This window comes from Chroicocephalus ridibundus, chromosome 5 (assembly GCF_963924245.1).
Source record: "Chroicocephalus ridibundus chromosome 5, bChrRid1.1, whole genome shotgun sequence".
NCBI lineage: Eukaryota > Metazoa > Chordata > Aves > Charadriiformes > Laridae > Chroicocephalus > Chroicocephalus ridibundus.
In genome coordinates this window covers 76,358,115-76,583,208 of record NC_086288.1, presented here as the reverse complement: position 1 = coordinate 76,583,208, position 225,094 = coordinate 76,358,115, and the positions used below count along the sequence as shown (strand labels likewise).

Genomic DNA, 225,094 nt, shown 5'->3' with positions numbered 1-225,094 from the left:
AAGCTGTGGTACAGTTATGATATAATCATATAAAGGGAAAGTCCTGCACTTTGATCCTATGTAAGCAGACATTCGTCAGCAAATTTGTCTGGGTTTCTCGTACCCAGAAAATTAGTCAATCCCATAGAAGCCAAACTTCTAGAGCAAAGCACTGGTGAAGTCTCTTTTGGCCGATGAGTCCATAACACCTCGGGGTTCTGCCCTAGAAGAATTTGCTACAGATGCAGAATCGTAGTCAAGCCTTAGCAGCTCCAGTCGAAGTAGCAACAAGGATCTGCAAGTAAATATCTCCTTCTCTAGTGGTCTTCACCTTCCTCAAAAATTTCAGTTTTGTTGGGGTTTTTGATTATACTTTTCTCCCACTAGCACTATTTTTGAATATTTGTTCAACTTCTGGTACCATGTGTTGAAAGTGAGTGAATCTGACAGAGATTTTCCTCACTAATTGATCAGTATCACCAACACAATTACTCACAAGCACTGGAACCCGTTCAAAGCAATGTTCAAAGATAAATAAAAAACCCCTTTTATTAGCATTTTCTAGCAAATTCAGCTGAACACAATAAGAAGGTAATGGAAGTGGAAAATGGCTTGCCCTTTCATCTTTGAGCGTAACTCGAGGTTGCAACCAGCGTGTGTGAGTGGTAGAGTTATTACTATTTTTAATTGGTTTCTAGAGAGATTTTATTCTATATATCTAGTGACCTAGCAATTTACTTACGGACTGAATCCACTTAAAATAATCGTTGGTGAACAAATATCTGACTAATAAAGAAGTCAGACATAGTATTACTTAAAATGTTTTCATTGAGACAATTGAATTTGCAGCTATTTCATTATAACTAAAGAACTCTTGTGATTTTATGGGAGAAGAAGTCATCTGAAAGCAAACCCCAAACTTTTTCACTTTTCAAATGATGTGGAATAATTTGAGCATATTACCTTTTTGGGGGGGTAAAATTTACTTAGTATTATTGGCTCCTTTTGGTCAATTAGATTACCTTTTTTGATGACATATCTTGAAGAAATTACCCAAAATACAGAAGGTAAAAAGCTGGTTGCTGAATAAAGCAAAACTAAATAAAATAAATATTACAAAACTCGCCAGTACAAGGTTTGGGGGTTTGTGTTCTTTTATTTTGGTGGTTTGTTTTTGTGGGTTTTTTTTTTCTGACAGCAGTTTGAGAAAGGTTATTTTGTTTGAATCACAATTTTAAAGTCTTTCATGATATTTCCATGCGTATTTGTAAATAATCTATACGAACTTCCTTCGGTGCTATTAACCGGCCCTTCTATTTTTGTCTGGCAGGTTTCAGTTGCTGCGGGTTTTTTTCTTGTGTGAAAAAAGAGTTTGACAGGTTGACCTACCAGCCAGAAATATATCCATCATTGTGCCTGACATACAGATCTGTTACTTATGGAGAACCTGCTCTGCTAGCATACAAGATGAGTTATTTGTTTCTATCTCTTGCTTTTGATTCTTTTCAGACTTGTTCATTCAGGCCCTGGTCTCAGTGGTATTACTTAGGATCAGCAGGCGCTTAATGAGGAGTTTTGTTTGGCTGTCACAAAGAATACCAGAGAAGAAAATGAACAAATAAAGTAATCTCTTATAATTATCGGTAACTGTCAGTATAGAGAAAAGTGACTGTCAGTATAGAGAGAAGATCCATAGTGAAAAGATGCTCTTCTTTCTCTTTTTTTCTCTTATTGATTGACCTGCTGAGATAAGTTATTACCAATTGAAGGTACCGTTTTTTCCGTGTATATTCTTGCTGTGATACAATAACATTCACAAACTTAGGGGCTGAGGTTTTTCTATTATTTATTAACGTACCTTAATTTGGTATGGCTCTGTGGCATCCAAATAAAACAAGTGTCAGGCTTAGTTCACTGTGCATTTCTCTTATGCGCCGTTAGTCATCTTTTTGTCAGGGCTACTAACGCCTCGGGAATCACTAAGAAAGTTCACTAGGTAGCACTGAGCTACCTTAGTGTAGGGACTGCCAGATCTTGTGATATTTAGAGATTTTTAAGGAGGAAGCCAAAGAGACAGTGGAAATAGAGTTGGAATTTGAATGAGTGACTCATAAAACCCTCGGCACAGTTATGGATACCCTTATTTAGTTGATGCATGCCTTTTGTGTGATTGCAGGTATAATGGGAGTAGCAGAAAATTAAGTACAGTTGATGTCACAGTGTTTATTCTTATTTCAGTGGTTTTCGTCATCTATAATGTTATTAGTTCAAATGAAAATTCCTTTCCAAATTTTGCTGTCACCTTTTCAGTGACTACTAGAATCATTTTCAGATGTGTCTCTCCCATTGTCATGCTTTTAGCTGCCTTCCCCCAGCTGCCAGAAGGATCCCAGCCATGGCGGGAGCTTAGGGAGGGCAGGCAGGGCTTCCTGCCCATGAATTCCTGGGAATGACACTGCATCTAGGTCCTGGACCCTGGGTCTCCCCAAAAACTGCCCAGTCTGCCGGCAGTCAGCATGGGGAGCAGACCCCAAAGGGATACAAAGATGATTAGGGGACTAGGACATCTCTCTTATGAAGAAGGGCTGAGGGTCTTTTTCGTCTGGAAAAAAGACGACTGAGGGGGGATTTTATCAATGCTTAGAAATACTTAAAGGGCGGGTGTCAGGAGGATGGGGCCAGGCTTTTTTCAGTAGTGCCCAGTCACAGGACAAGAGGTAATGGGCACAAAATGGAACATAGGAAGATCCATCTAAACTTCTTTACTTTAAGGGTGGCAGAGCACTGGAAGAGGCTGCCCAGAGAGGTGGTGGAGTCTCCTTCTCTGGAGATATTCAAAACCTGCCTGGACAAACCCGCCTTGGACGCGTTCCTGTGCCACCTGCTCTGGGGGACCCTGCTCTGGCAGGGAGGTTGGACAAGATGATCTCCAGAGGTCCCTTCCAAACCCTACCATTCTGTGATTCTGTGATTTTACTTACAGGCAGATAAAACTGTGGGCAATAGTGGAAGAAAGGAGAACGTTTTTCTTATTTAATTATTCTTGAATCTGGAAGCCTGGGGTAAGTATAGTCTCTATTTTCAATCCTGTGAAATCTGCACACAAAATACCAATAAACCTAATGGAACTGATCACTACATCACAGAACTGGGGCTAAAACATGTGCGGCTCTTAAGGGAGAGAGCAGAGATTTTTTCCTCCCCCACTTTCTTCCCCATATGGTTTTTGCAGCAGTGGCATTCACTAAATGTAAGGTGCAGTCCTACTGTGCAGCGCAGAAAGAGCAAATGGAAAACTGTCGAAAGAACAGTCAGGGAAAAATTGCTCATAGATATACCCAGTATGTCTTCCTCATAGGCATACCCATTACTGACCAGTCCAGAGAATATCTGTGCTTTATTTTCCTCTGTGCACAGGAGACACTACCTAGATTTAGAGGACTGCCCAGGGATGATTTAGAGGACTGCCCGAGAACGTCATAAGCATATTTTTCCAGTATTGTTAGGCACGTTCCAATGCTTGTTGATGAAATTCCACACGGAAAAAAAAAAAAGTCCGTTTTTCTCATTGAGTCACCAGCTGTTTAATGTCTTTTCTCTGTGTGACTTTGTTCAGATTAACCTGTATCTGCATGACCACGTCGGGTGTATTTGTGTCATTGCCTTTAATGAGAGTGCATTGTGTGCTTTGGTTGCACAATTGGCTTATTTCAGAGACAAGTTGGAGGAAGCAGCCCAGAAAATGTGCTGTCACTGAAGCGCAAGGTGAACTTCAGTGTAGCGGAATCAAAACTTATAATGAAGGTGATAATACATATTTCCAGTCTGTTGAAAAAAATAAGGAATACATAACATGCTGTCTGCAGTGGATAATACAGAAGGCAGAGGGAGGAAGGGATTTGTATTGTTTTGTCTATGTTTGTTTTCTCCAAATTCTCCAAATTTAAGCAAAAAGAATATGGTGCGCAACCAGGTTTCGGACGTATACGTAGATCAGCAAACAGCAGAGAACCCCAGGGTTATGCAGAGCAGGGTGTGGAGCCTGGCGTTTGGTGGAGACCTGGGTAAGAGGAGTTACTGTGGGAAAGGAGGTGAGAAAAGAAGTGATTATGCAGGCTGAGCTCCATGCACTAAAGAAGGATTAAACAATGTGGGGACTAGTTTTTCAAAGCAAAGGGTGTCACCTACTGCTATTTTTCCTGTGCTGTCTTTCTTAGAGTACGTTTCACCCCACCGTGCATATGCTACCTTGTTTTCTACCCCTGACTTCTGAACCTATTCTTCTGGTCTTCTTCCTGATACATGTACTCTGTTTGATTGCTGGGGTTCTTCCTACTTTTTTTTTTTTTTTTCCTCCTGTCATCATCTGCTTCTTGTCGTTGATTTTCTCATGGTAATTCTCTGGAGATATTCAAAACCCACCTGGATATGTTCCTGTCCAACCTGCTCTAGGTGACCCTGCTTTGGCAGAGGGGTTGGACTAAATGATCTCTGAAAGTCCCCTCCAACCCCTACCATTCTGTGATTCTGTGATTTTGTGATTTAATTTTGATTGAAAAGACTGATATATTTTCTTTTCCTTTTTTTCTTAAATATATGCCCCTATTTCAGGATTTACCCATTTTTCTTCTACAACAGGTGAATTTACGTGCTCTTTTATTTACTACTATATTGCTCTTTGCTTCCAAAACTAGAAACTCGTCACCCTTCCTCTCCTTCTCTTCACAGCTTCTTGAAAATATTATTAAGGAGAAACTTGTCAAGGGTGACTCATGTTTTTTTCTATATAATCCTCAAAGGGCAGCCATGGCTTCAGAAGTGTCCTTTTGGAGACCCAGCAACACAAATGCACAGTATCTTCTTTGAGTGTGACATTGGAGGTGAGAAGTGTGTCGAGTAGACTGTGTGTAATATAGTTTATAGAGAATAGTAAATGAGATTTGAAAACACATTTTGGGTATTAGACTCTAAATCTTACGGGGGGAAAAAAGGGAACATTGCATATATGTGGAGACAAGAGTTTATTGCTCTCTGGATCGAAATCTTAACAGTCTAGTCAAAATACAACAAGGATATTATTAATCCAGTAATAGTAATGTTACCAGAATGATGGTGAATTCAGACTACGTTAAGTCAGAGAGGTCTCAGTAATAGTAACTGTTATGCTAGAAAAGTTACTAATATCAGCCCCTTTTCTCTGGTGGTGTGTTCATCCTTTCGATGACCCTCTGTGTCCTACGGTTGATGGCACCAGTAACTCTGAAGTGGAGAGGTTGGGATTGTCAAAGCAAACCGTCTTTGTCTCAAGTTCATCAGGAAAAGTTTGACATGGGATGAGGGGAATTACTTCCTTCTGGGTCTTGGAGTCTGCTGGGGCTGTCGGGCCTTTACCACATAGGGTGTTCCTGGTTCTCAAGCCAAAACCGCGTCAGGCAACAACCACTGACCGCTGTACAACTGCTAAACCAAGACACAACCAGCTCGGGTGAAGGCACGGACAATCCTGAGACCCTGCACTGCCAGGCCAGTGTAAAGCCTGGTGCCTTCCCCTGGAAACGGGGAGAATTGTGTTTATGGGGCTGCACAGGGGAGCTGGGGGATTGCTCGGGGGCTCTGTGAGACCCTGAATTCCACAACCATATTCTCGCTGTGATGGGTGCCTCAGAGCCCACACTGAAGCAAAATTTAGTGTCCCCATTTTAGGTAGGGACATCCGAGTTCAGCGTCAAGATTCCGTAAGCATGTTTTACTCTTAAGAGACAGGTGAAATCTCGGGTGAAAGCAGAGAGCCTGTGTTTCCAGATGCTTTGATTGTTGTGCTTCTGTGGAAAACCTGGCTGCCACAGCAGCTTTGCTCGAGTCTTCTCATTTCGCTGTACGGAGTTGATGGACAGGAGGAGGAGCCCAAGCGAGGGAAGTTCTCTTTTTAAGATCTTTTCTGTGTGTCTGGAGTCTGCCTGGAGCAGCGGGTTGAAAAACCTGGAAGAGCTTTCTTCTCACATGTGCCCTGTCTCTTTATCATGTGTCTTCTGTTTCCATTTGAAATCACTTTGACATACAGTAATTTTCTTTTGAGCGACAAATACTGTTTTCAAAAGAGTATGGAAAAGACGGTGCTCAATAACTTAACGAAAACTTCTTTGTCACTGGCTGGACAAGATCCAGCTCTTTCTTCCTTTTCTCTTTTACCCATTTATGATTACTGCAGCTTATTCAGACTTGCCAACTGTGGTGTATGTTCCTGCTGTGTTTGAATGAGCTCTACGTACCTGCGTAAAGCTATGCTCAGTAAAAGCAGGTACAAAACCCCCCAAAAGTAGGATGATTTAGGTGACTGGACTTTAAGGTGACTTTTCTGTGGACGCTACTGCTGTGAGGACCTGGTCTAGAGGGAAGAGAGGCAGATCCGCTTGCAGAAATGTGCAATTCCTGTCATGCTGCAAGGGGTAGAAGAGGTCTCGGAGACCCTGGCACAGCTCCATCGGGAGGTCAGTTGTGCTGATGGCCATGCTGCAAGGGAAGTAGTGGAGTGAGGTAGAAGAGGAGGGATAAGCCTTGGGTAGGTGTCATGTCCTCTTTGATCTTTCTGCCTTGTCTATGGTATTATTCCTAACACCTATGCTGTTGTTTTTGCTAATAGCAAATGAAGTAACGACACAGTTAATAGTTAATCTTCTGTGTGGAGGTTCATGGCTTTAACAGCAATAAAACGTTCTTGTTGCTAGTGTGAGAGCCTTGCTATGGCTCTTCCTCAGTGGGCTCGTTATGTCCTGGTTTTGACTAGAATGAAGGATTTTTCAAATGGCATTTAGACGTATGCCACACGGACACAGTGAACACGCGTCTTGCAATCCCCTCCTCTAAAGCTCCTCTTGCACCCTGGGAACTGAAAAACAAAGAGGTAGATAACTGAGTTGGAAAAGAAAATCCTATGCTGTGTGAGAGACAGTTTAAATACCGGAGACATTTATGCATTTATCTCTGGACAGCTATTGTTTTTACACATTTCTTAAGTCCTGGGTTAAAAAAAAAAACAACAAAAAAAACCCCAAAAAACCACCAACAAAAAAACATGTGGATGAATCGAGGACACAGACTTAGCTGCTTAAACTCAAGTAAACAGCAAAATCAGGAAGATGAACCTAGTATAAATATATATTTAATCGATAAGACAGGCATTTTCCATCTGTTATTACCCTGTATGTTATTAGCCGTTTAGTTTCCTCCAGGGAAAATTTTAAAGGAAATTTTAAAGTACACCAGATGAATCTTAAAGCTTAGATCAATATCCATGAGAGAATGCTTAAGAAAAATCTTTAAACTAAGGCTTAACCTTATTGTGACATGTGCTAGAAGAAACACTGTTTCTGTTGGAAAGGTTGTTTGGATCCTTCTCTTAAATTCCGTTCTGCGTAATATGAGGAATGCCATTACAGGCTACCTGTTAACATGGGTACTTTGAAGTCATAGGAACATTATTAAATGGACTACACCAGTACCCACACTTCCATTTTCAGTCTGCTTGCAGAACAAATGCAGTCTTAACATCCGTGAATGGTAGCTCATAGTTATAAGAGTCCATAAAGACAAATAACTTGTATCACCTTATTTTTTCAGTCCTGTTATCAAGGAAGTAAGGTTTTGTCCTCTGGTGAATACACTTGCCACATAATAATTAGCTCTCAGGAAAAAATCATCATAAATATTTATAAAACATTGTACCATTTAATTTATCTCGTAAAACACAGAGTTCCTTCTGATATCTTCCAGAATTTGTTGCTCTCTGCAAAGCAGACATAAGCCAATGTGAATTCGCAATGAGAGGTGTCAACGTCCAGGTAGTGGAAGGGCAGTGAGACAGGGGGAAGGGTGTCCACAGCAGGTGCTCCCCTGGGAGAAGCGTCAAATGCGGGAAGTGCACACCTGCATCCCGTGGGGTCGATGCCGTTATTGTAACTGCTGCCCAGGTGGAGGACCTGTCTGTCTAAAAAGACAGACTAAGCAGGCAGCAGTAGCTGTGGAAGCAGCCTGGGGAGGAAGGAAAAGGTGTGGATGGACATGCCTGTGCGTTGGAAGGAATGAAGCCAGTGGGAGGCATCCGGATATTTGTCTAGAGTGCCCTAACGTCTTACTCCAGTTAAGTTTCTGCATTAACGGAGCTTTTTGTCACAGGACTGGCAGCTATTAGCTTGCAGAGCGTGCAGGTAAAGTCAGGTTTTACTATGGTGAAGCAACTGGTGATTTGCAGATGTTCAAGGAGGAAAAGGATATCTTCTTCCACAGTAGAAGAATGTGACAAAGACCTCTCATTAGTTACAAGTTAGAAGGAGGAAGGAGTGCTTGAAATAAAGTAGATGTAGGGTGTTCTTTATTGCACCTTTTGGCCACATTCAGAGCTGTATTTGTCTTTTGTGTGGGGTTTTTTTTTTGTTTGGTTGGGTTTGGTTTTTTTTTGTTTTGGGGTTTTGGGTTGGTTTTGGTTTGTTGTTTTTTTGGTGTTTTGTTTTTTTTTTTTGTCAGTGACATGATTTCTTAGTGGCTTTGAGGTGTCCCTGAAAAACGTAGCGTCCATGTATCTTGCAAGACTGGCTGAAGATGCTCTCCTAGCATAGCTCTGTATCCTTTCTTATACCCAAAGAACAATTTAACTGTAAAGAAGTTACATAATAGCCAAAAGTTTAAGAAAAGGATGTTTTTCCCTACTTGATGTGGCTGTCCCTTGCAGCTACTTGTTATGAAGAGCTGGTAATCTAGAAACGTGGCCCCATTTTTCTGTCTTTCTCTATTGATTTAACTTTCTTCTAAGTGAACTGTCTCTTATTACTGTAGCCTTTCCCCCACCTCCATCTTTGTGTTTGCTTTTCAAGGTAATTTTCTCTCTTTCTAAATACATATTCTCTGTGCACCCTTAAGGGTGCTATTACCCTACAGTAAACGGATATCCTTTGTGATGGTACAGACTATTAGCAATTACAGCAAAGAGCCAACAAAACCCTGAGATGCCTTTCAACTCTCACTGAGCAATGCAGCGTGCTTAAAAACCGAAATGCACCAAAAAAGCTATTACAGACCGAAGAAATGGCATCATACAGAAAGAATATATACTTACGGGGAGGAAAAAAAAAAACCCGCAGAAATATTTCACATAGTATTTTATGTCTTCTAAATGATGTAACCCCTTCACAGCATATACTATACAAATACTATGTTGTTTACAACTATTAGATTGCTATTTCAGGAAACCTGTTCTGCATTTGGTGTCACGTGGAACTGTACGACATATCTGGTGTGAAAGAAAATGTGTTGTTAAAACCAATGAACTGTATGTTTTAGAAGCTGAATCGGTCACAGGAGAGTTGATGTTAAGATTTCTGAGGTTTATTTGCTGGCTGACAGAACTGGAAAATGGTGAACTTTCAACCTGATTCTAAAAGTCAGTATATATGGTGATGAGTAAGCAGGGACAAAGGTGAACAATTTAAGAAAGGGAACTCTAAAAAAAACAAATGCGTACACTGAAAAATGTCGTTATTGTTGACCTAAATTCATATGAAGTAAGTATAGGAAGAGAATTTCTTTAACAAGCTGGATGAGCCTAACAAGGGGGTTTACCAGGGGGCAAAGGATGAATCTTCAAAGATAATGTGCTGCTGCTCATGGCTCTGTGAAGATGGCAGATACGCAGTGGCAAGAAGGATGTGTTCAGCCTGGGGATCAGCCAGGGTGGGAATTCCAACGGTGGGAATTCCAACGGTGGGAATTCCAACGGTGGGATCATGGTTGAGGGAAGCACATAGAGGCTTTAGGCAAACTGCAGCATGTCTGTTTGGAAGGGAATTAATCTGTCCCATTCTGACATCAGCTGTGTCTGTTTAGATGACTGATAAAGCAGAGGACTACACTTTCAGCTTACAGTTGCTTCTGAGCTGCTTGTGCACGTTCCTAATGGCAAAAGGCCTGTTACTTCTTCCCTTTTAAACCTTTGCAATTGAAGCCACAAAAGCCTGAAATCCTGTTTGCCTTCTCCCCGCGGCCCCCCATCTACATTGTCGTATGGACTTTTGTTCGGATCCGTGCTGAAAACTTACTTTTGTTTTACTTATTGCATTAAAGGCTGTGTGTCGGTGTGAAGGGGTTAATAAGCGTGGGTGTCCTCGGTGCCCTGGGCTGCACCTGGGGGCTGGGTAGGGTTAAGGCAATGAGACACAGCTGCGGGGAAGGGTGGCAGCACTCATTTGGAAACAGGCAGAGGGCTTGCAGGAGTAACTCCTCCAGCAGAAGTGAGATGCAAAAGGGCTGCTCGTCCTCCTGGAGTTGTGTGGGAAGGAGCTGAGCTGCTTTGGGAGCCGACTTGAAGAAGGGAGGTGAACCAGCAGCTACGCGGCAGCGTGAGAGGCCAGGCTGACCAAGGGGTAAAACCTCTTTGTTTTTCTAATTCAGTTTTCTGAAAAGGAGATGTGTGTAAGCGTGATGAAGGAATGGAAATCAGTCCAGGTCTCACTGTGACTTCCTTTTGTTCATCTTATTACTGTCCTGGAGAAGATAAATCAATGTTTTTCGATATTGTTCAACGAAGCAAAATCTGGCCTGGCTGCTGTTCCTTCTAATGCCTACCTCCGAGCAGTTTGTGCAGCAGTCAGGACCGTGTGTGGCAATTTTATGACAAGCTTTTATTAATTTGCTTTCCTGTTTAAATCCTTGTTCTCTCAGAGGAAAAGGGTAGTCACTGTTTCATCCTTACCCTCTAAAATGGGAGGAGGGACGCCTCTCCGCAGCTGCACCAGCGTTTTATTGGCACGCCAGCAGCAGCGTGCGCTGAAGTTCAAACGGAGCAACGTTCTGTAATTCTGGCTCTCGTGAGTTGGGTGTTGGGTATTTCTCCTACCCAAACAACACTGGTCATAACCAGACGTGTAGATGAAAGGGCCGGCTGCAGCTCCTTCAGCCTGAGAGACTGACAACTCGTCTGGGCCAGTTCCTAAATTGATGGTAAAAACAGAAGAGTAGCGACATCTTTGAACCAATACTTTAAGCGCAAGGAACCAGTCTGGTGTTGCGATCGCAAGTTGAAGGAGGGAATTGCAGTCATTCTGAAATCCATTAGTATTTTAATTCCAGCTAGGAACAAATATGTTCTTTAGATGCTTCAGAGAATATGAATTGGGTTCGGGCTGCAGTTCCCTCACTGTCGCGCTGCTTTGGCAATATAAATAATCACAAAGGTAGCATTGCTCCAGGTGTGTCGGCCCAGATATGTGCAGTGCTGGGCGATGAGCTCTCAGCTGTGCAGTCTGATGTCATCCGAAGAGCTGAAATACAGCGGTCCCTTGGGTGTCTTTCATCTGTCGGGTGTCATTCAGTGTCAGAGCTTGCGTTTTGGCTACGACTGCAGCTCTCACACGCGTTCCTTTTGTTTTAAATCTTGATGTGTTTGTCTTCCCCAGGGAAGAGTTTTCCTTGGTAATTTGTACACCAGGCAGCCGTGACAATCTTCCTGTAGAATATCCACTTTCACTAATTCAGGCTGGCATGCCATCTGCACTATCTAAAGGTCAGTTCAAGCCTTACTTGTAGTTGTGGCTTCTTAATAAACCGCGTAGTAGTCGTAAGCTGATTCTTGTTCCCTGAGAACAGTAGCAGCAGTCAAAATCCTGTACCCAAAAAAAAAAAAAGCATATCTCATATCTCACCTGGAAGAAACCTGTATGTCTTAGAGCAGGGGAGCTGCTGCTGCGTTTCTGAACGCCCAATTTCACTGCTCTGATCACATGGATTTTGCTTGATGTTGATGCGTGTGCTGCTTTCCAAACCCTCTCGTCTTGATTGTCGCAGTTAACAGCGGCCCCTTGTGATCGCAAGAAGAGTTTTTGGCATTCAGGGTTTCCATTCGAGCAGCGCTGGTTAAACAGGCCCCCGGGTGGAAGGGGGTATGAATCACAGAATCTTCAGAGTTGGAAGGGACCTCTAGAGATGATCTAGTCCAACTCCCCTGCTAGAGCAGGATTGCCTAAAGCACATCCCTCAGGGCTGCATCCAGGCGGGTCTTGAAAATCTCCAGAGAAGGGGACTCCACACCCTCCCTGGGCAGCCTGTTCCAGTGAACAGTCCCATGAACTCTGGGAGGTGGCCCCACTTCCTACCTGCAAGGTCTACAGCTGCGTTAGGGGCAGCAGCATTAGTCAGAGTGACCAGCAGAAGGAAAGGAGGAAATAATGACAGAGGGAATCTTGGGAATCTGCCCGGCTGCAATGCCAGACCACCGGCTTCTCCCCTGTGTGCTGAGCTCCTGCTGGGATGTGCTCTGGAAAAGAGCCTAGAGGTAGAGTTAGGGAATTGAAGCGCCTAAATGAGAGACAGAGCTGGACTTTCAGAGGGCAGAAATGCGCGCAGAGCTGTTATCTGGTCTCCTAAAGAGAAATGGCTGGGAAGGAAGTGACTGGCCAGCAGTGAGTGGCTGCTTCGGGGCACTGGCCCCTCCAGGAGCGTGTGTGGGACGTGATGCCACTAGAACTGAACCTGTGAAAAATCTCCAAGATACCTGTTGGGTTTGGTGGTGGTGGTTTTGCCGGTCCAGTAGTGTACTTTGAAGGAGGGGCACTTTGTACTGGTGAGGTCTAACTTATCTAAGGAAGGTGATGTTGGAGAAATGTTCCAGCTTGTCAAGCGTAATAAATATTTCTCCACCCACCGTGAACGTGCCTGTGAGTCTTGAGCTACGTGAGATGTTTCTGAAATTCTCAGGAGGAAGCACCAGCAGTGGATCATGAAGGAACTGGAGTTTGACGAGGCAGGAAGGTCTTTGGGCTCGAGTGCCAGTGTGACGGTTGCCCGCGTTTTCCAACCCTGTGGTGTTGCGTTGCCCTGTGTTGCTGTTGGGTGCTGGTCTGGGTTTGTCACATCTTTCCTTTGAATGAATGTGGAGCTGAAATATTAAAATATTGGTGGATAAAACCTTGTCAAGTCGTATCTAACATAATAATTAGGTATTATTAGTTGACTAGAACGTATTTTTGGCTTTGTAAAATCTAGTGAAAAAACCCAAACTCAGTGAAGTGTTAATTTCTACTGTGTAATAATCCCAGTGCTTAGAAGAAATATCAGGAGGAAGAAAACTCTTCCTTTAGCCTGTGATGTTCCCTGCAAGGGAAAGCAACCACAATTCAGTTTTATTTTATGTGTTCTTATAGTCTGTATACTTTGAGGTGCTGCATTGCTAACTCCAGGCTGTGGAGTTTGTTATCATCTTTACCTGTTTTATTGGCCTTTGTAATGACTTATATTTAAAGTTAGTTGAAGGAGGGATAGAAGAAGGGATGGTGAGAGCTAATACCCGAAGTACTATCAGAGGTTTTAAATTGCAGCTAACACTTTGCCGCCCACGACTTTATCTTTTAAGATTTGAAACTGCAAATTAACATATTGATGAAAGTATGCGAGAATGTTCCTGTAGCGGTGATCTCTGCAAAGCTTTGTTTCTAGTGGAGGAAATAATGTTTCTTCAGTGTTGTGGCGCTTTAGAAAAGCGTAGAAGGAACTTCATTGTAGGACGTAGCTGACAGCGTTGCCCTATAGTAAGGGAGATGAAAAGCAGTTTCAGAAACAGGGCAGTAAAAATAACTTCAATAACTTCTCCCTGGTTCAGACACCAAACTGAACATTCATACACCTGCGTGAAAGCTCCTGTATCTTGCTGAAATAAACACCAAAAAAAAAGCAACCCCAAAATGCCCTTCAGTTCATCTTGAAACCAAAGCATCTTGCTGCTTTTATTTAACACAACGGTGACGGAACAGAACTGAAATAATTCACGATCGTTCACAACTCCTCTACGCCTTTATTCAGTGCTCCAAACTGCTAAAACAGTTGTCCTTTTTGTGGGAAACCTTGGTTAAAAACTCTGCTTTATATAAAGGACTCTGGTTTTGTTGTTTGGTTTGTTTTTTTTTTTCCTCATTTTTCACTTTCAAAGTCAGAGCTGGCTGCTGTGTAAGTCTGTCTTTCAGGACATATTCATCTGCTTATCTTTGGGTAGTAATTCTAACCTAATATTTTCACCTGACCCTGAATTTCTGTCCCTGGCCCATAACTATCTGAATGAAAGCAGAAACGTGCAGCTTTTGTCCCCTGGTGTTGACTACGCTCCTAACATCACAGTGCCCGTGGGAGATCTGCTTTTACATTAGATAAGACCAAGCTGTTTGGATGAACATTTTCGATAACGGTCGTGCTGGCAGGTGCTCTTTTGTCTCTCCTGTGTAGGAAAAAAGAAAGCATGAAAGGATTGTAGAGAGAATCCGCAAATGCCCAGACTGGCGCCGTGTGATTCCATTCAGTTCTCGTTTTACAAGCGGCGGACCCGACTGTCCGGTTTGACGATCTCAGTGTACCTGTTTGCTGCTGCTCCTGTTATTAGTATTTGCATTCTTTCTTAAATGCTGCATCCATGGGAAGCTGGTACTTGGCTCATCTTGCTCCGTATCCTGTCTTTAAAGCCGCCGCTGGCCACTGACAGCTGGCTGTGCCCAGGTAACGTGGGCCTCTGACCCTTAAGTGCTTTAGAAGCGTTGAGTCAGTGCCCTGTTGTCTTCAATGCTGTTTATTCTCATTCATCAGTATCCTTTTATTGTGTGATTTTTTTTTCATGTTAAGACATTCAAAAGCAGTGAAACACCTCAACGTTTCCCACGGCGGACAGTGATGCAGTGGGGAAAACATCTGCTAGTCTTGAATTCTCCAAGCGTCCCGTTACGCCTTGATCTTCCAGTAGTTTTATATTTATAGGTTCTCCGGCAAAACTTTCCACTTTTAATGTCTTTTAAAATAAACTTTAATTTTTGATGCCTGCAAATAGTTCCTCAAACGTTCCTGGATAATCTTAGCCTGGGCTGCACTTGCCAGGGTTTGTTCCTTCTGATTTTCCTCGCTTTTGTACAACCTCCTGGAGTTCAGAGCCCTCCTGTTGTACCACCCCGGTCTCCTTCTTGTTTTTCAGCTCTTGTTGAGATAAATGGCACAAGCTTGCCAGTATGACATCTTTGTACAGTCTGTGCTAGGAATTGCCTTTTAGCTGCCTTTCTTAGCTCTCTTTATAAAGCTTGCTCGCTTTTGTGTTGTTTGGCTGGGTTTTGATCATGGCAGTAAGAAGTTTTGGCTTTTGATGCTCCCACAAAGTTTTAGAAGTAAACTCTTTCGTTCAATATTATGTCTTCAACAGTATTATTATTACTCGTTGGGTACCGAGTACTACAAAGGACAAGTTCAAGAGCTGCTTTTGCTCTTTGTGGCTCACGGTGTGTTTTAGGCAGTGAAGGAATCACTGACGGGGCGGAAAACTGACGTACATCGTGGGGGTGTCCATGAAATACCAACACAAATGGGAACTGGGGAGAAGACGGGCACCTGCCTGTCCTGAGGCAAGGTGTTACCGAGTTAACCTTGTGGTAAATGAACACCACATTGGAAACGTGGACCAATTAAGATATTAACTGTGAATTGCTCTGAAATGCTCTGCTCACAAGAGCATTCCTTAAATTTTCTCATCTTCTTTGAGACTCCATAGGTGTTTGGCTATGAATTGATGCGTCTAGCTATTCTTCTTTTCACTTCGAGGGTTGTGAGCCCCCGGCCCAGGTTGCCCAGAGAAGCTGTGGCTGCCCCATCCCTGGAGGGGTTCAAGGCCAGGCTGGATGGAGCTTGGAGCAACCTGGTGTGGTGGGAGGTGTCCCTGCCCAGGGCAGGGGGGTTGGAACTGGATGGTCTTTAAGGTCCCTTCCAACACAAACCATTCTATGACTCTTAATGGCAAAGCCTACTTAAGCACAGTCTAGAAACGGGAGATTTTCAGCCGTGTACACTGGTCCCTGGACGTGGACGGAACAGTTCAATATACCCTCTGAACTTAGAGCATCCTTTTTGATCTGCCTCCCTATGGAGTTTGTAGAATTCGTTTGTTCCAAGCTTTCCTTAAGACTCTAAGCCTCTTGTGAGAGATCAGCCAAGTTGGACGCTCGTGAGTTTAACTGAAGACCATTTTTTTTCTGCATAGGGCCCTAAAATGGCTTGACTTTAAAAAAGTTTCTAGTAGAGTGGTTAAATCAAATATGAATGTGGGGGAAGATATATCTGCCTTTTCCCAAGGAAATCGACTAGTTATTATCAAAAGGGGAAAAAAAACCAAAACAACGAAACAAAACAAAACCCACCCTGAAGATCAGGAGTGCTTAAAATAACACGTTTCACTCCAGATATAAGGCAATAATCTCTGGCATTTAAAGTACCCCATAACTGTACGTTTTCCTTGTGTGAGGGGTGACTCGGCGATGTCTGAATCCAGGTACAGTCTGAGCTGAATGTCAGCCCCTCCGTGCAAGACCTTTTCCCCGTTTGTTCTAACGCTCGGTGTGAAAACCAACCATTGCCTCCTGGGGATAGAAACTCAGCCCCCGCCTCCTGCGGGGTTCAGAGGGGAGGGACTTTGGCTGAGCCGCAAAGCGGCTGTAGGCTGTCTGCAGGGGGCTGGCAACGGCATTTATTAACCTCAACGAGAGCTATGGAAGTGGAGGTGGAATGAAGTGCTGTCCCCACAAGTCTGGGGAGGCTTCATCTTGAGTCTGCCTCGCTTCTTCATAATGTGAAAATGCTGATTATGGCATTTTTAAGGTGGGGAATAGGGAAGTCGTGGCAGCAATACGGTGACATGGCAGCAGTGGCCCCAAGTTGCGCCAGGGGAGGTTTGGATTGGATATTAAGAAAAATTTCTTTGCCAAAAAATGTCTTCATCGAACATCGGAACAGGCTGCCCAGGGAAGTGGCGGAGTCACCGTCCCTGGAGGTGTTTAAAAGACGGGTAGACGTGGAGCTGAAGGGCATGGTTTAGTGGTGGACTTGGCAACGCTAACCGTGTTGGTTAACAGTTGGACTTGATGATCTTAAAGGTCTCTTCCAACCAAACCAATTCTATAATTCTATGATACAAATGTATTCTAGTAGCCTTGGTAAAAGGGAATTCTTTTCTCTCTTAGGAAGGCTGTCAAGGGCAGCCCAGAAAGGTTTGCTGTCTCCAAAAATGGGACTTTAATTTGAGGAGCGCAGCTCCGCATCTAGCTCTTGGAAAAGCTGGCACACTCAGCAAGAATTAGCCCACACTAAATCAGAGGAAGCCTCTAAGCTACAAATTTCAGTGTCTAAAATACTTAAGACTTGGCCTACGAAAAGACTTTGAAACTGTTATTAGGACTTTCTTGGACTTAAAGCAGAACCTCTCTCTGCTGCAGCTGCTCTCAGTAGCTGTCTTCCTTGGATTTTCGAAATCCCTCACATTTTGCTTCTGTCCATGCCTGGCTCTGAGCCGATAAGGCTTCTTGCTTGTTGTTGTGGGTTGTGTGTTTGGGTGGGGGAGTGGGGGGACTTGGTTTTGTGTGTTTGTGGTGGTTTTTTTGTTTGTTTTCCTGTCACCGTTGTTTTGTCGCTCTTGTTTTCTTGGGACACAAGGCGCGTCTTTTGTCTTTATCTTTGAGGAAGCTCTCTGGCTTCCTCGGCAGGAGCTCTCGAGGTGGGTAATCAGTGAAATTTGTGGGTTTAAAGAGTTAAAGTGCCGAACTCGGGCAAAGTGGGCTTTGTTCTCCCCCTTCCTAGGTGTTTCTGAACAGCTACGCTGAGTTTTTGGAGGTGAGTTCTGTGAAATTTCAGTGGGACGGAGCAGTGTTTGGCTGTAAAACAAAAAAGCTCAATACATAGCGTTGAGCTCCAGTTATCAGGCTAATTATATTTTTAGCCTTTTTCTCTGTGAGTTGAGGCCTTCCGTCACCCCAGCGAAACTCAAAGCAGAAGTTCCCATTATCTGTATGGCCGTCGTAAAGTTTGAATTGTTTAAACAGGGGGCATTTGAACTTTTATGCTATAAATTACTGGCAGTGCTTCAAGTCCTCTAGAAAAAGAGATGGAATTAGAAAACAGAAACTTCTTGATGCAGCAGCACAGTCTTTCCCCGTGTGTTTCTTCAAAGTTAAACGCAAGCTCTGAAAGCAATTCATCCTGCTTGGCGCGTTTGCCGATGGGTACCCAGGGGATTACGTGAATGAGTCACGCTGTCGCTAATTGGGCTTCTCGGGGCTTTTCCTCACACTGAAGGTTTCTGCTCTGAACACATAAGAAAAGAAGAAAGTAAGAAATGATCAGCTGCAGTAAAAAGTTTAGAAAGGCTCAGCTTTGAGAACTCTAACTGAAACTGTTTGCTCTTGTTCCAGTGGTCGTGATGCCGTGTTCTTACTGATCACCTGAAGTGCTGTGTGACTGCTGCAAATGCCTAATTTTGTGTGTGTGTGTGTGAAGGTTTAAATCTGTGATGTGATCGGAATGCTTCCGTGCATCAGATTTAGCAATGGACATTGGGCATTGGTAATCAATAAGCTTTTGATTATCGGCAAGTTCAAAAACTTATTTACCTTACGTGAGGGGAAAATAATTCCAATAAGGTTTCTCTTAAACTTTTGTCTCTAAGATCAAAATGAAGAGCTCATTTTCCTGCTTTGCAGCTGTACTGGGTATTGCGCTGCGCTTCTCTGACTTTTCTCCCTCACCTCAAGCTGTGGAAGAATGAGTAATGCCGCCAAAACTTACGCCTGCTTCAGCGTGCTTGGTTTAATGGGGGTTTCATCTTTTTGATATTTTTACAAAGGCTTGTGTGGGCTTGAAAGCCATTTAATGCTGAAAATTGGCAAGAGCGAGGAAAAGAAAGTGAGGCAGCCACCCCCCGCTGTCTGCATCCCCCGCAGCGTGGGCAGCCGGGCAAGGGGGGGATTCTGCCCCTCTGCTCCGCTCTGGGGAGACCCCCCTGCAGTGCTGCCTCCAGCTCTGGGGCACCAACAGCAGAAGGACACGGAGCTGTTGGAGCGGGGCCAGAGGAGGCCCCGGAGATGCTGGGAGGGCTGGAGCCCCTCTGCTGTGAGGACAGGCTGAGAGAGCTGGGGGGGTTCAGCCTGGAGAAGAGAAGGCTCCGGGGAGACCTTAGAGCCCCTTCCAGTCCCTAAAGGGGCTCCAGGAGAGATGGGGAGGGACTCTGGATCAGGGAGGGGAGCCATAGGATGGGGAGTAACAGTTTTAATCTGAAAGAGGGGAGATTTAGATGAGATATGAGGAAGAAATTCTTTCCTGTGAGGGTGGTGAGCCCCTGGCCCAGGTTGCCCAGAGAAGCTGTGGCTGCCCCATCCCTGGAGGGGTTCAAGGCCAGGCTGGACGGGGCTTGGAGCAACCTGGGCTGGTGGGAGGTGTCGCTGCCCAGGGCACAGGGGTTGGACTAGGTGATCTTTAAGGTCCTTTCTAACTCTAACCATTCTGGTACCTCTATGATTTCTGTGTGTGTGCAGAGCTTTGCTGTGAAGTGCTCAGGCTCCTTGTGTGGAGGCTCTGGGTACCGTGGTGGCGGTTGGCAGCTGCTGCTCGGTGCCCAGGGCTGTGATCCAGAGAGAGCTTGTGAACACAGAGCCAGGAGTCATCCCAGGCACTTGGTTATGCCTCTGTCCTGGCATCCTCAGACCAGGTGCGAGTGTTCTATAGTGACTGAAAGAAGTTCTGTAGGATTGTTATCTGCTGGTGTTTCTGCCTCAAATACTATTAATCAGGTAGAACTGCAGCTTGTGCTCTGCTCCAAGGCAAAATGACGCTTCATACACTCCAAGTAGAATGGAGGTGGGACAGAACAGCAATGAGTTTGACTCAAATCTGCTCAGTAAAACTTTAAATTCTACTAGCTCATAAGTATTGTAAAACAGAAAAAAAATCACTTCCACATTCTCTCGTACAGGAAAGACAGGGAGTTAACTCGAGTCCAGCAAAGGGCCAGGAAGGTGATGAAGGGACTGGAGTCTCTTTCATACGAGAGGCGGAGAGAACTGAGACTGTTCAGTCTGGAAAGGAGAAGGCTCAGCGGGGAACCTAGGGATGTTCATAAACACCTGATGTGAAGACGTGAAGAGGAGACGGGCTCCTCTCAGTGGTGGCCTGTGGCAGGACAAGCAGCAACGGGCACAAACTGAAACAGATGAAAATAAATCTGAACACAGAACTCTTACTGTGAGGGCGTTTGAACACTGGCAATGGTCACCCAGAGAGGTTTCAGTCTCCACCCTTGGGGGTAAGTCAAGAGGCACCTTCCAGCCTCAACTGTTCCGTGACTCAGGGTATTGCTTTAGGACCTTTTAATATGGATGTGCCCATTAAAAGCTGAGAGATGAGGTTTGTGCTTATCTTTAGCCACTTAAAAATCTGTATAAGGAGTTAGGGAAAAACATAATAACAGTAACTCTGAGGATTTGAGTGTATTGACTTCACTGGAATTTCCTATTTTAAAATGTTTGGCTCGTAACACAAATCATCCGGGCAGTGCTTTTGAATGTCTCGGACTACTGTTGAGGCAAACAGCAGTGATCTGCCGTATCAGTGTTTTAATCGGGTTAAAAATGTCACCGGCTTGGTCTTGTGTGATGTTTGTAGCAAAAGCTGCTCTGGAGTTGAAAGTGCCCGTTATTTCGCCACGCGCCTGCCGCCCTGCCCTCTCCTCTGCTGCTGGGAAGCACAACCTGCGTGTTGTGTGTCGCCCAACAGCAGCGCTCTTGTGAAGAGAAAGGGGTTGGGGGTGGTGGGGGGGGAGTATTCTGATACTTTCAACAGAAGTGCTTTTTTTAAGCTGGCTCGGAGTCTCTGCAGAGTGACGAGACGTCGTTCCTCTTCAGCATGAGGTTCTGCGTTAGCCTTCAGTTCACAGCACCCTGAATCAAAGCGTACTTCAGCGCTGATATTCCTGTCCTCCGCACTTCTCAATTTTAAAAACCTGTTTTCAGCCCTTTCTGCTGTAAATAAGTAACTTAAGAAAATGTGTTTGGAGGGCAGGCGTTCATCTTTGCTGGGAGTCTTTATCAACTGAGGGGTGACGCAGTCTCTCTCCCTCTTGTGTTTCCCTCTGGCTGGCGCCTGAGGTTGATTCCTGCTGGGCAGCAGGGAGTGATAAATCGAGAGAACTGCGCCTGAGCTTAACCTTCACCGCTCAAGGGGGACCTTAAGCTGGGATCCGAACTGCTACGGCGTGCATCGGACCTGTTGCTCACCGTTCTGTAGGATTCTTTTAAAGCTATTTAATAAGAAAAGGGTAACGCTGGCCCCAATGTACGAACAGCTCCGGGTGAATATTGCAGCTCGAGCCCAGAGCATGGTGTAAAACCTGTTGATTTTAGCCTCTTTCCGTATGTCACGAGATTCTCACCTGCATCTGGGCCAGTTAACACTGTGGAATGCCTGGGCCTGGCTCTTGGCTCTGTCCCATAACCCCTCCGTTTCCATTACACAGCTGCCAGGCTGGGACTTGTTCCATTTAGTGCATAAACAGCATCCCAAATACAAATCCAGTACCCTTCCCCCCCCCGAGGGTGGGCTCGTACCTTTCCAGGCTACAGAATTTTATGGAACAGTAAGAAAAAAGAGGGAGGTGGAGCTGAAAGGATTGCGGGCTATATTAAAAATTCACTAATGCGCTGGGAAATGTGAACTTAAAAAAAACCATCCCTCAGGCAAGAGGCAGAAGAGAGTTGTCTCATCCCTTTAGCTTTCCAGCAGGGCAAATCTCCGCTGGAGAGCTTTGTTAGAGGCTTTGTTCTTTTCTAGGCAGGAGAGCAGCGGGATAATACACAGGCAAACTCTCCTCTCTCAACTTCTTCCAGCCGAACTTCTAGGGTAAACTTAAATGCAGGAAGCTGCCCTTGAAATATAATTGCATAAAAAGCCCAATGTATTTATCACAAACTCAGAAAGTGGCGGAGAAGCTTCAGCAGGCACGTGCACAATCAAGGGACGGCTCTTCATGAAAATATTCGGGTGATTAAGAAGGGAAGAAACTGCTTTAAAGAGCTTGGGTGTTTTTCTGTATATATATTTTTGGGACTTCAGGAGAAAAAAAAAAAAACCCACCTCAGGAATTGACATAGCTGATATTATACATTTAAAGAAAAATGCAAACTAGCGAGAAGGCTACTGCGGTTTTGATAGCCATCAATCTTTATTCATACTGGCCCAATGGCTTTTGGAAAACACCACGAAGCAGACACACACTGCCATCTACTGAGCACCTCTCCCAGAGCTGCGCTGCCAGCTCCGAGGAGAGGGAAAGGTGTCGCTTGCAGCAAGGAACGTAACACAGTACAAAACATACACAAAATGCTGCACCGAATGCTTTGTCAATTGGATATCGTATAATAGAGATACACAGAGCAAAGCTAAAGTATTTTATTAATAATTTATTGTCAGTAAGAAAGACGGGCTAATGGTAATTTTCAGTAAAAACCTTTACAAGACCATTGGATCACAAATATACAGACACTATAAAAACTGTGTCGTGGTGGTTTTGGTTCTAAACTGGTATGGAGAGGGTCCCCAACACGCTTGCCAAGAAGGGAAGAAAAAAAAATAACGTTTACAGTTTTAAAATACAGCAACCCATTTAAGACATTTTCATGTAGCTGACCCAGAAAAATAGCAGACCTAACCTATGTACAGTGGGATTTGTGTGAAGATGGTGATTTTTATTTTATTTTTTTTTTTTCATAACGAAACGTCAAACCTTAGGTTTTTGGGGGAATACACAGAGTGACGCCCTGATTACAGTAAGTCAGGGTGGCAGTTTTTAATGGCACACTAACACCACTAGTTTCAGTGGAAAACAAATTCACAAAATATCTACAAAATCTAGTTAAAACTATTAAAATCAAAACTGTACAGAAAATTTACAAAAAGTAGGAGAAAATTAATTGCATTAGAACTATATAAATATATGCATCATGCTAACATGGAGAAGTGGTATGCGATTTATTTATTTATTTATTTATTTATTTTTAAACATAGACAATGTAAGTACAAAAAGGATGTTGAGAAATGGCACAGCCAATGGAGATCTCAGAACCGTCTTTGATTACAGTAGGTCAGGAAATGGAAACCAGCTGATTTAGTGAAATGAAGTGCATGATCCGAGGCCACCAGGCCCGTTCAGCTCACTGAAACAAAAGCATTCCCTGTGGCTGGGAGAAAGAAAACAAAACAAAACAAAAAAAATAAAAAAATAAAAAAAAAAGCTCTTGAGAGAGTTGTTCTAGAATTGATAAAGTTTGTTAAGAGTCCAGGCACTTTTGTTGAGCGTGTCAGACTTCTGTGTGTTGCTGGGAATCAAGCGGAGGGATTTTCACGTCTTCGAAGTGACCGTCGTCTCCACTCTCGTAGTCGCTCATCATGACTTCCGACTCCATTTCACAGCACGCCGACACATCGGAGCAGGAAGCTGTGGAAGCGTACACGGACATGGACATGTTGTCTACAGCGGGTGCTTCGAAGTCTCTGTTGTACCCTAATGTGTAAGGAGCGTAAGGTTCTCTGTAACCGCCGTTGACACCACTGGTTGTGGTCTGAGGTTCTGACATGTCTGCAGGGTAGTGGTGGGGAAGGTACTGGTTCAGGTTAAATCTCTGCCTGCTTCTCGTAGAAGAACCCAAGCTACCTACGGCTGGCATGTCTCTGGGTGGCTGTATTGACTCAAACTGGTCGCTGTATTCTGGTGGTAACGGTGGAAGCTCATCAGGTGCAGGGAAGTCATCAGGTGGAGGTGGAAAATCACTTTCTATGTCATAACCGCCAGGGTAATAGTCTGTATCGATGGCGTTTGGGTCCGTGTAGAGGGGAGCTGACTCCTCGACCACTTCGTAATTTGGATACTCTTGGATACCCGGCAACTGAACGCTTGGCATCCAGTCTGACGTATCCCAGTGGTAACCTGCAAAGTTAATTTATTTTAAAAAAAGTAGTATTAGTACCTTATCTTCAAGTCAGTCTGAAGTAAGACGTCAACACGTGTATTAAGACAATGCAATCACTGTGATTAGCACACTACTTGTTAATGAGAGAGCAGTTTGCCCCGGTTCCACAAAAGACGTTCAACACAACGCAACTTTACGCTATGCCATGCATTAGATGTTGCGCCATTCACACTCCAACTCTGACGTGTTCGCCGACATCTCACCTAACGTGGGAAGAGCTGGGGGGCACCTACGGAACGTGCTGTCTCCGTACATAATGGTATAGAATTGTTCACTGGAGGGCAAAGAACCAGCCTCCCTGTGCAGCTGCGTTTTTAATCCACTGTGGTTGGGTCATTACAGCTGGGGTGATAACAACTGCCGTGCTTTTAGAAGCAACGTCTAATTGGTAAAGTATCCAGACCATTTAAAGAGACTTTACCCCTTAACTGCGTGGTAAAGTTAATTTCACAAAATGCTGTTAGCTCTACAGGAACCTCCACACCTCTGATAAAAATCTTTGACTATTAGTAAAGACATTCCACATTCAAATACAAGAACAAAACAGGAAAATCAAGCTTAATCATGCATAAATGACCGAACTTGATCCTCTCTTGCAAACTTCCCTTGAATAAGTTTGTATTCATCCGCTGGAAACTAGATGTAAGCCTAATCTTATTAAAAAATGATTGTTTTTCTCATCTGAACACCAAAAAGGAAAACAATACAGAACTGTAATAAGGTGCACATCTAGTAAAGAGTAATCACTGCAGACAAACGCACAGCAAGCAACTGAGAGTGAGTCTGTGTTAAAACCAAAGTATTAACAGCGATATTTTGGTGAACATCAATGAACTGCATGCAGGAGTCACCTCTTGAATTGCTGAGGTCAGGAACAGCAAAAGATTCTTTAGGTGGCAGAATGAGAAGAAAAAGGAGAAAACATCTGTAGTTAGGAATCAAAATAGTGGAACCAACGTGAAGACAAACAATGACTGTCACTACGGTGGCCGTGCTGCTTTTGTCCAGTTTACACAGCAGTACTAAAGGTGGCTTTTTTTTTTTTTTTTTCTCCTGGGCTCCTTTGTTAGGCTTGAAGTGTAGAATGGCTACGGAGTTCGTGTACGGCCGGCCTGGGACACGGCGGCCTAAGGGCAAAATCTGCAGCCTGTAGTTTGCGGAAATCCCCTTATCAATAGATTTAGGACTTCTGCTAAAAAGGGGTAACGAGACTTGGTCTCATTTTTTTTTCTATTTTTTTTTTTCCATTTCCTTGTATCCCCTTGTTTTACAATCCAGGGCTGCACCTGCTAAGACTTACACTTCCACGTATCTCAGTGCAAAGACGGGAACTCTCCCTTTAGCTGCTCCCACGGGGTGGGAGACCCAGCTCCCTCGGTACAGCACTCGCGGCAGCTCGCGCTCAGCAGAGAACGGGCCTGTGTTATCTGACGAGTTTTAAACCTTTCTCTGTTCAGGAACCTGTATTCCCTCTTCAGGTCTGTAAGGATCTTACCCTATGAATTAATACTCTGTTCCTGGAAGACTGGAGGGACAGAGGTTGACTCTTGGAGGAGGTTTCCTCCTTTTTTTTTTTTATTTTTGATTTTTTTAAGCTTGCCTAGCCTGGACAAGAAAAATGCTGTCCACACTAAAGGAGATATCAGTCCGAGACTCTTAAAAAACCTCTGGCCTCATCTCCAGGAGAAGGTGCTGACCAGTAGTCTACTTAGAAGACGACTTTCTTCATTTTTCTAGGGAAACTGGGTGCAAAACTAAAGCCAACGGGCAGACCAGGGCCTCATGGTTTAGCGCGCATTTACCAAGGAAGGGGGAGGTCTTGGTCCTGTCCTTCTGAGGCAAAGACCCTTTAACAGAAAGCACAGACATGCAAACTAGAACCCGCTGTGCCCGTCTCTCTAGGTGACGAGCTGCCAGGCTGGAGCTCTGTTTGCACAGAGCTACAACCGTCCCCAAGGAGCAGTGCCGAGAATGTGGGGCTACAGCTGCCCTAGGACGAGGGTAGCTCCAGTTCAGGCTTCCAGGGGAGCCGTTGGACAGAACGACTTGGGAGACTACAGGAAAGGACCATCTGCCCCAGAACTTCACCCTGCTGAAGGCCTGAGCAAGGATCTCTGCTGCTCGCGCTGGCACCCTCCTGAGGGTGCTCCAAAGCACAACTCTTTACCTAAGACCCTTGGAAAGACGGAAGGCTTATTAAGAGTAGAAGCTTCCCAGCGTTAAGACGTAGCTGAGCAGAACATCTTTAACCTCTCTATCAATATTCTGCAATGCATAAAATATTTGTATTTATCTTGCAGTGATGTTAAACCACCAAGCAATGCTTTCAACTTTGACTTGAGAACTACATCCGTCATTTTTAGTTTCTACCAATTAAAATCTCAGAGAAAATCTGAATAAGTTATTACATATTTCCCCTGCTAGATTTTGACGCTTCTAGTCTTATAATTCTCCCTTTCCTGCGTACTGTGCATTACAGTTTTTTAGCAGCGAGGACTATGGCCTGTAGGTAGACATTAATGAAATTCTCTCATGTGATCACAAGTCTTTGCATTTATCTACTTTTTGCGTGTCTGCATGCATTAGACAGGACGCACTTCAAATAACGAACCGAAGAGAATCTTTAGCTCCTATAATTAATTTTATGTTCTTAAAATGGCTTCATTTTAAGTAGGACTTAAAAAAAGTAAGGTTTCCTAGTCTGTATTAAGAAATAGGAAACACACTGCGGGGGTTATTTCAGAAGGAGCCTCTGCAGACGCGTGGTCATGGAGTGAGTTCCTTGTGTATTACTGGAACTTTTAAGGATTTTGAAGTCAGTTAAAACAACAGTTAGCGTTTGTATAGACTCACCAGCACCTTTATTACCACCATTATTTTGTAAAGAGTTTGCATACTCCAGAGCGGCCAGTTCTTAAATGGTGGCAGAAAAGATAAAAATTCCATTGAAAATGTTTACTTTACTTGTTTCTAACTTCTAAATCCATACTATGCACACAAAGATGTGTGTGTGTACATATACGCACCCAAACACACCTTTCAGGTACTGATGCAAGGCTGGGTAGTAACTACTTAAACTGACAGGGATGTGTATGCCCATAGACAGCAACTGCATCCTAGAAATCCGATTTTTCTGCTAGAGAGACCCCTGAAGGGCAGGGCAGTGAGTACTGGGACCAGACTGGGACCAGTCTGCTCAGCGGGACGAGGTGCCCACAGATGTGGGTGGGAGAAGAGAAGGAAGCGGGGGCTGCTGCTTTTTCATCTACTGTAGGGTATGTAATTGCCTTTGATGCCGTCTCAGTTCTGCCGGGAGCTTTAGCGGGAATCCTTTCAGAAGAGAGGAAGCACCAAGACCTTTTTATGCCAATACATCCCCTCCCGCCCCCCACCACCCCCCAAAAATCACACTTTGAAATCTGTCCACAGGGTAGCTAACAGCATACACATGAAAATATCAACAGATCGATGATATAAATATATTCTTTGCTAACACTTATCAGAAAATCCAAGCAAAGAATATTTTATAACTCCCATCTGTTAGGACTACATTACTAGAAGACAAACGTGCATTATTCTGCCAAAGCAGTAAGTAAATATTAAAATATGTATATACCTTCTTTTTCCACCGAGTCAACAACAGCATTGACAAGGTGTATTACAGTCACTACGGAAGCTTGTAAAAGGTATAAAAGGAGCAAATTAAAACAAACCTATAGTTAGTATCACTTTAAACAGCATATAGGTGTACAAGAAAACACTATAAAATTGCAGTTCATGACTATTTTATAAAGCAAGATTATTGGTGTACACATACATTCACTCTCTAGCTAGAAAGCAGTTGCATACAATACATAAAATACATCTCTAAACCTGAATTTTATTCTTGATAAACACGGAAAAGTACTTGTAACTACTCCCGAAGCAAACTCTGCACGAGCACAAAGCTGCTTTAGTTGGGTTAGAATTCCTGAAGTGTTGCCTAAACACACCGTTTGTGGAATGCTGCATCTAGACAGCAATAAATCAAGCTTTTCTAAAGGCGTGTGTCGGGTGAATCAAGGACTATTGCTTTAGGCTTCCCCTTTTAGATGGCAAACTACATTCCCCCCCCGTCAGGGGAAGACCAGGGGAAGAAATTTTCACCAAAATGAACTAAAATGCTAGAATATGAAAAATAGCTACTGAAAGCGCCTGTTGCTGACCTACTTAAGTCGTGTGCAAACACTGCTATCACAGCAAGAATACCAAATTCAGGTTGTGACATTCTTATTTAAAAACAACCAAAATGAATGTATTTTTTTATGTTTTCCCTTTCCCAAGATACTTTTGGAAGGGAGGAGGATTTACTCTTACAGGGTAGGACGAGGTAAGCGCATGCAATTTGTTTGCATGGCTCAGGGATTAAATTTCAAACTAACAAATTCAGAATATACCAAAAAGGAACGAAGGAACAATATCTACGATGCTACAGCTATTTAAAACGATGTATTAATGAGTAATCAATACATGACAAGAAATACGAGGAGGAATGTATGAAACACATGGGATGGGGAGGAGGGGAGAACGACATGTACTGCACAACACTTAATACCACAGGAAAAAAGTTGATATCGGGTCTACTGATACGATGATGAGTATTTTAAGCACAACATTTTACTTTCACCAATCATTAACACAGATGTTTCGTTTCATGCTGTTAAGGACAGGTCACTCTACTTCGTTGAGAAGCAGAATGGTCTTTATTCCTAAGCTAAAGGAATTTCAAATTCTTTTTACCATTCAGAGACAAAAGCAGGAATTGGAATGAAGAGTCAAACCAGCTTAACTCAGGGAATGAGGTTAGGAGAGAACTGTGGCTTTGTCCAATCGGTCTGAAATGTTTCTGAAAACGCGGATGCATTCGTAGCAACTGTAAGAGCATCTCTCGTCACAATGGAAAAGTAAAAGGCTTCCAATTAATAAACCCCACAAATACGTATGCTGATTATATTTTGATGGACTGGAGTTATGATCAAAATATTTTTATATTGGCTTTTTTCGAGGCATGAAATTTTGTTCTGAAATCATTTTAATCATGGTGAAAGCCAAATATACTGTTCTACTGTAACAAAGTTCCTTTTTTTTTTTTGTGCAGCTTCCTTCATTACTAAAGTAATCAAACTTACAAGCAGTCCCTTAAACTCTGCTCTCACTCAGAACTGATCTGATCCATATGGGAGCTGAGGTCGCAGCAAGAAAAAGAGAAGGAAACAAATGAAACTGTAACACCAGAAAGCTTTCCTGAAAGCTGAACGTCAAAGCGAAAGTTATATTTGTGCAGAGGCCATTTTTTAAATTCACCGTATTCTTGTATAAAGTGATAACTAATGATTACCTAGAAGAGTTTCTGAAATTTAACACCTTTTAAACACAAGGCTCTGAACACCTCGTGCTGCATTTTCACTGTTAATATTCTAACAACAGAACGAATATATATAATTTTAAGGTAAAGTAATTAACATGAGGTGCAAGATACGCAAAATACTTTAAAAAAATTAACAGGTCTGGCTATTAACATAAGTAAATACAGATATATATTAAATAAGCTATTATTTAATATATATTTGATCTCTCTAAGTCCTATTGCTACTAAGAGATATAGATGCAAAGACAGACCAAATGACTGTAAGCGGCAGTAGAGAACGAGTGGATTTTACGTACCATTGTCATCGCAGGATTCAGACTGGAAGGAGCTGAGAGACTGGACCTCAGACATGCTTTCCCTGGCACTGTAAGGGTGGGAGTTCTTTTCATCCAGAGGCTTTTTTGAAAGGCAGGGGTCAAGATCTACTACTTTAGCTGAAAGAAAAAGTTTCAAGTGAGACAATTAATAGACTCTAGATCACGGAGTCAATAAAATTTACGGCTGAGATCTACACGTTTTTACACAACTTAATAGAGCGCGAAAGCTGGATCAGACTCAAACCCCAGAAGTCATAATGCCTTCTCTACCCGAACAGGCACAGAAAGAGACTTTGCGCTCATTAAAATCGTACCGGTGCACACCTTTAATGGAAAAATAATAAAAGAAGAACGTTTCTTACTGTCATAGTCAAAATCCCAGCTGGGTTTCTGTATCGAATCGCTGTCTGAAGGAGAGTTGGAGGGAGGCGGAGGTGGCAAATTCGGTGCTACACTGCAAACAGCGACAGCTTTCCGGTGACCATGGACAGAATCTGGGTTGAAAGTACTGAACTCTGGGTGCTCGGGGATAGCAGAGCCCTCAAAAGAATTCCGGTCAAGATTGTTCCGGGAGTCGCTTGGAATGCTGGGAGTGTACGAAATGGGACGAACAGGAACCTGTGGTGGGATGTCAGAATAGATGTTCTTATTCAATTTTGCATCAAAATAAGGTCTTTGCAAGAAAGCTGTTGTAGCTCCCAGTTGCTTGTCTTCAGGTTCTGGCTGGTGCTTCTTCTTTCTACTAATCATTTTGCGGCAAACGACAAAAATCACAACTAAGAAGAATATTCCTGCGATGAAAACAATAATCCCAATCACTTCAGCTAAACTAATGTTCCAAGAGGTTGAAACATATTTGTTAAGAACAATGTCTGTGCAGTGTTTTCCTCCATATCCACGGCTGCAATTGCAGTGATATGAACCGTAAGTATTCTCACAAAGGGCACCATTAAGACAGGGGTTTTCTACGCATTCATCAACGTCGGTCAGGCACCTACCAGAAACAGAGCAGAGAAAGGACGGTTAGTTTACATCACCAGTCTCTGTTGTAGTCTCCTTGTTCTCAACAGTTCTAGATATATTTGATATAGGGTACTGTACACGAACAGGCAATTCACTATTTTACCAACATTTCAGATTTCATAGAATCATAGAATGGTTTGGGTTGGAAGGGACCTTAAAGATCATCCAGTTCCACCCTGTTGCCCTGGGCAGGGATGCCTCCCACCAGCCCAGGTTGCTCCAAGCCCCGTCCGGCCTGGCCTTGAACCCCTCCAGGGATGGGGCAGCCACAGCTTCTCTGGGCAGCCTGGGCCAGTGTTCCACCACCCTCACAGCAAAGAATTTCTTCCTAATATCTCATCTAAATCTCCCCTCTTTCAGTTTAAAACCATTACCCCTCGTCCTATGGCTCCACTCCCCGATCCAGAGTCCCTCCCCATCTCTCCTGTAGGCCCCCTTCAGGTACTGGAAGGGGCTCTAAGGTCTCCCTGGAGCCTTCTCTTCTCCAGACTGAACCCCCCCAACTCTCTCAGCCTGTCCTCACAGCAGAGGGGCTCCCAGCCCTTGGACCATCTTCATGGCCTCCTCTGGACCTGTTCCAACAGGTCCATGTCCTTCTTGTGTTGGCAACTCCAAAGCTGGACACAACTTCAACCAGTTTGAACCGATAACTGTGAATTAATACTGTTAAAAATTCAATGTATGTGGAACACTACCTACCTTTCTCCACGAAAGCCTGCTTCACACTCACAAACAGGTCCATCCAAACTGTCAATGCACTTGCCACTGTTTTTACAAGGATTGTCTTTGCAATATGGACCCAGCTGGCACCTGTAAAGGCAAAAAAATAAAGGAAAAAACAATTAGCAGCATGAATGAACCATTACGTTACTGCAAGTAAGTATATAATGTAGGGTTCAGGCCTGTAGGGGTTGACATTAACTTTAGCTAACTCCAGTGGTTTCAAAGCCTCAGCTTTAAATAGGAAACACACAAAAAGACAACAGAAAAAGTGTTACGTTTATAGCCTGTTGTCTAAGGGGTTCATTGGTACAATAAACCATACCAACATACCTTTGGCCTGTGTACTGTCCTCGGCACTGGCAGATAAAATCATCGCTGACCGGGATGCAAGTCCCACCATAAAGGCAGGGGTTGGATGCGCACGGGTTGACGCTTACGTCGCAGTGAGTTCCCATAAACAAAGGCGCGCACTTGCAGTAGTAACCTGAAATCAAACACAAGCTTTTGGAAAGGCGCACGTGGCTTTACTGGATTTAAGATAAAACCCTCCCTGCCCACCTTCCGTCCAAGAGAGAGAGGATGGGAAGAAATGGAAATATTTTTATTGAAAGGTGAAGGAAAGTCTAACAGTAAGGTTTTTCTTGAGTATGATTGAAGGGTAACTTCCATTTCTCTCACAAAACTTGAGCTTGTCACGACGATTTCGGGATTTTTAAAGGATGACTCTCAAGCGGGCAGTTAAGAGGACGGACCTCAGGTGTTGACACTGAAGATTAAATCTGTGTTTTATACCCCAAGAAATTGAGTCTAGAACACAGGCAGACACAAGCTTCCTACCAGACAACCAGCCTTCTACAACTCTCTGGGAAAGCCAGAATTCCTTACACAGTTGATTTGTCCATCAAGGCAGGGAAGTGGAAAGGCAGTTTTGAAAACTCACTAAGAACACAGCACCGCTTACCTCCGTTTGACAGCGCATTGCAGATGCCTCCATTCTGACATGGGCTGCTGGAACAACCTTCCGTGGTCGTCAGTAAGCATCCAGGAGTCACATCTACAGATTCTTCCATGTGTGCATAATTTCGCGGTTTACTGTTCAAGGGGAGCTCTTGTCCATTAAGTACAACAGAATCCATACAGCCTCTGAAACCGTTGCTGACCTGAGGACTTCTACCGTGTCTCGTACCTTGCTGCCGAATATGGCCACCAAAAAACACATGATTATCCAGGTTGAGTGTCCTGAGGGTACCAGGAGCAGTACCAGATGCAGTGTGCACCCTATCCAGAACAAGTCGGGCGTAATTTCCGTCCACTTCAAGGGACACCGAATGCCACTGGCCATCGTTAATCTGAATGCTCTGAACGGAGACAATCCCAGGTCCACTGCCACAATCGAATTTATATTGCAGCCTTCCATGGTGAATCTGCAGAGGAAAGCCACAACGTCACCAAATGGTCTGCGCACTTCAGGAGTAGAAAATATTGATGCGTATAAAAGTTTATGTTTGCTGGAGAGACAGGATGATGGTGGTGTTCATAAAAGGCAGTTTAATAATACTGCATTCCAAACTGTCGCAGTGATTGTGATTCATTCTCTACAGTTCTTTTAATTAAAATGTATACTTAGTACGTTTTTTCCTCTAGTGGAGAAGTCACAGATCATCATCAAAAGATTACAATACTCAAGACCTTTCATCTTGTGCTTCTGTATAGATTTAATGGGCATTATGAGCAAATAAATTTAAAGTTGTTATTTAAAATAGATAATTCGGGTTTTTGTTTTAAACTAATTCCTTTTACACATTAAAAAAATTCTGTACAAGTTTGTCACCTGGATGTATAACGCACTCTACCTTGAAGGCAATTCTCAATTATAACAATTCTCCAGAGATGTTATGATTCAATCTTTTAATTTGGCACAAAAAATAGTGAGAAGATGGTAAGAAGAAAAGAGGAGATATGCACCAGGAGATTTTAATATACCTCTAGGATACTGTAGTCTGTTCCCCGAGCATACATAACAACTGCGTGAGCAGAGTAAGTTCTAAGTCTCATGGTCAGCTTCATTTCCTCTTTGTTCTCGTTTTCCATGAGACGGTATTTCACATAGCTGCTCCCAGTAAATGTCACGGCAGAGCCAGCTGATGCTTAGGAATACAGAAAAGCATAAAATGTGTTAAAACAAATTTATATGTGGAGTAACACGGTTTTACGTAGAGATTTTTAGAGTTAATTTCTTACCAGGACACTGTCCTGCTTTGCTGTCTGGGCAAACACAGGTGTATTTTCCTTCCTTTGGATCTCCTAAACATTCGGTACCTTCAGGGCACGGGTTTCCTTCACACACACTGTTCACCAGGGGGCATTTCCCTTCTGTAAAACAAAACACGTTATTTCTCTTCTGTTGGTGGTAGTGGTATTTTGTGAAAAGGGACACTTAAGTACAGCAGCTGAAAGCAACCCACATCATCTTCCTAACTGTCAGACAAGGAAGTGAAGTAACAGTTATGGGACAGGACTGGCACAAACACCGACTTGGGCAAATGGCAATGTATAGTGGCTGAAGTTCATAGTTATCTTGATTCCTCAGACGATTCAATTGGTAAAATTTGGAAACTGGTGTATATATTAATCATGGACAGAGTGGGTTGGGGAGAGCAGGAGAAGAGTGTGTCTGTATTTGAGACAGAAAAGGAACAGGCTTTAAACATTTATTTAAGATGTACAAGTTCACCCAGCAATGTTAAGTCATGATTTTAAAAAGCAATGCTGTTTCCTTCAGAGCTAAAGACAAATTAATCTTCTCTTATACGTATCTTAATGAATATTCGTTTCCCAGCTCACCCTGTCATTCCCAGCCAAGTCCCAGCTGTGTGGGCTATTCCGCTAAGCGGAAACCAGGAAATACTCAAGTACTTTGCAAGAACTTACCTTTGTGCATACAAGACTGAAAATGGCTGGCAATGTAGAACAGGCCAAAAAAAAAAGGAACTTTCATAAAATGAAGGTTTAAAAAAAAAAAATAAAAAATCCCCTCCCATGAGCTTATATTATGTAAACTCTTAAAATGAGGTAATGAGACAAGAAAGAATTACTCCTTATTCTGAATAAAATTAGGCAAATGTTGCAGTGAGGGTTACAGGACATTCTTAATCATGTCCTGTAATATAAATTTTCCCCTGTGGATTATGGCTCTTGAAAACCAGAACAATCTTTTCAAGGATACTGTTTTCCTTACGACTTTTCTTACCTTTACAAAGACAAACTGCTGTTCTGTGGTGACGGGGAGTGACAAAACTCAACCTGGCTGTGCTGTGGGTTGACATGATGTTCTCATCCACTGTTACTTTTTCTTCACAAAATTTCAAAGGACAATCCAGGCCTGCGCAAAGCTTATGGAAAACACCGATTATCCGGACACCTAAAATCTCCTCTAGGTCTGGCACAGAAGAGTTTATCTTGTGGAGCAAAATTCTCATTGGGTGCTGAGAGCTACCAGACTTTTCAATGTTCAGGAGGACGTCTAGGTTTGAAGGAGGATCGGAAGGCTGCAAACTAACAATCTGGATGTCATTTCTCCTCACGCCCAAGATGTTTCTTAAAGCTCTCTGGAAATTGCGCCAGTAATCACCGATGAATTCTTCAGGGGCGAGGTTTGCAAAGCGTATTGCAATGCTGTGATTTAGTAAATCTTGTGTGATTTGTCTGATGTGTACAGTAATATCAGCTGCAGTTGTAAATTTCCCATCTGTAACAGTGACATTTAGGAGGTACTGTCCTACGTCCAACCTTTTATGTGCTATTAGTTTGCCACCAGTACTCGAAACGGAGAACAAGGATTCCATTTTGGGGTCCAGACTGTATGTCAAAGTATCATAAACATCTTGATCAGTTGCATGAATTTTTCCAATGACACCACCTGAATATTCTTCCCCGAAGGCTGTGATAAAGATTTCCAGAGGTAGAATTGCTGGAGAATAAATGCTTTCCTCAATAACTCTAATATCAATGTAAGTCAAAGATGACAACGGTGGTTTTCCATTATCTGCCACCTAAAGGAAGATGAGGATAGAGTTACATTTTTGCTTTATCTCAAATTCTGCTGTAGGTATTTGTACTATATAGAACAGACTTGTATTTTTCTCCAAAAAATACTCCTACAGGGAAATGCTTTATGAAAATTTCATAACACGGCTCTTGACATGAAAGTTAATGCTGAAAATTTAAAAAGCTTATATAAGCAGGCACACACAACCGTGTGTTCACTTCTTCCAAGATTAAAAGGCTGCGGTGCTCTTAGTAGCTTCCTGGCATTTCCAAGTGTTAACGCTTCCAGCAAACAGAGAAGAAATGCACAGTAGCTGATTTCAGACAGCAGATGGTGCTGGAAGCTTTTTTATTTCCAAGATGGAAACACATTACAAACCTGAAGTGAGTCATGTGCTCGAAATTTACAACATGCTTCACCACAGTTATTAGGAGGTGGTCTTGAAGACAATCTAAATGCAGTATAAAAAACAGTACTTCAAAAGGAAAACAATACATGTTACAATTAATTATGTTGGCTTTCATGATTTGAGATCACGGAGAGGGAAGAAAACCAACCCACCTGTAGTGCTATTTGCCTCAGACAATTAATTATCTTTAAGAGAATCAGCCTAATTCAATTTTAAAGCCTTTTTAAACATCACGTCCCCTGTCCTCCACCCCTCTCCGACAAAAGCATACACTGTTGTTGTACGAAGAGGGGACAAAAAAAGAGTAGAAAAGAGCATTCCCTTGGGTTCACTTTCTTTCTTTTTATTTCTCAGTTCTTGTTTCCCATCTATCTTTTTCCCAGAGCTTTTTCCCAGTTACTGAAAGTGAGACTAAAGAAATGGGCAAAGCAGAAGTGGAGAGATGTGAAAGGACAGAGGGGATACAGAGGGCTCAGAAGGTAGAAAATATCCTGCATTATTCAAAAGATTTTACAATAATTTTACAATGAGGACAAGTGGTCGGTACGCTGTGATGATCTACGCAGAGAAGCTGCTTTTGGGTTTTCATACAAGTTTAAGCAAAAGAGGAAAAACTCCAGGCACAAGATTATCTGTGGATGTGCACATAATCGAAGCATTTTTTAAAGGTAATGCGCGTCTCCTAGAACTACATATCCTCATCCCTTAACTCCAACAGACAGGCATGGCTAGAAACTTGCCCTCTAGTTACCCAAACATAAATAACGACAGACAGAGAGCTCAAGTTGGCAAAGTTTTGTTTTGCCGAGATTTCTGCCTGGAAACAAGACAAGGCAGGCAGTCTAGCTACAGGAGAAATGCCCAAGGGAAACAAGAAAGGGTTTAAAACAAACAGGCAAGCAAAATTATAACAAATGGACAGCAAGTAGGAAAGAAGAGCCCCAGGAGAAATTATTTTTCACTAGTGCAGAGATATTAAAAATCTGCTCTGGTTTTAAACTAAAGACTTCAGAGCGTGGCACAAAGGGCTGGATGACTCATAGCTGAAGATTCCACGCACTAATGCTGTGAGACATTTGTTAATGGATAATCTATTTCCTTTGGAGAGAGGGAAAGCAAATGTGAGTGGCATGCATATGTAGGTGGATGTTGGGGAAAAAAAAAAAATCTTTATTTCTATTAAAACTCCAAAAGTAAAGTAATAGAAACGGTCATCTCAAGTAAAGTTTTTTTTGGTAGTAGTGGGGGTGTGGGGTGTGTATGGGAGGGGTTGTTTGTGAGTTTGGGGGATTTTTTTGGGTGGGGTTTTTTCCATTTTTTTTTTTTTTTTTTTTTTCAATTGAAGTATGCCTGTAACATAAGAAGACCTCTTCCTCAGCAATCCATTCAGAAGCAACTAAGGTGAAAGCTGTCAATACTGAAAAGCACATAAGTGAAGGTCGGTTAAAAACCAAAACCGAGTATCGAGACATCATACGCAGCCATTTACTTGTGAGCTGCAAGATGATAGCACAGAAATTAAAGCCAGTGTAAACTTGAGAAGATGTCTTCCTGCAGCCTTTGAAAAGTCTTTCTTTTAAATGAACGGGGGAAAAGTATCTTTTTTTACAAAAAGTGATGTATCTATTTTGGTGTGTATCATTGGGACTGAAGTCTTGTGATACGGCAATGCTAGTTTTAGTCTTAGATGCCTTCACACTCACGTACAGTGACTCACTACAGAGAAGATAATAGCAAATTATAGCACTGTCTTTATTTTTTTAAAAAAGCTATCATAGCATAAGATGATAAATGGCAATTAAAAGACAGTGACATATTTCCAGAATCCAGGCAGGGAACTTGTAAACCAAGGGATTAGACAGGTCCAAAATACTGAGGTTGGGTAGTAGAGCACACAAAGAATGTATATTAGTGTACTCTTCTTTAATGATTTACTATCTCTGAGACGCCTTTGTTCTAGATGAGTACATTTCTTTTAAGACACTCGTTTAGCTACTGCATGCCATTAAAATAGCCTTTATTCATTCCCTAGGAAAAAAAAGGCACTTTTCAAGTGCTGTGCTAAAGAGAAGAGAGCTGAAGTACCGACGGGCTGTTTACAAGCATCCTACAGCCCAGGAAGTGGCTCGGAAATGAAAGAATTCTGTGATTCCACCCAGAGGAAGGTGTTAGACGGGCGCCTGTGTACAAAAATTACATATGTACATACTCATACATATAGAAAAGGCAGGCACATTAGGAAGGGCCAAAGGTGCAGCTAAATCATGAAATGTGACAAAGTTGGTGTAATTGTCTACATGAAACAGACATAATTACCTATGCATGCATTCACAGGAATACATTTTAGGAGCAAAATAAATAGAAAATAGTTACTGCTTGGAGAAAATATAAACTAAAACATATGAATCTTGTATGACACTGATTGCACATACAGGAAAAACATTGCTGGTTGTTCCTTCCTAAATAAAAAGGTGACTTTGGGGAATCTGTACGGAACTTGGAAAGCCTGTTAGGCAAGTGTGACAAAGCCCAGCTCTGCTGCCATGTGGGACTCGTGCAGCCTAGGAAGGCCAACAGAGCCATCGTTTAGGTACCCTGAAGGCTAATCTAACCCACCACTAATTAGCAGGTCACTACTGAGGAAAAAAAATGGCTACCAGAGGAATGATATAACTCCCTGCCCCATTTTTAATCTCAATTCTTAAACCCTAAACTAAACTACATTTAAATGGAACCTTTACCTATGCTAGTTCTTATATCGATGGCACCTGCTAACATGTTTTAGTGACTCAACCAGCAAACAACAGTACCTGTGGGAATTCTTTTTCCTTCCCCAAAGAAGAGAGAGAGACTTCGTGTCAATATGCCACAATTATTATCCCAAATGTGGACAAAACTCAGTATACAGAGACAGCACTGCTTAAACTCTGCAAGTGTGTGCGTACTTAGAAGTTGTCTGCAAGATTACGTATGAGAATAACTTGGAGGTTGAAAGAAATTCCTCGTGTTAAAATAAAGGTAAGAACTTTTCTTAAAACACGAATCTGGGAATGAAGTTTAAGAATTAAGGCCAGCTATTTTTAGCCAACCAATTTTAAGTCCCCTGTTCACAGCTGCTTAATTTATAACTGAATTAAAAAGGACTGGATAAGATTAAAAAAATTGGTTTGAACTTTTCTTACATTGGGTTACCAAAAGGTATTTTAGAAAAATTAGCTATGTTAATGTAACCTGGATTTTTGGACACGGTCTGATCTTTTTGCACAACAATGGCAAATGCAGGCATAGATCTTATAGCATTTCAGGGTCGCTTTTGAATTTTCTGCCGTGTTTTCCACTGCAAGATTCTGCAATCTCGGAGTACTGTGCTGCAAGTTTCAATGCTACAACAAAGGTCCACTGACCTGGTTTTCCAAACATTGACCCAGTTAACATTTCACTCACACCTCACCCTCACCATGAGTTTAATTCAGCTTACTCTCACACCTGGGTAGGTTTCCGTTTAAATCAACAGACATCGTCTCCGAAGATGTTACCAGAAGGGACATGCCTCAAACGCCTACTTGGCATGTCAGGATCTTGGAACAGAAAGACAAAGGGTAGGCAGGAAAAAGTGGTGGATTGGGCACGGGTGGGCAAAGTCAACTGAGTACTTATAATGCAAAACAGCGCGTCCTACCTGAACGTGAAGTAAATAGTGATCCCTCACTTTGCGGTTCAGAGCAGCAGCAGTCGTCAGTACTCCCTGCTGGTTAACCTGAAAAGTGTTCTCTTCGTTTCCACTCAGGATGGTGAAGAGAAAAGGCGGGCCATTGTGAGAAGAATCCTTGTCTGTCACCACTAGCTGGAGCACGCTAAATCCAATAGGCTTATTTTCCTATAAATGCATAATACAATCACATTGGGTTTCCTATAGTTGAGCATATAGCCTAACATCAATGTCTTTTTCACAACAGAAAAAAACCCTAAATATCACATTACTATCAAACCAGTTAATCAGTACAAGAGAAATCAGAATGACAATATTGTTCAAGGAAAAATACCACCCTTTGAAAATCATGATGAAAACAGTTAAAGGAGAAAGGCAGCACAGTTTAAACTTTGTTTTTTTAAACTTCGTCTTACATTTTTAAAAGTAGGCTCAGCTTTGAAATTTTACGTCTTCCACTTTTGGTCTGAATTAAGATTACTGTAGATTAATTACCAAGTGATCAAAGATTTCAAATTTAGCTAAAACACCTGCAAAGAATTATCCAATGCCTTTGTTGGGAGGACTAGGAAAACACACTCCTCCATCTGACCCCTCGTGTCCCTAATTAGTGTTCTGACTATGGTTGTGGCTGCTACAGTCTGGTTAAAATATGAAATCCAGGTTTTAAAATTTGCATCATAAAATCCCTTCCAAGTTTGTATCACGTGGATGTGGTTTCACAGACACTTCACACACTTTGGTTTATCGTGTATCCGATCCACATGCACAACATTCTCTAACTCTTGTAACACCCCTCCTAGAATATTTGTGCTATACTGTATCAACCAGATTTTTTTTATATATATACACACACATATATATTTTAAATGCTAAAAAAAGGTACAAGTGTTATTGTGAAGTACAACAATAACAAAATGCTATCCTTCGCAGCTGCAAAAGCTCTTAAAAACAAGCATATTCTTTGTTCTTGACAGAGTAAGTGGGTGAAATTCTGCCAAGTTAATTATCAGATATTGCAGCTGAAGCTTTTTTCCCCCCCTTCAGCAAAAGAGACAAGGGCCATCATTTAAGAATACAAATATTTACATCTGGACATCTCAAGCAATTTGATTTTCATAATAGCTAAGCGCATTCCCAACTGTGTCCAAATACGCCCATCTCCAGTCTATCAGGAAATGCACACCAGCATTCTTGGACAACTCCTCCAGCTTCTTCTCTGTCACCCTCATACTAGGACAGGCTGACATGAACGAACTATAAAACATGAGGGCTTCCTTTTTAATTGAGCAAGGGAAACATTACAGACACCGGCTTTATAGTCTACAGTTTTAGGGGATACATTAATTAACACTTCAAGACAGACTATTATTGGGGAAAGCAAAATACCTTTGACAGCACAAAAACCATACAAATCTATTGCTTTTTTTAAAAACAGTAAGATCCAGGACATCTTACTTGCATATTCTGTATATGTTGGGTAGAGATGAATCACTTTGTCCTCTTTTGGAAAGCTACCTTTACAAATCACGTACACGGTCTCCAAGAGAAGTGGTAGGTTAGGATCCCCACTCATCTATTGTACCAGGCCAGACACCAGCAACAGCAAAAGGACCCGAGGGATTGAGCTCACTTACGTTACCAGTATAAAAGTCTTAATGCAATTCCTTTGTTCCTTTCCATTTATTCTCTACAGGATTCAGGAAGACGAGAAGTGCAGCTGCTGCCTCTGCTAACTTTGCTTTAGAGTTTTCTGAATCAGGCAAGTACCTGCCAGCATTTGAGAACCTGGCCCACTACTACCGTTCTAAGGTGCAAAATTAGTCAAAGGGTTGGTATGTAGCAATATGAAACACTACTCCCGTTTTACCTGCTTCTCATCCCAGAGGAGGCCAATAGGAATTAAATCTCGAACTATGTGCCACAGTGCACAACACTTGCTTTACAGTGACAGGTACCTAAAGTATCTTTTTCTAAGCAGTGACTCTAAATTATTATTTATTTTAACCTATCTGTATGATGCTAAGAATATTATGAACATATATGCAATGTATAATATATATACACATGTACACACACAAAGTATATTAAAAAAGACACGCTGTACTTGCAACGTAAAGTTCTAAATAGACTGCACAATGTGAATTTTGTAACCCTAAACAATTATGCAGGTAAGCAGTCTCACTGATAACCTTAAATAATTAAAAATACAGGAAAATAAAATTGAAGCATTGGGTTTATCGTATCTTGCAGAATTTTTCAAATCACAAAGTCACATGCAAATAACACTACTGATATTATTACTAAAACTTCATCATCTGTATTTATATTACCTGGATGATAACGCTATAGTTTCCTTTTGAGAATACTGGAGGATTGTCATTTACATCAGAAACATCAATATTAACTGTGGTGGTGTTAAGTCGAGGTGGGTTTCCATTATCTGAAGCTTGAACTGTCAAGGTATATCCTGAAATCTATGAAATAATAAAAAAATTTTCAAACATTCACTAAGCAGCAAAAAGTAACAAACTTAGCTTTTGTTTTAAGCAAGAAATATTTTGTGCAAACCCCCAGTAAAGCTTGCCTTCATATATTTAATCCTTTCTCTTCCTCTCTGTCCCCCAGAAGCACTGACATAAATAGATGCTTTCACTTTATTACTGCTATATTAATTTTGGAACACATGAAATGGTAATTTACAAATATAATCCAAGAAATGGTGGTCATCAATTTTGTATAGCTGAATTAATCCCGAATGCCCAAAAAGCATCAAAACCTTACCTTTTCTCTGTCTAGAAGCTTAGTCACTTTTATTTCACCCCTGCTAGGGTCAATTGTAAAAGGATTTCCCTGGTTGCCATCTATAATTGCGTAGTGAATGCGGTTGTTTGAAGGTCCATCAGCATCATCTGCCATAACCTAAGGGACGTTACAGACTCATTTAAAAACAGGTCAAACTACACTCTATCATCTTTCAGATAAACTCATCCTGAAGATGAGCACGGCTGTTTTGGTCTAACACATTTCATAGTTCTCAGGAGAAACGGCATCCAAATAGAACATACCAACATCACTTAATTTCCTGAATTTCTTCTGAAAAATAAGTCCTGTTCTCATGAGGAGAACACCAATATGTCACAAAATATCATCTACTTTCCCACAGCAGCTCAAGTCCCTGCTTCTGAAACTTTTTCAAAATAAATTTTCAATTCACTCGGTGGCAAACGTTATCTATTCATTTATGTCCATCTTCAAATCAATATATGTTCCTTAAAGACTGAAAGCAAGATTGGCATGACAGAGTATTTCAAAGGAAAAAAATCAACATGACGTACTGTAATGACTGATTGTTCAAGCATAGCATCTTCGCTGATTACTGCAGTGTAAGTGTCTTGGCTAAACACCGGCGTGTTGTCGTTGATGTCTGTTACGTTAATATTCACTGTTACAACATCACTTAATGAAGGTGTGCCTCCATCCGTGGCTTCCACTGTCAAGTAGTACTCATGAGAACTTTCATAATCCAAGCTCTCAATGATAAAAATGGCTCCTAGAAGAAACAAAACAAGAAACCCATCTCACACAAACTCTGCTATTACTGTATTATTATATATTGCAAATTTTGATTTTGGTCTGACAAATACTCAGCTTCTTCAGGGCTTGATTTGTCACTGTAAAGCTGGAGCTACACAGTAAAAAATGATCAGGCTTTACACATAAAAGTAAAAAGGTGAGAAGGTCCTGCCATTACCCCCAAAAGACTCGTGCTTTAAAACCACCTGGCTCACACTCTGTGATGAAAAAAAAAGATGAAAAAAATAGAAAATGTGTTTAGAAAATGTCTTTTTCTTCATTTTCAATTAAATTTAACCAAAAATATGAAATGACCTTTAATTTGACTTTCCTTTCAACCAGCATTAAGGTCAGGCATGGAGTATGCAGAGGTAGTAACAGAAGTGTCCAACCACAAATTTAATTGATAGAAATATCTGAGTTGAAGTGTGAGTTTTTAACCGACTAGTTAAGATAGTGCAGTCCCTAACGAACACGCTGATTTGCTGCTGGAAATGTGTTTTCCTGGAACCTCCTTCCTCCTTTCAAATATGTAAAGAAGCTAAACCAGCAAAATACTTCTATATCATAGTACCAGCGCGCACACTGGAAAAAGCAGCTGGAAGAATTATAATTTCAATTACACTGGTATAACTAACTACTAATAACTTTTGGGTAGAAATCTTATTAAAAAAAACCCCAAACTTTACCAGAAATTAACTCTAGAAAAATAACTATATAAGAAAACAAAACTAGAGTTGAAGTGTGTATTGATTTTTAACAAAGAATTGTTATTAATAGGGAAAAATTCTCAACAGAACCTAAATGCTTCCTGAGAATCAATCTGACTAACACAAGCCTAAAATCTCCACTGTCATGTTGGATATATCACGCTGGATTGAACAGAATATTCCAACCTCTCTTCAATGCCATATCAAACTCTTCTAGAATTACTGTCTTTGTGGACCAATGACAAGTTTTCCCAATCAATTTAATTTCCGATCTTTCTTTTACCACGTCTGGCCGCTCATTCTGATTATACAGCTTTTGTAAAAAGAGTATTATGATTCTGTCACGGCAGAACTATGCCTTTCCACCCCCTCTGCCCCCAGGGTGGGGAATATTCCAGCTAGGAAACCCTTAACTCTTGCCAGCTAACTGAATCTAACCCGAGTAACAATAAATAGCAGCGACAAATAAAGTTCCTACTCTCCATTCTACTGCACTCCTCTAGTAAGCATGCTGGAAAAATGTGTGAACAGCCAGAAGCACTGGCTTTACAGCCAGGATGATGCACATAGATTATACATAACCTATTTGGTTGAATTACTGAAGGACGCAGTAGTAGAACGCGAGCAACCAGCTGAGCTTGGTTAGCCTAAAGCATATTCCCAGTTGTAAGCTGTTACCTGTTGTTGAATCGATACTGAATTTTCCATGTTCGTTCCCACTGACTATTGAGTATGTGATTTCAGCATTGGCTTCAATGTCCCTGCTTGCAGCGTAGATCTGGAGAACTTCAGTTCCAACCAAAACGTCCTCCGAGACACTTGCACTATACTCCCTATGCTCAAATACAGGTGGATTATCATTTATATCCAAAACAGAAACTATAAGACTACTTGTTGAAGACAGTCTTCTAGGTAAACCTTCATCTGTAGCTTTCAAAGTTAGAGTGTACACAGCTTGTAATTCCCGATCCAAAGGCTTCTCCAACCGAATGATTCCAGAGAATTCATCAATAGAGAACTGGCCCTCTGCAGAGTTCACCAGTGAATAATGGATTTTACGGTTCATCCCTGCATTTCAAAAACAATTGCAGAGTATGAAGCAGCTGTTAAAATACACCAACAAAATAACAGATCTGATAGCTATAGCAATAAAACATGCATGCTAAATATTATCATTTATGTAAAAGTAAATTTCAGCAAGAGTTAAAGGCTCTTGCGAAGGGCAGAATGATTTCCAAAAGGATGTAATCTGATTTAAAAATTAAGCTAACACTTCATTGCACCGATTTTCTGCCACACAAAAACCAGGAAGCATGGTTCTGCTTCAGTCACAGTACTAGCTAATATGAAACGATTAGTAATATAAATCTAATTATAACTTTAGAACAGCAGCATCTGCTAAGCAGGCTTATAAATAACACAGGAGGATATGGGAGAGTTAGGCTGCATCAAATAACCAGACTCAAGTCCATTAAGTTTATTTAAGAACCATGTCCCAAAATTAACAGGAACATAATTTCTGGCAACATTTCTGTATATATAAAAAAAAGAACCAAACAAAAAGCCCATAGGTTTTGGGGCCAAGCATTTTGCTCCTCCTGAACCTCAAAGACTAATGAAGTGTGAAAACATCTGTCACCTTGCAATTCAGCAACCTGGCTTTACCACAGCACAAAGCAGGTTGGGTGTTTCATGAGACTGAGGCAACTATTAATTAATATTATTGGATTAACAAACTGATAATATGTGGAAATCATACACCTCTAAAAAGACCTTACGCTGGTGTATTTCTTACAACAACGCCTAAGAACAAACTCTTTCCCAATGCCATTTTCAATTCAGGTTCTCTTAAGTACTTGTAACTAAACAGCGAAGAAGATAAAGAGGGAGCAAAAATCTTAACGGAAAGCTACAATCAACCAGGGTTCTCTTTATGGCATGATTATCGATGGCAATGCCACGTTTACACGCACATTTACACGAACAGACATGGCTTGACATTCCTTTTACCTACACCAGGAATAAAAGGATGGCCCTAACCCATCATAACATTAATTAATAGCTTATCACGCTAAAAATAGCCTGTATTTTGTCTCTTTCCCCTCTCTTCTTTTTCAGAGACACAAAAGGGATGTTTCCAAGCTACTTCCACATCAAAGTCAGGAGTTACATGATTTAGTTGCCCTAAATATATCTTTCAGGAGTCTAATCCGGAGAGGTATTTAACATCTGTCAGTTCCACTGAAAGACTTAACACCTCTCAGGATAAGACTAAATAAACCTTACTGTAACTTTGAGACCCTGTCAGAAGTATTGGTCAAAGAATTCATACCTGCATCTGCATCCGTTGCCTGCACTCTTGTCAAAAGGGTTTTAGGCTCCGTGTTTTCAAATACTGTAATGGAGTAAGGATCAGCTGTAAACTCCGGGGCATTATCATTCACATCTTCCAGAGTCAGAATAATATTGGCTTGGCAGAATCTTCCTCCTCCATCTGTGGCTTTCACTAGAAGATAATAAACTGCTTGCTGCTCACGATCAAGTGGCATTAACGTTTTCAGTTCACCTATAAAGAGAATAACATACAGAAGTTGATGTGAGTTGCAAGACTTAAGTATCCTGAACGTGTTATCCTCTAAAATCTTGGTACTCAGAAAAACTAAACAATTTTCTTTTTGATGCTAATTTCATCAGTGGCTAGGTCACCAGCTGTACTGCACTAATGAGCTCCACTTTGCGCAAGGCATGTCCGTGGCCTGTATTTTCAGCTTTAAAAGATTAAATACTAAAATCCTCTGCCTTTTTTTTTCAAATGCTTCCGCAACAGAAATTAGCTAAAGACTACCTGATGGTGCAGAAAGAGAACATGTATACGTGCACTAATCCAGGTGGTTTTGTATAAACAAAATTAAAATATTAGAACTCTGCCTTTAACAAAAGGCACTGTAAAATTCATATATGGTTTTCCTGAACTATTTAGTTGCATTCCCTTCCACTGCTATTGAGCTGACTCTCCTCCTCGAACGTTCAATGAATAAACAGAGCTACTATCAAAGACAACTTGCTGCTACAGACAAACCTCTAGAAGTCTAATGCATACTTTCTTTCCAACATGACCGAAAACACTGACAGACACAATGTATAGTCATTGTCTCCTTTTAACCAATTCAAAAAAGTATTCTGAAACATTGTTTTCGAGGATTCTAGCCCCGCCAATTCTGAATTCATGTAACATCATGCTAGCACAGCACACAAGTGACATTCAAAGTCAAAAAACAATCATGAAGTAAGATCCTTCTCATTTCTTTTGCCACTGAAGTACTCTAATCTCCTACATATTTCCACTATATCTTTGTATTTATCTTATTTAATGTTTTCTATGTTGTTTACTACTCCCTTCTTGCTGTTTGTCTACTACAGCCTGCAGAGCACAGGATTTCGGCATTATCTTTGACCTATATTATAATCCAGAAGACCCGAATGCCATGAAAACCAAAGTCAGGCAAGTTACAAGTTCATCTCATTTCTATAATGCTTCCAATAAAACTGGTGGTACTTTTGGTGTTTAGTATGGAAAGGAGATTTGTTACTCCATCTAACCTCATCCCATTTAATATGCCAACCCAAATGATGGCAAAGAGAACCTGAATGAAGATATTTTCAGTTTATAAACCGTTATTCCTACTACTACAATGAATATAAAAAGTACAAAATTTATAGCATACATTTACTCCGGTCACTTCTGCATGAAAGTTTCTGGCTTCGGGGCAATCACCCTATTTATTCTTTAGTTCCTCGTATATTAAAATACTCGCCTGTCCCCTGACTTCTCTTCAATATATTTTTAGTATTTGTGCAGTAGAAACTCACATTTTAAACTAATATAATAAACCCACCTTAATGGAAAGCTTAAAGTACTGACGTTTATCTATGTCTTAATGTAATAGCAAAACATTTTAGAAAATGAGGTGATAACTGGAATTTTGTACAGTGTATAAAGCATTATTACCTGTGTCTGGAGTGAGTCTGAATTTTTCTGCTCCTGTGCCGTGCAGTGTGTAAGTGATTTCTGCATTGGATCGAATATCCGCGTCTGTAGCAGACACCTGCATTATCAGTTTGCCAGGAAGAGCATCCTCAGGAACAGAATCGGTGTATAAAGCCTGCAAGATTTTAAAGTTCCGTTAAAAGACGAAACATTTGAGGTAAGTAGAGCTTGGAAAGGAGGTAATATCCTGTTTGAATGTTTGGTAACATATGAAGCGAACCAGAGGATGAAATACCTGCAAATGAAAAGAACTCAAGATTTTCTAATTAATTACCTCACATTTATTAGATTATTCAGAAAGGTAATTAATACTGCAACCATAGGGACTCTTGGGTATCACTGCATAGCTAAGAACTCCAAACACTTGTAACTGATTGACTGATAATTAAATGCATTCCCGAAATAGGAGTTATACATTTTTGGTAATTTCATTTTTTCCTCTTTTGGTAAATCACCTTTTCTAGGTTTGACTCAGTCTAGAAGAAATTCATACCTGCTTTTTTTGTAATGACATGAAATAAAAGCTTCCAGTTTAAATAAAACTTAAGCAAAACACATTCAGAATTTAAAGGCACTAAGCACTCTTACAGCTCATCCGTGTCAAGCATGTGCATTAAATGAGCCTTACAACACCAATGTAAACAAAGGAAAAAAAGCTAAAACCATTGACTTACCAGTCTGTATATAACTGCAATCATTTATATACAAGTAACCAACATAAACATCGACTAAGAAAAAGAATCAATTGCTCCCTGTATACTCAATCCTTCCCAGAACAAGAAGAGATTTTGCCTTTTCTCCTGGTAACATCAGATCTGCGTTGAACAAGATGGCTGTGAAAAATGTCAAAATGTGCTAAAGTAAAAAAGAAAAAGCTGACTATGAAAACCCAGGGCTTCCTCGTAAGGCAATTATTGCAGGCTCTGCCTTTCTGGTTTTTTTTTTTTTTCCATTCTTTATTTTTCATGTCCATTTTTGCAGACTATCGAATCTGGTAAGGTAGAAGGCTTTGTAACAAGAAAACATTTATAGATTACAGATTTGTGGTGCTGCTGAGTGCAACTGTGGGATAACATTCCAGTCTTCAACTCTTTCATCACAGGAAATGCACAAATACATCAACTAAGCGATGGTATGCAGCCTTCTTTGAGTCTTTGCTTCCTTCGGAAAATACAGCATATAAACTATCACGGCTGCAGCTCAAACCAATTCCTTTTGGAGAAGTATGCATTAGCAGAGGAGAAATGTACTACAATTCTCCTCATACTCTTCAAATACCCATTCGATTGTTAAAATTACATCAATGAATTGGTTTGGGATTTTTATTTGAGAAACCTGTCCATGAAATAATTTTTCTTTGACAGAATTCTATCTTAATAGTCCAAATTTCTGTTACCAGCATAAAAGGAACACCTATTCACCAGTCTCCTGAGAAGCTATTTCAAAGAAAGTCTACATTTTACAGGTGGAAGCAGCTGGACAAAGGAATATACAAGATCGTGCCTACCTTTTCGCAAACAGGGCTGTTATCATTAGCATCAAGGACTTTAACCTCCACCACAGCTTTAGTTGCAAAGGTCCCATCAGTAGCTGTAATATTTAGAAGGTAATTATCTTTTTCTTCCCTGTCCAGAGGCTTTTTGACATAGACCTTCCATTCATTCTGTATATTTTCAATAGCAAACTGTCCCAAGGGATCACCTCCTGAAATACAAAAAGAAACATTTAATTAAAGACAAGAGAGAGACCGCTACTATTGCTTTATCAATATTAAGTTATATAGCTAAAGACGGAAAAAAATGTAAATGCAAATAAGCAACCACTCTCTGTGGCTTTATAGGGAAATAGCTTCATTTTCCAGGCAAAAATAGTCAGTAGATGCTCATACAACAAATTTAACTGCAGCCAATAGAATCTATAAAAATCAATGCAGAAATTCATGTAGGATTATAGATAACATCCTATGCGAGATATATGCTAAATAAGAAACCCAGTAAAATATCCCACTGGAAATTAATACTCTAGTATTTTGCGAAATTTCTTTCGTTCATTCTTTAAGTGCATCACTATTTTCAGTGTAAGTATATTTTTTTAAATAAAATTTGATATATAAGTAAACAACAAATGTAGGAAAGCATTTTAAGCAAGGCAAACGTGAAACAGAAAGCCAAAGACTGGTTTTCTGAAACTCAGTTTTTCCCCCCTGAAGTTTTTAATATTCCTATTAAGACATACACATTCTTTCTTTGCAGCGCTACGGTTTCTGATACTTCTCAATAATTTGGAAGATTAAGTTATATCTCACATCACTCCAGGACAATTTAAATGATTATTCTGATCTCACTCAAAAAGATTTACCTGTAATGTAGTAAGAGACTTGTCTATTGGCTTCTTCTGTATCAGCATCAGTTGTACTCAGGATGGCAATTACCCCACCAATAGGGTCATCCTCACTGACTGTTCCTTTGTAGATCTCTGCAGTAAAGCGTGGAGGATTGTCATTCACGTCCGTAACAGTAACTTCAACCACAGCCACAGAAGACAGTTGCATTTTTTCACCCCGATCAGACGCAACCACCGTGATTTTGTATTTGTCTCGTTTCTCGTGATCGAGTTCTTTGAGAGTGGTAATCCAGCCAGTTTCCATGTTTATGGCGAAAGACTCTATAACACCCAGTTCTTGAGAAGGATCCAAGCTGTAAGTAACCTGCCCGTTGAGTCCGGAATCCAAGTCAGTTCCTTTAACCTGGATGACTCTTGTTCCAGCTGGCATGTTTTCTACAATGAATGCTTCGTATGGATTGGACTCCAAAACTGGTTTGTTATCATTTGCATCTTTTACCTGAATGCTTACCTCCACTGAGGAAACAACGTTATAATCTTCATTTGCATACTGTGCTTGAACTGAGAACTGGTACCATTTTGTTGTTTCATGATCAAGGTTCTTCTCAAGTTTCAACTCTCCAGTCTGTCGGTCAATCACAAAAAAGTCATCTCTATTGCTTTCAGGAGTGTTCCCTTTAATCAGACTATATACTAAGGTCTGATTATGCTCTGCTTTGATAACATCTATCTCAGTCCCAATTAGAATGTCCTCAGAAACCGCGTAAGAATAAAACGGCTCCGAAAATTTTGGAAGAAGCACTTCTGGAGGGAGTATTCTAGCATAAACAGGAACAACTGACTCTTTTTTGGGGGATCCACCATCGACCGCTCTAACAAAGAAGGTCAGGAACTCATTTTCTAAACCAATTAAGCTTTCTTTTGTAGTAATTATACCAGACAATGAATCAATTTCTAAATTCTCTTTAACATTTTCAGACTCTGCTTCAATAGCATATGTGATATCTGCATTTGTACCCTCGTCAGCGTCAGATGCCCAGACTTTAATGACAGAAGTACCCCGTGGAACATCAGATCCAATATTTACTTCATACTCTGTTGCTCGGAATTGAGGAGCATTATCATTGTCATCTGTAAGTATTACATTAACGGTACAGAAAGCAACCTTTCCTCCCGAATCTTTGGCCATTAAACTAATGGCGATTACTTTTTCTGCTTGTGTTTCACGGTCAAGCTTTTCAGATGTAAATATCTGCCCTCTCTCATTTGTGTAAAATCTGTCTTTGGCAAAGTCATTCACGATGTGGTAAGTGATGTGACCATAAGTACCAGAATCTTCATCTGTTGCTTTAACTTCAGTCACCAAAGTATGCAATGGAGCGTTTTCAGCTAGTTCAACCTCATATTCATTCTGGCTGAAAACAGGACTGTGCATATTGGCACTGGTTACAGTTATGTGGACTTGGGCTGAGCTTCTGAAGACCCCATCAGAAACAGACACATTAAGATTATAATGGGACTTTAGTGTCTGTCTGCGTAGGTTTGAGATGGTGATAATGCCAGTTTTACTATTAATTGCGAAATTCTTTTGGTCATTGCCTGTCAGAATGGAGTACTCCAGCTTGTCAACATCCGAACTATCCGCATCTGAGGCTTGCAGACACGTCACAAAATGCCCTCGGGGAGCCAGTTCACTAATTTTAGCTTCATAAAGCAATTGGTTGAAAAGAGGAGGGTTATCATTGAGATCGGTTACATCAACAGTTACAATGGTATCACTGCTCAGGGGAAGCATGCCACCATCTACGGCCCTTATTAGTAACTTGTGTTGTTTAATCTGTTCATAGTCCAAAGTTCTTGCTGTAAGAATGAGTCCAGTGCTGCTGTCTATGTGGAAATAGTCATGACTTTCACTATTATCCTCAACCAAGTGATAGGAAATCCCCCTGTTTGTTCCAGAATCGGCATCTGTAGCGCTCACTTGTACAACAGATGTTCCAATGACGGATGCCTCAGAAAGGGTTGCCGTGTAAGACTGCTCTGTAAACACAGGAGCATTATCATTGATGTCTTCCACTATTATGTCCACAAACACATCCGCGTGTGCCCCAGTTAAGGAGTCTGTTGCTCGAACACTCAGTTTGTAGGCTGGATGAGACTCAAAGTCAAGAGGGGCAACAACGTTTATAACTCCAGTGTTGAAGTTGATAGTGAACTGATTGAAAGGATCTCCATCGGTGATGCTGTAAAACACCTTAAGTCCTTCTGGGCTGTTTGCTTGTACGTGTACCACAGGACTATGGAGCTGAATGTTTTCTGGTATCTCTGCGCTGTAGAAAGGCTTTTCGAAAATTGGCATAGCTTTACTCATAACTGTAATTGGGACTATAACTTCAGCAGAAAAAGCAGGGTCTCCTCCATCTCTTGCCACTACCGTGACCAGATACTCCTTATTTAGTGTGTCTGGTTCAAACTTCTTCTTCAGTGAGATTTCACCGTTGGGATCAATTTGGAAGTGTTCATGATGTTCTTTGAGATAGTAATGCACCTCTCCATTTCTGCCTGTATCTTTATCTACTGCAGTGACACGTCGAATAACATGGCCTACTTCAGAGTCTACCTTAACGACAGCATAATATGGAAGATTGACAAAAAATGGAGCATTATCATTTACATCTTCCACCGTGACTTTAACTACAATGTGTGCAACCACCGATGGTTTATATTCCTCTGTCACTTCTATGACCACATCAAAAGATTCTTGCTGTTCACGATCAAATGGTATTCCTGTTGTTGAAAGAACTCCTGAAGTTGGGCTTATTTTAAATCTGCTGTCTGGATTTAGAATATGGTAAAACAAAGGCTCATTTATTTGATTCCCTATAGCAGTAACAACAGCTATTGTTTTTGCCTCTGTGGAATTCTCCTGCACTGTTGCAGAGTAAGAACTCTGCGTGAACTTTAGCTGGCTTGCTTTGCTTTCTTTCACATTAATTTTTACAGATGTAGTGCTTGCAAATCTGCCATCAGATGCTCTCACTGTTAATTCGTACCTGCTTCTTAACTGAGTTGTATTTTGTACTGTTATATCGCCAGTCTTAGGGTTTATTGAAAATTTTTCTCCAATGTTACCTTCAATAATGGAATAAATTAATTGTGAAAAAATGCCTGAATCAGCATCAGTGGCATTGACGCTGATGACTTTCACGCCTTTATAGGTTGGAACCAAAATGGATGTCTCATACAAGTCTCTTGAAAACACAGGAGGGCAATCATTGATGTCAATTACATAAATAGTAACATTCGCTGCATATTCTGCATATAAACGCGGTATCCCCATATCATGTACTTGCACTGAAAAGTGGAAAATATTTGTCTCCTCGTAGTCCAGACTCATTACTGTCCGAATGGCACCAGTGCTAGAATCAATGGCAAAATACTTGCGGACAGATGGTTCAACAATTTGATAAACAAGCAAAGCATTAGATTCTTTATCAGCATCTGTAGCTCGAATTACTAATGGGATATTCTTGTCAGTCAGAACCACGCTGTTAATTGAAGCTGATTCACTGATGAGTCCTGTATATTCAGCCTGCATAAAAACCGGTGTATTGTCATTCTCGTCCCGAAGATGTACCAGAACTGTCGCATTAGTGGACAAGCCAGCCATGTTTGTTCCTTGCACAGTTAGAGTGTAAATAGGCAAAGTTTCAAAATCAAGTATCTTCTGAGAAACGATGACACCCGAGTTTGGGTTGATAGCAAAGGCATCGCCGACGTTACCATCTTTTATTTCATAAACCACAGAAGACTGACTGTAAGCTGTAACCATTCCAACAAAACTGCCAATGCTGGCACTTTCACTGATTTCTGTAGAATATTCTTTGGCTGTGAATTTCGGTGAGGCATTGTCAGAAACCGTAACAAATATATGCACAGAGGTCACTTCACTCAGCGGAGGATCTCCTTTGTCTGTAGCTTTGACCATCAGGTTGTATTCTTCCTGGTTACTACGATCCAATTCCTTTGCAATTTTGATCATACCCAAAACGGGATCTATAAAGAAGGCATTTCCAATATTCCCTGTGAAGAAAATGAAAAGTAATTAAGAAAGAGGTATACGGAACTTTAAAGGATGATTGCTTCTTTAGCTATATTCTAACAGAGATCACGTAGTGAGAACACAGAGAATATTAAAGTTTGTCAGTTTTATTTAACAAACATTTGTTAGCATCTCTGGAAAGTGTTCTGTAATCAAGAATTAACACTAATTCTTAAGTTTACTTGTGGAAACACTGCATAAAACATAGTTAGCAAAGCCATCCAAGCCTTGAAAACAAATGCAAAAAAGAGTTTCAGTTTCTATTAAAAAAACCTTAAAAAGATAACAAGTATTTTGCAAGTTTCAACATTATGAATTATGCATTTTTTCAAATTATCTTTGTCATTGAGTTCATGTTTAAGCCAACTTAAATATCTACTGAAGCTGAAAGAAAATTATATTCAGAAGTTAACATTAGTGGAGTACACCTTACATTACATGATCTAAAATAGCTAGACTGCTTTGGAAAAAAAAAGTGTTTTAATGAATTCACACTTGTGAATCTTAATTGCTTATGCAACTATTGTTTAAATCACTGCTTCAAAATTAATCTTCCTGAATTGGACCTATAGTTATCCTCCTAACTTCTTGTTAATACATAGACAAATTACTCCCTGTGATAGTACTAGAAAAAAACCACTCCCTGCTGAGGATTACCGGCTGCCCTTTGATAAGCACTTGCTTTCTTTATATTTTTCAAATATATAGCTGAACAACACTGCACACAATATTCAGCTCAGGTACTAAATATGGTAAGTTTTAATATTTCACGTCTTCAAAAATTACATTACTAAAGCCATGTTCTCAGCATGGAAAAAATTCATTAAGAACTTCTGAGTTATGCACACAAGTAGGCAAGAGGGGTTTTTTGTTTGGGGTTTTTTGGGTTTTTTTTGTTTTTTTTTTTTAGTGGCGGCTCTAAACACAGTGGCATTCTTAAAATATCCCATTACAAATCTAAGCAGCCATTACAAACATTTCAGGAATGTTCCTTCCACATGCTTGGAACACCAGTTATAATGCTTTAACCTCCCAGTAGATCAGAGTCCTGTAACCCAAACCTAAGAAAGTCTTACATTTCCTCCTTACAAAAAGCTAGAAGAAAGGAAGAGAACAAGGTGTAACTTCATTCTAGACAGCACGCACACAGTTTTTTTCTTGCTATGCTTTGGCATTCGTAAAACAAGCACTACTGAAATGGGAAAGGCAAGAGAAAAGTTTTATGGATATTAGTGTCCTGCTTAGTAAAAAGGTCATATTTCTACAAATAACAGAAAACAAACAGATATTTTAAGCAACCTATGAGACACTTAAACATATTCTTCCTCTTTGGTGTATCATAATCACAGCTTTGTTTTAACACAGTTTTGAAGTATGTTTTCATACCAAAACAACACTTTGGGGGAAGAAAAGGAAAATATTTACAGTAAATGATTCCTATGCTTTACAAAGCAACTTGTGTCAAATAAAAAAAAGCATTTCCACATATCACCTTGCGTGCAACAATAACTGAATAACTTTTTACCTACTGTTCCCTTTAATATATGGTCTCTTATGCTTGTTACTGGGATTTTTATTTTAAATTACTTTCTACCTTGAAAGTAGTGCCGCACATTGGTAATGAAATTAAAAAAAATTTTTTTTTTCCAGTCATAGTGCCTAAAGAGTTCAGGACCTTGGTAATGGCTGGCTTGTATCTAGATTTAATGGACTGAGCCAAAACTCACTTCTGTCTGGTAAGTGAACTCAGTCAATGTCATCCTGTTTTCATATTATTCAAAATTGCCATCATTTGAATTGAATTGTTATAGGCAAGTTCAGAAAGATACTTTGACATTACAAATAAATAGCAGCAGCTCTTCTCTGGCCTGCAATCTGCAAGGAGCCACGCCAAATCGACCAGACTTTCTTATATATATTATTGAGCTAGGATAGCGGTCCCCCTATTTAAAATCAGCCAGAGGGAACCATGCAAAGCAACTCCTTCTTTGCTACGTCTATCAGAAAGTTTAACTTAAAAACTGGGACTATTCAGTGGTTAAGTATATGGATATTTGTAAGTTATTTCTGAGCTCCTTTCTTTCACATTGTGCTAAACACGAGAGCACGTGTCTTATCACAGGCTCTTACTCTTTTCATCAAATCCTTGCTTTGCCTATGCCAAGAAATATCACTTACGTTATCCAAAAAGAATGCTTTTTTTTTTAGATCTGAATTTAATGCTTCTGTAATTTCTAAAGAACGCACCCCTCATAAATGTTTCACGGTAGCTTTTTCTTCTAATACTACTAAAATGTTGCAGATGTATCTAAAGGATAATATAAACAGCTAAGGGAGGGAGATGAATCTTTGTCATTTTAGTTTTCTTTTGAATGCTCTGAGGCTGTATCTTATATACGTCTCACAGAATATGACACATACACCTGTACTGCCAGCTTTTTTTACAGCTATTTTTATACACGCCTACAGTTGAAACAAAGGACCAGCGAGCACTGTTTCAAAATAAACTGAGGAGGTAAGAAAGTCAATATACCTGATTCAATAGAGTACACAATTTCTGCATTTTTTCCTTTGTCCTTATCTAACGCTGTAACCTGCAGTACAGCGGATCCAACAGCTGCTGACTCGTACACCCGTCCTTCATAGGAAGAGCTGGTGAACCATGGAGCGTGATCGTTTGTGTCGCTAACATTAATGATGATTCTAGCGTAGTTGCGCTTCACGGGAACATCTTGATCTCGAACCTGAAACAGTTAGCACATTACTAGTAATTAAGCACCGTTATTTCAGTAGTTCAGCAAATATTAGCAGTAATTCAAGGTTCAATCTGTACCAGTCAGAGGCAAAGACTGCACACAAATTAAACATAAAACTAAAAGTTTGAATTGAGGGGAAAAATTAAAAAAGACATTAAAAAAATGTTATTGACTACAGAAGAAATATTACGTTTATTTACCATTATTGTGAGAATATGCTGGTTCATGGTCTCATGATCCAGTTTTTCTGAAGTATAAAGAGCGCCAGTTCCAGGGTCCAGACGAAATTTTTTAAGACTGATGGGATCAGTGCTGCCCTGCATAGTATAAATCAGTTTATTCTTCTCATCTCTGTCCGTGGCACTGACTTGCAGAATTTCTGTCTCTGGCATGGTGTCTTCAGGTATAACAACTTCATACTTTGAAGCAGAAAACTGAGGCCTGTGATTATTTGTGTCTATAACTTTGATGTAAACCTGAAATGATACAATGGGAAGGGGAAAGCATCGATGATATTTGGGAATCAGAGATGAAAAGAGGCTATTTCATTAAAAATCAGACCATAATACTGAAATAATTCCACTGCAAGACAAATATTTTTTTTGGGGAAGGGGAGAGATCTAAGAGGTGTAGGAAAGAAGAATGTCACTAAACCCAAATCTGCCTCACCTTTCCCTAAGTCAAACGAGAAATCTATACAATCAAAAATGCCTTAGGTAAGATACCCTAAAGGGAATGATTTTTGTCTAAAGCAAGATGAAAAAGAATTCCTTATTAATTTTGAAATTAAAAAAAAATAACATAAAAAATTCAATATGGATCTGAGGGTGGGTAAAGTCCTTTTTATTTGTGCAAATTTGGAATCGTAACCAATGTTTTCCAAGGCAGCGGATGCACTGTTCTCCTCCTTGCCCTCATATAGAACCAATCCTCTTTCAGCTCTTTATGTTTCCAATCCCAGTCAAGAATGGAAAAGCGATGGAATTCCCAAAAAGCATATTATTTCAAAGAGCCACAAGCATTATTTGCTCTTCTTCAGCCCTGTAAGCACAATCTCAGCATAGGTAACTGGTCACCAACACAATTTCTCTGAAGTTACAGTAATAGTAACTTTGATGCTTCAAATTGCATTTCCCCACCAAAGTTCAGATGGGTTCACCTACGTGCTACACAGGCAATGCTCTCTCTGTCTGAATAATAATATTCCCTGGAACCACACAAGATCCTTGCACACCCACTTGCCTCGCACAGCATTGAGCTCTTGTATAAAAAGAGTAAGAAATTCAGCCACCATCTTGTTCTTTCACCAGTGATAACATCATATGAGTAACAGTAATGTGGAGGACTTGGCAGCTGGGCAGCAAAGCTCCAAGAACGCTTGGCTAATTTCAAGTTCTTGGACATGCCAACATAAGAAGGACACGGACCTGCTGGAACAGGTCCAGAAGAGGGCCATGAAGATGATTAGAGGGCTGGAGCACCTGTCCTATGAAGACAGGCTGAGAGAGTTGGCGTTGTTCAGCCTGGAGAAGAGAAGGCTCCAGGAAAACTTTAGAGCCCCTTCCGGTACCTAAAGGGGGCCTAGAGGAGAGATGGGGAGGGACTCTGGATCAGGAAGGGGAGCCATAGGATGAGGGGTAACAGAAAGACGGGAGATTTAAATTAGAGATTAGGAAGAAATTCTTTGCTGTGAGGGTGGTGGGACACTGTCCCAAGTTGCCCAGAGAAGCTGTGGCTGCCCCATCCCTGGAGGTGTTCAAGGCCAGGCTGGATGGGGCTTGGAGCAACCTGGTCTGGTGGGAGGCGTCCCTGCCCAGGGCAGGGGGTTGGAAGTGGATGATCTTTAAGGTCCCTTCCAACTCGAACCATTCTACGATTCTTTATGTGCTGCACATACAGCCATGCTTTTAGCCACCCAAAGGTTAGCTGCTTTGTTTAGATCAGTTAAGTGCCATCAACAGGTGTTTAAAATAAGTACTTATGATAACATAAGTGGGTTAAATTGCCCTTTGAAGATACTTATTCACTTTGCATTGATACCTGGTGGAGTCTAGAGATATAAGATACTAAATTGTATGCAGTAGAACTAGATGAGATGAATCCTGATGGTGATAAATAATAAGGAAATGCCATATATTTCACTACAGGAAGAGAAAACTTCCTCAACTTCAACTTTGCAAAACTAGCATCTTACTTTAAAATTCGTACCAAGGAAAAACAGGTGTTAAGTGTATCAACAGGAGTCATACCAATTCCTAAAATATTTATTTCAGATGCAGGTGTATTATCCAGGTTGCAACTCCTACCTAAGCTCCAATACAATGAGTCCTTCCTAATGGCAAAGTTTAATACAGGCTGAAAACATTTAAATACCTTTCAGAAATACATAGGCAGTCCTTGGATATACTCTACAAATGCTGCCAAGAGTTTAGGAGACACTTAGAAGGATTTTATTTTAAGTATAAACAGAAAGACTTTTGCATCTACATAACGAAGTCCTGCACCAACCCTGGAAGCACCACGGGGCAGATTGCTTAATGGAAGCGAGAATCTGGGGACACAAAGACCTGGGTGCGGAACGCTTGTGATAACTCTTGTATTACAACATAGGAAAGCCATCCCAAAAACTCTGATATTGCTCGCTCTGGTAGCTGAAATAACTGTCACCAGAAGATTATTTTCACTGAGAATTTCACTTGGTTAATAAAAAAGAACAGAGAAGGATATAAAAGGGAATACAGGAACACAGTGGAAGATGGCAAATGTGGAATCTCAAGAGTCAGAAGGCAGATACAGAATAAAAAGCCACGCAAAGAATAAAAACTGTTTTAAGTTTATTTGAAACCTGTGGGTAAGCAAGATCACTGGGTGCTGCAATAAGCTGCTAAATGAAGACAAATCACCAAGACAAGATGGGAGCCACCCCCAGGTCCTGCTGAACTGCAGAGAGGAAAAAATAAGAAATACAAAAAAATGGTAATCCTCCTAACGTAACACACGCTGTTAATAATGCAAAGCTCCACCTGCAGACAGGCAGGGTGGGGAGGGGGGCACGCGTGGGTATGTGTGTGCACACGAGTGTCCGCAGCCACACACACGCACCTCTAACTTTTTTAGTAGATGTAGTTCCAGGGGTTGCGGGTCAGTCGGCCATAATCTGAGATATAGTACATTTAGGGAAATACTCATAAACATAGGTGGTTATTCAGCGTTTGAAACAGTCTGTCAGAAAAATTACAAACCATCACTGCTTTTTATAGGAAAACGCTGCCTCCCATAATTTATTAGATTTCCCAGAAAACAGAAGAAATAGCAAATAAACTCATCATTTGGCACATTGATAAAATCCCTTGCAAGATGTTGTTATGGAAACTAAGGAGTTTGGTTTTGCCATGGATTAAAAACTGATTAAAGATAGGAAACAAAGAGCTGGAATAAATACTGATTTTCAGTGAGGAGAAAAATGAATGGTAGGTGACCCAGGATACATATTAGGTCAAGTTTTTAAACATATTCACTAACAAATTCAACTGGAAAATGAACAGCAAGAATGAAAATAATATGACCCTAAATATGAGATTTTTTTTTAGACTGTCATAATTAGAGAGGATGTAATAAAGCAACACAAGCACAGTCGTTGGTGGGGTTTTTTTTGAATTCTGTATAAATAAAATACATTTTAATGCATCTCGGAAGAAGAAATACTGAAGGGTCCAATACAGTCACTTACATAGCATTTTAGTAAAAACACTTGCTCACTGAACATGGGTCCTCAGAAAAATGAAAACAAATGAAGATGGCCAAAAAATTTAAAAAATGCAGAAAAACTCTCACCCTCAATACAAACCAAACTAAACAAATACATTTTGTATAACTAAAAGGTTAAATGGCCATATACAATTACAACACTTAATTCATGGATACTATGCTTCCAAAATGAACGTATCAACAATGTTTTTTATTCAATTCCCACCCCCCAACAGATTAAGTTTACACCCAGAAAAACCGCAAGTGAAAAGATAAAGTGTCAAATTTGATCGATTTAAATCAAAACTGTTACTTAAGTTCGTATCTATTTCCCTTCAAATGAGGAAATACAGGAACATCAGTCAAACCCTGAGGTGGGAGGAATGCAACTCCAGAGCAACTGCGCTAGATGACTCTCTGGAGCAGAAGACATGGCTACTTGTGCTGCTGGTACTACACAAAACGAATACAGGAAAACAGCATTTCTAGCATGGAGCACCACAAAAAAGCCATGCAAAGTACTTAGTTAAATGCCAGGAATGAAACCAGCATTGGTACCTGCAAGACTAACCACAGAGCCAATGAACCAGCTTAACTGAGAAGTGATCTGTTGATCATACCACCAGAAGGACTTGGCATCAACTTCCTCTGGTATTAGCTAGTGAAGCAGTTAAAATGACCTTACCGCTAAACACATGAGGAGACATCCTCTGAAAAGGTAGCAGATAAGGAGCTAGCTCATCAAAATGTACAGCACCATTAAATATGAAGTATTAACAAAAATATTGCTAAGGAAGAAACATAATGACTCAGTTGCTACGAGTGGCTTGCTCAGGCGTTCCATTACTTGTCAAATTACTTGCCCAGGCATGCAGTTTTTCTCCACACTGGTGAACACAACTACAAATACCCAATTTGATCTCTTAGTGCAATCATTTTAAATGTACCTAAAATCCAAAGTTATTAGACTCAAGTGAAAGGTGTTTTATCTACATCCTTTAGGATTCATTTCTCACTCACTGATGTTGTTACTTCATGCCCCTCCGCAGACTGTGGTGGACAAGCATAATGTGAATGGACACGCACGCTTTTGGTAACGGCTAACTCCATGCTGGGCTGCTTTAATCAGGGGAGCAGCAGGGAGGGGGAAAGGAGTTATTCCCCTTTATTTGGCATTCACTGGTGGGACCGGGGATCCACTACAGTTCTGCGCCCTGCAGTGCAAGACAGATCTTGACAAACTGAAGCGAACCCAGTGAAGGGACATTAAAATCAATGGGGATCTAAAAGCTCTCCATCCACTGTGTAAAGGGAGGGCTGCAGGAAAGACAGTCAGACTCTTCTCAGAGGTGCACGGTGAAGGGACAAGAGGCAAAACTCACAAGCTCCAATAAGGGAAACTATAATTAGACATAAAAAGAAATAAATATATATTTTCAAGGAGGGTTGTTAAACGCCAACATCAAAGCATGTCCAAGGAAGAGGCGGCACCCCCATCATCCCAGGCACTTAGAACCTGACAACTCCCTGAACAACTCGATCCAACTTTACAGTTTGCTCTGCTTTGAGCAGGAGTTTTAACTACATGAACTCCAGGGGCTCCTTCCAATCTAAACTGTTAAATAAACGTACTAAGGAAACCCTACTTTCAAGACAGCGTTTCTTAACCGATGCTAAGTGACAGGTGCTAGATGTACAATTTCCTTTTAAATGTAAGAGGACCAAATATCCATGTAAACTGTCAAGGCCTTCAAATTAAATGAAAGGCACCTGCAGTAATAATTTTGAGTGCAATTTTAAAGACCCACACAGAAAAATATGAGTTTGTGGGCCTGTGAACAAAATATATGAACAGCTTGTGTTATTCTGAAGTAACATGTGTAATACAATAAAACCATCTACATAAATTCTCAATGAAATTGTAAGATTAAATTCAAATGAAATACAGTAATATTATCTCTTAAGAAGGAAGTTGCATATTAAAGAGGCACACTGTAGAACAGTTTGACATTAACAGACCATAATGGGATCTCTGAAACAAAATGGTCTGGAACTAAAGAAACTTGACTCATTTTGCAAGGCTGTGTTGCACAACTGCCCTCTCCTCTGATCTCACTGAGAGTCATGCAACCTGGTTATACAGAGAACAAAGCAGCTCAGGATTATTTAGGGGAAGGACCTGAAATCTATTAACTATTTGACTGGTGAAACCTAAATTTGCATCGGAACACATTGATTATTAGTAAGTTATAGAGGAGATATGTGCCACTGACAGAACATACTCAGTGTGTAATATTTAAACACGATGTTCCTTTGGATTCTTTTAACCTAATTTTTCATTTGCTGATTCTATGTGGAGTTTAAAATCTCCTCCTCTCTGCATTCATAATGACATTATAGTTACCTTGATGTGTTTATTTTCATAAACAAAAATTTATATTATCCAGAGATAATATAACTGCATTCCCATTCTAAAATGTCTCTGTGGAGCAGTGTGGTGATCGCAAGCAAAAATGCACATTTAATCACTGAAGAACATTCTATCCTTCATTCCCAAATCAACGCCAAAGCATAACATCCATATAAATTTTGCATAAAGCAAAATTAAATATTCTGCACTAGCACAGCAATAGGTAAGATGCTGCAATTAGCTTTAAACCATCTTAAGCATTACTTGCAGTGAAAAAAATTGATAGACATAGCAATGACTGGAAGCAGCTATAACTAGAAACAGGATTTTTTTTTCTTTCTTGTTTTTTCCCCCCCCAAAAAGCAACTCAATAGTTAATATATTGCTACTTACATCCTATGAATAACCTTTTCTATTTAAGGCCAAAACATTTTAATCCAAAAAAATCAGTACATTGATTTGTTTTTTTAATCATATTCCTTCCTAGTGTGACAGGAGTCATCTGTAACATCATCTAACACTGCTACTGTAGGCCGGGAATTTGTTTGTCCTCGTTTTGCATCATGCATTTGGCATTTAGATGCATGCAAAATTCTAATAGCCTCCACGCCTACTGCTGCTGTAGTTTTCAAAAAAGCTATTTAACTGAAGTCCTGAAAGAGTCAAATGCTCTACAGATGTTAATGGCCTCAGGCCAGCAAATGCCTTCTACTTTAAAGTCAGATTCAATACACTGCTTTTACACAATAAGATTTTGGTTTCTTGTCCCCCTCCTCAGCATCTTGAAAATGTCATTTCCTTTTTCAAATTAAACGTAAAATTATTTAATCTGCTGTTAAACAAGGTCTGTTAAATTGTTTACTGTATTTCCAATGTTTACAGCAATTACTTTGTAAGCTGAAAGCTGTGTATGGCATATTGTTGTTCCTAATGTATGCACTCAATAAACAGATATTTTTTTTTTTTGCCTGTCACTCCATTTTAACCGTTTATCAGCTCTTAGAAGAATCCAACACAACCTCGACACTCAAACTTTCATCATCGTTATATCAGCAGTGGGCAACGGAATTTACACAGTGGCAGCCATAAATCACACCTTCAACTTTGATTTCGTATCAACATTTTTAATTCCCCTGCTTCAGCTGAAATGCATCTTCTTAAGGATAGGACTTATCTTAACAGATCAGACCATTTGGGTGGGCCAGGAGTTACGGGGGAGATAAGAGAATCAGTTAAAAATCAGGAGTTCTGTTCATGCACCAACAGTTGCAGAGTTTGAAGTAATCCATGCTCCTCCATCTATATACCCCAGGAACATGAGACTTGAACAGTAACTCGTGCTTATCCCACAAGGAGAAAAAGGAAGACAATGCAAAGGAAGCCTTTGTGCTCCCTTGTAACAGAAACCACAACCTCTGCTCCTGCCAACTCCAGCTGCCAGAGGAAAGGAAAGACACAAAAGAAATACATACCAAAAGCAATCACAGAAATAAGAGACGATAAATTTGAGACTACAACTCCAATTCTTCTGCAGAAGGCTGCTGTGGTAAATGTTTATAATGTTCACTCAGCTTTACAAAATGCTAAAATAACAAATTCATTTAAAGAAATTGGACAAAAGCTACACTGTGCACTTCCGAGAAGAACTAAATGAATCACATAAACCCGAGGAAGAGAAGGGGTGAGGGTTAAAGTATTTTTGTGACCTTCCAATTCTTGGTTGTTCCAGAAGACAAAGCAGATTATGGTTCAACTGTGACAGCTCAGGACGCCTGCATAAATTCAGCTATAGAAGCAGCAGCACTGGATAGAATATCTGCAGTCATCGAGACCACAAATTCAGCCCTTACTAGTCCCCAGGCTACCCCCAACACACTCTGCATGGTGGCATTTTTGACGGCATTCTTGGGAGGGTGGGGAAGCGTGTGGAAAGCCTCTTGCTGTCTTTCTGACTTTCCTGGCAAAAGAAATTCTCTCTTAGTTGGATTGGGGTTTCTTCTGAGTTTTTTTTCAAACTAATTCATGCCTTCTATCCAGCATTCTGAAATCAGTAGAAATGAATCTGCTCTATATTTTTATGACAACTGGGCCATATATTTACAGCAGGATTCTCCAAACCTTTTATGGTGGTTATCAGCAGCAATGGCCCCATGGCTATAACAGCAGCAAGTTCTGATGGGGGCACGTGTCATGTTTGGAGATTCGTGGTCTAGAACATCACTCACAATTGTCACCATTAAAGGAAAAGGCAGCTCTCAAAGGAAACTGCTAGCCTTGCAATCTTCTACTATTGAATTTAGGCTGTTTGACCTATCAAGCCTCCAGACACACAGTCAGGTCAATAAAGATTCTGTTTTACATCTTAAACATTGACAAGAAACATCTCTCCCTCTGGCCAAAAGGACGAAGGCAACATATAAGAGATTAGAAAAGACAACAGAAAAACATACATAGTGCAGAACAAGAAATTGCGTTCATAACAGATTTCCATATACAGAAAAACACAGCAGCAACCTACTTATTGCTCTTTGAGTTCCTGAGCAGTAGTTCAGTGACAGGGGTAGGCCACACAGACACATCACTGTCCTAATCCAACAGTCTTAAATCAATAAAATCCTTTCATTTCTATTTGGAAGAAAAGCGGAGCTCCTCTATGCTCATGGCTCCATCCACACCAACCTCAGCTAAACCTTACTTCCAAATATATTCAGGTTCTGGAATAGGCAAATAAACTAGATGGGAAAAACAGAAGGATATACATCATAACCTACTTTACTAGGAGTTATTTCCGGTAGTGTCACAAAAGGCTTCTGCCTTAAAGCAAACTTATTAGTCCAACTGCAAAGAAATGCCACCACCATGGAGCCTTAGTAGAGAGGTAATTTGAAAAAAAATTGGTTTGTCTATTATTGCTACTTTTTGTACTTTTGAGTGTTTGGCAATCTCTACCTACACTGAAGCCAAAACAAAGTCCTTGGGAAGATACACAGAGATGTTATCATCTAAACCTTGTTTCTGCACACCATGCAGAAAGAGCAGCTCAATTTTATGAAACGATAATTGGACATTGCACAATTTGTCATCCACAGATCTTGGGGGAGGGAAAATCCAAACAACCTTACAATGGTGATCTTTTAAATTTCAAGCTAAGTAATCATATTATTTGGTGATTTTGGGGGAGCTGAATAAAGAGGGGTAATTCACATAAGAAGTATTAATCCTTTTCTTGTAAGTAAATCACGCATGGAAGGGCTTAGTTTCTGTTTTCATTTACTCAGCTAATGTAGGAACATGATATAACTTAACAGCGGCTGATTCAGGCTACAGCATAGTAACACACAACCTCCCACCTGGACCACCAAATAACATGACTCTATGTCAGAATCCACTTCTATTTTAGATGGAGTCCCTAATTTATATAAACAATATTCATTGTCCAGGATAAAAAAAAAAAAGGGTAACGAGAAAATGCAACACCCTCTCCACCCTCCACTACAAATTCCGTCTTCTGTAAGTGCTTCATTAGAAAGTCCATTACCTGAGTGCTGATAGATCTGGTTCCATCTGTTGCCTCTACTGTCAAGTTGTAATTTGATTTCTGTTCTGCATCAAGAGGTCTAGCGACAATGATAGTTCCAGTGCCCTTGTCCACATCAAATCGACTGTCATAGTTGCCACCTTGTTCAGGAAATTGGGAGAGGGAGAAGTTCATAAAACACAGCACTGTTGCATGATTTTCATGTATGATCATGTTCTGTCTTCAGATGCTTAATGAAGGTGGAACTGTATACACACATATATACACTTATTTTAAACCCCCGGGTTTTTTTCTGGTAATATGATATGCTGCTACTTACAGATATTTAAAACTGATTACTGTTGGACAAAGCTGATTTGTCTGGCTCATGGAAAGTTAGCAAGTTAGAGAGATTGTTTCCTTTTTTTTTTATTTTTTAACCAGAATTTAAAGATTCCAAATAGCAGGAAACAGAATTACTAGGTGAAATGCGACAGTTCATTCTTTGCAGACAGTCAGGCTAATTAGTGAAAAAATAAACTTTTTATCAAAATACACGAAAATCCCAAATCAGAAATACTGTCAAATTTGTGTGATTTGGATCAGAGTATAAATTACTATACTCGTATATGACTATAGATAAGGTTGAAAAAGCTACAGTACCTCCAAAGGATTCTCACCTCAACGCTGAGTATATCTAAAGGACTCGCTATCTAATTCCTACTGAGATAAGCGGGACTCAGATAGGTGCTACAGGTTTAAATGCCCAATGTTTACATATGGGCAAGCTCCTTTTCTGAAGCAAATTATCTTAACTTGCCTTGTGAAACTTTCAAATTACCCTTCGAAACATAGTTAAATAACCATGTAGATCAATAGCTACACTTAGTCGTTTAAACATTTAATTGATCATCATGATGCCACCCCGAGCAGACTGTCATGAGAATACAATGTCCATTAAGTCCAAATATTGTTAGCAATGATAAATACTGCCATTTAACTACAATTGCTTTAGACCTCTCAATAAACTGCCTAAAACGGAGGAATCAATTTTTATTTTGGTCAAGCCAGCGCTAGATATGGCAAAACAATTTCTTCTAATTATGTGCATGTGTTTCTCTAATTATATTTTACACGGATAGCATTCAGATATCGTGAGTGGGTTTGGGTTTTTTTTAATGAGTTTTTACATGCTATGATTTGTAAATCACTGAATGCCTTTTAGGAAAAAACAAGGCTACAAGTGAGAGGGTGAAGTTCCAAAGGTTGCAAATTTATACTTAATCCAAGAAAGAACAGTAAATACCGAAATGGGCCCCCATTCACATGTAGAAAGGCTTTCATCGTCAGAAGGTTCCATTGCATGACAGACATATCAGTTTAGGAAAGATGGGCTGGATTCTGCTTCACTGGATTTAAGATATTTGATAATGACAAAGATAACGTAATTTTTCTAGTTTCACTGAAAGCCAGCTCCTCTTACTGGCCCAGCAGCAGTATCTGAATCACATGAACGGGTATAAAGTGGACAGCATGAAAGGCAGCAGCCTTTTTAATTTTTTTTAACAAGCGTACATGACATTTTTTTAATGGGCTTTGTGCAAGATGTCAGCTTCAGAAAGTGAGTCTCTAACCGTTTTCTCAGATGGCTAGGAGAGGAGAATTTAATGTCTCAATGAAGACATCTCCATTTTAAGGGAAGATCAGGGTGAATCTGTTCATTCAGTTTCCCTGATACAAGAATAAATTCTCTAACCAACTTTTTGTTCTTCCTTATCAAGGAAATCACAAAGGCCTTGTCTAATTTTTGTAGCACTGGTGATACCTGGTAATCCGCTGAAGCAGAACTCAACCCAAACTTCTGCATCTGGTACACTGAAAGTGTAACAGCAACAGTTTTGGCCAAAGTCAAAACTGGATGCTCTGAATTGATGCTGTATCAATGTAATGATGACAAAACAAAACAAAAACGAACCTTTCACAAATGCAACTGTGAGCACTTTGATTTCCGAAGGGTTAATAAAATAAATATTTTATAAATGTACGCTTTCATTTCAGATCTCATAATCTGGTAATAAATTATGTGATCTCAGCAGATACCTTCTGCTGTACAGTTCAGGTCACAAGCCATCTGAAAGATGTAAAATACTTCACTAGCAAGCTTGTCTCCTGGCTCAGCCAAAAAGAAAGAAAGCATGGAAAGCAAGCACAGAACACAAAGGAAAGCTGTCAATCAAATTAATTCATGCTATTAGAAACAGTAAAAGAGGGCAGTATAATGACCACCTGTAAGAGTAGCAGATAATTCACAACATGATCACGTATCAAACTTTCCAAATCACTTTTAATTAGAAAACAGTCAAAATAAAATGGTTTATTTTACGTTGTATGGACAAGTTCGCTCCTTCCCCTTTCCTGTATATGCCTTTCTAAAAACAGCAGGAAAAGATCATCTATTTTCTGCTTTAAGCATACAATAAAAATTATGTAAATGTCCAAACTGTGCTGCATACTTAAAAGAAGCAAATCAAAATACCGCTATCATCAGAATTCTACTCAGATGTACACACTGTTCAGAGTGCACAGCAGTTGAAGCAAACTAAAAAGGACAACAGGAAAGTACATCCCCAATCTAATTAACAAATTTTGCTAATTAAAGACCCCAGGAAATGCCATTGCTGTACTCTGTGGAAACTCTCAAGACCTCTGAGGCCTCTTCTATCTGCTCTCTTTCATCTCCATGAACCACTCACCTTTTCCTGACAATATCCCTTTCTTAACCTTTCCTCTAATGGACTCTTTTTGGTCTACAGCTGTTTCTGTTTGTTGTTGACTGGATGACCCTGTTTGAATTCGAGCACGTGGAACCTTCTTCTCTCTCCTGCTCACTTCAGTTATTTTTATATTTTCTGCTTTTCTAGTCCCACATCTATGTGTGTGTGTTTGGGAGAGCAGTAAAAGAGCAGCCTCAGTCGCAAAATACCCCTAATGCAGACACCTCTTCCCCTGGGAGAATGCGAAGAGGCATCTTGAACTCTTTATTCCCTCTGCACAGTTGTACAGATCTCTAACCCCTTGGTTTGTCTAAACACAAACACTTTTTATTCAGCTACGATCTAGTTGGGCAGGAACTCTTTTTTTTTTTTTTTCTTTCTCCCAGAATACATTATAAAGAACCATTAAAAATAAAATCTATAAATATTTAATACATTAGAAATTATTATCAATATCGTCACAGGTTGTTCACGCATTAAGCAAGCATTTAGGGGAGGAGCTGTGTTTGTTCTCCTGTGCTTGAAGGTTTTCTGAGAACGCCCTCAAATATTTGGCATTTATATATTCTTGATACACATATCAGTTTTACAAACTTTGTTTTTAACTGTTGCTGTTCTCAGAATCCCTTAGGAAACGCATACCATCAAAACAGACCTTAAAAATAATTTATTTTTTAAGTAATAATTCAAAAAACGCTCTCCCCAACAACTTAACACCATAATTTTGTCTGAAATGTTTAGCAGTGACCAAGGTGAAAAGGATCCTTCTCTCTCTTGTGATTGTGGTGGAAAAATCCCAGTCTGGTGGGGCTATTTTAGGACCAGAAACAGTTCACCCCATACAGATACCTCTCCTGAGACAAGGCTGTGCTATTCTCCTTGATTCTGAAGCACGTAACACAGGGCAGAACATGTTTTAGTATCAGCTATACAGTGAACAGGCCTAGTGAGTAAGCCTAAAATTGAAAAGTGCTATTCATTTTGTCACCACAGCATCAACGTACAGTCATATTACTGATTAGAATTCCCCGTTGGATGGTAGAGGCTAAGGTATGACATAGTAGCGAGAATATGTACAGGAAGAAGTTTGCTGGGGTTAGGAACATGGCAAGCTTTCCTTTTAGTATTGAATCAAGGGACAGCAAACTGAGAAGCAGCACAGAGGACAAGAAATCAATGTGAACAGTATAATCTCTCTTCGGGTGGACTATCCCAGTTTGCAGAAAACTGGCATTTTATTTCTTTCCCTATCCTACAGTCTATGAGATTGATTTGATTCGTTTTAATTTCACTGACACAATATTCATAAGTCATTTCCGAAACTGCAGCACAGCAGATATTCTGCAATGCAATTTTAATCTTTGATATATAGTGGCATTGACAAAAATTGAAAAGTCATTTTGATTTATAATGAAATAAGGGGAAAAATACATATCCACAGATAAAGAATGCCAAAACATTGCATTATTTAGAAGAACGATTAAGAAACCAAGCTGCAATGAGCCCTCTAGTATCTCAGACTCCGTGCATTTGTTTCTAATAATAAAAGCCCTTAAGGCATCCTTACCCGTTATGTCAAACCAAAGTGGTGTTCCAAGAGGTTCAACAGCTATTACGCCAATCATGTGAGCAACCGGGTCACTTTCCATCACCGTAAAAGAAAAAAAGGCTTCCTCAAAATAAATGGGCTCTGTGGGTGGGACGGGCTTTGGAATCCATTCTATGTGAAGCCGTGTAGTTGATGATTTTTGTGGACGACCATTATCTACAGCTTTAATCTGTGAAACAGACACATCTTTTAGGCTACAGGATCACATAAATCATTATGTCACATAAATGGAAAAGTAGTAATAAGCTCCAAGCGTGTTTGCTTGTGTGAGATATACGCAAAAAGGTTAAGTGTCTCTCAAAGTGCCACTTGCCCTTCATTATCTGCAAATGGAGAAAAAGTATGCAGCACCTGATAGTAGCACAAACTGTTACCATAAATTCACTTTTATTTTGCTTTCTTCCTGAAAGAGACAGAAACTGATTGTTTATGTTCCCTCATGGTGTTCGTTATCTGTCAAGTTCCGGAAAAGAACAGCAGTTGCTTGATTCTCTTTCTCAATACAAACATCTGAAATCATCCTTTAAAAGCAAAAAAACGCAAAACAAACAAACTCAAAACAATACTTCTGGATTTGTTGAAGCTTTCTTCCTTTAGATACTGCAGTCACTCATCTGCCAGCTACTGAGTAAGAAGTGATGAGAATACAGATAAAAGAAGACTTTGTGTATTCATGATATACAAGATTTTGACTCACTGAAAGGATATCATAGTCCCTCGCTGCAGAAAATTTCTTTGATGAAACCACTCCAGTTTTCGGTTCAATAAAGAATTTGCCGTGTTCATCACCATCTTCAATGCTGTAAGAGATCTCTGCATTGGGGCCTTCATCTTTATCCGCAGCGATAACTCGATAGATCGGCTCTCTCCTAGCACTTCTCTCTCGTTCTGGCTTACCGCGCTCTGGAAGCTGGATTTTGTAGAACTTTTGCAGGAACTGAGGCTTATTGTCATTCTCATCTAAGACCTTCACAATCACCCGTGCAATCGTTGACTTTGCAGGAATACCGTTGTCCGTTACCGTTACCTGGTTTTATTAAAAAGGATATGGTTAGCGCTCAATTCAAACAGGGTCTTTCCAAAAATGCTCTTTTTAAATCAGATTTTCCTACAACTGCCTAAGACAACTGTAAAGTAATTCCCTAACTTCAGTTACTTAAAGACCATTGTGCACAGTTATTTGGTGAATATTTACAAAAGGCGCTACAAAAGTTTATTCTGCTACTATCTTAACATTTTGATGTTTCAATGTATGGCACGTAGGAGTCAATATATATATATTAAATCTATTTCACTATTTTGCAGCATTGTAACTGAAATATTGAGTACAGGAACAGCACATAAGGATAGTATCTCTGACAACAACTTCACTGTAAAAATATCATAATGTACTTCCAGCCTAATGTTTTCATGCAACTTTTCAATTTAGTAATTTGATTTTACACCTCAAAGGATTTCATAAGAAAATAAGTTTCAGAATTTGACAGGCTTATGTACTAAAAATCCCTGTATTTTAAGACATAAAAATCACTACCTTGTTTGAAAGAAGCCTAAAAATTGCTTTTTACGGAAGACACACAACAATCTATTTCCATGGACTAAACGAAATGGGAAATTAAAGCAAGTCTGCTCTTCCAGCAATAGTCAACATTTCTACAAAAAAGCCAGGAAATGAGTATGAAATCTTCTAAAACATTAATTCTAGGACTGATCCCGTATTATTGGTATGGGCAGTGAACAGAAATATAATAGAAGAGTTATGTTAATTTGAAGTCAGAAAACAGAAAAAAAAATCCTTACCTACTGGAAAAGGATCAAACTGATGGAAAATTTAAGTTCATTTACAGGAATAACTCCTACCTATTTAATCCCTTATTAGTTAATAAGGGGTTAAATATAAGCAGATGTAAATTACTTTACCATCTACTTCAAAGAAGAAAAGGGTAGGGGGGTTATATCCCTGCTTCCTGCAAGAGCTGGGTTAGTAGGAGAGTTACAGAATCAGGCCCATCATTTTCTGGCTGTACCCTGCCATCCACACAAAAACGAACAGGCTCAGACAGACACCAGGCATTTTCAAGGGAGAGTTTAGCTGCTACTACATAAAGCATTTAAATACAAATTCTTCACTGATAACTGTATTACCTGACCTTTAGCAGGTTTGACTAAATCTCAGTTTCTGAAGGGGATATTTTCCAAAAAATTGGCACTAAAGACACATGGAATAATGATGGGTAAAGACATTTTTTTGTCAATCTTTTGTGTTCTTTTCCTCGCTTTCTCTTTGATGTTGCGTTGGTTTTGGTTTTAGCTGTAGAATTTTTATCCTTGTGTCTCATTTTAAGAACAATTTTATGACCTAGTGCAGCACTCTTCCTCAGCCTTTCTATGGTCTTCCCTTCATTTTCTTTTTCTCACTCCTTTTTTTTTTTTTCTCCCCCCCCCCCCCCCCTTTAAAGTCATCTTCCTTGACTTAATTCGCCTTCGTTTTATTACATAGAAACGGATGTCTGAAGGTCACCTATGCCAGCTCTGCTGCAATTAGAGGAAACTGATGAACTGAGAGATGCTCACCTTAATTCTAGTGGCTGCTTGTCAAAGCTGCAGGGGAATGCAAAAAAAACCCAAAACAAAACAAAAAACCAAACCCCCCCAAAAAACCACCAACCACCCAGTTTTTCTAACATATTCTATAGGAAATGTGTTACATGCTGCAGTTTCCTTTTGGTTTTGAGTTTGCGAGGAAGATTTAAGTCTTTACTGGGAGGAAGCTCCATATAGAAGTCAGTCACTAGAGTAGCACTGGGAAAACATTATAGGGAAGATACATGGTTGGACTCAATGATCTTAAAGGTCTTTTCCAACTGAAATGATTCTATGATTCTAAGCTCAGTGCTGTGGAGGGCGTTAAACCAAACCAACCCCCTCTATCTCAAATAAAAAACCCTACACACCACTGATACAGGACACTGCATTTCCAACAAGCCCACCCTGATGTGGGGAGAACAAGTATTTTTCTTCAAGAATGTGGATGGTGAATTCTTTCACTGGTTCTTAGGATGCTCTGGGAAATTTGACTATGGAAAAGCATAAGGATTCAAGGAAAACATGGCTACAAAATAGTGAAATGAATACTAATGGAAGACTACAGTTGAATCCCTGATGGAAAAAATGAATTTACATTGACATGAATGAGGACATGATCAGATATTCTTGTTTTTTTGCCCTTTCTCGTCTATTTTAGGAAAAAAAATGGAAATACAGATGAAACATGGTATAACTTGCAAGCATGAAGAAAATGAAAAAGCATAAGTAAAGTGATTAACCACAACAAAAACACATGAAATACAACATGAAATGCAAAAGTTCATGCTCATCTCTAACAGATGGTAGGATTTCCACATATATGAATATGTGTTCCCTTTACTACTTGTAATGGAACACAACCATGTATCTTTCAGTTTGCAAAAAACCCAAAACACATCCCAAAAGAGGAAATTCCAAGGGGTGTGGAATAACTTTTTGTTAACATAAAGTTAGCATTACCCTGATCCAAGCAGAAAGAAAATGGCAAATCTGAGGAAAATCTAGTTGGATTTGAATGCCACATCAGTTTTGAAGGCATTACTGACATAACAAACAGACTACTAAGATACAAGAGAATAACACGAAGCTAATCTAAGATAATTGCATTTAAAAAAGTGACAGTTGGCACTCAGAAAATAGTTACAAGTTGGGAATAAAAGAATGGGGCATATTAATTACTATTATGTAAGCAGGAGTGCAATCAAGGATCAAATTTAATAGCAAACAAGGAATAAACCCACCAACCCATCTGGTCAACATTTCAATGCTCAATTAATTAGCCAGATGCTCGGCACTTGGCTCATAATATTGCCCATCATTCTGTGCATTTCTGGGTTTCTTTCCAACCTATTTTCAAAGGTGTCAACATAAAGCTAACAAATGGGAAAACTGCTACTTTGGGCCATGCTGTCTGTCATTCTCGCTCTCTAGTTACGAGTTCTTTTGCTGGATACTTCGCAGACTTTTATTTAAAACTTTAACAACCAGCTGGGATTCAAAATGAAGGAAGAATGAAGAATTATAAACGATACTAGCAGGCAACCACCAATATTCCAAACTAAAGAGCAATCAGCTTAATCTAGTCTCTTTATAGAGAAAGCTGAAGCCAGGAGGATTTACGTACCATTGTATGATACTGTAACCTTAAAAAACAAACAAACAAACAAACAACTTTGAGTCCTGTACATGTTATCTTGTAATAATTTAGGTTAAATTAGCAGGCAGGACTGCTAGCAGAAAACTGTCTGTAATATTACACTGCTAGTGTGATCTGTGGCATAAATTTTGGCCCAGAACAAGAAGCACCTCCCACATACTGCCTCGCTGCAGCCTGAGAATTCACACAATCCTTGCACCGTTCTCAACAGGCAACGTGGACATGGCAACCCGCTGCCAGGGATAAGGTATGTGTGTTCAAAGCCATACTCTGCCAGGTGGCTTCAGGGTCAGAGAATGATCCACAGCTCATTTTATTTTCTGTACAGATCTAATACAAAAGCCAGCACAATATGCATAGGAGCAAAAGTCATGAGATACCAATTTTACAATTAATATACATAGCAGTGGCCAAGAAATGAGATATAACTGACATGAAGTGCTTTGGGAAACCGACACAAACAGATTTAAGGAGGTAATTTAAAAGAGAATAATATAGTGACTTTACAGGAATAACGTGCCTAGTACTAAACCAGATTTGCCAATTAACTTTGCTATGAGTACTACTAGAAACACACCGCAGAGGAAATTCCACCCTACTGCTACTTTTGTGCAGAGTTATTTCCGAAGCTGATACAGAAATGAAAATAATGATAAAAATTTGGCCCAACAGCTGCATTAATCCAGCTTGCAATGCACCAAGCAGACAGAAGACTGTATGTACACTGGAGTTCTGAAAAAGGATAGTTTGTGCTATCAAGGAATAGCATTCATCTCCAAGTCTATGCAGTCCTATTAGAAAACCTTTCTACAGATTTCATAGGTTTTGAGTAAGTGCAAACTTGCTTCTCCAGCTTTAATGTTAGTTTTGCCGACTCACACTGCAGTCCTTTATCTATCATCCAGGAGAAAAGGTACAATAAAGGTTCCAGATAAATCTTAGCATGTAAGTATCACTGTGAAAATTAAGTGCCACCACACTGCACGGCAACATTGGGAAACTGGAAGACTCACATTAGTCTATGTGTTTTTCCTTCATGTTGTTTGACAGAGAATGAGAATAGGTATTACATGAATTCCAGGTGATCAATTAAATGTAGCTAAATAAAATTATGTCATGAATTTCATGCTCTTGGACTCCGAATCTATAAGGCATATTTTGCAACTCATCTACTTATGTGATTGATAAATATGTTATGCAGAAAAATGTCTACTCACTTACTATCTGTTTGTATTCACAATGTTAAAAAAAGATTCTACACTTCTTTTTCAGAGGTCTATATTCATCAAAAGGCAGGCTGAAATAGCTATTCCAATAATTACAGAGGAAAAAAAAAAAAGGAAGCACACTCCTCCTTTTCCTCCTTTTAACAATCATGCCTTTGTACTCTTTGAAAAAACAATCTTGGTTAACCGATATAAAACCAAAAAATTGCCCTTGATCTGCATATTAACTCTTTTCTTATGAAAAAGTCACAACACACTGTTTTTATAAGATAGGTAGTTTTGTGTATTGCAATATAATGATCATAGAAGCAAATTATTTCTGAAATCCAGTTCTCTAAATTCTTCATATAGTAATCAAGTATGGTAAATTTAACTCTCTGTAAAAGAGCAACGAACTTACTGTTTTTCAGAGAAATAAAGAAATTATTTACCTCCAGTATATGCTCTCCCTGCTGCTCTCGATCTAGTTTTCTAGATGTGGTTGTAATTAGACCTGTAAACATAAAAGAATAATTAATCAGAGCCTTAAAGAAAATAATCTGAATCAAGGTTAGGTTAAACCAGTGGTTACTGATATACCCAATCTCAGTTTCTTCTTAGGTGGTCTCTTCTATTATTGCAGAACTTGCGCTTTCATTAAGGGAAGGGGTGAGGGGTTTCCAGTCCTTAAGGGCCTTGAAAATATTCGTTGCAATCTGGAAGCTACATGGCTGTAGCCCTCCAGACACATACACTTCAATTTTCCAACACATCTGTGCATGTCATGCTTCTGACAGGAGTAATGTATGCAATTCACTCACATGAAGTCTTGTTTTCAGAAGGTGTTCATACACCTTATTCAAAGGGTGCTTACAGACATGATTTGAACAATTACCAATCTCTTCAGAAGAAACATCTGCATATATTTTTAGTGATAACAACAGAAAAAAAATGACCTGAAGAGATGTTGGATGGTGGAAAGCAGAGCAATTTGTGTGCATTGGCTTCATTTGGCAATGACAAGGAGCCAAAGGGTTGCTATTGGCAATAGCGGAGAATGACGACAAGTTTTTGATGCATGATGTTGTATTTTGTTGCAAGAGTTTGATACACCTTTGATGCAAGATTACGAAAGCATGATGAGTTTTACTCATCATGAAGAAAGTCAAAGAGCAAGAGGTGACAAAAAGACAGTGAAATCTAAATACAAAAGGATCTTATTTGAATTAATTCTCCCTACCAGTAGGTTCAAAATTTAAATCACTGAGTTTCTTGAAAAGTAAACTCAGTCAACTCTCAGTTGTAATTGCATGGTTTGGTACGGTGGGGGTTAACCGTGCCATGGATGCAGACACAAGAGATAACTGTTTCTTTGCTACACAAAGCCATCAACCTGTTTGCAGGTACAAGTTGGCCCCCCAAACACCATCACTGTGTTCACATGGCACTGAGCCCGCGCTAGTAAACCCTGCTAGACCCAACTTGGCTTTTCAGGGAGCAAACACCAAGATTTGGATTCGCCTGACTCAAGCCCTGTTCTCTGTAGGAAGAATCCCGCATATGTTAGAAGATGCTGCAATGTCATGAGACCTTTTATGCAACTGTCCCAGCTTTTTACAGTGACAGAAAAGCACTGACATCTCGATCCTTAATTGTCAAACTGAAAAACAGGAAAGCAATTACCCAATTAAGGACAAAACAGAGAACAAAACACAGGCTGCATACTTCATGTTCCTTTTTCTAACTGTAGTGTAAGCTTATTATTAATAAAACCTCTTATAAGCAAAATTAAAATCCATTTATAAAGTTTTCAGGGTTGATCTGCTACAATAAGCAAGCCTTCAATTTTGTCTCATAGCAGATAAAAAAATAGTGCGTAAGTAAGAAAAGCAATAAAGATTTCAGTTTCACTTAAAAGAGAAAGGCCAATAGAAACAATTGCATACCACCAGTGCCCAGCTACTCAATGCTCCTGTCAAAATAGAGTTGTAGTCTACACATACCAACAAAATAGACAGTCTGCGCTAAATAATATTAACAAAACCTATATAAGGCAATATTACAGCTGTCAAATATTCAAACAACTGTTCTTCAAATAATGCCTGCAAAACAGCAAATAATGGCTGTTCCAATTATGGTCAAACCTGCCCTTGTTTTTCCAGCCATTTGGCTTGCCGTTGTGCCAAATCCGTTATATTCACCTAGTATTCTAGACAAAGATCTATAATCTTCTCCTACTTTATCTTTTTATGCTTTTGCAACACATAGAATATACGTGTGTAATTGTTAGGATACATCTTAGTGGTATTATGAAGTAATTTCCCTTCATTACAAAGAAAGCGGGAATAAAAATTAAAAAAAAAAAAAAAACGAGGAAAAAATGTTGCATTGATAGTCTAAATTTTAAGGCAGGGGGGACAGGGAAGGGAGAAAAAAAAAAAACAAAAAAAGGATGTGACAACTATGTATTAACCTCCTTGAGTTAATATCTTCCCATCGAGATTTCAGAGCTGTGAACAATGACAAGTGAAAATATTTATTGTCACATATTCTAAACAAAGCTTCCTCCCAATCTGCTGGCTAAGACTGGCCAAGGCACACCTTTTCTTTTCACAGGCTCTACGGGGAACAGCGCAGAACTGTTAACTGGAAATGAACAAATGGCAGAGCAGATGCCTCATCTGCTTCCCTCGAGCAAAGGGACTTGTAGGTGACTTCAAGAAACACAATCTCTCCTAAACACCTCTTTCTACTGAGTACCTCTGGAGAAAGCCGGCAGAAGCCCTCCCATGAAGCATTAATCCCCCTGAGACTCACCACAGTTGCAAGGGAAAAGGGTAAATTTCAGCACAGCCGCTAAAGGAGTTGGCTGTTCAATTGCTGGGTTGAGGATAGGGAGGATCCCCAAAAGCACAGGAAGAATGAAGTAATTCCAGCAGAAATGTCTCGTTATGCTTGCATTTCTCTGAATATCCAATATTCAGTCTACACCCTCTGACAATATTAGATTCCATCTCTCACAGCAGCAAGAAGAGAATTGCTAACACATGAGAGCAGAAAGATGGCACCCTTCAACAGCTTCCTACCCACTCTTCCCCCAGCAAGAGCCATTAAGACTGGATGCACCGCTAATAAATGCCAACTAATACTTTGGGAAAAAAATAAAAATACGCTTATGCAGCAGGCACTCCAGACAGAATTCTATCATGCACCACTACTCCACATACTATAGTTTGTTAAAGAAAGTCTAGTTCCAGATATAATTTCTGCTAATGAATGTACAACTCTATACAACTCGAATGGGTAAGCAGAAAAATATCCAGTAAGAACAAAATACATGCTTTCATCTGTTAAAACTTCCAGTCTTTTCAACCAAGCATGCCACACTTCTGTTAAAACACTTCGGACCAATAACAGAAGGGTTTAGTCTTCACCATATATATCCTGTATATTCAGCAGAAACTAATGCCAACAAAGGAAATGTAACACTTCTGGATTTAGAATCACATACACATGCATGACATTCTTTTTATTTAACTCTTTGCTGCTAGCCGCTTTCCTAAGCGGAAATTTAGCTTCAGTCAAGTGTTTCACTACAGCTTAAGATTGTAAAAGGTTTGGTTATGGCAATCACTAAGTTTTTCCATTTTTTCCAAGTTTTTGTATATTATAAAATGTTTAATGCTGCATCGACAGATTTCATCACCTGTTGGAGAGCTTTTCTGAATTAAGGCTGTGATAAGGTCGAGTGTTCCCATGCAGTGTGGCTTTTGTGACTGCACATCAAGATGGTTGGGGAGAATCTTTGCACCTAATATAAGTCAGGTTGCTGCAACAGAAGCCACCACCCTCTTCTTTCTACTGAAAACAAAAGTTCTCAAACTTTTTAGATTGAGCTCCCTTCTCTTTTTCTGTAACAGTTTGGAGATCTCCTTGCCGCGTCCCTCCCTCTACACAAACAAATGAATAACCACACCTTTGCATACACCACATCTGCACAGAGGTGACAAGTAAAGGATCACTTCAACCTCTGAAGAAGTCTGTAACATAAGCAGTTTTGAAATCCTTATTATAAGGGGGGGTAGAATCTGTTCACTGCTGAATGAGAGAAATGAGAGCATGTGTTGAGAAACAGATCACTGGACAAAGCATTCATTTTTGAGGCAAAACTGACTCCCAGAGCATCGTTTTGCAGTCATATTTTCCCATTTTCCTTCTGCCTCCTCTTACCACCCCCCCACTCCCCCCAAAAGGAACAATGAGTTCCAGTAATTCACATTGCTATTATTCCACCTGGGAATCAATGCACGCTATGGCAAGATGGGTCAAGTTTCCTTGGGAAAACACAAGTTTATAACAAACATGTCTAAGCTAATGATGAGCAAATGGTATCTCTAGCGAATTGGTGCAATTTTTCTATTCAGTAATGTTTCAAAATTCACCTCAGCAGAAACATTTTCATAATAGTGGCTTAATAATTTAGGGAGTCTGTGGATAAACCACAGTTGTTCTGCCTCACTATCTGGAGAGGTACTATAATGAACTGAGTAAACATCCGTAACGAAAACAAAATAAAAAACCCAGACCAGGTAACACATACAACTGTACTTTTCTCTCTTCATTCCTCCTTTGAGTTTACATTCTGGGGATATCCCCTGTCTATTTGAGGTCTACTGAAAAATCAAAATAGTTACAGCTGTATTCAAATAAAATTTACTTCAGATTTCTATTTTAAACAGCATTAAAACAAACAGACAAAAACGTAACAACAGCATTCAATTACATAAATATAAATAAAAGCACTACATTTGGAACAGAAAATAGCACAAGGGAGCTGACATTAGCAGGGATTTATTTTATCCCATATAAGCTTTCAACTCCGTGCACAGTTACATCACGTTTACCTCTGTATCTGAAAAACAGCACATCAACAACAGCTTCCATTCCATGCTGAAACGGCAATCTCTTTAAAAAACCATAGAACACTAGGTGGGTACTGCGTTAAGAATGTTAATATTAATGCCATGATGTTAGCTACCTTTATAGCATGGACGATCTCAGCAATAAATGTAGCATCATCAGAAAAAGCCGTCGTTGCAAGGAGAAATACAGTTTCTCTGATCTTTGAATGCATTGGCACTGGAGGTTTAAGGAAGCGTGGAAAGCAGCTACAACATTTTTTATCACCAACTTCAACAGACACAAGACATTGGAATTCAATATGGTAAGGGAGGGCACGTTTTGTTGATGAGATTTTTGTCTTCTATGTTGAACGCAAACCATAACCAGTCAGCAGAAACGGTTTCTCTGGACTGCATTAGCGCAACTCAATCGGTTTAAAGCTTTAGATAAATTTACTGATAACGTATTGTTATTTAAGTTCTCGTTCCCCCACTTCAACCTCAAAAATGACAAATTACTAATGAATGCTAAAAACAATTATCTTGGGATTTTCTTTACAAGCTCTTAATATATAAATCAGTGTAAGAGTTGAAGTAAGCATGAATTTTAAATTCACATGTGGCTGCAATGATAATCTAGTTTGACGACTGCATAACACAATCCTAAAGCACTAGGCAAATTACAGCATACATTCTGCAAGTCAAAGACCAATTATGTCTCTTCAAGTGATAAAAGATGCTGTTGCACCTCAATGCTGGATCACCTACTAATCATCCTCATTAAGAAATAGTGTATTATATCTAATTCAAGACAGCTTTCCCTTCTAGACAGGGGAATAGATCCTTCTTTTGTCTAAGAAGTCCACTGGAATCGGCAGTTTCCTCCCCATGGAAGTCCTTTGTGTGATCAAGTCACATCTTAAGACTTCTCTGATAACACAGCGAGCATCAAGTCTCACTGTCAGGAAGATCTCTTATGACATTGTTTTAAACTGCCTCCAATATCTCAACACTTTCTGAAATACGGACAAAATGATGAGCACAATAATCCACGATTGTTTCACCACTGCCACAGATAGACAACTATTTTTTTCAGTCTCCTTCCTTTCAACTCATTTCATACCTAACTTACTTTACAAACAATGACCATCAGAAAAGGCCAATATTTCTTTTATAAAGATGTTCAGATACACTTTTTGGCAAGACTGCAGTCAAATCTTGTCCTCTACGTAAGCCAAGACAAGGCTTCACAACCAAAGTAAATAAACAGGTTAATAAAAATAGGTCAATTAAAAGTAATAGCAGAGGGATTTAAGAACAGATTTCAGCTTTGCAGCTGACAAAATATAAACTCCATGTCTTACCAGTCATGTATAGGTGGTGATTATAAGCTAGACAGTGTGCCATTGTAACATACCACCATGAAGGCAGGCTGCGGAGTTAAGAAACAAACAAAATCATAGACCTAACCAACTATCACAGTGGAGAAAGCATATCATAAAGGAACTGAACAGCTTTGGTTTACATAGTCCTAAAGACAGTTCGTTAGAAATTTGACTTGCTTTTCATTCCTAAACTTTTCCTTCTCTTAAGCACCTTAATAGCTCTCAATAAAACCAGCAACAGAATTGTCACCAGTAATTTTCAAGTGCTGAAAATATGACTGTAAACTTACTAGTCCCAAAAGAAACTACCAGTATCATTTACAATCACATTAAGTGGTTGCAAGTGCCTCTTCTGCTCAAGTAAAAGATTTAAAAGCAATCATTGCTGTTATTTTAATAAAGACTGTAAAAACGATACCACTTTTCAAGAGAAATCAGGACCCCAGGTTCCTCTTTCCACCCTCTTAGCTGAACACTCTATCCATTAGCTACAGAGTCATGATGTTGCTTGCTTATTCTCTCTGGCCTCTTGAACCTTACCTTTTTTTTGCTATACAGTTGTTTCAGTAGAACTTGCACAACTTACAGCCTGGCGGCCTAGGGGACTTTCCTAGACAGTTTAAATCCACTTTTGGGAGTAAAGTTTTTCATTTCATGTACGAACTTTCTCATCAGGGTATTTTAAAAAGAAAAAAAGAGTACACCACCCTATAAACAGACAGTTTCAGAAAAAATCCAAGGGATGTCTACTGAGTACACTGTGCTGAAACTGGTTTTCCCTTTTTGTTGAGTATAGCATAACTGCACTCAACCAGTGCAGTCTTTCATGGCTTTGGTGCCTTTCCCCCTTCATTTTCCATCTGCAGCAGTTCAGGCAAAAGGCAGCAGGATATTCCCACAGTATACAGGCACCAAGGTCAACTCCAGACTGAAGGAGCTAAAATGCATTATAGAACTACACACTGTATTTGCTTTTCATATCACCTTTTTCTCTGGTTTGGGGTTTGGTTTTTTTCTTCTTCTTCTTTTTTTTTTTTTTTTTAATGCACTTCCTTATTCCTGGTTCAGATGCGCATGCTCTGGATTTCATTCACAAAAATAATTTTTGGCACATTTATCACAGCTGAATAAAATGTTTTGCCCTTTGAATCGTAGTCCATGAAAAAGCAAAGTAATAATCGAGATCTCAGTCCTACCCAAGTCAGGACTGCATCAAAAAAGGGATAAGTAGCCTAGTCCACAGCGGCATCCTTGTGTCAGCACACTGAAACATTTATTGAAGTACAGTGATATCAGTGTTTATGAGTTTGTTACTTGTTGCCAAGACAAGTACGTAGGGTCAAAAAGTAAGTACTTAATCCTATGGCTGATATTTCATACCACCAGTTACCATGTTAATCAGTAACCAGGCAATTTAACTACTCAATCGTACTACTACGAAGTATAAGTGCAAGGTGCATATCTGAAGTTGAGTCACATCCCTGAACTATTTTAACAGCATCCAGATATAAAGACCTGGAATTTGCTGATCAGAGCACTCATTAATCATTTTAGTGACTGGAGGCAGGGAGCAAAGACAAGCAACGCACCAAAGATTATTAACGTATGGTATAAGGAGGAAAAAAACACTTTATACAAACAACTAAACCATCCAATCCAATAAACATTGCAGAGCTTCAATTTCAACTAGATTTCAAATGAAGTGTAGAATCTGTGTTTAGTGATCATACAATTACAGAAAACTGCTCAAATGTGTCTTACAAGGTAAACCATATAGTTTTAAATACTCTATTTTCAGTCTGGATTTACTAAAACAGTGGTATAACTGCTTCTGCAGTAATTCTTTTAGTATTTGGTAACACCATTTGGGGAATAATGAAAAGCAATATATAAATAATCACAGACACCCCAAAAAGCTATAGTAGAAAAAGAAACCTATCTAAGATCCTGCCTTCTGAGTACTCGAGAGCATTTAGGATGCATCCAGTTTCATTGTTAATCGTGTTCTTTTGGTAGCTTGTTCCTCCCATACATAAAAAAGATAAAAAAACAGACCTGTAAGTCATAAGCAGTGTAAGAGGATTTTTTTTTTTTTAAAAAAAAAGGTACTTAAGAAATAATAAAAAAATAGCTAAAATAATTTTGAATGGAAAATAAAACAAATCCCAAGTATCATTATTGAAAGGAAACTGGTAAGTGATGATAAATTTCCCATAGAATAAACTTTGATCTTACAATCAACAGAACACTATAATTTTTTGTTATCTCTTTGCTTACCTCGCAAAGATACTCTTGCCTTCAGCACCATCTGATATACTAAAGCCACACCAATTCAAAGCTCAAATGCCTTCGGTAATTAACTCTAAGTAACCTGATCTTCATTACTTCATTATCTCATTTTGAGACATATCATCTTCAATGAGTAAGTACAGAATTATTGCCATAAGATGTCACATCATCTTGAAAGATCTTTTCAAATGTGACATAATCTTACTGCATTTAGTGCTTGAACAAAGAAAGAAACCCCCGTGCTCCTTTCCAAACTTGGCTTCTTGGTTTTTTTCCCTGGACAAAGGAAACGCACTTTTCAGCTTCCTGTAGCCAGCATTGAGTTGTTAATATGTTTTAAAAAAAAATGGTAATCAGATGAGAGAAGGATTTAAGACCAATTATTAAAGGATTGAGGTTAGTTTTGAGGTCACTTCCTCTGTCACAGAAGTTTTACAATTTCACAATTAATCTCCCATAAAACTGTTGCAACACACATGTGGATTAAGGAAGATTGACAAATTCACGAAGAAAGAACATACACAGTCTTTGGAATTTACTCTGCTGGTAAAGCTATTTACAGTTGGTAAGTATTGTCTCTGAAATGCAAAATTTAATTTTGAACTTTTTGTTTTAACTGAAGTATTCATCAACATGCAAATTTGTAGTTAAATAACAACAACCATAAAGTCTAAGTCTGCATGCATTGCTACTACATCTCGCTACGGAAACAACCTAAACGTTAATACAGAGATTTAAAAAGTTATTAGAATACATGACTTCAAAGAGGAACATCAGAGTAGGTTTCCATGTTGGCTGTTGCCTTGATGTCACAATTCCTCTTATGCAACTCAACTGTTTTTTACCAAGACTGTTTTTTAGTCACAAAATAGTGTTTTGGAGGCAATTAGACAGGATATAACTAGTAACAGCATTGGTTGAGAATGACTATAGTAACAGGAGAAATTATTGAATACTTTTGGGCAGTTAATAAAATTCTGTGAACAGGAAAATGTGTTATGGGGGAAGAGTAGAAAGTTTGATACTACAAGGAATTCTTTTTTTTTTTTTTCCCCAAAGTATGAGAACAGCTGTTTAAAATGTTTTGACAAATTACGGTGATAATTACAGCAAAATAAAAAAATCGAAAAATCTAATTCAAGTTTCTTAGTATTTAGCATATTATAATAAGGAAGAGTCTTTTGGGAAAACAGTTTCCAAATAACCCTACAGGATGCCAGAAAATTGAAGAGAAGTACTAGTTTTAAATGTGGTCTCCCTTATTATAACCACCTTGGAAACAAAAGTGTAAAAGGAGGGTTTTGATCTCAGTTATCTTAGCAAATCTAAGACTCCATCTACATAAAGACAAATGAGACCACCCGCTGGACCTAAACGTGCACAGGTAATAAAATACCACCAGCACACAACAGTAATCTTTCATACTTAGGTGTAGCTCGTAATTCCATTACAATACCATACTAGTAACTGATGCCACCAAATAACCCCAAAGAAAACAGGGGAGTAAGAAGCCACACAAAATACATTTTAATTTTAAAAACATTCATTTTAATCTAGATAAAATTATTAATTCATGAAAGACAAACTCATCAGAGAAAGTCACAATGTTTTACTTAACTAACATTACATTTTAAAATATAAAAATGTGAAAAATAATATTTAATTAACTAATTTGTAGAGAATGGATATGAAACTAGCTAACAGACTGTTATGGACAAAATCTAGTCCCTTCAATTTTGAAGATTATCAAAGGGGGAAATTTATCTTCCAAACGTTTATCACTGGATTTTTTTTTTGTGTGTGTGTGTGTGTGTGTCTCTCTCTCTCATTTACTTATTTCACTATTTGTTTTTTATTAATCCAAACCATAAGGATTTCCTTAAGAAAGCTCATCAGTTGCAAGAGATGGTTGGTCTTACTTTGTCTACTTCAGAACGGGCCATTCGATTTGAAAATACAGTCTTCTAAATTTGAAAACGTAGACAGATTCAAGAATGCATCTCCTTAAAAAGCCAACACACAACTATATTTCTATTGTTGAAATACAGAAGGTTTTTGAAGGACTCGAAAAAGATGAATGACAAGTGTGATTTGGCAGAGGCTTTTTCAACATTTATCACAGACACTGACACTGGGCGTAAAAGTTTTTATCTTGAAGGAACTGAGGCAGGAACTAAGAGTAGCATGCCAGAAAAAACATCATATGATCTAACACCATGAATAAAAACAATTCCTTTTTTTTTTACTTTTATTTTTTTTTAAAGAGCTGCCTCATTCCAGTGTTCTCTGTATATGGATAAACGAAGCATAGATTAGCACTTTGAGATATTTCAGGGTTCTGGGCAGCCTTAAGCCTACAAATAACCTTCTTGGAATTTTCTTCATCTACTCATTTAAATCTTTCATATGAAAGAAAAGTTGAGGCAACTGTGTAACAACTTTGTTAGATACAACTGTCCTTATTATCTTCTCTCCTTTGATGTTAAGGATGGTTTATGGATGACATATGTATTTACTAAAGTACAAAGTTGTTCAAATGACACTAAGTATACTGGGATATTTCCAACACCATTACATGCTTTGTTTTGAGGCCACCTAACTCCCTATACATCTAAACCCTAAAACATTAATTTCTAAGTGAGAATTGAGGATTATATGATGCTGCTGCCTCTCCCCCCCATCCCCCACCCCCCCCTTTTTCATTTGTTTTAATTGCACATTATTTCCTACATTTACAGGACAGGATACTACTAGAACAAGCGTGGAATGCACTGCAGTTTCTTATCTACTGATTTAGAGGGAACTGCTTTTCTAACAACCATCTGTAAATACCTCCATGCAACACTCATGACAGATGATCACCTAAACTGCTGCCAAAGGTCTTGTCTCAGCTCTCAGAAAAGCTGAAGAAGAATTTTATAGCTGACTCCTGGTTAGCCTTTGACTGCGACTCCACTGTAAATTTTGCAGATAGAAAAACTATATTATATCACGTATGTTTTTGCTGGGATTGATCTTTTATTTTCATCACTCAAAAATCAAGCCAAGCTACACGTGAATCAGGGCGTTAATTCTCAGTAATCTTCTCTTAATAGGAAATTCATCAATACCAATGTTATAGTGTTGTTATATACACATGCTCCATTAAGTTACACTACTCGGAGAGCCTATGAACACAAGACTGGAATCTTTGAAAGCCATTATACTGTGTGAAGATGGTACCATGCAAATGGCTCACAACACTATCTGATCACTGTCTCTTCCCTGGATAGAATTATAGTTTCGCACGTTATATATTCCAGCTCAAAGAACATAGGATATAGAGGGAGTCTGCCTCCATCGCCATTACTGCATCAGAATATGGAAAAATTGAAAGCAAACCTCACTTTCTTTTAAAGTCCTGCTTTACAACATAGATCATGCAGAGTATGTCCTGAAGTTTTATGTAGATCGAGGGACAGAAAAAGGAAAAGGGAAGGACTTACTACATTCCTGTTTGTTTCCCCAGCTCCTACCATTTCTCTTTTTCCAGAGAGATGTATGAGAACAAATAAAATAAATAAATAAAAATCCCCAGAACCACTACCTAAAATTTAAAAGAAGTTATCACTACATAAATGCTTGCAAATAATTTTTAAAATAGCTGCCTATAGTACAGCAAATATTCTATCTTTTCAAGTGCTACACCCCTAAATATTGTAGAGTGAGCGGACGTGAAGATGTTATTAGAAATTTCACAGATATTAACTTGTCTTCCAAGTTTCAAAGAAGATCAAGTTGAAAATCACCAGCCTAATAGCACTTCAAGCGCTCTAAACAATATTTAAAAATGAAAATAAAAGTGGGTTTTTTTCAGAATTAAACTCTTTTTCTAAATGTATCTCTATATGAACTTTTGTTTACTCACGTAACCCTCTCTGGTTGCAGGAGTTTGACAAACATTTGGGTTAAATCTGGTCACGTTTTCAGTAAAGGTAAAGAAAAAAAATATAATCTGTTTTAAAGACAGTGTAATCAAATACTTTATTTTCTTTGCATGTGACAGGTAAACAGGTGGGCACGCTTTGAGCTGCGTGACTTGAATGAACAATAATTGAGCCTGGCATTGTTTGCCAGCTACAAAAGTAACAAGAACAATTTCAGTGTTTGGGTTTTTATTTAACTTTAAATCACATTACTGTGCAATGCAGTAATACTGGTTTTATTCAGGTTCTAAAATATTAGGTCAAATGGGATTAAAACCCACAAGCCGTTAAACGACAAAGATTTCCTTTGTCAAAATGAAGCCAATACTACTGTGCGGTCACTGGCCCTTCATTTCCTCACCAAGTAATTCCCAGTGTTATCGGAAACCCATGGAAGTTGTTTGCAGCTGTACCCATTTCCTATTTCACTTCACTCAGTTTCCAAATCTCACACACAGACACATGCAGAGATACTGCTTTAAAGGTTACAAACAGTGTAAAAAGATAAAATCATGTGAGGTAGATGATCTGCCCATGAGCTATTAGCATTTTATAACTTCACAAAGCTCTAACAATTACTACAGATGAACAGACAGCGAGAGCCACAGACTAAGTGTTACCAAAATTCTAATCCTGCTGTTCGAAAGAACAAACTTTTTATATTAAAATGGTGTTCTATTTTGGGGTTGCATATATAAAAATGCTTTAAATCAGCACTTAATTTGAAGGTTGATGTTAACTTTGTAATGCATGTTTTGAGGTGTGTTACAATTTATGAAACAAAACCTGACACAATCCTAAATTTCCACAGGACCAACTTAGTGTAAGTACTTTCAAAAACTTGAGGTAGTAAAAAAGTGCATAGAAAAACATGAAAATAAGAGCAAAAGGTTCTGAAATGGGTAATTACTCAATGCTTCTGCTGGAATTCCCTATAAGAAAGGCCTTATCTTAATGGCCTAACTCCTACACCACAGGATTACTGATTTCCTTAAAGGAATGTCCGTGGCATTCTCATGATAATACCCAAGTGCTTCATAAATATGAATGAATATATCTTCACAACACTCCCGAGCAATTAGGTTGCATAATTATTCCTATCTTATACCTGCAAAACTTAAATATGGGGAAATTAACACTTGTAATTAATTTTGTCATTCTCCTGTCCAGGTTATGAAGCCAAGTCTAGCTTTTGGAGGTATGCATTATTTTCATATCCAGCTGCATTAAAGGCATAGAAAGCTATACTATTGCACTCAGCATTTTGCAAATCTGACTCAAAACCGTTATATGAAGTACTGTCAAGTAACTCCCTGCCTCATTTGCTATTATTGTTTGAAATTTCTGAAGTGAGACATGGCTTCTGGACAAAGTGTTATTTGCCACCCAACCCTGAGTCTTTCCCCAGGCTGAATCTAGTTGGTACAATAAATGTAACGGAAGTTCCAGGGGAGTGGAAATAAGCATACCAATTTGGCAAAAAGATCAGAAATTATTTCTGTCTGGAATACATGGGCAACGTAAACCAAAAGAAGTACAAGAGTCTTCCCTCATGCTACATGGATACCTGGTTAGGGTTCCCGTTTCTTACTCAGTAATACCAAGGGGAACTGGAACTCCTTTCACTATGCAAATGCAGGTTTAGCCATTCTGATGAATATACTGCCACTTACAATGAAGTACTACAAGCTTCTTCCAAGGCACCTTAACTCAGCAATCTTTGAGATATTAATTGTACAAAGGCTGTATCACTGAGTAGCAGCCATATTTTAAAATCGTGGCATAGCAAAACTATTCCATCCATACGGAAACAGATACAGAGCCTAGGGGAATTCAGTGAGCTCCTTTTGTTTAGAGAGTTCAGTCTAATGGCTCTAGTTCTGCAGCAATTGAGGATGTTCTGCTTGTCTCTTAAAGGTCCATGTTTTACATATGACTTGTTGAGCTGAGTACCTTTCTTCTAATTTCACATGAAGTTTTGCAATCCCACAATTTAAAGAATAAAATAGAAGACAACTAGAAAACACAGGAAGCAATGATAGAAAAAGAATTTTGCTCTAGTCCACTACAATGGCACTCTGGGGAACTGTTAAGTATACGTTTTAAATTGGGGAGCCAGTTTGCATACTACCCTTACAATTCTTACCAGATGCAACAAAAAGTTTGTATTTAATGCACGTCCCACTCTCCTGTCTCAGACAGAAAGAAATTACATGTTTTGACTGAAAGCTCTTTGTAAAATGAATACAATAACTCTCTCTTGAATTGGCACTAACAGATCCATTTCTAAATGGTTAATCCAATACAGACTACAAATTATGTAATCATAATTCATAAACAGCTCATGAATGTACATTTATATACAATAGTATTATCAACTATTATTAGTGGATGCCATACTAAGTACCTCTTCCACTTTCTCTAAGAATTACTGTAATCCTGCTATCAACTCTCATGCTTCCAACATTCCTCTTCAAAAGAAATAAAGCAAATTAAGATCTTATAATATGAAAGAATCAAAGACGGAAAAAAAGTAGAAATCTGTCCACTCAATATGATTGTGTAAAAATAAAAATATTCAGTAATTTAATTCAAACAATACAATATTCAATTGTATTTTGTAAATACAACCATGGAGCTTACATCAGTGAGATGTAAAACTTTTCAGTCCTGCAACTCGACTGGAGTTGAATTGCTAACTTTTAAGCGAAACAGGTCATTACTCGTTCCTCAAAGCATCCATTTCTGTCCATTTGTTGCTTTGTCAAACAAAACATATCCAAATGCATCCAATGAAATACGATAACTGCAACTAAGAATACTTTGATAATTAAGTTTCAAAGTCTTTGGCCTTGTTACAAGGTAATTACAAAATGTAAAAGAAGAAAAACCCGAACAAGCAAATAAACCACACCCACAATAAACAGTGAAAAATTACCAAACTAGTTTCTATTATACATACCAGAAAAAATATTGTACATTGTGAGCTACAAAGCACAAAACCCCAGAAGTTGTTTACTCTTATGTAAATCCTTTGCTTCACGTGAGTGTTGCTTGAAGTGCAAATCTTTTCTGATCCTCAGTGCAATAACTCTAGGGTTAAGTGCTGAGATTAACCAGAGAGTCCCAGGACCTGTGTTCTGAATAGCTATCAAGTTCTGCCAACTCCAGCTCCTTCCATCTAAACATATTAAAGTGCCTTGGAACTCCACCGTCTTTGTCAATTACTTCTCTATTTAACTACAAGCTATTCTGCAAGAAGTTAAGCAGATCTAAATTAGTTACCATAACGTACATATTTGTCTAAAGCTATGTTCAGGTTGAGCATTAAAGTTGTGGAATTAGTTTTTGCTCCAATTTTTTTCCTGCAAATAATATTATGATAACTATTTTTATTACACCTGGTCGACTCATGTGTACAGCAGCCTTTTTTCATTACATGGAAACTCCAAAACTAAAGAAAATGCTATTTCATTTGCTTTAATGAAAGGCCAGGCATATCTGAAAAGACTACAAAATGTCTTGTGACAGACTGTGTTACATACCCTGCTCCAAAAAGTGAAACAGCATTTCTGCATGCAAAGCAAAACTCAGCAACGTTTCTTTAACTAAGCTATTTTATAACTACTTAAAATAAGAAAGGTGTTCTTAAGTGCCAGTGAAGATTTACTGAAGAGGATACTCAGAAACTGATCACTAAGAAGCACACACTACTTCAGCTAGCAGCATTGTTGATAAACAGATGAGTCAATCAATAGCTCTTGTCGTGAAAAGAAATCTCTTCTTTCTGTGAAAGATGAACCATATCCTGCGTAGGTCCATGTCAGTCAGTTTCATCATCTAACAATTCAGGATTATTGCACAAAGACGCAGACATCTTAGTATCAAGCCTATAAAATTCCAGAGATTAATCAGCTACTTACAGAGAACAGAAAGCAGTATTTTACTTGATATAGGTTACATATAGGTTATTGCTATTTATAATCTGTACTGCTATTATCTGTAGGAGCTGTAGCCATGGACCACAATACACTAGTGTTAAATTCTATAAAGAGACAGAAAACGATGGATCCTTGACCTGGAGAGGAGACAATAACATACTATCAGCCGGAACATATTTTTAGCACTCGCCACATATTTTAAGATTCCCAACTCTAGCCTTTCCTTGACTTGGACTGAATGCCATTGCAGTCCTCAATTTGCCTTTAGGGCTGCACAGTGGCCCGAAATAACATCACACGCTTAACTCTCTTACTCTGTCACTTTCAGTGTTGTAATGGGATACAGTTAAAGACTCGATTCGTGTTCCAGCCCTATCTCCCCTTTGGCTGGAAGTGAAACCTGGGGCCCTGTGAAGGTTTCTCTCCTTTGACAAACACCTTACAGTGCAATAGCCTCACAAGGTCCAACAAGGGTAACTAACATACCTGCATAAGCAAACAAGACAGGATTTGATCTCACTAATTCTAGTCAAACGCACTCTTCAGCTGAGGCCTGTTTTAATTAATTGAGGGAGATAAAATACACTGTTGTAACTACAATAACCAGTGTCTTTTAAAGTGATTTTTCAACTCCTTATCATCCCAATCTTAGCGAAAGAGCTTTCACCCAAAATAAGATCTATTCAGGTTAAAAGTATTTGATTTCTAATAGACAGAAGAGAGACGGGGGAAGTTATGATCCTGATAACTTCAGTCAAAACTCATCAGTACATTAATGCCTACTGCAGGTTGACAGTTTCAAACCAAACACGTACAAGAAAAACAAGACAGCCTGTTAGATCGCATGAAATCCAGTGCTCTATGTAACAGGAAGACAATATACACGAGTTAGCTAATTAATACTCATTCAAATTATATGAGCGCATGCTGGGAACACAACAGAAACCAGCCAAAGAGGTTTCCCTTCTCCTCTGCCCACCTCTTCTCTTCCCCTCCCTGTCTGTGTTTATTATGCCTATCTAGCATTACCATTTTAACAGTAATAGACATCACTGAATTTACCTATACCTGTGATTTTAACTATATTTCTGAAAAAAAATAAATAATTCTCCTTCTGAATGTAAATCAGAGGGAGATTGTTTTCTTCTCAGTGCTTGTATTCTGAAACATAATTGAATAATTATTCCCATTTGGTTTTGTTGGTTTTTTTTCCCCCCTTTAACACAGAGCTGAGTAGGACTCCAGACTGCACTGCTTACTTCTACAGTATGCATGCCACAATAAAGGCAAGTAAGAAACTCTCTTGACAGAAAATCTTTATTAGCTTTCTATTAAGTGTTCCTTATCACTTCACCATCTAGTGTGTTGAGCTCCCTCAAGCTCCCTTTCTAACATAAAGGAGATCGGCAGTAAGCAACTGATGTGGAAAACAACAAACTCCGCCTGAAGACAAGTCACAATCCCCCACTGCCCTACTTCTTCTATCCATTAAATAGGAATAAAGATGTTTCTTCATCTCAAAACTTAGGTAAGGGAGGCATGAAAGTGTCTTTTTTAAAAACAAAGTTTGGAAAATGCTGCATAATGATACAGAAGGCAGAGAGGAGTAGGAAAGGACTGGAAGAAAGAGGAAAAGAAAACGAACTACAGAAAAAATATGGAAACAGCAACCAAAAATAACTAGCCAGTTATATAGTAAAGAGTTAATGAATGTAGGTAGAGTTTATGTTCACTTGCAATTTGAGTACTGCAGTCACTCAGTTCTTTCCACCCAACTCACAGGCAATTTTACTCCCAGCTTTATCAGTATCACTGATTGAGACAACAAGAAATAGCAAAGTAGCAAGCAAACAGTGCTTTTCAAAAACAGCAAGGGCAAGAAGTAGACAGATAAGCAGAACATTTTTTTCTTTTGCATCATGTGTAAGCAGAGAAATATAAAGAAATAATGCACACATGCACACAGTTTCTGCATTCACTTCAGAAAACTTTGGGGTTGAATTTTTCTTGTTTTACTTCTTAGGCTGCCTTTGTTCTAAACCCAATGCTTCCGTAAATATAGTATTTAGATATAGGCTTTAACTATGCTAAAGATCTTCTGTTCCTACAGCTATTTCATATGTCCCTCTTCGCAATGTCTTCACAAGCAGATGCAGCACATGCTGACAAAGAAGTTATTGTCAGAAATAACCCAAATAACATACCTGTGTTTGCACTCAGAGCTTTGCTGACACAGCAATTACAGCTGATACAGCACCCAAGTCCTTCATACCCTAAAACGCAACAACTATGAAACACAATGAAGGCCATAGTGTCAACCCAGCCTTCAAAACATATTTTTCACCCAGTTTTTGCTCCTTTAAATCCCCTGATATTCTCTCCACGAATGAGCAAGAGCTAAGTGAGTAAGGTTTCTATTGCTCTCTTCTACTTACTAGCTTTGTTACAGATTGAAGTCAGTCTACATCTCTATAGCACTACTAGTCTAAAAATCTCTGGATTCAGAGAAGAAATTTCCGAATGAATGAATCGGAGGCATCTCCTATAATTTATACTGTGAAACAGTACCTAAATGCAACATATGAAAAGCTAAGCTGCATCCAACCCAGCAAAATATTATTTAAAACCAAACCCTTCTTTACCATTATGAAAGATCTGTGGAAAAAACATCCAGTGTATGTACTCTTTTCTCTGCTTTCATTCAGAAGGAGGGATGGTAGGCAGCCTTTACATTGTTTTCAAAATTGCTGTGTAGCTTCAGTTAAAATGGTTTATTTTGTTTCCTGTCTCTCTGCCTTACACACATTTGTAACTCACAGTTACCAAAAGGTCACTTGCTTCTAATATTTGTACTTTCCTGTTAAAACCTCCATATATTCCCCCCCCCCCCGAAGGTTTCAAAACAACCACTGAACTCAGACTCTTTCTTTTCTTTATGTAACAACCACACCTGCAAATTATCTTCCAGATTTTGTATCTCTTGCAACAGCAAAAATTACAAAGATAGTCCCTTTGGACTGTGGGACAAGTGAGTTTGCAGTTAATCAATGGCTTGCCTTGCTTAGACTAACACTACCCTGAGGAAAAAAAAAACAACCCAAAAGCCTGACAAAAACCCTAGGCCTGAAAATTGAAAGACTGAGACTGCTGAAACAGTTTGGATGAAACTAAGCTAAAATATGTATTCCAAGAGGATATTTACTGCACTACAAAATCAAAAAAGCAAATGGGCTTTGACCAGTCTAGAGTGGAGCTACTCTGAAGTAAACCTTCCCAAAATGCACACGATGTGGTTCTCAAGTACTCTGAACCAACTACTTCACTCTCAAATTCTCTTCTACTTGTTTGTGGAACTTACTATTATTGACACAGCCCAAGATACCAGGTTAACTCTTAACTATTGTGAAAGCATGGTTACAGCGTTAAGCCAAAGGCCTTGGTTTTGCCTGGTTTATGCATTTACGCAAATACGTTGATTCATCCACACGTAAAATTAAATACTGTATTGTACTTACCAGTTTTGGGGTTTATGGAAAAGAATCCCTGTGGATTTCCACTTGTAATCTTGTAGGTTAATTTTTCACTTGAGCTAGAATCTGGATCAAATGCCTCAATTTGAATGACGGACACATCCTTAGGTGAGTTTTCCATGACCTCTGGGTAATAAACTGGTTCTGTGGTCTGAGGAGCATTGTCATTGACATCCCCGACTTCTATGTAGATTTCAATGAAAGATGACAAAGGGACAACGCCTTGGTCTGTTGCATAAACAGTTAACCAGTAATGTGAAGTAGTCTCACGATCCAGGCGATCTGCAGTCTCAATAATACCTGTTTAATAGGAAGAAAGATAATTAGAAAATGCTCAGTAAGTATGCAGAAGTGTATAAAAATACAGTAAGCAACAAGGTTAAATAAAAATTAATACGAGTTCAAAATAACTGACACCGATTCTACAATCTGTGTTAATATACGCAAACATATTGAGGCTAACCTGAAGCCACAAAAAAAATAAGAGTACTACAACGGTTTTCAGCAATTATGCATTACAGATATTAAAACAATATATTACTTAATTTCCTTTTCAACATCCTTTGAGATTTATCAGATCAATTAGCTCTATTCATAAAAGCTATTTTGCCTAAAAGATTAAATATAATGAGTAATTCACAGTCTTTCGGGACTTGAATGACCCTCTTTACTCATCACTGATTACAGTGAATTTTATACCATATTAAACTATCTGATTTAGACGCCAAACTCTTGAACTGTTTACCATTACTCATATTAATGAGAAGATACTTAAATGTGAAACGTTCTTATCTGTGTGCCCAAATGAATTATTTAACTGAATTTTCTTTATGTGCTTATTTGGGTTCACACAAACTTCACAGAAAAGAAAACAAAAGTTATGTCTGAAGCAAAGCTTTGCAGCATCAGGACCAACCAATGGCTGCCATTACTCTGGCAAAGGAAAGCAGCGCTTAGCTCAATTTTACACACAGAAAATGAATTACCATTTAAGGAACAGCTACACAATTCACAAACTTAATAAAAATCTGTCTGCTGAGCCTACAGAAGCTTGCCTGAGCCAGAACTAAATAAAGAAGGAGGGACTCTAGCTTTTATCCACTGGGAAGAAAATACAGATCTACTTTTATAAGCAGCTTCCTCTACAGGGACAGTCATAATATGCATGTGTCAAAAGGGTATGTGACGTGGTGTAACCTATATGATGAGGGAGGAATATTAAATGGATTCATGCAATCATGGCATAATAAAACTTTGCATTTTCCTTTTCCTGAACCGGTCACTCTTACAGGTTGGCCTATTTGAGAGGTTGTCTAAATACAACTTAAAATGAACCTGATACTCGTCAGGCTGAGGGACACAGCAAGCCCTTGCAACCATTTCTGTGGAAATCTCGAAGGGCTTTGTCATGGCTTTTATTGTTTGTTACACGAGACACACCAGGCCTGATCGGGACTGGAGCCGGGATGAGTCAAACTATCACCATGACAGCCGGTTTTGGACTCTGGACAAAGCCACATAATGGGACTATGTGTAATGTGGCCCTTCTGAGCTCGTCTACTTCACACAACATCTACAGATACACCACCAGTAAAACAGGACCTCGATAAAACTATGCCACTGCACTTCTACAGGAGTTCTAAAGGAAAGGAATTAACTCAACCAGCATTTCCTTCACACACTCCAGGCACGTTTTTTAATGCTTCATACCAGCTGAGCAAAATAAGATAAATATTGAGGAATTACTCATTTATTCATTACTTTCTTTGCCTTGTGGGAAGCTGCATAAAGGTCTGGTGATGACCATCTGAAATTATAAGATATCGGTGAGATGACTCCAGAAGGGCTGGAGGGGGTAGCACCTAATGCTTAGCCCTGCAAAATACCCATATATAGCATTTCAAGCAACACAGCGTTTCAGAACTACCACCAGATGTCAGTGTGCAAACTGGTTTTATATAGTGTCAAAGGCTTCAGAACTGGGATAAAAAGAAGGGGCACTGCAGTTTGAAAATATACATGCATTACATGCAGTCCATAAAAGTTTTCTTGAAAGCAAACTGGTGGCTTTATAATTATTTTTTTTTTTTCCAGAGGAAAATCACCAAAAACTAAGCCAAGGTGTCAATTTTAAGGTTATTAGCACTTTACATTTCCAGTCTCTTCATCTCAGTATTTATATTTTGTCTGATGGTAGGTTTATTATTTTAAAAAAATAATAATCCTGTGTAGTCACTGGATTTGTGCTGTGGTTACCTGCGTAGTTTCTGACTGTTAATGTACATAAATTTGGTCTTAAAAATGGACATGAAGCCTTGAGCACCCTGTTACCTGGATTCTATTTTTGTAACTCACGTTACACCTTTTGCACGTCTCTACTTCAGCCCAGAGACTTGCTTAGGAGTAAATAAATTTGTTAATTACTGTGGCCTCACTTCTAAACCTAAATGCTGGATGTGGCAGGCAAGCACTTCATCTTAAGCCTGGGCAGACTCCATGTATGCCTTGGGAAATTCTGTAAAACCTTCATGTCCTACCCAAACACAAGACTAGACCGTAGTAATTCCCTTTTAGCGAGACTTCCAACAATGCTGCTCTCTTGCTTGTGACCTGTGCAGAGCACAGTGGGCAGGCTCATGCGCTGAACTGAGCAACCGTTACCATTTTACACCCGTCCTGCTTTCTTAACAGTGGCTACATCAGAAGCGGCAGATTAATTTTAAGATAGCCTTGCCTGATTTTCAAGAAACATAAAAAGAAACTGTCGTGGTAATGGAGCTCTCCTCCTGCAATCTGCTCAGCTGGCATTTACAAATTCTGCCACCTTAGTTATCAAAGCCTACCGCAAGGAAAAAGACGACTAAACCTATTTTGCTTTTGTGGACTATCAGTTCTCAAGCGTCCTTCTCTGAAGTCATGTACTTCACAAGGGACAAAAAGCCAGGGTGAGGGGGGGGGGGGGGGGAAGAGTACCACGCCAAAACCCCAGTAACAACAGTATCTCAAAAAGAAATATGTAAAAAGTTTATAGGGATAGTGACCAACAGTACGATACAGCACACACGGGCAACTTTAATTTTTGGTTAGTTTTTAATTTCAAATTAGATCTGCATATATGATGTTATTTCTGTATATTTTACACTGACTTTTGCAGAAAAGTTCAATGAAAGGCTTGTAATCTGTCTGCTCATCTGACCATCTCATGTAACACAGATGTTTACCCAACAGGGTAGCTCTGGTTTTCAGAATGTCTCTTGTTTTCTACAGGGTCACCCGCACTCTGAGCGTGCATTAGTCAAAGTAACATGAAATCTCATTCACTAGAATTATTTTTTCCTTTTTCTCATGTTTCTCACAGGACAGATCTCGAATTGTTGGGTGAACACTTCTTTTGTATGTGCTGTTTATAATTCCAAACTGAAGTAGGAAGCATCTAGGAAAACAATTTTATGATCAGTCAGATATGCCAAAATGTCTATGTAACTGTTTAACACTAATCAACAGATCAGCTCCTGAATGAACATTTCCTAGGGGCATAGAGGGTACTTGAAACTTGAAAAACCCTTCATGTACCCCCCTTACAGTTTAAAATAGATGGAACAGACAGGTATGTATGCAAGGTGGAAAACTTACTACGGGCATTGCACATAGGTGGATTACTTTGACAATATTAAAAATGAAAGCTCAAAATAACATTCCTCCAACATAAAAGCCATGCAAAAGGGGACAGGAAGACAGGGAGCAAAAGTTTCCCTTCACCCCTCACACATTGAGGGGGGTGGAGGAGAGGCCACCACACCTAGGTGTCCTTCATCACTCAAAGCTGCAGGCGCCAGGAGGGAAGGGACGACTGGTCTATTAATATGACTCAGCTCTCTTCCAGTTAGTTGATTCCACCCAGCAATAAAATGGAACAGATACCGATCCCGTACACATGCCTGGGGGTGAGGGGAAGCTCTGATTCCCAAAACCTGAACTTCTTTTGGTTCTGCATCAGCACTTCATGACACAAAACACAATCAACACTAAATGGACACAACTACAGGGAGTACTTGAGTTTTTTTCCCTTTTAACATTACTGTGCAATCTGACCTTATATCAGTAATTGCAAAACACCATACTTTTCTCATTATTCTAGTTGAAATTGCTCCTGCAAGTTCAACACTAAATCTTTCCTGATTTTGCCTATGAGAACGCTAATAGCTTCATCTTTAATTTCTATGCAACAATAATGAATACAAATGCATGTAAACTTCAGTAGCTTACCTTCTAAAAAACACAAGCCCAAAGAATTTAACGAAGACAACTTTTTTTTTTTTTTAAACAAAGACAACAATAGTTCTCCCTCCAAATCACAGATCTAGAACCAGTCCTTAAAATATCAATGGTTGGTGTGCCAACTCTCTGCTTTTGCAAACATTGATTCTAGTGGCTTATTTTACATATTAGGGCAGCATAATACTGTATGCTGTCTGAAAGCCAGCACTCCCCGAGTTCATAAATTCACTGGCTTCTAGTTCTAGTGGTTCTCAAGACAGCAGAGAGAAAAATGATGAGAACTCATGTATCAAAGAGAAGTAATAAAGCAATCTAGGTGAGAGTTAATTTGTTTTAATCTCGCAATCGGCTAGATCCATTAAGCATCAGAAAGATGTTGATCAGTATCATCAGTTTCAACAGCGTACTTAGGCTCCTGGCAAGTATTTTCACTTTTTTCTTCAAGTGGTGCAAAGCACATTTAGGGAGTACAGCTTAAGTGCTTCTATTATATCTTCAATGCTGTAAAAGCTCCATCTCTGCCCTAACTCTTCTCCCATTCACAGAAAAATCTTTCATCAGCAAATTTCCCATCCCTTCTCTACACTGGGGCAATTTGACAATTTTAACTTTTACAAACCATTTGCTTTTTACACAGCAAGACAAATAGAGAAACCTTCCACAGAGCACCACTAAAGAATCTTCAGCATGTATGGTAATCCTAAAGGCTTGTAAATATTATTGTTCAAAAAATACAGTGAAGCAAGGATTCCAAAAACATTTTTCACTTGGCTGGATATGCAATCTTGAAGCCTTTCAGGTGGCCAGGATAAAAAGAAATTCATATTCAGTCACTAACCACCAGAGGGAAGTACAAAAGAGCTCTGATGAAATGTTTCTCAGCCATCTGCAAGAGGACATCAGAGCTGATTTTACAATATTCATATGTTTGAAATTTTAGACTAGATATTGTTCCCACTTGATACAATAGGACTTTCTATCAATTTCATTAAAAGAAGGAAAAAGTCCTAAGTGAATACTATAGAATAGAATTCAGTACACAGGAACAGGCTGGTTTATGAACACAGCAACTGAGGAAAAATCAGAACGTCAACTCCACTCTCAACAAGAACCAACATTACTTGCAATTTAAATCCCCAAACCCAAGTCACTACAAAGAAAGTCACTCTTAAAACAAAAATAAACATATAAATCCACCTCAAATCTGACAGTCTTACATATGCCAGTTCTATCTAATTAACAAATGCTCAAACTATAATACCCCAAATTCCCAGGGATGATCCTCCTTAAGTGCGCTTATCCATGAGAACTCTCATTAACAATATTAATGATTCTGTAATGGAAATCAAAACCTGCAATCATTTCTCAGCAAAGCATGAAAATGCAGTTTAGCAGAATTTACCCTGGGAGTGACGTTTGAAACAAACTAAGAGAAATCCCTGGCCTGGAACACGATGCTTGAAATCTGATTACAAACTTAATTAATCTAAATTCTAATAAGCTGGGCAAATAAAAAAGCTTCTTCAGCTGCTTTAAAAGCCATCTCTTGGGGGGGGGGAGGGAAGGCAGTATTTTAAGAACTGCATGAACAAAGGTTTTGATCAAATGTGACCTTCAATGAACAACCAATCCAAATCAGAGATTTAAAAGTGAGTGGATTAAGCCTGTTACAAACACAGGGGCATGCTGTCCCTCAATGGCACTACGCCTGCCAACGCACCAACACAGACTGCAACTTGGTCTTGAATTCTAAACAAACGGTAAGTCACTGCCCTGTGAACTGTCACTAAGGTCTACAAGATCTTTTGAATTAAAAATAAAATTTGGGGAAACACTCAGCACAGACTGAGGTGTACTACTCGAATCTCTGCTACCTCTAGATAGGTTGCATATATTTTCCAGAAAGTTACTAATATTTATTAAATTAGCTTTTTATGCGGACAAGGGTCCAAAGAATCTCAACTGCCAGTAGCTTAGTTTTTCTGGACAAATTTCTGCTTTACACTTTGTGGAACTTTGCTTAGTTGTTATTAAAACAAAGAAAGAATCGCAGACGCCTCAATGATTAGTGGTTTGGTTGTTTTGGTTTTTAAATAAAATCTTACTTAAACATAATACTATCATACTTTGGTTTTCAATGCTAAGCAATTCAGAACAGACAGTTTTCTCAGGTTGTCACTAAAATCTCCACGCTCTCACAACGAGAATAGGCCAGAAAAACAAAAACATTTTACTTTAATTATTTTCTACTTTAATTAACTTTGCATTTCTGCCCAGGTCACCTTATTTAAAATAGCACGTGTTCTAACCCATACTTTGCCTTCTGGTGCAATGTAGTGACAGTGTAGTCCTTCAACACTATCCAGATCGAACACAGATGAATGCAGACAACTTCCTTGGCAGACTTCTTGTTCCTATTCATCTCTTTTATATGTTCTCTTTTTGCCTTTCCTGCAATACACCTCTCTTTCTTAGATTATTACCTGCCATGACACGATGAGCATTTTCCTGCGCTGTATAAATACAGAGGCTACAGCAGAGCTGACAGGATAAAAAAAAAAAACAAAAAACAAAAAACCAAACACACCAAACAACAAAACAGGAAAGAGCATCTGGCATCGGAGAAGATGCAGCGCTTGTCTGCTTCTCAGCAGTCCCCAGAGGCCTCACAGAGGAACACATCCATACTCTTTCGTCCTCCTTTTCCCCTTGAGTAACTTCCAGAGGCACAGTCAAACCAGGACAGTTGGCAAGTGCAATCCTGTGTGTTATGCATGAGTTTTTTGTCATTTTTTTTTCTCCACTTTATGCTCCCTGTCAGACACGGTAAGAGAAAGCAAGGTGACTTGTGAAAAAAAAAGCAAGTTTATTAATAGTTATAGCACCCACCTGCACAAGATAAAACAGGCAGACTGGAGTGTACTGTTTACAAGTACTACACCTAACTGTAGCACTCAGTTTAAATTGTGCCTCTATTACTAATTGTGACCAGTGTCATAGCTCAGATTCTTTCCACTTCTAGAGCAATTAAAAAAAATATAATATCCTCCAGCCAATTTATCTCTATTTCTGTTAACTTCTTCTTAACTTCTTTCTGATAACTTCTGGCCACCACTGCAGTCTGACATTGGGAAATGCCTTGAACGAGCAACCAAGTACAGCACAACCCTGCATGCCATCAAGAGTTCGATAAAGTGAAGGTTTTGAAACATGTAACCTACTGAACTCCCAAGAAAAAATTCTTTCTTTCCCTGAGGCTGTTGTGCTACTGTAACTCAGAGCTATACCAAGCACTGCTGTAAGGGACAACTAAGCCTTAAGCCTACAGTTCTTCTAAAATAGCATCCAATGCTAATGTCAACAAAATTTAATATTATTTGATCAGTCAAGTAATAATCACTTGGTAAAACCAAAACAAACAAAGGCAGCACAGTCTCACACTGATCTTTATTCTACACAAACCAACTGTCCTTAAGCACTGGAGATTTCAAGTATGTCCCGCCACAGAGACAAGGAACTACTCAGCACTTAAAACGTCAGTTGAAAAGACCAAAATCTCCATCCTGTGAACTCCTTGAAACAATCTCCTTCTAAAGAAGGAATGGAATGAGATTTCTTTTACAGAAGTGAAACGTCAGCTCGTCCGCTCTATAAACAGGGCAGAATGCCAAGAGAGGCACTGCTCTCTAGCTCTTGAAACACTAAAGACCTGCAGCAGGACTTTTTAAAAAGTATATACAATCCCTCTTTTAAGAGAAGTAATATTTTTGATACATAAACTGAGCTGGAAAAGTGCCAACCTCCCTTACTTGTATCACATATGCCCTTTGAACAGGAAGCATTATGTGTTTTACGCCTCTATGGAACAAAGTGCAACAGCCACTCAGAGAAATATGATTTGCTCTTCAACTCCATCGCAATTTAAAGCTTATCACTGACAACGCAAGCTACTCGCATATCAGACTTCTTGCATCTGAAGATTCACACAGACTGAACCGTACCGTTTCAGAATATAAATAATCCTTGGTTGCAGCCCTGAAGGAGAGCAGAAAGTATTAGCAACTGTTGCTTGCCTTTGAATCACACATGAACAAGGTGTTCACTGCTCTCCTGTCTCCAGGAGAGCATTAATTAGGCACAGCTAGGAAGACTGTAACCTAGCAACAAACCATCGATATTGCATTTTGCATAACTCATGAAGAATTCAGATTACTTGTTTGCAAACATGTCTGAGGAACATGAATGTGCATAACTCATAATTCAATCTAGTTGGAAAGAGTTTCATTGTTACTTTTCAACCAATCAATGATTCTTCTATTTTGCCGAAGTAAAGCTGAATCTTAAATTAACACATTCTGATTCAGTTTTTAGATATAATCATAGAACCGTTTAGGTCAGAAAAGACCTTTAAGATTGTCAAGTCCAACCATCAACCTAACACTGCCAAAACCACCACTAAACCACGTCCCTCAGCACCACATCTCCATGTCTTTTAAATACCTCCAGGGATGGGGACTCCACCACTTCCCTGGGCAGCCTGTTCCAATGTTTGATAACCCTTTCAGTGAAGAAATTTTTCCTAATATTCAATCTAAACCTCCCCTGGCACAACTTGAGGCCATTTCCTTTTGTCCTATTGCCTGTTACTTGGAGAGGAGACTGACCCCCACCTGGCTACAACCAGTTGTAGAGAGCGAGAAGGTCTCCCCTCAGCCCCCTTTTCTCCAGGCTGAACATCCCCAGCTCCCTCAGCCGCTCCTCACAAGGCTTGTGCTCCAGACCCCTCACCAGCTCTGTTGCCCTTCTCTGGACACGCTCCAGCACCTCAGTGTCTTTCTGGTAGCGAGGGGCCCAAAACTGGACACAGCACTCGAGGTGGGGCCTCACCAGTGCTGAGTACAGAGGTGACAATCACTTCCCTAGTTTTCTTTATAAGTACTGAAGAAAGGCAATGAAAAAAACTTAAAACTTCACAATTTCTTCTTCAGAGAATCCTCAGAAAAATTTCAGAAGCTAGGAAAAAAAAATACCAAAAATAAGCTAAAAGTATATGTTGGAATTATAAGTCCTTTGTCAGCATTTATAAAGGCAGATTCCCAGAAAACTGAATGAAATTCTATTTATAGCTCTTTGAAATAGGAAGCCGTATACATTTCAAGTTGTGTCTTGTGCACTACCAGCTGAGAAATCATGCTCAGACAGGACTGTTAAATGGAAAGCAACCCTTGTTACTGTTTCAAGGACAAATTGCCCATTTTCTAACAAATGAGGGCTTAGAAAGTTTGATTAACTTATCACTACCAGTATCAGCAAGTTGATGGAACTGTAGTAAATAGGCACAAGTCCTTTAACTGGTAAATGCCATTTCACTGTGCAGCTGCAAGACCTTCAAACATGTCAAGTCCACTACTGCTTGTTCTCTTTCCAGGGACTAGTTATTGCAAGTTCAGGGAGGTGGAAGGGGAAGGGTATCACTGCAGAGCATACATGGTCTTTAGAGCCCACAGAACCCTTAACAGAGTATAGGAACCATCATCATCAGAACAGATTTGAGATTTAAACTGAACAAAACCAAACTGAACAAAGTAAAACCTCAATCATAATAAAATGATGACCTGTTTTATCTCTCAGATTTAACTTCAATGAACTGTCCAGATGTAATGAAATATATAGCCAAATCCAGTTTTGTACCTTATGTAAATTTGATATGCGTACAAGTTTTCAAAAGCTCCCAAATTCCATTAAATAACCTACTGTATTCGAAATTAAACAATTTCTGCATGTGACACTAATGGAACAACAGAAAGTAGTTAGTGAAACAGTCAGACGCTAACAGCGTACAGTCAAACCTGGCAGACTCACTTATGTAAATGCATAGAAATTACCAATGCATTTGTAGTAAAACACTTCTTTGGAGCAAAAAGTTGGCAACCAGAGAGGCCCAGCACGTGGTCAAATCCAGACCTTGACATAAAAGTTAGAACACAGAACAGCTTACGCATCACTTCTGAGCTATGAACAGACGGCACTAATTTGAATTGTGTTCAAGCTGAGGAAGAGAAAGCATCACTATTGATCTCTGCTACATGCAGCTTATAAACAAGGTAGCTACAGAGAGACGTGAAGAAATACAGAATGTTCAACAGTTAAGAGCAGCTATCACTTAAGTAAACATCTAGACATAGTAGGAAAACCTAGAAGCAAAGATGTGCATAAAACTGCACCAAACACAGACTATATTTTTAAAACATTGAGAAAACAGGCTTTGTACTTCTTAGTTAAATGCGTAGAGTAGAACAAAACATGGGGCAAAAGAAAGAGTTGTAAATACTTTGACCCAGTAACATTTTGGCTTCCAGTTCCTGCCACAGTGCTTTCTGCACATTTGTACAAAAACAAGTCAAATGAACGGAAAACACAGTGTTTAGACCATTTGTAAAAGAAAAGAGTTCTGAAAACACGTTCTTAAAATTGTCTACATAAAAGATTATGCCCAGAAATTATGATTCAGTACTAGGTAGCCTGGGCTAAAACTAATAAATCTGCTAAGGTCCACAAAGATTGTGAACTTGCTTTTAGGAAGCCGGGGGCTGGCGAGCGGGAATTTTCGCAATTAGAAGATCCCTGATGGGGTTGCCTTAGAATTCAACCAATTACTTCCAGTTCAGAAAATCTTTTGGGACAATGGCAGACAGCTCCTATTGTCAGCCTCATTTACGGTTATTTTAATAGCTCCAGCTTATTTCTGTCAGCTAGGCTGCTTGTATGTCAGGCTTTCGGACAGGCAATATAATTGCTATACAGAGGAAGAGTACCATGTTGCTAAAGCTCGATATGGAGAGACATAAAAACCCCCTGATGAGTACACATTAGGGAAATGAAATGTTAACTCTTACGCCAATAGGAAAAATTATTGTAATACAGCCACATACGATCTATGTTCCTTTGAAGAGAGAGCAAGTAAAGCAAGCTTTGCTGTTAACACGAGCAGTCATTCATGATTTGAGAGAAAGCATGCTGAAAAAACATGACCGCACTACTACATCAGCATTACAGCAGGTTTATAAAATATTAGTGAAAATGGAACACCCTGCCAGCAGATTCCGGGCCAAGGATGTGGGCTCTCAGTACCCACAAAAGCAGGTCCTCTTACTCTGTTACATGAGCAAGGTTTGCAGGATCCGTAAATCATTGCTGCAGTCATCCACCCCCTTATTCAGGGGAGATTTTTGTCTTCAGGTAAAGACACAACTGGTTTCTGTGGCCCAAGAAATACAATTACACAATATCATAAAATTAGAACAAGTAACTATGTTTAAGAAAAAAATACTTTGGGATAATATTGTTACACTTTTCAGTTACCTTTAAATCTTGCTTTCTTACTACAGTTTCATGACCAGCAGAGAATTTCTACTGAAACGTAGGTAAATCAGAAACGAGTGAAGGGCTCTACAGGTCTACTGTTTGTTTACTTATGAACACCAAAGAAGGAATCGCATTTTTAGAATGTACGTGTACTTTCATGTGCATAGAAATTCATCCTTTGTGGGGTTTTATGTTCTTCGTTAAAGTTCATAAGAATTTCATATATACACACACAACTGAACACATAGATGCTCTTTAGAACTCTAGCTTCACCCTGCAAAATCCTTCTAACTTCATTGCCAGTATTCCTAGTACTAAGGAAGTGTTGACAATGTGAGTGGTTATACTACCACTCTAATAACTTAACTGGGAAATGGGGAGCCTCTGAAGGGGAAATTCCTCTGCGAATGGCCCCAGGAATTTCAAATCTAACTGGAGTTGACAGATTAACCCAGGTCCCCCCTAGGCAGAAGAAGAGGCTACAAGGAAAATAATGAGACGCATGGGAAGCCAATTATGCATAAGAGCAACACATTTAATTGTACAGAAACTGGTCTGTTGATCCAGAAGGATCTATCTGTTTAGACCTCTGCAAACTATTAAAATACCCGGACAGTTCTGCAACAAGTATATTCACTTTCAATCAGTAAATCTCAAAGTTTAATGACCGTCTTAAATAAGGAAAATTGTTCTAGTATCCCAAGAATCTTTTTCCTGGATACACAGCATTTTTCTCCAATTGCCTTTTTAGTTGCAACTTGAACAATTGCAGCCTACCTCACAATACTTCCACAAAAGTAACTTTGAAGGCTCAGCAAGTTCAACAGAGCAGTCCTCCTCTTTAGTAAGCAGCACTTACAGCTGTGCTCCACAGCAACACTGGATCATGACTAACCCACATGAAAAAAAAATATGCCATTTAGCTTGTGCATGTTATTTATACTGATTTGTGTTTTGGACTGCTGCAATTTTGCTTCAAGCTTTTGGTCTCCAGACTATTTTGAGTTGCAGAAACTGCTGGTTAACAATGACAGTTCTCAGACCAGCTCTGAGCAAGAAAAGATACTGATACCTATATCAAAAGGCAAGTAGCATGTTGAGGAATACTGGAAATCAGGCTATTACTGCTGTTCATGTTACTGCACCAGGTAGCTACATACACAATGGCACTTAATTACTGTCAACAGAAATGCTGCTCCCAAGCAGATTTATGTGTACTAAGAAGAGCTGGTGTACCTGTTGGCATGCAACTGCTAGGAGAAGAAAGCAAATCAACAAAGACATGAGATTAAAGCATCTGGGATCCAGTAGCATCAAAAGACATTTTCATCCTTGTCAAAGTCAGATTAACCTACAAAGCATCTGTTTATTTTTTCAGACTTTATTTCTACTCATGTATTCAGAGGAGATTCCACATTGATCAGTACTTGTTATGCTATTTTTTTATTACTTGCCTTTGCATATGAATAAAAATAAACAAAAGGCCATGCAAAGAAATGTTTCTGAACTCGTCTGTTTACAAGTAGAAGGACAGAAGAGTCATGAAGACAAAGAACTTTGGGATTAAAAAAACATATTCATTCTCTTTGCTTATGATTACTGAATCAAGTAAATGAAAAATCCTCTGCTTATAAGCAAATTCTTACATGCACACTGAAGAATCAATACTTAACAGCTAAAAAGGAGACTTGCAACTAGAAAACTAGAAATAACTCATTAGATGGCAAGCATATTTATTTGTAAGTGCCCTGGATGCTTGTTGGGAGATGAGTGCGGTCTTCATCATGTAAATAATGGATAACTGCTTGCATGGTTTTAATCAACATTTTCCAGAAACAAAAAAAAAAAAAAGACTAAAGGTAGCAGAAATTAATGCAAGTTAACAGCTTAAAAGAAAATCTATAAGTTTAATTCACTCAATATTTAATGCTTAATAGTAGAACCTACAAACATTTGGATAAACAGACCACTGAGTTTTTCTGTTAGAATTTCCATTGGAAACCTCTTAATTATTCCCCACCGACACATTTTTGTTGGCGATAACTGCACCTTTAGTAAAAATAGCAGAGAGTGATGTGAATAACTCCCCACCAGACAAGAAGTTTAATTGTCATAGAGCCATGATAAAAGTAGATCAACTCTTTCTACACTAGTACACTTGGCGTAATTGAAAGAACATTATGATATTGTAGGTAACTAGTAGACCATTTAGGCACAAAATGCATTTTGCTCCTGAACCACTGAAGATTTTTCCCTAGTTTAAGAAATTCAGAGAATCTGTAGTGACTAGAGATGGAATTGCACTCGGTGACCTCCTGAAACCTCTGTATCTGTGTATAACTGTTCTCAACAATATATTCTCCAATGCTGGTCCTTCTTTTGTTTGATTAGACTGAACAACTCAATTTCCAAAGGATTTTTTGATCACCCCTGGAACTACAGACACAGCATGGCATATGTTTCTTACTCCATTTCCTCCTATCATCACATGCTGTATCAATATTCACTTTCAATTTAATCCACATAATCTGCAGTAATCTTGTTCTCACTGTAATCATCACTCCCTTAATTTCTTATTAAACAATGCACATCAAAACTGACATGTCATTTGAGTCAATGAAGACTTGACAATGCATCTTTCACTAACAGTTTTTGAACCTTCTCACACTCTTCTCCCCTACCTTATCTGTATCTGGAGAGATTCAAATCAGTCCACAATTTCACTGCAAAATTTCACCATTCAGCATGAACATTTTTAAGCAAGCAAAAAGCTAATTGAAAAGTGCAAGTTCTAAGACTTTTTTTTTTTTTTTTAATATTTGCAAGCACAGTTCTTTATCTCTGGGCTTCTGTATTTACTTAACACACAAGTCCCCATTCAGAAAGCTGATTGTGAATGGCGTGAAATAGTGGGGACTATGAATTGCTTGGATTTTTATCACTTTTTCTTTTTTTAGCCATGTTTTCTCTATGTCCATACAGAAAATAATCCACTTCTTAACAAGTTGTCACCTCTTCTTACACACTTTTTACTTTAAAATGGCCTGAACAAACTCGGGCAACCCAAAATATTGCTATACTAGCTAGTAGCACAGGTATGGAAGCATATATGTATAACCAGATATCAACGAGAGAGGCAGAGATTGTTTTTCCATTTCTGATTAATCTACTAAAATTGGAACTGTAATGTTCAAACTACCTTCAAAGTCAACTGTGATACCAGACTTCTTATGCAAAGGCGTAGTCATCTTTCCCTCCCTCCCTCCCTCCCCAAAGTAATTAACATTCCTTGCACAGGCAGCTGGACATTTGTTAATCATTAACTGTCTGTGCAATAAAGACAGGGAGAGAAACTGTTAGCCATTCCTCACAATGGTACACCAAAAATATCTTTAAGACATAAGATTTAGTGAATAGTGTGAAATTATTTACAGTAACAAAACCACTGTCATATTATCGTAGTTCAGTCAATGTTTTACTGACAATATCTAGTTTTGTGAGCAAGATTTTCCATGTTCAAACCTAAGTAATTAACTCAGGAACTTAATAAAAAACGCAGCACTTTCTAAAACAGAAAGAAATACTTTTAAAAAGTTGAACTATGCCGTTAATCTCTTGGATAATAAAATAATACCTACGACCAGAATTGCAACACCAAATATAATAGAGGCATAACCAATGCACACATTCCAATCTTATCTAGAATCACTTTGATTCACTCTACCTTGCTTTCATTACAGGAAGGGCACAGCAAGGGCATTCCTCTCAGATCAAACAGAAAATTCCACAGACAGAAGTTTCCACATGTCTGATTCGTTGCAGATTAAACCCTTATCATTAGACAGCAATCTCTAATTTTCATAGAGACAGGATATACCCTGTCATGGTAAATCTACGGGTCGAGGGGGGAGGGGGGGATGCGGAATAAAAAAAAAAAGAAATAAAGATCTGTAGAATGGAGATGTATTCCCCATGAAAGAGCATGTCACCCTCACAACTTTGGAGAAACAGAGGGGACAAGGTACCAGCATTAAAGCTTCATCATAAGGCTTCTTTGTACTGCAAGTTTTTCAAGCTGAACTACCAAACTCCCTCTGTGCATAAATACAACCAGGACTACAGGCAACACATATGAGAAGAAATCTGTATTCATTTTTAGCACATTATTAATGTATTCTCTATTCGGTTTTAGCGTGTTATGTTACCAAAATCTTCATTTCCTTACCCACATGACTGGCGCAGTTCTAATGCTCATGTACCTTTACCAGTAACACTAAAATCAGAAAGCTATTCTATAACTATACTACTTACATTTTGAAATTTTTAATATAATAATCTTTTAATCCATAAATCCTGTACAAAATATGAATAAGCACATGCAGTTTCAGGCTTTTTGCATCAGCAAAATAAAAGTGGCCTTTTTTTATAAGCACCCAAAATGATTGATTTAAGAAACACACAGATTTTGGAAGCAATTCCTGTCAGTGAGGATTATTCTAAGTAGTGGATTGGGCAATAAAACAATACAACTACTTAATTTTCTGTGTGTAACCTTCTCTTTGATATAGGCAGATACTCAGTTCTGGTATCAGTGATGCCACACTGACAAGTCTGCACAGACGCAGAACTCTGAGCCAAAAGAAATATTAATAATCGCTTCTGCTGTTAGGTCAAGACAATTTATATCCACTAGCTCAGCAGTTTGCTCTTTAACCCTAATGCCTATCAAAATTAAACAATTCTTTACAAGAAGCATGAACTTATTGATTCATCCTTGTTTACAAATAATTTTAAATGAAATAGAAGCAGCTGTTAGAAGCATGGATAGAACACAAGGAGTTTGGGGAAGCATCATTTCTGAATAAGGAAATTATCTGTTGCAGTCCTGTTGCTAGATTATTTGGACATTTCAGTTTTCCCGAAAAAACCTCTTTGATGGCACTGGATCACTAGACATTTTCTTTTGTTGAGCCACATGGAGACTGCTGAATTGAAAATTCATTTTTGGTCATGTTCAGATGACCAGTGTAACCAAGTCACAGATGGAATAAGAGTGATACACAGATTACAAACTGGACCTGCAAACTGTAGTTTCAGCAAGGCTCAAAGTATTTTTAAATCCAAGTTCTAAAGCTGCAACTACTGCATGTTATAAGTTGTGGAAGTTTGCCAAATACTCATGTAGGTTAGTACTTTGTTAAATATGTCCAAATGCTGTATGATTAAAGTTTAAAATCTTCAAAGAAAAGAATAAACATTACGCAATCATTTCAAGCTCCCCTCCTTTGACCTTAATATGTACTTCAAAAGCTAAGCAGATGCTTAGTAGGAAATAAATCCCCAACTCAACAGATGTACCAACAGTGATATGGCAAGATGCACCTTCCATAGCTTTTGGCAACCATTCCCTTTTATTATTCCTCTGCTCACAAGTACTTTTCAAGTCAAAGAGAGGCCTAAGCAAGTTAATAGGCCCTTAATATGTACTCTGCTGCCTGAATTGATTGCTGTTTATAAGGTAATCTTTGGGACCGCATGTGGCTCAGCCTCAGTTCATCTCCTACAGAGACACAGCCCGCAGGCAGCTCTGTATTCATCAGACCAAGTTGTAGCCCAATCAACACCTTTCACAACAAAACAATCCTTTACTTTCAGCATCCGTACAGAAAAGGAGGGGAGCCCCAGGTTCCTTTACTTTCAGCATCCGTACAGAAAAGGAGGGGAGCCCCAGGTTCTGCATGGGATCTCTATTTGGCAGCTAAGGTGATGTTTTACTCAGCAGGATACCTAAGAAAACTTTGGAAGATCCCCCTGCCAACAGCAAAGCACAAGATGAAAATGTTTGTCTAAAACTAATTCAACTTCTTCCAAAGACACATTCTAAAAGCTAGATTATCAACCTAATAGCACTTTGTGAGTTACCACCATCACAAATGCAAATTACATAGTTTCCTTCTAGCCTAAGAAAGAAAGGTAATCAGCTAGCTCCAGGCTGCTCAGGACCTTGCTCCAAACCCAGGCCTCCTTAACTTTTGCCAAACTGGAACTCAACATTAGCTCTAAATGCCAGGCTTAGCTCTAGCACCTTTGATGCACCTGAAAAGAAGTGTGAGTACAACAGCATCATCACACAGGTTAACCCAGGGGCACCATCAATTCCAGACCTCAGCCAAAACGTAATCACACCCCAAGTACAGCAGTGCAAAGCTGCAAACTGTGGTCAAGAACAGTTGGTCCCTGACAGGTTAACCAGGTAACCTCTTCTGAACTTGAGCAATTACATGCACATGACTAAATTCAGTCAGGCAACCAGGCTATTGGCACTGGCAATAAAACAAAATAATGCACCCCCAAAAATTATTTATCTCCTAGGAAAAAGCTTTCTGGATTGGTGTTTTGGACAACAGCAAATTGAGAACTTGTCCTCAGTTGGACTGATAGCAGGTCTCTGGCTCTTACCTTTATCTCTTTAAACAGAAATAAGTTGTGCTAAACTGGGTCTATACTACTTCAACAAAAGTTTTTAAATTTCTCCTAATACGAGAGGGGATCTAAAGATTCTTAGTAAGCTCCTGTTACAGTTACTTGTACTGCCTCACGAAAGAGAATCTATGTGCCAAATGCCTCATTTTTAAAACCATGACAAATTGGTGGAAAATACATTTTAGTTGCATGAAATTTTAAGCAAATGTTTTCTAAACTCAAATTATTACTCAATTTAGGCACAGTTGTTTTTTTAACATAACTAATTTTTTCTTGCACAATGGTCCGAGTTTGGCTTAATGCTGAAGAAAAATGCCTTAAGAACAGAATGAAACCACACAGATCTTCCTCTGTGTCAACTCTGTTCTTATTTTCAATATCATACCAAACATACTCAAACTCACAGGCTATCATTAACTACAAAGCAGAAAATAAGACAATACCCCATTTTAAAAATAGTCCACATAACAAGGTTTTAAAATATCTGTAATCAACAACCATAAATATGCCTGCTCAATTTGTGTCCCACACAGATACAATTCTGTCCCTTGTCTTGCAGACCAAGCTAGGATTTCAGCTCTGCTCCATGTATTGCATGCTTGACTATCACTGAAAATTCTGGTAGGGAAGAAAAGTCATCAATAGGTGGGATAAATGCTTTAAAAAACAGGTTATTGCCTTTGGGTGGGCGTGGTACTGTAAGTGGCTTCATTATTTATTGTCACAAAACCTTTCTTCTGGTGGGCTCTGGAGAAGTGTGATAAGGTCTCTTCTGCAAAGGATTCACAAGACTGCTGGTGGGAGAGTTGAACTGGGTAGATCTTGTCTCCCAGTCACATCCATTCAGGTTGTTCTCATGCTGCTCGTCTTCCTCAACTCATTACAGAAGAAGGGAATGCCCAGGCACAGCACAGAATAAATAGGTCACCAGAAAAAACACTGAATATATATCAGCATTAAAATACCTTTCCAGAGCAGCTAACCACCAAATTTATCTTCACTTAGCCCAGCCCCCCCGCTTTTTTTTTTTTTTTAAATAATATTGTGTTATTTTTACTAAACTCTCTTCACAGAGAAAGCTAAGGGAATGACTATTTCTGCATCTCTGGCCTAAACTACTTCCTGTTTCCAGAATAAGAACAGATGTATTTTTTATTATTTAGCAGAGACAAACTAATATTTCTTGAACAGACATGTTCCCAACATTTCCAAAAAATTACCACAAAAACCAACCAACATACACTTTTACCCTGATACGCACAAAAAAAAGCCTCATACTCAGAAAGTGTTACTTGAATTCCTTTAAGAGCTTTAATTATATACTATTCAAATTATATACTATTCAAACAAATAGATGTTTGCCCTTGTATTATTTTCCAAAGAAATAATGAGTTTAACAGTTTGTGCTTGAGTTCCAGGTTCTGACCTGGAATTCTGTTCCAGATGTCAGTGTGGCAAGTGACCGAGCAATTCCAGAATCCAGGAATAAACTGCCGAAGTCCTTTGATTAAGAAAAAACTCCTCTCTGCTGACTAGAATTTCATTGAAATCTCCAGCACACATATTAGAATCAGGTTTTAGCCCTCTCAACTGCTAACTGAAGTGCTGATGCAGCCCCTTATTTAAAAGATTAACCTTCCAAATTAACATTCACAGGCTTAAGAACTTAACTCTAACTTGGAGTTTATAGAACTTAGTAAACATTCTACAAGGGGATTTTTGTTTTGGTTGGCTTTGATTTGGGGCTTGGGTTTGCTGGGTTTTGTTTTGCTTTGTTTTTTTAATTTTATTTTACAAATCATATCAGAATAACCTTAGAAATTGTTACCCTAGCACATTTATACCTCAGCCTCTGAAGAAAATTAGCTGCTATAGCTACATGGGCAAATGAATAACTTCAGTACAATGTAATGTGGCAGTACAGAATCCAGTGTAAGGTGAAAAAAGCTTGTCTGAAAAGCTAGTTAGATACCTGGGAGATTAGTCTGTGCTCTGAGCTTTGCTCATGTCTGTACCCAACTAGCTAGGGTAAAAATTTACTGTGCAAAGAGCTGCAACTGCTTAGTATTCTACAGAAATAGAGCACCTCCTAATCCAGCTCTCTCTTCAAAAGTAGTAGTAGTGTGAAGATCTACTGAACTTTGCAAGAAGAAAATACTATGAGAAGATCATCACAGGAGCGGGGTCTTCTTCCCCTTTACTCCTCATTTTTAACTCACATAAGGAATTTTAATGTCAAAACCTATGTGCCAATGAGACTGTATCTCTGGACAGAAGCTAAGCAGGAAATGTCACTGTCACAACTTCTGTAAACAAGCTTTGACTAAATCTTAGAGCATCTCCTCCTCACAGCCTATCACATCAAACCCACCAGGAATATTCTTTCCTGACTATCAACATCACCTAATTGATGACAATTTTTATTTTAATGTTTAACAGCTTTCTTACAAAAAGATTTGCTCAACATTTTTTTCTGTTAACAGTTTCCAGGGACCTATAACCTATCTGACAGATCTGCAAAGATTCAGAATAAACACAGCGCCCAGTCACCATATGGCTTTGACAGCAACATGTTTGGAACGTGTACAGTAGAAAAATGGAAAGTATTAGGAATTTTTTGGTTTATTTGTTTATATGGTGTATATCCTGGTGTTTACATGGACTTACATAAAAGGGGTAAAAATCTAAAGTATATGGAAGGTGCAACTGAAAGAGTGTGAAGAAAGTCCCATATTTGTAAGGATGCTTAACTACAATTAACCTAAAACCAAATCATACTAGTCTCAGTTTTGATTAAAAATGCCTCCCCTACCTTCAAGTGGTTTATGGCTGTACCAGTACGACAGACAGAAAATGTTCCTAGGCACTGGACCTCGATTCTCTACATTGCTAAAGTGCTTTTGGCCTGTGCCAGCTACTACTCTTCCAAAGAGCACTGGGGCACAGTCAGGTGTGGAAAAGCAGCAGACAGAATTCCCAACAGACACCCTGCCTAAAGGTACAGGAGTTGTTAGGATAGATGCAGGCCAGTTGGCTTCAAGACAGCGCTGCCGGTTTAATAGCTATCCAATAGGCACTTAAGTGTTCTGCTCCACCAATGATCATAGTATTTAATCTTTGCTAACGCCTATCTTCATATTAAAACTCAACAACAGTGAGTAGTGGAATGATTTGAGAAGCTCAAAAGCCAAAGATCACTGAAGAAACAGAACCTAAAGCTACCCCTTATGTATAAATGTAAATCATATCCTGCATTTTAATTAATGCAATTATGAGAACACTACAAAGAAATGTTAACATGCTTATTATGTGTTAGCAATGCTCTGAACCTTTTAAGAGTATAATTCAGTACTTTGCTTCAGGTAGTTAAAATCCTATTCTTTTTCCTTAATGAATTACTGTCTTCCCAGCTGGAAATGGTTCTAGTAATATTAAAAATAGTATCTCATAGCCATTAAGCTTTATTGATGGCATTTTATGCACACAGGGAAAGTACAATAAAATTAATTTTCTTCCACATGCCCCCGTTAACATTTTTTTTTCACTTGTTCCTTTAACATTCTTTACCAAAACAAATCATGTTTTCATCTTTCCTTATCATGGTAGCAAGGCTGCACTTCAAAATTACATGGTTCCAAGGGAAGACTACACAAGAAAGATAAATCCACTAAAGGTTACAAACCAGAACTGACTCAAAAACTCCCCAAATAGATAATAACCAGAGACTGGGAAAGCATTGGAAGGCAGTATCATGCGTCTGCCCTGCTCTTATTCTTCCTTACACTATTAGAGACAGCAACTCAGGCTAGACAGAACTTTGTTCTAATAAAGCGCAGTCATACATCTTTTTAAGTCAGCAAATTAGTTTAATCACCTTAAACTTTGTTGTTATTGTTAGAACTGAATTACTGTTACTTTGTAACACTCATGGTCTAGTAACTTAAACTCAGGTTACTTGAAAGAACAGTAAGATTCCTGGTAACTAATAACTATATTACTGGATTAAACATGAGTAATAATGTTATCATGCACGAAGTTCAGGCTGCCACATCACCCTCAACACCATTCTGGAACTAGGTTATGTACTGGGAAGTATCCTCAATTGCAGAAGTTTAGAAAACGCCTGCTGGTAGCCTTGCACGTTGAACTAGCTGGGAAGTTTGTTAACAGTGTGCTTGTAAAATTCAACATGTTTTATTAAAATACTTCGAACAAACTGACATCAGGGGAAGCCTTACTGCGTAGGGCCTACATGAAACACCCTGCATGTGGGTGTACAGGGGTCACAAATCCAAGCGCTCTAGTACACAACTGGTTAGACACAACCAGACACCAGGGAATTCATGACTCGAAACTTCCTTCGTTTCTGAACATCAGCTTCCAGGATGGGCTCCCATCTTCTATAAACATCGCAATGAGACCTTTCTTAGGCTGAATGACTCAGGGCATCTACAGTCCCAAAATCTGCTGGCTCCCTCAGCTATCTAAATTTTGAGCACTAGAAAGAAAACCAAAACCAAAATAAGACAACCTAGAAACAAGATAAAACCCAACTCTCCGTAATAAACTAGAAGCCCTGGTATCTCAAGGAAAGGAGCGGTCTGCTTGGCAAAAAAATATTTGGAGAAGGCCACATACTGAGCAAAACTAGTAACAGCTCTCATTTTTACAACTGAAAATCGGTGGGGAAACTTGGTTACCATGTGCTGGTGCTCCCATAACAGTCACATCCAGCCCAGTGGGCAACACTGAATGGCCTTGTTCACCTATGCAGCTGGAAGAAGTACCGGGAGTCCTTTCTGTTTTTACATACTAGAGCTTCCATCTTTCATTTCACCTTTGAGGAGTGCAAATACTTAATGGAAATACTGTATTCTTATATTTGACGACCAAGAAGTAAACAGGAAGACATTCTCCTTTTCCCTGCTTGCCTGCTGGGATGGGAACTAGGTTGCCTTGGTCCCAACCTAGCTTCGGCTTTAGGTTCTCCTCCAGCAATTGCTTCTATCATTCCTTAGAGCTTTTCTAAATGGCAGTAGCAGCATGGTATTGACATGATTTATCTCACTTTTATTGCTCAGTGCTAATGGGATTTAGATGGTGCATGTGGGTTTTTTTGTGGCACACTGGGATCTGTATCAACACAATGCTTTCTATTATTAAAACATCCCAATCTGCTCAACTCCTTATCAAATTCTTTGGGAAAATACTTTACAGATGCTTTAGTAGTCAATTTTTAGAGCCAGATGATCATCTCAATTTGCAGACTTCAGACTAGCTCACACATAAAAAGCTATCTTAAATTCCAACTTCTGAACACACATACCTAAAGGATAAACAAATTGGTTTGTTGTATAAATTGACTGCACAGAAATCTTGTTTTAACATTTTTGCCCCTTATACTGTTGTAATACACCCATAGTCTCCATTTATTATGTCATTTTAATTTTATCTCTGTGCAGTAACGGTCACAAGGTACTGTTATAGTTCTGAATCATTATATATTGAGTGATGATCTCTGATCTCTTTCCCTTACCCACTTGGCTTCCAGTTAACAATTTATGAGCTGGAGATAGCATGAGGCCAAAACCTCAAAATAACCTTATTAGTACCATTTATTTTCTTTAGTCATACTTTCAATATCTATAACTTACTGGGGAAATGAGTTTCATTACTTTATTACACTTAATGTGAAAAACACTTCCTTTTAGGTTGGTTACCTGTTAACAGTGTGCCCTATTTCTTGCATTGCAAAAACCAAAAAGTGATATGAGGAAGGTGGTACAGAAACTATTCCAATTTTATAGACTTCGGTAATCTTGCTCTCCTTTCCTGAGCACTACTGCCTTTTCAGGGTAAAAGTGCTTACATGAAAGCTAAAAAATATTAGTGAGTTCTCCCCTAATGTACTTTTCTTCTGTGTCTTCAGAGCAATTAGGCAACAAAGTAATCAAAGCAACTCTGAGTTTTGGCATATGGGCCCATTAGGGCTCCCTGTTAAGAAATTTATTTCTAAGGGTTTGGACAGGACTGCAGAAAACAGAACCTATGAAAACCAGCTGAACCTAAAATAAAGGTAAGTCTCAGAAAAAAGTGCTCAGAAGTTAGTGGCAAAGTTATATTAAACTCTCTTGTGAAAATTCCAGAATTACAGGTACAAATATCAAACATTAATACAATTTCCTATCTTTTGAAATGTAAAATTAAAAAGCCTATTAACATGGAAATGAGAACCTGAAAGCCAGCAAATATTCCACACATGGAACTAGCTATTTGATCCTTCCATCATCATCAATCATCTAGTCTTTCTGCAAATGTGATTGTTGTCTTTGATTCCTAAGAAGCAAGGCACAAAAGAATTCCTCTTAGCCACCAAACAGTTAAGCGTTGACTCCAAACAACCTCCTAAATCCAGTTTACCCATCTTGGAACAGAAAGTATAGTATGATGCTTTCCAAGACAGCGGGAAGAGACATGTAGCTCAAGGGTAAAGTCAGGAGTCCTTTAGGAAGCTGAAAGAGTTACCGAGTTGCTTGCCAGATCTCCTCTTTCACAAATTCTTTAGTGTGCTTTCTTGGCTAATTATCAGTCTGCTCCCTGTATCAAGGCCAGTCCATTTTGAAAAACATGACAAATATTCAGACACTGCAGTATAAAGAGTGTCTTCTGTAACAACGCTGATGGCTTCTTAGCAAATATAAAAGATAATAAAAAATGTCAAGACAAGATTTAAGCTACATTGTCAAGCTTGCAGATAGTCCACATTCTTTCCTCAGTTCCTTTATACCAACATTTGAAGGAAAAACACACCCACCAAACACAGATACACACATTCTTCCCCGTGCCAGTGTATTACGGGGAATTTGTTCACTGAGACTAAAAACAAGCAACCCCTCTTCACCCCTTCCCCAAATCCCTCTACTTTCATCCCTGAAGAACTGCAAACACTAGATACCAGATATGAATATAGGCAACGTCTCTCCCCCGCCTTGAAAATACAGAGCCACTGTCCTGGACAAGACTATTAAATAGAAGCTGGTTTTGTCCCAAGTTCAGTCAGCTTTGTAAACCCCACAGATTAAAAGGAACTTACTTAAACTCACATCAATTCTTCAGTAAAGCAAACTAGCTTTGTGCCAGAAGAGTAAAGAGGCAACGCATGCAGACAACTAATTCTGCCACAGTACTCTTGTGACAGAAATACACGTACCTGTCCACATACATACAAATAGGTACACATGTTCACATTGGTGTAAAATAAAAATATTTCTTCACTCTTTCATTCTCATTACTGTTATCTATCACTTGGACAATAAATTGGCAAACTCAGACTCATTCTGTAGGACAACTAGATATTTGTAATTCTAAGATAGTAGAACACACGGTAAGCTTGAAGATACTTATGTCAAAAGAAAGGCATACTGAATAGTATGCACACATACCAAAAACCTAGAAGTGAAACTACTGTCTTGAAAAGTATTCATTTGTCCATTTTCAGAAAATCTGTTAAGATCTTAACTATGTGCTTCGTTAAAAGCAATGCTAAGAGAATCAATGATACATTTCAAGCTCTGGAGTTGGTTCTTTAGCCACAAACTACATAAATTAATAACTGACTCTCACAGAAGAAAAAATATTGCCAGTAACAGTTTGTTCACCTAAACCTTGAAGAGTAAAGTGATTTTGTGAGTCTGTATTACCCACATTCACAATTGTGGGAAACATATAAAACACACAGAATGGCTACTGGATGAATCAGGTATGATTGACATTTTTTATTCACCGTTACAAGGTTTTTTTCCTGTAAGACATCAACCACATATGTCACAATTTGCCTACACATAACTGGTAGCTGAATTTTGCACAAGATTCCTCCTCAATTTACTTTAAGGCACTTAGATAGTAGAACAATACCAATGCTCTATTTTGGTCAGAGACATAAATGAATGGACAGCTACACAGGTGTCCAACCAAAGTGTGAGAAGTCAGCACTAGAATTTTATTGAAACCATAATTTTGTTTCTTCTGAATACATGACACTAGAATAATGCTTACAGTTGCTTGTCAATTTATGCATTATTAATGAAAGAAGTCAACAGTTCAGTCTGCTTCATTTATACAAGTGTTTTTTTAAAGGCTACATCTATGCTTTCTTTGACAGAAGCCTTTCCATGAGAAGGTATTGCTTACTAACTTATAGATGGGCACCTATAACAACTCTAAAAGATAACTACCAAAACTAGCACGTATGGCAATATCACACCCATGCACACCTCCAGTAAACGAACAACAGAGACATTACTTAAGGTTAAAAAGCATGAAAATCCCTGCAGAGAGCAGTTTTCTGCCTTAGCTTCACAGCCCCACTGTCCACAACACAACAGTGTTCAAATGAGGCATACCTTAATTTTATATCAATAGTATTCTTATTTTTGCCAGATGGCAGAGACTTTAAGATCTAAGAATGGCTTTAGGTAGGCTGGATAGAAATGAGGACGACAGAGAAAAATTACTTATCAAATGTATACGTATAATTTAATTAAAGTGGTAGATAGAACTATACACATTATTGGCGACGACTTTTGTCCTAACAAGAACATCTACGTCAACTGTGACACAGCAGCTTCTCTTATCTTTTTGCTGGCAAAAAAAATGTATTTAGAATATAAAAATAGCAGAATGCCACCTTACCTTTTTCTTCATCTATTCGAAAAACTCCTATACCAGATCCATCTCTGATGGAATATCTAACCTCCCCATCTCGTCCTGCGTCTTCATCATAAGCAGATACTGTCATTACTGAGGAGCCAACAGGGGCATCTTCTTTTATAAAGCCTTTATCTGCAAATATAGAGAACCGTGGAGGGTGCAAGTTTTCATTCACATCAACTATTTCAACCTCAACGTAACATGTAGAGGATAGTGAAATGGGTTTTCCTTTGTCCTTGGCCCGCACAGTCAAGTTATAAAGTTGTTTCTTTTCATAATCCAGTCTTTGTACAATACGTATCGCTCCACTTAGTTTGTCAACATCAAAGGTGCCATCTCCACTGTCCAAAAGACTGTAACGCACTTGACTTGACTGGCCTAAATCAGGATCGTAGGCTTCTAGCCATGTAATAATAGTTCCCTCGGGAAGATCTTCTCGAATTTTCACATGATAATTTGAAGGAATAAACTTAGGAGGGTTGTCATTAACATCTTCTACAGACACTTTCAAAATAACTGTTGAAAATAATTGGGGTTCTTCGGTAGCTTGGTCCCTAGCCTCTATTTTCAAGAAATAGACATGCTGTTCTTCACGATCCAGAATGCCTACAACTTTCACAATTCCTGTCACAGCATTAATAGTAAACTTGTCCGTATCTGTAAGAAGAGAATATTTCACTTCTCCATTAGGCCCCAAATCTTTATCAGTAGCTTCAATTTGAATTATTTCACTGTTTGGCTCTTTGTTTTCACTCACTTCAACAAAATAGCTGTCTTGCAGGAACTCTGGTGGGTTGTCATTAGCATCCAAAATTTTTATATCTAAAAGGTGCCAGGCAGACTTCTGTGGTATTCCAAGATCATAGACAGTAATATTTAGAGTATATTTATCTTTTACTTCTCGGTCAAGGGGAGATAAAATTTTCAGCATTCCTCTTTCCATATCAACAATGAAACTACTGTCTTCATTACCTCCGGAGATAACATACACAAGCTTTCCATTGAAGCCAGTATCGAGATCAGTAGCATTCATAAGTAGTATGCTGGAGCCCACAGGTTGGTCTTCTCTTATCTCAATGCTGCTGGGGAGAGTACTTCTGAATTGAGGTGCATGCAAATTCACAGAGTGAGTGTCAAAGAAAACATCCTCAACTTCTCCACGACTGTGCAATTTATTTGCTTGTAAGAGTTTCTCTGCGAGCATTTTGGCAACACCAGTTTCTTCACATTCCAAGTTGACCGGTTTGCGACTAGTAGCTACAGTTATGTTGATATACAATGGTTTTGCAAAGTTTTCTCCATCCGTAGCTGTAATTTTCAAACTGTGAAAAGACATTTTAGCACCTAGGCCGTCTATTAGTGACTGTTTGAGTGAAAGTACTCCAGAATTTGGATTTAGACTAAATAAATCCAGTTCATTTCCAGATTCAATCTGGTATCTCACCAACTGCAGCTCATCAGCATCAATAGCAGATACAGTTGTTATTTGTTCTCCAACACCAAGATCCCTGGGGATTGTTCCCTCACAATTTATTTTCTCAAACAGAGGTATATTGTCATTGAGGTTATTTAAAAGAATAGTAACAGGAACTTCAACTTCTCGACGATATGGTATACCCCAATCAGAAGCTCGAATCCTTAAATTATAAACCCTTGGCATCAATTCATAATCCAAGTCTTCTGAGGTACTAATAATCCCACTGAAATGGTTAATCACAAATGGCAAAGGATTTAGGTTTGCAATGCTATAGGTCACGTAACCATTCTCCCCTTCGTCAGGGTCTTTTGCACTTACTCTCATAACACTCGTACCTATTGGCACGTTCTCATCAAAGGAGGCTTTGTAGGATGTCTGAGTAAATTCGGGAGGATTGCTGTTCATGCCTAGTACCTTAATTAATACTTTTGCAGAAGCTCTTCTGTCACTTGTCACAACTTCAAGTTCAAAATGGGATGCATATTGTGCTTTTATGGGTTCTAAAGTGGTAATAAGACCAGTGTGAGCATTTAAATTGAATTTTACTTTGCCTGGTGTATTTTTAAATACGTATTTTAAATGTGGGTAACTAGGCAGAGCTTTCACCATTATCACAGGTGTGTTTGGAGGGGCAAATTCACTTATTTCAGCTCTATATATCTCTTTCTCAAATCTGACAGGACCAGACTTAAATTGTGGTGATGTCACATGAACAACTTTTACAGAAGAAAACTGTGGGGGATTTCCTTTATCTTTAGCTTGAAGTGTAAGGTTGTATCCGAAAGGGTGGCTCTCCCAGTCGATGTGACCAATGGCTTTTATTCTATATTCTTTACCCCCTGGAACAGACCTCACTGTTTTGAACTGTTGAAGCGGATCACCTGCAACAATATTTAATGATGCTATTTCCCCATTTGAACCCTGATCATTGTCCTCTACAGTTACAACTGCGTAAGTTGGATCTTTGTCCGATTCTGATGGAGTCAACGTAACAGCTGTAATAACGGGGGCGTATTCGTTTGCTTGCTCTACGTGAACAGTTAGTTTTGCCATACTGCTTATACCACTGCTACCATACAGCTTCAGCCCACGGTCCACTGCAAGAATTTCCATCTCATAACGCTTAGTGTCCGAGTAGTCAAGTCTACCAGTTAGAACTACCACGCCACTAGTTGGATGTATAGCAAACACATCCGTTCTTTCTTTAAAGCTATAGTAGAACTCTCCATTTGTTCCTATATCTGCATCTGTTGCACTGACTTTTGCGATGCTCGTCCTTATTGCTGTGTTTTCAGGCAAAGAAACGCTGTAGGATGTTGGAGAAAACAAAGGCCGCAAGTCATTTGTATCCAGTACCTGTATCCTGACCTTCGTGCGCGTTTCAGCATTTGTATTTTTTTCAACTGCTTTAACAGTCAGCATATAATGGTCTTTTACCTCTCTGTTAAGGATAGCTGTGTTTCCTCCCTTGGTCCGTATTCTCAAAAAGCAAAAGTTTCCAAGAACATATTCTTCAGCTTTGAACAAGTTCTCATTGTCACCAGAAATAATTTTGTATCTTAGGTCCCATAATGGATTTGTAATGTAAATGCCCATTTTCACTGGATGCCCAACATAAGTCTTGGCTGCGGAATTCTCATACACAGTGGCATTATACTGTGCTTGTGTAAATTGCATTGGTGTAGCATGATGTGGCCTTTGATTTCCTTCACAGTTTCCAAAATGCTGCACCAGCAGCATCAGCAGCAACAGCATAGTCAAGTATCTTCCCATGGCAGCAATTACAAAGAAACCCTGAAACAAGAGAGAGATGTGTTACGACTTATGACTGTTCAAATATTATTCAAATAACTTTACAGAAAATGTCAACATGATTTACAGTAATAGAAATGCAGATAAATTAAAACTCCTAAAAAATGCCAAGAATTAGCAAGACCGAAAGTCTAGGAATTACTACCATGACACAAGGGGAACACAGAGAGTTAACTTCAAATGAACAAATCCATGAAGCAACAGGTTAGAGGAAATATGCCAGTGCTGTCTGCTGTAAGTAAGCAAACTAGATCTGAACTACTCTGGAGTAGTGAACATTCGCTACAGTCCTCTACTTCATATGTGACATTGCCTTTTGATAGAAAATTTTTCTCCCTCATTTTACTTAGCTTATAAAATGGCTGATGTTCAATGATGTGGAAACAAACTGCAAGAGTTGGCTTGAAATTACCATACATTCTTCAAAGTATCCTATGAGCACCTGTTCCAAGAATTACAAAAATTACAGAGAATTATGTATGTATTGTATTCTCTCCAGCTTCGAGTACCCTTATAAGAGCAGTGGACAGCAGCGCATACCATAAAAAACTTTTATCAAGCATCACTAAGTTGTAAAACCAATAAAGAGTAAGACACATTCCTTTAGTCTACTCTCGAAACAGATCTGAAACAAATTAGTACTGAGAGCTACAAGAACACAAATCTACCAAAATAACTGGAGGAACAATTAAGACATGTTTCTCAAACACACTCCAGACATGACAGGGAAAGAGCCTGGAACAGCAAGACAGACACAGAGATACACCCTCACTGGCTTCCCCTTCTGAAAAAGTCAGTGTATCATTTCCAAGACCCAAATCCAGGCAAGACTGCTGTAGGACGAAAGACAGAAACCTCAGGAACAAGACCTTTGGGACTACCCTCTTATTCCGGGTTTACATCAACAGTCTTTACTTCCCAAAGTCTCACAGGATAACAAATCAAAGCTTCAGAATGCTTCCTCAACAAGCCCAAGCTTTCAACAAAACCCTGGGGGAAAAATTTCTTTCCAGCTAGCAGAAAGCAATCTAGCTTTGACTTGACTGCTTTGATTAAGTAGTACACACTCTTTTCCTTCACCTTTCCCTATTTATCCTAAATATTTTCCCCTTACCTCTCCTTTAGCATCTTCTTCCCTGGCCAGTTTGTTATACAACTCATACTAACTCCTAATCACAGCAATTCCGCACTGTACTCTTCTTTCATTCTTCCTGACCTTCTCTCCCACATTTTAGCCCTGGTTTGCCCCTACTCTGTCTTTGGGTGTCAGCCCCTACTCCTCAGTGCCTATCCTCACGCTAGTTCTGTTCGTCTCAGCTCAAAAAGTATCCCATTATCTTGCCTCCTTCCTCCACTCACATTTTGTCCTACAGCTATTTCTCCCCTAATTCCTACCAGCTCAGGTAGGTACATGAAAGATCGCATTGGCTGAAATTCCATGGACTGCCTCTGCCCACTAGAAAGCATTAGAGCAAAGTAATCTACTTGTGTCAACAGTTCACTCCAAAACCTCAGAAGAAGGTAATTCAGCCACAGCCATTAGTAAGTCAATGATTTTGAGAAGAGAATTTCAGACTCAGGTTCATAAAAACTATAAGAAATATTAGAGGGGAATAATGCAAACTTAGCTAGCACCCTTTTGGAAGGGAAAAAAAAAAAAAAAGAGCATGTCTGTCTTCCAAATCTAGCAATTAAGTTACATGATTAAAGCTATAACCATAGCAAACAATAAAAAGTGACTGAGCAAACAATAAGAAGTGTAGGAGCTTTTAAAAGTAAGTCACTAGCTGGAACCACTACTAACAAGGTCTTAAAGCTGGATGAAGGAAAAGTTGGGAGGGCAAATGAGTGGTTGGAACAGCCACCATTTCAGTGAGTTAACAATATTATTCGTCCCCTATCTACTCTTTTTCCCAAGCTGTGATTTCTCCTGGGAATAAGCAGACACTTGGGTCTCCAGGGCTTCATCCCCCTAACATACTGCCAAGTAAACAATTTAATCCCTCCCCCAAAAGAACAACAAAAAAACCCCAAACAAAACAACCAAAACCCTGAAATAAATAACTGATATCAATACATCCAAAATTCTGAGCAAATTAAGACACCATTAGACTGTCCTAAAAAACATGTTTAGGAATTGATACATCATTTTTAAGCAATCAACAGAAACAGGTTCTTTTATTCCATCTTGCTGGAATTTTGGAAGCAGTCTACTGTCAAAAACTGCTTGATGATCAGTTCCTATGCTGATCTGGTCAGATCTTCCCCTCTTTTCTTCCTCAGTTACACTAGGATTTTATTTTTCTTTTTTTAAATTCATGCTGAAGCCCAAAACCCAGCTTGACTTCTGATGCTATGGCATCCTGTAACTCACTGTCCACGCTTACGTTTGGCAATAAGCTGTCTGAAGTGGTATATTTATTAGGTAAAACACTGTACCTGCCTGTATCTTTTATCATTTGCCCCTCACATCTCAGGCGCATTAGACCCAACGCGCACCACACTGATGCATTAGACTGCATTAAGCTATCCAAACTCCTCATTAAAATTCAAAGTCACATACGTGTGTTTTACTATTACCATAAATATTTTTCTGTGCCATAATACCTTAAGCACTTTTTGCTGCTTTTCTGTAATAACTTCTGGTGAATACTGCTCAGAACTGGCAACAGGCAGTCTGTTACACATGATGACACAACTATCAGTAAAAGAACCCATTTCTTAGCAGCAACTTCTAAGGCTTGCTGAGTCAGCACCTAGAGCTTAGGAACATCTCTCAGCTGAACAGTTAACCACCTTAGATAAAAACAAGTTAGTAATTTCTGTTACGTGACACTTTTTCCATCTTGTCATAATTTACAGAGCTACTGGAAACTAAAAAATGTTGATCCAGGATTATCCAAAAAATCAACAGAATATAATCTTGATAAATATCTAAGGTATTAAACAATGCCAGTTGTAAAGACAGTTAACTACTAAGGGAAAGTATTAAAGTGTTAAGATGAAGTGATAATGTGTTAGATATAAACTCGGATGGCTCATTACAGTGAGCCAGAATGACTGAATTTCAGAAACATTTTAGCCAAAGGCTACGCTTTGAACTCCTAAATTTTTTATTATTTTTGGAATATGACCAGTTTAGGATTTTCTGCATCCATTTTCAACACATAAGGCAACCGTTTGCTTAACAAAACATCATAGCCCTCGGTTTATAAGAAGCACGCACCGTATTTATTCTGAAAAGCTACTTTCAAACAAACTTTGATTTCCTATTTGGAAATTATTATTTGGATAATTTTTATTTATAAGCACATCCAGGTCATTTTTATTTATATGCATACTCAGCACCGAGATACATAAGTCAGTTTTAGTACTTAGTTACAATGTTAACAAAATTATTAATGCATCAACACTGTTAACATAATTTGTATATGGAAAAAATACTAACACAACTTAGAAATATGAACTATCTTCACAATAAAGGTATAACAACAAGCAAAACTTTGGGGCTAGCAGACCTCAAAGTGATAACTTACAAATGAAGATGATTTGGATAAGATAGCAGTCATATAAAAGACTGTTTCTCTTGGCAGTATGTTTACATTATACAGACTTCAAAGTTTATAGTTTGAGACTTGAAAGTTTTAAGCATGAAAATACAGAATTTAATAAATGGCAATCTCAACACCAAGGAAGCCAACAAAAAAAAACCCAAACAAACAAACAAAAAAAAAAACACACAGAAAAACCAGGCAAATCAAGCTTATCTTCTAAATAATGTACCGATGGTGACCACACATTGAGAGATTTACTCCCACAGTAATCAAATAAAAGTCACAGGTAGAAAAAGAATCTAAATCAGGCCACACAGCCTGAGTCATGAGTCTTAGTCCCATTGCTATCCCTTTTCTACATGCAAGATCTACCAGTTAAGTCCAGAAGGACCTACTGTAAGACTAATCTACACATTTACATCAGCAGAGGGAGAGTCTGTGAGGATGGCCTGTTACACTGCTCTAGGGACACATCAAAGAGCATTTTGGGGACTAAAAGAGGTTCTTTAGTGCTGTTTCTACAATGCTTGTCTACTGAAATCTTTCACTAACTTTTAGCAAATGTAGCGGGGGTTTCCCTCCATATGTGCACCAGCTTCTTTGATTCACAAAGTTAAGTTATGTCCCCACCAATCAAAACATCACCTATACTTTAAAGGTCAGTTTTGATCAGCACACATTAACTGATGCCATTGACAAAAATGCACTGTGAAAAGTTATTACAGCAGTAACTAAACAGTCACGACAGGGTTCCTATTGTAGAAGTCTACGACAGATCGTGTGGCTTTGTGGGCTGTACTAACTGTTGTTACACCTACTCTTTCAATTGCTTAAAAGTAATTATTTATGTAGTCTGGAAAAAAAAATAAAATCAGCTTTAGCTCTTTCAACATCTTTCACTTTCCAATCAAAAAGCTTAACAGCGTCTTTTGCTCTTCTGGGAGGGAGGGTGCCCGTCTGTTTTGGTATTCAGAAAATTAACACATGATGAAAGCATATGGTAACGTTACTTTAGTAAAGCTGGTAAATTATTCAAAAAATGTACATCGTTGCAGAGATTAACATAACAGTTTAAACTTGTGACTAAAGTCCAGTAAATTTGATGCTTGTATTCTCCACATTATGAGTTAATCCCATGAGATAATTTTGATTTATGCTTTCAAGATCTTTGCTGTTGAAAGGAAAATGCAGCAGCTTTATTCAAACCGCATGCTAAAAATTGAAACAGCCAGAGTGAAACAAAGTTTCACACAGAGAATTTTCACTATTTATCTGTAGGGCAGGTACTTACTATAGTGTATCTAATAGTAAACTCACCAGTTGTGCAAGGAAAAGCAGACCTCCAATCTCTCTGAATGAAAGAGTTTGATTGAAATTTAACATGGCACCTTAAAGTTTGTAATGACAAATTAGTTTTACTGAGCTTGAACTCAGTTTTAAACTTAAAAAAAAGTTAAAATAAAAGATGTAAAACTTTAAGGGTTTAAAGGGACTTTAGTTTGCTTACTTGCACTGGTAACTTAGCCACATAAAGTTCTTTCACATGCTAAGTTACAAAAAACAGGACACTATCCCAATACTGGGACTACTACTAAAGTTCACCTTCCAGTCTCCTAAAAGTGAGATTTTTAGGATTTCCCAGAGAACAACAACAACAACAACAACAAACTTAAAAATGAAATAGCTTTCAGCGTTAAAATAAGGTATTTTACTCACTAAATAGCTGAATATTTCCACATAGTTATACAAGTCAATAGGAAATACACATCTATTGCACAGCATTCTTTTCTTTTACAGGAAGACAGCAGAGATGGGAAAAGAATACAGGTAATATTTCCCATGCAGCTGCCTAGGAACAACTTGCAGGCAAGTAGTTTTAAACCGTAGGAAAACCTGCTGTTAGAAGGTTTTAATTTGTTAATGCGTTTGCAAAAAAAAAGTTTATGGAGGGATGGGGGGGGGGGGGGAGTAGTATCAGCGGTAAGGCACACCGTCACTTACTGACACCAAGAGATTAAAAAGCGCACCTTCCGAACAAAGCTTTGGTTTGTTTCCACTGCCGTAAAGAAGGAAGGAAAAAAGCCGCAGCAGCCGGGCTGATGCGCTCGGCCGGGCTCTCCCGGAGACCCGCGTCCTTGCCGGCTCTTTTCGGAGGAATCCGGACGGGAACGCAAGGAGGGACGCGGCGAACAAAGGAAGAAAGTCACCCCGAGGTACTTTGCCGGCCGCCAATCGCCCCTGCCGGCTTCCCGGGGAATTAAGTTTGCCGCGGCCCATCCCACGAAGACACCTTGCCTCCGGGGCGAAATATCACCGCCACCCCCTTTTCTCCCGGACGGAACTTGGGAGCAACCTGCCGGCTGAGCTCCGGCCGCCTCTCAGGGGAGCCGGGGAAGGGGTCGGAGGGGAAGAACCAGGGCCCGCCGCAGCCGGCGGCCACCCCGGCCCGCGGCGGAGGGGTCCGGCTCCGCTCCGCAGCCCCTTCCCACCGGCCCCAGCAACACGAGGCGGCCTCTCCTCAGCGCCCCAACTTCCCAAAGCGGGGGCCGGGGGCGCCCCCACCGACACCGAAACTTCTCCCAACTCGCCGCCCCACTACCTCACCTCTCGCTGCCGGCGGGGCCGGGGCCAGCCCCGCTCGCCGCCCGCCGCGCCGCTCCCCCTTCTCCTCACGGGCCGCCACCGCGCCTCGCCGCTGCCCCTCCGCCCCCTCAGGGCCGCCGCGCAACCCCCACTCCTCCCCCCCCAGCCCCCAGCCGTATTCCTCCGCGGCGCTGGACGGCCGCCCCTCCGGAACTCGTTTCTGCGGCGCTCCGCGGGCGCGGTAGAGGGAGCGGCGGCCTCCGCGCCCCGACCCGCCTCCCTGCGGCACAAGCTGTTCCTCCCCGGTGGCCCAGGGCTCGCTGGGAGCGGGGTCGGGTCCGACCGCCGCAGCGCTCGCCACGCTCCAGCCCGGCCGGGGGGGGATGTCGGTGGCGGGAGGGCGACGTCCTCCCTCCGAGAGTCTGCTCGGAAACTTCCCAAAGCGGGGAATATCTTACGGGGGATGGCGAGGGAGGCCGTCAGACCGCGGGGGAACGGGCGGTCCGCGGATGGCGGGGCTCTGCCGTCCGAGCAGCGGCGGGGACACGGGGCGAGCCCCGCGCTCGCCACTGGCGCCTCCCGGGCTCGGTGGAGCTGGGCGAGCCGGCGCTTAACGGCCGTGCCGGAGGGAGGTCCCTTCCTCAGCAGAAGCCAAAACCGACTGGAGGCTACCGCGGCTCCCGGCCGCTGTTTTAAGGAGCGGAGCCAGGGCACGGTGCCGGGGAAAGCAGCGGGGGCCGGGGAGAAGCGGGGGAGGGGTGTACGGGCTACCTCGGTAAAGGTAGGGGCTACCTCGGGAGGCGCCCCGCCGGAGTCGCGCTGGAGGGATGGATGGATGCCTATCAGCCAGCCCAACGTTAAAGATTAAATACTCCGAAAGAGCCCTGGGAGGGTTCCCCGCCTCATTAATAAGTCATCGCTCCTAATCACGATCAAATGTTTTGCCGGGGGAAGCCCGGCCCAGCGGGCTCACGGCGAAGCCGGGCTACGGGCGGGAGAAGCCGGCGGGGGCACATTAGCCCCGCCACGTCTTTTATTAGCCACATAAATACGTAAAGCCGGGGGAGGAGGGGCGGCTTCTGTAACCGAAGCCCGGTGCTGCAGATCAGAAGAAGTCCGACCCCTGCAGAAAGCGACGGCTTTCGGGTTCATCACTCCCCCCGGCTCTAGTCCGGCCACCGGCCCCGGTAGCGGCGGGGCCGCAGTTCGGCGGCGGGCGGGCAGGGGGCGCCGCGCCACAGCGGACGGGCGAGCGCGGCGGGCACGGCGGCGACCAGGCTGGGCCAGCGGAGCGGGGCAGAGCCGGTAGTCCGCGGCGCCGAGCCCGGCTCCGGCTGCGGAGGTGGGGAGAGTAGGGGTCGGGAAACCGCGTCTCTCCATGGAGCCGGGGGTGCCCTCAGCCCCAGGTAGGCATAGCTTCGGATAAAGTCGATGTGCATGGGTATGTATTGATATATACAGAAACATACATATACTACACAGTTATAAACTACGGGCTGAAGCGAAAACCTGAGTATTTCCACTAACGCACCAAAAATCCCACGGGAATCACCTCTTTAAGCACCCCGCTGATAATAAACTCATTAAACAAAGAACTCACCAGACCGGCTGGACTCGGCGCTCTTCTCCCAAAGTCCGCTTCCAGCTCAGTTCATCTCCGTTCCCCCGGTTGTTTTTCCTCCTTTCCAGAAGAACCCAGGGATGCCCCGGTGGCCGCGCACCTCTAGAGCTCGACCTCCGCCGCGGCCCCGGCGCTCAGCGCGGCTCCGGCGCGCAGCGAGCGCGGAGCCCGTCCCCATCGCCACAGCGCGGCATGTCGGCTCCCACCCATCCGCCGCTTCCCACTGGAACGAGGGTGGGAAGGAAAAATAGAGGGGGAGACGAAAAATAATAAAAAAAAAGAAAAAAAAAAGGGGAAAAAAAAGGAAAAAGGAAAAAAAAGAAGAAAAGGAGAAAAAAAAATAAAAGAAGACGAAAGGGAGAAATCCAACTTTCTTAAGACATGTCCAGGCAAAGAACGGGCAGAGTTGAGGAGTTGCAGCCGCGGAGAGAGTGAGTGGGGAAGCTGCGCCGGATCGCGATTCCCTCCCTCCTTCCCTCCTTCCCCCCGCCTCCCTCCCTCCCTCCTTTCCTCCCTCCCTCTCCCTCTGCCTTCTTTCGCACTCCGTCCGTCCCCCCTCGGGCCCCGCTCCCGGCAGCTCCCCCCTCCCTCCCCTCACCGCTGCGGCGGTGGCGGCGGCAGCAGCAGCAGCGCGCACCGCTCCGCGCCGCCGCGGATCCGCGCGGGGCCGCTGCCGCGCACCTGGGGCGGCCCGCAGGTGCGGAGAGGCGGACTGAACCATCCCCCCCCCGCCGCCGCCCGCCACCCGGGACCCCGCCGGGACTCGGCGCCCGTGAGGGGGTCCGCCGGCCCAGCGCCGCTCGGCTCGGCGGGACGCGGCTTCCCCCCGCTGCTCCGGCTCGGCGTCTGGAACCACCGGGGGACTGCGGGGGGGCTGAGCTGAGCTCTCTTCTCTTCTCTTCTCTTCTCTTCTCTTCTCTTCTCTTCTCTTCTCTTCTCTTCTCTTCTCTTCTCTTCTCTTCTCTTCTCTTCTCTTCTCTTCTCTTCTCTTCTCTTTTCCTTCTTTTTTCTTTCAATTTTTCCCTTTTTTCTTTTTTCCTCTTTCCTCTTTTTTCTTTTTTCCTCTTTCCTCTTTTTTCTTTCCTCTTTTTTCTTTTTTTCCTGTTTTTTCTTTTTTCTTTTTTCCTCTTTCCTCTTTTTTCTTTCCTCTTTTTTTTTGTTTTTCTTTTTTTTCTCTTTTCCTGTCTCTTTTTCTCTTTTGCTTTTTTTCTTTTTTGTGTGTGTTTTTTTTTGAGTTTTTTCTTTTTTTTTTTTTACTTTTTCTGCTTCATCATCTTTTTTTTCTTTCTCTCCTTATTTTTCTTCTTTCTTCCTTCCTTTTTTCTTTTTTTCAGAGGAGCTGTATTTTTCAAGGCATACCAAAAGGTTTCCACCCCCCCCCCCCCCAAAAAAAAAAAGGCAAAACGGCAGCTCCTCAAAAATAATAAAGCATAACCAAGCAAGGCATATTTATACTGTGGTTCTCCCTCATTCAAAGTAATCTCCAAACAATTACTTTTCCTTGACGAACTCCAGGAGAGGTGGCACCGCTAAGTGGCAGGGACCAGATGAAAGCAAGGGCCTCAGTGGTTCCTGAATGCTGGGGTTTATAAAATTTGGGGGAAAATACAGAAACTGCTTTAAAAGTTATTTACTTGAGAGAGATAGTGTAACACTACATTTGTAAAGCAGTCTGACATTCTCAGAAGGTAAAATATTCTTTTATGACACCATTTATCCCTAAGAACCTTAAAGTCGTGGCCTTCCTCCAAAAGTGAAATTGACTTCTGAAGACATTGGATCATTATTTCCTATAAGATACACCACTAAAATCTATCCGCCAAGTGAGCGTGCAGTACATTCTGTGTTAGGAAGAGCAGATACAAACTGCAGTATATAAATACTAAGTGCATTTCCAAATACTGCATACAAGCCAAATCCGCCTGGGAATGATCACTTTGAATGAACCTGTCTGGAAAGTTTAATGTCAAAATTCTCTGGCCTTGTAGATTTCCACAACAGACACAGCTGATTGATTTACTTAGCATCTCAGAGTCACTTTTTGAAGCCCCTAGATGGAATTATACCAAGTCCTTATCCAAGTGACACCGGGGCCAAATGATCTTTCCTTCTGTAAAAACTGCTTCAAAGTGATCTTCATAAAGTAAACTGCATTGAAAACAGCATTCCAGAAAAGAGCTAAAAGGGGAACACTTTAGAGGCGTTATAGTAAAGGGCTAGAAACAAATGCAAACCATACTTCTACTCAGTATATTTGCAAATATGTTATAATTTTGGAGTATAAAATTTGCTGTCTTTCAGACCCATGGCCGTATTGTGGTTGATTGTGTTAAGTGAAAGGCCAGAGCAGCAGACTGTTTAAATATTTGTCTAAACTTTAATTCTCAGTGCCTGGGGAAGTGCGGTGGTGGTTAATTGCACTAACCTCCTATAAGAGGGACAGGAGCATCTCTCAAAAGTAGCTGGTAAAGATAAAAAACCTCAGGGGTTTCTGGTTCGGATTTTCTGCTATACACATGCTATGCTGACAGTAAGTACTTTAGATGAAGAATAAAGGGATACGCCGTCACTCTCCAACGGTGGGTAATGGTGCTTAGCGCTTCAGATAAAGTGTTGGAGCCAAGATGTCCAGGCAAGTGTATTCATAAGTCTTCTTGATATGTATAATTTTACCTTCTAAACCAGGTTTCTAACATCATGAATAATATTGACAAAGTCATTCTGATAGTTACTGAATATTCCAATTTTTATTTAATGTTTTCTCTGCCCTTTGATTTTTGGTCTCTGAAACAGTGTCAATAAAGCTGTTATAATCATTGCTGACTGTCACATTTAAAGATTAATCTTCCCAGGGTATCTTTTTGATATGTTATCCTAAAGAAAATTAATATATTCTGTTACATACTGCTAACCTATAGGAAAGGTACAAAAGAGAATACTTGAAATCGTGCTTCAGTGCCTAGGGCACCACGCGCTTCTCTCAAAATCTTCCAGTCTTATAACCATTGTAGCAAAGTATGTTTGATGCCCCCTGTCATCTATTAACATAACCTTGTCCTTATGAAAGTACCTAAGCTGAAACAAGTTTTAGCTCAGCCGTCAATAAAAAAAAATAGCTCTCTGGATTAGACAGCTTTCTTTTAAGAGAAACATTGACCCTTCAACTTTGGAATTATTTCCCAAAACCTGAAATAGAAATATAGTATCGGACTACCAGCAAGCAGTTATGTAGAGAATTCTTGTCATAAAATAGGGCAATCAGAAATTATATTCCCAGATAATGATCATCATCATCATCATCATCATCGCCCTGTAAGGCATTGTGGCTCTAACACTCTTCTCACTAATCTACCTCAAAACTTAACCTCATAGATCCCAACTCCTTTTTGCTATATATTTAACAAACAGGAGCGGATTCATCAACTGGGGAAGTCAATAGATCGGAAGTAAATACGGGTCAAGTGTCCTCCAGAGAAATTTTCCAGCTAGCAGCCCCAGGTGTGCACATGGGGAATGATATCTCAAGTACTTTGGGCTGATCTCTAGGCTCCCATTTTTTTGGAAAAGAGAAGAGAGTTTCAAATTGTAGGGACTTCAGCTGCATAAAGCTTTCAAGATCGAAATCGGCGCTTTGATTTGCACCGGCTCAGAGATGGCAAAGGCGAGGATAATTATGGCTTGGTCTCTATGGCGGTGAAACAGTTGCAATTGCTACATCAAGTGCAGTTTCAAAAAAAGCACTTTTGAACACAATAGCAGCCTGTGACTCGGGGGCAATCAAGGGCCCATAAACATTGAGCCTCTGTGGCAGAGGGCAAATACATCTTCTCAGTAATGGGGTCAGGCACAGTTTCAAGCAAGTTCTCCGTCAGCTAAATATGAACTGATCTGACATTGGTTTCGCGGTAAGAATAAAATTCTCTACAGTACAAAGAGGTAGCACAAAACCTGTACCCTCTCTGAATCGTGTTTACGGAGAGAGAAGGAGGGTGATTAGTAGAACCTCTGCTCTGGCCACCCTCCTTTTCTTCATCTGGCCCCAATGTTTTAGGAAGACCTCCCCAGCATCTCAATTAGTTGTAGCCTTTGGAAAGCAAAACAAAACAAAACAGCTCCCCAAAACTTGGTAATCGTCCTCTCCCTGGCCTGCAGTCAAGGATGTACACTCCTTTCCCACTCCGTTTTATTTCCTCTCTTATAAATGCAGACCTAGGGAATAAAAAACAATTCTTCCTTTCTGGCTGTTCTTGCCTACTCTTGGCAAACTTGGGTTGAACCGCAACTGTCCACTTTCCCACTATCCCTTCCTTTTTTAGAGGGGGAAAAGGAGGAAATTTGTATGAGATACACATTTGAGAGGGTGCTGGCATTTTTCTGCCTAAATCAAACTTTTGCAACCCCCCCAAAAATCTTTAGGATTGCCTTTGCATGCGTCTCTTCATCTGACAGAATTTGAGCAAGAACATTTAACTTTTCATAGTTTAATTATTTTTATTGACTTTCTTTTACCCTAGAGAATTCTTACTGCGTAAAATATCACTGACTATTTGATTAGGTACCCTTTCGCAGTGCTTTTCAAGACTTTCAAGGCAGCAATGTTAAAATAATAGTCATATATCAGCGTCGGTATAATGAAATGCTAAACAACCTCAGCTACTTGACAAGCCATTGTGTGCCCTGTGAACCTAAGGAGGAGTTTACTGAGGCGACTCATTAGACTTACGAGCTACAGCTATTTGTGGATACGTGTTAAATACGAACACAGAATAGTAAAGAAAACCTGGGGCAATTCCATGGGGGGAGGGGAAGAAAAAAAGACTTAAAAGTTTATTTTATGTCTCTAGGTACAACGAGTTCTTCAAGTATTAATGGGGGGAGGACAGTCAAATATTTAAATCGTTATTTTCTGAGCCTTTAAACTGGCAGAGACAGCTGATCTGGAAAAGAGTGATTTTTTTTTATTTTTTTATTTTCCAAGCAGCAAGAATGAGAAATACATCCTCTAAACAAGACTGAGCTAGGCAGCCTCATGTTTACAATATGTTGATATTACAGATTACCTCTGTGTATGCCAACTTTTGAGAAGCATTTTCGCTTCGCTTTGGAAACGAGACGCTTTTCCACATCACACTTTTCTTCACCAATCTATCTCAGGCTGAGGGCTAGTCAAACAGGTAACTTTAAGTCCACATAATGAATAATTAGCAAATATCACATAGGGAAAATTTGCTTTTATGACCTTCATCCTACTCTATGCCACAGTGGCAAACTGGAACGGAACCAGCTGCACAGATATGGACTGTGCTGGTATTTTGATTAAAGGTTTGGATTGAAATTTAGGCTAATGGTTTGTGCTAGTGGACTCCATATAAAAGTGAAACATCTCACTTATCTTCATTATTCCCTAGAGTGCAATGATGATGCTATGGAGACCTGCGGGATTTTTATCTTGCCTGGCTAGCAAGGTAGGATAAATCTGCTCCTCCGTTAGGTGCTGTCGTCTCCCCACTGAGTGGTGCTTGGACTGCACTGTCGAGTTCAGATCCACTGAGCTCGAGGCAGAGTGGCATCGGTTCACAGTCTCATGCCGATAACAGGAGGAACTCTTCAATTTAGACTTAAATAATTAAAGGACAATTAAAGTATTCAAAAAGATCAGGAAAGGGTTAGGCTATAATGGTGATTAAACTTTATTTATTTATTTATTTATTTATTTAAGCTGTGTAGGCTGGTATTTTGGTTTTGTGAAGCACAGGTTTAACACTGGAGTTAGGAACAGGGTTTCTGGGCTGACCAGTCCAGAGTGACTTTGTCACTCTGTAGGACAAAAAGAGGTGAAAGAAAGAAATCTGCTTTCTACTGTGTCTTAAACCTTCTGTTTTCTTGATTTGGTTCTTCAGCTGTAAATTTAGCAATTTAAAGCTTAGGGCTTTCAAAACTAAAAAAGTTGGAGTCCAGATGATGATATATCATAGTGCTAAAAAATGGTGGTAAATTGGGAACTAAACTTCCTTGTTTTTGAGTTGTTGGAATTAGTTGTCCAGGTTACGTTAATCCCGGAGCTGGTGTGAGTTCACAAAATTAGTTTTCAAGAGCTCAAGTGACATCAGTATTACGTAGAGATGAACGAAGTAAAAGAAGGGTTGGTGTTACACTGTTATATTCTGGTTTGTAGTAAGGCACTGGTTATTCCGGTTCTAAATTGGTCTTAAAGCCAGAACCAGGGTTTGAAGAACTGTAATGAAAAGTAGAGAGCCCCAGCGTCTGTGGTACTCATAAACATCAGGAATAAGGTTGGTCTCTGCATAAGCCATGGATTTGCCTATTGTTCATGGATTGGTAGACCAGTTTTAATTTAGTCTAGGATGATTAATCTTGAAATTTAATACTCTGAATCTCTTCAAAATTCTTCAGGTCATAAAGAAGAAGGAAAGGCATAGCTCTCTACTGGGACTAAGTCATTATGCCCCTTTTATTGTGGTCATCGGTCCTTTTATAAAGACTAGGTTTAGACTTACAGCTTATAAATCTACAGCATTAAAATATATATATCATGTAAGTCTAGAAACCAATTGACTTCAGTGTACTGTAGGGCTCAAAGAGATTTTAATTGAGCTGGCATCTACCATGTCATAAGCCTCATGTTTCTTTAGGAGGTATTGCTTGTTCCTCCAGCTTTTAATTAATCTTAGGTTATGGTTTGGTTTAGGATTTGCAAATCCAAATAGTTAAAAAACCTAGATGACTTCAGAATTTTGAAAAGCTGATAGTTAGAAAGGAAGCTGTTTTCCGTCATCACTAAGGCTCAATGTTTTATTCCCTAGTATGGCATACTATACCCAGTCCTGCTGCAATTAATTTAGAAGTACAGCTAAGTTTAGGATTTTCAAAGATGAAGAATTGAGAACTCAGTGCTTGTCTGTATGCTGTAGAGCTCGTAAAGGTTTAGTCTCCCGTGTGTGTAAAGTATTACATCCTCATTTACTCTAGGCTCAGAGGCCTTAGGTTTCATCAGGATGAAGATTCCTGGTGTTTATCAGTGGTTTTATCTCATTTTATTAAAATTAGGATTAATTTCTGATTAAGCTTTGTGCACATATATCCAGCTTCTGGGGTTCAATATATTTGGGAATATTCAATGGAAAAGAGGACTCTCATGACTAGACATTCCCATCCCGCATGACATCTTACCTACCTGGTCCTGAAGGAGAACATATGTGAAAAAGCCCTTTCTTCATTTGCTTAACACGGTGTTCTTCTCTACATTATTAATCAAAATCCAACTTAAATCCATGCAAAGGACCTGAGTTCAGTGACTGCCTGTGGATCTTGCAAGTGCCTGAATACCTGAGGAAGAAAGAGAAGGTGCTCAGCATGACGAGATGCCCCCTTTCCTTCTAGCCGTCTAGTTCAGGCACAGTGTCATAGCAAGGAAATGAGAGGCTCTGCTTTAAGGAGAGTTTGCTGGAAGGAATGGAGAAATGATAAGCTGTAAGGAGAGTTTGCTGGAAGGAATGGAGAAATGATACACAGCTATTTGCCAGGGATTATGGAAAGAAAGGCAGTTTCCAGAGTACTAGCAGACAGTTCTTTACTTCTCAAAACATTACTCATTTAGCTGAAATGAATCCAGCGTGTGAAACAAGGACCCCTCCTACAAGAGCGCAGAGGGCAGGGGAAGAATCATTTATGAACTCTTTTTATTTCTTTTCTGTCAATCCTACTCACTAGGATTTTTTCCTGCTTAAGAAGTCAAGTCTTCTACTTTAAATGTTAACAAAATTTACTTTTCCTATATTGGAAGGTAATCTACTATCCTTTTTGGAAGCTTAGTGTAATAGAAAGGTCTAGGTCTATCCACCTAGTACTCTACCTGATCTGAGTTTCCATCATAATCCTTCCCATAAAACTGGCATTTCTTTTCTGGTACATGCGAAGGAATTGTGTTACCAAAGCAAAATTTCCAAATAAAATGATAAATGTATATATTCAGTGTAAAACTTATCTACTTGTTTTCTTTTTCCCATGTGTTCTGTATTACTGAATAGGATTTGACAACCTGTTTTTTCTCTTACTCTTTCAGAACTCACAAAACTTCTGTTTCTCTTTCATTATAAACATTGAGAACATGGTTTGCTGCCTTCTTTACTCCTTTTTTTTTTCCCCAAAGCTCTCTATTTTAAATAGCTAAATCATTAAAAGCCTCACAGAACCCCCAAGATCAATATAACACGCCATGCTCCATAACAAAGCTATGTCATATTTAAGCTCTAGTATCTGTATTATCTGTAGTACTCTATACCATCTTTAGTACTCTATGTTATGGTACATCAGATAGGGTTATTACTATGTAAATTAGCCAAATAATGAACTGCGGAAGTGTTTATTCAAACCAATATTGTAAGACTCTGAATGTGTGGAAACATTCCCTCATACAAATGGGATCACATAAAGGTCAATGTCTGTAAAATAAAGCATATATCAAAATAGGATCTAAGTAAGAATCAATATCAATATATCCCATTCCCTCATCATAAGCATATATAAATATGTCACTCACAAGAAATATATTGTGTCCTTTTCTGTTTGTAATTGCAACATCACTGCTTACCTACAGTAAGTTATAGAGCATGCCTTCAGGCATGAATTGCCCTTAAAATAAAATTCTACTGTATTATTATTTTATATTGACAATCTTTATAAAGGCAGTGTCTCAGAAGCTGAAGCTGTGTAATAGAACTTGTATGCCACCTATGCTCAGTTCCTAACCAGTTTCTTTAACTTCAGAAAAAACTTGCTTTTGTTCAAACTAAGTAGAAAGACCTATCTGCCAAGGAGGTCTTCCACAGGGAGCAGAATGAAGAAAAAAAGTGGATTGGTGAGGTAGATTGGGTAGAGTTCAACAAATGGTGCATGACAGAGAAAGCAGGAAATATTTTCACTTTCAGAAGAGGTACTATGCGAGCTGCAGAGGTGACATTCAGTTGAGATGGTCAAACTTATTATTGTACCAGGCAATTTTTGCATGTTTCATGCAGATTTTTCAATTAGCCAATGTAGTCAGGTCTACTTGTACCTTGAAAGCACATGTAGACAGTAATAAATGCTCGTAGTGATTCATTCAGCTGTATAGGTCTGGCAGAGATGGAATTTTTCAGACCTATGGATGGAATTTTAGATACTTTGTTCAAGGCTGTTGAGTCAAAAACTACCAGTGCCAATATTCTCAATAAATTACAGTGCTGCCCGAAAACTGGAAAGAAGAATAAGTCAACATGTATTTTATCCAACAGGAACTGATTAATTGATACCCAAAGGAAAATGTATTTCAGTTCATAAAATCATGGAATAGTTTGGGTTGGAAGGGACCTCTAAAGGCCATCTAGTCCAACCCCCCTGCAATGAGCAGGGACATCTTCAACTAGATCAGGTTGCTCAGAGCCCCGTCCAACCTGACCTTGAAGGTTTCTAGAGATGGGGCATCTACCACCTCTCTGGGCAGCCTGGGCCAGTGCTTCACCACCCTCAGCATAAAAAATTTCTTCCTTCTATATAGTCTGAATCTACCCTTTTTTAGTTTAAAAACGTTACCCCTTGTCTTATCACAACGCGACACAGGCCCTGCTAAAAAGGGGTTAATCAAGAGCAGTCTACTAAGAGAAAACAATGAGAAAAAAGGTTGCTTTAAATTTTACATTTGGCATTTCCAAGGCGTTGTATCAAATAAAATAATTTTGAAGAAAAATCATACCTATTCCTGCCTTTCCTTGGTTCACATTTTACTTGTATTTTCTGTCTTCCCCTCCCCTCTTTCCCTTTTTAACAGGTTTTAAGGATATTTCTGCTAATGCTGTCTGTCTCACTACTTTTCCGTGTACTTACCATCCCATGACTGTAACAGGAATCATGATCTGAGTGAGTGACGGAAGGCTGGCTTTGATGATAACTCCTTCTCTGCTCTCAAGTTATTGACTTTTCTCTCAGCTCAGTTTTCCCTCCTATTACTGTTACTCCTACAAGTGTTCAGGAATGGAGCACTCCACTGAACGTTCATTTGAACTTCTGCTGAAAATCCGCCCAAGATCAGCAGAATATCTTATCTAGTGTTTCCTCAGTATAAATAAGAGGCCTTTCTGTTTCGGGAGGTCTTGCTTTTGAAACTTTCTTCCCACAAATGCAGTGAATCCAGATTATTTTTTTAACCATTTTTCTGCTGTAAAACCCGTCATTCTTTCTTTTTTATATTTGATGTTATCAAGACGCTATTTGAGTGAAACAATGCTAAGGAAAGGATGTGTTGCGCTAGAAACATTTATACACCAGCATTTTTAATTTATGACCCAAAGAAAACCAGATAAAATAAATGTAAGAATTTATCACCTCTGCTTTCCTGTCAGGATTGAAGTATGCCAGGGAATCAAAAGCAATTGAGTGACTGTTTCTCATGAAGTCACTACCATAACTCTCTCATAATCATTTGCAAAATGAACACAAAACGCAGGCTGCAAAAGACTCGCTACTTTCACAACAATGGAATAAGTTTGTATGTTTGGTGAGTAACTATGTTTGAGCTGGCAGGAGATAAGTTTTTTACTCCACTACTTGAAATATTCTTTCTCCTTATTTCATTACCGGGGGCAGCAGGCAGAAACTATATTATGTGAAATTGTGCATTACTGCATCCCAGTCCTCTCGTCTTGCTTGATTTAAACAGTCAAATATATTGTTAAAGTAAGTGCTTGGTCTGTATGGTGACAAGGACTGTGCAACTATCTAATTGCATAAATAAAATTAGCTATTTAAATGGTTTTGTTTAGTTCTGGCCTTTTTTATGATGAAAATGTGTGTTTTTGATCAGATCAGATATGCTCATTGAAAAAAGATTCTACGTAATTAAATTGCAGTGGCTATAACAGACGACTACTTGACTGTGTTGTGTTAACTGTATTTGTAAAACGAGTTACGAAGATTTTGTCCTTTTTCTAATATTCGGCAACACAGACTGCTGCCTTCGGTTCTGATTAATATATTTTTCCAGAGTATCTTCACACACAGCGGACTGTATTTCTTCTTTTGTATTTTCTCCAATTGTGTTCTAATTGCAAAGATCACTGCACAGAAGAATAAAAGCTCCGACCATGAAAGAGTTTTCTGCATTTTGATGAAATATCAAATATAAAAGTTAAATTGCCTGTATCTCACCAAGCATCATAGGGTACTTTAGAGTTTAGTGGAAATAAATAATTACAGAGTAAAAAGGCTATCTGAGATGATGGATGCTCAGGGGAGAGGGAATGGATTTTTCACTGCCAGGTCACTGGCTTGAGGCTGACCCATTTCAGTGGAGACTGGATGTAGTTACCTTCTGAGAGCTCATTGCTGGCTCCAAGAAATTCGTTTGTGAATTAATCTAGTTCTGTGTAGATGTGTCTTTAGGATGCAGAAAAAGATGCTGTACGCACTTAAAGTTTCAGAAGAAAAAATGGGATACTTCTAGAGACTTTATCATAAGACTAAAATTTTCACTGAAAATGCAAATAAGTGGGTAATAGCAATACAGTGAAGCCTGTACTGCCGTACCTCCGTGTTTGCTCTGTGCATCAAGGACTTGAGTTTCTCAGACTATTCACAGATTACTACGGACAGTAATTATTCTTTCTAAAAGATACCTGGTTAAATGTAAGAAGAAATTCTTTAACTACTACTGAACAAAACTGCTTCCATAAGCAAAATTCAATGTAAGCAACTGTTGCAGAATTGGACCCTAAGCAAAATTCATGATCAAAAAAAAGTTTACCGTAATGTTAAACTATAGAAAAATCCAGACTGATTTTTAATGAAAGTATGTTCTCTCCCCACACCACTCAAGTGGGTGGACTGCATGGCAGGGACTGGGGGAGCAAAGCCCTCCCACTGGAAGAGAAGATCAGGTTCGTGACCAACTGAGGAACCTGGAGATACAGAAGTCTATGGGACCTGACGAGATGCATCCCAGAGGGAATTGGCTGATGTAGTTGCCAAGCCACTCTCCATCATATTTGAAAAGTCATGACAGTCAGATGAAGTCCCCGGTGACTGGAAAAAGGGAAACATTGCACCCATTTTTAAAAAGGGTAGAAAGGAGGACCCTGGGAACTACTGCCCCGTCAGCATCACCTCTGGGCCCGGCCAGATCATGGAACAGATCCTCCGAGAAGCTCTGCTAAGGCACATGGAGGACAGGGAGGTGATTTGAGAGAGCCAGCATGGCTTCACCAAAGGCAAATCCTGCCTGACCAACCTAGTGACCTTCTATGATGGAGTGACTATATCACTGGACAAGGGAAGAGCTACATCTATTGTCTATCTGGACTTCTGTGAGGCCTTTGTCATGGTCCATCACAACATCCTTCTCTCTGTATTGGAGAGATATGGCTTTGATGGGTGGACTGTTCAATGGATGAGGAATTGGTTGGATTGTCACATCCAGACAGAGGGTAGTGATCAATGGCTCAATGTCCAGACGGAGGTTGGTGACAAGTGGTGTCCCTCACGGGTCTGCGTTGGGACCAGTACTGTTCAATAACTTCATCAATGACAGATAGTGTGATTGAGCACACCCTGAGCCAGTTTGCTGATGACACCAACCTTAGTGGTGTGGTTGACATGCCTGAGGGAAGGGATGCCATCCAGAGGGACCTGGGCAGGCTGGAGAAGTGGGCCCGTGTGAGGTTCAACAAGGCCAAGTGCAGGGTCCTGCCCCTGGATGGGGACAACCCCCAGTATCAGCACAGGCTGGGGATGGAGGGATGGAGAGCAGCCCTGCCGAGAAGGACTTGGGGGTGCTGGGGGGTGAAAAGCTGGACGTGAGCCGGCAACGTGCACTCACAGCCCAGAGACCCCCCGCAGCCTGGGCTGCATCCCCAGCAGCGTGGGCAGCAGGGCGAGGGGGGGATTCTGCCCCTCTGCTCCGCTCGGGGGAGACCCCCCTGCAGTGCTGCCTCCAGCTCTGGGGCACCAACAGCAGAAGGACACGGAGCTGTTGGAAAGGGGCCAGAGGAGGCCACGGAGATGCTCAGAGGTCTGGAGCACCTCTCCTATGAGGACAGGCTGAGAGAGTTGGGGTTGTTCAGCCTGGAGAAGAGAAGGCTCCAGGAAGATCTTATTGTGGCCTTCCAGTACTTAAAGGGGACTTATAAGAAAGATAGTGACAAACTTTTTAGCAGGACCTGTTGTGATAAGACAAGGGGTAATGGTTTTAAACTAAAAGAGGAAAGATTTGTACTAGGTATAAGGAAAAATTTTTTTGTGCTGAGGGTGGTGAGACACTGGCCCAGGTTGCCCATAGAGGTGGTAGATGCCCCATCCCTGGAAACCTTCAAGGTCAGGTTGGACGGGGCTCTGAGCAACCTGATCTAGTTGAAGATGTCCCTGCTCATTGGAGGGGCGTTGGACTAGATGGTCTTTAAAAGGTCCTTTCCTACCAAGACCTTTCTACGGTTCTATGAAATTCAGGAAAAAGGCACACACAACCCCAAGGGAAACTTTCTCATGATTTATTTTGTTAAGAAGACACCTTTCAGATTTCCAGTTGTGAATTAGGCAGTTATTAAAAAGTAACACAGTTAGCCCATGACTGATCTTTTTGTAACTGCTTTTTCCCTTTGGTTAAGATCTTGAAATATGGTCTGTGTGATATCGTCTAGTCTAAGTGAGACCTCCATAGTTTGTTTATGTGTGCATTTCATTCTGCTATTAAATAAACATTTGTTTGGCTTCGTAATACCATGATGACCCTTTCACTAGTTATTATATATTCTGAAACAGGCACAATAGTAGAAAGACAGACAAAAGTATGAAAAGCATGCTCCCCCTTACAATGGAAGTGTCAGGAATGCTTTTTTTTTTTTTTTTGCAAAACCCCCCTTTGCTTTCTTTGATTTTTTTTCCCCACAAAACTACAGAAAATTAAGAACTCGCTTTCTTCATCTTTTATTTAAATGCACTTTGTTTCTTGGTCAAATTCACAACATATGTTACTGTTGCCTCTTCCTTTCAATAGCATCTAATGATCTCTACTCCACAAAGACACATAAATGTTTAAAGTGTATTATTGTTGCTGTTATCAAGTATTACTATAAATAGGGCCTAGATTCTTTGCTAATGCTTTCAGGGGCAAATTTTTTTTGTATTCTGTGTACATAGTAAAAAAATCCTGCTCTGGAGTATTCATAGCGTGTGCGCGTGTAAGCAAAATAGACAGGTACAAAGTGGTGACGAGAAGTCTTCAGAAGCAGCGAGACTGGGCGGGTCAGCTGGAGAGGCCTAGGTATGACTGTCAGCAAACGACTGAGACTTTTGGGGTTGGTTCAGAAGAATTTTAACTAGTTATTTTACAACATGTACGGGAGAGGCTGACACTGTGGGCCGGTGAGTTCAAATAAATCAAGAGGCTTACTAGACATTTCAATAATTGAACAATTCATGTCCTTAAGCCACATATTTGAACAATGTCAGGGGATGGCTGTTCTTTGAAATAATTTTCAGTGTGCTGTGCCGCATTGTGAATTTGCAGATGGCAATATGAGAATGTTTGTAAAAGTAACAACACGTTAAATGTAATTTGCAAATGATCCTCTATCCTAAAGCGCTAAAACAGGATCCCTCCGTGATTTCCTCCATGTCTTTGCCACGGAGGTGTAGAAATGACTTAGGAGAAATGAACTGAGAGGAAGAAAACACCAGAGTGCCGGTGAGGAAAGCTTTGCAACTGATTTCAGAACACAAATGTTTTTGTTAGTGCTAGGGGACACGCAGGAAACAAGGACAAGGATTCATTGCCATCACTCTGACACTCAGCGGCCCCGTAAGAAAAGTCGTTATTGGTAAGGATTAACTGGTCAGCCTGGGCATGCCTATTGGCTTAAGGAGTTGGTATTTTACTCTGTAAGCAGTTTTCATTTGGTTCTTTTAATCACATCTGGGTTGATATATTCTGTCTGCTTTGACAAAATGTATTTTTTGGATGTGACGAATATGAACAAGACCTTCAAATTATTGAGGAGCCCATTTCCAGCTAGTTTATTTCGACCTCTCCCATGGCATTATTTTTTCTAGATCCAGGGCCATGAAACGCACTTTGTTGCCCTCAGAATCCAGATGAATTGACTCTCTGACCATTGTACAAGACTCCTGAATCTTTTTAGAGAACATATAGGATAGAAGAAGGTTACCTGGGCAAGGGAAGCTCACATTTTGGGTATTTCCTTTATCTGACTGAAAACAGCAGGATTTAAGAGCTGAACTTTCAAATTCATTGGTTAATTAGGTAAAATAAATGCAGTTCAGTAGCACACAGAAGCTAATGGCATTTTAGCTTAATTTCTTTTGCAGAAGAAAAGTAAAAAGGATAGCAAAGTGATCCCTCTAGTATAAGTCATTTTAGCGTGGAACTGTCGTGTATCATTGATCTATCTCAAAATCCAGTGCTAAGAGTCTATGTAACTACCATCTTACATTATCATATAACCATTGTTTACTTCACAATTTCAATGTGTTTCTTTTTATAACAACCCTTTGTGGTTAGAAGGTTTTAGTCTGTTCATTTCATACCCGAGGAAGAGAAACACAAAGGAGAGCTTTTATTAGCATGCCCAAGTCCTATTTTAAAATTACTTCGATGCCAAAATTTCACCCAGTACTATTGATATTCAAGCACCTAAAGGCCATGTTTGAAATTATTAGCTGTGAAATATTGAGGCACCAAAAATAGGTCAATACAGTCAGAACAACAATAATTAACATTTCATATGAGACAACATCAGAACAAACTGCATGTTGCTGTACCTTCTTTAGCTGTTACTGCTGGTTCGGGAGCTGAAGACTTAAAGGGTGACATCATTCAAAAAAAGCCAAGAATGGAGAGCAAAAAGCAGCTCTCATCAGCCATCTGAGGACCTGTATCTCAAGATATGGCTACTCAAGAGTTATTCTGTATTAATCCCTATGGATTTTTTTAGATTCCATGAAAATTTTCTTGAAATAAGAACATTTGCATGAAAAAAATCACAAGCTAGCAGGTTGATTAAGTTTAGCTGTGCTATAAAAGACCCTGAAGAGATTTAGTAGATTAGGTGTTATTGACACGAAGTTAGGGCAATATCAAGTACTACTTATGATGTAATTTAAAAAGGAAATATGCAAAGATAGCAACTAGGCGCAATTTCCTATGTGTCACCTTCAAGTATGCTATTATCTAAGATATCAGGAACTGGTGTCCAAAGGTAATTTGTGTGACAGAAAATGCAGTTAAATACATATAGTTTTCAGAAGCGCCATGCTAAATTAAGCACTTACCTCATTCAAAAAGTGAATGCGAATGGTGAGTTGCCACGGAACTCTATCTGTCCACATCTGTGAAGGATATTAGGCCATAAACACATTTACAGATTGCAGGGATAATATTCAAAATATCAGTCTGAAATAATTCGGTGGTTCTTGTGAGTCTGCAGACAGGCTGAAATTAGTGCCTCTCCAGAGCGTTAACTATTTAATCATTGGTTGAATGGTAGAAGAAAGAAAGAGAGAACAATTTTATGGGAAACTGTGGAATTTATGACTGTTCTGTTAAATATCAAAACACCACTTCTGGCTGAAAGAAAGTCTCAAGGCAAAGTGTTGGATGAGTGTTCAGGGGAAATATCTCTATGTGCTTACCTTATGTTAATGTTTTTCCTTAGGCATTCCTATTGTCACCGAATCACACAGAGTCTCGGAGTGGTTGAAGGGGACTTGCGATCATCCAGTCTAACCAGCTACAGCTGGTTGCCCGGGACTGGGTCCATTTGTGTTTTGAATATCTACAAGGATGGAGACTCCATGACCTCTCTGGGCAAACCCATGCCAGTATTTGACAATCCTCACTGTAAAAAAGTGTTTCTTCTGTTCAGAGGGAATTTCAGTTGTTTTTGTTTGTTCCCGCTGCCTTTTGTCCTGTCGCTGGGCACCATTGATTGGAGTCAGGATCCCTCACCTTCTTTCCCTCTCGTATGATATTTATATACACTGATAAGATGCCCAGAGAGCTGGTGGAGTCTCTGTCTCTAGAGATATTCAAAATCCTCCTGGATGTGTTCCTGTGCAACCTGCTCTGGGTGACCCTGATTTGACAGGTGGGTTGGATGAGATGACTCCAAAGGTCCCTTCCAACCCCGACCATTCTGTGATTCTCTGATAAGATTCCCCCTGAACCTTCTCTTCTCCAGACAGAGCAGTCCCAGCTCTCGGCCTCTCCTCACCTGAGGATTGTCCAGGTAATACATTAATGAATGTGTTAAACAGTGTTGGCCCCAGTGTCAGCCTCTGGGGGATACACGGATTCACCTCCAGTTGGACTTTGTGCCACTGGCCACCACTCTCTGGGCCCAGACATTCAGCTGTTACCTGCTGTTAATATTCTTCCATAAACATCTCTGTGGTCCATGGTTAGAGCACAGGATACTGGGCCAGATGGACCCATTATGACCATCCTTATATTCTACTTTTAGTAACAAAGGTAGAAAGAGATTGTTCTTAAATCAGATAGTCCCAGGACTGTCTGCCCTCCAAACACCCCACCCCGGCCTGCAAAACAAGAACTGCCATGAAGGGATTTTCTGTAATCATATTCCAAGCACGTAATGAGAACCACTTGCACCAATGTGCCCTTTCCTTGATATTAAAAAGATGGGATAGCAATAAAGCTGTGATTTTTTAAGTTCCTTGGCAAAAAAAGCCCCAGAGATTACACGAACATCCAATTGTTTATTTAATTTTCATGCTGAGCACCTTCGTCCTTTAAATTGCCTTGATAATCCTAACCCATGAACTAAGTCCATAGAAATAAAAGTATGTCCTTCTGAATTGTCTTCTTTGGCATAATTTTCTGTAAATTACATAAGGAATAAATTAGTGCAAAATTTCTTGTTTAGCTTCAACCTCTGCATGTGTTGTATTAACTCAGTGTGAACATCTATGTTCACATGTCACATGCCATTCTATTATTCTTTGCTGGCATAAAAAGAAAAGACAGAACATTTAAAAATATCTTATAAAAATAATACATCAAAAGGAACAGGGAGCTTTGATCCTCACATCTAATTAATTGCACATTGGATAGATTTAGCTCATACAAATGTGGGATAGTTACTTCACTGTAAATGATTAATAGCAATGTATGAACAGTTGTTTGTTTTTTCTCCATTCCTTCCAAATGCAAAAACACAAACACCTACAGTTCAAGCACCAGGAAAGAGGTTAAAGCGTGCCACGTCTGACCTCTTTGTAGTTATTTATGCTATGTAGGGTCTGAGAAGCTCTTGTCTTTCAAGGGCTTTTCAGTAATTCAGCTCATAAGCAGGTAGAACATGTATGCACTTCCCTGAGCATCATTTGTGAGTCAATACAGATGCTCTCGTACCGATCAGTAAAACATGAGGAGCTATAATTTATAATAGCTAGTGCACCGAGATCCATTTATTATATGTTGCACCTATACAGCAATTGATGTATAATGCCAATTCCCTTGGGATATGCGAAGACCTTGGGGACAGACATAATATTATTTAGAATCATGAGGCACATCATGGGCTGCTTTGATCTAGCTATACAAGGAAGCATAAAATAAACCTACTTTTCTAATGAAAAATTTCATGCAACCACCAAATGCATTGACTTCTTTCACTGTGCCCAGAACGCGGTGGTTCAAACCTAAAATTTTAAAGATATCTTCCACATTGTAGTCTGGGATGTTTACAATACTTTTCACACGTAATACACAATCATTTTTTTTCAATCACCCGTTGACAAAATGCTGCCAAACACAATAGATGTGAATCGTCCACGATGAGTGAAATCTACCTTCGGTTACCCAGCAGTAACTCATTGATTTGGCAGAGTGTGATTTCACAGTGAATGAATCACTTGGAGTGTCTGCTGATTTATGCTCTCAGTGTGTTTGAGCATGGTTGTGTGCGTGTACGTATAGATCACACGATTCTTTTGTAGTTTCAGATACTCTGCAATTTCTCCAGGATGCCAGACATTGAGAAAATGAAAGGTGCGTATTTTCCCAGCAGGGATCAAAGCAGAAAAATAGCGCGACTTAGATAACCTTTCTGCCAGGCTCCCTCCACGGCGGACTTCCCATTCAAACATCTTTCCCAGAGCTGCATCTCCTGCCTCCTTGCGCCTTACTGTTTCTACACCAATGGCTGTAAGTAGGAGGTGCAGTGAAAGGTGAAACCAAAATGTTTTGATGCTGGGGGCTTTGATCCTTCCTGCTCTTTTAGGATCCCTTGTATCCGAAGCCCTCAATCAAGTTCTGAGAAACTTCTGGGAGGAAGGACGGTCTTAAAAAGTTTTTTTCATTCCTTTTTTTTGCCTCTGCAGTTTTTCCCACAGAAGGGCGTATTCAGATTCCTAAAGAAGGCTTTGAAAGGGATCCAAAGAGGCAATCACATGCATGTGCAACTATTTTTTCACCAGGCAAGAATATATGGAATGTGAATGGAGTTTCAGCACAGCCCTGAGAATGTGAGTATCAATTGAAACTGGGTAGGCAAATTCCATTAAGTTTCTAGGTAAATTAATGTGCATGTAGCCATTGAATTACTAACTTGGTGTAATTGAAAGCAGGAAAACCTGTCTGCATTCAGTTGTTAATATAAAGTTTAATTAGAAGGAAGATCTTTAAGGGTGAAGAGTGTCACTGAGCAGCACAGACTTCACGGTACCTCGAGAACATGATTCTACCGAGTACAGGATTCCTGAAGGGAAAAATAATGTTAGTCATGCTTCTCTTGTACAAAAAGTAATATCTGGTAGACTTTCTATCTACAGGTTAATCCTAAGTAGGAATAAATATTTTCCAAAGACTAGACAATATATTCTGTCTCCTCAGGTAAAAAGGTGTAATTGAAATCCATGTAGCTTATGAAGTCTTCAGAATGTAAATTAGTTCAAACATATCTGATTCTCACATTCAAAATAGCTAGTAGGCACAACGGCATTTGCTCTTAATTATTGCCTGTCGTTCTTTATTATCCTCCTGTTTAAAAAAATTCAAGTCACCCAGCGAGACAGCAAAAAAAGCACCGTGTGACCTAAGTGACTACTGTGAATAACAGGAGGAGAGTGACCCAAGAGACTGGCGAACGGCAAACTGCTTATGACGGCGGTTTTCAGGCGATAGATCCATTCACTGTAGCTATGAACAAGGGATACAATTGCAGCAGTTGGGATTGATTATTGGATAACGTAGAAGAAAAACCACGATACAGTCATCGGATGCACCCTTTGCTGTGAAAAAACAACCATTTGTAGCAATGATTTACTGCTTGCACAGTTGTTTTAAGATACGAAGTCCCTAAAATTGCCTCCTATTATTTTTATTTAAATTTTATTTCCATCCTTACTTTCTGGGAGTATATGCCTGTATTTGAGGACCTATGTGGAAAGGCACAAGTCTTATAGAAATTTGACTAATTACTCCTCCTTAATTGAATTTTAATTTCAAAACTGAGCTTCCAAACCGTACAGAAACTGTATAGAGAGACAGAAGAGAAAAAAACAGCTCAAGAGCAAAAGCATGCCCTCAGTTTTTATGCCTCTGCCTAAGCAAAATACATGCACCGAGTATTTAGAAAAGTAGATTAAAGTTATTGTTGTTTGAAGGGTGTTTACTGCCTGTAGTTTGTAGGACTGTAAGTGAAGCGTGACCCATTCATGTTTGCTTGACTTTTCTCAGCTTACTGTGACCCAGCATGGTTGGGTCTGTTGTATCTTTATTTAAACGTCGTTCCTCTATGAGAAGCTGTGGCTTCTGTATTTCTCAGCACCACTGTACCCCATGGGTGACATCTCCCTCTGATCCTTAAAATGCTGTATTTCAGATGTTATATCGCACCTCTGAAGAGTCGCTTGCTAAGGAAAATATAGCTGTATTTTCCTGAAGGAACTGAAGCTACACCAGGTTGAATTTCACCCTGTAGGTTAGTTAAGCACAGTATGATGTTATACAAACTGCAGACAGAGGGCAAATTCCTGTCTGCTACTGAAGAGATGTCATTGAGGGGGGAAAAAAGCAAATAACTCCCATTCCCTTCCACTGGTGTCTTAAAGGCAAAGATTTAATTGTACTGAACTGGAGAATAAAATCAATTTCCAAGAGGAATACCAATAATTTAGCCCTTGCTTTGTAGCTCAGATGCATAAAATCATCAGTGTACAGTCTCTTGGTCTGATCTCGTTTACAGAATGTTGGATGAGGGATTTCTTTATTTGCTTATTTGTTTGCTTGTGTGTTTTCTAGTTTCAGCTGATTTTAGATGACTTTATTTCGGGTTAGATTCAGATGTCTAAACTCTGTGGGACAATCTGTCTTTCGATTAGGGTTTTTAATTTTTTTATTTTTTTATTGAATGTTAATTTCATAAAGTCTGTGTATCATCTGGGTCTGTCTTGTATTCTTTTTATCTGCAGTCTTTCCAGGGCTCAGGATCCCCCAGCTTGGCCACAGTGATCTACCCCAAATTGCAGTGAGTAAGCAAGGGATCAGCGTGTGGTAGCAGCACTTCAGTGACAAAGTCTCTCTGCAACGTGTCTGGGTGGGAACCTGCTTCCCCACGTCCAAAAATGGCTGGGGAGATCAGAAGAGAAAAAAAATACAGAGCTGTAAGAAAATTGGAGAAGATCATCTTAATCCTATTTCATATTCTTCGGCATCTGAGCTGCTTAAAAAGCCACCGAGATCCTGAAGGGGCACATTTTCTAATGGTGAGACCTGTGGGAAGCTGCATGGGTCAGGTCCTTCAAAGCTTGGATGAACGCTCATTCACCAGCCCATGATCTTTGTCCCTCTTTGAAACACCCAGCTCAATCTATAGTCTCTGTTTTCCAGTATAGTTCCACCATTTTTCTGCTGTTATCAAACCGCGCTACTCCTCAGTATGAGAACTACAGTGAGTGACCTGCTTTCTTACATTTAGTTGTATCTCCTCTTCTTCTAGTTGATATTTGATTGCCAGAAATGCTTCATGCGTATCTTTTTCTATGTAGATGTATCTCCATGTATATGCATATTTATATATGAATGTTTTTGTATATAAAGCTTTTTATATTTCTTTATGTTCAGAAAGTGAACACTAGTGAAATTCCTTATGGTAAATAAAGCACATCATGATAGAAAGATGTAAGGCATGCTCTTTTTATTTCTATAGAGAGAGTTTTCTAAAAATCGAATACAAGTACAGTTATAGAAGAGATGCAATCTAAGAATCTGAGCCTGTGCTTCGTAGCAACATTGATTACAGAAGAAGTTACCAAAAAGCAAGAAGTTCTGGAGTTCTTGTTAGTCTGATTAACCTGTAAGTACGGTTGTAAGGACTAAGAGCTGGTTAATTGCTAGTCAGGTGTAAAACGTATCTCCTTTTTCATCTGCTGCTTCCTCTGGGGCAGAACATAGAAAAACTACTTACTTCACCCTTTTCTTAGCTAATTTTTAGGTTTTCAAATTGGCTGCTATAGCTCTGCTCCCCTTCCTAAGGGGGCAGGCTGTATGAGTACGCACCCTTGTCCGCGTCTCACTCTCTTAAAAGCTGCTCTTTCCCACCGCGAAGCACTGTGACACAGTGAAGAAAAAGGCATCGCAATTTTTTCTCTCTTGTTTTTCGTAGGTATCTTTGGCCATCAAAATGCAATCTTCCATTTGTCCCCGTCAAGAGCTGTGCCCTGAGCATGTACTACCGCATAATGGAAGAATGTCCTAACAAATGCTTTTGGACACTGCTCTGGATCATTGTTTCACAGTAGCTTTTTAATACAGTTATAAAGTTGCATCCCCCAGTTAGCAAGAAAAGGCACGATTTGTCTGATGGTGATAATACTGTTAAAAGCCTTTTAGAAACTGCAGAAAGGGTTTGAAACATTTCTTTTGTTTCGAGCAGCAACACGGTGTGACGCGGAATTTGTAACTGATGAATGTTTTGAACTGGGCTCGTCCTTCCCATCTCCCAACATTTTCCTATTTAAATGTAGGGAGCAATTGATACAATACAGTGATTTTACATGTTTAGAATACGACTAATAAGTGTCGTATGCAAAGTTTCCAGACTTCGCCTTCTGTCTCAACAAACTTTAATCCCTTCCCGTTTTCTTCCCCTTTTATGTCTGTGTTCATCATTTTAGCTTACGCATACAGTTTATATTTGAATACAGCAACGAAAGCAAGTTCAGTCTCGGTTCATATCTTCGCTTCCCCCACCAACCTCTTATATAGCTGTATATTATTAAGTCTCTCCTCATTAAGTCTTTCTGCCAATCTAACGTATTCTGCTCTTGCTGATTTTAGATGAGGCCTAAACAAAGTCTTGCAAAATGGCATCATTGCCTTTCAAGGTTTAAATTTTAAGTTTAATTCCAAACCTGCAACAACATGTAATGCCCAAACATACGCGAGCAGATAAAAGAGAGGGTTGGGCAGATGGGCAGGTTGAAGATATTAAAAACATAGATTATGGGAAAAGGAATAGGAAAGACCCTGTGCCCCCTGAAAAACCACCAAACCAAACACACTGCAAGTGTCAATCAAGGCAGCTCCAATTTAATGCTGCTCCACTGATACCCACTTATAACGGCTAAGGATCTGGGCCTGTGTCTATCAGCCCTATGAGTAGAGATATCTCATAACACTGCCTGTGCTGAAACCCTTTGCTTATTTAGTCAGTTCAGCTTTCTGCGATCCTTGGCAGTGAAAAGCTGCGTTGTGCAACGTGATCCAGAACACCAGCAGTGACACCCCCAGCAGTTGGCCACTTCCCCTTCTGCGGATTTACAGCAGGATATTTCTACACCACATGGTGCCGCGCTGTCAAATATGGCTTAGTTGTCTTCACGCAAACAGCATCGCGCACAGCCACGTTAAGATGCTACATGAGGGACTTGGAAATGTGTAGCTTTGCTCCAAGTTATCAGAAGGGGAGCGTGACAGAATTGTATTTTCTCTCCTCTTCACCTAAGTGTGTAGGGTACAACATCACACAATGGAGCTATGCCACTTCCAGTTTTGGAGGTACTCTAGTTGGCAGTAATTAGGTATCTCCGAGCAACACGGTATGGATAAGTGTAGGTGCAATCTACAGTTGTAGACTTTCCTTTTGTTAAAAGTCATTAAAAGCTGGTTAAAAGCTGTCTGGATGCTTTGTTACAAAGGTTCTCTGGTTTTCAGTCCCAATTTATTTTAGTCATGCAGTTCATAGTGCCTGTCCGCAAACTATTGTATGAACATAAATGAAGGCAGAGTGACTGGTGGTGTGGGCTTGTGAATGTCTAACTTCACTACTGAAGAAAAAAATGTACCATTTACAGAACTCCTGAATTCAGTGGTTTCCTGAGTGTCCCAAGTAATCATCTCATCCATTTTTACTGAAAAAGTTGAACTTCTGTGTTGCCCAATTTGGTATCAACAGAGTGAAATGGCAGCTGAGGTGAGTTTACTGCCCAAAGGACAAGGCATAAACACAGACTTTCTGAAAATCACATGCAAGACCATTCCCCAAACTGATTGAGGAGGAAAATTTCAATTCCAAAAATAATCTACGTTATAGTGTCATAGTTACAATCCCTCTCTTCCCCTTTATCACAATGGAGATTTTTTTATTTTTTATTTTTGCCCAGTGAAACAGCTTCAAAAGGAGATTTTACCCCATTTCTCTTTAAAAAGCTTGGGGTTTGAGCAGTCTTCCAGAACAGCTAGGGTTTTATCTTTGGGGAGAAAGGCCTTGAGTGAGGAACTCTAAGCTATTAGATAAGCACTTTGACTCATGTGCCAGCAAAACCAGTGTTATTTGGTGAGGAAGAGGGAAAGAGGTTTTCTATCAATCCTCATTTCAGATACAGGTGATTGGTAGAACGTGTTGGAATATGCCAAATAGACTGAACAGCTGAAGATATACGTTGCCCAGAAGGTGGATCCTTGTTGGGTTTCACGTCTATTAAGTGGGGAGCAGTGGAGCATCAGGAAAGGAGCTCTTCTGTGTGCAGAACTTCAGGTGCTTGGCAAATACTAATGTTCAAACTTCCGTGCCTGTGGAGCTTAAAAGCTTTTGGCCTAGGCAGACCCGAGGAGGAACGACAGCTGTATTTCTGGAGACACATAGTCTTTTTTGGGCAAGCTGCCATGCGTTTCATGAGAAACTTAGGCACCAAGCTCAGAGCTCTGGATTCCAGTAGACAAGCAAGCATCTAAGAATGAAAAATTGCCATGAAAATTGCCTAAATAAGATTGAGTCTTTTGTACGGAGCCAGCACCGATTGCTATTGATTTCAATGAGAGTGGGACAATTAACTTAGGAACTTTTCAAAATGTAACCTGCTTGATGGAAATCCTAAAACTTTAGATGATTCTTCAGAGATATTCTAGCAATTTCAAAAATTTTCAAATTTCTCAGTTTTGCCTTAGGCATGGGCTTTTTAGAAATTCTGTTCATGCATGTTTTCTGTTGTTCTGCAATATCAAATGCAATTAAAACCGGACAACTTTTTTGTTCCTACAAAATATTTGGATTTGTGCATGCACTGTTTATATATGACTATTAGTCATATTTTGCAAAATCACATTTATTTGTATATCTGTTCATTGTGTCTGCAAAAATGACTGTTTCTGCCACATCCCACTATATTATGCGGCTTTTTAAAATCCCTTTTTGAAATTTAGCCCTGATTGTCCTTCTTAAGACATAAGAAGAGATTAAACTTCATATATCAGCTTCTTTCTCTTTAAAGCTTATTAACATCTAATCAAGATTAGATATGTGGTCAGACTTCTGGGGGAGGTGTGTCAGCATGCAATAACATGCAGAATATAGTGCGAAGTGTTCCATATTTGTTCATCTAGTTAAAGTGGCAGAAAGGCTAAATGACTGCTGGAAAGTAAAATCTTGATGAAACCCCCAAAGGGTGTTCTTTCCATGATTCTGTCATTCATTCATTCAGTGTTTCCGTTTGTTCTTCAGGAAGTCAATCCATCAAATGGAGGAGAATAGTTTTCTCCGAAATATTATGAGTTACTTGAGACAGTAGTGATCATTATTCTACAATTTTAAATAACTCTCTGTTTTTGATTTGGCTCCTATTACAGAATTAATTATTAAACTGTTGACACAAAGTAAATGCCAGCAGAATTATAATAGCCAAACTTCTGATATTTACCAAAATATCTTTCTGACCGAGAGAAGTTGCTGTAAAACATTTAAAATTAATGGAATTTCATCTTTTAAAAAAAATATCTGTAACTTCCTGCTATGGAAACATGCTGTAAATTGTATATCAAATCAGAAAATGGTCTCTACCTTTGGCATAAAATTTCCTGAACAAGATTTTCCTCCATTAAATGAGAGGGGCTTATTTCATCTCCTGATTTCAGGAGGAGCAAGAACAAATCCTCACTTCACTACTACCCTCCTCAGACATCTTTTTTCATAACCATGTAGTCAATACTTTAAAAATAACACTTTCTTACAAATTGTGGTAGTATATAATTCTCCTTCCTACCAGAATCCATACATTCCCATTGACAGGGGTTAACCGCAAAGCCTCTCTTAAATGACTATCATCTGTAAGGAATGTGCACATAAACATTGCATTCTTCTCTGGGAGCTTTCTTTATAAACTATAATATCCTTAACCAAAAATAACAGCTGTCCAGCCTTCCTTTCTCTCTCTTCTTTTGCTTTCTTTCTTTCTTTCTTTCTTTCTTTCTTTCTTTCTTTCTTTCTTTCTTTCTTTCTTTCTTTCTTTCTTTCTTTCTTTCTTTCTTTCTTTCTTTCTTTCCTTCTTTCCTTCTTTCCTTCTTTCCTTCTTTCCTTCTTTCCTTTCTTTCTTTCTTTCTTTCTTTCTTTCTTTCTTTCTTTCTTTCTTTCTTTCTTTCTTTCTTTCTTTCTTTCTTTCTTTCTTTCTTTCCTTCCTTCCTTCCTTCCTTCCTTCCTTCCTTCCTTCTTTCCTTCCTTCTTTCCTTCCTTCTTTCCTTCTTTCTTTCCTTCTTTCTTTCTTTCTTTCTTTCTTTCTTTCTTTCTTTCTTTCTTTCTTTCTTTCTTTCTTTCTTTCTTTCTTTCTTTCTTTCTTTCTTTCTTTCTTTCTTTCTTCTTCTTTCTTTCTTTCCTTCTTTCTTTCCTTCTTTCTTTCCTTCTTTCCTTCTTTCCTTCTTTCCCTTTCTTTCTTTCTTTCTTTCTTTCTTTCTTTCTTTCCTTCCTTCCTTCCTTCCTTCCTTCCTTCCTTCCTTCCTTCCTTCCTTCCTTCCTTCCTTCCTTCCTTCCTTCCTTCCTTCCTCGTTTTTGGAATTCTGTGTATTGATGGAATTGAAATGTTGGGTCTAAAAGGAAAGCATGAAGTTCTGTAAACCTGCAACTGTATCTAGGAGAGAGAAAAAAAAATTGTCATGCCTGTTTTTTATCTCCTAACCTGCTAGGCAGCCATTGAAATAAAGGAAACAGAGGGTTTGGGGTTTTGTTGTTGTTTTTGTTTGTTCGTTTGTTTTTTTATTATGTTTCCTATTTTTCAAGACAGCTACTTCTGTCGTCAGAAGAAAACTTAAATACAAAAGTTTATGTTGTTATTGACCCAAGACTCCTCTTAAAATTACTTTTAACATGCTGAAGATAGTTAAAATTATTTCTTGGTTCCTCTTCTATACACACAGTATCACCTACAGTGAAACAGTGATACACCTACACCTGTAAAAATAATTGGAGAGAGATCAAAATCTGTTATATTCACTAGCACTTTTTGTGCAAAACAGAAACTGTGGTAGTTCCTCATAGTGTTATCATTTTTAGCTATCATTAGACTGTTACCAAGGGTGAGTCACGTAATTTATGTAGAAAGATATGATATGGTTGTCTACGACCAATCTATATTTTATCAGACATAAATCTTGAGTCAACAGTTCACCCGGACAGATTAATGCACCGCGTGAAGAGTAACTACAGATGACTTGTTGAGTAAACCCTCATACAACTTGGATTCCTGCTATTACGTATGAATATAACATAGACTAAATGATATTTAAATTATGCAAAAATTAACAAAAACTAGGCTAATCTCAGGAATTATTTCTGGTGACCCATACTGCCTACAGATTTTCCTAACAGCCCATGACAAACTTTGTCATGAACTCGGTTTAAGAAGAACATCTATTACGATTTGTTTTGTATAACCTGTGTTGAAAACGGAGTAAAATAATTCTCCTATCACCTCTGCTCCACATAAATATAAACGGCATCTGGTATTTCTTGAAATAGTAGGGTAGTATTCTCTATAATTTAGGAAATTAGATTGGGCTTTAAGGCATGAATTTTACTTAACTGTCTGGATCTTATTAAGTTCTTTGACATTGGCAGAAAGCAAGTTTAGCGCAGGTAAAAACATTTTGAGGCAGAAAATAGACATAGGTGTGTTTGAACAGTATCAGAATTTAAAGAATCTATGCATTTTCTGTGTTTTGTTTCTCTCCTCACTTTGAGGTCCTCTAGCTGAAGGCACCAGTGCAGGGTTAAAACTGGTCTGAAAGAGATTCCAATAAAACTTAGAAAAGACATGAATCTAAATAGGTGCATAGAACAGTGGAATAAAGTGCTCGCTTTAAATAAAGCATTTTAATAACGAATTGTTCTATAATTCCTCTCTGAACAGCAGAAATGTGTTAAGTAAAAGCAGCTCTATTGCTGTAATCTTTTAAGTGCTTTATTTGAAAATAATGAACACCATTATTAAGGAAGCGTGGGAACACACCTCTAAAGATAAGGGTTTGATTTCCACCAGTGTCTCCGAATGAGCGTGGTGGAGTAAAATCAAAACCAGGCCCAATAGTAAAATCCATCCTCCGGATAATAAGTTATCTAGATGCTGTATATTAGGGAAGGCAGGCAGACTCCAGGACTATTAGCAACCGGTGAAGTTGGCCTTGTAATGAAAAAAGTTTTTATTCTCAGCATCTTTTTTGCATATGTTCATCTTAATGCCAGGTAACATCAACATGGCATTTGCCAGTAACTCTGATTTAGACTCAGCGGAAGAGTTTTATAATTTATCATCAGCTCCTTTGAAATTTTTCCCGATTCCAGGAGGAAAGACAGCAAAACTCAGCTGCACTCTGGCTCAGCAATTGTGGCATACAAATGTCTTAGTTTTAGCTCTATAAAAGATTTCCCATACACTGATTTATAACTCGGGACCATACACCATGGCAATTTAGCTCCCACCAAAACAGAATCAAAGACAATTTTACCTGAAATGCTCAGAATCTGAGGTATAACGTAGTACCTCTCTTTCTGTCCTTCAGTGTAACATAGAGCCTCTGTAGTCTCTCTTTTTCTCCTTCAACCCTCATCTCCAAGAAATCCTAAGAAAGAGGGCTCTTTTAAAATGAAGTAATGATCAGATATTGATTACACAAAGAGATATGCCATTTTAAGATATTACCTGTGTTGCTGCTCTCTGTTATTGCCAGCCTGCCGGAAAGCTGAAAAGCTCACACAATCGTCTCACATCATGTTCCACGCAAAGACAGCTGAGTTAGTTTAAATACTGAAAATCAGGAAAAACTAACTGGACTGACTCGGAAAAGAAATAGCAGAGCAAATAAAATTGTTAGGTATCGAGCGTTTTCGCATGTCTTTTTCTTCTTCTATTCAAGTTGTTCTATTCTTTAAGGGACTCCAGCCATTTTTCAGCCTGAATAACACTCGTGGATATTATTTAATGAAATTGTGGATAATAATTTCATTAACTGAAATAATTTCATTAACTGAAATAGAACGAACAGTTTTTTACGAGACCAAAATATAACTCAGAAGAGCTTAGTACTGTAACTGTCAGGCAAATTCTTTTGCAATATTTGCAGTTTTATTGATCTAATTAATGCTCCTGTTCAGTTTCACCATAAGATCCAAGCATCAGAACATTCATTAAATTATCCCTGTGCATACTTATGGAACTGCAGCGCGTTAAATGACAGAGATGATAATTCCTTGCTGAAAATCGTGGTCAACTGAAGTAAGAAATAATAGGAAGCGCCTAGCACAATGCCAAATCAAATCTTTAAGAGAAAACAGTCCTCGAAGCACATGTCTCTTTTCGCATGTACGTTTTGTCATCCAGAGAGAGTATTTCAGCCACTCTCAGAAATTAACTTGAGGCCATTTTATATGACATTTACAAGTATATGGTAGCTGGGTTATTTGGAACAAGAGCAGTAAGCCTCAAGTCAAAGGTTGACAAATGCAATATCATACTATATTGTTTTGTTTTGTCTTATTTAACAACTAAAGTATATGCATTTAGTGGGGGCTCTGTTTTTCTAGGAGGCATTTATTTATGATGTGGAAATATCTTAGCATTGGTGGGCTGTAATTTATGAAATTGACTGCCTAAGTATATCCTAAAATATCACAGTATAGGATGTTTCCTATTTTGTCCTCTGTCTCTGATTTATCATCATTTCAAATCTGTGTTTACTCCATAATTTTCCCAATGAACCAGACAAATATAATAATGATCAGTTTTAAATTCAACTGCCCTAATCAATAATAGTTTGCTGGAGTGAGCATTTAGTTTAATAAAATTCTGGAATAGAAATGGCTAGCGATCAATTTCACTTTTGGGAATCTTGATCAAAAATTCTTAAGAAATGTATGTGGACGCTGAACAGCTTCCAGAGAACAATTGTCTTGTTTTGGCTGTTGGTTTTGGGGGGGAATTTTGAAAGGGATTTATAAATATAGGACCAGACTATGGTGCTTCTTCTACAAGTGCGATTTACTACAGGACCCCTGAAAATCTTCACTGTTCTTCATGAATATGAGGATCCCAGTCAATGTGAAATATAAGCAGGAATGTACGTATACACAGTAAGCATGATCTGCAAACTTTCTTCATGGGAACAAATAAAGCCCACAAGACTGCCCACACATGATATCTGCAGCCTCAAAAAGGTGAAAATGAATTAACCACGCACTTTCACCTGTTTATTTAACTTACTACCTGGGCATTTTTTCACTGATTTTAGAAAATAGGGTAAGATGTCTAGATGTCTAGACAACTGAATGAATTTTTAGCTATCAAAGTAGTCTCTATCACAACCTCCTTCACCCAGTGATATTTAGCAGTGCAAGACATGATTGCACCCCTTTAGATGTGTTAGTTAGATGTATTTCTAACTTTTAGGTATATTTCATTTACATTTTATCTTTAAACGCTATGAAGTGAAAAATCTTTCAAGCAGATTTGTTGAATGTTTATGGTTTTTCAGCAGATAATAGTACATAATAAGAGGATGTAACTTTGAAGAGGTTAACAGTAAAAATGAATATATTTTCCTTTTTTTTTTTTACATGCATGCAAATAATTCTTAATGACTGTATTGCATACTCTCATACTTCGTCAGAATTATACCCCATGTATCAGTAAGTAATGTGACAAGGGAACTTCTTTATGCCTGATATAAATCAACGATTGCTGCCTTAATTTAAAAGCTGAGTGATGATAAGATGCTGTGACTCAATAAATTTGGGCTTCTAATATTATGCAGAAGAACATAAAACCTGTTTGTGCATTATAATGTAGCAATAACGTATCCCTTCCTAATCACTGGCATACCTATCTTTTCTAGCTTGCCTATAGCATGCATAATAAAAAGTTTGCAAAATGTGGAGAAATTATAATTTTCATATAGCTGCATTATGAATCCCTGCAGCTATTACAAAAAATACTAAAATCCTTAAACTATGAGGGTAAAATACAATTTACAGAGTACATTTTCTTATTATTGCCTTTGAAGATAGCATCAGTTGTCTACACAGACCTATAAAATGTTTTAAGGGTTGAAAGATACACCTTAATGCACTTATCTTTCCTTTCTTAATAAAAGATAAAACAACAACAACCCTCTGAATGATAAACAAACAGAAGCAAGCAATAACTTACTGCTTGCCTAAGTTGACCTGGGGTTTAAGAATCAAGGATTGCTTTTTGTTGGCTCTGGCATTAGCTAAACTAAATCCCAAAGCGTATTCTTAGATGGTGTGAAGTTGGTCTAATTGTATTCAAGCGAAGCGACACTGATTTGCACGAGCTGCAGATCAGGGCCCTTGCAGGACTAACCACCTGCCCATGTTTCAGAATTAACCGGGGATAAGGCTGATTGTTTTGTAACTGTTTAGTAGAGGATTGCCTACCGATTAGTTCTTTTTGACCTTGTCTCCTTAACCTTCTGCAGATAGCTCAGAGGGAGAAGAAACGGGAAGGGAGAAGGTGGAACAGTGTGATAAGGAAGCTGTGATATTTTCTAGTGCAAGAAATTAATCATTTCATATACATTCAAATGTGAACTTTGTGATCTATAGGTGATGTATGGATGTTTCTTTTAGCTTTTCAAAAATACAGTCCCCTCAAGTTTATAGATCAGCTGGAAAAAGATACAGATTATTGTAATGTATCTCAGACAAGAGTGGGAGGGAGGGGGGATTTTTTCCTATATTGGAATCACTTCACAAAGAATATTTTTGAGGGGTTTCTTCAATATAAATCACGCCATTCTAGTTCAAAGCAACAAATTCAAACAAACTTGCAAAATATACAAACTAGTAAGTTCAGGATACTAATTTAGATATGATTGTTTACATTCTCACCCCATTTTGCTAAGCGTGAATTGTTGAAAGCAATTGTAGAGACCACAAGCATTTTGGTCCTGGCTTTAAGTAAAAGAAACAGTGTAAAAAGGGAGTTATTGCCTAACTTGACGAAAGCTTTTGCAATGCTTGCATTTTCTTTTGAACACAAGCTTGATACACTTAAAAAATTGTTTGCTGGTGGAATACTTTAATAAAATCTTTTCTTTTTTTTTTTTTAAGCAGTATAAGGGAATAAAGGACCTCATAAATATGCTTACAGCTAGTGTTTACAAAATCTGCTAATGATCTAACTAATGGAAGCTAGCTTGTGGAATGTCTTTTGCATCAGGTTTATGCCCAGAGCAGCCATTTTACAGAGAGTCCTTGATAGATGTTAATTTTTACTTCTGGATCTGCAGTTCTTCAATTAGAAGAACACGTATTCTACTGGGGAATGAATCTTTCAGTGGGTCTATTTGCATGTAGTGTTTTTTGGTTTTGTTTTTTTGTTTTAATTCTGTGATTCTCCTTTAAACATGCACATTTCAATTATGAAAAGAACTGTTCTGATGTTTTCAAGCTTAAGTACATAAAAGTCTGAGAAGAACCCATGATACCCGGTTTCCATTGGTGTGCAATCCTAAAAATGACAAGTGTTTTTGTATGATGAGGTACTCTTCCACCTTTAAACACTGTTTGTGACCTTGGGCAAGTCAATTTTTAGATTGACGACATAGATAAATAATCCCCTTTGTTGTTTTTTTTTAGTGTAGTAGCAGAGTTGAACAAAATGACTCAGGTGAAATGCTGCGATTGGATATTTGTATGATCCCACTAATGGGAAAGAGATTATAGAAAAGTATTTGGGGGATCAAAGCCCTCCCACTGGAAGAGAAGATCAGGTTCGTGACCAACTGAGGAACCTGGAGATACAGAAGTCTATGGGACCTGACAAGAGGCATCCCAGAGTCTTGAGGGAATTGGCTGATGAAGCCACTCTCCATCATATTTGAAAAGTCATGGCAGTCAGATGAATTCCCCGGTGACTGGAAAAAGGGAAATGTTGCACCCATTTTTAAAAAGGGTAGAAAGGAGGACCCTGGGAACTACCGCCCCGTCAGCATCACCTCTGGGCCCGGCAAGATCATGGAACAGATCCTCTGAGAAGCTCTGCTAAGGCACATGGAGGACAGGGAGGTGATTTGAGAGAGCCAGCACGGCTTCACCAAAGGCAAGTCCTGCCTGACCAACCTAGTGACCTTCTATGATGGAGTGACTATATCACTGGACAAGGGAAGAGCTACATCTGTTGTCTATCTGGACTTCTGTGAGGCCTTTGTCATGGTCCGTCACAACATCCTTCTCTCTAAATTGGAGAGATATGGAGCCGGCAGCTGCTGAGCTCGCAGTCCAGAAGGCCAACCATATCCTGGGCTGCATCAAAAGAAACATAACCAGCAGGTCGAGGGACACGATTCTGCCCCTCAGCTCTGGTGAGACCCCACCTGAAGTACTGCATCCATCTCTGGAGCCCTCATCACAGGAAAGGCATGGACCTGTTGGAGCGGGTCCAGAGGAAGCCACGAAGATGCTCAGAGGACTGGAGCACCTCTGCTATGAGGACAGGCTGAGAGAGTTGGGGTTGTTCAGTCTGGAGAAAAGAAGGCTTCAGTACTTAAAGGGGCCCTACAGGAAAGATGGGGACAAACCTTCTAGCAGGGCCTGTTGCGACAGGACAAAGGGTAATGGCATTTCATTAAAAGAGGGTAGATTCAGACTAGATACAAGGAAGACATTTTTTACACTGAGGGCGGTGAATCCCTGGCCTAGGTTACCCAGAGACGTGTAGATGCCCCATCCCTGGAAACCTTCAAGGTCAGGTTGGACGGGGCTCTGAGCAACCTGATCTAGTTGCAGATGTACCTGCTCATTGCAGGGGAGGTTGGACCAGATGACCTTTAAAGGTCCCTTCCAACCCAAACTATTCTATGATTCCATTTCACAGCAGGTTTATTTAGAGACTGCAGGGCCCAGTGCCGGTACTGTTCAAGACAGTGAAAAATTTCCAATTAATTGCGGTTACGAGAAGATCAGGTACAGAACAGCTAACCTCTATTAGATTTTACTGCTCACCTCTTGGCCTGTTTAAGATACACACTAACTTTCCATTTTCTCCTGCCCTCCAGAGTAAGTATTTGCAGTATTCACTCTTGATGAATAGTACATGCAATCAAGGACTATGACCCATAAACCTTCCCCACTGTGGTTCTGCTGTGAAAGGGCTGCGCCTTTGCACACTGGGTTACAAAGCTATCATTTTGAGGACGTCAGCAGCGCCCAAGTGGAGGAAAAAAGTTCCCAAGCAGAGATAAAGATACCTGTGTTCTGACTTTGCTCCCATCTCAATACTATCTTACTCTTTAATGGGAACACAAACAAATCTTGGAGGATTTTATTCTGATTTCATGTAACTGAAGACGAAGCTCTGGAGTGTTAAGAAAAGATTTCGGCATTTCAAGTTGCAGAGACTTCACCTCATTAGAAAGAGGGAGATGACTACATGTTGATGTCTAATATTAATTATATTACATACAAACAAAAAATTATTAATTAAAATAGAAAAACTTCAATATTTCACTGTTAGGTTGGAAGGGAGTCACAGGCTGGAATCTTAAGCCTCCCTTCATTATCCCAAGAATCGTGATCATTTGAATTTTGATGTTTTTATGTTACTGCCAAAAAAATGGCATCTCTAATACAGGTAAACCCATAAAACAACTAAACCCATTAATTCGCTTTGCACTAGTGACAAGCTACGCATCTCTAGAAAAAGTTTTGGATTTTGAAAACTTAGACACAATTAAATGAGTGATCCAAGGATTTAAGTTGTTTTTTTTTTAACTCTGAATCCCTTCCTTTGCCTATGCATTGATTTTCATCCATGAAAGTGAATAAATACTAGCCATTAGATTTTTTTTTCTCATTAATTATAAAGTAAATATATATTTTTAGAACAGATTTCCCATTCATCAGGTTATCATCCCTCAGGTTGTAGAATTTTAGAATCATACAATATTCAGAAGCAAATATTTATTTCAGTCTTCTGTGCTTCTTTATGTCTCAAAATATTGTGACAAGCCTTGGAGAATAAGGTGGTTTTTGAAAAGGAGGTATGAATGTAAAAACTATGCATACAGAATGAGATAAGATTAAACCTGCAGAAGACAAAGGTAATGGAATAAGAAAGAATTCAGCTGGGATGCAAAAATCCTTTACATTGATAAGTGGGAAGGAAATAACTTCTGGGTAGATTTCTGAGCTACATTTCCTATGTTAACTTTCAGAAAATAATTGGGGATGCAATGTTATAAATACGGCTAGCAGGGTCCTAGTAAGCAAATATACATTGTTTTCTTCCTCACCTGTTTGCTTTAGTTTTCTCTCCTCTTGTGATCCTGTTCATATGGCAGTTCTTTTCCCATATGAATTAAAAATTTGAACCAACCCTGGAGACAGTTTGCTTGTCCTCACTATTGAGAGCACACAGCTAGTTTGTGTGGAAAGTCAAAGAAGGATCATTAGAGAAACAGCTAAAAGAAGTCATGTTTAATTGTTGATTTTACCATCTGTCCAGAGGTGATCATGGGCAGATTCGTGTGAATTTTGTTTCATATTGAAGAATAGCAAAATGCCACAAAACAGATGTTTTTTAACTTCTGTTGACTCCTGTGTACTTTCCTTGGACACTGGACCCAAACCAAGCTGTTGCTATGGGCAAGTATATGTATGTTCCTAACAAACACTTTATATGAAAAAAAGAAATGCTAGATAATGCGTACTGAGAGGATGAGAAGATTTTGGAAGTGAAATGAAACTCTGCAACAGTAAATATGTGCTGGGGAGTTTATGCACCTTCACAGTGTATCTATATATTCTTCATCCCAACTTCATTAGATACCTATAGATCTCCATGTATGTATAATAAAGACTCATAAACACAAACCTACATTTATGCGCAGTGTTAAATTTTTCTTTCATAAAATAATCCCGGTCATTCACTGAGGGATTCCTTTGCCACAGAAAATCTACCGATACATATTTATACAGGATGACTCACTGATTTATCTTCCTGTATTTCATTTTATTTCTTGCGTGGAATCTGCACAACAATTAGCTGCTGAGGTTTCTGGCTGTTTTCTCTTTCAAGTTTTCCTTTTGAGGATTCCCTTCAGCCTTAGTTGGATTTAATGTCTTCCTTTATGGAGCTCTTAAGCTGCAGATATGAAGGGAAGCCTTAACATCATCATAGTATGTCCTGTCTGCCTTCTTTCAATAAATCCAATCCAAACATGTATGGGAAAATAAATTCTTAGCATCATCAGTGATATAACACACTGGTTTGGATTTATATGTATTTTTAAAAACTCAAGAATTTGAATGTCCAGATATGTTTATGCATGCCTACATGTACATCCACAGTCAACAATTAGAGGTCAGACTGCTGAAATCACTGCAAGATGTTTTTAGTTATTTCAGTGTTTATTACAGTGGAGATGCAGTTAAATGGTAAGTCATATTTTTTCTAAAGTTATTCAGTTAAAAAACTTGTAGTTTTTCAAATCTACTGAAATATTCACAGTTCTGATTGATTTCAGTCCTTATATTCTTTCAGAAAATCATGCCAAATATTCATTGATGCTGAGGTGACAATCCTAGGGCCTCTTTAAAATGTTTAGTAGAAAAACGTTACAGTGGAACTCTTGATGAGGTTGGGTTGACCACTTATCCCCCAACACAAGTGTGCCCTTTTTGATGGAAAGATGCAGCATGGGAATTCATAATAGTGCATGATAACAAATGGGAACATGCCCTAGAGAAGAGGAGGGCTGCTGTTCCCAGATCCACTGCAACAGCACTTCCAACTAAATGTTTTGGAAGACTGGAAATATTTCAAGTTGACGCATTCATTTTTTGTAAGAAACTGAAATTTTACATCAAATCAGATTTTTATATGGAGGTAGAAAACATATAAAACTATATAAAAATGATAAAACCAATTTCCATTACCTATTTCTGAGAGTTTGGGGGTGAGGGGAGGTGTTTTGGTTTTTACCACAGTATTGGAGTTTGATGCGGATAGGAAAAAGTAGGGTGATATACTCTTAAGCTAACAAACATACGTGTTCAAAGTCATCTTTTATATGAGCAATTGTATAGCATAGACAGATATGCATAAAGTCCTCAATAAGAAACAGAAGCGTTCAGAAACCTCGGTAACGTCAGCTCTCCGGTAAATGTGGCTGGAGCTGTGCAGAAGTGGACAGAAAGCACCAGATGGAGAAGCAGCTGGTTTATGTGTAGTAGGAGAAAGGTGCTTTGTTTTTCTGCTTGTTTTAAACTCTTTATATATATATTTTTTTTGTGTGTGTGTAATTAAATATTTAAGAACATGCACAGAATAATAGATGTTTCAGAAGACGCATTTCTTAATAAAAGACCCTTGGTTTTGCTGGACAGGAATCCGTTTCAATTGTCTACATGGCCTTAAGAGCTTCCTGTGGATCTGTGCCCAGCACATACCTTTATTATTTCTGATACCTCCCAGCGTTCAAACAGCACTAGAAATAGAAAATATTTACAAGGACAGATGTATTTGGCAGCCTTGTTGGGACAGAGGATATAATCAGATGGAAATGTCCATTTTCTCCCCGATTAGGGACTCTGCGCCTTTATCTCATCTTTGAAAAAAAAAGAGGACGTCGTCATTTTGATATACTAGGGCTCATAACGCATATGGATCACAGCAATGTAGATATCCATAGGTCTGGACATACGAACCTATAAACCAGATAGAATGTGCCTACATCAGGAAAATGTAACAATCTTTGCTGAGTCAATGCAATATCTGCAGCGGGAAGAGAAGAGAGGAGAGAGAACTGTTAATAATAAAGTGGTAAAGACTGGAGATGTGCTTTACTCTCTACATAAATGCAATTGTCATGATCTAATTCCAAGAGGCTGGCAAGACAAAATGTTTCAGAATTGCTGCGATAAATGCCCTGAAGCTTGCAGCTTCGTGTGCCTGACATACATCATTAGTGTGGATGGGTACCACTGTGTAACAATTAAGGAAATGTGCCAGAAAAGTAGACATCTGGGTCTGATATTGCCAGGGAAAGAAGACTGCCTGCTTAGCTATAGTATACTTAACGTTGCAAGACAAAGTTGTTCATGATCTTGCAGATTGGAGGCCATCTGGAAGAGGGCTGTGAGTGAACAGATAATTAATCAAGTTGAGAAATATTCCCACTTTATGGAAGCCGTTGCCCTTTGCAATGAAATCTAGTTCCATCACAGGTGGGAACAAATATAAATGTACACCGAAAAGTGAAGGTGGCGAATGTGGAGCCAAGCACATTTGCTGGGGGACGGAGAACTGAAATCCTGGCAACTGAGCCATCAGCTTCAGCAGACGCGGGCTGCACAGGCAGGCATCGTTTGTCGTGAAATTATAAACAGCGGTGAGTTTATAAGGTGACTGAGCCCTATGCTTGGAAGCAAACAGCTGCTTTATTTTAAGAAATTAATGTTTTCTATCTGTCTACCTACCTCTCAGTGACACATTCCCACTTCTAAGTGGAGGGAGTAGAAACGAACACCCAGCCAACTCTAAAAACGAGGTGTGTGGTTTCCTGCGAAGGGAGAGGGTTGGCAGCAGCAAAATGGTCTACAGCAGTGTCCTGGAAAGCCCGTCTGGCTGCTGATGCTGCGGCAGTGTGGCACGATGCCCTGCTTTGGGCAGTTAGGAGATGACGGCAGAAATGGTTGCTTGTAGAAGCATCTAGAAGCACATCAGCTGCTGCAGTGAGTAGTTGGGCTCATCTACTATTTTTTTACTAGTTTCTTCTCTCAGCTGCTTCTTCTCCCTTCTCATCTTCCAGCGCAGAAGTGACTCAATGGTAGCCACATCTCACTGTGGCGATAAAATTCGGTTTTGTGCTTCCCGTTCAGAAATATTTGCAGCATTTCTAAGTGATTTAGTAAGTGCCTTGCAGTGGTCAGCACTTACTGCCTCCTGCAGTTACCCTTTCAACTAAGATTTGAGATGGAGAAATGAGCTGAGCTGCGATATTGTAACCTATTTTGTTTTGCAAGAAAGCAGCTGGGGGACCGAAATATCTTAATAGGCCACAGCGCCTTTGTTGAATACGTTAGATCACATAAGCTGGAGCAAAAAAAGCCAAATAAATGACATATTTGGCAACCCTAAGGCACTTGATGTAAGAACCACTTTTTTAAATATACCAAAACATTTACAAACTAAGCTTTGGCATTTTAAAATTCATATATTTGGAATTTTCATTTGAGTAGCTTTTCTGTTAATTAAATTAATTTAAAAATCTAAACCCATACTTAAATATCAAAACAAGCAACCCTTTTTCTTGCGCCATAGAATTTTTTTGAATTTGCAATTTAAAATGTTGGCATTCCCCATTTGTTCTGGGCCAGTGTTATTTTTTTAATTTCAGAATAGCTAATAAACTAGAAAATCAATTTCCTCCCCTAATAGAGGACACTGTGAGCAACACTGAAGGAATAAAAGAAAGAGGGCATCTGTTGGCTTTTTAAAAAGTCTTCTAGCTTGAGCTAGAATGCTCTCACAACTGGCACAGAAGTCATGGATGCCATTGATTTTCATGCTTCTCTCAGCTTTTAACGTGATTGTACACAAGCAAATGCGAGAGCAATGAAAGACACGCTTCATTGAAAGTTTCCTATTTAAGTCTGGCATTTCAAGGGAAGTTAAAAAAGTTGTCAGTAACGGGGAATAACGTGGAGGGCCTCGTGTCTAGTACATAAAACCTTTAAGGAATTGTCTCTTTTTAAAATGTCAGGTTTTGGTTAAACATAAAGAAAATGTGCTCTGGGATCTGCCCTATTTCACACTGAGTGCGGAAATGGAGCACGTGCTCTTCTTATTTATTACAAGCAGGAAAGCCAACAGATCATTTCAGACACAGAGAAATGCCTGTAATTTTTGACATTTTCTGTACCGTGCTTCGACGTTTATGATCTTTTCCTGAAGGAATATTTGTCTTAGAAACCACCACAGAAAAATCACAGGCCTCAAAAATCCAAGGAAAAGACATGGATGGGAAAAACTGAAGGCACAGTGGTAAATGAATAAAGGAACTAAAAGTAGGTGAAGTAAAAAGAGCATTTCATTGCTAATTAAAAAACTTCCACATTTAAAGGCCACGCAATGGAATCCCTACTGATGAGGAAATGTGTATGTATGAACAGATGCAAAGAAAGTAATTATATGTCATGTTATATTTCATCTAATTACGAATTATGATGACTTTAAAGTATGTGTTTAGGAAGAAATATGGCTAAAAAAACCTCCCTGAAGTATGTACTCTGACCGATGCATTAGATTCAGGACAAATGGAAGCTTTTCTGTGGCCTTGGTGTAAATTAGCTCACAAATACAAAACAGTCCTGGACGCTGTTCTTCCTTTGTGCAAGAACAACTGACAAAAAGAAAGCTGCTGAAATACATATTAACATGGAACAAACAAGATACAGTATAATGTTTCAATAAAGGAGGAAGTATGCTGTAAAAGAGTTTATCTCCCGTTATAAAAAATAATCAGGACATCGTTCACTGGTCTATACAGGAAGATACACGAGCATCTATGAGTGTTGGCATTTTTAATCACTTTCTTTCTTTTATAAGGATAATATTTTTTACTTCATTAATTAAATCAATATCTGCAGTGTAGCGCTAACAGAGAAAGCAGGAGGAAAAGGGCAACGACTGGGTGGCCGATGGCTATTTTACACTCACTGTACGTTCTCTGCAGGTAAGGAAGACTCTGGCCATCACGTTGAAGAGCCAGGGCAAAATGCAGGCAGTTTAGGAGATAATCAAGATTAATGAGCAACAATGTGCAAGTGCAGGGTTTTTTGTGCGTGTTCTGTTCATTTGCTTGGTACTTTTTCTCCCCATTGCATTTTTAAATTGATTTACAAATTATTTTATCTGGGATAGCCAAACGTTCTCAAAGAACAAAATTAAAATTCAGTGTGCTTTGAAAGTCCTCCATCTTGGGCTGGAGAAAGAGGTGACCCTTAAGAGATCCTTTCTCTTACTTATTTACGCTTTCATCGTCTTTCTAGCAACGCTATTTTATCAGCGATAATACTGCCTCTGACATCTGCTACATAAATGCATAGCATCCTTTCCGAAGAAGTCACCAGTGGTGAAGTGTGCTCTGGAAAGGTCAGAGCAGAAGTAAAGTTCTGGTATTTTGCCATTAGCTTGGCACAGAGCCAAAGTGTTTTGGAAAACTACTTCTTTCCACTGAAACGGGATGTGATCCCTGTAGGAGAGGTCTGAACAGGCCTGGTCTTGCCAGCAACCCATCCTTTCCGTGACCTCTCCAGTGAGTAGTGGCCATTGTGGTGAAGGAGAGATGGGTTTGTGGGACAGACGCGTTGTGCTCTGGGGGCTCAGGGACCTGGCTTGTGCCCCGGTGCTAACGCAGGTGGCAAGTCTTGTGGCACATCGTAATTCCTCCGTGCCTTACCATCCCTCTCTGGGACGTTGAGGCAAGAGCACACCTTGCTTCCAACCAACGCTCGGAATTTACCTTTAGGATTAGTGATAATTGCAGGGTCGCCTAGCAACGGCGCCACAGAGCCGAGATATGTCCACATGGGCACGGGAGCGTGCACCTCTGTTTGCACACGTGTGTGCGTGCACAGACGCAAGGCACTTTCACAGCCTAAGGAACAAGGCGAGCACACAGCAAGGCACCAGATTCCTCTTTCATTCACTAACCACCTTTGGATTCAGTTCTTGTGTGCGTTTTCACGGCCATGCAACGCTGGGTAGATGGTCCTTGTTTCTCTAATAGGGTCCAAGTGATTTTTTATTGTGAAAAATAAAATCTTAAAGAAAAGGTAAATATAAACAGGCGAGCTTGCTTTTGCACCGCTAATAAGAAATTACTTTCGCTTGCCGAAGGAATATTATATCTCGATAGTGAAAAATGGAAGAACATTTAGGGCCTGCTTAATGAAAAAATTAATTGCCTGATAACATTTTTGCGTAGTTGCAGTGGAGGAATACAAACTGTACCATTTCTGTATTTATCAAACCGCCTTCTGACCTGCATATAATAAAACTTGACCACAGTTATGAATACAAAAATACATAAAAAACTATGTGAGTTAATTTATAGCTTCCTGATAACTTTTTACTTAATTCACAGTCCTTTTCTCTAAGTATGGGTTTTGTAGTTAATAGTGGAGTTATGTGAGAGTGTAGGTATATGCCTCTCAGTTATGTGCTGCACTCTATGGTATCTTTGGGGTACGCCGTGAAGACGAAATGCAGTATTCATTGTAAGAATTCAACACAACAGTATGATGTGTTATATTGGATGCAAAGTATCACTATGGTGTATGACAATGTGCGATGGGAAAAGTAAAGTTCCTCTTACAAACAGCCCTTACTGAGTTCTGTCACCAGCCTGCTGGTTAGTGACAGGTCAGCGAGAGCAGCGTGTCCAAATAAAAAGCTTAATACAGCCACTGTGTCAGCGTGAAGTAAAGTACAGTATGGATGCTTATAAAGCTTTAGGAAATATTAGATATGAATAAAAAACTACACCTGAACTTCACAACCAGGGAAGGTCCTCTGTGACCTATCTCAGATAAATGCATTGCTTTACAATATGTAACTTTGAGGAAAGTTTTGCTGATAGGGATTCCCTACGTGCTTACAAATTCAAAGTAGGCAAAAGCATTAGATGCTGGGAAGGAATGAATGCTTTTTTTATTTTATTTTTTTTATTTTTTTTTTAAGTATTTTAACATCCAACTTGAAAACATACGCAAATGCATTTTGTAAGGGAAGTTACCCCTATGGGAATAGTTAAATTAAAGATAATGAAACAACAAAGGCGTTTTTAGTCATGCCACAGCACTGGCTAGATGCTCATGAGGTCCTTAAGTATTACACCCATGTGGTACCAAGGGTCTCGAGCAGGCAGTAACTCTCAGGACACGGGCTCCCTGTCTGCGGCATTTCACTTCCCAGCCGGTTCCCAGGACTACTGAGGATACCTGGGCTCCGCAATAGTTCACAAATGTGCTCTCCCAGAGTCTTTAGGTGTGCTGGGCTTGCAATACACTCTCCAAGGCTCCCATTAGTTGAAAGAAGACATCCAGATTTTCTAAGAGACTTTAACCACAATTACCCTTTACTTTAAATAGCAGAGAAAACAGTTGTAGCCAAAATAATAAACATATCATTCTGCATGGTTTTGTCTGTCAAGAAATTGGTCAGCTTTTAGGAAGTGAGTCAAAGTCCTCTAGGAGTCTTTTCTGCCTGATACACCGTTTCTCCCCTAAACCATAGAACCAGAGGTTCTCATCTGCGCATTGATTACGCCTTTATTTTTCTGCTCAAACACCGAGAAGGTAAAAGACACTTTATTTTATAACTCTTACATATACCATTGTTTTATAATCCTCTAGTCAGTCTATTCAGGTAATTAAGTTCCTTCCTTACACGCTGGCTACCAGCCCACGAGGCAGAATAAGATTGATTTATCTACAGAACTGCACAGTTAAATCTATTCAAGTGTCACTGAGCCCAGATAGTTCACCCTTCCAACCTAGACCTGGTAGCGTGCCGCACATTAGTCCACTGGCTGCCTTTTCCTCAATCCCGGAGAGTATCCCTGAACTGAAGTCAATCCCTTGAAGTCAGTTAAGCAACCAAGATCACACAGTTACGCTAAGTGACACTTAATATTTCATAAAAATACTGCAAAAAAAAAAAAATTCCCTATGGTGTCCAACAGCTGACATTTGTTGGAATAATTTATGCCTAGGCTTCTAAAGGTGTACAGTGGGGAGAGGTCTGCCCGCTTGAGATTTTAAACATATTTTGTCTAATTCAGACATCTTTAAACATTCCTCAAAGGCTCCAGGTTTGCCTGTGAGCCCACCGTTTCCGCAGGATTTGGGAGTCCAGTGGTAAGCGATGAATTATTATGGTATATTCAGCAGTGAGAAGTGCAGTCGTAGGCTTATTCTTTTCATCACGCTTGTACGAGCTGTGTTGTAAGGAACTGCGACCTAATTTACATTTCCAGCTCTTTCTGGGGCTTTTAAATCTTAGTATTCCCTCTCTCCCCCCGTCCCGCCCCCATCCCTTTCCCCAGTGCTCATTTTATCTCTTGGCAAGACAGATCAGGCAGCCAGTTTGCTGTGACAGGAGGGTTAGTAAATGTTAAGGGTCTCTCTCAAAACGACAGACAGGCTCTGAGAAGAGTAGCCTGGTGGCTGCAGGCTTGTAAGGAGTCGGGTGACCATATGAGTCCTTCTGTCTTCATCATCCTCTCTGCAGAAGGCTGTAGATGGAGTGTAGAAGGAGTAAACCGTGGGACACAATCAGAGTGATTTAAATTTACAAATACTCAGGGCATCAGATGTACGTTCCCATGCTAGAAATTGGCCCGTAATGTGGAACTTGGCTTCAGAGATGTTTCAAAATATCGAGTAGGATCTCTGGAATGAATAGACCCGTTGTTGTAGTACCCACACACTATGAAGTGCCTGTTCGAACATATCCGCACCTCAATTTTATTTGGTTTGAAATTTTGGGAAGCAGTAGCAATACGTGGTTCCGGAGTATATTTTGGGAGCCAGGGTATCCAATGTTTTAATCTTTGAAAGAAACCCTGGCTTCATTACAATTAATAGTAACATTTCTGTTGGCATCGATGAAGCCAGATTTCACTTTTCCTTGTCTGTCACGTTTTAGCAGAAGATGTGGTGTTTTGATGCATTTAGGGTCGTCTTGTATAATATCCTGCCTGCATAGAAAAAGTTCCACTTTTAATTTTAAAAACCTTCTGTCTGTAAGGACATCAAAAGTACACATAGATCAAAGTGAGAGCTATTTATCTGGACATTTTTCTCCTCCGTTGACTTTGGGCACACTGTGGAAAGGATAAATAAAAGATAGCTTGACCTAAGCTACAACTGATTTTGATTTTTTGATATCTAAATGTGAGGCACCAAATGTTCGCGGTCCAAATCAGCCTTTTTCCAAACTGGGAGCAAAATTACAGCAAATAATATTAAGTAATTCTGGCTGTGTGTATGAAGGAAGTTAAAAAAATGCTGAATAATAGGAGAAATGCTTTATTATTTTCAAGGCTTTATTTTATTAATTGTAGAGAAGAAATACAGAATTGGGAGCATCTACTATCTTGGGCTATAGAAGCCAAGGAGAAGATCAGTAGCAAAGTTTAGCTTTAGTTTTTCTCATGCAATTATATCTGAAAATCCAATTTTTTCTATTTTCCTCTCACCCACTTTCTTCCTCTCACAGTGGTCAGGCTGGTTTATCTCATCTTCAGTAGATGCTGGAGAGAATCCAGGGCCACCCACAGATTATTCTGAATTCAAGAGAACAACTTGTTTTCCTCCCAAAGAAACAACATTTTCTAAAACTGAAATTTATTGCTTCATTATTTTGGAATCAAGAACTCTAGATGGGAAATTCTGAAAAAATAAAAGACAGGAAGGAGCATGTTGCAACTAATTCATTTGTTTTCAAAAAGGGAAAATAGAACCAGAGAAAGTTCAGGAGAATTGTCTAGCAGAAATTCTCTTCCCAGGTTTATAGCAGGGACAAGTGTAACTAATTCTACATGAACTTGAAAGAAGAGGAGGAAGAAACTCGTATCTTAACCCCTCTATGGAAGACTCCAAGAGGGTAAATTCTCTTCCAACTTTTGAGAAAAAAAGAGGCACCATATAGATACGATTCACCAGCTTGTAGAATAGCCTCTGTAAATTGCCCTGTGGCAGTTTTTGTCCTCGCCCATTTAATAAAGAAACAAAGGAGTGTGTAGTACTGAAAAGAAAATAGGTAGAAGTAAAGGTAAGAAGCAAAAAAATCGCATACAATTTTCTGCTGTATCGAACAATGGTACTGGCAGATTGTCAAGTAGTAGGATTACATGGAATATAAGCATGAATATGCTAAAAATAGACATTTTATTTTTTTTTTCTGGCAGCTAATTCTTGGTGCTTTAAGTTCAAGACTGGAACTTAAAAGCATGAAGACTCCATACCTCAGTGTAAGTAGGAGTTTCCTGCAAAACAGTGTGCTTATCACGCAGTACGCTGATATTGGTCTAGCTCTGTGTCTTGCTTGGCTGGCTCACAAATGGGCTAGTATGAACCAAAAGGATGTGGCAGCTGGTATAATTTGTAGGGAACATTTTTCTTTCGAGAAAAGTAGAGGCAGAGGTGATACGGAGTGCACGCTACCTAGCTACTGAGCAAAACTTGTCGAGAGAGGACATAAGTTGGAGTGCACTTGTTGTATAATCACCTGCGCATAATGTAATCACCTGCCTGCTCTTGTCTCAAGACTTGGCATTTAGTCTGGAAGGCTGAGGGAAATCCGTTGGAACCGAAGACAATCTCACCCTGAAGCCCTGGCAGCGTCCAACACCATTGCGCAAGAATGGGTTGCTTGCTGCTGTGGGCAGGCCTCTGCGTGGGAGCTTTTTGATGCTGATCCTCAAACTTTCAAGCTCCACCTCTCACTTTTCTTTTTGTTTTTTTTTTTGCATTTGAGACAGCTTCTAACACTGTCGGTGTACTGGGCACTGAATCAGGGGCTTTCATGGGTGAAAGTCCCAGCAGCTCGAACAAATAGCTGGACCTACTCACGTTCATTCTGTGATTTGAGCAACAAACTCACACGCATTATGTACACTGTCAGGTTGTACAGCTGCCCTTGGCAGGGAAGGTTTGTCGCTAACATCTGAGAATCAGGATCACTATTTAGCAACAAGGTGAATGTGGCTGATCCTTCTCTCAGGGGTTGGCTTATGTCTGAGGCAAGGCTAAGAGCGGATCCTGGCCCCCCCGAGCTGACTGTGGGGACACGATGCCACGTAGGACAGACACACAGCACACGGGACACAAATACTGAAAACCAACTTTCCTATTTACAGAGAACCAGGCCATCACGGCCACCAGCTCATGCAAGTTGATGTTGCTCCCATTAACTTCAGCGGAGCTCTGGGGACTTATGAGTTGGGAGTTTAGCTTTAAATCCTGCTGTATCCTGAAAATAAGGGACGGAAAGAGGTCCAACAGGTGGGTCATTGGACCTGAGACTAAACTTCTAAGAGTAGACGTAACATAGTCAAAGGAGTCTTATGGTAGCAGGCCTGGAAAAAGAGAATGCTCTTGCCCAGAGACAGCCAGAAGACAGCTGATTTAGAGAAAACTCTGTACCTGGCTTGAGTTCAAATCTCTGTGTTTAATTCAAATCTTTCAGTTCAAAGCTGAGCCAACCTAACAAAAAGGTACGAGGTACAAGCTGGAAGTTATGGTGGTAGAGTCATTTTAATCCACATAGCACATCCGCTAGATGAATAATGCTTCAGATACCTTAAGTAAATTTGATTAATTAAGCTGCCTAATGACATTCTACTGTTTCTTATAAGTCTAATTTTGTTTCAGAGCTAATAGGAGAAGAGCAGAGAACTGAGACACCGTCTCTCATCTTGGCTACGTTACAAATCAGTTACAAGTGCAACATGCAACTCAAAACCACACAGCTGATTTGCAATTATGCAAGCAAGCACTTCAGCTAATTGTATAATGACACCTAAATTACGGAGGTACAGTGACATTCACTTGTTATGCTCAAGGATACAAGCAGCAAAAAAAATGTGTCAAAATGTATAATTTTACTGTACAACTGGACACAGAGCTGAAAGAGGGACAATAAGTCCTTAATTAGTATCAAACTGAGCTGAGTTGTCTCTTCTGGCCATTACATACTGAACACTCGCAAACACTTATCACTTATTACTTTTATTTTTGCGCACTTCAAAGTTGGTAGCCTACAGAGGTGCTTTAAACGTAATTATTATTACATGGTGGAACTCAAACACCTGCTAGTTATATTTTAATTTTTTTTTTAAAAACCAAAAATAGTGCTTCATCTCGCCTCCTGGTTGTGTGGACATTTCTCTTTATGCTCTCAAACGATCGTTTCTCAACTAGCAGCATTCTTTCCCCTGTGCTGTTGGTCTCCACCCATGACGACGGCAACAGTCCCCGTACAAACAACATATAGCTTCAGGGAAATGAGGATAATGCCTCAAACTCTGCGCATTTGTTCGCCACACACCGTTTTTCTTAAGTAAAGTGAAAGTACCTTTTTTTTCCCTATAATTTTGTTGTAAGGCAAAAAAGAACAATTTCTCAGTAAGAAATATCGAGAGTCCAAAGCCCGTGAATCTGTAGGCAAATTTGTCTGTGATTACAGAAGAAGATCAGAAAAAAAAAAAAGAAAGAAAAAAAAAAGTATATTTTCATTACAGCAAACCATGCATTTTGGAAAATAAATGCCGGGAATGGAAAGTGCTAACAATACCAGAAAAATAATATAAAACTAAAATATTTTGACTACTGTGAAACCTCCTGTAGCAGAAAACTTGAATGTTGTCTTTTAAGTTTTTGACATTAACCTTTTCCTTCCGATCTGCCAACATACCTAAATTTTTCAATATTCTTTTGCAGATCACCCCACCAGGAAAAGTCCTGTGTCCTGACTAGGGGGAAATAAGTGTTAACTGCACAGAACAAAACAACTCTCCCATTGCAACTGTTCTAATTAGAAGTGATCAGGTAATGAATTAGATGCAGAAGCAAACAAGCTGTGGAGAATCCAAATGAGCTGTTTCCTCAACTGGATTCAAAGCTGTCAACAGCCGAATGAGAATGTGTTGTCCCAAACCAGGTGCACAGGCATGGAGCCCTCAGCATGTAAAAAATATACGAGGGGTAGTTGCTTAGTGGTACAAGGCATCTGTGCCCCGTCCTGAGCCAGTATTCCCGCAGTGACCAGCACGGGTGGATGGTGCTGGCTTTAGTGGCTATGAGTCTATGGAGGGAGGGAAGAGAAGAAATAAAGGGGTATATTGGTTAAGAATATCTTCTCTTTGTCCATTTCTGCCAGGTTTTCTATAAATCCCTGGCAGATGGTGAAGCTTGCCTTGCCAGTGTACAGCTTAAGAGCACCTAGCAATATAAACAGGATTTATCCTACCAGAGAGAGGTAAACTGTGTCCTGCGTTCCCTCGGGATTCAATAGCACTTAACTGGTGCCAAGTGACACTCTTTGTACCTAACAGGGTGTTTGATGGCTAAGGAGAAAGACCAGATGAAGAGAATGTAACAGATCATTTTCCTATAGTGTATCACTGTCATGCATACGTTGGTTCTTCTTTAGTTAAAAAAAAAAAGGTGCTTGTATCAGTGGGATCACTCAAAGAATAAGTTGCTTTGAGAAAGGGATCAGCGTCTGGCTCTGTTCTAACTAACAAAACCCACAAAGAAATGACTGCCACGAAATGAACGGATGCGCCTGGAAAACGGAAGCCAAATTCTCGTCGGACCTACGCAACTCTACCGGCTTCAGCAGAGCTATATGGGAGTAAGCGAGTGAAAATTAACTTTGGGTCTCCGCTAACAGTTCAGATACTTGGGCCGGATTCTGGATAAGTTTAGCTCTGGCTTAAATAGTACACAATTCCGCTATGTAAAGCAGAAAAGAGTTTGGCCATTTGTTAGGAAATAGCTGCACGTGAACACCCGTCTGTCACTACCGAACTCTAAACACAACTGTGTTTTGTTGATGCTTTAACTCGTGTGTACTGCTGTAATGTGCAAGAGCAATCTCCTCCAAATTGTTACTCTAATTAATGAGAGTGCTATGGTTTTAGGTTTGAATCGGGAGGCTGCTATTTGAATGATAGTACCAACTGATTTGGAGACAGTAATATCATCGGATGCTGTGCGTGAGGAACATGCCCAGCTGGAGAAGCTTTGAAGCAGTCTGAGTAGGAGAGTGAAGTTCTGTGGTATAATTAGTCTGGAAAATAAAGACTGTCTGAGTCAAAGATGCTATCACACTTAATCATTTCTGTTGTATTTTTATTATGTATCATTGAAATCTAGAGGAAAAGCAAAGACAAGTATTCCCCGAGGGACAGATGCTGCTGTCATTCTTGATACAGAGCCTCTACAGACTTTTGTAGGAATTTCCAGTTAAAAGAGACGACAGGATAGGGAATTGCTCTGGCTGTGATCTGTGCATGGTGACAGGCAACAGAAGAGTTAACACCAGAAACCTCTTGCCGTACAGATAGTGCTGATTCAGCCACATCACTTCTGCATTATCAATAAACAACTTAACGGTGTTGAAATCACACACGATGTTTTCCTCTCGCCCCCACCACAAGGCAGCAGGGACCACCCAACTCAGCGTTGCAGTTGCGTTGAAATGTGCGCGTATTTGAAAGAAGTCATGAAACAATTTAACACGAGCTGTATTTCAGAACACATGCTTCTATGACAATGACGCTTGGGAACTGTGCAATGCAATGAGCGGTCCGTGGTATGCGTGAGTGGGAAGCCGCTTTCAGCAATGTACACTGGTAGGACGAGGTAAGTCTGAACTGTTGGCCAATGAAATCCAGAAAATAACCAAAACTTTTGAGGCCATATACTGAAACAGGCTGGGGTTTCAGAATAGAAGTTGATGAAGACGGTAGGGACTGAGGAGACCCCAGCAACAGAAGATGAAGCAAAAAGCACATCATCTTTACAAAAAACCTTCACTTTATTAAAAACAATGATAGATAGTACACAGTTAATAAGGGAACAGTCAAAACAAAGGCATAAATCACACTTCCCACTTACCATACAATTCGCGTGTACATTTTAAGTGTCTCTCACTAATAAAAACCAATATCCTTTAGCGTTAGCAACTGTAAGAAAAATAATAAAAAAAAGAATGGAATGTGAAATTGCAGGAGCACTGTGTGAGAAAGTAACTAATCAAAACACCACTAGACAATTCAGAAGTGGTAAAAGCATTGGGCATTTACAGCTTTACTGCAAATGTGGAAGTAAGAATAGGACTACAGAAAAAAATATATGACAGTTCAGACTGTATATTCGTCAGAAAAAGATCTATAACCCTTGAAAATCTTATAGAAAAGATAGGGAGACACTTTCCTGAAGGTAACTCAGAACTACGGTAGGAAGCTCTCCTTGTTGCTGAGAGCGGCTACTGCTGTTGAAGCGATGAGGATGAGCTAATGTTGGAATGGCTTTTTTTTGCCATGGCCGATGTTAGGAACCACGTATTGTTCTGTGCTAAAGGATTGAATGAGATTCGCAGATGAAAGGAGGATCTTATTTATATCTGCAACGTCGTAGTAGTGCAGTTGTAGCTGCTATGGACTGAGGCTGTAAGTCAGCCTACCAGCTTGTCTTCCCCTGCTACAGCTATAGCAGATCTGTCTAAGAAATGTACTACTTCTCCTGACAAACTTTGTGTGCTCTAGCTCAGCCATGCAGTCATTGCCTCGTATTTGCAATCACTAGCTGTATTTAATCATGCAAGAAAGACTAATTCCCTGCTACTCTGGGATAGTTATACACATCTCAACTTTTGCGATGAATTATGTGCTTACTGTAACATTTTTTCATATCCCCTTTCTGAATCAGTTTGTGCTTTAATGGCCACACAGACTGCGCTTTATGTACATCTTGCTTCTCAAGGAGTCTGTGGGGAGGCTTTGTAGTTCCACATCTGTTTTTACACATTCTTCTCTTTCTGTTTCTCTTTCATACCAAAAGAACATATGCATCAAAAAAAAAAAAAAGGGAAAAAAGACAAGAAATCCCTTTATGTCTCTTTTCCCCTCTCTTTTCTAACGCCCCCTCCCCTGTTTTATGAAGATTCAGAATTGTTACCGTCCAGATGATCCAACTCCACTCTGGCAGTTTTACATGTACACAGATCTCATGGATTCACTCCCTGGTCTTGTTCAGATTTTGTAAATAGACTAAATGCTCTTTTCTGCAGGAAATGCCGATGCTGTGAAATGAAGATGCATTTATCTACACCACATACAATGGAATTCTGCCCTACGAACCCACCTCTGACTGTAAGCACTAGTTCAGGACAGCAAGCTTTCAGGCAACGTGACGGCGTGTTATGCCACAATTGAGGTTTCGTTGGGGAAGGTGTCCCTGCTCATTGCAAGTGGTTGGACTAGATGGCCTTTAAAGGTCCCTTCCAACCCAAACTATTCTATGATTTTATGCTATTAAGTCCTTTCTAGTTAAATCCTAGGCAACCAAGCATTGCGATGCTTGGCTTTCAGACATATTCTGCGTAATGGAGAACTATGTGTCTGTCCGTGAGCAAAGCTTTCATTATTTCTTCATGATCCAACAAAGAATGAGATCCTCATAGAAGAATTGTTCCAGCTTTCTGATCATTTTTGTGGGAAACAAAAAGGCTATTTGGATATCCCAAAAAACACTTGAAGGAGGAAGGCTCGCGAATGGAGCATGTGCTACTTACAGGATGTCCAGGTATGGCAGTATGGCTATGGCTTACATTACAATAGTGTAACCATGACTTGTTGGCTAGTGCGGATTTCGACTACCTCCACCCAAAGCCCTCAAACTTCACCTAACTTAATCTAAGGAAATCCAAGTCTTTCACAAGCAGAAGCAGGATGAGGTATGAAACCAGCTATTTCCAAAGAAAACTGGCATTTTATATAAATTTATTTGTTATACTTAAAAATATTTCTCCTTCTTCTGCAGAATCCCACTCTGCCTACACTGTCTGTAGAAGTGGTTCAAGTACATTAGAATCAGAGTTAATCCAGTGGTCGAAAGTGGTGACAGTTTTGATTCAGTCCCTGGATTTGATCTGGCAGCAGTTTTACGAGTTTCTTAATGCTATCCACCATGCGTATTTGCAGGTTTGAAAATAGAGAAAATGTTATTAGTTTATTGGGTACAGAAGTTTATGTCCATGGGGAGAAAGTGTAGAAAGAATTTTCAGTTTTGGAGAATAATTTTTAATCTATTGGTTATATAACCGAGGGCACGTAGAAGATTTATCCCAGGGTTCATGTACCCTTGTACTCAAAGTGTTTACAAATATTGGCACATTTTCTATCGAAAAACATCTGAAAGCAAGCAATTCTTGATTTCATAAAAAAAAAAATAATGTTAAGACCAATAATTGAAAGTGCAGCGTAGGAACCAGAAAGTGGTGATGATCTCCTGAAATCCCTATGAAAAGAATGAAGAGAAAAATAAATTCTTAGGGGGGAAAAAAAAAAAGAAAAGAAGATTTAACGCAACAAAAAAGAGAAGACTCCTCTCTGTCGTCATTGGGAATGATTGCTACACAGGATGGTGCACAGCAGTATGACACAGAGTCCACAGCACAGCAGTTTAGATGACTTAGAAGCAGCAGGGCTGGTGGCTGTGCCTGAGATAAGGCTGATCCTGAATTGATGCAAGATCTGAGGTATGAGATAGTATAGCCTACATGTCACAAAGGTCACACATTGAACCTGTTTCCACAAATTAACATGCCATCGTGCATCCCTTGGATCATAACTTACCCTCCATCCACTCATAGCTTACAGCAAGTATGAATTAAACAAATATCTTAGATCTTAATGGGTTTTCCATGGAAATTAGTCTGTATATCCAAATATCTTCCTGTTGTTGAAGCCAAAGCTAAAATTACTGTTCTTCGGTGATATCATATTCATGTTCATATTCATTAGATACATCACGAAGGGATTTAGAAGAATACACATGAAACAGGTGAATCTCATGTATGAGATTACAGTGTTAACTCTGTTTATCGCACTCAGAAAATATGCTCCTCCTTGCTTAAAGAGGAACTGCAATCATAGGTTCTGATTTACTTGTAAAATAATATTTATCCATTCCCAAGGCTGGTGTACTGTTTTCTCAAAGCCTCAGAAACCTTTTCCATTGGGAATGCGCAACTGTTGTGTCTGGGCTGGAAAACAGCCAGGAGGAAAAGGGATTTTGCCAGGGGAGGCCAGAACCTCCAATAGCCAGTAGGTCTTTTTGCAGGCAATATAATGGCTACCTGTTCCAAACAGCGGTCAAGAGTCAACTCTACACAGAACATTTCATAAAAGGTAGCCTGTAATGAAGTTTGTACTTTGTCCCCTTAAGTTAAGCTAATTGAACTTTGAAGTATAATTCAGGATATGGCCAGATGATATCAGTAAAACCATAATGTCCGATATCAGTATACTCACTCGCAGTCCAAAAATCTGTTCTTTATGTTGGTGTGACAGGTATTCAAAAAAGACAGGATCCAGAAAAATTAGCCAGCAGTTATGACTCAGAAATACCAAATGAGTTTTCACCCTGGAAATGCCAATGCCTTAAATACGATGTGAGATACCTATTCAAAATAAAAATCTGCTTTTGCATTAGAAAAGGGGGAGCATCACTGAATAGGTCTGTAAGCATCTTAATTAATTTTGCTTTATTTTGGAAATAAAAATAGACTTTTTTCATAGTGAGCAAAACTGGAACTCAGCTTCTTGCTCTAAGTCTCGACTAAAGATATGCCTCCCTGAAGGGAGTTTATAAATTAATCTATAATTGGGATGATTTTCTTTCCATCATTCTCACTCCAGTATTCCTGAAGACACTCTGGATCAATCACTTAAAAACCACATTAGCATAAACAATGCTAATTTAATATTACGTGCTACTAATTAATAGACATCCGTTCAGAAGAAGTTTAACAAATGAGCCTAACAAGTTGACTAATATTCCCACCAAACCTGTTGATCTGTGAACTTCAGAGGTGAGGTGACCCAAGCGACCTTGGCAGATAGCCAGTTGCCGCACCAGGCTGAAAGCTTTAAGAGGACAACAGCTTGGCTGAAGTGAAGTGAAGGACTTGGCAAAACAGAAGCTGCACTCAAGTTTTGCTGAATACGCAAGTGGAAGGCCGTGGAGAATGAGGCTTTCCATCTTAACGTGTACAAATATTGTCTCATCCGGTGCTCCCAGGAATTTGGGAGAGTCCTTTGAACCGGTTAAACAAATACACTGTGCTTCGGTCTTAAGCAGACAAGCATTTATGGCTTTCGTTGGAGTCAACAGCAGTTTTACGCTGGCTTCCAGCATAAAACCCAGGATGAGCGTTGGGCTGTAAGTAGCCTACGGTGCTTGTTCCACGGTGTCAGGACACAACGTTTGTCACAACCTTCCCTTTTAACTGGCATTGCTGTTCCAGAGCTTTGGGATTTCCCCAGCAACCTGAGGACAATGTGCATTCTGCAAGGCACTTAAGCTGTCATTTGATTTCTTAAGACTTCGGAATGAAGGTATCACTGAAACCGGCTGTGCCATGAAGGCGTTTAAGGTAGACATTACTGCCTGTGGTGTTTGTGCTCAAAACACTTTGAAAGCCGAAATTACTGTTTGAAGAGGTAAAAAATGCAGGCTATGTTCAGTCTAGTGGCACTTTAATTCAGGTCAGTATTTTCTACAGTACCACCGTTATTCTTAGCCATGCATTAATTTCTTAACCCTAATATATTTGTAAGAGATTATCAGTGTATATATATATTTTTATTCAGTGTAAAATTTTCAGGACATAGTACATACATATTTTTATATACATACTACGTCCTGAAAATTTTACACTGAATTTAAAGAGAATAATATGAGTAATAATATGTTTCCAGGACACCAATAATGTTTTCATTTCTTACTGTCTTTCTCCCAGAAAAAAATATGAACTGTCTTACTCAAAACAGACTCTGAGAAACACAAAATAAAAGCAACAGAGCAAAAGCCATTTACAAAACTTGAAATGGCTGATGATGTAGATCACAGGCTTCAGTTTAATTGCGTCTGTATCTTCTATCTGTAACATCAGTGAAAATATGGAAAAATTAACTCTGAGGTCAAGTCACAGGAACCGAAAACTCTCTGGTGTACTATTCAGCTGCTTACACCATATCTGTTTTCAAGACAGATGCTCTCAGGTGCATGAGCTATGAGAGTCGTACGAAATAAAAAAGGAATCCTTTTCCCCCCTTTCCATAAATCAGGTTTTTACGGTTCAGGTGGAATTCAAAATAAACAAAGTAGGAAAGAAACGGTGGCAAACTTTTCTGCGGATGGCACATTACATGAGACCAACTGAGAAGTAAACAGGGTTTTAATGCAGGAACTGAGATTTTAAAGGATGTTCACATTCCTTTTTTTTTTTTTTTCTGTCCAACTCTGTTAGATTGCTCAGCACCAGAAGCTTGTGCAGTTGTGCCTAGGAGAAAAGAAAAAGTCCTTTTAGAAGCGTTGTCCTTCACACTTTATGAATGAGCAGAAGAACCATTGCCCAATGGATTTTTCTCCTCCTACTTTCTGATTATTGCTTGAGAGAAACACCTGGTTGGAAGCCCTAACACTTCCTTGAGCACAGAAACTTCCAGACTGCGCAAAATGGGGGCTCAGCTTGTCCTCACCTCTGGAAAGGAAGCCTGGAAGGGCCTGCAGGGAAGACTGGGAATGGACCACTTGAGGTTCACTCGGGGATTGTGCTGCTGAACACAACTTGGAAATGAGCATGCTGGTATGAAGTACAATTAGTATTTTATGCACTATGTAGTGAATGTGGGCGTTTGTTTTCAGCCAAGGTTCAGTCGTGCATTCTTTGTATAAATCACTGTCCTCTTTACCTGAGTGGTAGATAGGAATGTTCAGGAAAATGGAACTGTTGTAAATCATCAAGGCAATATGAGAAAATGTTACTAAAGCAACTACAATCTTTAAATGGTTATACAGGGATTAGTGATGCAATAGCTTGCAATATTCTATTTAATTACCAGCAGAACTTAGCTGTACTTTCCAAAGGAAAAGGCTTTTTTAATAAAACGACAATATTTATTTTTACTAAATTACATTCATATTTAGATTATGTAAAGAAAAAAAATATTCAGTGACAACAGATTTGTTGTCAGTAACAGTAATATAGGAATATTATTATTTGTTTCCACACTTGCTCAAAACACAGCGAAGAGATGTTGTTCATACTTACCTTTAACATAATCTTTTTCTGGTTAAATGTCTTTGAGGTTTTACCTTTAATGATTCACGTATATAATACCCAGTGACTAAATTCTGCTCAGTGCTTTGCTAATCACCGTCATGCAGTCTGTTTACTTTATTGGTTTCAATTTGCTAAAAATCTAATTGGAGATGGTGTGATAGTATTATGTTCCTGAGATGGTGATGTTAATTAAGAAGGTTTTTTTCTGACGCTTTTATTCTACTGAGCAGTTCGTGTTCCTGACAAGCAGTATTATATGAGAACAGCTTTTACTTCTGGAAAGAAATTTGAATCCTGTTATACCTGTTGAGCAATGAGAAGATAATTTAGTCCTTTAAAACATGTCTTGACAAAGCACCTCTTGATAGAAGCGATTTGCCTTACGAAATGGCACATAGCAAAGCCAGAGGAACTTGGCTTCCGTATCTGTCGTATATGGCTTCCATATCTGTCGTATATGGTGTAGACAGAAACAAACCCAGAAATTTTACTTATTGTGGGGACATCAGGGCTGGTTCTTTCAAAAGTTAGGAAGAAAGTGAAAAGGAATCCAAGCCGGAGAAAAGAGAAATAACTTCTTTAACAGTAAGTAAAATGCAAATGAAGAAAAACTAAAGGAAAACGGTTTCCTTTCAATTTACATTGTTTCTGTTGTATGATTTGTGCCTGTTTCACGTGAGAAGTGTGAAATGAGCAATAGGCAGTCACACACTATGTAACAGGGGAAAGACATTTTTACTTGTAATGACCTCAGGAACATCATCCGATGCATTCAAAATGTTTTTACTCAGCAATTCAGGCAACAATAAAAGCGGAATTAATGTTATAGTTACACGGTACAATAATTTGGTGATTCTGCATGAAACTTCCACATTGTGATCGGTTCAATTACATTGCTCCTTCTTTGCATGTCACGGTGGAAATTGAGCCAAGTTTTGCTACCGGTGCTTTTTTTTTTTTTTTTAACTACATGTTTCATGTGCATCCCAGACCAGGGACAACTGGGAATCATTACTGTGACTCATTCACATGAGAATACATTGAAGAATGGATTGGCTTCAGTTTAAGAGAAAAGAATTGGAGTCATATATAATCTTAGCAAAAAACCCCACAACTGTGTAGCTTGCGACAGATTCTCCCTTGCTGAGCTGGAGAATTAAGGTCTGAGGCAGGGGACCGTAGGTCCCGGCAGAACCTGGAATCACTCAGAGTGATCAAGACTGTGGCGGGCATCTTCCCACGCACTGACGAATTTCGAATGGCTCTGGGTGGAGCTTTGCAAAACCGTGAAACACGAAGGCCTTTAATTCCTACAAAATGTTCCCAGGAAGCTCACAGAAAAGTTTCTGGGATATGAATTTTCAGCAGAATTGAGAGTGGGACAGATGCACATCAGATACAGAGGCATAATCACGTCTTTTCATAAGTTTTTATTGTACTGACTTACAACTTTGATGTAGGCTGACCTCCACTTCAGCCGCAGCCCTGCAGAACAAGTGATACTCAAACCTCATGTGCAAAAGCAGCTCTAGTTGCTCCAGTACATTTCTTCCAGCATTTCAACTCCTCTTCCACCTTCCCTAAATTGTTTGAAGCACACTTTTTTTTTGGAGGACACCTTCTGATTTATCGCCTTTTTGTTCAGAAGTGGGAGACTGAAGGTTGCAGAAGCATTGCAGTGAAAAATATTGGGAAACTTGTAACAGTTATTCCGTACAGGATGACATGGAAGATGGAATACAGTCCAGTTCTCACCAGCGGGAAAGGCTGACAAGTGTAACAAAATACCCTTTAGCCGTAAAGTAAACAAACATTGCATGGGTTTAGATTCTCCCACTGCTTTGGTTGTGGTGCCGCTATCAATGAGATTTCAAGGTTTCATCTGTGGTAAAGGCTATCTCAGTAACTTGAACAACAGGAAACAGAAGTCATGAAAAATATCTAATTAGGTGGTGTTTGGATTACTGTGATAGGCCTAATAAGAAATAGGCCTAAAATACCTTTTTGCATAGGAAGAATCTTCTATTCTGCTTCAGAAGGGATAAAAAATATTACCATAAACAAAAAAATCATTATTCTGATCAAAAATATTGTTATTATATCTGGTTGCACATGCAGCTAAGAAACTCCAGAACAGTGAGGAAAAGGTGATTCGCAGCAAGGCTGGGGTCCTTGTGCTTCTGTTCGGAGGGAATAGCTTTTGCACGCTCTTGATTGTGGTAACCCGTTCGCGGTGATAACACAACAGAGGCCTGAAGGATCTTCAGCCACTGAATTCATTACCACTGTATCCATTTCAGTTGCCGGCCATAGTAGGTGGATGTAGGTTTTTTTTCCAGTTTTGCATTGGAGAATTGTATTTGCAGAACTATCAAAATAGCACATATCCACTTCCACAAGTCACATAAATTATATTCAAATATGAATGTATCAGTTTCCAGATGAAGACTATAGTTAAGACAGCTTCTTTTGTTCCAGGATGACCACTGGGACAATATGCAACCTCTTTCATAAAAGAAATTCCTTGGTAAGATTGTAATAATGCCGAAAATGCTTGTGTACATTGTGGATGACCCATACAATCTTCTGCTGAAGGTGCAGGAAACCAGGCATGTTTCTCAGAACAGCACCAAGAAAACTAATTAGTTACCAAGAAAATAACACTAAATGAACACTAGCAAAAAGAGTGAATTGCAAATTATTTTGCAAACAATGGAAGATCAAAGTCATGAATATTAAAAGACCAATTCAAATAAACGCACTTCTTGGTGCTATTACTTTTATGGCCTTCTTCCCAGGCAAGAATTCTGTATTAGAAACCTAAGTTCCCAGGCAATTCATGGGTAAAGTAAGATTGACATTTAGAATAACATGCTGTACGTGTAGCTGCTGAGTGTTAAACAACTGGGTGGATGACAGTTATTAATCCTGTCCCTGAGTCAAGACACCTGATGCCTCTCCTGAAGACAAGTGCCTGAGTCTTAAAGAAATACAGTTGTAAGAAGAACTTCAGTTTTACGGGCAGAGCATTTGGTCGACAAATCTTGGTTTAATATTTCCTTATTGCCTCAAAGAATTCAAACCCTTACCACTTACTCAAAAAATTTCTGGACATTATGGATCTGAGATGGAACATGATGCTGCAACCTAGTAGTCTGGACACTAGACTGAGAAAGTGAATGATCTGGAGGCGGCAAAGACTGACTGTTTAAAGGACTGGACAATTTCTAAAACCTGCTCTGGGAAAAAGGCTTCTTCGGAAACTATCCTAGGCAGCTTAGGTGTTTTTTCCATCATTTCCTATTCCTTTTCTAGTCATATTAATATAAAAAAATAGAAAAAAAAACCCCACACCTTTTGAAACTGGCTAAAGGAGGGGCTGTGTTAGAATTTCACAGCTCCTCATGATGAAGTTTAAAAGATTGTACTTGCGGCTGCATTTGAGATGATCTTGAAAGCTGAATGTGCATTAGATATGCTCTGATGATGTCTCTCAAGTCAAGTTCCTTGGAGAACATACATAGGAAATGACATAATTTTGGATCCTAACCTAGCCGTATAAGCAAGGTGTGAGCCAAGCATTGCGAGCTACTCAGCTATGTCAATTGTAGGCATCTCTGGAATTTAGTTTTAAAATGTGAGTCATCTTGGTATTTTGGATGGCAGCGCAGCAAGGATTTTTTTCTGAGCGCTGTTTGGACTTGATTTCCAAACTATGCTGCAGTCTAGGTGCCTCACTCCTTTGCTGCTTCTGACCCTTTGCCAGTTTATTTTCAGGGAGGTTACTGCACTGAAGGACAGAGAGTTGGTTTATGTTGTAGAATAAGAGTAAACATAGAAGTGGATTCGGTTGTGTAAAAAGGCACTTTACGCGGCAAGTTTTCTCTTTGGCTTTTAAGGTATCTACGTATCAGGAAGTTTTTTCTTCTAGTTCAGATTAAAAGTTTATTGTGCTTTTGTATACATAGCAGGAAGATATTGTAGGCAGCACAAAAAGGGCATTGTTCCTAGGCTATTTTTCATTGTTTTGTTACAGCATGTCTCAAGATAATTTTCTTCCTTCCAATTAGGAATCTGGCGTGTTTCAGAGATATGGAATGTACAATAATTATAATGATCAAGTAGCTGAGTGTTTGAATATGTGCCTAAAATGTATGGATAATTGGTATAAAACGTGAAAATATTTGACTAAGTGCCCTGAGACGCTCTTCTTCACACCTTAAAGACAATATTATGGTATCGAGATTTCATGCAAATAACAGCTTGGGTGATATTCTTTGTTCGTATCTATTGCATGTGGTTACATTTACATAAGTCACTGACTGAGTTTCCTCAAAGCAACTCCTTTCCACGCTTTAGGAATATGAACTAACATAGCAACCTGAATTTGTACAGCACAGGTCAACCTATTGCTCAATTTATTTATGCAGGTTATCTATACTGTGCTCTTACTTGGAGCAGGAAGCAGCACATCCATGTTTATGAGGTGCTTATCAAGTGAACCATCTGGACCTAGTTGACCTTTATTTTTTCCATTAGCCACCATATGTTCTTTCAGCTTAATTTCTACCTAATTTGCAATATCCTATTTTTTTTTTGAGATTATTCAGTTTATCACATCTAACAATTACACCATTTGAGAGTTACTTGACTATTCCACATAACGTTGCTGTCTGGGTCCTGCCATTGTAGTCTGCCCTTTGTCAGATGCCACCTTACCTTAGAAAGATTCCTTTTCCCTTTCCATTTACAGACTGTACCAAAATAAACATAGAGAAATGAGAAAAAATGTGCAGTGCTTTGAAGAGGAAAAATAAGTTGTAACTAATACACCTGAAAGAGTCATGGAACCAAATGAATGAGATTGAGGAAGAGAAGACAGATTAAAAGAATTCCCTAAAACGAGAAGGAAGGGTACTTCACTGGTTAAAAACTTCAGGTGTATAATTTTCTGAGTCTGAATCTTTCCAAGGAGACATCTCTAGAATTACTTATTTCAGTACTTTCCAAACCTTTTAAGTTACTTCAGGATGGTTGGATAATTCCTGCCAAATAACTCTGAAAAGTTCTGTTTGGTTTATGTAAATATCATTTTAACTGTGTTCCCTCCAAAAATGAAGACTCCCGAGGGAGAATTTCACTGAGGAGCACTGTAATAAATGCATAGAAAATGCCTTGTGTTTTCTGAAGGTGTGCTGAAGTTTTATGTGGAATTATGACTCACATTTTTTTAAATTACCCTTATTTCTAATCCTAGAACTGTAAAAATCAAATCACATTTTCTCCAAATGATAACAAACCAAGAAATATTAACTCTTTCTTTGTTCCTTTATTAAGTTTGTATGGCAAGGTTTTGGTAGCTGGGGGAGCTACAGTGGCTTCTGCAAGAAGCTGCCAGAAGCTTCCGCCATGTCCGATACAGCCAATGCCAGCCGGCTCCAAGACAGAACCACTACTGGCCAAGGCCCATCAGTGATGGTGGTAGCACCTCGGGGATAACATAGTTAAGATGGGGAACAACAGCAACCAGAGGAGAGGAGTGAAAATATGCGAGAGAAAGAATTCTGCAGACACCAGTGAAGAAGGAGGGGAGGAGGTGCTCCAGGCGCTGGAGCAGAGATTCCCCTGCAGCCCAAGGTGAAGACCATGATGAGGCAGGCTGTTCCCCTGCAGCCTGTGGAGGTTAAAGGTGGAGTAGTTATCCACCTGCAGCCCAGGGAGGACCCCACACTGAAGCAGGTGGATGCCCGAAGAAGGCTGTAACCCCATGGAGAGCTTGTGCTGGAGCAGGGTCCTGGCAGGACCTCTGGATCCGTGGAGAGAGGAGCCCACGCTGGAGCAGGTTTGCTGGCAGGACTTGTGATCCCGTGGGTGACCCACACTGAAGCAGTCTGTTCCTGATGGACTGCACTCCATGGAAGGGACCCACGCTGGAGCAGTTTGTGAAGAACTGCAGCCTGTGGGAAGGATTCGCTTTGGAGAAGTTTGTGGAGGACTGTCTCCCATGGGAGGGAGCCCAGTCTGGAGCCGGGGAAGAGTGTGAGGTGTCCTCCCCCTGAGGAGGAAGAAGCGGCAGAGACAACACGTGATGGACTGACCCATTCCCTGTCCCCCTGCGCCGCTTGGGGGGAGGAGGTAGAGAAATCGGGACTGAAGCTGAGCCCAGGAAGAAGGGAGGGGTGGGGGGAAGGTGTTTTAAGAGTTAGGGTTTTTATTTCTCATTGTCCTACTCTGATTCGATTAGTAATAAATTAAACTAATTTCCCCAAGTCAAACCTGTTTTGTCTGTGATGGCAATTGCTGAGTGACCTCCCTGTCCTTATCTTGGCCCACAAAACTTTCATTGTGTTTTCTCTCCCCTGTCCAGCTGAGGAGGGGTGTGATAGAGCAGTTTTGGTGGGCACCTGGTGTCCAGCCAGTGTCAACCCACCACAGTTCCTTTATGTTTGGTGGATTTTTCGTATGGGACAGATGGCCAGCTCGCTATTTTCCCATTCTTTCCTGACCCTAGTAACGGTACATAGTTCACTACCTATGCTTGCTTTTCTTTTTTTCTCCATGGCATTCTGAAGGTTGTAAGTGAGAAGGAGAAAGGTTTTGTGGTAGCATGCACATAGCATGACTTATTCAGGAGGCTGTAGCTCTGTCTCATTTTGAACTTGCTATCTAGCAGCATAATTCTATCAGGTTAAATGAAGTCATCTGTGACCTATCAAAGTGTACATGACATCAGATTCAGCCTGCTCTGAAAGCTTCTTCCCAGAAGGTCTTGATATTGAATCCTCTGTGACACTACAGTGACAAGGCAAGTTACTATTCTGTCATGAAGCCAACTACCTCCATGAGAAGGCAGAAAAACCTGTGAATAAAGCCCAAAGAATAAATGTCAATATATTAGTTACAAGATAAATATCACATCTAAAGAAAACACTGGAAATGGTACATACGATTACTGATTATTGTCTGCCTTGAGGGCTCTTTCAGTCCACAGAAAATAAGAAGCATATAGTAAAAGCGAAGAGGAAAACGCAAGAGGTTCAATATCCTTGTGAAAGGAAAGAATGGAGTAAAGGAACAGATACATAAAAGTTAAGTGGTCAGATTACATTCAGTGGGGGATAAAAGGCTTTTAGGATAGGATCAGCTAAGTACCAGAAATAAAAAGGTCACGGTGGTTATAGCCAGACAGTGGGAGGTTCAGGGCTGGAGTGATAACAGACAGCAGCAGAGACAGGAACGTGATAAAACTGAATGGATGAAATAGGATTAAGAGAGACATAATAAATTAAATCAACTGAAACCATACTTTGCTTATATAAAGCTATACTTTATATACAATTATTTTACTGATCACGAAGTTCAGAAAATTGCAGCCATCTTCAACAAGCCCGTTTGAAAAAAGAAACAAACAAAAAACGTGCTAAGCAAACAACACGCACGTGCGCAGAGGGAATATATTTTTGCAGTTTTCTTGACCCGTCTTGAAATATTTCTTCTCTGTTATAAACACCCCTGTGTCAACTAGAGGAAGCAGCCGTTCTGGGAAAGGCATCACATCGTGCTGCTCAAATAAATTTTATAAGAAGAAAATTCCCTGGAGAAGGCTGACTTAATCAAGGAGGTCTTTTTGCTGGCTTACAGCAGGGCCATTTATTTTGCAACTCAGCTATGGGAAATTTATCCATCAAGTGGGTAAGATTTATATATGTATTCTATACTTGTGATCTAGTAGTTATAGTAGAATCTAGTAGTAGATATTAGTAGTGAGATTCATCTCAAATACTTTTATTTGCTTGAATAAGTATGTAGTCCGTGTAATTTTTTTAGTCATTGTAGAGAGACTGATGCCTCCTCATCTACTCATTTCCATAAGGAAGGAATTTAGACAGCTCATTTTTAAATGCATGAAGTTAGGTGAGAGGAATAGCACCCAAAGTGCCCCAGAAAGACTAAGCAATGTAACTTCTATATCTACTGTCATCTGTGGAATTATTTATCAGCACAGATTGTTGGTGGTTTAACTTCAGGATGACAGACCGATGTTTGCATTTGTGACCTCTGTTCTTTAGGAGTTACAAATTTTCTGTAGAAGATACGGGAGAATCTAAATCACAGAACTGTAGAATCATAGAATCGTCTAGGTTGGAAGGGACCTTTCAGATCATCGAGTCCAACCATCAACCTAACTCTGACAAAACCACCACTAAACCATGTCCCTCAGCACCATGTCTACCTGTCTCTTAAATACCTCCAGGGATGGGGACTCCACCACTTCCCTGGGCAGCCTGTTCCAATGTTTGATAACCCTTTCAGTGTAGAAATTTTTCCTAATATCCAATCTAAACCTCCCCTGGCACAACCTGAGGTCATTTCCTCTTGTCCAATCGCTTGTTCCTTGTGAGAAGAGACCAACCCCCACCTCTCTACAACCTCCTTTCAGATAGTTGTAGGGACCGATAAGGTGTCCCCTGAGCCACCTTTTCTCCAGACTGAACAATAGTTAAATGCTATCCCAACTGCATGAAAATAGGCCAGGTTAGGAGAAAAAGCGTGAAAATTAGCAATAAACGCAGTCTGTGCTGTCTGTCTTTTATGAATAACAAGTATGAATCACTGCATCTTTGAGGGAAAATGTTTACCTGATGGTCAGCCCTGGAGTCAGTTACAGCCTGGGAAATGTGGCCTCCGGGGCTGCATACCCAGCACCAGAAGCACTTACTCTGATTTGTAGTATCAAACATCTTTAGAGAGGACCGTGGCTGATAAATTCACTTTCTTATCATATTTTCACGAGTCAGACACCATAATGGGCCCAGAGTAGCATGCACTGGCCTGCCATGTGGGTCTGGGTCCTAGAGAGACACAGTAGCAGTGGTTTCTGTAAGTTATTGCACATTTGCCATCCTCAAGAGGCCTTTTACTACCTCTTCTTATCTCATCCTTCCTAAAAGTTTTATTTTTCCACACCCATTGGCAGTACCCATTTAACAAGGCAATACCATGTATAAATACAATAGCCAAAACGTTAATTATACTAGTCTTAAAAAAAAATTTAAAAATTACATACATCATAGATGATTTGATATCTCGTCAAGGTATAACAATGTTCCGATCTGAAGCTCAAATAAATTATTAGGCTGTCACTAGGCTTTAAAGAAGGTCTCAGTAACTTTCTAGTGCCTTGATAACAGGTTTAGTTTTCCCCTGAAAGTTGGAGATAGTTGCAAATTTTCTATTGGATTAGTTAGGGTCATTGCTTGAGAATTTAAATCCAGCTTGCCATTGACTATATGGGATTTGATTCACTTATTACAGAAAAAGATAGTTAAATCATCCAAAGAAAAGCCTGGATTGCTGTTCCAATCCATGTTACATCCTCCTAATATAACAGCTTCGGCATTTTATCTATTTGACTGAAAGGAAAAAAAGCCTACAAAGCCAAAGATTTTAAGTCTGAATTAAGGAGAGAGATATTACACAGGAACATCGATTTGTTATGAGGAGTAGATAGAAAAAGATTACATTCTAAACTCATATTTTGTGAATTAAGAGGGCAAAGTACAACAGATATTGATCTCTGCACATAGGTAAACAGCAGTTGCAAATACGAATTGCTATTTCACCACACCATTCATGCAACGTGTCCCAAGGAGCTTTACTTGCTATCAATAAAAAAAACAACAAAACTGCTACTGAACCAGATAAGCCTTAGAAAACATATGTCTTTTAAGTAGTCTTAAAGTCAGAAAGCCAGCTGCTTGGGCCCAGCCAAAGGCTGATGCAGGAGTCGAGAAAGGGAAAAGCATCTGTCTGTAAGCCGCAGTCTTATCTGGGATTGGCAACGGCCAGGTAATGGCTCGCTGCCAGTAAACCTCCTCTGCTGAGAGGGGGAATGGGACAGATGGAACAAATCTCTCAGATTCTCCCATACTTCTCCAGATTGCTACCAAGGGCAACATCTTTTTGTGTTACCTAAACAGCTAGAGTCATTAGGACAGGGGTCTAAGAATACGACCCTAAAACAAAAGTGTGATCAAGCAGAAGCACCAATTCCAAGGCCAAGGGTGGAGGGAAACACCCTTGAGAGGTGATACCAGGTCCCAAAACCATGCTGCCTCCCCTTGGCATTGCTTGGCAAGATGTTGTTTGTACTAGAAAAGAGTTTTAACACCCCTGCTCCCAGGCTGCTGCTGTTTAAGTATTCTGTCACCAGCTTGTGTGGGTTTTGTGTAATCTCTCAAGCCAAGAAGGAAAGTGCATATGTACATAAAGGATTTTGTTGGACTGAATGGTGGATTTCCTACACCAAATGACATAGTGCGATGCCTGCGTGGAAATGTATCAGTATTGGCTGGTCTTTTTGTTATTGTGGCTGGTCACAGAACGACTGGTAACTTGTCCTACCCCGTTCCCCTCCTTACACCTGTCACTTCTCTCGTTGCCTTCTCTGTCCGCTTCCCTTCGTTCACATTTCTTTCTACTTAGGTTATTTTCTCTTAAGTAAACCTCAGTTCTTACAAAATAACGCATATATACATACGAACCAAGACGAAATTAATAGTGTGTTGGCTGGTCTGTCTGTGTGTCATACTCACTTCCTTTTTTCACGTTTATCGTACCAGTCAGATGAAAGGTATTGGGAACACAGACTATCCGTGATGGTGTTTGTTGTGAAGAGGAAGGACTAAAGAGGGAAGGTGAAAACTGGGACAGACACAAAAAGGACAATTTGAACACAAAGAAAATGTGTTTTGCAAAAAAAAAAAACCACCATTAAAAAAAAAAAAGAAAGAAAGGGAGTAAGAGCAGGACTGAGACAGATGAAATAGGAGGAAAGAAAGCCTTTGAGGCTAGTGCATTTTTTTGCAGTACACTAGCACTGCAAAATTATCTGTTTCAAACTGTTATTAGTTTTGATAGAATATTAGGGTATTTGTGAGTCAAGCTTCCAAGACTGACTGGTAACATCTGCTTTTCGTGAGTCTGTAGCACTCAACAACGGCATGTTACATGCCGTGGAGATTCATACACATTTATAAGATCATGATCACTTCCCACACATCAGAAGTTCTGAATCAGCTTCTAGCAGAAAAAAAGGGGTATAAGAAAAAAGTCTACTATTGTAATAATTAACTACTCTGCAAAATTATATCACAGAGAGATCAACTTTTTGCCATCTTGTCTGTTTTTGAGCTCAGCTAATGGCATTCCTTACTCTTGCCCTCTTGAATGGCTGATAGCGTTCAAAAGTAATACCTGTGAAAACTGCTTTTTCTTAAAGGGAAATTTCACACCCACGATGTTGTCCCTGTGAATCAATTTAAAGAGTAAGTGCAAATACGGTGTGTCTGGCTGAGCTGTGTTTCGGGATACAGACTATCAAAGCCTCCAAGACCTTGGGATAAAAGAGCGAGTGAGAAGATCAGCAGTAAATCCATTTGGATGTGTTGTTTGTCCAGCTTTCCCAGCGGGTGTGTGGCAGAAGCAAGAGCTAAGACATGTGTGAGCAGGACTGAAGTCAGGTCAGGACTGGAAGCAGCGCAGAGAGGAAGGCCAAGCCATAGGCAGAAAAGGGGGGTCCGGAGGGAAGGCAAACCTGTCGGTGGTTTGCAGTAGGTTGCCTGGCTGAGATAATGGCCGTGCAGCCCCAGGGATGTTATGGACTCCACGGCTTCCACAGCAGGAGCTTTGATAACCCTTTCCAGGAGCTATGCCTGTGAATTGTTTCCGTTGGTCTGTGATGAATCATCACACAGAGATGTGAGCCAAATGTCACCACCAGTTTATTTCGTTGTAAATTTGTAATAGGTTGCTGAAGGCAGGAAGTAAAAGATAATCAAATAGAAAATGTGAGTCAGCATTTCCTTGTCTGTTGTCGGTTGATAAATCAGCATATCATAACTGCTTAGCCTAATGAGAACTGCACCTACTGCTTGGGTCAAGGGAGGTGATTCTCCCCCTCTGCTCTGGTGAGACCCCATCTGGAGTACTGTGTCCAGCTGTGGGGCCCCCAACATAAGAAGGACATGGACCTGGTGGAGCGAGTCCAGAGGGGGCCATGAAGATGACCAGAGAGTTGGGGCATCTCTGCTGTGAGGACAGGCTGAAAGAGTTGGGGGTGTTCAGCCTGGAGAAGAGAAGGTCCCAGAGAGACCTTAGAGCCCCTTCCAGTCCATAAAGGGTCCCTACAGGCTGGGAATGGACTCTTTATCAGGGAGTCTAGCGATAGGATGAGGTGTAACGGTTTTAAACTGAAAGAAGGGAGATTTAGGTTAGATATAAGGAAGCAATTTTTTACAGTGAGGGTGGTGAAACCCTGGCCCAAGTTGCCCAGAGAGGTGGTAGATGCCCCATCGCTGGAAACATTCAAGATCAGGCTTGATGAGACTCTGAGCAACCTGATCTAGTTGAAGATGTCCCTGCTTACTGCAGGGGGGTTGGACTAGATGGCCTTTAAAGGTCCCTTCCAACCCAAACTGTTCTATGGATCTATGATTCTGTGATTCTATGATTCTATGATTTTATGAAAATTATTCTATATTAAAGTTACTTATCAAATATAGACCTGGGAGATGCATTATAGGCCTTGATGTTTTCCAGTTTTATACAATGATTTAGTTGAAGTTTTATGAATAGGTATCTGAAGAGAGAAGCAACTATCACAAATCTTGAATTCCAAGGCTATTATGTACTTTTTTAACAAAGACGAAATCAGTCTTTTTGGAAAACCTGCAGCGTGATTTTTCGTCTTGGATTATAAGAATAAATCAAGATTTGTGCATAAAATTAAGTTATACGTGACTTTAAATGAAATTAAAAGAAGAAAGTATTCAGAGTCACCTGCTACCTGGTGTATGATCTATGCAATTCTTTCATTACTGCTACAGACAGAAATTTCTTTGCCAGAAGGCAGAAGTGTTTTTGAGAAGTCGTGTTTAGGCACTGAGTCTTTGCTTTTAAGGGATCTTCTGAGATCTTAAGAAGCAGTTTTACATTCGCTGTGGTATTATCTTTGCTCTTTGCTGTGAAATGTAATAATGCAATCTTGTAGTTTTGCAGTTTTAATTGGCCTTTGAAAACGGTAGTTTTCAAATGGTAATCTACAAGGAGGCTTAAAATCCTACAAAAAATGAAGGCTGCTGATTTAATTATAGTGGTGTATTGCTTGAAGAGTTAACACAAGCTAACTGTTTGTCTAATTCATGGGATTAAGCAATCACAAAATGGCCCCTCTTATGGTTTGCATTTTGCGTGGGAATCATGGATATTTTAAGAGCCACTGAAAGTGGCTACACTGAAATGAACAAGAAAAATCTCTCTTTTCTTTGCCCGTATCTACAACCCCTTTCTATGATATGAAGATCTTCAACAGTGATAGCCAACAAACAGAAACTTTTCCTTGCAATTGCTTCTGCTTCCAAGATGAACTGGTGTGGAACCAACCGAGCGCTGCATGCTGCAAAGGGGACAAAGATTTTTAGAGGTCTAGACAAGATAAACCACAAGAAGTGTGATATCTTTTTTTTTTTCTCCTCCTCAATGAAACTACAGAAGGCTCAGAAATGTTTCATAAATGCGAGAAACAAACACAATTTAGAAAAATACTCCTCAGGTGCACAATATTACTGAGTTGCAATAATCTAATTGTCCAAAGCAGAAAAATGTTGTTTTGTTGGGATGAATGAGAGTTGAATGAAAACTTGGATATTTTTCAGAGCTGAAAAAGACTCATGGCCTCACTTTGTGGCTGACAGAAATAAAAATAGAAAAAAACGTGCTCAGTGAAGCTCCAATAGAGTTCAATTTTCACCTCACTGATAGCTTTAGTGCCTGTAAACATAAAAAACACTCTTTCTGAGTGCAAGAAATAAAAACGATTATATTGTAAATGAATGGGAGATTTTAGAAATTAAATGTGAATTTTGTTTAATTCACATAGCTATTAGAAGGATTCATCCATATGTACACACAGCGCTATCTCCCCACAACTAAAATCTCTTAACAGATGTTATTAGGTAGAATTCAGTTCAAAAAGGGCTTCTCTAAAATAAAGAGTAGGTTGTTAATACCTACAAAAATTCCTCTACGAACACAAATGTAATGGTTATCTGACAAGACAGGAGTTTTCTTAAAAGCATTGCCATCTGTAGTATTTAGCAAGGATAACAGCACAAGAAAAAGCTTTTTTTTTTTTAGGAAATTCTGTCCTTTTTTGTGCTTTGTTTTTTGAGTACTGTTTGTACTCTTTTTAGCATTTCAAGTGGCAAACCTTAACCCAAGCTTATACCTCTTTTTAAGTTATAAAAATGAACTCACTTGTTTTAGTTGTGCGCTATTCATTTTCTGCGGAAGCTGGCAATTTTCAAGTTATTGATTTAAATAGCGGCATTTAAAGGCAGTGCAATTTGCAAACATTTCCAGTAGCTAAGTTAGGACTTGGAAAGAATGTTGCGAGCTATAATGAAAATTCCGGTTTCTCTCACTTCTTATCATGTTGTCACATTCTGCATTCCTGAGGCAGACGGAAAATCATTATGCAGCCTTTGTGATGCAGCCACTGTTTTGCCAGAAGTATAGTGCCATCATTTTAACAGCAGAGCTTTTATACTGTACTATATTCATATTTTTTTTCAGCAAGGATTTACAAACATTCCTACCTGCATATTAGGCCAAGATATAACCCTAACACACAGTTTCCAAACAAAAACAGAATAAAGGACAGGCTGAGGAACAGCTATAAGTACCTGTCTCATGCGAAGAGGAAAAAATAGTCAACACTTGCATCCTGCAAGGTGCTGAGGCACCTCATTTTCTGCTTTGCTTATTTCAGTGGTAGTCAATGGTATACAGAACGGAAACTTGAGAAAGAAGTCTGGTTTTGGCTAGTGCTTATTCCTATTTGATGCAAGAAAGAAAAGCAAATGAGGACCAAAGCTCATTCAGGTGTGCTCACAGTGGAACTTCTTTACAGACCGCTAATTCCATGATCAGTGAGCCCTTGCAAAAGCAGATAGTCCATTCACACTTGATAAACGTGTAATCCGTTTTATCTGGCAAATAACACAAACCTGAAACTGAACTGCCTTTCCTCCCTCTCTACAGTTTCTTTTCATTGCTATGCCTTTGCCCAGGCCGGGTATTTTAAAACTAATGCACCAGACCTGATGACTCTCATGTTTCTCTTATGGTAGGCGGTTACTCAACTTCTGTGATTTCAGAGAAATATTTGCAGGCACGCCGTTGCTGCAGAATCAACCAGGGGGCTCAGCACATGGGTTAGCCCCATGGACGAGAGGAAATGTTGGAAGCTACACTTGAGTTACCCTCTCCTGACGTGAGTGACCCTGGCCCAGTTAGTTGCTGGGTCTTTTGGCGTCATATCTTTTGTTCCATACCTTTGGGGTCAAATCTTTTGTTCCATACCTTTGGGATCATACCTTTTGTTTTGCTGTTTACAGCATAGCACATCAGAACCTTGCTGGGAGAATGTGACTTGCCTTTGAGGTCACAGAAGAGGGAGTTTTGGGAAGGCAGAGAAGGCAGAGAAGTATTTTACTCAATGTACTGCTTCTAAAGAAGCCAATGACAGCGAAAACACAGCCCATGCTCTCAGCCAGCCTACCTAACCCAAATAAAAAGGAACTTTCCATTTGAGTGCCTAGCCTGGTGCTTTGGACAGGAGATGTAAACAAATAAACCTGACTAAATAAACTAAAAAAAAAAAAAAAAAAAAAATAATTCCTTAAATCCCAAGTGAAATAGTGGATTTTGGTCTCAATCTGGAAATTATAGCCTGCTGTATCTGTGATTGTTACTACACTTGGTTGAGGGTGACAGTGGTTCCTAGAAGGGAACGTGCACTGCTATAAATTCGGTGGTGGATCCCATTATATATATGTCTTTCGAGGATGGGCTGCAGAGCCTTGATATCCGAATGAGCTTCAAAATGTGAACAAATGTTAAGAAACTGGGAATGTTTGCTGCCAGTGAATTAACTCATTAGGAAGTATGATCTGTTAAATTGGGTTCAGAGTAAAGAAATAAACTAATTTGCTTAAATCACTGTCAGAGAAAAAATACCCAGAATTTATTAAGTATTTGAACAAATGTAGGCACTGTCTGGAATAGACGGTTTATAAGAGAGTGAAGATAGGTGAACTGGAAAACTTCTTCAAACTGTTCACATGCTAATGCTTTGTTTTGACTTTATTTGTATTCCTTTTGTGACACTTTTCACAAACTCTTTGCTGGATCCAATTGCTATTAAAATACTGCTTTGGGCTAATTTATTTTTTAAGCAAACATTGCAAAACACTTGTGGAAAATTAACAGTGAATTTTACATGCGAGTATTCACACTTAAAGATTTCTATTTAGCAGTATGTTCATCTGTCACGGCATAGAAACAACGCTTCTGCAGATGTGCAGAACAATATTCAGCAAATACTTTAAAAAGGGAAATTGTTTCAGGCAAATAGTGACTTCTTTGACAGAAAATTCAGTTAGAAAAAACGCCTAACGTTATTTCCATAAACACATCCACCAGTTTGAGCGCGTACCTCTAAACCAATGCAGGTGCTTCTTTCACTGGTTGGTTGGCTGACACTCATTTCTCGTAGCCCAATTTAAGTTTTAATGGAGTGGATACTTAAAGTGGATACTTAAAACTGCTTGTACAAAGACTAGCGGCTGCTCATTTCAAGAGGAGCTCAGTCTTTCAGATGGAATATCAAACCTTCCTGCATCTCACTGAATCACGGCAGAGTTTTGGTTTTGAGCTGATCCACAGTGAAAGGTTAGGGGGAAAGCAAGCTCAAGGTCAGGGATATATTAAGTCCTACTTAAGTTAACTTCTTAAGTAGTTATACAAGGACTGTCTGTCTCTGTCGGGGTGCTTCCGGAATTCTCTCCTGCCAGAGTCTCAGTATTCATTCCTACAACGGTGTTAGTCAATAAAGCAGATCAGTTTTGGTATTCAGACAGAAAGAAAGTAGATATAATGACTGGTGATTCCCGTACTGGTCACAACACACAGTGAAAAGCACCATGCATTTGCACCCTCAGCTAAAAGTTACATGGCTCCCTCTCTTGTGCCCAGGAGAAATGGCTCCTGCAAAATTCTTTGAAATACTACTTGACAAATGGCTGACTACATCTGATTGATCCTTTATCCAAACACTAGATAGCATCATGGTAGAGACCAGTGCTGCAGCCTGCCAGCAGCGGTGCGTTTTCGGAGACTATTGTTTCATATAGAGCAAAGTAACATTATTTTTTTTTCAATACACCTGACGAGGGGAAAAACCACCCCAAAAAGAATGAATATAGGAAATTATTACTCTAATTACTCCGCCCCTACCAGACAGAGAAGAAATTAAAAGCGACTAATTAATGCTCTCTATGAGAGAGAAACTTTTCACTGAACTTTTTCACTGAAACAGGTAATGGTAGGTAACCTATCAGATAATTTCTCAGCGTAGGAATTCCTCAGTGCAGCAGTTCCTCAGATTAGAGGAACCTGTCAACCACAGAACACTGAGAGCTCTTCTGTTCACATATGAGAGAAAAGGGTCTCAGGAAAGAGGATGGGAAACCTTGGCAGGCTGGACTGGAGGACTGTGAGGTTCTCCATTTCAAGGAGGTCTGCCTGAGCCTAAAACCAACTACTGGTTGACATTATACACGTAAAATCACTCTTGTGTGACTAAAAGTTATCCTTCAGTGTGGAGACTTGATTCTACTTTGTACATTTAATGTATCTCATCAGGCCTTTCTTGCCCAGGACATTCACTGTAACTTTGAAAAACATGTAATAATTAATGTTTCAACCAGACTATTTTTGTTTCTTCAACCAATAATTAAAGCCAAAGGCCTGTGTGAAAACAACTGCAGGTCCTGGGGAAAACGGTGAGTCTAGCTTCTTTATCTAAAACATGGAGACAAGTTTTTAGATTCGGTTAATAAAACTTTTTTTGCTTTCCACGCACACGGTGTTTACTGAAGGGACAAAGCAAAGCTAATCTCTGGGACTTGGATCGTAAGCGTCTGTCTTCACTGACAGACTGCTTGCGATGTGTCATGCAGCTTTCCTCTCCTTACTTGGCAGAATAACGCGATCCATGTTGGCTACTCCACTGCTGGAGAAACTCCCCTTGTTGACCCCTCTGCTCACCAGCCTCCACCCCTAGATTTGTAAACTAACCCTATCTGTACCCAACGGCTGATCCAAGCCCTCACAGGAGGGGTGGAATGGGATTACCAACTCTTGAAAGCAGATCATCGGTTTTACTGTAGGGGCAAAGTCATTGAACATTTATGGAACATAACTCGAGCCGGTTGTTCAGAAGCTCCAATGTACAAGCCTCAAGAAGACTCTAAAAGGAAAATGGCCATCTGAAACTGAGAAGAGTCCCCCCAAACGAAAACCTTTAGCTGTTTTCTTCTATAAAAAAGGCAACTATGCTCCAGTTCCTACAGCTGTAAACAACATCAGAAATAGTTCAGGCAGACCACTGTATAGAATGAAATCACAGGCCACAAAAATGTCTTATGTTTTATATCCTGAGGGTAACAGCATAAACACAGCAACGCTTTGCAATTATGCAATGCCTTTGAGCTGAGGAGCCCAAAACGTTTTACGAAGGTGGGGAAGAACTGTGCTTTTGAAAGACTTACAAACAGCAGTGGGGAGCCTTCCATGCAGAGCTATGTGAAAAACTGATTATTTTCCTCTATGGTTCTCTGGCTTAAATGAAAAAACAGAACCAAAAAGTCTGTTTGGATCAACAGAAGGATAGTTTTTTATTTTCTCAGTGAAGATGAAGGCTGCAAAAATCTATTTGCTTCACATAAAATAAAATGTTCCATTTCATTTTTGCAAGTTGAAACCCTTTTCTAATATAGTCTTTATTCAAAAAATGTTTTAAAAACATATCAATAATGTTCTATTTTTAGAAATAGACATGATTGACAATTTTGCCTGTTTTTATTTCATTTTGAGGTCTCTTTTGAACTTGATAGAAATTCATTAAATATTGCTGTTCTCCTTTCTAATTGATGTGTGTGCTGCTCTCCTCCCATTTATGTCATTAATAGCTCTACATCCTGAATTTGCACCAGTATCTGGTCCCATTGAGTAATGATTGATGTAACAATTCAATCTGAAAGCAGTGTCATGATGACTGAAATACACTTAATTGCACCGCGAGCAAGCCAAGCTTGCAGGGGATGGATGGAGTTTCAAGGCAAGCAATAACTCTAGTTATTAAGAAGCTGTGAGTAATGCTGATACTAAAGGCTATCCATATTGAGGATCATTCTTAATGTAAAATGAAGTATCTGAAATAATCCTTGTTAATCTTCTTAAAGTCTGATACAATTAAATTAAACAAGATATGAGAGAAAAAAAAAGCCATGAAAAATTTGACTGAATTGTGTTTCATTAACATTCTGAAATTTCCAGGTTTTTTTACACTAGCTGTAGAGTAGATGGGAAACCGGAAAAAAAAAAAAAAAAAAAAAGAAAAAGAAGAAGAAGAAGAAAAAGAAAAAGGGAAAATAAACTCTTTGGTTCTTCAGCTTCCAGGAAAGCATTGCTGTTGGCCTAGAAAAGCCTCAAGCACGTAAGCGTGACCATTGTTCTTCTATTGTACTCTGGGAGTACGGCATGTGCCCAGCTGTAGCTGTAGCTCTCTCCACTTATAGAAACTTTAATGACAGAGGCTCTGGAAATGCGTATGGCCTCTAACATTTGTGAGCTAAAGTTCTTAACTTTAGCTAAGTCTCTCCTAATTCTAAACAAACTGATATCAACTCAGATATCATCAACCAACTTGCTTTTGATGGCTTATGCTCAAGTGCAGTATTTGACCATATAGTGTTGTCCTCGAGTTATCCCCTCCAGACTTGAGCTTTGGAACAATTAAAGACATTACTGTTAGGGAATAAATCACAGCTTTTACATGAGGCCTAGTGCCAGCCGTAAGACACGAGGAGTTTATTCTGGCCAGAAATTATAGCTAAGGGCTTGGAAGTAGTGAGTATTAAATACAGGAAAGAGCACGAAGGACGGAGAAAGGAAAGACCCTTAACGAAGGAGTCATCTGAAACAGGGAAAGCTTTCTACTTTGGCTGTCGGTAATATGTGGACTAACACATGTGCAAATCTAACTATACACACAGACACACACTGTATTTGTACCCTGATTGGATTTTCAGATGTGTATGGAGATCTCCTCAAAACCTTTCTCCAAACCGAGCATCTTTTAGTGCGCAAGGAGGAAGCCACAAAAAATACAGGCCTGTGATACAAGGAGCAAATTTCTCAGACATTCTTGCAAAAAACTTTCTTGCCATCTAAATGTCATCTAACGACTCAAACAACCACAGCCACTGAATGCTATCAGCTGTTCTTATTTCTTCAGAGACTGATGATTTGAAGACAGAAGGTTTTCTGTAGTGTATCTGACTTCCCTTGTCTACCCACATCTAAAAAACGAAGACACAGATAAAATTATTTTCTTTTTAGCTTGAAGAATCCCTATAAGATTTGGATTTGGGTCACAGGTATTGCAAGGTTGTTTTCATTGTGCAGATTGTTTTTCTCATTATAAAGTTTTGATATGAGAGCAATCTGATTTTTCTTTTTCCTCAGGCTGGTTAGTAAGTCTCTTTTCTGAGAATTCATCTCTGTGAACCATACTGGAGAATTTATTGTGACTACATATATAAATATGAAAGATCAGAATATGTTTCGTTACTAATATTCGTGTTTCAGAGAGCAGATCCATTCAAGATGCACTGCTTCACTATTCTCTTTTGCAGGAAAGTATAACGTGTTTGTGGTTAAATATCCTCAGAAGATTCCTCCTCTTCTTTTTTTATGGCTTTGTTTCATATTTCCCACAGCCATGAAAGACCACACAAATAAAATATTCCTGTAAAAATGAATAACACAGTATCACAGAAATTATCTTAGTTCATTTGAGCACAGAACGGTTGTCAAACATGGTATTCATTTTTAACGTGAGGTATTTATTGTCTCATTCTCTCTTGTCTTCAAGAAGAAAATGAGATGATGATTAAAGAGGAAATGCCAGTAACAGTTTGTATCGCTCTGTGTGGAACCAAAGTTATTCTGTAATCCAGGAGTAAAAATGTAGTTATTTACTTAAGAAATAAAGAGTCTCTCCACTGAACTAATACTGCTCAGTGAATTATAGAGAAGGATAAATACTGTAAAAAGGTCCCAGGTATATTCACACATTTTTGAAAAGCACCATAGCTGTGATCACATTCTTTTTATATCCTGTTTCCAAAAATACTCCAGCAACAGTGTTTTCTGGCAGGAACATGTATAAAAATCGCCAAATGTTAGCATGACTATTACAGAATGTGTGTGGAAAGAAAATTTTAATTTCATTTTGCAAGCTTTTGTCTATAAAATACATTTCCTGGACTCAATAAAGTACTTAGGCAGAGGCTTAAGTCAAATTATTTTCAAAATGTATGCTAACATATTCTCTTCTGGAGTTGAGAACTAACTTGAAAGTATGATATTACTCTAAAGTTTAATTCATTTATTAGAAAGGTCAATTCTATATCTGTAGATAAAACCCAAACACAGACAGTACTGTAGGGGAAGGGATAAAACATGGAAACTAGGTGTCTTCCTTTTGTCTTCCACGCAGAATTAATTTAATTCTGAAAGAAGTCTAAGTTTCATAATGGATTTGTAAACAAGCCACAAGTTAAGATTTTTTAAATAGAAATTGCTCAGTAGTTAAGTTTAAAAAACACAATTTTTGGTGTGTTCAGGATCTGTGAGCAGGCAAAAAAAATCCTAACAGTTATTTATGATGAATTTTTTCATCTAATAGCAAATTATCCACTTATAAGGAACAGAGGATTTTTATCGATTAATAACTGTTGGTAATTTTTTCTGTATTGTGTTTTTCAAATAGAACCTGTACTACTAATGTTTTTAAAAGGTATGTGGAATTAACTCCAAGGTTTTCTTCTTTGGTAGTGATGAGTTAAATTTCTGTTTAAGGGCAACTGCTGTCTTGTTTAAATTCCTGATTAACCACATTCATTTTTTTGATATTTCTGGCATTTTTATTACTGTGGGTTTTTTCTGCTTTAAACAAAATTACTCTGATTGTTAGCAGATTCGCTCTGGTGATGGCCGGGGGTGACTAGGACCAACTCAGGCCAAAGCTGCAAGTACATAACATAACTCATTTGAGGCCTTCTCAGCACCTGCTCAAGTCACTAGTTCAGTCAATACCTGTTGAAGTCAACAGAAAATCTTCAAATCAACTTTGGCTATATCCCTGAGAAAGGAGAATCTGTATTTTTCTGGGAATCGTGACTGCTTTGAGGACTGAAATAGTCAGTGGGAGAGATATCTGTGAGTTCCTTGTTGTCTGAAGTCACCACATTCTTTAACTGAGACTCATTTCCCTGATAAGTTCATTACTTTTCTTGGTAGGTCATTCCATTTTTATCACAAACAAACAGTATTTTAAAATATTTTCTAAAAGTCATAGAAGTGACTAAATTAGCTATTCATTAACGTTCTGTTATAGAGTCCGTGTTTGTATCAGACTTACCTCAGTTCTTATATTCTGGAAAAAAATAAACACATTGATTTCTACAGTGTGACAGAAATGGTGACCCTCTCAGGGATACTAAGTGCAGTAATTCCCAGGCTTTCTTGTTATAGTTAGGTGTGGGTACCATACAGACTTCTGTTTGTTGCTGATCCCCCTCCTTCCCTCCCTTTCTCCCTCCCTTTCTCCCTCCCTTTCTCCCTCCCTTTCTCCCTCCCTCCCTTCCTTCCTCCCTTCCTTCCTCCCTTCCTTCCTTCCTTCCTTCCTTCCTTCCTTCCTTCCTTCCTTCCTTCCTTCCTTCCTTCCTTCCTTCCTTCCTCCCTCCCTCCCTCCCTCCCTCCCTTCCACCTTCTTCATTTAAGAGGAAAAAATGTAGACATTTTTTCTTATCATTTTTGTGCAACAGTAACAGTAATTGTTTGACAACCTTCTATATTTTTTTTTGATACTGATTGATATGATATTGCTCCTGTGAAAGCAAGGATCTGCAGATCTCAAAAACTGAAGGACTTATTTTAAAATAACCAGCAATAAATCTCTAGTGTTTAGTTAACCATCAAAGTAAGGAAAACACAGGGCAGGCTTTTTAAAGCAAAGCAAGTACACTTGCCATGGCCTTTGGGATATTTTCCCATGATTTGCTCGTACTGGAATTTTCAAGTAGAAATTCAAAAGCTGAGAATATCTTATTTCCTGCTACTCAGAGTGGAATAAAAGCTTCCCATGTAAGCATTCGCAGTAAGCAGAAATATCTATAGCTCTGTAGAGTTGCTACCACGTTCTAGAGTTCCACACTGTTATGTTTTTTCAGACCTCTTTTTTATGTTTTAGATTCTGAACAGTCCTAGATGGTTTCAGCCATCATGTAATTTAACACTGAGTCATTCCCCATTCCTACAAGAAACCTTCCCTTATGCATGATTATATATTGTGAAAATGGATAGGCTAATTTTGCAACATGAATTTTCTGTGGTAGCTGTTCTGCTACTATTTTAGTCTGTTTTTAATGATATACTCACTGCACCAGCCCTTTTATATACAATTACAATTTTGAAAAGTGACTAACTTTGGCTTAAATTATATACATTAACCCAGACTCTCTCCTGTGGAAGAGCGTGCACGGACCTTTTTGTGAGTTTTTAGACCTAAACAAAAATGTTTGGAAGAACGTGCCACACTACAGGTATTACCATTAGGTAGAGGTGGAAATGAGTGGGCTCTGACAGTTTCTCAACAGTCAAAGGTTTCTTTTGCCTTTGCTCACTTGTTTTTGTTTCTAAGCAAACGTGCAGCCGAACAGAATGGAGCTACTTTGGATTTATATAAGACAAGTTGCGGGTGCAGAAGGTCCATTTGCCCCACAGTAGCCAAGAGTCCACTTTTATTTCTGCACACCTAAATAAAAAATAGATTTTGCTGTTGCTGCCAAAATGAACAAACTTAAAAATAAAACTCAATTTAACCTCTGCCTTGTTTTTGCTTTGTATCCCTCAACTCCAAGTAGAGGGAGAACTGACACTTGGTAGCCAACTTTTGCTTGCTCAGAAAAATGGAAGGTTAAATCGCCAGAGATTGAAAAATACTGACCCAGCCATTTAAGCTGAAAGAGAAAAAATGTATTAAATGGGATAAAAGATACTGTACAACACCCAACTTAAAGATGCAATGAGAAGGATAAAGTCCCTTATTCTTAAATTTGTCAATAGGTCAACACAAAAGCTGCTACGCGTTGAGAAGCAATAACTGAAGGAAAGAGAGGAGGAGAGGCAGACAAGGGAAGCACAAAAAGCTTCTGCGCTGGAACTTCTTTTCTTTCTACAAAGGAACAGCTTTGGATCGTCCCCATGTGGAGGATGATAGAGATAAGAAGCTCTCTGGTGGTAAGCATCTGGGATGGGAGGGAAGATCATAGGATGTTGTGGGATTCTCTTTGTTTCTTGCTTTAACTGTGTATGTCTCCGCTGTTTTTTTGAAGCTTTTCCAAACCCCAAGGCTTCTGAGGTTCTTGCATCACTCATTTTAACTTTTTTTTTTTTTTTTTTAATGTAACAATGTCAGAGCAATGTGTCTATGTGTTAACACAGGGGAATATCAGTGTTGGGCCTCTAATTAGATTCATATTCATATTCATATTGACATTTTAAAAAGTCCCCAGCACAAATGAGTTACAGTAATGATTACTTCCCTCCTGATGGGAAAAGATAGCAGTTGTTGCTCTGTGTACTAGTCCTGAGCCAAGGATATCCATAGATTCGAGTTTGATTGAAGCTCAAATAGATTGTGACATAATGAACTTGATTCATCGGTGCCGCCTTGAACAAACCAAGGCTCCCCCGCTAAGTTTCAGATTGTGTCTTGGGAGATCCGTGGAAACTCACTGCGTGTGTGGTGCTGGTGTCTGAAACTGAGTTCCAGTCTACAAACCGAAGTCTTTAGTACCAGAAGACGCTGTACATTACTGGAGAATGACCAAGTAAATATTGGAGTGCTGCCATGTAAGTCAAGAGAGAGAGAGAAGCATGTTAACAGAGACAATTTGCTGCAGGGAACTACTTGGGAATGGTTTAAGGGGTGGGAGGAAAGAGTTTAGGGCACAAGGGAACAAACCCAAACATGCCTTATATTTATTCAGCACTCTGTAGGCCATACTCCAGTGGCCTTACCTTTAATGTTGAACATTTAATTTTTTTTGTAGACAAACAAGGGCTGAGTAAATCTTCCATTTTCAAGGTCTCTGCTCATCCCACTCATCGTGTATTCTTTGATCAGTGGGAAACTGAAGTAAAGGCAATGCTTCAGGGCCTGATCCAGAAAGCTAGATAATTTTATTTACATGAAAAGTATTAGACAAATGTACGCTAACGGGTAGGGGCTGTACATGGTCATATTTGAAAGATAACTTAGGAAGTGTTAACTTGCCTGTATGTGAAGGCTGTTCAGGCAACTCTTTTTGCTAACTTTGAGGTAAAAGAAACCAGTAAAATAGCAAACTAATTATCAGCGTGGGTGGGGAAGGAATCATACATTTGACATCTGATTTATAGGCAATTGGTACAGCAATTTTTTGAAAACTGTGTTGATAAATATTATTTACTTTTGGTATCTTTGATGCTTTTAGTGATTTCTATGCAGAGCGCAGGATTTGAAATCAGAATTCAAAATCCAGTGATTTTTTACACTTGCTTCCATGAGAAATCAGGTCTTTCTCCGCCAGTTGGTCTGACTTGCTGTCTGTTAAAACGGCAGTTACTGAAAAATGTGTTTTTTTACCCACTGGGACTTAAAAAGGGCTGTAATTTCTCAAAAAGCCTAATTAAGTGTGAAATTTTGAAATATGTTAGAGTATTCCTCCAACTTAATTTTGTATTGAGATGTGCATGCGTAATATAATATGTCTTCATAAAGTTTAAACAAAGGTTGATAGATTAAATACAAAAGTAGTTTAGAATGTCTCATCAATCATGAAAAAAACATGGCAAAATCTTGCTAGTTTAGATTATTACACCGAAGTTTTGTACAAGACTTCACTTGTGTAGACAATTATGTTCATAAAAGCTGCTTTTACTTGGATTGCGATGAACAAAATGTTCACAATATTAAGGCACTTCAGTGGTCACTGAGGAAGTCAAATGTTTGAGTTCAGTTTAGGAACACATTTCTATGGCTTGTGCTTTATATATAACGACCCCAGCTGTTCTTCCTCTCTGTTTTTTACTGGCTTGCCTGCATTTTCAATGACCCTACCATATACCAGGAGGTGCTTTTTCACCTGTAGAAGTTGGTTTCACTGTCTAAAGACTATAATTGCTTTGTTTATGTCTGGAGTAACACAGGTAAGATCCAGTGCTGCAACTTCTTCAGGATACAGCTTGCTTTTTTTTTTTTTTTTTTTTTTTAGTATCAGTAGCTGCAAGTTATTCTAAGTTATAACTTGCACCATTTTTTTACACTATCGCGGCCTATTACATCCCCACCGAGCGTGGCTGTAATAACCGGTCATTTGCCGCATACAGTGACATGACTGACTAAATATCGAAATGATCTTTCAAGATTTAAGGCTATCTGCGATGAAACTATAAACTGTATAAACTCACAGGAATTATGCGTGCCTGCAAATGAATATGTTTTACAAGTGCGTGGGTCATAATGGGTGATAGGAAATATCAAAAGATTAATAAAATGTTGTAAATGAAATGCAAGATAAAATGCGGCAGATCTGACATTTGCCATGCCTTCTTGTTGGTGAGTTTTTTTTCCTGCAGTTTTTCTACTTTTTTCAGTCTTCTCTGTCAATTACGCTAATTTTTATGTTACCATTTTACACCCTTATTTGTAATTTGGCTGAATTTGGCAGAAGATGCAAAACATAGATACCTTGACATTTTTGTTTGGAAATCCTGAATCTTGGCAAAAACTGTAGTCATTTGCTTATTCACTGTCATCATTACAGTAAATACATCTCTGGTATGGCTCACTGAAATATTTTAAACGCTTCTTTTTTTTCTCTGGTAGGCATTTCCAAATACAATTTGTAAGAAACGCTTGGTATAGTCAACAGTGGCATTTCACCACTTTAACAATATTTTTTGATTTTTTTTTTCATCAATAGCACTATTGACATTCTTTGCTGAAAAGTGGCCAACGTTCCTTCGTCCGGACCTTTACCAATATCCCAGTGGAGCCTAGAATGAGGAACGTTTTGACAACTAGACACAAATAAGTTTCAGGATTCCAAAGCTGTATTTTATCTTGGCAGGTGCCCTGATTAGTTTCATCAGAAAATGCTTTCAGTCATGTGAGTGAGGAAGAAGAACGTGACTCTGGACTACACAAGGCTTTTGGATTTTTGGTTGGGTTGGGTTGGGTTTTTTCCCCACTTTGTTAGGCTTGGGACTTACTTTGGGACTTACACAAACTGATTTGGTAAAATGCCTTGATATTTCTGGATTTTTAGGAGGAATACACACAAACAGCTACCAAAAGCAACTTTTTTGTTCTAATAAATACTTTACTTTGCTTAATCTGTAACCTAGAGGGGAATACCATTCAGTGGGTTGTCAGAGTTCACATGATTCTGTATGTAATTACCTTGGTATTATAATTGCCCTCTGTAACTGCCTATGCTGGAAATGATGTAAGTTTCTGACCAGGGGGGATGTTTTTACATTATTGCGTTATTCATGTTTAAAGCAAGTTGGTGAGGAGTATAATTGGAAAGAGAGAAAACAAGGTATTTAGATTAAAGCCCTTTATAGTAAAAGAATTTGGCTTTGGAAGATAAGTTTGGGGTTTTTTTTTGTGTGGCAGAATTGTTTTGAGGCAGATTAATATATACCCTATCCTATGGAATCATTATTTCTGCTCAGAAAAAAATTAATATTATAATAATTGAGAGGATTTGGGAAAAAGTCTTGACCTTCCGAACACTTCTTGAAAATAACGTGTTTTGGAACAACACACATGTCGTTGTGAGAGCCTCCAAATTTATGTACTACATTGCAAAATAGCAACAATTTAGGGAATGAGATTATAACACTAATCAGCATGCCATGCAGTTAAATGTGGTTTCAATATGCTTGTGGCCTGGTTTCTGCTGCTTCTCTGAAGGAGGGGAATCTACTTCTTCAAATTTCAGAGGAAAGGTCATAAAATTTGTAAGATTAGAAATCTAGCAAATTCTACACATCTGCACCACCAGAACTCCCTGTTTTCATTACTTTCAAGTAAGCATACAATTTAAATTAACAGTTATTCTGACTTTTCGTCACCTTTTCTATTAAAGTTCACACAGTGAATCAAAAAACCCTTCTAAATGATCAAGAAATGTTTCAATAAGCAATAGCTAGCTGTTGTACAGCAAATTAGTATGTTGATTCTCATTTGAAACCGTATCATCGTGTATTTTCCCCTGTTGTGCCCTGAATTATTTGTACCTCATTCAACTTTTGTCAGTTAATTCTAAAAACCATCTTTCAAATTCTGAAAGAAATCAATCATTTGCTGCAATTAAACTTAAACATTTAAACTTAAACGTTTAAACTTGACACTTTATACTTAAACACTGCATCCTGAGAGTTTAAGTTTTGGGGTTTTTTTAATTCTTATTTACCACCTTCCTGGTGTTTCACGTTTTTTTATAAGCAGAAACATCTACTCATTCTCTCAATTATTTAAAGTTAAATGCTGATGACTGTAAAAAAATGGATACAGTACCCTAACCACAATAAGACAGAGATATATTTAAAGTTAATTAAAGGTAGAACACATTTTTGAAGTTTATGTCTCTATGAAGGATATACCCCATTACCTGCTTTAGCTGTTACAGCAAAGAAATCAAGAATTGAGGGGAAAAGGGAGGATATGTTTCTTTACAAATTAATGGTCATATTTTAAGTGCTGTATAATCTTTTGCAATAATGATGATATTCCTCTCGTTTATGCATCAAATATTTATACTAAAATAAAGGTGCTCATATGATTTCCCCTGCATGTCCACAAAGAGGTCTCAATTATCTTTACTAAGGTAATTTATTCTTACAAAAGTTTCTTTTATGACTTGACTGTGAACAGCTGCTAGTATGAGCTTATACGGAGTACTTGATCTCTGTGAAGTAATTAGGATTGGTCAGAATTATGCTTTGGACATGTACAAAATAATCACAAGCTCTCTGAGTCTTTCAAGAAGAGGTAGTAGTTTAGTTAAAAAAAAATATTGTGGAATTTTATAATAGTTTTAATGCTTTGTGACTTGGCTACACTGGCTTAGCCCACAGCATCATTCCTGAATATATTAAGCTACTGAAAGATTTAATGACTGAGTGAAGATTTTAGATTAAATTGTATTTTATCACATTCATGTGTGTAATTGTGTGAGCATGCACAGCCTCGGTTGCAAAGAAGAGCTGAAAACCATGGCTGAGTCATCAAATGCCTTTGTATCAGGACTGGCAAGGGGTTTTGAGAAGAGCAGTGTCCTATTCCACATGAGGATATCAAATGCGTTGTTTTTTATTTCTGTCTTTCTCTCCAATTTGTATTGCCTCTTGCATCTTGTAAAGTCATTAGCAAAGCCATCCCAAATTGATCATGAGTCACAGAATCACAGAATGGTCGGGGTTGGAAGGGCCCTCTGGAGATCACCCAGTCCAACCCCCTGCCAGAGCAGGGTCACCCAGAGCACGTCGCACAGGAACGCGTCCAGGCGGGTTTGGAATGTCAGAAACGCCTCTAATTCAAAATGGGAAAACAGTTTCTTTCTAAGTAAAAATAAGAAAATTCGACAGCTTTTTTTAAAGAGGACTAGCTTTAACTTGTGCAGCAGCCTTTGTAAACTGGTTCCATACCCGAATCTCCCAGATTGAGAACAGTGTCCACCACCTGCACTAGCTGTTGACATAAAACAACAACATGCTCCTGCTTGGTCTGAGCTGCAAAATGCACGCTCAAGTTCTTGCCTGGCTTATTTAGTTACTTCCATAGATATGATCTTTGGAGGAAAACTCATCTTTGGTTTTACTTGTGAACATACACTACCAGTAACGTGAATACTTGAACTGTGAACTTAAGCCCAGCTTCTTTTTGGACCAAGAGGGTGGAGATCTTGGGATCCAGTGGCAAGTCTCTGCTTCTTGTGAATGATTGCATTCACTCTGTACCCAGAGTAAATATGAATAGCCTCTGAGCCACTCTCATTTATGCCTGATAGCCTCCATTTGTGACAGATAATACACCACTAAAGAATTCCAGGAGAAGATCGCCCACCGGATGTCTTTTTTCCCAGCCTGTGATGCACTGCATATGGCAGTGTAGTTTGGTAGAGGCATTGGAAGGAATTGCACTTGATCCACTGCTGCTAATTTCTGTCTCTCATACACTGCTTATGAGGTATGAAAGAACAAAAAATAGATTAAAATCTGGCCTTGTCTGTCTTTTTTTTATTTTTCCTGGTAATAGTTCTTGTGAAAAGAATTCACTTATGAACACCTGAATGTTCGTCAAGTGAATGGGGAATGAATACAAAAATAGGCTGAGCATGACTGAAAGCAAATTGAAACAGCCACAGACATAGTTTTGGTGTTATTCTCCTAATTCGACACTTGTTCATATGCTTATTGAGAAACTGATGAAAACGGAATGCTCTCAGCAAGTTTCTCGGCAGAGGTTCCAGCATTCACTTTAGGACATTCAGTAATTCTCCCTAAAAAAGAAAACCAAGCAAATATGCTCGTGATGGTTTTTCATCATTCATGAAAAGAAAAACTAATCATTAAAATATTTGCTTGATGTTTTATTCATGAGTTAAATGTTATAAATTGGTTGCTGTAATAATACAGTTATATACCTTTCTGTTCGGTTCCAACTGTTTCTTCTATTTATAGTCATAAAAGATAAAGTCTAACGACGCAAATAGGGATGAGTGATTAGCATAATGGCTGTACCGATCAAACTGTTTCTTCAGAAATTTCCTCTCTTCACTTTCAATAAGTATAATTATTTTTTATTCAAAGAAAATTGCAGCAGCAGCAAGTGCATCCCTTTGGTGACTTTTGCATTTTGTTTCAAGTGAAACGCCTGGCGATAGGCAATGTTGCTCCCCTTTGCTCTTCCTTATTAAATACAAGTGGGTTTTCACACTGGTAATATTTCGTGGTCATTCAAATGATAATCTTTAAGTAGTTTCGAAAAAGAAAGCTTTGGACTAAAATTTTATTTTCATGTATAACATAAAACTTCATTTTCACAATGAAGTCTTATGATTAATAGACAACAAAGCTTTTACTTTAGCCTGAAGCGTTTTTAGCTTTTGAGAATGGATTAAAAAAAATGAGTTTATTAAAATAGAAAGACAGTTAAAAATTACATTTTTTTCATAAATAGTTTGTGAAACAAAAACAACGGACAGTTCCCAATTTTTTTCCTTGTATTCACTTACATGGTCAAAATTCACTGTCTGCTTAAACTGGTGGAATCTGAATCCATTCCTATTTGTAAATAAAATGAGGAAATAAGGACGAAGCCGATATTCCTCCTAAACCATTTTTTAATCCTGACAACTGGTGAAATACAATTCAAGAAAAAAAAAGTCTGAAAAAATAATTTGTTAGTGTGGATTTCACTTCCTCATTGTTACATAGGGCCACCTCACTGCCTGATTTGCTGCATTCAAAATAATGCTGATGGCATTCAAAAATGAGAGTACCAGAGAGAAAGTGACTTATTATTTCCACTGTGGCTTAATTAGGAGGAAAGGCTTTTGATTCCTACAGTTTGCTTTTAATAACCCCCTTGTTGGTAGAGTACTGAAAGTAAGTTACAATGTAATTTTTGCCTGTATCAGTCACAAATAAGCTAACCAAAAAAATGTGGTGAGGGGGAGGTAGGCATTCGTAACAGAATATAAAAAGGAGGATGAAGTCCTTTTTGAGGCAGACTTCCTTATCTTATAAAATTAATTCAAGCGGGTTCCAGATCCTGCAGAATCAGATCTATAGAGCCCTTAATGCGGGCCCAATATTAACTTTATACTAAGTCATGCCTTATGTTATATGAGCTTCTTTTAAGTGAATGAAATTGCTTTCATGTGAACGTACAATTTGCCAAAAGCAGGAGTTTCAATATCTGGTTCTAAAATCTGGCAGTTTATCCTTTTACCCTAAAGCCTTATGGGTTGGAACAAACTAGCATCTGGTCTTTGCAAATCAGTCTATGAAGCAGATTATAAAATTTTGAATAAAGCATTTCTGCAAAAGAGTTCTTTTTTCTTTTTGTTTTTGTTTTTGTTTTTTTTTCAAAGGTAAAGTGTTCATGATCGCCTTTGAGTGCCTGAATCTCAGATGAAGACAAATCCTCTTGGATGAGTGAGTTGGCAGCAAACTTCTTCACGACATAGTTTCTCTTTTGCCCTCCATTTTTGTAATTTAATCTGGCTTAAGTTCAAGTATCTCCTCCATTTAGCTACCGTGAGTATCCTGTCTTTGCAGGTTAGGAAAGTGGTTTGTGTTCTTCTGCCAAACAGCATGAACAATCAGAGCGAGCAGGAATGTTGCCATCCATCTAATGCTTATATTCCAAAATAGTAGGAAGATTTCCCAGGATATTAGCTGCTCCTAGCTGAGTTGTGAATGAAATTCATAATCAGTTCAGCCCTTCAGTTTTCAGAAAACCTGTATTAATTTTTCTGTAATTTTAAACGAAAAGCATAGTGTAGTAGTATTGACTGGGGCTCCATAAGACTTTCTTTTTGCTAAAGATTCTTCTTATACAACAAGAATCTCCATTTAAACGGGTAATTTTAAATGCCTATGTGATTAAACAGTGTCTACTGTGTCAATATAGTACAATGGCCAA

At 39.5% G+C, this 225,094-nt stretch overlaps 1 protein-coding gene across 7 annotated transcripts; it reads right to left on the bottom strand.

Moving 5' to 3' along the window:
• Positions 1-22,007: 22,007 nt before the first annotated feature.
• On the bottom strand, positions 22,008-134,657 carry FAT1 (FAT atypical cadherin 1). Of its 7 annotated transcripts, XR_010071108.1 has the most exons (31): positions 134,377-134,657; positions 123,333-126,621; positions 96,501-96,815; positions 76,957-77,018; positions 71,754-72,083; positions 71,015-71,225; positions 68,774-68,842; positions 66,695-66,834; positions 57,200-57,475; positions 56,777-56,987; positions 50,157-54,224; positions 49,306-49,502; positions 47,760-47,913; positions 46,083-46,316; positions 44,429-44,818; positions 42,803-43,017; positions 42,249-42,386; positions 41,798-41,941; positions 39,435-39,632; positions 34,549-35,350; positions 33,540-33,671; positions 33,282-33,445; positions 32,260-32,722; positions 31,629-31,782; positions 31,275-31,385; positions 29,915-30,546; positions 29,532-29,669; positions 28,997-29,050; positions 27,445-27,504; positions 24,680-24,715; positions 23,742-23,785 (listed from the first exon to the last, which is right to left on the bottom strand). XR_010071108.1 is itself a non-coding variant. In XM_063335066.1 (30 exons), the coding sequence occupies exons 2-30, from the start codon at positions 126,598-126,600 to the stop codon at positions 23,160-23,162; spliced, it is 13,938 nt and encodes a 4,645-aa protein (XP_063191136.1). In that variant the 5' UTR covers positions 126,601-126,621; positions 134,377-134,653; the 3' UTR covers positions 22,008-23,159. The 7 variants fall into 7 exon arrangements, 6 of the variants coding, with proteins under 6 accessions (XP_063191136.1, XP_063191137.1, XP_063191138.1 ...); XM_063335066.1 differs by lacking the exon at positions 28,997-29,050 and having other exon boundaries at positions 22,008-23,785; positions 134,377-134,653; XM_063335067.1 differs by lacking the exons at positions 28,997-29,050; positions 134,377-134,657 and adding an exon at positions 132,798-132,922 and having other exon boundaries at positions 22,008-23,785.
• Positions 134,658-225,094: the final 90,437 nt, after the last annotated feature.

Bases quoted from the DNA above. Each gene is read 5' to 3' on its own strand.
- FAT1 (XM_063335066.1), bottom strand. From the start codon at position 126,600: ATGGGAAGATACTTGACTATGCTGTTGCTGCTGATGCTGCTGGTGCAG. The intron at 72,084-76,956 runs GTAAATAATTTC...TAATAAAACCAG, and splicing joins AGGGAGAGCATATACTGGAG to GTAACGGTAACGGACAACGG. The intron at 30,547-31,274 runs GTAGGTAGTGTT...TGTTTCTGGTAG, and splicing joins GCAGGCTTTCGTGGAGAAAG to GTGCCTGACCGACGTTGATG.